At 41.8% G+C, this 226,865-nt stretch overlaps 10 protein-coding genes and 1 long non-coding RNA gene across 19 annotated transcripts; 6 read left to right on the top strand and 5 right to left on the bottom strand.

Annotated features, from left to right (window-relative positions):
- Positions 1–25,196: 25,196 nt before the first annotated feature.
- On the bottom strand, positions 25,197–29,685 carry LOC128456519 (zinc finger protein 583). Its single transcript, XM_053440728.1, has 2 exons — positions 29,454–29,685; positions 25,197–26,835 (listed from the first exon to the last, which is right to left on the bottom strand). The coding sequence occupies exons 1-2, from the start codon at positions 29,638–29,640 to the stop codon at positions 26,078–26,080; spliced, it is 945 nt and encodes a 314-aa protein (XP_053296703.1). The 5' UTR covers positions 29,641–29,685; the 3' UTR covers positions 25,197–26,077.
- Positions 29,686–38,288: 8,603 nt separating this feature from the next.
- On the bottom strand, positions 38,289–50,083 carry zc3h11a (zinc finger CCCH-type containing 11A). Of its 2 annotated transcripts, none has more exons than XM_053429693.1 (17): positions 49,650–50,083; positions 48,433–48,504; positions 47,887–48,025; positions 47,651–47,770; positions 46,762–46,885; positions 46,492–46,674; positions 46,282–46,347; positions 46,003–46,176; positions 44,473–44,550; positions 44,252–44,350; positions 44,005–44,067; positions 43,377–43,886; positions 43,164–43,222; positions 42,651–43,074; positions 42,142–42,323; positions 41,662–41,849; positions 38,289–39,556 (listed from the first exon to the last, which is right to left on the bottom strand). In XM_053429693.1, the coding sequence occupies exons 3-17, from the start codon at positions 47,938–47,940 to the stop codon at positions 39,370–39,372; spliced, it is 2,511 nt and encodes an 836-aa protein (XP_053285668.1). In that variant the 5' UTR covers positions 47,941–48,025; positions 48,433–48,504; positions 49,650–50,083; the 3' UTR covers positions 38,289–39,369. The 2 variants fall into 2 exon arrangements, with proteins under 2 accessions (XP_053285668.1, XP_053285669.1); XM_053429694.1 differs by having other exon boundaries at positions 44,473–44,532.
- Positions 50,084–51,282: 1,199 nt separating this feature from the next.
- sypl2a (synaptophysin-like 2a) lies at positions 51,283–82,172 on the top strand. The gene is made up of 6 exons (XM_053429731.1): positions 51,283–51,521; positions 51,731–51,805; positions 73,281–73,399; positions 76,148–76,346; positions 76,866–77,039; positions 80,229–82,172. The coding sequence occupies exons 1-6, from the start codon at positions 51,507–51,509 to the stop codon at positions 80,358–80,360; spliced, it is 714 nt and encodes a 237-aa protein (XP_053285706.1). The 5' UTR covers positions 51,283–51,506; the 3' UTR covers positions 80,361–82,172.
- A 3,838-nt stretch (positions 82,173–86,010) lies between these two features.
- Positions 86,011–116,745, top strand: atxn7l2a (ataxin 7-like 2a). 2 transcript variants are annotated; one of them, XM_053429720.1, is made up of 10 exons: positions 86,011–88,571; positions 89,560–89,628; positions 90,947–91,286; positions 93,433–93,686; positions 95,477–95,559; positions 101,720–101,931; positions 110,140–110,320; positions 111,121–111,242; positions 112,800–113,802; positions 116,385–116,745. In XM_053429720.1, the coding sequence occupies exons 1-10, from the start codon at positions 88,442–88,444 to the stop codon at positions 116,400–116,402; spliced, it is 2,412 nt and encodes an 803-aa protein (XP_053285695.1). In that variant the 5' UTR covers positions 86,011–88,441; the 3' UTR covers positions 116,403–116,745. The 2 variants fall into 2 exon arrangements, with proteins under 2 accessions (XP_053285695.1, XP_053285687.1); XM_053429712.1 differs by having other exon boundaries at positions 112,800–116,745.
- A 1,980-nt stretch (positions 116,746–118,725) lies between these two features.
- Positions 118,726–123,219, top strand: LOC128452047 (probable transmembrane reductase CYB561D1). The gene is made up of 3 exons (XM_053435497.1): positions 118,726–119,449; positions 119,685–119,722; positions 121,017–123,219. The coding sequence occupies exons 1-3, from the start codon at positions 119,293–119,295 to the stop codon at positions 121,521–121,523; spliced, it is 702 nt and encodes a 233-aa protein (XP_053291472.1). The 5' UTR covers positions 118,726–119,292; the 3' UTR covers positions 121,524–123,219.
- Positions 123,220–131,203: 7,984 nt separating this feature from the next.
- zbtb40 (zinc finger and BTB domain containing 40) lies at positions 131,204–146,867 on the bottom strand. Of its 2 annotated transcripts, none has more exons than XM_053435496.1 (12): positions 146,765–146,867; positions 146,115–146,364; positions 144,254–144,687; positions 143,921–144,123; positions 141,189–141,378; positions 140,652–141,029; positions 139,238–139,444; positions 138,794–138,958; positions 138,383–138,597; positions 137,430–137,586; positions 132,644–132,882; positions 131,204–131,623 (listed from the first exon to the last, which is right to left on the bottom strand). In XM_053435496.1, exons 2-12 carry the CDS (start codon positions 146,264–146,266, stop codon positions 131,417–131,419), a joined length of 2,547 nt encoding a protein of 848 aa, XP_053291471.1. In that variant the 5' UTR covers positions 146,267–146,364; positions 146,765–146,867; the 3' UTR covers positions 131,204–131,416. The 2 variants fall into 2 exon arrangements, with proteins under 2 accessions (XP_053291471.1, XP_053291469.1); XM_053435494.1 differs by having other exon boundaries at positions 146,115–146,308; positions 146,765–146,865.
- Positions 146,868–147,747: 880 nt separating this feature from the next.
- usp48 (ubiquitin specific peptidase 48) lies at positions 147,748–163,175 on the bottom strand. Of its 4 annotated transcripts, none has more exons than XM_053439436.1 (28): positions 163,030–163,175; positions 162,415–162,552; positions 161,812–161,932; positions 161,502–161,643; positions 160,915–161,042; positions 160,439–160,563; positions 159,714–159,822; positions 159,088–159,221; positions 158,786–158,871; positions 158,263–158,442; positions 157,846–157,983; positions 157,111–157,260; positions 156,475–156,675; positions 155,717–155,828; positions 155,376–155,509; positions 154,153–154,227; positions 153,871–153,995; positions 153,058–153,180; positions 152,878–152,939; positions 152,585–152,695; positions 151,601–151,731; positions 150,967–151,073; positions 150,739–150,846; positions 149,395–149,577; positions 149,155–149,280; positions 148,997–149,045; positions 148,856–148,882; positions 147,748–148,419 (listed from the first exon to the last, which is right to left on the bottom strand). In XM_053439436.1, the coding sequence occupies exons 2-28, from the start codon at positions 162,546–162,548 to the stop codon at positions 148,397–148,399; spliced, it is 3,144 nt and encodes a 1,047-aa protein (XP_053295411.1). In that variant the 5' UTR covers positions 162,549–162,552; positions 163,030–163,175; the 3' UTR covers positions 147,748–148,396. The 4 variants fall into 4 exon arrangements, with proteins under 4 accessions (XP_053295411.1, XP_053295402.1, XP_053295383.1 ...); XM_053439427.1 differs by lacking the exon at positions 163,030–163,175 and adding an exon at positions 162,666–163,004; XM_053439408.1 differs by lacking the exon at positions 163,030–163,175 and adding an exon at positions 162,740–163,004.
- An 18,638-nt stretch (positions 163,176–181,813) lies between these two features.
- LOC128452288 (calcium/calmodulin-dependent protein kinase type 1D) lies at positions 181,814–195,663 on the top strand. The gene is made up of 11 exons (XM_053435515.1): positions 181,814–181,914; positions 183,913–184,038; positions 184,157–184,231; positions 185,660–185,798; positions 186,378–186,501; positions 186,947–187,022; positions 190,076–190,188; positions 191,676–191,754; positions 191,949–192,036; positions 193,624–193,970; positions 194,289–195,663. The coding sequence occupies exons 1-11, from the start codon at positions 181,829–181,831 to the stop codon at positions 194,350–194,352; spliced, it is 1,317 nt and encodes a 438-aa protein (XP_053291490.1). The 5' UTR covers positions 181,814–181,828; the 3' UTR covers positions 194,353–195,663.
- LOC128452262 (laminin subunit beta-3) lies at positions 195,428–221,766 on the bottom strand. Of its 2 annotated transcripts, XM_053435513.1 has the most exons (23): positions 221,619–221,766; positions 221,478–221,528; positions 220,389–220,543; positions 216,216–216,330; positions 215,984–216,057; positions 215,474–215,665; positions 215,250–215,313; positions 214,974–215,164; positions 213,636–213,756; positions 211,819–212,007; positions 211,521–211,676; positions 208,504–208,697; positions 208,104–208,200; positions 207,424–207,784; positions 207,075–207,235; positions 201,827–202,038; positions 201,493–201,699; positions 201,237–201,381; positions 200,951–201,158; positions 199,885–200,026; positions 199,623–199,799; positions 199,235–199,397; positions 195,428–197,660 (listed from the first exon to the last, which is right to left on the bottom strand). In XM_053435513.1, exons 2-23 carry the CDS (start codon positions 221,500–221,502, stop codon positions 197,521–197,523), a joined length of 3,489 nt encoding a protein of 1,162 aa, XP_053291488.1. In that variant the 5' UTR covers positions 221,503–221,528; positions 221,619–221,766; the 3' UTR covers positions 195,428–197,520. The 2 variants fall into 2 exon arrangements, with proteins under 2 accessions (XP_053291488.1, XP_053291489.1); XM_053435514.1 differs by lacking the exons at positions 220,389–220,543; positions 221,478–221,528; positions 221,619–221,766 and adding an exon at positions 216,426–216,577.
- LOC128452304 (uncharacterized) lies at positions 220,016–225,273 on the top strand. 2 transcript variants are annotated; one of them, XR_008340813.1, is made up of 2 exons: positions 220,016–220,243; positions 222,786–225,273. It is a non-coding gene; the product is annotated as an uncharacterized LOC128452304 (long non-coding RNA). The 2 variants fall into 2 exon arrangements; XR_008340807.1 differs by having other exon boundaries at positions 222,759–225,273.
- Positions 225,274–226,199: 926 nt separating this feature from the next.
- LOC128446653 (G0/G1 switch protein 2) lies at positions 226,200–226,574 on the top strand. The gene has a single exon (XM_053429642.1). The coding sequence runs from the start codon at positions 226,200–226,202 to the stop codon at positions 226,572–226,574; it is 375 nt and encodes a 124-aa protein (XP_053285617.1).
- The last annotated feature ends 291 nt before the right edge of the window (positions 226,575–226,865 follow it).

Genomic DNA, 226,865 nt, shown 5'->3' with positions numbered 1-226,865 from the left:
TAAATTTTTCTCGATAAGTGTCTGTTTGAAATGTTAACTGATTATATGGCTCCTCATATTTCTGACTTTGTTGGAGGGACGTTGCCATGTTCCCTGATCTTAGATAGCCTACTTTGGAGGTCACAATATTAATACAACCTATGGGGGGGGTATAAGACCATCTGTTGCAGGACTCCTTGTCATCCTTGTATGTTTGGACAGTTTAAAATGTCTTTGGCTGTGTGTTGTCCATTGTCCTCTTGCACTATAAACCCGGGATGATCAGATGCCTCCTGAAGGGACTCTGTGATGGATAACGAAGACCGAGCTTACCTAAAACTTTTGTAAAGAACTGTATGTGTCTTGCCTCATCCTAACATGCATGAATATTTATCAAAACTTAAAGTCAAAAGTTTTACATTCAAATAAAAACCGCAAGTTTGCCAGACAACAATTCAGATTTTAATCCCCTGGCTAGAGTATGCTGTAGTAACTGCAAGCTTGAATATTTAGTTGAAATGCAAATACAAACATAGGCCTCAATAGAAATGAAATATGAACATTTTCCAGATTTTGTGACTTATTAGAGATTTTGTGGCTTATTAGAGATTTTATCAACATGCATACTTCTCCAGTAAACATCCTGCTCTGAATAATTGAACGATTATTCTTTTATCCAATCATCACTCTTTCTTTTTGAACAAAATGACTAATTTTCAGCTGAGTGCATCTTTAAACAGATAATGAAAAGTGAGGTTAGAATCCAAGCAACATAGATAGAGGGAAGTAATGACGTAAAATGATAGGGGGGCTAGGGGGACTGAGCTCAGTAGACTAGACCTAGAGACTGCAGGACATGGCATCAGCAGTGTGTGTGTGTGTGTGCACATAGTGGTTAAAGGAGCATCTGTAAATATATATATATATATATATATATATATATATATATATATATATATATATATATATATAATTTTTTTCTATTTTAAATTTTGATATTCTATTTGATTCTATTTTATACTATTTCTATTGTATTTTTGGGGGGGTTGTAATTACTTGAGCATTGCTAGAAGAGAGCCTGTGACTCAAGCATTTCATTGCCAGCGACTGCTTAATGTTATTGTTGTACATTTGACAATACAAATCTTGAATCTTGAAACTTGAATCTTGAATCTTGAATCAGGTGTTCTCTGGTTGGGTCAGAGACTGGGATACAGGCATGGCGCGCGACAACCTTTATTTGACTTCACAATAAGGGAAGAAGTGTAATGCCTGCTGGATGCACACCCATGCATACACATATTTAAATCCCCCACGCCTTTGTCTCCAGCAACAGGAGGTGTGTCCGTTTTTCTACTGTTAATGAGTTGGAGGGGCCACAAGGGCCAAATGGAGGCACGGGTCATTCATTAGTTTTGCCCTAAGCCTTCTTAGCCCACTTCCCCCTTATACACACACCCACCCACACACCCACACACACAAAGACACATTTAATTATATATATAATATATATGTATATATATATATATATATATATATATATATATATATATATGCAGAAAAATGTGAGTATTACAGTTAATTTCAATCACAAATGAAAAGCAAGTTTAAAATTTTCTGAAAACAACAGCACTCTAGCTAAAACTCTTCATGCACACACAAACACACGCCTGGCGTCTAGTGAGACAATAGCCTCTGGTAGCAGCTGGTCAGCAGTAACCACAGGAGTCACACAGACGCACACAAACACACACACACACTGGTCCACATTTAAACATGCAACATGTTCAAGCCCCTGCTTGTCTAATGACGTGCCAAGAAGACACTAAAGACAAGAAGATGACTTGACCATCTGTGGAATGGAGGCCATGTGGAACATATGCACTAATCAATAATGCATTCACTCTCACACACACTTACAAATAGAGGTATGTATAAGTTAACACCATAACCAGGATTGTATGTTTTTAGAGACAGATAACGGTAGGGGTAATATACTCAAAACAAAACAACATATTTTCTGTCCCCAAAAAGAACCTGAACATCTGCCTTAAAAGTAAGGGAGTCATCAATTGATAGTTCGTTACTTAACATTATCAATCTGTCATTATCATCAGGTTATGTACCACAGTCTTTTAAAATAGCTGTCATCAAACCCCTACTCAAAAAACCCACCCTAGACCCAGAGGTTTTAGCCAATTACAAGCCAATATCTAATCTCCCCTTCATTTCTAAAATCTTAGAAAAAGTTGTTGCCAATCAGCTGTGTGAGTTTCTCCGGGAAAATAATATATATGAAGACTTTCAATCGGGGTTTAGAGCCAATCACAGTACAGAGACAGCCTTGGCAAAAGTCACTAATGACCTTTTAATAGCCTCAGATCAGGGACTTGTGTCTGTCCTCGTTCTGTTAGATCTCAGTGCAGCATTCTACACAATTGACCATCAAATTTTATTACAAAGACTCAAACAGTTAATTAACATTAATGGAACCGCCCTTAACTGGTTTAAATCGTATTTTTCTGATCGCTCCCAATTTGTGCAAATTAATGATGAGTCATCTGTGCGCACCAAAGTTAACCATGGTGTTCCACAGGGCTCTGTGCTCGGCCCAATTTTATTCTCATTATATATGCTTCCACTAGGAAACATTATCAGGACACACTCGGTAAATTTCCACTGCTATGCGGATGACACCCAGTTATATTTGTCAATAAAACCTGAACAAAGTAATCAATTAACTAAACTTCGAACATGTCTCAAGGACATAAAAACCTGGATGACCCGCAATTTTCTCTTATTAAACTCAGACAAAACAGAGGTTATAATACTTGGCCCCAAACACCTTAGAGATGCATTATCTAATGATATAGCTGCGCTAGACGACATTGCCCTTGCTTCCAATGAAACAGTCAGGAACTTGGGAGTGATCTTCGATCCTGATTTATCCTTTAATAGTCACTTAAAACAAATTTCTAGGACCCGCTTTTTTCCACTTGCGTAATATTTCCAAAATTAGTGTCCTTTCCCAAAAAGATGCAGAAAAACTAGTCCACGCCTTTGTTACATCGAGACTGGACTATTGTAATTCATTATTATCTGGCTCCAGCAGTAAGTCGTTAAAGACTCTACAGCTTGTCCAAAATGCCGCAGCACGTGTCCTGACGAGAACAAAGAGAAGAGAGCACATTTCTCCAGTATTAGCGTCGCTACACTGGCTTCCAGTTAAATCTAGAATAGAATTTAAAATTCTCCTCCTCACCTTCAAGGCCCTTAATAATATGGCGCCTTTTTACCTTAAAGAGCTGTTAGTACCTTATAAACCCGCTAGAGCACTCCGCTCCCAGAATTCAGGCCTACTTGTCGTCCCTAAATTCTCTAAAAGTAGAGTAGGAGCCAGAGCTTTTAGCCATCAAGCCCCTCGGCTGTGGAATAATCTACCACTTTCAGTTCGGGAGGCAGTCACCATCTTTTCGTTTAAAAGTAGGCTCAAATCCTTCCTTTTTGATAAAGCTTATAGTTAGAGCTAATTAGTGCGCCAGTACGTTACTTGTTCTATTTTATGACACATGACACACGGAGCTTCTCTTTCCAGCTTCTCCTTCCTCTTCTCCATCCCTATCCCCCTTCCCCGGAATCCCTTTGCTTTATCACCCGCAGATCCAGGGCCTCTGTGGCCGCACCATGGATTGCGGTTTGTGGATCGTGCACCGGGGGTCGTGGTGGTGGATCCATTGTGGCGGATTCTGAGTCATGTGGGCTGATCGTGGTGCTGGTGGCGGACCCTGTGTCGCGTTGGCATTGGGCACGGGCGGTGGACCAGGACCGCGGTGGTGGCTTGTGATGGGTCTTGGTGGTCGGCGGAGGACGGTGACTGAGGACTGGAGTGGCGTCTGGTCTGGATGGTGGATCGTGGTCTAGATGGTTGCTGAGCATGGACTGTGCTTGCAGCGGGACTGCTTGGCATGTCATGTTGGGGTTGTCCTTCGGGATGTCTACCCTCATCAAATGCTGCTAGAGACTTTGATTATTGATGATGTTTTCCTGCACGTGGCATCTATTGCACTTCTGTCCGTCCTGGGAGAGGGATCCCTCACATGTGGCTCTCTCTGAGGTTTCTACATATTTTTACCCTGTTAAAAGGGTTTTCAGTAGTTTTTCCTTACTCTTGCTGAGGGTTAAGGACAGAGGATGCCACACCCTGTTAAAGCCCTATGAGATGAATTGTAATTTGTGAATATGGGCTATACAAATAAAATTTGATTGATTGATTGATTGATCAATTAAAATACCCAGGCATTTGAAGGTATTGACCTACTCGACAAAAGATACCATATTTTTGTCGATTTTTGATTATGGGGGAGTGAGGAACATGATTGTGGGTAAATGGTAAAATGGTTTTGTATTTATATAGCGCTTTTCTAGTCTTGATGACCACTCAAAGCTCTTTACAGTACAATTTTACATTCACCCATTGACACACACATTAATACAGTGCATCTATTAGCAGCACTTTGTTGTTCTACGAGGGACACTTCGGCATGCAGATGGGGAAGAGTGGGGTGCGAACAGCCGACCCTCAGGTTAGAGGACGACCGCTCTACCCCTCAGCCACAGCCGCCCACTACATGCATGCAGTATTTTCGGTGTGTATGTGTGAGTAGGTGGTTTAGTGTCCTATGAGTGCAGTGTGCCGGAGAGCCTTGGGCTTGTGCTATGTTTGGTCATGTTAACTCAACCAGCAAGGACACACAGACCATAGGTCAGAGACAGAGCTCATAATGTTAGCACTATCGTGTATTAGCCTTGAATAAATTAATCCTGTCCAAACGGCAGATTAATGTTTCACTCAGACTAAAGTATTGTTATATGTCACCCCCTAAAAAGTCAACTCAGACCACGGCATCACTGCAGTTCTGAACTTTAAGGCAATTACTTTTTCACCAGCCCTGACAAATCAAAAGCTCTCAGGTGCTCAAACAGCCTGACATCACCTTTGGATCCAAACCCATCAACATGGCCAATGTAATAACATCGGACACACACGCCCCACGTAACTCAGAGGCCTTTCATGAAGAGAACATTTTGCTTAGCAACTATCAGAGTAGTAGGAGCGTCACGGAGAGCGGCTCCTTGTCACTTCCTGAATTCAAGTGCCCAGAGGCGTGGACTAAGCCTGCGCACCAACAAGAGAGAACCAAATTGATTTGCTGGGACTCTCCTCCAATATTTTAAACCAATCACATTAAATCTACTGTTATAATTATATCAAACCCCTTCTGTTCGGGGCCATTATTAACTACCTATTGTTAACTGATTTAGCCTAGGCTATGATAATTGTCCATAGCTATGTTGTTCAACTTTCATTACATCTTAATAAATACTTGAATTGGACCAGTCGGCTCATCTCTTATTTAGGATAAACCAACACGCCTGACAACTTGACTCTCATGGACCTACTGTTCAATGAGGGAGAAACCTTCTCAAAACAAGGTCAAGTCACAGCGTGACAAGTCCAAATATTAGTGTTTAAAATAAAAGTTATATTACACCTACTATGCAGGTACTACATAGAGAGTGCTCAAAAAACAATTATGCCCGCAATATCTCCCCAGAGTGAGCATAGCTAAAAATGTTCCGGAACCTCCAAGGTAACTGGTCATTCATAAAATTACAATACACATGTATTAATCACAGTATGGAAAGGTCATCATTAAGAATATTTCGTGACTCAAATAGGTCATTAATTGGTCTATCCATTGACTTTAATTTCTTGCGTATTCTCTATGTAACCTGCAGTCTGGAGAAGTTCAGTTCTAAACCAAACTCATATTTTCAGGCATGGGTGTTCTAGCAAGGAGGCTAAAACCCATGGGTGCTAACGCCTGTAGTTAGCAATGTTGGGTAAATAATAACCGCATTGTACAACCCGCTTGTTACTTTTACATCTGCATCTCCCACACATGTAAATCAAGACACGAGAAGGAGATTATATGTGACTGCTATTGAAGATTTATTAAAGTGTTCAAAACCTAGATACAAACACACATCTTTGGCTCTGCATATTTCTGACAACATCACACAATTTGTCGATAGTGACTCATTCTGTAACAGTTGTCACAAATTGCAAGTGCTTTTTAATCATTTCTAAATTGAATGGTTCATTCTGATCATGTTCTGGCTTGCCATCTACTGGCCTAGAAGCTACAACTTACTTGCCGTCCCGTGGTGAGGATATTTCGGTTTGATCACAAATGTTTGTGCTGTGCACAGAGAGTTACATTGCTCTGAATAGCATTAGGTGAAGGATCAGTCTATTAGAGCTGACCTCCATCACTCACACCCTGATAACCTGTCAACAGTTACCCTTAGCAGTGGATGAGTGTGTGTATGTGTGTTGAAGGTCACAAACTGGAGTAATTGTATGGTTGTATCTCTTCTATAATCCCTACCTTGGCATTCAAGCATGACCTGCCATGCTCCATTGACTTCAGATTACTCTGCACACAGTCCCAGAGCACTGTGAGCACACATACATATACATGGAAGTTGAGACAGATACCCCCTCCATACATTTGGGGTATAGCCAAGTGTGCACTGTATGTTATCATTACCTTTCTTACCAAAAAGTGTGTGGACACAGAAGTAGAAAGAAACATTGTGAAAAGCTGTGACACACATAGAAAATACAGATGTCGAGATCGTATTTGGTTATGAGAGCTGATGACTTTGTCGGGCTGCTATAAACATGATCATGAGATCTCCGCACTGGAATTAATAAGTTACTTTCTGCCTCTGTATCCTCCAATTTGGAGGAGTGTTGCTGTTGTGAACACATCTGTATAGAGACTCTCTAGAGCCCCTGCATTGTGCATGTCTGAAAGGCAAAGTCCATGTAAGGTCCAGACCCAATTCTCCGGACTTTACGCACAGTTCATGTCTGAAAATGGCTTACGTCTATCATATCACATTCAAGGTGAAGAAACACACACCTAGCTTTTATCTTTCACCACTGAAAAACATCATGGTGTCTGTCAAGAAAATAACAGTTTGTGTGTAAAGTTGTAATTTTAGACAAGAAAGATAGAGAAGGAATTGGTTTTAGTTTGCAGGGACAAGCTCACAGTGATGAAAATTACCAATCTCCATATAGTTACAGCTGACAACATGCAGCTTAACTGCTAAAGTTTAGCTGCATGTGCTTGGGATCACTGCATCGGGGAGAATTACAGTTTTTGCTTGCCATACATAGAACAACCAAAGGTGAGGATTGGTTTGAGCAAATCGTTTTTTTGCTAAAATCAGCTGTGAGCGTCATCATCACTGTCATCTGTCATCAGAGACCAGCTCCAGCCATCGCATCATAGAGGTTAGTGTCATAGAAGCATAATGGCCCTCAAAGGATGATACGAAATATTAAATGACCTTTGAGGGGAAAAAGGTTCCAGGCCCCTGGTTTAGAGCCACTGACCTTCAACATTGTGACATTCTCACATAGTTTACGATTACTCTCCTCCGAGCCTTGTAAGCAGCTACAATCACACAGCAATCAGTATGTGTGTTCATGCAATGCTTTCAACACAGCTCATCTTGTAACCACTCCTGTCTATATATTCGAACATCCCAATCATCATTCAACCAAGCACAATTTAGGCAACCATTTTCCATTGGGGTATGAACTTTGAGGGTGATTGGCCATCCACTCTAAGTTTGGAATCCTGTCCAATCAAATTAGTGAAATGTCCTGGGCTGGCCTTATCAAGCGCATTGAGATAACAACGTCCATGGGATAATTGGTGGGCAAGGACCACAGGAACAGACGGGTGACCTTTTGAAAGCTGCTCTGCTGTCATCTCTCATCTGTTCCTACATTCATCTCTCACCATCTCTGTTTTCTTCCTTTCCACTATACTTCATTCTGCCAATAATTTGTCAAACTACATTTGTCAGCTTTTCTCTGTATGTTGACAGAAAAATGAATGTGAGCATTTTGTATAAAGTAAATTAATTAGGGGACTGCTATGCATACAATGTTAAATATTCCTTTTACCCTTATATACATGAAATGTAGAAATATTTTACAACAGTTAACTTCACCTCTTATATTTGGACTTAATATTTTATTATCTGGAAAGATAGATTTCGTGAGTTGAATACAATTTGTAGGAGAACCTTTCTATGCAGTTTTCTCCAGAAAAATATGCCTAAAGCCAGGGCTTCAAACAAGGAGCACTTTATAATATGTTGGATTTATTAGCACAAAAAAAAACTTGAAAAATTGACAATGTCACAACCCTTTCAGAAAGACAAGACTATCAAGTTAGTTAACTTAGAAAGATGCAAATGGTGGGAGAATCACTTATGTGCTCGACCTTTGCTAAGTTTAGGGCTGACACTAACAACTATTTTTCTATCGATTAATCTGTCGACTATTTTACCGATTAAGTCGATTAATCTAAACGATTAATTTTCCTCCAAAAAAATCGAATTTGACCATTTCATTTCATTTCCCGCACAGCGCAGCGCCAAGGGAAGCCAGGCGCCTCCTATCCCACCCCCCTGTTAAACCTTTGTACGGTCCACATGGGCTGCGATGCGCCCACGCCGCGCCGGTGCCCCCTGCACCGATGGTTTCGGCGTCGAAACTGTCGAGTTCGCTTAATAATGTGCTGGAGACAGACTGTGTACTAATGTTGACATTTTTTATTCGGGTCCTCACTTCCGTGTCTGACCCCTCCCCCCAACATTCATTGCCTCCTCCTATTGGTCCACAACATACCAACATAGGGGCTTCCTATTAGCTAAACCTACATGTCAATCAACTGTTGTGAATAACATTGAACGATAACAAGGTCTATTTTTTTCGCTCGTCGCGTGCGTATCGCGCCAAGAAACACACTGAAATGATTTTAAACGATATTAATGACACTATTTTATATGATATATAAATGATCAAATATGCATCCCATACTCGTTATTCCCCTTCTGTTGTCCTGGAGTTTTAATTTCCCCAATTTCCCCAATCACATAATTAAATGACCCCGTCTGCCCATCCACTACAAGCACATAAGCAGATAGACAGAGAGGGAAAGGGAGAAAGTGTAAACCCAGCGTTACGTATATTTGGGATAAATGACAAGTTTTTTGAAGCCACCATGACCTTGACCCTTGACCACCGAAATTAGATCAGTTAATTTTTCAACCTATGTTAATGTTTTTTACCAAATTTGAAGACATTCCTCAAGCTGATCGTAAGCTATCACATTCCAGAAAAAACATCCACATATTTTATATTTCTGGGAGGAGAACAAACTACTTATATTACTTTGTCTGAGGTAATCTGCACCAAATATTAGTACAATTCTACTGTTTTGTGTACAGGGGTATGTGAATTTTTCATGTGTCATTGCTCACAATGGCAGATCCATGTTTCCACATCATTTTCTTTACTCTTTGGGCAAAAGGTTTCCTTTGACTTACCTATATAAATTAGAAAACGTTTTAAAAGTACTCCCTAGCAGTAAAGGTGATCACATCAAATCAAGAGAAATGTGCAGATTTACAATGAGCATGTAACCCAGAGCTCATCCACACAGCTTGCCATGACAGCTCAGTGCCTAAGGCCAGACTGAACGTCTGTCACTCACAGCAATGATACACTCCTTCTGCACATATGAATACATAATGAAGAGTACGCAAACCCAATGAGTGGGTTCACATGCACACTCACTGTAGTCCCTTGAGGCTGACAAAAAATGACCACTGATAGAGGAGGGTACCAGATTAGTCCATCAGATTAGTTGTTGAGTGAATGAATCAACAACACTCCAAATTGACTCAATGGCCTCTTTATTGTATATGAGGCACTTCAGTAATCAGGCACAGGGTTTTAAACTGAGATTAAGACCTTGATTAATCATAGAATCATTTCGCGCCTCCATTTAAAACTAGACTATGGCTGTTTAGTTCAGATTAAATTTGATTGGTAGAAGTGATACATTTAAGAGCCAGGGTTCTTGAAATCCCTTGAATGCAGTTTTATAAACATACATAATATATTATCGATGTTATGCTGGGACTAAAATGACTCTAGCCAAAGCAATGAAAGGAGCCTTGTTCTATTTGGCAACCTTGACATCTCTCTCTCTCTCTCTCTCTCTCTCTCTCTCTCTCTCTCTCTCTCTCTCTCTCTCTCTCTCTCTCTCTCTCTCTCTCTCTCTCTCTCTCTCTCTCTCTCTCTCTCTCTCTCTCTCTCTCTCTCTCTCTCTCTCTCGCTCTCTCGCTCTCTCGCTTTCTCTCGCTCTCTCTCTCTCTCTCTCGCTCTCTCTCTCTCTCACACAAACACATGGACACGTAGTTGCTAGAGTTAAATGAAAAGGCATTAACTGAGAGCTAACGAGCACTGAAGAGATGTGTGTGTGTTGTGTGTCCATGCACATATTTGCTATCAGAAAGCCTTACAGTATCCCTAAAATGGCTAAACCAAGTAGAAAATCTGAAACATGACTGCATCTATATATTCATGTATGAATGTGCAAGTGTGCATTTGTGGGGTTCAACATCATCTGTGGTTGATACGGTTCTTTTACAGCATCTGAGGCCCCTCGGAGCTCAGCTGGGGAAAAAATACCAATGTGTTAATCTGTACATTTGGTTTACTAAATGATAATTCAGTCCAATTTATCAATATTTAAAGGTAAAGCTAATGCTATACTGCATTTGACTTAAACATTTCATACATTTGTAATGGTGTTTTGACTGTGATTTAGACAAACCCTTTCAGTTTGAGGCTTTGAGTTTGGTCTGTGGGCACAAATTGCAAAGAGGTGAGTGCAGTGCCCAAGGATTATGAATCTGAATATTCAGTTTCCTCACCAGCATAATCTTAAACCTCCACCTTCCATATTAATGGCAAATGTGACAGAAGTTTAAATCCTGTCATATTTATTTCATTAAACCCAATACCCTAATCACATATTGTAGACTGCATCATTCAACACCCTCTGTACGTAGAAGTTTGAATAAGATCATATTCCAAAACAACTAGCCTACGCAATATTGATCAGTTATTGTCTTGTTGACTTTTATATGTGTGTAATGAGGGACTGAGAATATGAAATGACCCTCCCATCTTTTCATCACCCTCCCTGTCTTGGATTCATATAATCCAACACCTCTATACCTCCATCTTGATATGGTATTTTTCTTTCTCTCCCTCTTTCCTCTGTCTCTCGATCACTACCCCCATATTTCTCAGCGCTCGCTTCCTTCTGTCCGCTGTTGCTGTCTTTTTTTTAACCCACTTTCAAGGCAAAACAATAGAGACAATAGGGAGTGAGCCCCTGAGGCAATGGGAGGGGATGTAGATTGCAGAGCCAGTACAAGTATCAAAAGACTGCTCCCCACTGAGAGCGGGAGACAGACAGAGAAACACAGAGACAAAATGAAAGAGAGAGAGGGAGCACTACTGCCCATCTGCTGAGGTGCTGAAAGGAAAGAGGGGGGTTTAGAGTTAGGTGACGGAGTGAAGGATATGTGTGTGTGTGTGTGTGTGTGTGTGTGTGTGTGTGTGTGTGTGTGTGTGTGTGTGTGTGTGTGTGTGTGTGTGTGTGTGTGGAAAGTGTTCTTTTGTCCCTCCTCCGTTCTGTCTCATATGATATAATTATTACCAGTGTAAAGTGTCAGAATTCAGAGAATTTTTCTCTTTAAATTGGTTCCAATTAAATAAATTGTCTTTTTTCGAATAAAAAATATTTTCATATAGATTTAGTACAGACCAAAGTTTACAATTTTTTTTGGTCCGAATGACCAAAAAAAATGTAGCCACAGTGGTGTGGGCAGAACATGATAGCCAAACTGCAGCTTGTCACATAGTCTCTATCACACACACACTCGCTTTCTAAACATTGTACGGTTCTTTCCAATTGCTGCACTGAACACGGGGAGGGAGTGTTAGCTGGGATCGATACAGCAGCGACCACTCGTCAGAGAGCAGTGGGAAAGTCCTGCAGGGTTAACACAGCAAGCAGGAAGCCTGTCCTTTGTTAGGTACCTTAGGTGGTTCAGCTTCATAATGAGAAGGGTCTTTCATTGCAGACACTCCTCACCAGCTTGACAGACGCAGTCAGTGCCTCGGGAAGATGCAGTGTGATGACAGATGGGGTGCATGGTGAGAAGGACCTTTAGTTATCACGCTTTAGTTACACTCAGGGTGGAGCAGAGCTGGAGGGTCAGAGATACCTCACAAGTCTTTGCAACACACAGGCTAAGGCCCCGGGACACACCGGCAGTGAGGCCGGCTCCGATCTGCAGCTGTGGTTTCTGCGCATGTTAAAAAGAAATTGCTGGCAGCGAGCAAATCGGCACAAAAAAGACACTGAAATCAATTTTAAACGACATAAATGAAATATTATACATGATATAAATGATCAAATATGCATATATACTTTATATCTGCACAATTTTAAAGACAGAAATGGTCATGGTCCAAATTGTCCCCAGCTGAGTCCGGCACCAAACGCACAACACCATTGCCTGAAAAGGTTTACAAATAACTTAACTTTAAGATATATCTGACTGTGCATAATCAAACCAATGCCACACTGCTGAGTCTTTTTTTGGCACCAGCTCCTTAGCCACCCTGCTGCTAACTCATGTTGACTTGTTTTTCAAATACACCACACATGACAGAAACCATGTAACACAGACACATGCTGTATATTCAGCACAGCCATATGAAAAACAATGATTTTGGTTTATTACTGAAGTCTGGATTCATGTTATCAGGAGAAATGTCACAATCTCTACATTTCACTTGAAAGGTAGTTCTAGGATGGTGTAATAGTCAATCACTCCTGATTAATTTCAATAAATCAGACAGGTTGATACAGGAGAAAGAGCATGTAAGCATAAATCCAGAGATAAAGAGAAATGGTTTGGATGGTTTGGATTTACCTAATAGAAAACTTTTGATAGAACTGCAAATAGTCAAAGCATTGTCCTGACATCAAACTTTTCTAAAGCTGTTTGCTGAGAAGTACTCATATATCCTCTTAAAAGACAGAGGTGTGCACTGAGTATATTGTCGGAACAACAAATTTTCATTATATTTCTGAAATGTTATATTATATTAGTGGTCATTAATTCAATTTTAGTGTTCTCTAGTTTTAATCTAACAATATCAGTAGTGAAATCATATCTTTCCCCCCTGACCTCTGTTTTTTATTCATCCAGGGAGTGGTCTCAGTGGAGACTGAGGCCTGGAGCACTACCAGTCAATCAATCTCACCCTATCATCTGCTTATCCTCTCCACCTGGCAGCCCGCCAAACAGTGCGGTGCCATTGGTTTGTCTCCTTTTCTTCTCTTCCTTTCCCATCAGTCATCTTTTCTCTCGATCTATTCTCCTCTCTCTTTCCTTACAGCCCTCATATTCTGTGAGGTGTTGAGAAGCAGAAAACATAGCCATGAAGGTACAGTTCAGGTAACCAGAGAGAAGCTGGAGACGGATGGGGGATACTCCAGGCTGTAACAATGTAGTACTAGTACCAGGGATGAGCAATAGCCACAGAAATAAAGGTGCATATGACTGACTCTCAAGAAAATGTATATTTTTTAAATTTTTAAGGTATCAGGTGCTGGTCACAGTGTATCAACCAATTATTTACCACCCATTTGTCATGAGGGTACTGGATACAGAAAATACAATAAATTAAACGAGTCAAAACATCTGCACACTCTCTTTTGCAGGCGCCTGGCTGTTCACACGGGACGTGCATTTCTCAGCGCCGGTCAGCCCGCGATTCTGCTTTCTCGGCTTGTTATTGTATGTAACCCGTTCAATGTACTGGTTTGGGGGTAAATGGTGATTGCCTTCATAATCCCCCCCCACCCCTCTCTTTCTCTCTCAGTCTATCTGCTTGTGTCCTTGTAGTGAATGGGCAGAGGGGGAAATTTAATTATGTGATTGGGAAAATTGGGGAAATTAAAACTCCAGTACAACAGAAAGGGAATACAAAGTATGGGATGCATATTTGATAATTGATATCATATAAAATAATTTTTCAGTGTGTTTCCTGAAGCGATACGCTCGCGGCAAGCGGAAAAAATAGACTATGTGGTATTGTTCAATGTTATTCACAACAGTTGATTGACATGTAGGTTTAGCTAATAGGAAGCCCCTATGTTGATATTTTGTGGACCAATAGGATGAGGCAATGAATGTGGGGGCGGGGTCAAACAGGGAAGTGGGGACCCGAATAAAGATGTCAACATTAGTACACAGTCTGTCTAACACACCTTATTAATCGAACTCTACACCAAAACCATCGGTGCAGGGCGCCTGGCTTTCCTTGGCGCGGCGCGGTGCTTCGAAATGAAATGATATGGTCAACTCGATTTTTTGGGAGGAAAATGTATCGTTTAGATTAATCGACTAATCTGTAAAATAGTCGTCAGATTAATCGATAGAATATAGTCGTCAGTGGCAGCCCTAAGCTGTTTACAAAGTCATTCAGCAATTGCACATTTAATGGGAAACCATCCAGCTACACAGACTGGATAACACCTCAGACTGCTTGGTGACCTGTGGTTCAATCTAAAAATGAAGTGAAGTATGAAAACCCAGTCCCAGACAAGACAATCCCAGACAAGACAAGCAGAATACACGCACACACGCAGACACCATGCCAGATGATCATATTGATGCCAGCAGGCTTCCATAATTCTAAATTAATTCACCTTTTGCCCCATCAATCCACCTGGCCTATATGTCACATGAAGGATGGACTGACCCTGTAGATTAGGTAGGAAGATTCAATGTTTCAAAACAAACGAAAGCAGCCTCAGCACCCTGTGGTAAGCAATGCACTCACTGAACTGCAGTTTGTGTCTGTAAACGTTAAGACACGTATTAATGCATTGCAATGCTGACACCTACCGGCCATAAGCCTGAACTGTAGCATTGACAACTATATAATCTTTCATCAATAGCCCAGGGTTTTCAGTAAGAAGCTTAAGGGAAATTATCACAGGATTACAGCTCCTAAGGTATTTTACATCCACATGACCCTTTTCTCTCCCTATGTTCTTTATCAAAGGCTTGCTGCATTCCCATGGCTCCTAAAAAACTAGGATTGCTCTAATTGCAGTTTAACATTGATGAAAAGAGAACAGCAACATTGGCAAGGGGCAAAAATGTGGGGACAAATCCTGTTAAACAGATTGTTAAACTGTAAAAGGTATCACATACATGGCCTGGTTGACATTTTATTTCTGACTCAACCTGAAGCTGCAACTGTTCTTTACAGTGATGAGTTACGAACAGTTTGAGACAAATAGGGGACTCAACTCAATATGTCTCAAAATCTTAAGCCCATGCATGCTTTCTTTGCACCTGTACCTTGGATTGTGGGATGGCGTCAGTCTTAGAATAGACTCTATATAATGGTGTTGGACCTTGAGGCAAATGGCAGTTTGTATCTCGATGTATTTACAGCTTCCGTGTCACAAACAAGTTTCAGACAAATTTGCAGAAATGATGTGATGCAGTCATATCAAAATATATCTCAGAGATAGTTTTCGTCTTGAAGGCTGTCCGAGAGCAGAGGGAGGACCTAGTGTGGTTTAATATAAATAAAGTGTGTATCTACATCAACACATAGTTCAGCCTGAAACTATAAATGTATATACTGGTGTCTAGGGATGTATAGAAAAGTAAATTCTTCAATTGATGGCATCAGGACTGCAAAGACACAGTAACATAATTATTGAAAAAAGACTGGGAAGATAATGGGAAAAAGACAGGAGGAGGCCCCTCACCCCACCTGTGTGGGTTGCTTTGAGTGAATGTTGCCATTGGGAACAAGAATCATCACTCTTGCCTTTAGATGTATTTGGATGACACATCATAGAAGCTTTTGAAGCATGTTGAGAACAATATTGTCTAGCCTCAGGTGATTAAATGAAATTTTTGCGTCGTTGTCCACAGCATTCACTGGCCTCTTTAGTTCCTTTCCAATCATTCAACAGAAGAAGAAAGTCAAACTGCTAATACCTGACACCACTGGCAGTGCCAGGACGTCATGCTTGGAGGAGCTAAATTGCATTGTTACCACATCACACGTTTCTTATTCTTTGCTAATAAATATTTAAATTAAGTCATTTATATGATCACATCGATGATGACTTATGATTCTCTAATGATGTTCATTCTTAATTCTGCTCTACCTGATGTAGTCAATTGTCACCTCATATAACAGAATCAGGATTGTGAGGCATTTTAAGTTTAAAACATTCCTGAAAATCAGCAAACAAAATAAAAAAGGATTGTTAACACAAAAAGTGCTGCTAATAGATGCACTGTAAATGGTAAATGGGTTTGTATTCATATAGCGCTTTTCTAGTCTTGATGACCACTCAAAGCGCTTTACAGAACAGTTTTACATTCACCCATTCACACACACATTCATACAGTGCATCTATTAGCAGCACTTTTGTTGTTCTATGAGGGCCAAATCAGGGTTCAGCATCTTGCACAAGGACACTTCGGCATGCAGATGAAGAAGACTGGGGATAGACTACCGACCTTCAGGTTGGAGGACGACCGCTCTACCCCTAAGCCACAGCCGCCCCCTCTGTATGAATGTGTGTGTGTGAATGGGTGAATGACAAACAGTAATGTAGAGTGCTTTGAGTGGTCATCAAGACTAGAAAAGCGCTATATAAATACAAACCATTTAACCATTTACGATCATTAACATAAAGCATGTGTCCTGTTACAGGCTACAGGGATTTAATGACCTGAAGGAAAAGCACAGAGAAGAGACCACGCTCAGACACGTTCAGAACAACAAGGAGATTTCCAGAGGATTCAGGAGATCACATGTTTTTGTTTACAGCAGCGTCAACCCAGATCACACAAAGCTTTCTTGCCATCTTTGTCAGAGTCATCTACATGTGACAAAATTTTTTCCTCTGGACATATTTGGTTACTTTTTGTTTAGTCCAGAAGCTCTAACTAGGACATTTGCGTTCACACAAACAGCTCCAGTGAATGTCCAGAGGATCTCCAGAGTTCAGTACATGTTTGATTGCAGCTTTAGGAACAGATATCTAAAAAATAAATGCTGACTACTTCACTGCTTTAGCCATGTTAAACTCAACATTTGTATATACATTTTTCATACCATGTTTGATTAAACAAACTTAGTTATATTTTCAAAAAAAAGCGAAAATACTTTAGTTTGCTCTTATTGATAAAGTCTGAAGATCCAGCAGAGGGACAGTGCTTTACAAACAGATGAGGTTGTGGTAGTTATGTGCAAGTGGACCCATAACCTAATCTATAATGCATTAGGCCTGAATGAAAAAGAGGAAGCATTGTGTGTGCGTCTGAGAGAGAGAGAGGGAGGGAGGGAGATTGCAGCAGTAATGGTCTTACATAAGAATAGGAGAGGCTAGTGTCTGGAAATACTCACCGACAGATAATCAAATACCTACACACAAACACATGCATTAAAGACTAGGGCTTGGCGATAAGGCAAAAACCTAAATCTAAAAAAAATGTAAATGTATATCGATTGATTATGATAAGTATCGCATTATTGTTCCTTTATAGTGGAAAGACAGATTTTTGCTCATGAGCGAAGTTTGTGGATTGAACTCTTTTTTATGAGCAGAGAATGAATACCACTGGATAAACAGGAACACATAAAAACCTTAAGATAATACCTACCTCACTGTGCTTGCACATTGCAGAAGCATTATATCAATATATATTGCACTTTTGTAGTGGGTCAGTACTGATAGTGCTCGATATGGATCAGCTGTACTTGTATTGGCTGACTGGCTGGAGTCCGTGCTTTTAATGGCTGGTTCAATATCCAGCTCGTTCTCTTTAAAAAACGTAAGCATAGCGTCAGTGAATTAACAATACTGTTGTCTTCAGAAGTTGTTGATAAGGCACTTAGAACCTTTGAAACCCCCAAAATAAGCAAAACTGACAAGGAAGAGGACAAGAACAAGCAGAACAACCTTGTGATATTGTAAAGGTTGAACAATGTCTTGGATTTTTTTTACCTGTAAATTTCAAGCACAAGGGACACTCTTTGAGGATGGTAAAATACATCTTTTGGCCAGAGAAGCCATTCTGGTCAACCTGGAAATAACACTATTAACAGATGAGCTGGTTTAATTTAAGACACCAACTTTCAGCCTACTTCAATTCTGTCCTAAATTCTCTCCCAATACGGCTTAACACCCAACCACACCCAACTCCAGTGCCCCCAACGACTCAAACAATAGCTGGGTGGCTCTATGACTTAAATGCATTAACAGCTATTCAAGCAATCAATAAAGATGGGCAGGCCAAGAAATGCATTGCCAACAACTAGGTTAGCAACACTAGAGAGATGCACTACAAGCTGTAGAAAGGGACTGGTCTGCTTATCTGTCCAGCTGACTGCAGATAGCACTCCATAACCCAAGAGGCTGCCCCTGGACTCAGCATTTTCAGCTGCCCCACCCCTAAACCTATGCCACCCACAGGACCTCTGTGAGGTAGTCTGTCCCATTTGAGACTCAGGTTCGGTCTGACCTTCATGTCCTCTGACAGAGTGGCTTTCAGTGGACTGTGTTCAATAGAGTACGTAGCCCCTGACAAGTGGATTCCTCCTTCCTGATGAAGGTGATACAGAGGTTGATGCTGACGCTTCCTTTTCTCATTACACTGTTGAACTGCATTTGAAAGCACTGACTAAACTGGTTGTGAAGATTTTACAACAAGAATATATATGTATGTTTAACAGTCAGATGGTCGTCACCCAACCAGAAGGCTGGCAGGTTAATCCCCAGTCTTCGCCATCTGCATACTGAAGTGTTCTTCATACAGATGCACTGTCCATTCATACAGACGCACTGTATGAATGTGTGTGAATGTGTAAATGTCAAAGACTAGAAAAGTGTTGTATAAATACAATTGGGTAATCTGCCCAGACAAGACAAGGCTACACACATATAAGGGAGAGCGGGGTAATGTTTTACATTTGCTCCCCTCTAGGCGAGCTAAATGATATATCAGTAAAATTTACACATTTCCCATTAATTCAGGATATTTCCTGGCCATAGAAATGATCAGAATGTCTTCAGGACAAAGGGCAGTAAAAATAATTATATTTTTTTAAAAAGTGGTCAGACCAGAGAAATCAAGGGGGTAAAGTGATCCACTTACTTTTTCCACTTTAAAACTACCATAAAAACTCATGTTGTAATAGTTAAAATCCTGACAGCTAAATTGACAACCACACATTCCAAAACTAATATCGGACTAGTAACAGATTCAGGGGGATTGGTCAATTAAGCCCATTTATGATTATTATGATTGATGTGATCTCTTGCACACCCTAGCTTACCTGCACATTGTTTCTCTGTCCAATTGGCAGGGACAGGGATATTGATTTTCTCAGTGTATTCAAATGCCAGTTCACGGTACTTAACTGGAGCAAGGCCATGGAACTGGTCAGCTAGTTGTTTCAAGTGTTTGGCAAGCTCCTCTTCCATCTCATCTGTGAATATTCTCTTTGCCTCAGCTACTGCACCCCAGGCTACTGATTTTACTTTCCCTTTCTCTTTTTTCTTTATGAATCTTTTGAGGGTTGTCTTGTTAATATTTCTATCACTTAAGGACTTCTTTCCTTGCATGACCTCAGCGGCTACACTCTCCATCTCTGTGCGGGGTGTTTGGCCCCAGGTTGTCTTCCTGGTGTAGTTTCTTGGCATGATGGCTTTTCTACAATATTAAAAATTAAAAATAAAACATATGTTATGTAATATTACACTAAAATATGTTTAAGACTAAACTTAACTTGTGCTCATGTCTCACTTTACCCCACAGCATTTGTCTCACTTTACCCCCACAGCCACCATTTTAGAAAAAACGAATCACTTCAGGCTAATCTTCAGCTAGCATCACTCACATGGTTTTATAAGTTGGAAGTTCATCAACATGTATGATATAAGTTTTTCTACCTGAATCAATTTGTTTTGACACAACAGTTGATTAAGTTCAACGCAAGAAAATTTACTTTTACATGCAAAAAAAACATTTTTGTGAAAAAACATCCTGCAGCACCAGCACCAACTTCTCCTTCATGGCAAGGGGGGAATGGGAGGGGCTTGAAAACATAATGGTCACATGACCACAAATTTGTGCCGTTGCCTAGATACAGGGCGTGTCTCACATTACCCGCTGTCTCACATTACCCCGCTCTCCCCTGCACGTGTTATGGGAAAGAATTAAGCAAAAAAGAAAAACTGCTATAACAAACAGTGTTGCTGTGACAACAAAACATCTAAATCAAATATACATTTTCAATGTTTTAACTCATTCATTGGCTTGTTTGGCTTTAATTTGTAAATAAATATATATATATATATATTTGCAATTATATTTAATACATTTATATGAAATCACACTGATTGATATGTTATGTCTTCGTCATTCAGATGTTGAGGTGTGTTCACCTAGCCTGGATGCCAGATGAATTTAGCCCCGCCCACAACATTTGAGGTGGGGAGGTTCGGTCTGTAGTCGCTCCGTTGGGGAGAAACTATGGCCGAACAGAAGCTGTTCGGACCAATCAAATTGTCAGGGCGGGCTTTATACGATGATGGACAGATGATCAACAGTAACGTAATCAACCACGTCATCAAAGTGCGTTTGGGTTGAATTCGTTTTCAACAAACATGCCTGCCGCTGGAGAGCTGAGATGTGTAGATGCTGCCATTGAGTCTGTTTTAGAAGACATCGAAGGCGCATTCATTTTGAAAGAGGAACAGAGAAACGCGATCAAGACATTTGTAGATCGAAAAGATGTTTTTGCCGTCCTTCCTACGGGATTCGGAAAAAGTTTAATCTATCAGCTTGCCCCGATGGTCGCTAAGAAGTTGGGACCCGGGAACGTTGCATTCCAACCGTGTTATTAAGTTCTTACAGGACCGACAAATGCGATACGATTTGTTTGATGTGTTGTAGAGTTGTAATCCTAAACGGAGAACTTGTTTGTACGTGCATTCACCTTCATACTGTTTTATTCTGTTATTTTGTGTTGGGCCTATTTAGTTTTACACGTAGCGACTCCCCTCGCATAAATACCTGCAGTTTAAGGAGCGGACCATGTTAATAGACGCACCAGATCCCTCGCTTGCGGACCAGTGCAATAAGACACCTGCCGTACAGCGCCGGCACAAGGATAGGAACAGGAACAACGACCGGACGCCGGCTGTGCAGCATTTCTCAAAAACTATAGTTTAACACCCCTCACCAGCGGAAGAAGGTAAGGAAGCTGGTCCCATTTACTTTGCTGCAGGTAGCGCAGAACGGGAGTCGCTATGTCACGTTAACGCATCAGACTTGTCTCGTGGTGATTTGTTTGTTTATTGTATTTTAACGTTTGTGTTTGGTTTTATGGATAAAATATCGTGTACTTAATGTCATTCCAGTTTAAGGGTGTATTTACGGCTACGATGAGGTGAACAATAAAGAGCCGTGTGACATCAGTAGAGAAACTCTGCGTCATGTTTGGGGAAGCGGGGGGCTGTTATATTCACTGTTTCTCTCAAAAATGCAGATCGTGTTGGTAAGTTCTCCGTTTATCCTTAAATTATTTTTACAACACCGGCAAATATCGTTTTTACTGATCTTCTTCTTCTACTTCTTCCAGCGTGCGTGCAGTTGAGGTCTGTTGACAACAACTATGCGTCTTTACAAACGTCACATATTACGTTGCTCTGATTGGTTTTAGGTCTATCCAATTGAGCGAAGAGGCTTTTTTTTTTTTTTCTGGTTCGTTTGAAACACGCCCCATAATCACAGCCCAATGGAGCGGTATCAGACTCATATTCTGACTAGAATTATGAGTATGACGACGTCAGGCTAGAGTCCACCTGCACAACCCATCTCTCTCCACTGATTACATGTAGTAGGCTCTCATTACACAAGTCACAAGTGTCCCACTGTCACAGCAAAACACATCTAGGCCACAGCCATACAAATGCTTTAGGGATATGAACGTCACACAAGAGGAGATTAGGAAACATTGTTGAAATATAACTGGAAAGTAAATTTGATCCAGAACTTGATGGTACTTCAGTTACTTAAAATGTACCACATTTTTTACAAAAAGCCGTACATCTAATTACTTGTGATTAAGAATTTACCAAAAAAGACAAGATTACGAATTATTAAACTGTAAAAGTTTAACCATGCAACAGTATAAATATAAATTCTACTTTAAACTAGCTTCCCCTCTACATGAGAAAAAAGGTGTGTCATGTTAATGAGACTGTAATGAGACACTGACAGGAGTCTGTATGTAATGGAGAACCTTTACAGTGTGAGGATCTGAACTTCAATTTGTCACTAAAGTCATGCACCATGATCAGCTGTGATAGGCTCCAACACCACAAACTATTTAAAACTCCAATTATAAAACTGAATGTTTTTTGGGAAATCAGTCCAATGCACCATACTTTACATCAAACGTAGCCTGAGCCTAAAAGAGACTAAAAGTACCGTCACTGAGCTCACCATGGGAAACACGGTGACTGAAACACCAGGACAACCGGTGACACACAATATTACAGATCAGTATAATGATTCAATGACATAGCTGATCTCGTCAAGCACACAGACTCTATGAGGCTTTCATAGGAACACACTCACTCGTATAAAGTCAACAACAAGGTCATCGTCTTAATGTGCCAGCCTGCTGTGGAGCACACATACACGTCCTCATGTACGGGAAAAGACGTTCCATTTCTGTGAAATGTGTCTTGATATAATCCATATAATCAACGTTTCTTTCCGTCACCTCCCTGTGTCAGATGTTCTCTGATCCACTTCCAAAGACAGACCTGACTCAGCCTGCAGCCCCGGGGCCTAACCCAGCAAATCCAACTTTACATCCTTCAAATCTCTCGTCCTCTGCAACAGCACTTCTGATCATACACCGCACACACACAGGCCTCTGCAGATGCACACAGCCAAGCCGCCCCCGGTCATGTCACCGTAACTTGAGGCCGTTGTTCGCAATTTGCGCAGAGCAGCACAAATATCTCAAAACCGCAGCATCATTCAGAAGATGCGCAGAGAGAGGCGGGGGACGTGCGCATCGCATGCCCGTAAAACACTGCAGGGAGACGGGGAAATTGCGTTCGGGGCGTCGTGGACGGCTTTCCTGTGCTGCCGTCATTTCTCACTTCCTCTCATCATCAGCCCGCACCTGCACCGCCAGAGCCGGGACACCACCCGATGCGTCACTGCGAAGGGACCTATTACTACCCTCGATCACAGTCCAACATGCAAGCCTCCGCTTACCCGCGTTACTCCGCCGCTCCTCTCCACAATGCGGCGCCGGGCACCATCAGCTTCGCAGAGGCATCAGAAAACAATCCGCCTCCTCCTCGGTATTGGTCTCTCGGTCTCTCTCTCTCTCGGTCTCTCTCTCTCTCTCGCTCTCGCTCTCTCTCTCGCTCTCTCTCTCGTCATAGCGCACATACGCTATGACCCCATGTACAAATATTCTTGATATCAGATATGATCTTTAAAGAATCATTTATAACACACAGTAGAGCTGATTACATGTGCCATTCATCCTTGACTGAGGCAACTGTCACTGTGGAGGTGAGGTTGAAGTAGCTTATTTGTTGTCAGTTACTCAGAGTGGTAAAATAAGAACTACAGTGATGACTACCCAGAATGCCCTCACTCTGAAGATTTACTGAATGGCCATCAGTCTCCAGTATTGTTAGAGCTGCTGGTACCTTCAATAATCTTTCAATTTTGTTTACAGTATAAACATGTGATACTGGACTAGACTACACAGTGGACAAATAATCTAAATCTATAATTAACTTTAATTTCCATTCAGTACACGTGTCAAAGAAAAAATGATGGGCAAGATGCTTAACCCCAAAAATGGCCCCTCATAGAATTTGAATGCACTAATTGTAATTCGCTTTGGATAAAAGCGCTAGCTAAATGGCGAGAGAAAAAACTCCTCCATTAACTGGAATCTTACAGAACCAGACTAAATGTGAGCAGTCATCTAGCTCGCCTGGTTAGGAACATTGAAGTCTAATCTTCATGTAGATATGGTGTCTGCCTCCGGAACCAAACTGGGAGCTGGTTCCACAGGAGCGGAGCCTGGTAGCTGAAACATAGATACAAATCTAGTTGGGCAATAGTCAGTCCAGATTCAGTTTATATTCATGATTGTTGTCATGGAGCGAAGACTTAAGAAATCCAGGCAATGATTCCAGAAATTAATTAATTCGTTGGTCTGTCTGTCTGTCAATCTGTCTTTGTCTTGCATATCTCGAGAACCGTTCATCTTATCGGGTTCAAGCCTGGTATATGTATTAATAAGGCCAGGGATGGGAGGTGCAGTGACAAATTATTAAATTAATATTAAATTGAATTAAGACAGGACAAGTGCTCTATAGCAGCAGCGGATGGGACTCGTCAAGTATTACCACATTACCAGAGGTCAAGCAAACAGTTCAAACAGGCATGCTTAGAACGAGCACTGCACTACTTTAATAGATGCTACTTTTGGTAATTTATTGATTTGTGATATATGAATACATAAACAAACTAGATTTGACTCTGCGGTTCCTGTTCTGCGAAATGACTGCTGTATTAGTAAATTCCTTAAGAGAAACAGTCAAACTCCTTGTATGTGTTGACATAATTGGCCAATCAAACCTCCTCCAGGATAGAATAGATAGGACATAAAGTTGTAGGTATGACAGGAGAAAATATGGATTTAAATATGGATGTTTCTGCAAAGAAGCTACAAATTATAAAAGGTGGATCTTTCGTGGGAAGTCAACTATGCATAAGTAAAAAAAAGGGGCCGAAACCTCAGGGAGAGCCACACAGAAGATCCGTTTCCAGCAACAGCTGTGTCTACAGGGTAGATTTAAAGTGTGGTCAATCAGGACAACAACATTAAAGGATATAAACATGAATGAGAACCATGATGTGAGAAGATCAAGCAGCTGCCAACAGTCTGAACTGTATCATCCAGCTCATGTTACAATGTTATTCAATTTAAATAAATATCAAGCTGCTGTATTTCCACCCAAAGCAGGCAGAGACTGTAAGTACAACATTTGATATTGTGGCTAAAATAGCAACTTATTAGGCGGAATCAAAGATCAGAAACACTAAAACATTTTATTAATTTTCTGACTGATGACAATCATACTGATTAACATCAAGATTCACCCGCCTCTCATATAGGATTTCAAGTTTGGTTGTGTACCACAGTCAGTTATTAACTGACCACTGCACAAAGTAGATTACAGGATTACAGGATATACTTCATATTTATACAGGGAGGAAGCTTATTTATTGTCTTTTTCTACTGTGTTTTCCTAAGTGCCAGTAACAGGGAACCTCCGGCAGATGTCAGCGTTATCATATTATCAAATTTTGGTGGACATGACAAACTGACGCAATGACCAAGTCTTACAGATAGTGCTTCAAATAAAGCAGCACCTTTTAAATTCAGAATATGGAATACCAGGTTCTGTCTGATGAAATTCAACACAAAAAAATCCTGTAAAAAAGTCACAAACATCCCCTTTTCATTCTATTTTCAAACGATAGAAGTTGCATATTAAGTTTAGCTTCATACAATTGAATGTTATTCCTGCTAGAGGTGACTTAACTCACTCAGATAATGTGATTTTCTTTAACTAATACGGTTATAATGATGAAATGTTTTTCCAGTTCGGTAGTGCTCACTTAAGTTTCCAACTGTCTTCTTCAAGTCTCTGCTCCTGTGATTCGCCTTGTTGGTTCTATAGAAGCGTCTTAGTTTTGAAACAGGTCAGTAAAATGTTGCACAAATCTGTCCTTGCTATCACATTTGGTGGTGATGAGATAAACAACAGAATCAGTGGATCATATATCTTTATACACAGTGCTTTATTGCACACCAAGACACAAACCATTATTGTACACTGTCTGAAGCTGAAAGCTTGACATTTCCAGAATTTTACAATTAACAGATCCATTCCCTGTTACTCTGACTTCAATTGGGGTTTGATGCTTGTCTCCAGCTGGCCCTCTCTCTGGTGTGAAGCCTGAAGTGGGTGTTGAGGTGGGCCGACTGGTTGAAACATTTCCCACAGACATGGCAGCGGAAGGGCTTCTCTCCGGTGTGGATGCGGTGGTGTCTCTTCAGCATGCTGACCGTGGTAAAGCTCTTCCGGCACACTGCACAGCTGTATGGCTTCTCCTTGGTGTGCCAGCGCATGTGGACCTCCAGCTGGCAGGCAAAGCTGAAGCCCTTTCCACACTCTTTACAGCTGTGCCACCTCTGGATGCTTTGGCTTGGGTGAGAAGAGCGAGACAGAGGAGGCTTCAAGGATCTCACGCTTTTCATCTGCAGGATATGAGAACTCTGTTTTGCATTTGAGCGGAGTAACCCTTTCACCTGCTGGTCTGCTTTCTGAGTCCTGTGACTGTTTGCAGTACTGGCACAAGAATCACTCTGAGCCACTCTGCAGTTTGGGTGAACAGTTGGAGAGGGGGCTAAACTGTTGTCGGGCTGGTGCTTCCTGTCGCCCTCTCTGTCACATTCTGCCTTTATTTCCTGGAATGTGAGTGGAGGTGGGGAGACAGTCTCAGCTGATGGAGGATATGACCTTTGTATTGGCTCAGCATGATGACAGTTCCCATCATCTAAGCTTGTGATGTTTGGTTCTTCTTTAACTTGTGGCAGCAGCTCCACAGTGCTCCTCCACTCACAGGGCTGACCATCTTCTCTGGGCTGGAGAGTGTGAAGTTCTGAAAGGTGACCAACATCACAGTCAGATGGTTCTGAATGAAAATATCATAGTCTCTTCTAGGAATGTCTCACCCTGACCTGCAGGGACGATTATCAAAAACATTCACTTCCCCGACTATCAGATTCATTTCTTCAGGTAAAACGTATCATACCTTGGCTCTGTGGTCTGACCATAAGGTTTTACTTCAGCTTTTACATGATCCTGCTGCTCTTTCAGTTCTCTCAGCAGTTCACAACTGTTTTTCTATTTAGTTTTATGAGACATAATTCAAAGGAAAATGTCCACCTCCTATGGTATTTACACATTGGCATGTGTCAATACAATGAAGGAGAGTTATCTCAACTTTAGTCCCACATAAAACGCTAATGCTGCAGCAGCCTCACTATGTACAAAACCCTCCACACATCAGAAAGACAAATTAGTGAATCAGATATTCATCACAAATAGAAGGAAAAAAAGTCATCATCCCCTGCATTGGCACAGATGCATGTCCAGTACAACAACCTTACAAAGCAATTCCGCGCCAGAACACTAGGCGGAGTAATGCTTTTTGTCGAAGGCGACCTGAGAGACGCCTTCTTTGTGGGTGTGGCAATCGTTGTTGACTGTTTATTTACCTTCTACCAGTCGTGTTCTCCATTACAAACACACGGTGAACCATGGCAGAGAGTGTATTCACGATTCCAACCGAACAACAATTGATTGAGATGGAGCTGCTGGACATTGAAGAGCAACTTATTATAATTAGACTGTTTATTTACATCGCCACTCCGGCTCCTCATAGCCTACTTCTGGCGGACAAATCGGCCAGTCAGTGACGGGTTATACAAGTGGTCATACTTTCGGATCTCTTCTGCCAAGTGCTCTTCTATTTGGTCCATATTCGTTCTTCTAAATCTTCCGTGATTTCCGCGTATTGTGGGGCATGAAACCGGAAACTAGACACCGGACGGGATGTAGAGCAGACCAATCACAGCCTTGCGGGCTGAGTGAGCTTGCGGAGCTTTGCCGTAAATTTTAGAAAAGGGGGTCGACACCTGTCAGCACGTAAGGAGGGATACATAAGCACGTAAGGGACCCGGAAGGGCTCTTGCGCTTACGGGCCCGTGAAAACGCAGAAGCATGTTTCAGGCTTTAAGCCTGAAACATGCTTCTGCGACTGCGTCTGCGTCTTTTCACGCTGCTGTGGCGCAGGACTCGTTGTCATTCATGCTTCCCCAACCGTTGCGCGTCTTACAAAGCAATTCCGCGCCAGAACACTAGGCGGAGTAATGCTTTTTGTCAAAGACGACCTGAGAGACGCCTTCTTTCTTCTTCATCGATTGTTTATTTACATAGCTACTGCGGCTCCTTGTAGCCTTTTTCAGGCGGACAAATACGCCAGTCAGTGACGGGTTATACAAGTGGACATACTTTCGGATCTCTTCTGCCAAACGCTCTTCTATTTGGTCCATATTCATTCTTCTAAATCTCCCGTTGTCTCTGCCTGTATTATGGGGCATGAAACCGGAAATGCAGCTCCAGAAGGGATGTAGAGCAGACCAATCACAGCCTTGCGGGCTGAGTGAGCTTGCGGAGCTTTGCCGTAAATTTTAGAAAAGGGGGTCGACACCCGTCAGCACGTAAGGAGGGATACATAAGCACGTAAGGGACCCGGAAGGGCTCTTGCGCTTACGGGCCCGTGAAAACGCAGAAGCATGTTTCAGGCTTTAGAAGGGTTACGCAAGCACGCAAGAGCCCCTTGCGTGCCCCTTGCGACGACGACGACTGCCACACACAAAGAAGGCGTTTCTAAGGTCGTCTTCAACAAAACATTTTACTCCATCTAGTGTTCTGGCGGTGAATTGCTTTGCAACACACGCAACCCTTGGATAACCGTGAATTAAAACGAGTCCATCGACACAACTGCGTGAAAAGCTGCAGTTACAGGAGCATGTGCCGGCCTTTATTGTAAGTTGCTTTGGATAAAAGCGTCAGCTAAATGAAATGAAATGTAATGTAATGTAATATAATGGACTATCACCCACTGTATTGCACTTCTCAGTTTGGACACCAGGTGGCGCCAAACTCACCCCTGACGTGCCAGCTGTCCCTCAGAACGCCGCCACGGCCCCCCCCCCCTCCAAGCAATCTATTTTTGGCAGGAAGATCATCTTAATGAGCTAGGTCCTTACATCTGTTCTGTATTGCTACGAGAAGTAGTAATTCTGCTTTGTCAGTGTATTTGTTCTTTGCTGATTTCTTAGCTGCTTCATGATTTTAAGGCTGGTGTTGGTATAATGTAACTAAAGTGATTAATGTAAACCCCATGTTTTGGGGTTTTAACAATGCTTTTAACAATGGCATTTAATGCAGGACAAGATTTGTTCATACTGAAACAGGAGTGAGCCCTTAACATATTAATAACTAAGTTATGATGTGACCAGAACCAGTGAGTCTGTTAGGTTAGTTCCTGAGAGATGATTCCATTTTATGTTACTATAATGACACATGATACGACACAGGGCAACCACACTCATTGAAGCAATGATCAGAGCTCCATTAGAACGGATGCGTGTTGAATGGGACGTGGCCTCGTTTTCAGAGCACATCGATGACAGCTCAGCGGGCGCTCACCTGGCTGCAGCAGCAACCGCTGGACGGCGACGTTGAGGAGGCGTCTGAGCCGCTCGTTCTCCTGCTTGGAGCGGAGGATTTCACTCTGGTACTCCACCACCGCGTCTCTGACGGCGCAGAGGATCTCCTCACCCACCGCTGTCAGCCTGTCCTTCACAAACACGGTCAACGGCTCCAGTCCGCTCATGTTCGCAGCGCTGCTGTCTCTAAAGGGGACGTCCTTCTGTTTACATCCACTCCCCAGGAAACACCGGCTCCTGCGTGATCCCGACACTCCGGCTGCCACGCCCCCGTCTGGACGGGAGACTACACAGCACCGCACAGTGCACAGCGCTGCCTCGAGGAGTACACTTCACTCACAAGCGTAGTTAACAGGATGTAGTGGGAAATACTTCATGAAGCTCTATCTAAAATCTGAGTGGGCTCATATCAAAGTACTCATTTAGAGATTCCAATTTTGTTACTTTTGCCAATGTCAATGCTCTGTGGTAAAATCTCGTTTGGTTAATTAAGTGTTAGGGAATTAAAAAAGAGAAAAGCTCTATTTTTATTTTTACATGAGACTTATTATGCTGGTGTGGATGCAACTGTGAGGAGACATCAAATTATTCAGACATGTCTCTCACTGGAGGTGTGGCAACAGATACCATGGGGAAATGATTACTCACAGGTGGTCACTGGTTGTATCAAAAGTCTATTTCGGATTATAGCTAATATTGGTCATAATAACAACAGCCTAACAAAAGACCTACGGAAAATTCAACTCATGTGATTTCAGATCCTAAAGTGTCCTACACCCTCCTGATTACTTTCTAGAAGAAGGTGACTGGATCATGACACATGATAAATGGGAAGATAGGTGGCCTCTTAGATGAGTAAAGCCTCAATATAATGCCGTAGTGGGAGGTTTGATGACAGACAACAATTTACCAGATGTATGGAGAAACTTAAGTCCAGGGGTTAGAAGTTTAACATGGTTTAAACCCACAGGAGGGAGCAAATCAATATTGTTGCTGAGTAATCGTATTCTGAATTATGTCTCTTGTTTTATTTATCTAATTTTAGAACCCACAGTTAAGGAAACCAGATATAAAGGCAGCTAGATATTTAACACCACATTGTTGCACAATTAAGTATACTGTACTAAGATTAGAGAATTGATGAAGTTGAACATGATTAATCAATCAACGGCAATAATGGCAATAGGGAATTTCCTAAATTTAGAATTAGAGTATTCAAAATAAAGTTTTGCAAGGAACTTAACAGGAAAAGGAGGGAATATGAGAGTAATCACAGGAAATAAGTCAGTGCTGCAATGAATCTGTTATGGATAATCAAGATAGAAATAGACTCATGGAATTGGAAAATCCAGCTAAATTATCTTTAGCTTGAAACAGCTGGGTTTTTTTTAAAGATCACAAGCGAAGTGGATTGCAGCTGGAGGATACAGCAGAGCAACTCAGTGACAAGTCTATTGATAGACTGGGTGGAATGTAAAGATTCCTGGAATATAAAAGATAGAATTGTATATTCTACTCCAAATTGTATTTGACAAATTACTATTCAGTAGAGGCAGATATCCTTTTTAATAAGTCCAGTATGATAAGGAATCCTTTAAAGATCTATGTGAGTTAGTGCTGAGGATTTATGGACTTAGATTCAGTTTTTCACAAGATAGTCTCAAACAAATCTCCAGGAACTTACTGCTTTACTGACAATTTTTACTGACAGTTCTGTTGGAAGCATGTTAGAAATGTATAATTAAGATTTAAAATATTTATTCTATGAAACAAGGTTTAATCACCTTGATACTGTACTGTAAAGCACTTTGAGTGGCCATCCAGACTAGAAAAGGGCTCTATAAATACAGACCACAAATACAGACCATAAAGATAATAGAATCTGCAACACTGACAACAAATTACTCTCTCGAGTTATTGCTGATAAACTGAAGGAAGGTACTTTTTCCATAATTAGTAAGATTAGGGGAGTAGGGGAATTGAAAATTTTGGAACATGTGGCTTTTCAGTGTGAATCGGTGCACTCTTTCTTGAAAAAATGTAACTCCAGTCCAGGGAGATTGATCTACCTTGACTGTCAACGCATCCAGTTTGTTGTTGTGGTTGAAAACAGGGAATTTCTCCTGCGGTTATCAGTGTGTTTAGAGGGCATCTTATGTTCACATCACTGTACTTATATATGCATCCTAGTCTTTCTTTAAGAGGTGGTGGCATTACTTTTACTAGTTGGAATGTCCGTGGATTAGGGCATGCAATTAAAAGCGCAAAAGTATTCTCTCATTTGAAGTCCTTAGCTGCAGACATTATATTGATGAGTTAAAACAATTATCAAGAAAACTAGAAAGGAAGTGGCGCTCCAGCAACCATGTTGAAAACCTCATAGACTGGAAGAATAGTGTTAAAGAATATAAAAGGCTCTCCACAAAGCAAGAGCCGCCTACTATTCAAAATTAATATAAGAGAATAAAAACAAAACCCCAGGTTTCTCTTCAGCACTGTAGCCAGGCTGACAGAGAGTCACACCTCCACCAAACCCAGTATTCCTCGATCCCTAAATAGCAATATCTTTATAACCTTTTAGAATGATAAAATTCTGACTATTAGAAATAAAATCAACCATCTCCTGCCCTCAATTGGCACTAATACCCTCCCAACAACAGAGATCTCAGAAATGGCTGAGAATCCTACCCATTACTTAGACAGCTTCTCTCTGATCACCTGTGATCAGTTTACCAAAATAATCTCAGGTTCTAAACCAACAACCTGTATCTTAGATCCCATTCCTACTAAATTACTTAAAGAAATTCTGCCCCTAATTGATAGTTCGTTACTTAACACAATCAATCTGTCATTATCATCAGGTTATGTACCACAGTCTTTTAAAATAGCAGTAATCAAACCCCTACTCAAAAAACCCACCCTAGACCCAGAGGTTTTAGCCAATTACAGACCAATATCTGATCTCCCCTTCATGTCTAAAATCTTAGAAAAAGTTGTAGCCAATCAGCTGTGTGAGTTTCTCCAGGAAAATAATATATATGAAGACTTTCAGTCTGGGTTTAGAGCTAATCTTAGCACATAGACAGCCTTAGCAAAAGTCACTAATGACCTTCTAATAGCCTCAGATCAGGGACTTCTGTCTGTTCTCGTTCTGTTAGATCTCAGTGCAGCATTCGACACAATTGACCATCAAATTTTATTACAAAGACTCAAACAGTTAATTAACATTAATGGAACCGCCCTTAACTGGTTAAAATCTTATTTTTCTGATCACTCCCAATTCGTGCAAATTAATGATGAGTCATCTGTGCGCACCAAAGTTAACCATGGTGTTCCACAGGGCTCTATGCTCGGCCCAATTTTATTCTCATTATATATGCTTCCACTAGGAAACATTATCAGGACACACTCTGTAAATTTCCACTGCTATGCGGATGACACCCAGTTATACTTGTCAATAAAACCTGAACAAAGTAATCAATTAACTAAACTTCGAGCATGTCTCAAGGACATAAAAACCTGGATGACCCGCAATTTTCTCTTATTAAACTCAGACAAAACCGAGGTTATAATACTTGGCCCCAAACACCTTAGAGATGCATTATCTAATGATATAGCTGCGCTAGACGACATTGCCCTTGCTTCCAATGAAACAGTCAGGAACTTGGGAGTGATCTTTGATCCTGATTTATCCTTTAATAGTCACTTAAAACAAATTTCTAGGACCGCCTTTTTCCACTTGCGTAATATCTAAAAAATCAGACATATCCTTTTGCAAAAAGATGCAGAAAAACTAGTCCACGCCTTTGTTACATCGAGACTGGACTATTGTAATTCAATACTTTCAGGCTCCAGCAGTAAGTCGTTAAAGACTCTACAGTTTGTCCAAAATGGCGCAGCACGTGTCCTGACGAGAACCAAGAAAAGAGAGCACATTTCTCCAGTATTGGCATCGCTACACTGGCTTCCAGTTAAATCTAGAATAGAATTTAAAATTCTCCTCCTCACCTTCAAGGCCCTTAATAATATAGCGCCTTTTTACCTTTTTTTTTACAAGAGCTGTTAGTACCTTATAAACCCACTAGAGCACTCCGCTCCCAGAATTCAGGCCTACTTGTCGTCCCTAAAGTCTCTAAAAGTAGAGTAGGAGCCAGAGCTTTTAGCCATCAAGCCCCTCTGCTGTGGAATAATCTACCACTTTCAGTTCGGGAGGCAGTCACCATCTTTTCGTTTAAGAGTAGGCTCAAAACCTTCCTTTTTGATAAAGCTTATAGTTAGAGCTAATTAGTGCGGCAGAACGTAACTTGTTCTATTTTATGACACATGACACACGGAGCTTCTCTTTCCAGCTTCTGCTTCCTCTTCTCTATCCCTATCCCCCTTCCCCGGAATCCCTTTGCTTTATCACCCGCAGATCCAGGGCCTCTGTGACCGCACCATGGATTGCGGTTTGTTGATCGCGCATCTGGGGTCACGTGGTGGATCCAGTGTGGCGGATTCTGTATCATGTGGGCTGATCGTGGTGCTGGTGGCGGACCCTGTGTAGCGTTGGCATTGGGTATGGGCGGTGGACCAGGACCGCGGCTCGTGGTGGTTCCTGGTGGGCGGCGGTGGACAGTGACTGAGGACTGGAGTAGCGTCTGGTCTGGATGGTGGATCGTGGTCCTGCTGGTTGCTGACCATGGACTGTGATGCAGCGGGACTGCTTGGCATGTCATGTTGGGGTTGTCCTTCGGGATGTTTACCCTCATCAATGCTGCTAAAAACTTTAATCTTGATGATGTTTTCCTACACGTGGCATCTATTGCACTTCTGTCCATCCTGGGAGAGGGATCCCTCACATGTGGCTCTCTCTGAGGTTTCTATGTATTTTTACCCTGTTAAAAGAGTTTTTAGTAGTTTTTCCTAACTCTTGCTGAAGGTTAAGGACAGAGGATGTCACATCCTGTTAAAGCCCTATGAGACGAATTGTAATTTGTGAATATGGGCTATTCAAATAAAATGTGATTGATTGATTGATATTCCTACAGGAAACTCATATTAAGCCCACTAGAGCAAAGTTGCTTAGAGGCCGCTGGGTCAATCAACTCTTCCAGTGGGGACATTATCACTGTCCCCAGCAATATAAACAAGCGCTTCAGGGAATATTATCAACAATTATATACATCCAAAGTGTTAAATAGTAGTCTGTACACACCTACCATCATTTACAGTGACTCTGATTAATCAATAATAAAGTTCAGCTGTTCCAGTAGGATTTTCCTGACATTCTCTTAGTTGCATCTTACAGCAAGAGCTCTGGTCTGCAGAGAGCTTTCAAAGCATCAGAGGGATCTCATTGTTGAAAGGTATTGGTCAGGAGAAGGGTACAAAATGATTTCCAAGTAATTAGATAAACCACGGAGCACAGTTAAGACAGCCATCATCAAGTGTAGAAAAAATATTGGCATAACAGTGACATTACCAAGAAATGGCGACCATCCAAAATGGAAGAGAAGACAAGAAGAAAACTGGTCAGGGAGGCTTCAGAGAGGCCGACAGCAACTCTAAAGGAGCTGCAGGAATTTCTGGCAAGGACTGGCTGTGTACTACATGTGACAACAATCTTCCGTATTCTTCATATGTTTGGGCTATGGGGTAGGGTGGCAAGACAGAAGCTTTTCTTACCATGAAAAACATCCAAGGCCGGCTAAATTTAGCAAAAACATACATGAAGTCTCCAAAAAGCATGTGGGAAAATGTGTTGTGGTCTGATGAAACCAAGGTTGAACTTTTTGACCATAATTCTGAAAGGTATGTTTGATGCAAAAACAACACTGCACATCACCCAAAGAACACCATACCCACAGTGAAGCACGGTGGTGGCAGCATTAGGCTCTGGGGCTGTTTTACTTCAGCTGGAACAGGGGCCTTAGTCAAGGTGGAGGGAATTATGAACAGTTAAAAAATACTAGTCAGTTTTGGCACAAAACCTTCAGGCTTCCGTTAGAAAGCTGAAGAGGAATTTAACCTTCAGCATGACAACGACCCAAAGCATACAGTGCCTTGCATAAGTATTCACCCCCCTTGGACTTTTTCCCATTATGTACTGTTACTAACTGGAATTCAAATAGACTTAAATAAACTTTTTCCCGTTTGATCAACAAAACATGCATAGTACTTTGGAGGTGCAAAATAAATTTTATTGTGACACAAACAATAATGAGAACAAAAAAGTTGACATCTGTTGGGTGCATAAGTATTCACCCCCCTGTGTCAATACTTGGTAGAACCCCCTTTCGCTACAATTACAGCTGCAAGTCTTTTGGGGTATGTCTCTACCAGCTTTGCACATCTAGAGATGGAAAGGTTTGTCCATTCTTCTTGGCAAAAAAGATGAAGCTCAGTCAGATTGGATGGAGACCGTCTGTGAACCGCAATCTTCAAGTCTTGCCATAGATTCTCTATTGGATTGAGGTTTGGGCTTTGACTGGGCCATTTTAAGACATTAACATTCTTTAATCCAAACCATTCCTTTGTAGCTCTGGCTGTATGTTTAGGGTCATTGTCCTGCTGGAAGATGAACCTCCGCCCCAGTCTCAAGTCTTTTGCAGACTGCATCAGATTTTCTTCAAGGATTTCCCTGTATTTGGCTCCATCCATCTTTCCCTCTATTCTGACCAGTTTCCCTGTACCTGCTGAAGAGAAGCATCCCCACAGCATGATGCTACCACCACCATGTTTCACTGTTGGGATGGTGTGCTCAGGGTGATGGGCAGTGTTGGGTTTTCGCCACACATAGCGTTTTGCATTGAGGCCAAAAAGTTCAATTTTGGTCTCATCTGACCAGAGCACCTTCTTCCACATGTCTGCTGTGTCTCCCACATGGCTTCTGGCAAACTTTTTTTTATGGATCCCTTTCAACAATGGCTTTCTTCTTGCCACTCTTCCATAAAGGCCAGATTTGTGGAGTAGACGACTAATAGTTGTCCTGTGGACAGATTCTCCCACCTCAGCTGTGGATCTCTGCAACTCCTCCAGAGTAACCATGGGCCTCCTGGTTGCTTCTCTGATTAATTTTCTCCTTGTCCGACTCTTCAGTTTGGGTGGACGGCCTCCTCTTGGTAGGTTTGCGGTTGTGCCATATTCTTTCCATTTTCTTATGATGGATTTTATGGTGCTCAGAGAGATGTTCAAAGCTCTGGATATTTTTTTATAACCTAACCCTGCTTCATATTTCTCCACAACTTTATCCCTGACCTGTTTGGTGAGCTCCTTGGTCTTCATGATGCTGTTTGTTCAGTAATGATCTCCAACAAACTCTGAGTCCGTCACAGAACAGGTGTATTTATACTGAGATTAAATTGCAGACAGATGGACCCTATTTACTAATTATGTGACTTGCAAATGTGACTTGTGAATGCAATTGGTCGCACCAGATCTTTGTTAGGGGTTTCACAGTAAAGGGGGTGAATACATATGCACTCAACACTTTTCAGATTTTTATTTGTAAATAATTGTGAAATCCATGTAATATTTCCCCCCACTTCCAAATGATGCACTATTTTGTGTTGGTCCATTACATAAACTCACGATGAAATACATTTTAATCTGTGGTTATACCATGACAAAATGTAGAAAAGTCCAAAGGGGGTGAATACTTATGCAAGGCACTGTACATCCAAATCAACAAAAGCATGGCTTCACCAGAAGAAGATTAATGTTTTGGAATGGCCCAGCCAAACCCCAGACCTGAATCCAATTGAACATCTGTGGGGGGATCTGAAGAGGGCTCTGCACAGGAGATGTCCTCGCAATCAGAAAGGTTTGGAGCCCTTTTGCAAAGAAGAGAGGGCAAATATTGCCAAGTCAAGATGTGCCATGCTGATAGACTCCTACCCCAAAAAACTGAGTGCTGTAATAAAATCAAAAGGTGCTTCAACAAAGTATTAGGTTAAGGGTGTGCACACTTATGCAACCAGGTTATTGTAGGTTTTTTATTTTACCGCCTAAAAGATTTCAGTTTGTTTTTTAACTGAATCGTTCACGTTAAAGGTCACATTAAAGGTGGAAAAAGTTCGGACAGGATTTATCCTTGTCTCATTAGTTTACATCCCCTAAACAGGGCATTTTAACAGGGGTATGTAGACTTTTTATATCCACTGTATGGTTAAGATAGTCGTCAACAACGCCTGCTGTTGCTATGTACTGCATGACTGATATATGAATGTCTGATCATTTTTAATTGTTTGAATTTGAAATAATTGACTACACACAATTTTGGGGAAAATTCAATTAGTCATTAACCAAGTTTAGTTAAATTATTTCATTGTTATTAACTCCCAATACCCACACAACAATAAAACTGCTGAAAACAGTGCTTATAAAACTTTCTCCCAACATACCTCTTTGATGGTTTACAAGAAAGTAATCCAGAAATGTAAATAAATAAATATTTTGGCAGAACCTGGTCAGGCTGAACCAAACGCATCGCTGATAAGCATCATGGCAAAGAAGAGCCATGACAAAGGATACTGTGCTATGAACACTTAATTGTGACAATTTATCAATCTGTCCATTTAGAAAGGAATAGTGATTATGAATCAATTTCCCCGGCTGTGGTGTAAATGAAACAGACTCCATGCTTGTGGCATGAGAGCCCAACATCCTCTAGTGGGACCTGTGCTCACAGCCCAGCATCGTGCTTTTTCCAGAGAACACCAAACACAACATGTTATGTATCGGTGTATCTGATAAATCAACATCTGATGTAAGTTCCGACCCTTGCACATAGTAATAGCTGAATTGTATATTAATTGATAAGCTATTGATCAAGTTGGTCATTAAAAGCATTATTTTATTTACATAGCAATTTGTACAAGTCACTCTGAACAGTAAGCATGAGGAAACAGGTCAGGACCAAGCAAACATAAAGACAAAAAAATGACCATAACCTCAGCTGACCACTCATAAACCAATGCTAACCCAAATAGCAGAAAAAAGACCATACACAAAAAATACAACTGAAGACAGCATTGTTGAAATTAAATACAGTGTTGGTGAATCATATGAAGAGCATTCAAAATCAGAAACAGTCCCTGAGGTGTTCCTTAACAAAAACAAGAAAGCGAGATTAAGCTGATCCCAGACTGGTCTTTTTAAAGTTTACCCAACGGATAAAAGATCTGGTTAAAAACTATACATACATTATACAAAAAAAAAAATGACTTAGGGCAGGAAAGTCACAGGCAGAAGGTGCATTCCATAAGATCTGAGTGGAAAAGTATATAAAGCACATTAAACTGATGGATAAGACACTCCTCATGTTAACTATTTCTGGAAAACATAATTTCTCAGGGACTGACCTTTATTGCTTTGTTGACAGGGTCGTCATTATCAAAACAAAACATTTATTGTCGTAATCTTGGAACTAGCTGAGCAGCAACACTCTTCCAAACAAACAGAATGAAAAGTTAGTCGGTGACAATCTATTATTAAGTGCAGCAGTATTGATTATTTCTTTAATTCCGCTTGCTATTCCCTTTGCATAATCGGTATACCAATATGACTTCACATAACAATATCCAGAGATTTTTGACAATCTCAGAATGTTTACTAACGGAACCATAGCTCTCTCAGGATTTCTTCTCAGGGCCCGGAAATGTTGAACACTGTTCCTAAACCGACATGATAAAGAAAACCAAAACCCTGCCGAATTAGCACCTGGGCTATAAGAGGATAATATGGGCAGGAAAAGAAAAGATATTTGTAGCTGATGAAAAGTCGTGAACATTAAAGCTAAAAAAAACTTTAAACTAAAAATGTCCGTAGTAGATGGTCTTCACTTCTTGTAAATAGAAAGCCATGGTTGTGGATGAGAAATTGGGGTGTGGTGGTGATTGTTTTAGATGGAAACCTCAGCTGTCAATCATCTCTGACAGTTCTTGCAGCAGGTCGTCCTCTCCGATGCCCGGGTCTACATCGTCCTCCAGATGGTCGTCCGTGAATTCGTTTATCAGGTCCTCGAAGTCGTCCACGGCTGAGGTGGACAGAGCAGCGCTCTGTCTTCGGGCCCTGGGCTGAATGGGGGTCTTCAGGACTGGGCTGACACATAAAAAAGGGACTTGTTATTTATTTTATGACTGACAATGCTGCAGCACTGTTTCTACTTTAAACATTTTGCCACTCTTGTGTAGCAATGTCATGAAATCAGTTACCAAACTCTGCTGAGAGCTTTTAATATGAAACAATGCATTCAGGAAGTGAAGTTATCAGGCCAAGGCAAGAAGAGGAAGGTGAATGATGTAAGATGAAAAGTATAACAAAATAAATAGCTTATATTAAATAAGATTCACACTGACAACCAGCTTACAACACACACACTCCCCACATGCCTTGACTGCTCAGTGGACCAGGACAAGTCCCAGTTAGACATTGCATTGGGAGGCCACATTTTTTTTACTGGACCTCTGAGCGCCTGTCATTCAGAATGTTCTGTGATAATCTCCTTGTTCAAGAAGCTACAAAACCTTAAATGGCCGGGGAATTGTACAATATTCATATGACTAGTTAAGATGACGTATGAAAGGCTATTGGGATTGGTTCCTCTTCATGAGACTTGAGAAGTTATTAAATGTTTGAGTTAGACGTGTGAATCTTCACATCTGAATCTCAATGTATCACATTGTCAAAACAAAGTAACCCAACAGACGAGGAAGCACTTTGGTGACTTTGGAGAGAAAAAAAACTCAATTAACTTGAAGTAACCTCTAGCAGAACTAGACTCACTGTGGGCAGCCGTCTGACTTGAACAGTTGGGGGGAGCGGAGAAAATATTATTTTTTCTATATCACTGCACATGGCAGCTTTTTCCTAAATGAATACAACATTCAACCAGTTATTCAAAAAGTATTAGAGACTGCTATTACAAGTTTGCTGTAATTTACAATGTAAGGTTTTTCAATTAAAAAAGGCAGTCGGTCACAGAGGTCTGTGCCCTCCGGCCAAACTCGCCCCTGACCTGCCAGCTGTTCCTCAGAACGCCGCCACGCCCCCACACGCTGAGCATTACGGTTGAGGCGCAGTCAAAAGTCCGCTCCAGAGCATTGGGGCGTGAGTGGCCCAGTCCTTCGTGTTATTTTCTGTATGTGGCCCTCGGGAAAAAAAATTTGGACACCCCTGCTCTACACAATCGATCCTCACACACAAACGGACAATCACATTTATTTGTAATTAATCAATGATGTTGGTTCATGAATCTGGATTGTTCTGATCATTTTAACCCTGATGCCCTGGCTGTGCAGGTCATTGTGGGAGGTAGGTTAACTGCGTGAGCATGGTATGTTTAAAGCCTCATAAATTCTTGAGCAAAACAAGCAAACACAAAGTAAACTTCAAGTACTGGATATGAACATCTGTGCTAATGCAGATGATGATCAATGACATTTGCCCTTTATCCAAAGAAAATGTTAAGCTTGGCTGTTCTTCATTATTTCAAATATAAATCAAAAGCACACAGCTTCAGGCTACTAGCAGTAGTTTGTAGGCAACCCATCCAGGATGGATTGTCATCAGAGGAGCAGTTAAGTTAAGTAACATCGCTGCTATATGCTGGTTAAATCAAGTGCATCTTCAAGGGGGGGGGGGGGGGGCAACATGAAATTCTGTAAAAAAAAAAAAAGTGGGATTATCACACAAAAACATCGCAAGCATGCTAAGGTAGCACTTTTTGTAAATGTTGAGAAACAAATTACAGTAATACATTTAAACTATATTAGACATTACAATTATCGCAATTTTGTTATACTTAATAATGGAGAAAATACTACATTTGTGAGCTCCTCGCCCATCTTGCCAGTGATTTCCAGGGCATTCTGGGCAATTATTTGGTGGAGTTGTACACTTGCCCCTACCTCTCTATCCCAACAAAGATCGGGACACACTACCACTACACGCAAAATGGAGGGGAAGGGGTGAAATGTGATTGGGACTAAAAGTTGATCGAACCTATAATGTGAGTCTGCCCCAATACTGAGCCAGCGGGCCACTGCTATTAAGTGAACGTAGCGGAAAACTATAATGGTTAATCAAGTTTAAACATGTCCACGCCAGCCTGCAGACATTTAGATATTTACTTTATGAAGTCTGATATTACCAATAAGTCAATAATCATGTTTTAGGTTAATATTTAAAACCCTGTGGACATTTACCTTTGGGGGAGTTCACCGGTCGCTCTGGAAGTATTAATACTGAAGGTGGGCTTTGTTTCCTGGCTCAGACTCTCATTGAAAACAGGGACAGTCAGGAGCTCCTCTCTCAGAGGGCTGGAGCTGCAGTCCAGGCAGTCCAGCAGGGTGCTGGGACTGGGGGGAACAGCAGCACTGGAGGATGGTAACACCTGGTAACACAAGTCCCTGAAGATCATTCACAGCACTAGATTGTTTAGATTCTCCATCCAACTTTGATGACAAATCTATGAATTGCAGGCAGACTTTAAGAAGGCACCAGATACATCAGAGAACTGGGTAACCAACAGGGACATGTCAACCTATTTAGGACTTGAGGAGAAATACTTTAAATGTTAAGGACACAAAATATACTTATGATATAAAAACAAATGCAATATACAGAAATGGTTAAGATTTTGGCTATGTCCCAGTCATATCATGAACACTGTGTGTTGAACCTACTTGTCCATCTTGGCATACAGTCTCTTGCAGTGGCTCCTCCACCTCTGTGCAGCTACTGTTCAGAGGTTTCACAGCAGCCACAGCAGCCACAGCAGCCCGCTCCATTCCCCTCCTCTTCTGGCCTGGTGTCACCTGAACTGCAGGCTTCATGACAGATGGCTTCACATTCAGTTTGGGCCTCACTAAAAAGGAACGGAAGTTTTAAGGATAATACATGAAACAACTGGGTGCGTCATGTATTCTGAACTAGACACTCACTTGATGCTTTTAAAAATAAATCCTGTTTGAATACCAGTTCTATCAGGTTTCATGACATCCCCAACCTCCTCCAAATCAAAAACTGGGTTTTTATCATTTACATCAAATTTGAGATAACAGGTGTCTTGTAGAGTACTAACAATGACATGGTCACTCAAGTGCCTATAAGTATTTCCTGCTTAGAAGAGTTTTCTACGAAGAGTTTCCTTAGCACTCAAATAGAAATGTGGGTTGCAAAATAGGTGAGCTACCTTTGGCATCTCGAGTTTGTTCTGGGGAGTTCTTCTTATTATTGCTCAGTGTTTTAACAGCAGCCGGGAACTCTGCAGTTTCATGAGGAGCTGCTCTGGACTGCTTGGCTGGTGGCGGTGCTGTGGAGGTCCTTGAGTTTTTGACTGAGACCTCCCTGGAGTTTCTGGGAATCTTTGACTTAGACTCAAACGCCCTTGGTGAAGAGCTCTGCTTAACAGGGACTGAGGTCACAGCTGCAACTCTTGCACCAGGAGAAGTAATGCTGTTGATAGGTGATGCAGCCTTGGATTTGAAGGGGATCAAATCACTTGCTTCAGCTGAGGTTTTGTCCTGCTCCTCCACCTCCTGCCTGCGGAGGCGCTTCTCGCGCATGATCTCCTCGAAGGTCTTGACCTTGACGTTATAGGTCTTTGCAGGCCTGGTCTAGAAAGACAGAGGAAAATTACTATCTACAGCAGTCAACAGGTGAACAAGCAACAAACACCAATACTGCAGTGTCTTCCAGACTGTACCTCAGGAGCAGCAGTTTGAGCTGTAACCTCAGCTCTGTTCTGTGTTGTGATGCTGCCTGCTGATATGAACAGAAAGATCACATTTAAATACACGTTATGCAAGATGAAGATCAGCATATTGAAAATGTAATTTAATCTGAAAGACATTTGCAACAGTACAACAGCCCTTGAGCCAATATACAGAGAACTATATAAATTGTCTTGCTGTCTTACCTTGGGGAGCTAGTTCATTGATGCGCAGTAGGCAAGGAATCTTTTCACCATTTTCCTTAGTATCAGTGCTCCTCTTGTTTTCAGCCTGCATACCCTGTTGAGCCTGTATCTTTGCTGCTTTCTCCCTGCGGATCTCCTCCAGGGTCTTTACTCGGACTTCCTCTATGTTTGTAGCCTCGGGACAGGGCCTAACTGCATTCGGCTCTGCTTGGCTCTTGCCTGGGGGTTTCTCCACAGTGTGCTTTTCTTTTTTGGGGCTGGGGTTCTGCTCCTCTTTCCTTGTCTTCTTGGCTGAAAGGATCTCTGAGAACCTTTTGACACAGCGAATTGAGTCATCTTTAACACTGATGGATCGCTTGACACCCTTATTGGTTCTGGTGATCTCTGGACCCACAATAGTAGGCCCATCCTTCTGGCATTTAGACATTGCTGCCTTTTCCTGTTTGATCTCCTCCAGAGTTTTAATGCGGATCTGCTCAGGAGCTTTCTCAGATTCTGTGTTGGTCTCAGCTGTTGGGAAAAATCAGGGCACAAGATACAATATTTTGCTCAATGTGCATGATTATTAATTCAAAACAAAATAATGGACAACATCAAGGTAACATTCAATATTCTTCTGATTTCTTACATTGGTCAGTAAGTGCAACAAGAGCAGTTGTCGATCCAAGTCTTTCCTTAATAGGCTTAAAAACTGGAGAAAAAGAAAAAGAAAGTAGTTTAAAAAGACATTCATTCGTGGCTCATCAAAGCACAACCTGTTTATATACACATTTTACAGTTACAACTCTTCCCTCCTTCTGACTTATGATTTCAAATAAAATGCTGCAGATGATGCATAGAAAGAACCTCTTCTTTTGATATTTCATGATACTCGCCTTTCTGTGGGGACATTCCTGGCTCTTCCTCATCCACAATTCTGCCCAGACGCTCAGCCAGACTCCTTTTCAGCTGGACACAGCCTCCACTTTTTTCATCTACAGCAGGGATAACTCATGAGATTCTGTATTGTTAACATTAATATAATTTGCCGTAGCACCTCAATTCTATTGGTAAGCTCAAAATATTTAGATGAGTTGTAACAAGAGTGCAAATTTACTGATAGTTGGCATCTTTCTTCCGAGCCGTTCAGCCACACTGCCTCTTGATCTCCCAGTTTCTTCAAAGACAAATTGGCCTAGGTTAAAAGGAACCACATACTGGTTGAAAACGGGATGATAATGGCTTGACTTTTCATTTAGGAGTGAAGGTATTGGTAATGCTTAGGGCTGGGCGATATGGACATTTTCTTTTTTCACGATATGTTTTTCCATATTGATCGATCTCGATTCTTATCACGATATGTAGTTTTTGCAGATGCTGCCAGTGTGAGGGGCATCCTGAAGCTTGAAGAAACAAGAGATTCACTGAAATAATGAGCACAAAATGTTTTTGTGAAGATCTTCATGCTTCCATTGATCAAGAGAGCATCAGGGCCCATAACTAGCAAAAGAAAATTCAGAGCAGCGCTCTTAGCTCATACAGAGTCTTATATGCTTAGTGCAAACTAAGTGACTGGTCCCTTTTCACTATATTTTACATTTTTTGATTTTGTAAACAACTTTTAAAAAAAAGTAAACATGTGGGCAGACCTTCTGACACATTCAAGTGCTAATCTGTGAGCTCGTACCTGGGGTCTAACACTTTGATCAGTTTGCTGAAGCCGTCCCTCTCCACTGTGCTCAGGGGCATCATATCTTTAGCTAAGCAATAAGTAATAGCGCTCGTTATATTTTTGCCCCGCTTCGATTGTTTTTATAATATGGGGCAATGGCTGCAAAACACGACTGGATGGACTGTTGTTTTGCTAACAGAACAGAATCGCTACCGTTAGCGATGCTAACGGGAGACGTAGTGGTCTTGCCTGTCTCTTTGTTTGGTGTCGTGCAAACATGAGCCCGCAGAGTCAAACTCTCTGTGTAATCACTGGGATGGTGCAGTCTCAGGTGATTGAAAATGTGGTATTTCCCGTTCGGCTGGTACCGACCGCCGGCATATTTTGCAGACCGGCTTCGTCTGCTCCTCGTCATTTTTGCCGTATCACCACGTCCACACACCTGACGTCGCGTTACCCTTTTTTTCGACAATGTCTTCGGTTTCGGGTGATGTAGCTTTCACATTCGGCATTATTTTTCGCTGTCCCCGACTTCAGTTTCACTAATTTTTTCTCCTTTTTCCAACTTCGTTCTCTCTTTTTCTCTCTCTCGCAACTGCAGCTACTCTCACGATGGGAAGTGGGCGTGTTGTGTCCTACCTGCAGACGGCAGCCGGCAGACTCCGACACTGTTGTTGCGCTTACTTTTGCCACGTGAGATCGAATACATGTCACAAGGAGATCATCGAAATCGATCAAAATTTTATAGCGATCCCGAATCGAGATCGAAAAATCGCCCAGCCCTAGTAATGCTTTCAGTTCATTTGAAATAGTTAATCTGTTTAAGATGGTCATTTATTTTGAAATTTCATGCAGCGAACATCCAGAGCAGATATTTAAGTGTATTTACAGTAAGTGTATAGTTTCAACTCATCATCAGATGAGAAACAGAGCAACGTAAGAGACTCGTAAGTCCCTGGAAGAACAGCTTTTTACCATCTCTGGCCTCATAGAGGGCTGGACGACATAATGACTGGATGTTTTCTTTCCCTCCGTTGGCCAAGGTATCAGAACTCTGGATGGGGTAACCGGCTCTCTTCATGCTGGTCTTCAGGGCCTTCCTGAGTCTGATCTCCTCCAGGGTGCTAACTCCAAAATTCAGTGAGTCATCTGCCAAGTTACAATATCTTATCAGAAAACACCCTGACTTTGATAATATTGCAGAATTGGCAGCAACGTTTGTATCCACGTTTTTTGTATGTGGCTTGGCCTCACCTAATTTGGGTAGCTTTCGATGAGAAGAGCCGGCCCTGCCATCATCTCCCTCCTCTGAGAAAAGGTCTGAAAATATTAAGATACACATGCTTAAGACTACAGGGAATAATGTGACTCAATTTGAGGCAGGTATGTTTAAACAAAACTCTAAGAAAAGAGAAAAAAGAAGCAAGAGGCCAGGAAGAAAATTCAAGATCAAATCTAGCTCACCATCTTCATCCTCATCATCATCTGCAGGATTGATCACCACTGGTGGGTGAGTGGGGCTTGGTACTGGCTCCTGACTTTCGGTTTTAATGACCCCTCTGAGCTGGGGGTTGGCTGCAGTTGCAAGAGGGACAGTTGGTGGGAGAACTGTTTCCTCAAGTGGCTGCTCCTCATTCTTGCTCAGATCTGGGAGAATTACAAGGATTATCATTGTTGCCTTTCACAAGTGGATGTAAAATGTATTTTAACTTTGTGGGAAAGAAGTCCACTCACCTTTATCAGGTGGGAACAAGATGCCCTCTATGTAGCGGGGCTTTTCATGGAGGAAGGCACAGTGTAATTTCTGGCATCCGGCAGACTGTTTCTCCCAATAGCAAGGTATCTCCTTTCTGTTTTTCTGTTTTGATGCACATGATATATGTATAAGCATGCATGGTGGACATGGGCTGACCATATCTCTATCATTTCTCTGTTGTCTATTAAACTGCCCTATTGCACGGAACAGCACAATTTAATTCAATGGAAAGTTAGACAAAGTTTGCTTGTTTTACAGGATTGCTCAGGATCTGAATTTCAATTTTCACTGATGATCAGTTGATAAAATGTTCACTCCAGATGTAAATATAAAAGGGCCCATTCTAGAGTAAAGAAAACCACAATTTGTACAATTCAGATGACTCCACGATTGGGAAAACATAATTTGGATTATTTTATATTCAATTTATGCCAATAGATCCCTTCACCTAGAATTGTTCACACTGAACATTTAAGTGTTCCTTCCAACTACTCCAGAGGCTGGAGTGGAGCTCCTGGACCATGTTTATGGGGAATGTTTTTCTATCCAGGTAATGGACATTAAAGGAATAGTTCACCAACATTTTAAATTCATTCATCGAAGTAACTGTTGACTCCTTCTTCAGACGTGATAAAACAACAAATTACATTGTTTGGAGTCAAATTTGAATGTTGGGGCTTCCGGACACTTTGATTATACTAAACAAGAAGTATCGTGGGAGCAAAGCTTGGCAAGATCGTGGCGAGCCAGCACATAGCAGCATTTGACTCAGTGATATAGTGTGCATTGATTTAGAATTTTGTTGTATTATCTTGTGCAATGACAATAATAATGGATTTCATTCATTAATGTAAACATTTTACTTACGGTGATTTCCATGTGTCGAAACTTGCAGATGGTCCGAAAGCAGCGTCCTTCTTGCCACAGATTGCAAACCGTTTCATTGCCCATTGCAGCCTCACAGTGTCTGAAGGGGCAGCTGTCTCCCTGAAGCATAAGTGAAAGGTATAAAGATCACACTCCTTCAGTCCACCAGTCACATTCAAACTGGTTAGATTATGCATTTACAATATGTGTGATCTTTGCGCTCAAACTTTGCTTACTTTAGCGCAGGTGGAATAGTAAAAGAAGTAGCAGTCATCTCCATGGTTGGTCATAGTAATGCTGGTATGCGTCACCAACTTAAGACCTTCAAACTATAAACGTGGTGGATGGTTCTCTTCAGGACTGACAGGACTCTCCCTGACAACCAAGAGCACAGTTACACATCAGAAAAATACTTTCTCCGCCTGTCCTCCTAGCATCAAGTCCGCAGAAAGTCGGGACAAGTCGATTTGAGAACACAGCAAGCGCCTAGGGGGGTTGATGACGCTTCTAACACGCGACAGAAGCTAAAATGAAAAAACTAAAACCAACCCAAAAATCTCCCGAGGGACAAGCGATGCTTTATACATAGACCAGCTGGTTCGTGCATGTGTGAAAAGCAAACTGCTATCCCCCAAGAAGCGTTGTTTTATAGCATTTAGATAATTAGATTCACCTTTCAGGAAATGTTTATTCAAATGTCCAGTAAGAGTTCTATCTTAAACTGGTGGTATTTCGTACTAAAAAAGCTGATGAGCAGAGTTTTGGCATGATGCCATGTTTACCTGAGGTGGCCGAGAAGTTTTCCGCCCTCTAGGCGCACTGCTGATGGGGTGTCTCCGTGAGGATATGGAGTCCTGAAGGAACACTTGATCCATGAGATAAGAGGAAAAGGGGGTTGGATCGCCCAGAGACACTTGTCTTCCTACGATATCCCTCCTCTGAGACATCTTTATCTCCGCCAGACTTCTAACTATTACTGATGGTGGATGCAATATAGTCCTTTGGTGATATTTGTCACATTGTTTTTTTTAATTGGTGTAACTAATTAAAAGAAATAAATGGGGGAACATGGACAGCCACAAAAGAAAGAACTTGATCCAAACAGCTTTAACTGGTGTGGCAAAAAGGGGACAAATGTGGGTTGGTGGGGAAAAAATCCTCAGCTTCATCTTGGATTTGGTGGCATTTGACGATGGCAGGAGAAAAAAATGGGCAAGATACTCAAGCTTCTAGACATTATCAGGTGTAGGTAATCAGTGCTGAAGAAAAAAAAATCTTCCGCCAATGAATTCTGATGGGGGAGTCAAGCTATCCATATCCAGGGATCCCCACAAAGGGCAGAGAGGATGAATTTAAACCTTCAAACCAATCAAAAACACTCCCCAGGGAACTGAAAATAAGTTATTAGGAGACAGACATTTGTGCAGAAGAACAAATAAATTTGACATTTCCACAGAGATACACAGCAACACGTCGAAACAAATATTATTTCAATAAAAGACTGTAGGGCAAACTAGGATACAGCTATAAAAGGGAACCAGGTCGTGGAACAGTATCACTTAAATCCCAACCCTTGATTATGTGTTGATTGATTTAATGCATCTAATCCAGAATTAAGAACGATTACATTTACAATTAGTCCACAGGAGTTGGGTTGTGTATTTACTCGAGACATGGAGGGCCTTGTTCGACACTGACGACCAGCTTGAGTAACACGTCTGCCGCCCAACTGAGCAATAGATAGAAAGCACTCTGAGTGAGGATAAAGCATTTCAATTGAAATAAGAGTCAAATTAACAGCTATCCAAGCTGCTACCTCAACAATCACTTATGCCCTATGAAGTTAACGCAGGTTTTGAGGTAAAATATCTAAGGCTGCTGACCAGAATCGAAGTTTTGTGGGAAAGCAAGTGACAGGGCACCTTCTGTGTCGGTCCAAGACACGTATGATGAATAAGTGGAAAAACCAAGACAGTCAAAACAACAATAAAATACTTACTGTAGAACAATAGTAAGCAGCCCAAAGCTACCTAAGACGATCTACAAGCGGTTCCCAGCAGCAACTATCCGGTAAACGATAGACATGTGTTGACGAGATAACGTGTATTGAGATAACGACTTTCTACGTTGAAACTTTGAGTGTATGTTCATGTGGTTAAAGGTTATTTATGCGGAACAGAGGCCTACCTAAACCACCTCGCGACCTTATGGCTAGCGTTAGCTAAATGTTAACAGTTTTTATTTGATAATTAACCTTGTACTCACGTTCGACATTTAAACACTACCATGTACCAGAAATGTGGTGTTAATTACCGGGTTCTGATTAAAAAATATATTAAAAGTTGTGTGATGCAGGAGAGAAGCCGTTCCTCTTCGTTTTCTGTAACAGCCGGACACAGACTAAACAAAATGGCGACTGCAGGATACCACGGGCCAGTCAGTGTGTTGCGTTCAGGTCGAATGGAAATATTGTAAATTCTGCATGTACAATAATAAATCACTCAGTGTGCATATAAATGTTATATGTTGCGTTTATTGTTTGTTGGTATAATTAATTAGCCTTAAGTAATTACATGTACAAGAGAAACACTAACACTAAGAGTCACACTGGTGTCCTTAAAGCATTGAGGAATAGGAGTAAGAGCTTATTTTTATCTGGTCGATGTACCTGAATGCGACCTTTCATGTGATGTGGATGTGGGCAGGGTTACATACATACATGCATATTGTACTGTATTACAAAAAACAAACAATGCTTCCAACATATCATGCAAGATTTGCAATTCTGATAAATGCTGTCTAAACATATTCATCCCAGAAAACACAGAACTGCTGCTGTAACAAATGTTTTCATCATAATTAGTTGAATTAAATGTCTCTAAAAACTCTTATTCTACTCAATTTATACTTGATTGTTCTTTCTTTACGTCAGGTGCCATAATACATTAATTTCATAGCTTCCAATTTATTTTCGAATGCATTAACTTTAACTTTCATTATTGTCTAAACCATTTTTTGTTCATTCCACAACTAATTACTCAAACCTCTGTATTGTCCCCTTTTCATCAGATTAAAAAGGCATTCATATTTCAGGCTCATTCTGGTTGGAGTAAGTTACCTTTAAACTTCCGTTCTCTCTCGTCATTTAGTTTATTCAAAAATTAATTGATTTCTCCTCTTCAAACAATTGCGTATGTTTTCAATAATGATGCCACTGTTCAATCACTTTTTGTATTTCCTTCAGGCCTTATTTGTTCACAGAGAGATCCTGTTCATCTGTTTAGATTGTGTGTAGTCTAGGGTTGTAAACCTTTTCATTTGTTTTTTCTGTCCTTACTTTGTTTTATTGTTTGTTGTTGTTGTTGTTGTTGTTGTTTGTTTGTTGTTGTAACTTTTGTGTTCTGTATTGTTGTCCCCCGCAATGTGTTGTTTATAAATGTTTGGGAGCACATTGAAAACGAGATGATATGTCAAAAGGTGTTCATCCAATGACAATAACATCCCTACAATTTACAGATTGATAAATGAAAAATAAACAATATAACTAATATCCCGTATTGGAACAGCGTTAACTATATTAATACATGTTATTGTCTTCACATTACTCAGAAGGGTACCGGAAGTACTAAAATTCTTATTTTGGTGTTGGTGGCAGCGGATCACTTGTACACTGTGGAACAGACTTGGATCACTGTAGGCTGAGATTATCAGTTACTCGCCTTCTGCAGCTCTGCCACTCGCTGACAGTCAGCCAGTAACCGCTGGATCGTAGTTCGGCATACGAACAAGGGGGATTTACAACCGAACTGAACCTCAGGAGTTAAAATAAACGACATTGTAGTTGTTTCACGCCCCAATGGATACTGTTCAGGTGGGTGGGTTTGCAAAATAATCCGGATGACATGAGTTAGAGTTAGCACGCTGCTAGCAGGGGTTTGCTAACATGGGCAGGGCCATTTAGCCACAAGGTGACAAACAGGTAGTTTGGCTGCTCTTACAAGCGCTGCTGCCTGTACACCTGCCAAACGTAATGTTTGTGTACCCCTGTTCTGCTTTTTACACTCTGTTTGTCGCACCCAGAAATTGGCGTCTGGATTCTCTGTTGACCTTGGACCACTGAAAGAACCTCTTGGGTTTATTCGTGTCCTAGAATGGGTGAGTAAAGTCAAAACGCATCTCAAATGTGTCAAAAGTAGATAAAAAACCTCGTTAACGTCATGGAGAAGTTACTCACACCTGTTCACCACATCACCTCACCTTTCATGCTTTCCTTTTGAGTTTAATCTGTGCAGGAGCCCTTTTCATGACTATGGCAGTATTTGCTGTGTTGTTCGCAAACATTATAGATAGAATCCTTTAATAGTCCCACAGTGGGGAAATTTGAGAACTAGTTGTAGTCGTGTATGGAGACGACTCTTTCATTAATAACTAACTGTTCAATGACAATATTATACATCTTTGTTTGCTGTTTTATAAATTCATTCTTTATTTGATAATAAAATCGGCAATAAAAAATAGGTCTTAATAAAATAAAAGTTCCAATGAAAAGGGGTCTACGAAACAACTTAATTCAAATAAGTACTTACTGAATGAACTAATAATAATAATGGCATTAAAAAAAAACGCATTTAAAAAAGATAAATGCTTAGTAGGGCTCCTAAACTAACAATTTTCTCTTCCAACACTGTGCCAAAAAGAGCTTATTTGTAACATATTTGTTTGACTTTCCTTTGTTGGTTTGATCTTTAAATGTCAACACTATCTAGAATTCTTTAAATTAGAAGTCACGTTTCACTATTGCACCTTTTCCGAAGTGAAACCCAGTAATGTGTTATTTTCCCGGAAATTCCCAGATATTGTGAGTAGCTCAGCTGAAATGCTAGTGTTTGCATAATTTCAGCATGTGTGTGTTTCAGGTGCAGGTTTGTGGAACAGCCATGTCCTGTTTGTAACCAACACACAGTATACAGTTGCTCACTGTACTGTGGAGTTTCAAGCCAGCTGGGCACATTAGATGGGCCCACTATCAATCAATAAATCTTATTTTATTTGTATAGCCTGTATTCACAAATTACAATTCATCTCATAGGGCTTTAACAGGGTGTGACATCCTCTGTCCTTAACCCTCAGCAAGAGTAAGGAAAAACTACTAAAAACCCTTTTAACAGGGTAAAAATACGTAGAAACCTCAGAGAGAGCCACATGTGAGGGATCCCTCTCCCAGGACGGACAGAAGTGCAATAGATGCCACGTGCAGGAAAACATCAAGATTAAAGTCTTCAAGATTAAAGATTAAAGTCTCTAGCAGCATTTGATGAGGGTAGACATCCCGAAGGACAACCCCGACATGACATGCCAAGCATTCCCGCTGCAATCACAGTCCATGGTCAGCAACCATCCAGACCACGATCCACCATCCAGACCAGACGCCACTCCAGTCCTCAGTCACCGTCCACCGCCGCCCACCAGGACCCACCACGAGCCACCACCGTGGTCCTGGTCCACCGCCCGTGCCCAATGCCAACGCGACACAGGGTCCGCCACCAGCACCACGATCAGCCCACATAACTCAGAATCCGCCACACTTGATCCAACACTGCGACCCCCGGTGCGTGATCCACAAACCGCAATCCATGGTGCGGCCACAGAGGCCCTGGATCTGCGGGTGATAAAGCAAAGGGATTCCGGGGAAGGGGGATAGGGATGGAGAAGAGGAAGGAGAAGCTGGAAAGAGAAGCTCCGTGTGTAATGTGTCATAAAATAGAAAAAGTTACGTTCTTCCGCACTAATTAGCTCTAACTAAAAGCTTTATCAAAAAGGAAGGTTTTGAGCCTACTCTTAAATGAAAAGATGGTATCTGCCTCCCGAACTTAAAGTGGTAGATGATTCCACAGCCGAGGGGCTTGATGGCTGAAAGCTCTGGCTCCTACTCTACTTTTAGAGACTTTAGGGACGACAAGTAGGCTTGAATTCTGGGAGCGGAGTGCTCTAGGGGGTTTATAAGGTACTAACAGCTCTTTAAGGTAAAAAGGCGCTATATTATTAAGGGCCTTGAAGGTGAGGAGAAGAATTTTAAATTATATTCTAGATTTAACTGGAAGCCAGTGTAGCGATGCTAATACTGGAGAAATGTGCTCTCTTCTCTTTGTTCTCGTCAGGACACGTGCTGCGGCATTTAGGACAAGCTGTAGAGTCTTTAACGACTTACTGCTGGAGCCTGATAATAATGAATTACAATAGTCCAGTCTCGATGTAACAAAGGCGTGGACTAGTTTTTCTGCATCTTTTTGTGAAAGGACATGTCTAATTTTTGAAATATTACGCAAGTGGAAAAAAGCGGTCCTAGAAATTTGTTTTAAGTGACTATTAAAGGATAAATCAGGATCGAAGATCACTCCCAAGTTCCTGACTGTTTCATTGGAATCAAGGCCAATGTCGTCTAGCGCAGCTATATCATTAGATAATGTATCTCTAAGGTGTTTGGGGCCAAGTATTATAACCTCTGATTTGTCTGAGTTTAATAAGAGAAAATTGCGGGTCATCCAGGTTTTTATGTCCTTGAGACATGTTCGAAGTTTAGTTAATTGATTACTTTGTTCAGGTTTTATTGACAAATATAACTGGGTGTCATCCGCATAGCAGTGGAAATTTACCGAGTGTGTCCTGATAATGTTTCCTAGTGGAAGCATATATAATGAGAATAAAATTGGGCCGAGCACAGAGCCCTGTGGAACACCATGGTTAACTTTGGTGCGCACAGATGACTCATCATTAATTTGCACGAATTGGGAGCGATCAGAAAAATACGATTTAAACCAGTTAAGGGCGGTTCCATTAATGTTAATTAACTGTTTGAGTCTTTGTCATAAAATTTGATGGTCAATTGTGTCGAATGCTGCACTGAGATCTAACAGAACGAGGACAGACACAAGTCCCTGATCTGAGGCTATTAAAAGGTCATTAGTGACTTTTGCCAAGGCTGTCTCTGTACTGTGATTGGCTCTAAACCCCGATTGAAAGTCTTCATATATATTATTTTCCTGGAGAAACTCACACAGCTGATTGGCAACAACTTTTTCTAAGATTTTAGACATGAAGGGGAGATTAGATATTGGCCTGTAATTGGCTAAAACCTCTGGGTCTAGAGTGGGTTTTTTGAGTAGGGGTTTGATGACAGCTATTTTAAAAGACTGTGGTACATAACCTGATGATAATGACAGATTGATAATGTTAAGTAACGAACTATCAATTAGGGGCAGAATTTCTTTAAGTAATTTTGTAGGAATGGGATCTAAGATACAGGTTGTTGGTTTAGAACCTGAGATTATTTTTGGTAAACTGATCACGGGTGATCAGAGAGAAGCTGTCTAAGTAATTGGTAGGATTCTCAGCCGTTTCTGTTGGGAGGGTATTAGTGCCAATTGAGGGCAGGAGATGGTTGATTTTATTTCTAATAGTTTGAATTTTATCATTAAAAAAGGTCATAAAGATCTTGCTATTTAGGGACCGAGGAATACTGGGTTAGGTGGAGGTGTGACTCTCTGTCAGCCTGGCTACAGTGCTGAAGAGAAACCTGGGGTTGTTTCTATTCTCTTCTATTAGTTTTGAATAGTAGGCGGCTCTTGCTTTGTGGAGAGCCTTTTTATATTCTTTAACACTATTCTTCCAGTCTATAAGATTTTCAACATGGTTGCTGGAGCGCCACTTCCTTTTTAGTTTTCTTGATAATTGTTTTAACTCATTTGTCTGGGAATTATACCACGGAGCTAATTTACTATGTTTGACATTTTTCTTTTTTAGAGGCGCTATTGAGTCTAATGTTAATCGTAATGAGTCTGCAGAGCTATCAACGAGGTGGTCGATCTCAATGGAGCTCAGGTTTTTAAAGAATTTGTTGTTTATATCTACTGCTAATACGGGTTTAAATGTAATTGGAATTATTTCCTTAAATTTAGCTACAGCACTATCAGGTAGACATCTAGAAAATGAATTTTTTATTATTGGCATATATTCAGTTATTGAAAAATCAAAGGTTATTAAATTATGGTCTGATAGAACTGGATTGCGCGGAAGTACTGTTAAATTTTCAATTCTGACACCGTACGATAATACCAAGTCAAGTGTATGGTTACAACAATGAGTAGGTTTGTGCACACACTGACTGAAACCAATAGAGTCTAGTATTGAAATAAATGCTACACTAAGGCAGTCTTTATTATTGTCAACATGAATATTAAAGTCACCAACAATAATAATTTTATCGGTCTTTAGGACTAAGTTTGATAAAAACCCTATCTGTTTCACTGTTCAAGTTTAGTGCACAATTGTCACTGTTATGGATGTTTATCAAACGTCAGCTTGTTAAATCTCAGCCAAATAGTCACAGAAGCAAGTTGTTTAAATTTGCAGTAAGGTTTAAGCAGAGTTGTTAGCTGCTATAATCATTGTCAGAACCCTGAATAAAGATAAGAAATACTGATACCTGCAAGTACATTCTGTAAAAGTGACAAACGTGATATTCAAGGTTAAATGTAAACAGTATGATCACATGATTATAACAGAAAAGAGCATGTAATCATTTTTTGTTTTTAGCTCCAGAGCAGGTCAGAGGTGCAGCTTGTTGCCATGGTGATTTACAACAGGAAGGAATGAACCAGCTCCCTTGCATTGAACAAAACACCAAGAGTTTATCATTGAAGTTACCTCTGTAACCACAGATCCTGCTCCCTAGTATAGTACCCCAAAGTAAGGTAGTGATGAATTCAGTTCAAGTTTACATAGCAGTAATTACCTATCTTGTCAAGATGATAATTAACGGTGAAGATATACTGTGATGGATCACACAGATTTACTGTCGATGAGTTTATCATCTCTTTTGTGAACATTTGATGTAGATTAATAAGTGAAATGTTGAAACTGTTTTTACTGCCATAGCAGAGAGGAGAGAAGATAAGTTGTTAATGTGTGATGAGCTCAGTCTGACCGAAATGTTGATTTAAAGTCATGAAAAATATTGAGACAGTGTCTCTTCAAATAAGACCTCAGATAGGTCTGATGTATTTTTTTAGTGTGATAAACCCCTTCATTTGTGAGAAACTGTTTTTAAAATACTGGAACATCAAAACTAATCCACTCATCTATAAACATATCTGCTGCTCTTCGTCCTTTCTCACTTTGTCCTGTGTCCTTGTCAGGATCATGTGAAATTATGTCACTTTTCAGTGATCTGATTGGTCAGTAGTTGGGCTGTTGACAGGTTTTGATCTCTTATCATGAACTTACCTGCTTCAGAGCAGATCAGAGGTGCAGGTGTTCCCATGGAGATTTAAACCAGTAAGGAATGAACCAGCTTCCTTACATTGAACACCCAAAGTTTATCCTGAAGTTACTTCTGTAACCACAGATCCTGCTACCTAGTACAGTACCCCTAAGGTAGTGATGAAATCAGTTCACAGTTTACATAGCAGTAAATACTTATTTTTTTAAAATGATGCAAACAGAAATACAATGTTTTCCCACCAATTAATTAATCAGGAAGGTGTACTGTGATATATGCCACTGGGCACGGAATGCCTTGCCAGATGTGGTTGTGGTGTGGACTTGCAAAAACCGTGCACAGGTTGAGCCTTTGGCTGTGTTGCTGGACTGACCCCATTTTAGGGAATGAGAGGGCCTTGTTTTTTCATGCAGGGCTTAAGTATGAAAACAGCTTTAAACTCAAGGTTGTGTTATTGTAGTGTCACCTTAGTTTATGTACCAATACCAAAATAATTTATTTTTGAATCTGTCCTCGATTATGTGTGTTTACAAACCTCTTTTGTTCATTTGGCAATTTTGACAATTTATAGCCATCTCAACCCAAGCCTCTGGACAAAAGTTTGTCCAAAGAGAGATACATTCTATATGTAGAAGTATTGAGTTTTCATACCTGTGACTCTCCTGTAGAGTCACAAAGGCAGGGTGGAATGTTCCTTGCGTGTAGGTTTTAAATGAAACTGATGTGGTTATATCCAATATTGTCCTTTTGGGTGATGTTCCCATTTATTGAAAAAATCATGAGAAAGTGAACTTACATTTAATTCTTTGTTGTCTTGCAGATGGTAAGAAGCGTCTGCTCCACACCACCTACTGCTCAAAACTGAACTAATTGGCTCTAGTGTACACCTAATGCTCCACTGAAATGAAGCGAAACCAAATAAACTACACCTTTCCTAGTGGTCAAAATGGTACAGCACATTCATATTCAACTCAAAACACTTCGTTGAAACCGAAATCGTTGGGAGGCCCTATTGAAATTGAAATTGAAATGATTATTAGGACCGGAGCACCGAAATCGTCGGGAGGCCCTATTGAAATTGAAATGATTATTAGGGCCCGAGCACCTCCGGTGGGAGGCCCTACTGAAATTGAAAGGATTATTAGGGCCCGAGCACCGAAATCGGTGGAAGGCCCTATTGAAATTGAAATGATTATTAGGGCCCGAGCACCGAAAGAAAATATTCAGAATGTTTAAAGGAATGGGCGTGGCAAAATAACAGACTAGCGCCCCCTGCACTACAATTGGCCGACATCTACAAAAATCGATGGGGACATGTGTCTTTTCATAACAAACAAATTGATGTACTTTTCCCTGGGCTTTCATCAGATTAACTTCAAATTAAGATGAGTGTAACCACAACAAGATGGAGATGAAAATTGATTTAGAGATCGATTTTTCGTCACACCGTGTGACCGTGGCATGGCGTCAGAGCTGTATTTCGGACATACATTGTCCAATCGAGTCCAAACCAAACACGTAAGACAAGAGTCCCAGCCTGATCACATCTACATCTCCTCTGTCTCCTGATTAGAGTCCAAGCCTGAACAGCTCTATGTGTCAATATTTTCTCAGTGTAATAGCGCCACCTACTGATTCGCCATGAAACAGGAAGTACTTTGTTAATCCACTATGCATTATCCAACCGGCTCCAAACTACTGACCCATGATCACAATTGTGATCTGAACAGCTCCTTATATAATATTAGTCATAGCGCCACCTACTGATCAGTATGAAAATTACTTTGTTGTAACATTGTCCAATTGACACAAAATTGCTGACGCTACATCAGAGCGCTTACTTGAGCAGATCTATATGTCTGTGCGTAATAATAGTAATGGCGCCACCTACTGGCAACAGGAAGTAAGCTTTGTTTTACAACTATCGTTTGATTTACTTACCATTTTCACAGTGTGATATGCTATTCAATAGCGTGGACCATAATGAGCAATTAGCAGGCAAGGATTGACATCGCGTGACGGATGCAGGAAGTGAAGCGTTTATCTTGCCGCAGTGCGCAAAACGCATGTAACGCGGAGACGTGCGCTTGATCATCGATCGTTTTCTCCACCGACTGCAACAGTCTTCAACGTGCGGGTGCTCGGGCCCGCCAGTGCTACAACGTAGCCCTAGTTTATATTTTCTGCCAAATGAATTGGCTTTTTTGAGGGCTTTAACATGCTCAACTTCTTACCAAACTTTGCAGGAAATTCAAAAGTTCAAAAGAGTAATTTGAAATGGGTGTGGCAAAATGGCTCAACAGCGCCACCTATACACAGCCCCTGAGTTCACTTTGACCGATCTTCACAAAAATTTGATAAACAGGTGTATCATGTTCAGCCGCACAAAAAAGTCTAAAGGGCATTATGAAAAACCCGCCATTTTGAATTTAGCGGCCATTTTGGCCATATTTCACATTTTTACTTTGAAGTACTTGTCCCAGGGCTTTCATCAGATCAATTTCAAATTAAGATGAGTGTCATCACAACATGATGGAGATAAAAACTGATTTAGAGATCGATTTTTCGTCACACGGTGTGACCGTGGTGTGGCGTCAAAGTTTGATTACACGCCATTAGAGCTCTGTCCTGGACTGTCCTCTGGACTCCATTGAGGAAGTGGGGGACAGAAGGATGTTAGCCAAGCTGGCGTCCATCATGGGCAACACCTCTCACCCCCTACATGACATTGTGGGGTCCCTGAGCAGCTCCTTCAGCAGCAGACTGTTACACCCACGGTGTAAGAAGGAGAGGTTCCGCAGGTCCTTCATCCCGGCCGCAGTCAGGCTCTACAACACCAGCACCACCTGATAATGTTGTAGTCCCTGTCGATTATCTCTATCTCCACTCAACCTCTCACCATAGCTGTATTTGTATTTTTATTTTTCTTATTTATGTTTGTATTTTTTTACTCAGTTCACTACCATGCACAATAATTATTTACAACACTTTACATCTATATTTATATCATGGTCACTTAAAATGGTTACATTGCATTATTTATATTTCCAGTATGCTATGTTGTAGTATTATTTATATTATGGTCACTTACTTTTTAATTATTTTTCTGTATCATGGTCACTACTGTTGCAATATTACTTATAATATTTTTGTTTTCATTACAATAACACTTACATCATTCCACTTTATCCCCAGCACCTGCTTTTGCACAGTGTCTGTTTTGCAGGTTGTTTGTTATCTGTACTCTTATTATGTGTAGTTTTAGTAGTGTACATATTGTGATCTTTTTTATTGTGCTTCGGCACTGTTACTTTAATTCTGTTTTTCTTTATTGCTGTAACAAGTGAATTTCCCCATTGTGTGGATAAATAAAGAAATCTAATCTAATTAAAACACGATGTTCTGTATCGGGGACATACAAGGACCATGGATCCTTTGATGCTGAGACGTAAACAAGCAACTCCACTACTGCGGTTTCAGTGTTCAAAGATCAGAGGAATCTTTGTGTCTTGCAAAGGTTACGTCTATCCCCCTCTCAGAATTGGGACATTTCCACTGTGCATTGTCTTATCACCACCAATCTTCTGTCTCAGGATCAGAGTCCAAGCCTGAACAGCTCTATTTGTCAATATTTCCTCAGTCATTATTTTTTTTTTTCAGGCAAAACACATACAACGCTTCAAAATGCATGTGCTCGGGCCCGCCAAGTGCTGCTTTGCGGTCCTAGAATTTTTAGAAATTGTATTTTCTTCATTTGAAATCATTAAATCCAAATGAATAAGTGATGAACGTTACGCAAACTGCTTCACCAAGAATCCAATCGCTGCCTCCGACTGAGCTGAGATGTTTTACTCTCTTCTCCTCATTCATCACAATCATTTTCAATGATCGTTTTACTGTTTTCAGCCACTGACAAAAAGATGTGAAGAATCCCAAGCCATCGCAGAGTTTTACCTTCTTCTTCCTTATCTAATTATAAAGTACTTTGTTTTAGCTGTAGTCAGATTTAAGCTGTAATTATTTTTAAATACGGGGAACGCATTGCTCGGCGTCATGATCTCTACTTTCAACAGGCTGCTCTATGCTTTGGTTTCATTATCATGATCACTGTAGTGTGAGGTTTCACATCAAGTTCTATTGTTTTATTATATCTGAAGCTTTGGTAACTAGTAACTTCAATTGTATAGTGCAACGCTGTTTACACCTGAATCTCCTAAGGTGTTTTGTGGACTCAAACACTTCACCATGCCCTCCATTGGCATAGTGGTGAGTAGAAAATAAGGTGAAATTCAATTTCTGGGTGAGCTATCCCTTTAACTGCAGCTTCAATGCGATACCACTGCGTTGTTTTTCATTGATACAACTGCTGTGGCCACCAAACAACACATTTCTGCACCTCACTCACAAGCTCCTCCATTTTGGTGTCAGATCATGGCGTCTTGCTTGATCATGTTCATGTTCACCATAAAAAAAACTGTAAGTCTGAACATGGAGGCTAAGCCCTCTCCGAAGGATTTATTAGGGGGCTATGTAAGATTGGCCTGGGTGGGTCAAACCGGGCTGAGGGGACAGTTGGGAAATGCTGAGATCCAGAGATACCTGAAAGATGAAACTCATTCCTGAAAATCTTCCATGGGCTTGAAGCTTTCCTATTACTCATGGCTTAAAGTTCTCCGGCACTGTGCCGGATTTTCCGGCGCAGGCCAGTTGCGGTTGGATTCAGAAATAGATCATTATGTGTCTCTGTAAATATTCTGGCCTTTTTAAAGTGTCGTATTGCAAGGATATGGCTGTGTCATACTGGATATTCTTTATGGCTTTGAAAGTTCTGCACCCTGTCTGACATGATGCACTTTTAATATATCGTTCATTTAGATTTGGTGTTCTTGTCTTTTTTTAAAGGGTTTGTGATCCGTCCTACACCACAGTGTACCAAATTTTTTGGGCGATTTGTGGTAATAAAATGGACTGGCCAATCACAGCCCCCCCTCCCACCACCTCCCTGCAAATAACATTTCCTTGATTTATCCCTGAATACTGAATTTGATTTTCTTTTTATCTATCTGTCTAATGTTCCTTTACTACACTACTGCAGTCTACCACTGCAAACAACTACTAAATTGGTTGAAAATTTTTTGAAATGTGCTGGTGTTAGATGTGTGTAAGTAACAATGACAAACTATGGACGCAAGAATCAAATGCCTATTCAGTCCAAAGGGGGAGAGATGTTAGGAGATAAGGGTGCTGTTCCTCACATAGTGTTTGTAGGTTCTTTATTGCTTATTAATTCTTAATTTACTAGATTTGATTTGTGTTGCGGGTGGAAATCAAAGGAGAGGAGTCGTCGTTCTCAAGTTGAAGTTAAGCAAGTTTATTCAGAGGTCACAGGTCAGGAAAACGCGGTGTCCAGCAATTGAACATGCATGGGTCTCTAGTTCTACGCAGGAGGCTGCACAGGAAGAAAGACGCTTAAACAGAGTGCGCACATAGATTATATCCTCTTGGAATATCGCGTGATGACGATGTCGTACGTGCACTCCGTTGTCGTGGTTACCAGAGGTGATAATGTTGCTGTATCAGTGCAGCTGCGTTAGTGTGTTGTCTGGGAGAGAGATTGTGGGCCAAGGTCTACTCACTGTCTCTGTGTGAACTGAATCAGGGAGCTAGGATGTGTGATATAAAGTGTTGACTATGAGTATGGTTTAAGGAATATATGTGCTGTATCAATATGAGTATGTATTATGTGTTTGGTGTATGTCAATATGTGTATGTGTTATGTGTTTGGTGTTTGGTGTATGTCAATAAATCCCCCTTTCCACACCTGATAGGTGTGGACATCACAGGGAAGGCAAAGGGCAGGAAAAAGGGGAATTATACAAAAAATGAAACGTCAACTTATAGCTGTGATATAAGAATCACAGCTACAAAACCAAAAAAGATTAAACTAACAATTGCATTTATAAAATTGTCAAAACCTAGCTGTGATTAAAAGAATCACAGCAATCAATCAAAAATTCAAAACTGACAATTATAGATATATAATTGTCCAAACATAACTGTGATTAAAAGAATTACAGCAATCAATCAAAAATTCAAAACTGACCATTATAGATATGAAATTGTCTAAACATAGCTGTGATGAAAAGAATCACAGCAATCATATCTTATTTATTAAAACACATGCATGATACTGTGGATTTAGAGAGAAAATGTAACACAAGAAGCAAAATCAACCTCTGACACTGTGGACTCTGTTAAATGCTCAAAAATGAATAGGAAAATAGAAAACATAAGGAAAAAGTTAAAACTCCGGCGTCGGTTCACAGGTCCCGCCGAGAGGATCTTTATCAGTGTGTGAGAGGGGGTGTGGTGTAGCTCTGAGAGGTTGCTAGCACTTCAGGCTGTATCAGTATAGTGTGTCCCAAGCTCTGTGTGCTTGCTTGGGGAACTGGAGCGCTTAATGCCAAAACATAGCTGTGATTAAAAGAATCACAGCCAGCAAAACAAAATTAATAAAAGTCAATAAAACAGCATTTCAACAACCAAAGATAAGAGCTTGATTTCCCTTCTCATCAAACCTCAGCATTGCAGAACAGATCAGCTGTTATTGAACTTTCACTGGGCTCATTTCATCGGAGCAGCAACTTCACCAGACTAAAAACAAAAAACATTGTTATCTCATTCTCACAAGGCCACAGTCGCGGATGAAACTTTTGTATGGGTGTAAGTGGCTTAAATATAATACAAACAGAGAAAGAAAAGGAAAAACTTTGCACATAAACTGTACTTAGAGATGGGCTTTAAAAGGACACCTTAATTTAATGTAGTAAATCACTCATCCTTGAATTTATATTACGAATCCAATTAGTAACTTGTGGAGTATTAAAATGGTCTTTACTATTAGCCCTGCTGTGTCAGGTTAAAATAAAATAAGATATTAAATGATCTGATTTTATGTAGAAATTTGGAGGCCTAAACCGTTTCTCCTTTCCTCTAATGGATTGGATATATTTGAAAAATCTGAAACAACAAATTGCTACCAAACAGTGTAATTTTAACAATTTCTTTGGGAATTCTTTACTTCTGAATGAAGCAAATAAAAACAAACAGACATACAATCATACAACCACGTCTCTTTGTGAAGTTTAACGCCAGTGGTAAGCTGTAAGGCTTCTGGCCCTCCCCCTTTTCATCCTGTGCTGTGCACGTCTTAATCTTGGGAGTAATTTTTACGACCAGAAGAAGCACAGGACTCCATGGCAGTCCAGGAGTAACACAGGCACAACTTATACCCTCTCCATTTTTCAAATTAGTTCTTATTTCAGCCAATGGGCGGGAAGTTGAAGGTGCTGGGGTACAATGTGTCAGGTGGTGCCAAGGAGCGCCTGATTTACCTTTGACCTGGGCCGAGTGTGAAGTAATTTCCTTCACCTCGTACGGTCCAGTCCACCTGGGTTCTGGCCACTTTCTTTTGTGAACCTTAACTCTTACCCAGTCACCAACTTTTACCTTTGGTCCTGCAGCTTCCTCCGGATCAGTCGCCAGGGCCCTGGAGACCTGATTGGAGAGAGCTACAGTAACAGCAGTTAAAACCTTCATATAACTTGACATTTCAATGTACATCCAGGGGTGGCACGTGACCTCCATCCCTGGGCGGACCAGGCATAACTCTGCCTGTCAACAGTTCATGTGGCGACAGGTGTGTCTTACCGCCTGGGGACGACCTCATTGTCATCAACACCAATGGCAGGGCTTCAACCCATGTCATTTAAGTGTCTGCACAAACCTTCGCAATTTTGGCTTTCAACGTTTGATTGGCTCTTTCTACAAGGCCTTGTGACTGTGGATGATACACTGAGCCAAACTTGTGGTGAATGCCCAAGGCAGCCTCTACCTCTCTTAGGTGTGTGTTGTTAAAGTGTGTGCCATTGTCTGAGCGGATGAACCGTGGAACCCCGTAACGGGGGATCAAGTCCTTCTGCTGCCACTTGATCACTGACTTTGCATCCTCCCGTCTGGGGGGGATGGCTTCAACCCATCTAGAAAACCTACATACCATTACCAACATGTATCTCATTCCCTGCACTCTCATGTCTGCACCCATATCTGTATAGTCTATACTGATGTCTTGGAAACAGACGGCAGGAACGGGATATGATCCCATGGGTGTTTGGAAAGGTTTTCTAGGATTGTGGTTCCCACAAATGGAACATTCGTCGCAGAATAGATTGGAGATGCTCTCGAGATGTGGATGCCACCATAGGGCTGAAATTCTCTGGAAGGTTCTGAGTTTCCCTTCATGGGTGAGGCCATGTGCTTCTTTGAGCAACATGGCACAAAGTTCTGCCGAGGCAACGATGCGTCCATCATGGGACCTCCAGAGGCCTTCTTTAGACTTCAAGGCCCCCTTTTGTCTCCATGTGGACCATTCATACGGTCCAGCTTTTTCCTGAATTTGGATGAGCGTGTCTTCAGTGAGTTCCGTGAACTGAGCTGGGCTGGGGGATGCCATGACCATCTGAGGCGGCGTGTAACCTCCTGCCTCCTTGGCAGCTTGGTCAGCTGCATTATTTCCAGCACTGATTCTGGTTTGGTTGGTGTCGTGTCCTTTGCACTTCATGACAGCCAGGCGTCTGGGCAACAGAACTGCACTCAGGAGGCGTCTCATTGGAACTTGATGTCTGATCGGTTGATCACCGGTAGTCAGGAAGCCTCGTCTCATCCAGGACGGGCCATCAAGCTGAACGGCACCATGTGCGTATGCAGAGTCAGTGTAGACATTTACAATTTGCCCTTGCCCCAACTCTAGGGCTCTTGTGAGGGCTGTGACTTCAGCTAACTGAGCTGAAGCTGGCTGGGGAATGATTGCAGCTTCCAATGTGGTGTGACTTCCATCTGGGTGCTGCTGCACTACAGCATAGGCAGCCACATTGCCATCTTCTCCTTTGTAGCAGCAACCGTCCGTGTACAGCCAGGCATCAGCATTCAGAATGGGGTCTGCAATCAGGTCTGGTCTTGTTTTCCTTGATCGCAAGTTCTCCACACACATGGGGTGTCCCACTGGCAATGTTGGAGGCCATGTTGTTGATGCTTGGAACAAAGGTTATGTGTGACTGAGTGCACTGGACCTGAAGTTTGGTCTTCCGGGCTGCACTGAAGGTGAACTCTTTGCTCTGGAGGAAAGCTGCAACTCCATGCGGGGTGTGAATCTGAGTTGGATGTCCCATGACGACATGGCTGGTTTTGTCAATGGCTTTCGCTACAGCTGCAACGTATCGGGCACACGAACTTTGTCCTGTCTCGACCGTGTCGAGTTTGGAGGAATGGTAGATGAGGACACATCGGTCTGTTGAACGCCTTTGGAATAATACTGCATTCACAACACCACCCATCTCTGCAACATCAAGATGAAATGGCTTGGTGTAGTCTGGTGTGGCCAGTGCAGGACAAACCGTGATGTCTTGGTATGGGCAAGTGTTCTGGGAGTGTGGTTTCCGTGGTGGCAGGGATGTTGAACTTCCACATGTCTTCAGTGGCGGCCTTGAGAACTTCTGGGTCTGTAGTGGCAATCCAGGTCAAACCTTGTGCTCTCTTCATCATGGGGCCTAGACTGCGAACTTCATGGCCAAATCCCACAGTTAGTGTTACATGTGGAGCAGATTCTGTGAGCTGGTACCATTCTTCAGCAAAGTCATCCAGTTTAACCTCTGCAGCCACTCCTTCTTTGCCACACACTATACTTGAACATGTGATCTTGGGTTGTAGATGAGCCATGTTCTCGTCCCAGTCTTCCTCATATTGTTCATCAGGGTTCGAGGTGACATTAAGAGTGCAGTGTATGTGTGAGAGGGGAGTTTTGTATGGGTATAAGGCATACATTTTAGGTTTGTATGTATTGAACAGGAACTGGATGTGTGGTGTTGAGGGGCCAGTGGGCATCAATCTGAGCCAAAACACTTCTTGATCCTGCGGTTGGGGTGTTTCTCCAGTGAATAGGATACGAATTGGATGCTGTCTTGTGGTTTCTGGGACTTCAGAGGAGATTTGGACCCCCTTTTCATCGAGATAAATCTTCAACTTGAGTTTGCACATCAAGTCACGTCCTAATAAGTTGGCCGGGCATGTTGGGGCAGAGAGGAATGCATGAGAAACTGTGTGGCTTCCCAGCGTCACACGGAGGGGTTGGGTGAAGGACTGTCTAATTGGGGACCCCGTAACTCCCACCACCATAGTGGAGTTTTCTGAAAGTGGCTGTGTGGTCCGCCGACAGGAGTATGTTGCTCCCGTGTCTGCCAGCATGAGATGAGGGACACCATCGATGTCACATGACACAAGTGGTTCGGTGTTTAGTCCAAAGTGTCGCATCAGTCCCCCTTTTGGTGGCGGGCATCCTCATTGGTTCCTCCACTCCCTCAGGGGGGCCTGGGTGGCTGGGTCCACATCATATGGGACTGGGTAAGGGATGTTGGCTTGTCTCTGAGGGGGCTGGCTGGTAAGGTGGTCCTCTGGGTTGGTCATAGCCTCGACCATGTGGGGGCCCCATTTGCTGGGGTCCCAGCCTGCAGTATCTGGCAAAATGCCCTGGTTGTCCACAGTTATAGCAGAGAAACGAGGTGTTTCCTGTGCCACGTCCTCTGCCTCTTGGTGCCCAACCTCCTCTTCCTCCTTGGGGTTGGTGCTGATACGGGCCTTGTGGCTGCTGCTGCTGACCATACTGCTGCTGTTGTTGTGGGCCATAGTAGAGGGGAGGAGTCTGCATCTGGGGCTGAGGCGCAGGAGGAGGCTGTATTGCTATCATCTGCTTAACCACCAGGTCCGCTACTTCTGCAGCCGTGGGCGGTTTCACTGCCTTGGCAGCCGCTGCTGCTTTCCTCTTAGCCTTGGTGCCTTCATGTTCGGAGACTTGAGCCACCATGAGCCTTCTCTGCAGCACCTTCATCTCATCATCATATTTGTCTTGGGCTTCAGTGTGCTTGTTCATGTGGTGAGTGACTTGAGCCTGCCATTCGGCTCCCACCATGTCTTCCAATCCCACGCAATCTTCCAACTTGGCCTGTACTGATTGTGGAAGTCCTTGAACGGTAGCTGTTCTCCACATGGATAGGGTAAGGTCTGAGGAGTCGTGGGGTCCAAGGTAGGCCTTCCTCCAGGCCTGCTGTGTCTTTGGCGAACTCTGCAGGAGACACCTTCCCATCCCACTTACAGGCCTTCAGAGCACCTTTGTTTAGTGGGGTTGGGTACTTGCGCCTCAGGGCGGTCCACAGGGGGTTCTGGTAGGGGTTGAAGGATGCATGGTTGGGGACCGATGCAGTGATTCCTCCTTCCTGTAGCAGCTTGGCCGCACGATGTGGATCTGTGCAGCGAGCTAGCACCGGGCGGAGGTCCCCAGCGGCCAGGTTGTTCCCCATGGTGAGGGTTTCAAACGCCTCAATCCAGGGAGTGGCTCCTGACGTGAGAGGGGGCAATCCTTCAATTAGGCCAGTCATATCAGCAAATCCCCATGGGTGGAAATCACACATGCCGGGTGACTGTCCAGGTGCCTGTCTCAAGGGGAGCGAGTATGCAGGCCTCTCCTCCTGTCTTGCTTCTTCCCTCTTCTGGGCCTCCCTCATCCTTTCATGATGCCCTCTCGTCCTCATAAGTGTGGCACTGCCATGTAAGATGCCGTTAATTACGTGGACTCCCTCTTTTTCCTCCCCCTTTTTCGCCTTCCTCTTCTGAGTGGCCCGACCTATACTGGTGCTTGTTCCAATCTTGTGTTTCTTTCTCCCACTCGTCATCTGAGTGATGGAGAACCGGCGCCCCCTTTTTAAGTGGGCTAGACAGGTCCCATCGTTCTGAGGGCAGCAGGGTGCGTGTCATGGAGGGATGTTGTTTTGACCTTGTCCAGGTGTACCCCTTTCCCCATGGAGTGTGGTCTCCAAGGCTGGACCTCCTCTCTCTGATCCTCCCTTCAAATGCGTGGGCAGAGGCCGGCCCTCCTTTAGCCCCATCTGGTGACGGTGAGCGATGCATTTTCACCGATCCACTGGCGGAGCACGATGGTGTCTCTCTTCTGCTTCTGTGACCCTCGTGCCCTCCATCTTGAACTGTTTCTACTGTTCCTGTAAGGATCTGTGTTGCCTCCGAAAGTGAATCATCTTTCACCGTAAGTTGTCCTCCTGTCAATTGCATGACTCCATGAAGCACTCCTCCCTCTACTACGCGCACTGGCGCCATCGTGTAGGCACTTGGTGGAAGTTCAGTTGGAGCCCTCTTTGTCTCCCTCTTCTGGGGAGACAGAGGTATTACACCTGTGTTGACACCGTAAGGAGGGGGCATTTGGGGATATAGGGATGGCACAGCGGCCGGGGTTGGCACTGCAAGGGCGTTGGCTGTTTCCTGCAGTTGCTCCTTGTCCCCACTGGGAGTTTTGACATTCACTCCCAAGCCATCAGTCCCTTCTCCGAATTTCGGCATACCGAACACAACCCGCAAGCAAACCAGAGCCTGTGAGCCTATCTCCAATTCCAATTTAGCCATTTTAGTTTTAACATGGTGGTTGGTGAACAGAGTGCATTTAGTTGCTTTCTCTGCTGATTCCGCCTCGTCCACTGCTAAGAGCAGTGCGGCTCTCATACTTCCAATCACCTTCCGGGTTGGGGCTATGTTCCCTGGCAATATCCACCCTTTATTCCGCCACCCGATCAAAATCTTGCTCCACACTTCCTCCCTACTCTTCCACTCCTTAGGAGCGGTCATATTTCTCACTTGTGCGGTCACATATTCCCCAAAATCCTCCATTTTTTTTAATTTTTTTTTTTCTCAGTCAGTCTATGAAATTGTGTGTGTGTTGCTCCGTCAGTGAGAGGGGATGTGTGTGCGCTTTGCTATCAGTGTGTAGGAATGCTAACACACGGGCAGAGACCGCAAAAGGGCTGCTCCTCAGAAGTCTCCCCCACAGTCACTTTTTCTAATTATAATATTTGATAGTCCAATTGTTAGGCCCTTCCATTCCCTTTTTTGCGAGATTTGGAGGGCCTGTGAGTTAAATCCGTAGCGATTGTCCCACACACAAACCCGTTAAGGTGCTTTGTTTTACAGTGTGTGTCGTCACGCCAACCCCCACATCAACCACCGTCGTGGAGCTATTTTACAACATGGGTCTGGCTGAATTTTAACTCCTTTTTTTTTTCTCAGCTACTCTTACACCAACTCATTTAGACATATTTTACAGTGTAAGCTGCCGGTATCTCTTTCTCTCGGCTACTCTTACACCAACTCATTTAGTCATATTTTACAGTGTAAGCTGCCGGTATCTCTTTCTCTCGGCTACTCTTACACCAACTCATTTAGTCATATTTTACAGTGTAAGCTGCCGGTATCTCTTTATTAAATATAAAACCACAATTGCTAAATACACAGCGTTTTCAGACCTTTGCAATTACTATTCTAAATTTAGCATAGGCAACTTGTACTCACCCTCAGTACTACTGATCAAAAATTTAGTTTTATTTCCTATCACGACAATATGCAGATTTCAATTAAATAGGCTCTGCTTACCTTTTAATAGTACAGCGCTGTTTTGATCAGGTTCCCGAGGAGAGACAAGCCACGCAGGGCGGTTCTTTCCCGTCCGAGAGACGACCTCCTCCCCGACTGGTTGTTTTTCCACTCCGCTCTTTTCAATCGTCTGAAACCATCCTCTGCTACCATTTGTTGCGGGTGGAAATCAAAGGAGAGGAGTCGTCGTTCTCAAGTTGAAGTTAAGCAAGTTTATTCAGAGGTCACAGGTCAGGAAAACGCGGTGTCCAGCAATTGAACATGCATGGGTCTCTAGTTCTACGCAGGAGGCTGCACAGGAAGAAAGACGCTTAAACAGAGTGCGCACATAGATTATATCCTCTTGGAATATCGCGTGATGACGATGTCGTACGTGCACTCCGTTGTCGTGGTTACCAGAGGTGATAATGTTGCTGTATCAGTGCAGCTGCGTTAGTGTGTTGTCTGGGAGAGAGATTGTGGGCCAAGGTCTACTCACTGTCTCTGTGTGAACTGAATCAGGGAGCTAGGATGTGTGATATAAAGTGTTGACTATGAGTATGGTTTAAGGAATATATGTGCTGTATCAATATGAGTATGTATTATGTGTTTGGTGTATGTCAATATGTGTATGTGTTATGTGTTTGGTGTTTGGTGTATGTCAATATTTGTTATTTGAGAATATCGCCAGTTTGCAACCGTCACATAAACCCTGGTTTATGAAATGCATTTTATTGCTTATGATAAGGTTAAAGGATTAATTGCTGTTAATGATTGAGGGAAATTTTCTAACCCAAAACCTGGCAAACCTTCATATGCCAAATGTCACCCAGCTACACTTCTACAAATTTTAGATTTTCTTAATTCAAGTTCAATATGTTAGATTTTTAAGGTCAAGACCTTAACAATTACAGTTAAATCCAACAGTTCCCACAACAAGCAAGAGTCAAACTTGATTTTAACAGGAAAAAAACTGAAAAGGAACCAGACGTGTATGTGTCCATCTGCCTCAACCGAATGGGGGGAGTGGAGAAAAATGAAAGTGAGAGGAGAGGTGGGGGGAAAGAGGGAAACTGACACCTTTTAATTTGACAGTGAAGTGTGTTTTCTTTTTCATTGGCACTGATCTCCCAATTTAGTTTCATTCTCAAAGTCTTTTTCTATTTTGCTTTCGATTCAGTTATATCAGATAAATACCAATGCTGCATAACGTGCTTCTCAGAATTTCAAATTTTACAGGGTTAAGAGGTAGTTTTAGGAATGAGGTTTGAGGTGGTATTACTACACCAGGGCCAGAACAAGTGAATTCAGGAAGAAGGTGAAGTCTGATCCACTCAGTTAAGGGCCCATATTCCCAAAGCATTTTATTTTAACTCTTAAACGACCCATATTGTGTAAAATACATTTTCTGGGCTTTTACTATCTGTAATAACTTGGAGGGGGTCAGTTGGTCACTCAGTCCATTCTAAAAAATATGCTATCCAAACGTCTTGTTTTGTACTTCCTTCCTATGATGTCATTCAGGATTGCACTCCCACCCAGCCGGTATCAGGGTGGTAGACTAAGACGTTCCTCTGTTGTGAAACTCCGTTGTGAAACTCCGTACTGTAACTCAGGACGTTACTCCTTCAGCTGCAAACATAACAACGTAACTTTCAGCTGTGTTTATCAGAGTGAATGCGCCAGAATGAGACCGGTGATAGTCCTGGTCGTGTGTCACTCAAAGTGCAGTCAACAAATTAGAGGAGGGGCTCAAGAGGCAGGTGAAAACAGCCTTTCCTGTCTGTAGCTCAAGAGAGCGGCAGAAGAGAGGACATGGAAATACACATTGCAGCAGTTTTTCCGACTTTAAGCCACTGATATTTCATCTTAGGGGTACCAATACCTCAAACTAAATCCCGAAAGGTGTAAAATATGGGCCCTTTAAATCACACTACAAGCTTCTTACTAAAATTGTCCTACCTAGATTATATGATGAAATGCATGTTCATCATGTGGCAGTAATTAATAAAAGAAAAATGTATAAATATAGGTTTATTATAATACAAAACAGTGGACTTGTACCCTTGCCTGTTCATTAAAGGAAAATTAAGCACAGTTCTTTTATCTCCAATAATACATGTGCTGTGAAGATAAATGGCTGATAAGATATTGCTGCTACTTGTGGAATCGTTGTTTCTGTGATCCAAGTTATAGGTTAAAGGAAATGTTCTTTGTTTCCCTTTCCTGCTGATGTCTGTTGCTGTTCAGCATATTTGAAGATAGCTTTTTTCTCACTTGATTATAGTTTTGCTGACATAAATTCTTCTATGAAAACAATTCTACAGAGTTAAACTTTTTTAGTCTTTATCCTTTGGTTTGCACTTCTTTAGTGTTGTATTATTAGTGCTGCATTACACCTGTGTTACAGTTGCAGCAGCATGCTTTCCATTCACTGAGCATAGCTGCAGTGACGATAGTGATGGTGGGGAAGTTGGTAAAAAATCACAGAGAGGAAATGTTAATCTGTAATCAGTTGTTTATTGGCTGTACAAGCTTACCTATGATCTTAAAAACTGTCTTATTTTGATATCAAGATTCAATACTTCACAGCCATATCAACAAAGTTGACTGGATTCTTTTGGTGAGCTCACTCAAACGTAGAAATGAATCACGTCTGAGTATGAAACAGATAAATACATTCAGAGCCCATAAAATGTATTGAATAGATTATTCTTTTAACGAATGTTAAAATAAACGCTTTGAGTGGTCATCAAGACTAGAAAAGTCTTTATAAATAAAGACCATTTACCATTGAACAAACATTTTGTTTTTACTCCTCTGCCATTTCAGGTCTTTACCATCTTTGCCTTCTCTACCGCTGGAGGTTACTTTGGGACAACCCACTTCAAAGTCAAATGTGGAGACAAGGAGCCACAGGATGTTAAGGCTGTGTTTGCATACCCATTCAGGTACTTTATTTCTTTTATAGGCCCTGCCCACTTTGGGTTACTACCCAAACTCATATCCGAATATACACCTGGTGTGACTCCTGTTTCACTTCACCATCAATTTAATTGTGGATTACTGCCATCAATATGGCAGTGATTTTGATTGCTGGTCTGAGTGCTGAATGCAGTGTTTCTTGGGTGGTTGCATTTAGATTTACTATCAAAAAGCACTGGATCACATGGTTAAACTCAATATCCCAATACAAATATCTTTCAAATAGCAATATACATAATACCTAGTTATATCAAATGCATGCAGAACCACTTATGTGTGTTATGTGTGCCATTTTACAACATTAAACCATATTAGTTTATTTTTTACTAATGGACTGCACTGAAGTTTCGTACAGACAAAATAAAAAATGGAAAATCAAATGTAAAGTATTTATTAAAATACAAATGAAATGTATTAATACTGCACAATTTATCCATAAGGGCAATTCATAATTGTTAAAAACAGGGACATCATTAATCATAAAATGCTAATTAAAGGAAATGAGAACTTTTCTTAAGAAAAGCTTCAATAATTATGTGGCGGATACTGCTGAACAAATCAATGTATGGATACCAATGTTGGACCATGATTTTTGTGAAACCAAAGATCGGCCACATGTTCTTGAGAAAGCATGTGCTGGAGCGAACTCATTCTCCCAAGATGCAACAGGTTTCATTGTTCTGAGACAGTCAAGGAACTCCGTCTCCCATGATGTAACAGGTTCCAGGGGTCTGGACATCTTCACACATAGGTGTGAAAAGTCCCAATGCTCAACTCCTATTGGTCACCTTGGCCCAAGACCTGTGATGTCACAGGGCCGATATAACGGGACTTGAGTCCCAAACTCTTCCTCTTTCTCCAACCACTCTGAGGGTGGAAGGCTGCTGCAGCCCTTCTTTCCACAACTCTTCAAGTAGTGAGGCTGCCGGCTTCTCCTCCTGCATCGGGAGGGAGAAACCACACTGCTCCAGCTTTCTTCTCTTCGCAACCCACCAACAACTGGAGGTCAAAGGTCTAGCTTCCAGCTCACCTTCTCAAGGAAATCTCCTCGCCCTTCAAGCACTACAAAGCTCCTCGTAGCGACGCGATGTCCTGCAGGAAAACTTCAACAAGCAACAGAGCTTCACAGCTCAACAGAACCGCTAAGGCAGAGACCTCTCGACCAACCAGAGACTTCACCGAATTGCAACGGGACAGCATCCTTTTCCCTTGGACTGGTAACAATCTGGGCTTAATAATTATACATGCTAAGCAAGACTGTTTATTTGATTCTGTGTGTGTTTATAAGGTTGATATGTGTTTCTGATATTGTGTTATAAGTTAAATGAAAGCTAATGTTAGATTCACAGACTTCCTTCGTAGGTCTCTCTGACTCTGGCATTCTCTGATTAACATCTATTCTACACAGACACGCCTAGCATTTCACCTAGTTAAACCTTCCCCCTCGGCCGTAAAGCAACAATCGTAAAGCAACTTCAGAAGAAGGGGGGGGGGGGCCCTCTTATCTTAGGGGATAAACCGTTAATTTACATTCACACAAACATTCATATACACCTCCTTATTAGTTAGTTTGATTGTTTAGTAATTTGGGTTTTTATACTTTATTATGTTCATAATAAATGTTCTTCTTTCACAAATGTTCTGTCATTAATGTTGCATAAGTGAATTTTGCCAACCGTTACACTGTTAAGAACTCCATAACCTTCATTGTTCATTATATAATCTTTAATGGTAAAATATTGAGATTTCTAATTGCTAGATCTAAATGAGACTGATCTTAATCAATAAATTGGCTATCTTTTCCCTTCTTTGAAGGGTGGTGCCCCGCGAGAACTTTAAACAATTAAAGTTTTGATTTAATATTAATATTTTAAATATTAATGTTTTTATATTTTATTTTGATAACCAAATTTATTGAGTGCCTAAAGGCACACCATTCTATGGTAACACTTTTAAGCACTATTGCACGACACCAAGAAGAGTGATAACACGTTTGATTCATTGTGAAACTGTAGTTGGTCGGTTGACGTCAGCTGTAGTCATTTGAGTTCACTCAGCAAAAGAATGTGGTCACATGCATTACAGACAACCTCCTTATGTGTGTTTTTTTTTAGTTTTTAAAAAAAATATTATTATTAAGATTCCCGTAATCATGCGGAGCTAAGCACTACATGCAATGGGGAAATTGAGCCTCTGCTTTTAACCCATCCGTGTGTCCACAGCACACGGAATACAGAGCAGTGGGCAGCTATGGGGAGCAGGTGTTAGAGGAGTCAGGTTTGTCTGTCTAAGTGGGATAGGGAGAGTTGAACTTGAACTGATCCGTGGCCAGTCCATGGCCTCAAACTAGCAACCTTTCATTCTGATATCCCTTTTTCTAACAACTAGTCCACCGCAGCTTCACGTGCATTCTGACCTGAACTTAGCCCTTAGCAAAGTGTTAAATGAGAATGATTAAATGCAGCTGGAAATGTTCCTGAAACTAGTGAAGCATCTATCACAAGGGATTACTGGCACAATGTTGAGAGATATATAATTGACCAGTAAGGAGTATTGATCTGACGAATGTGTCTTAATCACTTCATATTCTCTGTTCTTGCATTCCTTGGATAAAGAGTAAGTCAGGTGAGGACTTGTTTTCCTTGAAATCCCAGAGTATGAAAATAAGAGTAATCAGAGTGAGTGTTGAAAGAGTTTTCTGTAATTCTTCTCAGGTTGTCAGCTTACCCATATAAGATACCATTGTGTAATGGTGGCCAATCCAATGAGACCTACCTGCAGGGAGACTTCTCCTCCTCAGCAGAGTTCTTTGTGTGTGTCAGCGTATTTGGGTTTCTTTATTGCACCGCCACGCTAGTCCTCTACCTGGGCTACCAGAATGTCTACCGCCAGACCACCCGCGGCCCTATCATTGTAAGTACATGTCCTATACTAACCCTCATGAAGAGAGTTGGGATGGGTTTTACATCCCAGGATTGTTTTGTTCTAGTTAGCTTGTTTTATTTTATTTCTCTCACTGGGTGGTCACTCGGACCAAATTGAGCCTTGCAGTTAAATGTGTTGTCAGGGGCATGTATTTGTTCAGGGAGAGAGGATTTATAAAAAAACACCTATGTATTCATGTGCAATGTAATCCATCAACCAATTGTGGCAGTAGTGCAGTAGCCTTTGCATAATCCTGCTGACAACTGAACAATCCAACAGATATGGGTGCAAACATAACATCCACAGTGGAGCTCATTGTGAGTTTTTAATGAAACCTACCCACAGATGAAGGCAGCCAAGAAGTTTGAAAACTGTGTATGTTGTTTTGGGGGGACAAGATACTCTAGATGTTTTAAATAGTAAATTATAGTGGCATGAAAAACAAACTGAGACCGTTCTGAGTAGTGATGTGTAAGTGAACAGTGTTTACTATGTACTCTTTACCAGGACCTTGTGGTGACCGCTGCCTTTGCCTTCCTGTGGCTTGTGTCCTCCTCAGCTTGGGGAAAAGGCCTGACTGATGTGAAATTGGCCACTAACCCTGAGCACTTAGTGGAGCAATGCAAGGGCTTCTGTCTCCCAGGAGAGTTTCCTTCCATGGGCCGCCTCACTGCCTCTGTGGTAAGTCATGTTAGAGCAGTGCACCTGCTGCAGTGGCGGGAACGTAATGGTCAAATTTTGTCAACTTTCATATTTTGGCAAAGCTGTCCTCTCAACAGTTTACAACTTTTGATTGTAAACATTATTGTGATCAGTGTTCCCATTGTTGCCAAGAGTTCAGGCCCACAGTTTTCACATACGTTTTTTTATAGATCTATACAGCCCTGTTTGGTTCATTTTTGTGTATCAGTGCTGGCGCCCATTTTTAATCAATACTTTGAAGCTGCTGCTATAAACTGAACATGAAAATGTCTTCTCCGTGCAGCAGTACAGTTACAACTCTATACATGCAGGACAGAGTTTGATCAGACTAGAGGAGAGTAGACCTACAAGGAGGATTTGTTATCAAAGGATGGTAAAAATCTGCATGTGTCCTCGTCCTGACAGATAGCGCACCGCTCCGGAGCTCCGCCCCGTTCACTCGCTCAGACAGACAGAGTGAGATCAGAGCTCGTTCACGTGAAGCGGGCGCTCAGTGACTGACAGGCTGCTTCTTAACTATAGAAACAGTGAAAACACAGATTTTCTCTGGTCTCAGCTGCTCAGAGATCAGCGCCTCAGCTTCTTGATCAGAGCAGAAGCTGCAGTTGGTTTCTATCGAGCTTCAGTATCTGTGTTCGCCTCCAGTCTTACCTGCCCTCGCTTTTTGTTTTAATATTTCGCCAACTAAAATATATATTTTTAAGCTATAGGCTGCAGCTATATGTTTTTATTTATTTCAAAATAGGGTACTTCTTATTTCATACATTTTCCACAAATATGGGGTGGACTCAAATAGCCCTACATAGTTCTATGTTTAATTTATTTCAAAGTAGGTTGACACTTGCCTGTGTATTTTGTTTGTTTGTTATTTTGTTGATTGTCTGTAGGCTTACCTTTAGTAGTAGTAGTTAGGTTACCTTTTATTGGTAACCTAAATGTTACGGTTCATTGTTTCTGAAGTAAGAGGCCTGACTGCTATGTTCACAGCAAATTTGAAATAAAGAAAATATTAAGCCATGGTTTACCTGCACTATAGGGTCCTTGTTTACCTGAAATGTGCACTTTATAATTTTATATTGTACCGCCCTGTTTGGCAATGTTGTTTTTCAATAAAATAAAACATTAGCATAAAGCAAGCCAATTCACTTTTGCCATGTTGATAAGAGCATTAAAACGGAAAAAAAATAAATGAAGGGACATTTAGAATAGATAAAAAAATTCGATTAATCGCAGTTAATTTGGAGTTGATTACATAAATGTGATTAATCGCGATAAATATTTTAATCGTTTGACAGCACTAATATATATATCTATATACTAAAGAAATTAAGGGAACACTTAAATCACATATCAGATCCTGATGATTGAATTATTTAAGTTGAAAATGTTCCAAACAACGGTCAATGGAAACCAAAATCATCACCCCTTTTGAGGGCCGGATTCAAACTACACTGAAAATCAAAGTAACACATTTATATCACAGGCTGATCCAACTTGAGCGAAGTTCATCTAAGCAACTCGTAATGTGACTCAGTAGTGTGTATGGCCTCTGTGTGCCTATATACACTCCCGGCAACATCTGGGCATGCTGCCAATTCCCACACTAAACCAACACTTGTGAATAATGGGAGGGGTCGGCCACAATCTTACCTGCATGCCTCAGAGTCCTGGATTCGTACAGGTCCTGGAGAGAGGGCAGGTTGCAGCCCATCACTTTCTCGACTTATTAGAATGACTCCACGTTGTCAACTGGAAAGTCGCACAGGATGACGGGGATGGGCGGGACTTGGCTCTTCCTGCGGTGCCTCTTATCAGACAGGAAGTCTGTGATCTACCTGCAGATGGAGTCAGGCACGCTCAGCTGTGAGAGCTTGTCCTGGAGCAGACCATGGATTATGGAGTTGAATGCAGAGCTGCAGTCCACAAACAGGATTCTGGCCTAGGTTCCTGGGGAGTCCAGGTGCCAGAGGATGAAGTGGAGAGCCTTGTTTACAGCATCTTCTACAGAACTGTTACCATATACGTTAACATGAGTGGTGTTGTTGTTGGTGAGCCGTGTATTACTGCTACAAGTAGACATGCTAATGTAGGCAGTTTAACCTTTTAATGGAATGTGTTTAGATGTCATTACGATATTAACCCATAGATTTGCTTCGCCTTTATACATGTCCTCTTGGTCTGTCCGCCAAGGGATGTTCTATTTCTGTTTAATAGGGTTGTTAAAAGTGAAATCATTGATCTTCTCGCTGATTTTTGGCAATTGCTTCAGACATTTTCAACTTGGTAATCATACTGTGGTACGCTACCTCACTCCCTGACTGCAAGATGCTCTTTGCCTGTTTATAAAAATGTTATTACTATTGAACAAACTGCTTGTCCAGATAGCACAGAATTTGTCACTGCAGTTCCTCAGGCCATGAAATATACATGTGCCAAGTGTGAAGCTGATGAGAACATTTGGTGAGATATGTACTTCACGTACAGACAGACAGACATTTGTGGAATTAGAAGAGTAGATAGATAGTAAGGTAGATTAAATTCTAATTGAACTAGATCTAAATGAGACTGATCTTAATCAATAAATTGGCTATCTTTTCAATTCTTTGAAGGGTGGTGCCCCGCGAGAATTTTAGATTAAAAAAAATCTGTCTGCTTGTAGCATCACCAGGCCTACCACTGGATGTAATGATACACATTTACATGTTTGTGCCATCAGTGAATACAATCAGTGAAAAGAGCTAAATGTATAATCGTCATCGATGTTTAATGCCGTATTCCTGGGGCTGTATTCATAATGCTTCGTAGTACAAAGTCGTGACACATTTAAAAAATAATCTTAGATTAATGAGGTTTTCTAAGAATGTCCCCTCACAGCTGAGACTTGATACTGGTGAAGATGCTGGTTTCTCTTAAATAATCACACACCTGACGTAACATCTACTGTAAAAAACTGTTAGTTGTAGGGGCGGGAGGAGGTCTTCTAAGAGGCTTAGGTTACTTAAGAATTGTATAAGCTAATTAACAAAGTTATTTTAGGTTATACCACAATCCAAGAAAAGGAGGATACAATCTCGGGAAAAAATCTAAAGACTATTGCAACAAATGACCTTTGAAATTACTACTGTGCATTGCGTGTCACCAGTCTTCTGTTTTCCTGTCTTTCTACAGATATTTGGCTTCTTGAATCTGATCCTGTGGGCAGGTAACTGCTGGTTCATTTACAAAGAGACTCCTTTCCACAAGGATCCCAACCCACCCGCCACCATGGAGGAAGTTGAGGCACCTAATCCAGAACACTGAGGGTCCTCAGGCTGCACCCACAGTTGAAGGGTTTTTGCCCAACACTGGTCTCCTGCAGTTGTGATTAAGAATCCCCAATACTTGTCAAAAAGATTTGTCAATTATAAATAGCTGAAGGTAACCTCAAATCTAGTGGCTGAAATATCTTAAACCCAAGTGCCCATGTGCCCTTGAAAACACTAAGTGTGAATACAAAGTAAGTTCTTAACACTATCTACCACAAGACTTTATGTGACTGTAGCCTGAAACCTAAAATGTATGTAAGTGGTGTTCAGCAGAGCAGACCTGTATAGTATTTTTGCTTTAACATCGTCTTCCGTTGATATCTGCTCTTTAGGGAGCCACCGAGTGATGAAATTGTGATGTAAGAACATATAATCGCTGCTGGTCCTCTTCTGGAAAAGCGAAAGGACTAATAGAAGTTGAAATCAAACAATTCTCACATCCAATAAAATCATTTGTTGCGATAAAAAGCAACATCCAGAATATATGAATTATGTGGGATAAGTTGCACTCTGTGGTTTCTCTGTTGAGCAGGATTATTGTAGGCCCTGCTCTTGCATTAATTTATCTGTAAGAGCAAACGTTACAGCACAGATTCTAACTACTTTATTTCAATTTCAATAAATGACTCAGCCTCAAGGTTAAAATATGTTGTATGCTCTTTTTCTTCCAGTTATAGAAACAGTCATAACATTCCCCCACCTCTTGAGTCCTATGAGAAACACTGCAATATGTTAGATAACCACATATTTGTTAAACTTCCAATTCACTTGGATTTTCCTATGCTTTAAGTAGAAAACACACAAACATGGAAAACATCACACTCCAATCTGCTTTACCTCAGGAGGGGAAGCAAAGCTTTTGAATTTTGAAATAGTTATTTTCAGTGATGTTACAGCTTGTGACAGCATTTGCCACACTACTGTGTCCAGACCAAGGCAGACTCTCTACATGTTTACTCCCACAGCTACATGTATTGATGTCAGGTTAAACCTCATTTAGTTCCTGTTAGTTCAAAATGTTATATTTAAACTACTCTGTAACAGTACAGCTCCCCCTTGTTTGCAAAACAAGACTTTATTTACATTATTATATACAGGTTATTGTATTATTTCTACATTATTTGGTCTGTTGTATTTTTTTAAAACCACTGTTGGGTTTATGTTTGTTTTCCCCAATGAAAAATGATCAGTGTGCAACTTTTTTCCCCCTTACATTTTCGGTGAGGTCACATTCATTGTACCATTGTGTGTCAAAAGGGGCAAGATGTGGATGCCAGATTGATGTAATCCTGCTGTATTTCTCATTTCTCCTTCACCTATTTTTTCTGTACATGTAACGTGCAGCATTGCAGTACATAGTACTGGTTTTCTATAGCTAATGAAGAATGTCAGTTTTAAGGCATAATAAAGAAAAAACCACAGACCCTAACCCCACAATACTATATTGAGTCACTGTTGACTCGGAGGGCCTGAATTACCCTTATGAATTATATGCGTATTAATAGATCTAACAGTGACTCATATGGCAACTATCTGTGCAGCTGTATTATTTCATAGCCTTTGGAATGTATGAGGGACTATTTGAGGCACTATAAGTAAAGTAATATAATTCCACATATTTACATTGATCATATATGCTTAATCAATTTTAAAATATACTTTTTGCTTTTAGTAGAGCAGGGTGATATATTGATGCTCATGTTATGTTTATTGACATTCAACTTAATTTATGTTATGCCTTGTATGTGCCCACGAAAAAAATTGGTTTGTCTGTAATGATATGTAAACATGTGTGCTGCAACTGCTGGATACAGTCTGCTTTCTTTATTACATCACAAATGAATGAGTGAGTCTTTTGATCACCCACTCCCATGACTTACAGTCATGGGACTTTGTTCACGAAGGTGCCAAGAGGCTAGTGTTTTTTATATGTGGAACTACGCTAAAAATAATAATTCATAAAGGTCAATGTTGTTGCTATATGTCAGGCTGTGTTAACCCTCCAAAAGTGGGTTCATGCAAAGCAACTCATATTGTAAAGGGTTAAAAAACTGAAGATTTATAAATATTTGGTATAAATGATCTGAACTAGAATTGTCACAATGATGACATTAACGAGGGTCTTGTTTGAACTGTTTTATCTGCTCCATTACAGTCCAAACAGCTTTTGGACATGTGGGGCTTCAATGATATAAGCCTTATATCATTGAAGGAGCAAATCAGCTTCATGAACAAAGAAGAGCCCTTATAATATAAGGTCTCTTTTTTGTTTATGAAGCTGATTTGCTCCTCACCCTTTGGGTGAAGTTTCTGAACTTATCTGACATTGATGAAAAAAGGGCCATCTGCTGTGTAATACACTTAATAAATTTAATAAAAAATAAATCAAATAAATGAATTACTCTAAGGGTTCGAACAAAATAAATAGATAAATAGAATAAAACATTATGAAGTAGCAAAATTTAAAAGATCATTCTGCAACCATGAATTACAATTTTAGTTATTACACCAAAGATCCTGAACGAAGGTCAGTAACAATTTGACTGAAAACAGAAGACTGCATTGTTGTTGAGTTGTGATAAATGAGTCAAAATTAACCATCTGAGGCATATCATCTGTATTTTCTGGAACTTTAAGAAACTTTGGTGTTTTCGAATTCAGAGCAGATCCTCTTAACAGAAACAGAAAATAGCAACATTTAAAACATTGAGTCACAGTTTTGTTGATGAATTATTATTATCTCTTCACGATCCTGATGGTGGTAGATTTCAACAGGTTCAGACACTGGACTGACAGGAAGAAGCTGGATAGACTGATTAGGAGGGCCAGTTCGGTCCTGGAATACCCACTTGACCCAGTGGAGGTGGTGAGACAGAGGGGGATGATGGTGAAGCAATTCTTTGATAGACAACAAAAGTTCAATCCCTGAATGACACACTGCGCAGCTCCTCCAGTCAAGTATGTGAAGGAGAGGTAACGCAGGTCGTTCCTTCCTGCAGCAGTAAGACTGTACAACCAGCTCCGCTCCCAGTAAAACCACATGCACCACCATTATGGACTGCAATTTTTAAGATTTATTTTTCAGATGTAGTTGCACTGAATAAGGTCACAGTAATAAAACAACAAAAGTAAAAACAAATTGGGAGGGGGTATCACCCTCTCTATAAACCTTTGATGCATTCTTTTCAGACCAGCGGAGAACACGAGGCATTCTTGTGTTTGTATACAGTCCAGTTTCCCCAGCGCTGTTCGTGGAGCTCTGCTTTAATCCCTAAATTACGAGTACATTTTTCCTGAGAGTATATTTCCTCTACAATGTCCAACCTCTGTCCTGGTAGACACACCAACGCTCTAACTGTGCAATATTCACTGTGCTATATTCATCTGTCTGTGCAATATCAACAGTTCATGTGCAATCCATTCACTATATATAGTCTCCCACTGCGCATATTTCTCCTGTCTTTACACTGTATATATTAGTTTAATGACATTCATATCTTCTATTAATTTCTATAATTTTTTATACATTTGTGGCTGTAATACTGCAGATTTCCCATTGTGGGATTAATAAAGGAGCACAAAAGTCTTCCTCTTGCTTTTTAAAAACAGGGAAATTAAACATCAACAGTCATCAGGGAAGCTGGCAGCCTGGCAGGTTTAGATATGCAGCATGAATTCAACATTATTATTTTTTACCTTAGTGGACTCAATAAAAGAGATCTCCTCTTCCACGAACACCAACAAAGCCTCTATCATTTATCTACTGTTAAATTTTCCATGCCAGAATTTGAAGATAAAAGCTGGTTTTAAAATTACTTCAAAGTCTTTTTAACTGATCTACAGTTCAGCATTACTGTTGAACTTGCTGGACCTTACAAGATAGAATTATTTAAAGAACGAGTATTCGGGGTGAGGCGTGGAAATGAATGTCACACCATTCTCCCTAAATAAAGGCAGTGTTGCTTTAAATAATTTATTCTCTATCCTTTTTTATTCTGTGAACATCTGTTTAGTTTTTGTATAAACAATATCAATAAGGACAAATCTAATGTAAGTAATATAATGCTAAAAACGTTAGAGCTACAATTTAATTTAAATACCAAGATTTTCTCGTAATGAAAAAAAATTCTTGTAATGTTTTATACAATCCTGATCAAAATCTTAAGACCAGTTAAAAAATTGCATGAATTTGCATTTTGCACTGTTGGATCTTAGGAAGGTTCTAAGTAGAGCTTCAAAATGCAAAAAGAAGAAATGGGAACAAGAGACCAAAAGTTGTGAGCAGGCAATTTATTGAAAACAACAATTTAACTCAAATAGGCTGTTCATCAGCTGATCAAAAGTTTAAGACCACAGCCTTTAAAAGCCAAAATCTTTGCAAAAATTTGGATTCCATGTCATTTCCTGTCAAGTAATCACACTGTGAAGATCTCTTGATGGCAAAGGCAAAAAAGCTCACTGTCTTTGAACGTGGTAGGATTGTTGAACTGCATAAACAAGGCCTCTCACAACGTGCCATCGCTGCTGAGGTTGGACGCAGTAAGACAGTCATTTTGCATTTCTTAAAGATCCTCAGGGTTATGGAACAAAAAATCAAGTGGTAGACCCAAAAAAATCTCACCGGCGCTGAGCCGGAGGATCCGAATGGCTGTCCGTCAAGACACGGGACGATCCTCGTCCCAAATTAAGGCCATTACTGGTGCTGACTGTAGCCCAATAACCATCAGACGGCATCTGCGAAGGAAGGGCTTCAAAAACAAGAAACGTCTTCAAAGGCCACGTCTCCTTCAACGCCACAAAATTGCCCGTTTAGACTTTGCAAGGGAGCACCAAACATGGGACATTCAAAGGTGGAAGAAAGTTTTATTCTCTGACGAGAAAAAATGTAACCTTGATGGTCCTGATGGCTTCCAACGTTACTGGCATGACAAGGAGATGCCACCTGAGATGTTTTCTACGCGGCACAGTGGAGGGGGCGCCATCATGATCTGGGGTGCTTTTTCCTTCAATGGAACAATGGAGCTCCAGGTTGTGCAGGGGCATCAAACAGCAGCTGGCTATGTGGAGATGTTGCAGCGGGCATCCCTCATGACTGAGGGCCCTCGTCTGTGTGGTAACGACTGGGTTTTTCAGCAGGACAACGCTCCAATTCACAATGCCCGTCTGACCAAGACTTTTTCCAGGAGAATAACATCACTCTTTTGGACCATCCTGCGTGTTCCCCTGATCTTAATCCAATTGAGAACATTTGGGGATGGATGGCAAGGGGAGTTTACAAAAATGGACTTCAGTTCCAGACAGTGGATGCCCTTCGTGAAGCCATCTTCACCACTTGGCGCAACATTCGCACTAGCCTTTTGGAAACACTTGCATCAAGCATGCCAAAACGAATTTTTGAAGTGATCAACAATAATGGTGGAGCTACTCATTACTGAGTCAGTTTTTGACACTTTAATTTCTGTTTTAGGAGGGTTTTTTTTTTTTTTAGCTGTGGTCTTAAACTTTTGATCAGCTGATGAACAGCCTACTTCAGTTAAATTGTTGTTTTCAATAAATTGCCTGCTCACAACTTTTGGGCTCTTGTTCCCATTTCTTCTTTTTGCATTTTGAAACTCTACTTAGAACCTTCCTAAGATTCAACAATGCAAAATGCTAATTCATGCAATTTTTTAACTGGTCTTAAGATTTTGATCAGGAATGTATTTGTTTCATCCACAACAATTTGACAACTAAAGCTCTGGTCACTAGAGGGCGCCCTGACTCTGATGATTCGTGCTGATGGTTACCAGCAGCTCCAATAAATTACGAGAGTGACGATGTAGAGAGGATTGTCAAAAGGCAATGACGACTATTCTAGTGTATACTGCATGTTTGAGGAAAGTCTAATCTGTATTCCTGTCTGGCTTTATCTAGAGCACAGTATTGTAAAAGGTTAAAAACAGTTCAACCAGTTTTGAAATCAATATTTCCCCGGTTCATGACCCCATGTTCAATTTGGTCAAAGTCAATGTTTGATTTGAAAATGGTGTAAGACATTGTACTGATGAAGAGCTAACTGAAAGAAGGCATCACTCAACACGAATGTCTTCAAATAAATGTGTGTATGCATAACCAGCCCACTACACAGAGACGTCAAAAGAAGTGATTCAGTGGAAAATGTGGTGGCAATGATGTATAGATAAGATAATCAGTATTTTTCGTTGGTGGAAGTTGTCAGAAGTGCTCAAGTAAAAGCTGCCAACACAATGTAATTACACAAGTGTATTCAGCAAGTACTTATAATAAGAATCAATGATATTATTTATGATATTATATTTTGTTAATACTGATACAATAAGGTGTCAGCAGTATCTTATACTGTTCCAATTGTTCAAGGTTAATGCATGTTCAGGTAGCTTGGAACGGTCAGTGCAAAGTGTTTCATTGGGGGGAAAAGTCTGTAATATTGTACTTCCCCATAACTCTAGGAATATTATGCATACAAACTTTAAAACTGGATTACTGATTAACATTTAAATTAAAAAGATGCTGAAATGCTCATTTGTGCCTTTCTTACTTGCTAAATTGGATTACCTAAAAGGGATAATAATTATAGCTAGTTCAAAATGATATAGCGATAAAGAAAGCAGATTAAATATACACTGAAGACCCTACACTGGCTACCTGCACCTTTCAGAAAGGATTTTAAAGCTATTTTAATTGTCTAGAATCCTTGGACTTATCTGCTTACAAAAGATTTTTACCTTCATGTTCAAGTCAACAGCTAAATCCTCTACTTTTACTTTTAAATGTTCCTTGTGTGATTTATACATCCCTCCAACATTAATTACATGGTAAATTGTATTTAACTTGGATTCAGTTAAAACTCTGGGATTGTTTAATTCATGGTTAAATGCATTTATTGTAAGTCACTTTGGATAAAAGCGTCAGCTAAATGAAATGTAATGTAATGTTAAGAGTGAATTAATAAAAAGATCAAATTGAAATGCCCATTTTTTTTCCATAATCTAATCAACATTTTCAAGTTGAAAGTTAAACTGGATTATTGTTCAGCAATTTTAAGAAACAGTTATCGAAATTTTCACAGTGAAATTTCCCACTGACTGATGCACCCTGTGCCTCTTTTTCATGAGTGTGATATATGATGATATTATTTATGAGGTGACATTAGAACACATACACAGCGTCCATGTTACACCACGTCCTCATGGGGAATTGTGTTTGTATTCCAGCATGGATCAGACTAGCTGTGTGAGGCTAAACCACTGACAGGGATGAGGAAAAGGCTAGGTGTGTTCACATGTGTGGACCTGTGATTTCTGATCACCCCTTCGGATACACTCTCCATGTGCTTAACTTAACCAGTGAACAGTGAACAATAGTGTGTTTGTCCATACAGATTTACAAATACTTAACCACATCACTCTGCATTGTACTGATGATGAATTGCACAAGTCCTTCAGAGGTAAATATCCTTCCAGTGATTCACATCTGCTGTGCCCTGGAATGGACTGTCAGACAACTATTATTTTTGGACATAAGTTCTCATGGTTTACATGCACTGTTGTGACATGTGGACACATGGATAGTGGTCCAGGGTCAATAGAGGCCCAAGTGCATCTTATTATTTACAGTGGTTGCTTACAAAATAATAAAAAAATGAGTCGAACCTTACCCTAACTTAACTTGATCCTGTGTTTCTGTCTGTGTTTCAGCATTCATGCTTGTATGTGCACATTACTTTATCTTTCTTTTAACGTGTTACTGAGTTTATCAAATGGATTTATTTCCCCTATGTAGATGTGCTGATATGTGCTTACTTTCTACAGATATCTGTATCTTACTTTACCTAAATGTTACTGTTGCTAACGTCCTGTCATGTCTTCTTCGTATCTTTGCGCTTTGGCTCAGTCACACAGTATCGATGTTTAAAATCTCTCGAAGAAGAACGGCAGCGACATCACTCTGTGGTCCTGTCCCTTGTGTGTGTGTGTGGATGTCCCAAGAACGCGCTCGCAGGAAGTTCCTATCCTGTCGAGAGCGCGACATATGACGTAAGTTGCTTGCCGCGCAGTGATGATGGCGTCGCGTGAACGCGCAGCAAAAGTAATGGCTGCTCTGGATCGGCGGGTGCCTAGCCTCGATGATTTCGTAGGTCAAAGCTGGAGTACCTGGGCCGATTGGGCCGTTGTGACAGCGGCAGATGGTAAGGGAACACCTCGACGTACACACTGGCTGCTACAAAGGCTTTTTACCAAAGAACACAGGTTTATTTTCGTGGAAACGGAGGACAGCGCTAACCATGTTACCCAAACAAAGACCCTGCCGGGTCCTAGCGCTGGGTGGGTAACATGTTGCTCTTCTCCAGGTCCCACTACAAATGCTCTCTTCTAGAAAAACAAGTGATGGTTATTAAATTAAAGCCATTACGTTGTGCGCTTTACTGCCATGGTCATGAAACATGCTGCCAGTGTTTCAGGGAGACTCTTCATTGTGGGGACAGCAGCCGGCAGTGGCGGCTCCAGAGCGGAGGCTAGTGTGGATAGTCGGGAGAGCAACTTCTCGCCGTGGAAAGCTAGACTAGCTAGCGAGGAAGCCTTGACAACAAGGCAGTTAGCGTTAGCATGCTAGTGGTAGCAGCAGGAGGATTGAGAGCGGACACCGGTGATGGAGGAGGAGTCTGGGCTGTTGCCACCATGTAAATGCTGCCGGCTCCCTTTGATGTTAGCAAACGATACCCTGTCTTCATTTAGCTTAATTTTTACGTTGCCCTTTGGCTGCCAGCGTCGTCACCTCCATTTGAATGATGTTAACATGTATGTGTGCGACGGTAAATGTCAAATGTGAGACTTCAGCTCCAAAAGTGTTCCTGTCCTTGTTTTAAGTATGTGTGCTCAATCATTATCTGGTATACCTCCAAGTGCTACTCTGGACAAAACTGTCAAATAAAGTCCTCCTCCACCGAATAATAGAATTACCTGCTGACTGTTGGAGTAACATTTAGCAGTAAGAGAGTGTAAGAGAAGCTGACCTGTAAATTAGTTATTTACATAACACAGTTTAAGAGCCTGTAAATGCTCAAAATCTTTGTCAGGTCATCTTTGTCTTGATGATGGACCTGAAATACAACTGTGGGAAAGCATCTTACCTCCCAAGTGGCTAATCGAACATGTATGTGAAATGCCTCGTTTCAGGGCCTGATGTGGAAGACAGCAGCAAGAATGGCAAAAAAGCTGCGGAGGCCATGTCTCTCAGTAAGGAGGGTAAGTCTGCACATCATAATCTACAAGACAAAGTCAAGGCTGTTGTCTGTGAAAACCTTTTAACTTATCTGATTCGAGAGTCTTTACATAGACGTGTGTTGTATGCCATACATATCGTTAATGCCCTTGTGGCAAATTTGTGATATGTGATAATTGGCTATATCTGAAAACAACAAGGCACAAACTGTTAACCCTAAATCGATATAGTTACAATACTGTGAATGTACAGAGACCTGTGAAGTTAATTGTGTATCAGCATCTCCTTGGTTTCCAGCCTTGCCCAGAGACGGTAAGTAAATGGCGCCACTGGTTCACAGAGACCTTGGCGATTATTAAACCTAGGTAGTGTAATGCTAGTCACACTGAGTCGTCTGTAGCTGCAGCGGTGTCTGATATACATTCTATATTTGTATATGTGATTTTTAAAGCATAATTTGATAAATCAAAAAGTTAATTGATGATTTTCGTATGCAAGTATATTTACTTTGTCCCAGCAAAGCTGCATCTACATGAAACACTCAAAACAGTGGATATTAATACATATCAGCCGAAGTCCACACATTTCGTAAATTCCAGAATTCTACCTTAGTTTGCATCGATATAGGGATTTGTTTCAGTTCATATTTTGCAGAAATCCTTGAATTGCCAGATTTATATCCATTCATCCCATTCACTTAGTTTGTTCAGGAGCATGGGGGCTGAAGTCTATCTCATCTCAAACTAAAGCTGCTTTCAGACATGCACTGAACTTCGGAAATCATCCCTACATTCTCCGGAGGGGCTGTATGTGCAAATGCAAATGTTCAAGTGAAAGCCTCCAGACTTTTTGTGGAATTTCTCTGACCACTCTCTTCAGCCGCTTTAAGACATGCACTGAACTCCACATATACTAGTCACTAGTTCACCTAGCCTACAGGTATTTCGCTTGTGGGAGGAAACCACAGCACCCAAAGCAAACTCATTCAAGACAGCATGACAACATCCACGCATGACATGCTGAGCTTTCACTGCTCACTATCACCAATGCTGCGCATGATCAAATCAGATCTTTAACCCAGTGTTGAGCTGTGTCTATCCATTGCATTTAAAACTACCTAAAAGTCTCAAATGATTACATTGACATATTTTTAAGAAGTGGGTATTTTATTTGTGTATTATTTCTGATGTTACAGAGATGGTGAGAAGATCGATCATCTTTCCATGATGTAGCATTGTCCCCAGCTGTTACACAAATAGACTTGTTTCCTCCTCTGTAGCCTAGCATACGGGTGTCTGCTTTTCGTTAGCTCATCGCTTTTCCTCTCTACTCTCCTACCAGACATGTCCATCTTTGGTCTTTATCCTGGCCATGATGACTTCTACCTGGTGGTGTGCAGCCATTGTGGACAAGTAGTGAAGCCGCAGGCATTTGAAAAGCACTGCGAGTGGAGACATGGCCCTGTTGCCAAGCTGTACGCTAGACTACGCTCTCCCACCCCTGCATCCCAACCCCAGCAGAGGCCCCACCAGGGCCACTCTCCTTCTTCTGGGACCAATTCTGCTTCTGCTTCTTCCTGGGAGGGTAGAGGTCAGGGTGTTGGCCAGCTACGGGCAGCCCCACCGTCACCTTCTACCCCACCCCAGTACAGACACTCCAAGAACTCCAAAGATGCAGTACGGTAAGAACAGAGTTCTCTAACATAGAAAAAAAGCTCAATGGTCATAGACTGAATTCTGGTTATAAATGTCTACTTCGCTTTTGGGGGGGCTATGCCATGTACACTGACTGTGACGTCAATTCTGGTCGTAACACCATTCGACGCACTCTAGCGTATAGTTTCTGACATAGAGGAACCACAACAAATCGCGGGAGTTGTTTTTTTCCAGAGTTTTTAGGACGGTAGACATGCCAGATACCCAAATTAACGTGTAGAAGCACTACAAAAGTGGAATTTTCATAATATGTCCCCTTTAATACTGTGAAACGAGGAAACAGTTAGCCTCACTCTGTCCAAAGGTAACAAAGAATGCTTAGTTACAACACCTCTAAAGCTCACTAATGAACACATATCTTATTCTATGTTAAAGACTTGAAGACTAAAAAGGCTCTCTTTTTTGTTTCTTTAATGGGTCAGATCTTCTTTGTTGCCTGCCCTCATTTGTTCAGCCCACGCTTACTTTGCTACCTCTCTTTTTCTCTCACTGACAGATTTTTTTGCAAGGAGCTCATTCACTGATACTTACTTTTGCGAAAATATATCATAATTTGACGACTGTTGAGCTGACGTAGGTTACTTAGATCCTTTTAGCAGATCGCCAAAACCCTACTTTGAGAAGTAACTAAAGCCCTTGCATCACTGTGAGTTTGTTAGATAACTGCGCTGGATAAGAAAGAGTCCATCTCATAGCTACTGAAAAGTCACATGTCTTGCACTGCACTTCGTCGTCATCAATAGTTTGTCAGTTACGGACCATTAGTGTGTATGTCATGATTTCTTTGCATTTCATAACACTATATGAATATATATTTAATTGCTAAAATTTTATGGCCTACAAGCAGAAGAGATTATCTCACTGCTGCCAGTTTAATGGAATATTTAGTTGCATCATGTTACAGTGGTAGATTTGTGTAAAATTACAGTTGTAAAGATTTGCTTCAGATAAATAGAAGGAGTGACTACACAAATTGAGGATTAGGGATGTAGCTACTAGGTAGGTTATGTTAAGTAAGGGAATAAATTGACAGTTTCATCACTGTATGACATTGATTCTTTTGACATCAATGCGATATTTGCCAATATCACAAAATCTGCCACATTTTAGGTGCTTGCGATTGATATGAAAAAATTGTATATGCCCATTTTACACAATCATTACAAATGTCAACTCACAAAAAGCTACTAAAATATGATTTCACAAATTTGTTTACAGACCAGAGATCAGTCTTATGCTACAATTAAATTAAAAACATTTAGCTTATTTTGTAGTTTTTTTCCCCACATCTTTATTCAAGAGTGTGGTTTTTGTATGATAGAAGGACTTACTGATTTTACGTTCACATTTTGTAAACCACTCATTATCCTGTGCCTGCACTCAAATATACCCTGCTTGTGCTTAAATCTCCCGAGCTCCATCTTCATCTTTTCAGCTCCTCGCACTCTGCCTGCTTCCGTGACTGTGTACAACAAAAACAACAAAATAAGATTTTTTGGAGCAACAAGTCGGACAAATTTCCCTAACCATTAGAATGCCAGGTGTAGTGATCATAAATGAAATTTTGTTGCCAACATTTTGTCTCTTTTGTTTTTTATAGCTGTAACAGTAACTTTCACAATGTAAAAATAACTTGAGATCTGCTGGGATCCTGCTCGTCATTTTTCTTAAAACACACTTGTGTAAGGCCGGTGTAAGCCTCCACAATGAGGGCAGGACAATTTCATAAGTTAGCATTATACATGGCATTCTATTTCTGGTAACACCAGGGCATTTCAAAATTAGGGCACATCAACAATATATTTTGCATAGACACATTATGTATTTGCTCATTGAATAGATATATTGTATCAGGTCAATGAATCGTTACTACTCTCGAATGTAAATGTCCCCCTGTTTGAGAAAAAAGTTGGGATCCAAATAGACAAGGTTTGGTCCAGGATGGTGATCCTGTACGAAACTATAGCTATGCATCAAATACGATTCCAGCCTAAGTAGGCTTCACATGATTTTAGATGGAAAAAACTGTCCTTGCCCTTTTAGTTAGGATAACAACATATTTAAAAAAAATGTAGTCAAATGTTTAAGAATTTTTCCCCCCCGGCCATTCAGACATTCCCCACTGGAGAAGTTGTCCTCCTACAGCAGTCACACAGAGTCATCAGTATTCAAGCAGCCGTCGCCTTTGGAGCATCCGATGAGCTCTCCACCCCCATCACTCAGAGATCACCCCTGGCCGCATGGAAGCACTCCACCTGGTAGGCCTTCGCCTAGTGACAGGCCACCCGCCCAGAGCCAGGATTCCCCTCTGGCCCCTGCAATGCCACCCCACCGGATCCCAAGACCCTACAACAAAGTGGCCTCCAGTGAGTACAGATGGCGCGTTTGGGGTGATTTGGAGTAAGAGGTTGAAGGATGAATACAAACAGATAAAAAAATATATATATTGTTAAATAAGTAAATATATATATATTTAACAAATATTTCTTTACAGTCCTTGACTGGCAGAACTCGACATTTACATGTTGTGCACATTCCCATACCAGTCAACAGTTGTCAGCAGGCAAGCAGAAGTTTTTCAAACATAAATTAAACTAGGGCTACGTTGTAGCACTGTCGGGCCCGAGCACCCGCACGTTGAAGCCTGTTGCGGTCGGTGGAGAGAGCGATCGATGACCAAGCGCACGTCTGAGCGTTGCATGCGTTTTGCGCACTGCAGTAAGGATAAACGCTTCACTTCCTGCGTCTGTCACGCGATGTCGATCCTTGCCTGCTAATTGCTGATTACAGTCCACTGTATCAAATAGTTACGATTTTATTTAACTCGAAGGATGGTTGTAAAACAAAGCTTACTTCTTGTTGCCACTAGGTGGCGCCATCACTCTTATTACGCATAGACATATAGATCTGTTCAAGTAGGCGCACTGATGTAGCGTGAGCAATTTTGTGTCATTTGGAAAATGTTTCCACAATTTAATTTTCACACTGATCAGTAGGTGGCGCTATGAGCCTGAACTAATATTAATATATGGACCTGTTCAGGTCAGGATTGGGATCATAGGTCAGTAGTTCGGAGCCGGATGGATAATGCAAAGTGGATTAACACAATACTTTCTTTTTCATGGCGAATCAGTAGGTGGCGCTATGACACTGAGGAAATATTGACACATAGAGCTGTTCAGGCTTGTACTCTAATCAGGAGACAGAAGTTTGGCAGTGATAGGACAATGCAGAGAGGACTTATGAAAACATTGTGTCCTTTGGCGAAGGACTATCCTTCGCTGCACATCAATGTTTACACGGTTTGAATAAAAGTCACAATTCTGACCATGATCCGATGACTTGACTGAGATATTTTGAGCTGTATATTGTAAAGCAGCCAGGAGCAGTTCATCAAAGTATAAAACATGTCACTGTGAGAGGGGGCGCTGTGATTTCAAGTCATGATTTCTATGTAGACATCATCAGGCTGGGACTCTTGTCTTACATGTCTAGTTTGGACTCGATTTGACCAAATATGTCCAAGATACCGAACCTCCTGTTTTTATGGCGTGTAATCAAACTAAGCTAAGTGAGGGGGCTTTCTGTAGATGGCGCTGTTGAGCCATTTTGCCACGCTCATGTCAAATTATGTCGTGGCAGCATGTCTAGGCCCTGAAAAAGTCCAAAAAGGGAAATAATAATAATAATAATAATAATAAAAATCCTTACAATTTCAATAGGGCTTCTCACCATTCGGTGCTCGGGCCCTAAAAAGAAAACCATCATTATCTGATGTTGGCCAAATAGTTTTCTAAACATTGGTATTGTCAGGAAATCAATGCATACCTAATTATGAGACAGGATTCATCAAATCTGAAGAGTCACCATGATATTAATTCTTGCCATCTCTACAATCACTGGGTTGGATGAAGTTGTTTGTGGTTTAAAGTAAATATACCAGAAAACTACATGGAACATATTCTGTCAGTGTCTATGTGGGATGCATTTAGGGCTTGATGTGCATCAAGCCCTTGGTCACCCAATAATTTGCAGCTTTTGGGATGCAATGCACAAGTAATAGGAGTTGATTACATGAAAGTGATGAATATTATATTTTAAAGTGTTTGTTGACTGTGTTGACTTTGTAGCTGAAACATTGTTTTTGTGTCCATAGAGAGGGAGTGTGACTTGGACAAACACTGCGGCGTCCTTGATCCTGATAGGAAGAAAGTCTGCACTCGCCTCCTGACATGCAACGTAAGCTCCAGACACGCTTTGGTTCATAAGACTAATATCCCTCTAATTTAGTCTCAGACTGTCTTGCCCATGCATGTTTTCATTCTTCTTTTGTGTCTCTCCTCTTTTCAATTTTTGTTTTCTCTCTAAGGTTCTTACTGTAGTTGAAACAAAGGTTAAGAAGATGAATTTCACTGTCCAGTCCTGTCACCTTTGTTTTTGAGCCATTTAGTACACAGGACAACAGCCATCATGTCAGATAATATTAATTGCAGCTTTGGTAGCAAACAGAAATCTGGCTTCCTAAAATTCTAACATTCTACACAGGGAATTGGAGTGCACTGAAGACTGTCTGACCAAAGACATGATAAATGATTGATTAATTAATTTCAGTCATCATTTCTTATGAAGTCGTTAGGTTTGGAGGAACTGCCCACAGGCAGTGGCCATGTTTTCAGGGAGTCTGTCCATCCTTCTCTTTAGATCATGCAATCTCATAAACACCTTGACGGAATTGCTTTCAATTTGGAACATTCAGTTGGACTCAAGGATGAACTGAATACATTTTGGTGGTGAAAGGACACACACACACACACACACACACACACACACACACGTTTGTACAGCTATTTTATTAAGGACAGCTCCTTACCATTACCATCCAAACTAAGTGCCTATCCTTACCCTTAAGCTAATTCTAACCTTAACCCCAAAACAAAGTCTTACCCCCTAACAGTCTATTAAAAGAGGGGGGGGGCATTTTGTAAGTAATTTACTGCTCCGCTGCTGCGCACTGACAGCCGAATCGAGCCAAACCAGAAATATTTAGTTTTTTACCCAGTGTGAGTTTACAAATGTGTCCGTTGACATTGTTGGTGGCTGTGTGGCGTGTCGGTGACAATGCATGTCGGTGTGTTTCAGCGCGTCAGAGAGGGGAAGAGAGCTATCAGAGTCAGGACGAGCGGAATTAATGAATGTCTGTAACTATAAAGAAAGATTTCGCTCTAGAGTATATCTAAGTATCAAACATGGGGTGGTAGGCACTGCCGATATTGTCATGGCCATTTCCAACAAATTAACTTTTAAGTTTTCGACTCTCTGTCTGTCAGCGAGTAAAGTAATAGAATTTGTTAGGACGATGGCATCATCCATTGCTGTTTCACAGCATAAATCGTCATATGCCAATTTAGTTTATATCAACCAACCCTAGATGCCTGTCATCTAGGGCTGCCGCGATTAGTCAACGTCATCGATGACGCTGAAAATGCGTCGACATCAATATTTTAAACCAATGCGTCGGACCAACACAAATTATATGTTTACCTTTTCAATTTCTAAAATGTTTCATTTCAATTCATTATAAAAAAATTCTTCTTCAATATCACTACGTAATGCCGGGTTTTTACCGGACGCCGAAGCGCTCCGCCGCGCCGCTCTGCTCCGTGCAGCGCTATTTTCAAGCATGTACAGGCGCCTGGCTGTTCACACGGGACGTGCATGTGCAGGCGCCGGTCAGCCAACAATTCTGCTTTCTCCGCTTATTGTTGTATGTAACCCGTTCACTGTACTGGTTTGGGGGTAAATGATGATGGTCTTCATAGCCCCCCTCTCTTTCTCTCTCTATCTGTCTGCTTATGTGCTGGTAGTGTAGTGGATGGGCAGAGGGGGTAATTTAATTATGTGATTGGGGAAATTTAAACTCCAGGACAACAGAAGGCAGTGTTTCCCCTAGGTTTACAGCTTTTGGGCGGGGGGGGTAGTAGTCACGGAATCAAAAACTTAAAGGAATCATGATGTTAATGTGTTTCTTTTAATGATTTTGAACCGTACATTGAATTTCTGAACTGTACATTGAACTAAACTAGAATTATCACGAAGCCCTGTCAAGAAAACACAAACGCTGGAGCAGAGTGGTTCAAATCAATGTAAAGAGTCATGGAGCATGCGCATAAAGTGAAAGAAGACGAAAGTCGAGATCCTATTAGCTGAACGACTTCTCTACCACCTGAAATCACTGTTACCATAGCAATCAAACAGGACTAGTTAGAATCGAGCACTTCGCCATAACCCTCGTTTGTGTTAAGTTACCTTTTTGAAACTTCCGTTTATAATTCAAATCTTTTCACGTAAGATTTGCCGGTTTTGAACAATGGTCAGATGAGAATAGATTAACCAGTGATAGATTAAAGTGTTGCTTGGTAATGTCATCCCTTTCCTAACCAGATTCTTAAAAACATCGATATGGTTTATGTTGTTGCTATTATGAATAGACGCAGCAGGGTTAATAAGGGTTCAGGCTGAGGTTGCGAGGGGAGCATTGTTGCCAACTTAGCAACTTTGTCGCTAAATCTGGCGACTTTTTAAATCCTCATGGCGAAAGCTACTAGCGACAAATCTAGCAACTTTTTCTGGTGTTATGGAGACTAGCTCTGCCAGAGTGTCTCTTATGATCATTTTGCTGGTCCCAAGCCCGGATAAAGGAGGAGGGCTGGACGTAGAGCTAGCAGTTCCACCCCACATAACAGCCTTTTGATTAAATTTGATATTCTAACATTTAACAATACAGGACAAAATTGATTTATATATGTGGGTCTAGATGCAGCATTAAAGTCATGAAGTTATTTTGAGAAGTGATGGCATATTTCAATGGCAAGATTAAAAAAAAGAATCAACAGAAGAATACGGAAGCGTATTGCATTTATTTTTTATTGATTGGGAATTTATCTCGGAATTTCAGAGATAATTATCTCAGAAAAACAGAATTATACTTTAGTTTAGTGAACGTAATACTCTTCTTTAGAAGAAAGCTTATTTGTAGTTCTAAACATATTTAACGTGATTTTTTTTTTATCACTTTTTGTATGGCCTACAGCGACCATTTCATTTTGTAAATTAGGCGATGGCGTCACTTAGCGACTTTTAGGAGAGCCAATAGCTCTGAGGAGGAGTTGGCAACAACAATGGAGGGGAGGCGTGGTGCGTTCACAGTTAAAAACAACAAGCGGAGAAAGCAGAATCGCGGGCCGAACGGCGCTGAGAAATGCGCGTCACGTTTTAACAGCCAGGCGCCTGCGCGCTTGAGAATTTCGCGATGCTGCGCTTCGCCGTCTTACCGAGATCAGTCTTGTACAGCCAGGGGGAGTATTTCCCCTCTAACAGCCAAAGTGGGTCAAATCTGTCCGGTGGTGACCGGACAGATGCTTGTCTGGGGCAGGGCGTGCAGCACTTCTCTGCACTTGGACCCGGAGCAGGAGAGCTCCTCCGGTTGCTACTCGCAGGAGAGTGGCGGATATTTTTAGCTGCTTCTCAGGTGGTTCATGAGACATGTTCTCAGATGCTCTCTGTCCGCTGTAGTGATGTGTCGGTCGTGAACGATTCGTTCGTTTTGAACGAATCCTTACAAGGACTCGGGAGTAACGAGTCCTCTCAAAGAGAGATTCGTTCATTTTCTCGTGGCCGCGCATCGGGACTGTTGCATAGGCTGATGTAGGTCACGTGGAAAAGGATCCAAAGACTCGTATCCGGCAGATGAACGAATCACTGATCCGAAGACTCTGTTGGCAGAAGAACGAAACACTGATCTGAAGACACAGTCGGGAGGTGAACGATTCGTTCATCTGCCGGGTACGAGTCTTTGGATAATTTTCTACGTGACCTCCATAGGCTCAGAAGAGGAAACAGTTACCTCATCCCCTTTCGCGTGACCGCTGTTAAAAAGCAGCCATGACTGACAGCTTTTGTGTGGCAGATCATATATTTTTTAAGAAAACCTCCTCTATTAAATACAGTAAAACATGACAGTTTGTATGGTTTTAAATTGTCATTTATTGTCACACTGGCATTTAATTATCACAGGAAATAATTACACTGCACTAAACTGTAAGTGTAAATGTAAAGTGAAAATAACAAAACCAGTCATTATGACTTGTGAATAGGGCTGAACGATTAAGATTTAATATGCGATTCTTTTATTTTATCCTCTCTTTCCCCCCCCCAAAAAAAAATGATGAATGATTTAAATATGACCAACACAATATTAGATACTGTACAATATTCTTTCCCACATTTTTATTTGAATGCGGCGTTGTTATAGTCAGTGGATCAGCAGCAGTTTAAGCTCTGTGTCCGCGGATGCGGCGGGCCAGCTGGATGTGCTGGCAGCGTGTGGATCAGCAGCTCCATAGATTCCCGTTCATGTCCGGGTGGACGTGCAGCGGTATGGAGGTGCCGGGAGATTTTCCCGTGCGCCGCCCGCACCGCGGTCACCGGCGAGATGAGCTCGCTCTGTGTGGCCTACACGTCGGCCGAAGACTCTGTGGGCAGATGAACCCGATCATTGATCCAAACACACGGTCGGGAGTTGAACGATTCGTTCATCTGCCGGGTACGAGTCTTTGGATCGTTTGCACCCCCCCCCCTTGAAACGAACGAATGACTCAAAAAGAGATTCGTTCATTTTACTGAACGAGATTCAAAGAACCGACACGGTAAAAAGATCCGAACTTCCAATCACTAGTCCGCTGGTGGGAGGTTGCTCACCTGTGTGGGCGCGCACGTGTCAGTTTGTGCGCGCATGTGTCTGTGTGCGCGCGCATCTGGATGGAACTCCGCCGTGCGCGATACAGAGAGCAGAGAAGAAATCTAAACGCACGACCATGTAGAGACAGACATAACATGCCTGTGGCGATCTGGCGCTTTATTGCAAAATAAAAAATAAAATAAATAATGAAGTTGATCTTCCAGGGGGGGCGGGAGGTGCCGTTGGCGGGGCGGGGCGCCCCCCTAGTAGAACGGTAGGGGAAACACTGGAAGGGGTATACAAAGTATGGGATGCATATTTTGTCATTTATATCTTATAAAATATGTCATATCATTTAAAATCATTTTCCAGTTTGTTTCCTGGCAGCGAGCGGAAAAAATAGACTGTGGTGTCTTCAATGTTATTCACAACAGTTGATTGACATGTAGGTTTAGCTAATAGGAAGCCCCTATGTGGGTATGTTATGGACCAATAGGAGGAGGCAATAAAAGTGGGGGGCGGGGTCAAACACGGAAGTGAGGACCCGAATAAAGATGTCAACATTAGTACACAGTCTGTCTCACGCATATTATTAAGCAAACTCGACAGACTCGACGCCGAAACCATCGGTGCAGGGAGCGAGGCGCATCGCAGCCCATGTGAACCGAACAAAGGTTTAACAGGGGGGTGGATAGGTAGCGCCGGGCTTTCCTTGGCGCTGCCCGGTGCGGCGCGGTGCTTCGGAAATGCAATGAAATGGTCAACTAGATTTTTTTGGAGGAAAATTAATCGTTTAGATTCAGCGACGAATCTGTAAAATAGTCGACAGATTAATCGATAGAAAAATAGTTGTTAGTGGCAGCCCTACAGTCATCACGAACACCCTGTTGTTCTGATCAACAATGTCATTTTCGAAAAGCAATGTCCTCTTGTACAGTGCTGTTTCTAAATGTCTTACATGACAATCTGCAATTTAAATGATGATAATTTCAGATACTTACAATTTATTTCTTACAAAAAACGCACCGTGTCGGCAGCACTGTCGGCAGCCATACCAGGCGACATTTGCACAAGCATAGTTTTCACCCATTGACAGCGCACACTTTCTGCTGTTCTCTTCTGATACAGTTTCTAAAAGTCGGTGATGACTCAGATTTGGGTCCTATACTGTTAGTTGAGGAACACTGCTTGCTCTCACTGGAGCTGTGTTTCCCCCTCAGTGATGAGGGTCTAATTTGGTTGTGGTGAAAGGTTTTACCTTCCAAAAGTCCCTGCTTGGCTCTTGGAACTTTTGGGGTGGGTCTTGCCTCACTGAAGATGCCTGATTAGTCAAGTACTCCAGAATTTGTTTTCAGTAAATCTCCATAATATCTCATAAAATCTGATTCCTCACTTAACTTCTAGCATTTCGATTGCTTTGAAGTCGTTGCAAGTGCTCTTTTCTATTCCAGCTTGGACTCATTAATCCCATTTGGCAAAGCAATAAAATCACGATCAACCCTGCATGATTTGAATCCCTTCCATGTTTAGACTTTTGATTTTTGAGAAATACAGATTGTAGTTGAAATCTAATATATGCAGTTGAATTCTTACAGCAGGGCTCCTTTTAACGCATTGTGTTGACTTTTAATCCAGCTCAACTGCCTGTGTCTTGGTCCTCAGATTCACTCCATCCACCAGCGAAGGAAGGTTGTTGGCCGAAGCAAGAACTTTGACCAGCTGGTGGCAGAACTAAAGACCAAGGTTCGGGAGAAAGGAGGCCATTTGTTGGAGGGAGGCTCCTCCAGTGGACGATCCCCCAGCCCAGAGGCCCCCAGGGAGCAGCCTGGGGTACCGCACTGCAGAAGACCTCTGGCCAGCCTCCCTGCTTTCAGGTTGGTGAGCTTTACTGAAGCTTAAGTGTATTGAAGTGTGCAATGGTGATCGCAACTAGGCAATTTAAAGACATTTAAAAAAAACATATAGTTGTTTACAGTTCTCACCTGTTCTCTAACGGACAGTTATATTGTCCTGAGCTTTGTTTTTTGTCATCCCCTTTCTCTCTGCCTTGTATTTTATGGGAAATTAAATATCACGATTATTGAAATAACAACTAGTCTCCACATCCCATATAGTTAAAGCTTAATTCTTCTTATCTTCTAAAGACATCTTATCCGATCAGTGTTTATTGAACTAATTGACATGTAAACGGAAATGTAACAACAAATATGATTGTTCCTGATCCTTTATTACCTCAGCCTCAGTACTAAGTTTCAAGTCCTTTTTTAGGAGTGGGAAATGGCCAAAAGAAGAAAAATGTTGGTGTGGATCTAAATACATGTTTGTGGTTTTTTACAAGCAGGGCCACCTTAATACAGTAGGGGCTAAAATCGTTTTCCTTTTCAATTGCCACACACAAGCCTAAACTGAATAAATGTCAATCAATGTGGACAGCATCTAAATAACTATAAGACTTGTAGTTTGAATTTTAAATCGAAAATCTTATTTAGTAAATTATAGCACACAATAAAAGTATCATTTTAGAGCATAAGAAAATATAGAGGATATCCCTTGTATGTTTGAATATCTTCTGCATTTATTAAGATGCCAAGCAATAATTAAAGTAAGAAGATGGTAGCAACCACCAGCGGATGTTAGGGACATATCTTCAGTTGTGTACCTCATCGTCATCAGGTGTTGCAGGCTATTAATCGCAACTGCGTTACAAGCCAAACCTGAGGTTACACTAAGGCTGTAGGTAAACTGACGGACTACTGGCTAGTATGGCAGTACTTTGAAAGCCATATGTCCTGCTCAGTAGATCATTACCTCTATGCCTTTTTAAACTGAACATATACTGTCAAAGGAAACCGAGTCAAAAGCTGTTTCAGTTCAGAACATAGGACAACATGGAGATTATCCCTTGTAGGTTCTACCACTAATTAAGACGTCAACCACCAGCGGATGTTAATACTTTTTGAAAGCATTTAAAAAATAAAGAAAAGAGTTCAGATTTATTTGAATGATTGTATTAATGGATGAAAAAGTACCCATGTGCGGTAATCAGGGTTCGTACGGTCATGGAAAACCTGGAAAAGTCATGGAATTTTAAAATGTGTTTTTCCAGGCCTGGAAAAGTCATGGAAAAAATAATCTCCCAAAAGTTTTGGAAAAGTCATGGAATTTTGTTATAATAATATTTTCATGTTGTTCATTTAAGGGATGGGCATAATTAATAGACGATGAGTTTCGTCGATGACATTATTTTTTCATGGATGAAAACTATTGCATGTTCGCTATGTGGCAGGACGTCAGAATATCCGAGTTGCCTTGAAAGCAGCACAGCGAGGATGTTAGCATTTGGAGAAAGCAGCCCGGAGCTAACCTGCGCTGCTCGGATTCCTGCGCTGCTCGGATTCACGGAAAAGACCCGGGTCTGTGTCAGGGGTTCCGGGAGTTAGGGCATGACAATAACTTGACTGAGAGGGCGAGAACAGTCAAATTCAGCTAGCTCCAAACAGGGCTTAGTTTAGAGTACAGCAGCACATATTTTCAAGTGTAAAGGCCTCTGTATGCTTCTCCGAGTCCGTTGCGGACTGACGGACGGACGGAGCGGACGGACCCTTTTTGATTTATAGTTCTACGAGCCTTTTTGTTGTGAAAACAATTCACCGCCAGAACAGTAGATGGCGCAACGGAAGTCGAGCTTAGAGAAGCCTACCTCATGAGGTATATAGAAGAAGTCCACGCTGGTTTATTTACATCCTCCCGGCTCCTCACACACAGTGAACGATGGCAACTAACAGAAAAAGGATATTGATGACGCCACCGTTTTTGCTGAAATAAAGTGACACCCAGCGGGTCAAAATGCTTATGTTATCGTGTCTTAACGCAGCGGTTCCCCGGTCTTGTTTCCAAACTGCGTTGCTAATTCAACAGCTGCAACAGCTTGAAGCTACACGGAGGCAGCTAGCTTCCCCCCAGCTTCCACACACAGTCAGCAGGGACACCCGATACTAACTACTACCAAGTGTTTGCTTCTAACCTGACGGTGTTTGAGAAAAAGTGTCATGACAGCCGTGGGATTAAAGTCAGCGGGTTTTTGCGCTGTTCCCACCGCAGTTAGCATGGTGGCTAGCCCGCTAGCCCCGTTATGAAAGTTCGTTATAACCATATGTGACCGTACACACATGCCGTAAGTGCTCTAACCAGCCACCGTCAGCCGGACAACGCCGCTGGCTTAACACACTTGTCACATTAATCAGAGAGTCGTAGTTGTGATTTTGGTTTATTGTGATGTAGGGAATGGAACAGGAAATTTGAGGTCCCGTAATGCTGGCGTTAGCGGACCAATCACAGCCAAGGGCTATCCGTGGGGTCTCCGCCATTTCGACGTGTAGTTAGAAATATGAGAGCTGCACGAAAAGCTCTCCGAGGAGCCACGGAGAGGCCTGGAGAGGGCGTTCCACGTTGGAGAAGGCGGTCCTATCTGTCCGCGTCCGTCAAAACGGAGAAGCATATGTAACAGGTGGAACAAACCATAGGATTTAAAATAAAAAAATAAAAGTTTATTATTTAATTGAAAATTAAAACAATGGTTTCACGTTGAAACTCTTTCCCCTGCTCAAGACAACTCTCTCTAAACAAAGACACCTGTTCTACTCACCGGTGAGTTCCTATAACTGAAAAGGTAGCAACAGGTATGCATAAATGCAATAAACTCAAAGTCAAGCTTAACACTTTCTTCTAACTAAATGCAGAGACATTCAGTTACATTCATTTCAAACCCATAACAAAAGATCGTTTAGAACCATAAATATCTTTCACATTCAAAGTTCAATGTTTTTCACATTCAGTCTGTTCACTCAATGTTCACTGCTTTACACGTTAAGTCCAAAGTAGTTGAGCCACGGTCCTCAAAGTGAATTGAATTAATCCCAAAATGGACGTTACCGTCCCGGACACTTTGCTGCTCGCTGACGATGCGGTGTCACATGTGGCAGGGTAATACTCACAAACAAACCCTCTGTCGGTAGCTTGGGAGAGAGAGCGAGAGAGGGCAAGTGAGCTGCGGACCGTCCAGGGCTGTAATGGCGCTGCGGCGAAGTCCCCGACGCGGCGGGCACATCAAAGGCTGCGGTGGCTAAACTGCTAGCTGTCCTCCTTGGCCAGCGTGGTGAAGTCCCCGACGCCGCGGGAACATCCAGGGCGGCAGTGGCGAAACGGCTGGCGGTCTTGGCCTGGTGAAGTCTCTGACGTTGGCGACGAGCTAGTTTCTAAGTGGTTAGCTAAACTTTACTAACTAGCGATGATATTTCGCCTCACGCTACAACGTGCTATACTTCTAACTGCGTCACAGGGGAATCTTCAGTGCTGGTGGTGTAAACTCCTTCTTCACTCCAACCGTAATACTTCCGCAACACGGACACTAACAAACTTAACAAACTTAGAGCTAAAATTATAAATAACCGACTGGTTCCGCTTTCATTTACTCCTTATCAGGTGTGAGTTTCTCCGGGCGCCGCCATCATCTCTGTCGCCGTTCTCCGCACTCTTTGTCCCGCCCCCTCCGCTCTCTCCATTCGCCAGCGCACCAAATCTCCAGTCACTGATTGGCTGGACCTATTGCCAAGCTCTGTGGTGCTATTGGGTGGATTGATGTCCCATTGTAAACGCAGGGGCTGCACATAAAGAAATGTGTCCACACTCTGGGTGTACCCCTACACATACAGTGCCTTGCATAAGTATTCACCCCCTTTGGACTTTTCTACATTTTGTCATGGTATAACCACAGATTAAAATTTATTTCATCGTGAGTTTATGTAATGGACCAACACAAAATAGTGCATCATTTGGAAGTGGGGGGAAATATTACATGGATTTCACAATTATTTACAAATAAAAATCTGAAAAGTGTTGAGTGCATATGTATTCACCCCCTTTACTGTGAAACCCCTAACAAAGATCTGGTGCGACCAATTGCATTCACAAGTCACATTTGCAAGTCAAATAATTAGTAAATAGGGTCCACCTGTCTGCAATTTAATCTCAGTATAAATACACCTGTTCTGTGACGGACTCAGAGTTTGTTGGAGATCATTACTGAACAAACAGCATCATGAAGACCAAGGAGCTCACCAAACAGGTCAGGGATAAAGTTGTGGAGAAATATGAAGCAGGGTTAGGTTATAAAAAAATATCCAGAGCTTTGAACATCTCTCTGAGCACCATAAAATCCATCATAAGAAAATGGAAAGAATATGGCACAACCGCAAACCTACCAAGAGGAGGCCGTCCACCCAAACTGAAGAGTCGGACAAGGAGAAAATTAATCAGAGAAGCAACCAGGAGGCCCATGGTTACTCTGGAGGAGTTGCAGAGATCCACAGCTGAGGTGGGAGAATCTGTCCACAGGACAACTATTAGTCGTCTACTCCACAAATCTGGCCTTTATGGAAGAGTGGCAAGAAGAAAGCCATTGTTGAAAGGGATCCATAAAAAATCCCGTTTGGAGTTTGCCAGAAGCCATGTGGGAGACACAGCAAACATGTGGAAGAAGGTGCTCTGGTCAGATGAGACCAAAATTGAACTTTTTGGCCTCAATGCAAAACGCTATGTGTGGCGAAAACCCAACACTGCCCATCACCCTGAGCACACCATCCCAACAGTGAAACATGGTGGTGGTAGCATCATGCTGTGGGGATGCTTCTCTTCAGCAGGTACAGGGAAACTGGTCAGAATAGAGGGAAAGATGGATGGAGCCAAATACAGGGAAATCCTTGAAGAAAATCTGATGCAGTCTGCAAAAGACTTGAGACTGGGGCGGAGGTTCATCTTCCAGGAGGACAATGACCCTAAACATACAGCCAGAGCTACAAAGGAATGGTTTGGATTAAAGAATGTTAATGTCTTAAAATGGCCCAGTCAAAGCCCAGACCTCAATCCAATAGAGAATCTATGGCAAGACTTGAAGATTGCGGTTCACAGACGGTCTCCATCCAATCTGACTGAGCTTCATCTTTTTGCCAAGAAGAATGGACAAACCTTTCCATCTCTAGATGTGCAAAGCTGGTAGAGACATACCCCAAAAGACTTGCAGCTGTAATTGCAGCGAAAGGGGGTTCTACCAAGTATTGACACAGGGGGGTGAATACTTATGCACCCAACAGATGTCAACTTTTTTGTTCTCATTATTGTTTGTGTCACAATAAAATTTATTTTGCACCTCCAAAGTACTATGCATGTTTTGTTGATCAAACGGGAAAAAGTTTATTTAAGTCTATTTGAATTCCAGTTAGTAACAGTACATAACGGGAAAAAGTCAAGGGGGGTGAATACTTATGCAAGGCACTGTACATTGGCCTTTACCAGTGAACAGTAGGGATGTCCCGATCACTTCCGATACGATACCGATATTGTAGCCTTGAGTATTGGCCGATACCGATATCAATACGATACGATATAGGCACAAATCATACATATATTTATTCCTTATTTTGTTGTGTGGAATGTTAGAAAAGGCTTGATAAAGTGATGTTACTGTTACTGATGTTGTAGTGATATAACAGAAAACAATAGTCAGCAACAGTAGGTATAGGAAAAACTGACCCATTTATTATTAACCAATTGGTTACATTAATTTTAACCTTCAACATAAGAGTATTACCTCAACAAATCCAATAAAAACAAAATGTTATATTTAAAGTGCAAAATAACCACTGGTTACCAACATCATTATACAATTGAATAGAATAAATTAAATTTTAAAGTGCAAACAATTCAAGTTCACTTCAGTTATTTTTCTACTGTCAGCATATGTTGGAAACACTGCTCTCTGCAGTGTGAAGTCAGTGTCCACCCAGTGCGCAGTCAGGCTCAACAGAGACAGCGGACGATGGTCTGAGCTCCAGATGTCGGTGGTGAAGCTTATAGCATTTGCCTTCTCCACGTGTGCGGCAATACACTTTTTAACCTCTTCGTGCATCCGGGGTATAGTTTTGTCTACAATGTAGTGGCGGCTAGGAATAATGTAGCGAGGTTCGAGGTGCTCCATTAAGCGTTTAAACCCGACATTACTCACCACCGACAGGGGCTGGTCATCAAGCACAATAAACTGGGCTATCTTTTCTGTTATGGCCATTGCCTTTTTGCTGTCCCGTGGTAGTTTGTCACGTCTTGCAAAGCTTTCGGCCAGCGTGGGTTGCTGAAGCGAGCCAGAGGCTTGTTGCTTCGCCTTGCTGCTCTCGCGAAAATCCTCATGTTCTTTTTTGTGGTGTTTTTTCAAATGTGCGATGAGGTTGCTTGTATTGAACCTTCCCGGTTCTGTCCCTCCACGGGACACTTGCGCCTGACAAATGTTGCATTTAGCTGCAACGTCTTTGTCCGAGTTTACGGTAAAATACTTCCACACAGCCGACATCACTACACCTTGCTGCAGGCACACACGTTGTCGTTGTTGTGATCACGTGGGCTGTGCATGCTGGATCAGAGACGCTCTTCTTCCGCGGCCGGCACCAACGTTAATTAAGGGGCATTACCACCTACTGTGTTGGAGTGTGATCAAACCAGAGTCACCTATTATAGAAGTCCTGGAGCGGTAAATGGACAGCTTATATCGGAGCGCTTATATCGGAGTTTTTAGATTCAGTCCGATAAAATCCGATATTCACTTTTTTGGCTGATATCGGACTGATTTCCGATATCAATATCGGATCGGGACATCCCTAGTGAACAGATCCCGTTTAACTGCCAAAAGAGTTGTTCATCTTCGAATAAAGATCTCAATGAGGAAACGCGCTTTGTTTTTTCTATTTTCACTGCATTTTAATATAGCCTATAAATAGTGAATATTAATATGAAAATATTAATGATTAATCGAAAATCGATCGTTAATTCTCCCAACGATCGATTAAGACCATTTAATTGAATGCCCATCCCTAGTTCATTTACGCTGAGTTTTAAATAATTCATATGCTTTTAAAGAAATACGCTAAAATATAAGCAGGCATACTTGGGTTTGTGTAATTTAAAGTATACTGTATGCCTTGGAATTCTCATTGTTAGTTTGAATACTACATTGTCACTTTTTCGCGAATACATCGAGATTTCACAAAGTGTTCGGTCATGGAAATTTGGTTTAAAGTCATGGAAAGTCATGGAAATCCACTGGTCAAAATGTGTATGAACCCTGGGTAATACGGAAAATTCGGGATGTGATAGATATATTTTTGAGCATTCGAATCAATTTTAATTGTATTTTTTGGCTGCAGATTTTTTTGAATAATGGACAAGATGTTGAATATCCCTTGTAAATTTGAAGGTCTTCTGCACAATTTAAGTTACCAACTACCAGTAGATGTTAGCGGGTGTTCATGCATCTAGTGTGGCTCGGCTGTTAGCCTGAATCTTTAGCTATAAAGAGTCACGTGAGAAAAAACTGAGAGATTAGTCAAACTTTGGACATTTTGTGGATCTTCCATCTCAATTCCAGACAGGTAAGTGTGTGTGTGTGAGTGCAGCGCAGGCTAGGGTTAGGGTGCAGCCCTTCGTACTAAGCTGTCATCTCTCCGCTGCAGTTTCACAATAAATCAAAAGTATTCTTTTGCCTCAGTGCCAATACATTTGGTTGTAGCCACCGCCACAATATCAACACTGACTAACACAGAATTATTATATTTTCTTTTCTTAGTAGCTCTGCATGCAGCTCATAATTAAAGATTTATTCAGTTCTTCCTGACACAACTATGTGTGGCTATACACAGACACACACAAAGGTTGTATAAATCTGTAAACTCAGACTGGGTCAAAATAACATGATTTTGCATTCAAATCTTTTTCTTACGAGTACAGTGAGGTTTGATATCTGGTTCTGACTGTCCTCAATTATGTTTTTCTCTGGCTTAATTTTGTTGTTTTTTGTCATTAAGACAAACCTTTTCCTGCATCACGTGCATGACTGCAGTGCTCATTTTGACGCAGTTGAAGTCCATTATTAAAATGCATCAGAATCATTGTCAATAAGAAAGGAGATTGCACATGTATCAAGGTCATGATAATATTGTTAACATTGTATGGTCCTTCTAACAGTTTGTTTTGTTCTACAGTCGATCCACCGTTGAGTCAGAGTGCAGCCCAGAGGACGAGAAACAGCGGCAGGATGAGGGAAGTCTCCGAACCCAATCGCCTCTCGTCCATGGACGAATCTCCAGTGATGAAAGTGAAGCAGAAGGACCTGAGGAGCCCTTAGAATTCCCATCTTCTTGTGCACATCCGAGACCACTAGCGGTAGGTAGTTTGATCCTGCGTTTGATTCTTACTAAAACTATGTGTTTACATGTACAGAATCTATTGCTGAAAACTTGCTAGACGTTTTAAAATAATTCTTGGGCCAGAGAACCCCAAGGCCCATTACAAAGTCTTAATTTTTACAAAGTCTGTGATCATGCTCATAAATATGACCCTGGTATAATGTGACTATATCAAGTTGTTTTGGGCTGTGTGTTGGAAAACAACTGCTTTCCCCAAACAGAAGATGCTAGTAAATAGGGTTAAGTGATGTAAGGATTTGAGTCATCATTAATTATTTATTTTTTTGGGAGTGATTGTTAAAATGATAAATACTTTTCTTAAATGAGGGAAACCTTTCTTCATAGTTCAACCGCAGACACACCAACGTATATAAACTCGGACTGGGTGAAATCAACATAATTTGCTCCTCGGGAACACTATGAAGGTCGTATTTATTTGCACACAGAGGGGAGAAGTGAGATCCGAACACAAGTGGTCACAGCTCTTTTTGACATTGCATTCGCTGATACTGGCATAAACATCTGCGCCCCATGCACAACCACGCATGTACACGCACATAAATATATTGTCGGTTGTTGGGCTGATTGAGGCTGAACATTTTTGCATATTGCCCAACTCACTAGTAGAACAAAGCTGCCTTATGCCTTATGATACTCTTTGAGCTATTGTTAACCATGTCCAAATTTTCAAATTTTAAATCTGATGATAACACCCATTAATAAATCTCATCAACAGAGCATACTAGATCCCAGATTGACAAGTCTTTTTTTCTCCAGGTCTGTTCTTTTGGCAGCCATGCGTTTGGTCACGGCATCTACACGTTTGACAGGAGACTTCACCACCTAAGGTCGGCTCTCAGTAGTATGCTGGAACAGCACATCAGCGCCCACCTTTGGAAGTAAGAAACCGAGGCTCATATTCCTTTCATTGTTAGCTTGAAGTGGTTTTAATTTTAACTAGGGCTATGTGTAGCACTGGCGGGCACCCGCACGTTGAAGCCTGTTGCGGTCGGTGGAGAAAACGATCGATGACCAAGCGCACGTCTCCGCGTTGCATGCGTTTTTTGCACGCTTCACTTCCTGCGTCCGCTAGCGATGTCGATCCTTGCCTGCTAATTGCTCATTACGGTCCACACTATCTGTGCACATCACACTGGGAAAAGATATCAAATTAACGTGTAGAAGCATTACAAAAGTGGAATTTTCATAATATATATATAGATCTGTTCAAGTAGGCGATATGATGTAGCGTGAGCAATTTTGTGCCAATTGGACAATGTTACCACAACTTAATTTTCACAATTTTTCACCCGGTGGCACTATGACCCTGAACTAATATTTTTATATGGTAAATGGTAAATGGATTTGTATTTATATAGCGCTTTTCTAGTCTTGATGACCACTCAAAGCGCTTTACATTACAGTTTCACATTCACCCATTTACACACACATTCATACAGTGCATCTATCCCAGCACTTTGTTATTCTATGGGGGACCATTCGGGGTTCAGCTACTTGCCCAAGGACACTTCGGCATGCAGATGGTTCAGACTGGGAATCGAACCGCCGACCTTCAGGCTGGAGGACGACCACTCTACCCCTCAGCCACAGCTGCCCACAATATATAGAGCTGTTCAGGTCAGGATTGTGATCATAGGTCAGTAGTTCGGAGCCGGATGGATAATAATTATTGTGAGAAACAATTAATCACATATATTATTATTCTTATTAAAAGGTGATCTGTGCATCTTTGTTATTCAGGAAGTTTGTATCAAACAAGTAGCCCTTCGTACTACTCAGTACCTTCGAAGTAGCTCTCAGTTTCAAAAAGGTTGGGGACTCCTGCCATAGACCATCGGTTCCCAAAGTGGGGTACGGGTATGCGAAGTGGTTCAGGGGTACGCGGTGGGGCTGGAATCACACCTCAGCCGGCGCACAACGGCCCTCACCTTTCACTTTCAATGCGTGCGTCAGACTCCTAGGTCCATGTTCCAAGACGGGTCGGCTCCCCCCGTTATGTCGGTTTCATGTTGGTATCCGTCGCCGCCATGCCCCCCCACCCTGAGCGAAGCGACGTCGTCCAGGGCGGAGGGGTGTGGCGGCGGCGGTGAAAAAAAAGCCGGGGGGGGTACGAAGCTATTATGCTATGATTTTACTGGTCTGGCCCACTTGAGATTAAAGTGGGCAGTATGTGGCCCCTTAACTAAAATGAGTTTGACACCCCTGATCTAGAGGAAGTAAAATTAAACAAAGTTTCTGAAGTTTCTCAACCTCCGGACGCTTGGGGTCTCGCGCTCTAATCAGCCATTGCAGTTTCTGATCAAGTTAACAATACTGCACACTACTGTACATGGTTTACTACACGTTCAATTAAACAATTAAGTACATTCTTGTTATCAGACAGTTCAGGACATGTTTGATATTTTGATTTGTGGATTTATTTTCTCTCAATCCAGGAAAATACCTCAAGCCACAGACCTTCAATCTCCCTCTCCCTCAGCCAAGACCATCACCTCCTTGTCCCCATCCTCCATAGCCACAATTGCATCACATTCTAAAATCCGAACAGCAAGTCATATAAACTCCTCTCTTAAAAGTGCGTCCTCTTGCTCCTCTTTCTCATGTCGTGGTCCAGGAAGACCCCAGACAGCCATGGAGTCAGAGAACTCTGCGGGCAGTGGTGGCAGCAGCAGCAGCAGCAGCAGCAGTAGTAGCTGCAGTAGCAGCTATAGCGACGGCGGCGGAGGCATCGGTGTTGGTCATCTGGTGTCTCCAGGTAAATCTGGGGCAATGTGTCAGATCAGTCCCGGGCGACCCAAGAACCCTGTTGGACGTCCAAGCAAGCAGATGCTGAAGCTGCGAGAGGAGGCTGCTGCTGCCCTTCGCAAACGCAAAGCCCCATCGCAGGAAGGGGAGCACTCAGGCCCGGACAGGAACTGCATTATCCTCCAGGACCGGGGCCGCCCACCTTCTGCCACCTCTTCCTCCTCCTCTTCTAAAGTCACCATTCCCTCACCTCTTCCACATGGACGGACCAATGGCACGCTTTCTCCTGGAAGCAAACCCCGCCCACACCCCTCCCCATCAGAGTCCCACTCACCAGCCGCCAAGGCAGTTTGGACGTACAAACGGACACACTCTTCTCTGAGCCATTCATCACCCCCAGACCTTTCCTCCACCATCAACAACTCCCATAACCGGGCAGGTATGGGAGACTCAGGACTACACGGGCAGGTCGTTGGGAGGGGCTTCGAGCACCAGGGGCTTGTCAAGAAACGCAAGGGGGGAAGCATGGAAGAGCACTCTCCTTCCTCTAAACCCTCAGCACACCGCCTGCCCTCTTCCTCCTCTTCCAGCTCTGCCACCACCTCCTCTCCACGCTCTAATTTCTACACCTGGAAGGACAGTAAAGGTGGGGGGCTGGCTGGGGGTGTGGAGAAGAAAGTCGGCACACAGAAGGTGAGTTTAGTTAGAAAAGCAGGGAAACTGAGCAGCACATGGGCTGGTGAGAAAAATAATTTGAAAGTTTAAGTTACAATATGCAGCTAGTCTCCTTGAGGCTGAGCTGTATTGTGAGCCTTTGTTCCCAATTGGTATTGTGGGATCATATGTGATCAGAGAGAGGCAAAACAAAAGCATTATATTTTAATATTAATTGGAAGATCCCATAGAAATGAGCAGACATGTGTTTTATGCTCACTGTTCCTTTCCTTGTGCACTGCGGCACGCACCAGAAATGACATTTCCTCTGGCGCACTGCATCATTTTGGCTGATCCCAATTTTTTTTAATTGCTAATTATGTTTCCGGGTTGTCTGTCCATACGTATGTCCATTCGCACACACGACCCTTTCTTGTGAACAAATAATCTCAGGAATGTCTTGAGGGATTTTCTTAAAATTTGTACAACTATTCACTTGAACTCAAAGATGAACTACTTCGAATTTGGCACCTGACGGTCAATAGCCAAGGTCATAGTGACCTCAAGTTTCTGTGAATGTGATGTCAGGACTGCCAGTAGGATATTTCTTTACATCTTGCACAAGTCACGTTGACTCACCTCTTTACCCCTCATACTTAAAGGGCCCATATTGTGCAAAATACATTTTCTGGGCTTTTACTATCCGTAATTACTTGAAGGGGGTCAGTAGGTACCCTCAAAGTATGAAAACAGTCACTCCGCAGACTTTTTCACTCAGTCCACTCTAAGAAAAATGTTATTGAAACGTCTTGTTTCCTACTTCCGTACTGCCATCATGGAATCGCACTCTTCTCCCAGCCCCAACCAGCCGGTACCAGTCCAGCCTCTGAAACCATAGACTGTTTATAATCTCTGAACCCACCGCTCCACACCACCACCCCTCCGCACCGAACACGACACCAAGCAGACATGTTGCTGAGCTAGCAGCTTGTTAGCTACCACAGGCTAACCACAACAAACCACACTGAAGAAACACTGCAGTGTGGAGGAATGCAAGGAAGAGAATGTGTCCGTGCACATTCCTCCTAAGAATGTTACTGTTCGAGACCAGCGGTTACGCTTTATTTCTTCTGACATGCCGTGTCAGTGTGCTCGGCTCATTTCACCACAGCAACATCTCAACCTACAGCAATTCCTCAAGGATAGATATGTTCCACACTGCTCACCACATGCTCTACAAGCAGCGGTACAGAGTTACGTAGATGTTACTCGATACTGAAACTCTGGACTTACTCCTACATTGGCCGACTGTCCTGCTTGAACAAACCTGAGGACGGTGTAACTTACCGTTCAGAAACATCCCGTGGTAACAAACTGTAAATATGTGGCTGGTCTTCTATAGCTACAAACATAACGTGACTTTCAGCTGTGTTTACCAGAGGATCCTCAATGGACCAGAATGAGGCCGGTGATTGGCCTGATCGTTTGTCACTCAGAGTGCAGTCAGACAATCAGAGGAGGGGCTCATAAATAATTATGAGGCTGGCGAAAACAGCCTGTCGTGTCTGCAGCTCCCGAGAGAGGCAGAAGAGAGGACACGGAAATACACATTGCAGCAGTTTTTCGACTTTAAACCACTGATATATCGTCTTAGGGGTACCAATACTTCAAATTAAATCCCAGAAAGGTGTAAAATATGGGCTCTTTAATGGAAACTCAGTCAAGTCTGAACTAAAAACAACTTAGCATTCGGTAGCCAAGTATCCGATAACTTATGAACCCCTAAAAGATTAGGCCCCAGATTTGAGGTTATTTTGAGTTGTTTCTACTTTCATGCACACCTGCTCAAATTTTAGCGGGACTTGGTACTTAAATGTAGTATCCATTAGAGCCCGACTGATTTATTGGTTGGCCTACAACCAATTAGCCGACGTTGGGCTTTATTTCAAATTGAATGTGCAGGAGATCAGTGCAAGTAAGTCCCTACCCGGAACTTGTGGATGGTGGACTGTGTGTATATTAATGCCAGCATAAGTTCTGCTCTTACAGAATCTTATCTATTATCATATTATCTAACATAAGGATAATGGTCTGTATTTAAATAGCGCTCTCTACTCTTGACCACTGAAAGTGCTTAACATGCATCTATGGGCAGCAGTTTTTTTCCGATTAGAGGCAATTCGGGGCTCAGCATCTTGCCCAAGGACACTTCGGCATGCAAATGTGGAAGACTGGATTCGATCTGCTGGCCTCCTGGTTAGAGGACAACTGCTCTACCCCTCAGCCACAGCTGCCCAATAAAGAGTGGCCAAACATTCAATCTTTTAATATTTCAGATGAAGGTTTGCACCCCTATCCCCAAGCTATGAGGCAGCTACCTGTGACCCCTGAGAGACATGATAGTGTGAAACTAGTAACCCGTCATACTGAGAGACGAATTTATGTAAAGGAGCAATTCCCCCCCCCCCCCCCCAAAAAAAAAGTTAAACATTACAGAAGTTTCTTATCAAGTCAAATTTTATTCTGATGCTGACTCTTATGAGACATTATTATTTTTTGTGTATGTACAAATTGGTTGATAAATTGAAGTAATCATTTCAAATATTTATTTTCCCCCACAGCCAAAACTGCACCATTAAGTGTGCCTGCCTTACAAGCCACTGTGAGGGAGCCAGCTCTGCGGCCTCTGAGGCAACAGGACTCAAATATGTGTGTGTATGTCTGTGTGTTTGTTAATGTGTGTGCGCGTCTCTATTGAGCACATGTTGATGTATGAATTTGTCGGGTTGTTTGTATGTGCAGAGTTAGTGAAGTATGGATTTGGTGTGTGTTTGCTGTTTGGATGAATGTCTGTGTGAGAACTCGGGGAGGGAGGAATAAAATTCAGAGTATGGATTTAGAAATACCTCAAGACCATCTGGTTATGCTGCTAAATTAAATATGTTGGTTTATAAAAATGGATTAAAATGTCCTTTACACTTGGTTTCTGTGACTGTGGTTTTTTTAAGAATGTGTTGTAGTTATGTTCTGATTTATCTGTCAAAGTTTCCATTTTCTTTAAATTTAAGTCAACAGAATTGAAAGTTTCTCATTAGGGTGTGCAATTGATGTTTTCCACAATTAATTTAATCTATGTTTTTAGCGTACGTTTTTTTCAAATGAAAAAGAAATGTCAGCCTGTGAGTTAAGCATGAATGGAGCAAATGTTTTTCTTCAAATTTTAAAGAGTTTAATTAATTTTGGATGATTAACTTTGAGACTCAAAATTAGGGTTGTAAAGGGGCTAAAAAATTTCGGTAAATTTCCGGAAACTTTCCATGGGAATATTGAGATCGGGAATTTTGAAAATAAATAAATACGGAAATTAAGCGCTGAGCAATAAAAACATCATTCAAAACTCTATTTTAAGATGTATGGAATGCAGCACACGCTGCCTATTGAATGTCAACCCTACACTGTGCATTCTTCCATCACATGCACAGATAATTCCCAGCATCCTGCACACTACAGCAGGGCTATTGAGGCCTGCTATAGTGTGCAGGACTAGTCAGGTAAGTTTCGATGATATTACTGGGGGAAATATATTAAAATGCTGATTGAGGATGGTTCATCTGTTCATCTAGCCCAGGGGTGGGCAAACTTTTGGACTCGCGGGCCACAATGGGCTCTAAAATTTGACAGAGGGGCCGGGCCAGGACCAGATGAATGGAGAACTAATATAGATGAAATGGAAAAATCCTTACATGAAATGACTTAGCCTTTTAACAAATAAAAAAAGCATTTATTTGCAAGGCCATTTAACAAAACACGCCTTGGTAGTTGACATTTGAATCGCAGTTTGTCAGTGAAAAAAATGTTGCGGAGTCTGTAAATTAGCCACCAACCTCTGAGCCGTAGCCACCCATTCTTGCGTTGACTGCTTTCTAGCATAGTTAGCATGCTTCGTAGCAAAGTGACAGCTGATGTTGTACTCCTTGAAAACTGCGACAGTTTCTCGGCATATCAGGCATTCAGCCTTCGATTGGACTTCAGTGAAAAAGTATTTTGTTGTCCACTCCGTGTTAAACACTCGGCACTCATTGTCCACTTTTTGTTTCCTTGATCCGCTCATTTTACAGAAGGGCTTACAGTGCAAAGCGAAAAACTGAAGGGAGATTATGTGCCCTTTCGAGCCCTATCCACGACACTCCCGGTCAAATTTAATTTAGCTGACGCTTTTATCCAAAGCAACTTACAATAAGTGCAGTCAACACTGAGGGTACAAACTCAGAACAACAAGAAGCAAGAAAGTACATTTCCTCAAAAATAAAACTACAAAGTGCTATAAGTAAGTGACATTTAAGTGCTACTAAATTGTTAGTTTAATTTACTTTGGCCATGTCTGATCTAGCCTATTTCTATTCATTTATCCATCAATTTAAAAATGTTTTTAAAGACTATTCCAATTGTTTGGCCAACTATTTATATCTCTGGCATTGCTTTAGTGTTTTTTTACAAGATTTTTTTCTCATCTTATTCTATAGAATAATGCCACGTGCACTATCATCTGTGGAGACACAAAGTTTCCAACTTTGAATATTCCCGGAATTTTGAAACCCTACTAAAAATGGTCAAACTTTTAGGAAACTCATTCGAAAAATATCTGGATAATTTTAACGAACGTGCCATACATTTGTTAAAGTCTATACATTTGTTTACTTTAAGAAAACAATAGTGACTTAGAAATACTCTTTACTTATCACAATATAATAATCATCCAACTGTTTTTAAGTCTTGTTTTTGGATGCTCCTGTCTAGATTAAAACAAGTATCAATGTTACACAACTAATGCAGATACGATGCAGTAATTAACAGTAAGTCTTTTACTTGTCACATCGTTAGTTGACAGCAAGTTTCTGTAGTACATCCAGATTACGCTGAAAAGAAGGAAAGGGGAGGTGAAGCATCTTACTTATCTCTTACTCTTCGGCGTTGATAGAGAACCAAAACAGGAAGTAGAATCTTAAGACGGAACTCCTTTATTGTTTAGAACCTGATGCATAGTTTGGACTAGCGTGAGAATCAAGGCTGGAGCAGTTTCCGATAGAATCCGTATTTCACATCGTCCGCTTTATCTGCTCAGTAAAGTCGACGAAAACAACACCGACTGGAAGTGAATGGATTTCGCTTTAAAGCGGATTCTTCTCCGCACTGGACGAGAGGGGGTGATATGTGGCTGAGGACAGAAGCCACAGCTCTGCTTCTTTCAACATGACATTATATCCGCTGTAAATCCACGTATGCACGTCATTGAAGACGCTGAATGTGAAACATTGTACAACGGAAGCGCTGCGAGCTGTCGTGGAGCATGACTGACTTTATACGATGTTGTCGGTCTCGTTTTTCCCACTTCGCAATTGCGTGAGTATGGAGCTCGTGTGGCGTCTGGATAGCACAGCACTTCTTCCACCCGTTGGAGCCGGTAGGTAGCAGGTGGCGAGGCAGATAGCCGGGCAGGTAGCAGGGCAGGTATCGGGTGGAGTCGGCGGCATGCGGACAGACGTGGAGTACAGCCCGGTGGGAGAGGGGCTGGGGATGCGGGACTTCTGGCTGTATGCGTGCCTGCGGAGGGCGGCTGTGATAGCGGCTCATGTCACCTGTCTGGGCCTGACCCTCATCATTTCCCTGCTGTCCAGACCCGGAACCAGTGAGTGAACATAACAGACTATAAACATTGATGATGTAACGAGCCTAATTTACCACCTACACAGACGTTAACATTAGACCTGCCATGACTCTAGCAGGGTCAACCTATAAGCATCTAAATGTTTGAATGGGTTATTCAGATGAATACACCGATTAAATGTATCACATTTTATAATTCAATATAAAGTTTGGTCAGTTGTGGATTGTAAGATGCTAAGTGTTTCTCTGTGTTCCAGGTCTGTTTTCTTGGCATCCGGTGTTGATGTCTGTTGCTGTAAGTCTACAGCCACACATGATCTCTCCTTACACACACACACATCATTTAGGTAGACTGATCTGTTCTTAAGTTGAGTGGGTTGCTGTTTGAACACCCTGCTCTGTTGGAATTCCCCTCAGTCGTCCCCTCTGTTCTCCTGCTATGACAGATAACTATCCCATCATCTTCTTGTGATTGTCTCGTGGTCTAAGTGTCATTCATGATCTTGAGAGAACCAGAATACAGTAGATATGTGGATATTACTGATAGAGGGGGAACTCCTCAACATATGGAAACCATCAATGAGAGAGTAAGTAAAGCTAGCACAAGATGGTCTACCAAAAACAACGTTTGTAAAACTGATTGAATTTAGTTTATGGGCCAAATAAAGGTCGATTAATAAAATAATGTGGTGCACTAATAATTCATCAGTTGAATGTGATCTTTGAACATGCCATTTGCCTTCAAATCAGCTGGTCTCTGTGTTGCCATCTTCTTTCCACAGTGAATAATAGATATGAGGAGTGCTGACACTAATGAATTCGGTGCAACACTGTCACATCTCATGTTACAAACTGACCAAGAACATGTAACTGAGAACAGCTGTTTTATTCTGGACTGGACCACAGGCTGATGGTGGGGGTTTCAGTAACTAACTATGGATTGACGAATCATAGGATGCTATTATCTATTAAACTCTGTCTAACGTGTCTCCTTTTCTATCGCACAAATGAATTCAAAGCAGACACAATATAAACCATGTCTCACTTTGTTAGCACACACAAGATTAGACTGATGTATAATATTTTGTTCATTAAAAAAAATAATATTAATCCTAGTATTGCTTAGTCTCATCTTTGGCAGTGTAACCTCTGCTCTGTTGTGTTCATTTTATTCAACAGCTCCCCTCTTAAATATAACCTTGTTTTGGATTCACATTCAAAGAGATCAGTCAAAGACTGGCTCTTCTCTGGCATGAAGTTATGCAGCAGTAAAGTGAAACTGTGCAACGTTGTCAGTGACATGCTGAACAGGCAGGGGGCAGGAGACGATCCAAAATGACTGAGGGTTTAGGAGGAGATGACAGGAGATGAGCTGATCTGTAGTCAGTATCGAATCCATATTGATTTAAGCACACATTTTGTAAGTGGCCATGGTCTAACAGTCATAATGCACAAATAAAAAATAAACTCATTCATCCATCCCTATCTCATTCTTTATTATTTTACATGGGAACATCTTGCTTTGTCTTTCCTCACACACTTGATAACAAATCCTGATGGTCATTATAAATTCCTTTTCTCTCCTGCAGTACTGCCTGTGTTTGACTGAGGGCATCCTCCTCTTCTCAGCTGAAGGATCCCCATTCTGCTTCAAATCTCGTAAATGTAAAATCCGTCTCCACTGGGTCTGTCAAGCTCTGGTCCTGATAATCTCAGCTAGCGGGCTGGGCTTCATGGTGGCCAGTAAGAACATCTCAGAGCACCCCCACCTGGTTAGCTGGCACAGTCTGCTGGGCATCTGCACCCTGGCAGCCACTGCTCTCCAAGCAGCTGTTGGTATGTGTGTGATCTTCCCAAAGCTGCTGCACCTCTCCTCCTCTCTACCCAAACTGAAGCTGTATCATGCCACCTGGGGCCTGGTGGTCTACTTGCTGGCCACAGTCACTGTGGTGTTGGCTATGTTCTCAGACTGGTTCCAGGCCACTGTGAAAGGTTTGACCTGGTGGGCCTTCTTCCTGCTTCCCTTCTTGCCTGCCCTGGTGGTGATGAACCAGATCACTAGCGCCTACCTGCTCCGCAAGAAGATCACCAGTTAGGAAGCACAAACGAAGAGTCCTTTACTTTTTTACCAAGTGACCACACTGGATTCCCACATTTATGGAAGAAGGAGTCCTCATTACAAAGTAAAACAGCTAAAGGAAAAGGCTTGACACACTGGTAGTCCCATAGGCAGTAGAAGAATGAAACACCTGGGTGTCTGTCTTAAATCACAGTTCTCTGAAAGGAAGTGTTCCTTTCAGCATCTCTCTCATTACTAAGTAACTAGAGTGAGTAATGCTCACTCTAGTTAAAAGGGCAGGGTGTCTAAGATCAAATATGCATTGTTAATCTGGGATTTCTTTGTTCTCAGATTATTAAGTTTCTGCATTCAGATGAAAGTGTGTAGTCATTTTTCACCAGATCATGAGCAGCAGCTCAAGCTTCTTCAGGGTGCTGAGGTCACGCATTTACTCCATCTGAGGAACAATGATATAATTAGTGGCATTAAATACACACATTTTCGGCAGAAGTTATGACCTTAAGAATGTGGATGTTGTGTGCACACAGATTTTCATATATGCTACCCCTGATACCTCCTGAACAGAAACTTAAAGCGCTTCAACTCAAAGAATAGAATAGCATTATGCAAAATAAATGGGTAACTATGTAATTGTATACACTACACCCAGACGAATATTTCCCCCACAAATGCATCGACATGAAAAGTCCCAGACACTGTTGGGTGGTTTTCAGAAGGGCTATGTGCCACCTGCTGCGTTTCAAGCTTAAGCGAAGAATTAGCTGTGGATGATTCTCTACCAGCCTGTAAATACTATTGATTGATTGATTGATTGATTTTGTGTGTCGTCTGTTTTGGCTGCTTGCAGGAGCTAAATGAAGCAATACAACATGAAAGCTCCATCAATTAACACCTCTACTGTTTGATTCAATTTTATGTGTCTCTCATTAATGGGATAATTGAAATCCCTCATTATCTACTCACCACTCGACGATGGGGGGGGGGGGGGGGGGGGGGTGGTGAAGTGTTTGGGTCCAAAGAACACTTTTTGAGTCTCAGGTAAACTTTGTTGCAGCCGAATCCAATCCAATTGATTTCAATGGTGAGTCCTTCAGGAGTAATAAAACAAGAGAAAAAACACAACATGCCTCAATACTGCTCCTGTGGTGTCATACAAGTGTCTGTAAGCCTGACATTCATTTACACCATGTTTTAATCCTAAATGTCCACTGATATTTTACCACGAGGTGCATTCAGGGACCATCAGAAATCCTAATGTTCTCTAGTTTAGCCACTTCTGGCGCGAGGAGTATGGAGGTATGGGTTTTTTCTGTTTTATTAAATCACTAAGTAGTAGATAATGAGGGAATTTAAATTTCTGGGTTAACTATCCCTTTAATAGTTAGTTGGCCGACACAGTTTATAACTATCTGGTGAAAAAATATGAAGGGGTAGCAGTTGAATAGACAGGTATTTTTAGTTGATGGAGAGCAGACTACAGCTTAAAGACTAGACTGTCAATCAGTAGAGCACATGCCTCCACCAAGGCTGAACAATCCTACACATGCTTTCTAGTCCTTAAAGTATTAGTAGGATAAAAGAAAAATAAGTCATTTGATAATCAAATTATGACATAAATGGTGCTTGAATAAGACTTGTATTTGGATCCAAACCAAATTGCAACAGCCAATAATTATCAGCCCAATAATAATAAATATGTCTGTTTTTTTAAATCAAGATTTGTGTATTATTCCTAGAACAAATAACAAAAATGTAGAAAGATTCCCAAGGTTGCTACATTAACAGTGAAAATGAATTCCTGGATCTGACCTTAATATGCACCGATATACAGTGGGGCAAAAACGTATTTAGTCAGCCACCAATTGTGCAAGTTCTCCCACTTAAAAAGATGAGAGATGCCTGTAATTTTCATCATAGGTACACTTCAACTATGAGAGACAGAATGGGGGGAAAGAATCCAGGAAATCACATTGTAGGATTTTTAATGAATTAATTGGTAAATTCCTCTGTAAGATAAGTATTTGGTCACCTACAAACAAGCAAGATATGTGGCTCTCACAGACCTGTAACTTCTTCTTTCTCGTTACCTGTATTAATGGCACCTGTTTGAACTCTATATCAGTATAAAAGACACCTTTCCACAACCTCAAACAGTCACACTCCAAACTCCACTATGGCCAAGACCAAAGAGCTGTCAAAGGACACCAAAAACAAAATTGTAGACCTGCACCAGGCTGGGAAGACTGAATCTGCAATAGGTAAGCAGCTTGGTGTGAAGAAATCAACTGTGGGAGCAATTATTAGAAAATGGAAGACATACAAGACCACAGATAATCTCCCTCGATCTGGGGCTCCATGCAAGATCTCACCCTGTGGGGTCAAAATGATCACAAGAACGGTGAACAAAAATCCCAGAACCACACGGGGGGACCTAGTGAATGACCTGCAGAGAGCTGGGACCAAAGTAACAAAGGCTACCATCATTAACACACTACGCCGCCAGGGACTCAAATCCTGCAGTGCCAGACGTGTCCCTCTGCTTAAACCAGTACATGTCCAGGCCCGTCTGAAGTTTGCTAGAGAGCATTTGAGTGATCCAGAAGAGGATTGGGAGAATGTCATATGGTCAGATGAAACCAAAATAGAACTTTTTGGTAAAAACTCAACTCGTCGTGTTTGGAGGAGAAAGAATACAGAGTTGCATCCAAAGAACACCATACCTACTGTGAAGCATGGGGGTGGAAACATCATGCTTTAGGGCTGTTTTTCTGCAAGGGGACCAGGACGACTGATCCGTTTAAAGGAAAGAATGAATGGGGCCATGTATCGTGACATTTTGAGTGAAAACCTCCTTCCATCAGCAAGGGCATTGAAGATGAAACGTGGCTGGGTCTTACAGCATGACAATGATCCCAAACACACCGCCCGGGCAACGAAGGAGTGGCTTCGTAAGAAGCATTTCAAGGTCCTGGAGTGGCCTAGCCAGTCTCCAGATCTCAACCCGATAGAAAATCTGTGGAGGGAGTTGAAAGTCCGTGTTGCCCAGCGACAGCCCCAAAACATCACTGCTCTAGAGGAGATCTGCATGGAGGAATGGGCCAAAATACCAGCAACAGTGTGTGAAAAGCTTGTGAAGACTTAATGAAAACGTTTGACCTCTGTCATTGCCAACAAAGGGTATATAACAAAGTATTGAGATGAACTTTTGTTATTGACTCTCTCATAGTTGAGGTATACCTATGATGAAAATTACAGGCCTCTCATCTTTTTAAGTGGGAGAACTTGCACAATTGGTGGCTGACTAAATACTTTTTTGCCCCACTGTATAATGGGTTCCTCCAAGGCCCAGGCTCCACCTCTCCACTATAGTCGGTGGAAATCACTTGAGTAGTAGTAGTAGTCGTCGTTTTTGTCTAATCCTGCTGACAAATAATCAAACAAACAGACTTCGGTGAAATCCTAACCTCCTTTGCAGTGGTAAAGATTGAATGTTGAACTTGTTCCTTGTTAGGTGGGCCTGCACACTACTCCAAATGAATGTCTCCTGAATTGATATTAATGGTTAGGCACCTGTATACTTGGCGATAAAGCAATGGTCATAGAATCAAAGATTTCAGATTTTGATTGTTGTTACCAACCGTGTTCTATATGTCCTGTATGTGTACATGTATTGTGTTCTGTTTTGTGTTATTGTTTTGTCTCCTCCTCCTGGATGAGTGGTGATGCCTGCAGGGACCTGAAGGGGGAGCTCTCAGCAGGAAGCGTCATTGAAGTGGAAACAGAGGAAGAAGCGTCATCTCACCTGGGTCCAATAACAAATCACCACACCTGGTCCAGATCTACAATCAACCCTTACCCTTTAAATAGTTCTTTGTGTTTTGTTAACAGGAGAGAGGCATTTTGGGTGGAGCTGTGGCAGAGCTCTGTTTGTTTTGTTTGGCTTAGCTTAGGTGTTTGCTGGTTCAGTGATTTAGTTTTACCTTTTTTATTTGAGTTGTTAGCCGCCTACTTTTGTTTTGTCTTTGTTAATGTTTGTTTGTTGTGCGCACAGGGACAACAAGGACAGGTAAGATACTCCGGGGTCTACATATAACACACGCGTAGGTTTACTTCTTGTTAATACCCCAGGTTAGAGTGAGCACCACCCGCTGTACTTTTGGGTGCTAAGCACCTGTAAAGGGGGGGTGGTTTTTGTTTGTGTTCTTTTCTTTGGTGCCACTGAGAGTCCTTGTTGATCCCTGTGTTGCTTTGTTTAAATAAATAGTTTATTTTGCCTTATATTGTGTCATATAGTCTGTGTGACTGCACCCTCACTTCCCCAGACCTGTTGCATTTATGCTATGCCCCACTCCGAGCCACCAGGGGGCGTAACATAAATTGGGGGCTCGTCCGGGATCTTTGATCCTATTAAGCAACAGGTTTGTTGAGTGTTGGTGTGCAGGGCACACGTCAAGCAGGCTGGTAATATTGGTTGGTTGAGGTTTGGCTTAAAGCTGTTTGAGACATCATGAGCATGTTTGATATTGAGGGTTTTCTTAGTGATCTGTTTGTGGAACAGATTGATCGCTGTAAAAAAAAAAAATTTGTATGCCATTGCGGCACATTTTGAATTTGCAGTCTCACCAGGTATGCTAAAAACCGACTTGAAAGAAGCGGTTGTACGTATGTTGGTAAATAATAAAGTGCTTGGTACGGGCTGCAGTGCAACTGCTAGTTCGCCGCTATTCCATCCTCATTCTTGTCTTCTAACGCAGAGAAGGACAGCAGGGAGGAAGAGGTAGTTGGGGGAGGGCAGGTTGAGGATGAGTCAGTCATTCTGATCTGGAGTTTAAGCCTCCTCGTACTCTGCCCCGACTTTCTCCGTTTTCCTTTCCTAGAGTAAGTGATAGGCTACGCTTAGCGTTTGCAAATGAAGGCACAGGAGAAAGAGAGATGCCGAATATAGTCATAAGTTGGCTATTCGGAAGATGGAGTTAGAAATAGCAGCAGAAAAAGAGGTAAAGCTAAAGCGCCTAGAATTAGAAGCTGCTGCTGTGAGTTCAGCTCAAACTAGGTCCATACATACTGAACCCTCCGCGCCTGCGAGAGGTTTTGAGTTGAGCAGAAATAAAGTGCTGGTACCTCAATTTCGTGAGGCGGAAGTAGACTCATATTTTACTGCCTTTGAGCAAGTTGCTACCTCACTGAAATGGCCAAAAGAGGTCTGGTCGAAACTGCTTCAGTGTAAACTGACAGGTAAAGCACAGGAAATTTTAGCTTCACTCTCTCTAAAAGATAGTATGTCTTATGAGGTGATCAAGACAGCTGTGCTTCGTGCCTACGAACTAGTTCCTGAGGCATACAGACAAAACCTTAAAAAAATTGTCTACTAAAACATTCGTGGAGTTCGCCCGTGAGAAAGAGACTCTGTTTAATAGATGGTGCAAGGCAAGCAACGCGACTAATTTTGACACTCTATCACAATTGGTTCTCATCGAAGAGTTCAAGAATAGTCTGCCTGATCGAATGGTAACTTATCTCAATGAGCAAAAGGTTGGGACATTAGCGCAAGCTGCTGTGCTTGCTGATGAGTTTGTGTTATTGCACAAGCAAACATTTGGGATTCCCCGATATGAGAGTAGGTCTTTTACTCCTTCTGCCTCGGCTAGAATGCCGTCTAGTCCACCACGTTCCTTGCCTCTCCGCTCTAACGAGGAACGGGAGTGTTACTATTGTCACCAAACGGGTCACATAAAGGCTGACTGTTTTATGTTAAAACGCAAGCTGTCACAGCCAAGCAAACGACCAAAAGAGGTTAGTTTAGTGCAAACATTAGTGGGTCCAGTGTCACTAGCCCCGGAGATGGAGGACGACACTCTGGAACCCTGTTACGCACCATTTATATTGGACGGGCTGGTTTCCCTCAGTGCAGATGCGTTGAACCAGCATCGGTTACCTTTTTTTAATGGCACTTTAAGTGGTTCCAGTGTGCTTGTACAAGGCATTGAAATGGGGTTTGTCTGTGCCTCTCCATCAGATACACTTATCCTGTGACCTAGCAAACTGAGTGTTTAATGTGGGCGTGCGCCCGTCCTTGCCCGTTAGAGGCGTCACATTTCTGTTGGGGAATGACATCGCTGGTGGCCAAGTTACGCCAGTTTTAGAAGTCCTAGAAAGACCTGAGATTTTGCAGCCTGATGTGTTGGCTCAGGACTTCCCTGAAGTGTTCCCTGTGTGTGTGGTCACCCGTGCTCAAGCACGTAGGTTGGGTGAAGCAGTTGATTTGTCGGATACCCTGTTCGCGACTGAGTTGACTGGCCAGACTGTTTCCCCACCTGTGATTATTAAGTCTACTGCTGAGCCGAGTGTCCAGCTTAAGGTTCAGGGTAATACTTCCACCACAGAGACAACTAGGTTGCCTATGATTCGAAGTAGTCTTATTGCTGCTTAGAAGGAGGACGTTACTTTAGCGAAGTGTTTTGCTTCGGCTCTTGCTCCAGAGAGCGCTAAAAATAAAGAAATGGACTATTTTATGGAAAAGTATCTCCTGATGTGGAGATGGAAATCTCGCGCTGATTTTGATAATGAGTGCAGTAATGTCTTTCAAATTGTGGTGCCTACACAGTACCGACAGTCCGTTTTATCTCTGGCTCATGAACATCTCTGGTCTGGTCATCTAGGTATTACGAAAACCTATGAACGAGTGTTGCGACATTTCTTCTGGCCAGGTTTGAAGCGAGATGTGTCTTTGTTTTGCCGTACGTGCCATGTATGTCAGATCACGGGGAAGCCTAATCAGGTTATTAAGCCTGCGCCTCTTCAGCCGGTCCCGGCTATAGGTGAACCGTTTGAGCATGTACTGGTTGATTGTTTTGGCCCTCTGCCAAAAACGAAATCCGGTAACCAGTTCCTGTTAACAATCATGTGTGTAGCTACCGGGTACCCTGAAGCTATCCCTCTTAGGAGAATAACAGCTCAGTCAGTAGCAAGGGCCCTGATCAAGTTCTTTTCTACTTTCGGCCTCCCTAAGATCGTGCAAACCGATCAAGGTACCAACTTCCTTTCGGGTATTTTTGAACATCCCTGTCGATATCACACAGGATCTCGAGTGCTTATCACCCGGAGTCGCAGAGGGCACTCGAAAGATGGCATCAGACGTTTAAGTCAGTGTTGTGCAAATATATCATGGAGAGCGGTAGGGAATGGGATGAAGGTGTTCCTTTGGCTCTATTTGCAGTTAGGGAAATAGTGCAAGAGTCACTAGGTTTCAGTCCAGCAGAGCTGGTATTTGGTCACACAGTGAGAGGCCCTTTAAGAGTGTTAAAGGATCAGCTAACAGGCAAGAGTTCGCCCACCCAGCGAAACGTGCTGACTTACGTGAGTCGTTTCCGAGAACGACTGCACGAGGCTTGCAGTATCGCTAGGAAGAGTCTCTCTGTTGCACAACACGGTATAAAGCAGCAGTTCGATAAAAAAGCTCTTCCACGTTCTCTACAGCCAGGTGACTTGGTTTTAGTGTTACTGCCCATTCTAGGTAATTCAATGAGTGCTCGATTTTCAGGACCTTACACTATTGACAGGAAGTTGAGTGCCACTGACTATGTCATCCGGACTCCTGATAGAAGACGGAAAACCAGAGTGTGTCATATAAATATGTTGAAAAACTATTACACTAGAGGCGACGTCAAGCCAGAGACGCGCAGTGCGCCTCTTGTAGCCTCTGTTGCAGCTGCGGTGTCAGTAGCTGTGAGCCCAAATGCAGTGAGTGATGAGGATGGCCTGAGTTTGCGCAATGCCCAACAACAGACCCCTCGGTTATCCAATTCAGAGATGTTGTTGAAACTTCCATCTTTAATGCATCATTTAAGCAGGGAGCAGGAATCTGACCTACTCTGCCTTATCTCTGAGTTCCCCTGTCTGTTTGGAGATGTGCCTACCCGCACTACGTTGCTAGAGCACTACATAGAGGTGGGTGAGTCCAGACCTATTAAACAGCACCCATACAGGGTAAATGCATACAAAAGATCTTTGATGAAACAAGAGGTTGATTATTTACTGGAACATAATTTGGCCCAGCCCAGCTCCAGTCCATGGAGTTCTCCGTGCTTATTGGTTCCAAAGCCTGACGCTACTGTCAGGTTTTGTACAGATTATCGAAAGGTAAACCATGTTACTGTGCCTGACTCATTTCCTATGCCCCGCGTAGATGATTGCGTGGATACCATAGGATCAGCCCGTTTTGTCACAAAGTTAGATCTATTGAAAGGTTATTGGCAAGTTCCCCTTTCACCACGTGCCACTGAGAGTCCTTGTTGATCCCTGTGTTGCTTTGTTTAAATAAAGTTTCTTTTGCCTTATATTGCGTCTGTGTGACTGCACCCTCACTTCCCCAGACCTGTTGCATTTCTGCTATGCCCCACTCCGAGCCACCAGGGGGCGTAACCATTGTCAATAAATTTGCACAAATTTCTGTAACGTTTCACTTTGACTCTGGGTATATTGACTTAAGATCGATGGGCAAAATTAGATTCATCATTTTCCAGATAGATCTACACACAATTGAAGGTCTGAAAACCATCATGTAGCATGTGGTTCATGAGCCACTGTTATAGCTATATGTCGCATGTACATGTAGCTACAGATACACATTTCTGAAAGTTTATATTTAAAAATGAGAATACATTTAAATAAAATCCCTTGTTTCTCTACAAAGTCCATATACACACAGCCACATAATGGAGAGAACTCTCGTGATTTTGTATGGCTGAATTTCTTACCTCAGTAATTTTTACAAAAGTAAAATAACAAAAACACTCATACAGTAAAATCAATATCCATAGGGTGCACCATTTAGAAAAAGAACCGTACTTAAAGTGCAACTTAATTGTATGAATATCATTATTAAATATATGTATTTTCATTTTTTTTAAAAGAACTTGTCCACATAGTTTGATGCCCTGCTGGGACAAACATGTCTCCGCTGTGGGGAACCCTGTCCTGGGGACAGGGTTTAAAAGGGCTGGTGTGACTTGCTGGCTGAAATCCAGACGAGAGTGGACTTCGTAACGAGGCTCAATTGCTTTCAGCATCGGTTTGAACCCTCTGCGATCTCAACAAAAGAACGGTTGCACGTCGCTCGTTATTGCTTTGACGTGGTCTGACCTACTTGCAAGCAGCAGCTTTAATGCCTCGGGTAGTATGGTTTGCACAGAACTCGTTTCTCCTTGTCCCACTAATGTTAGTGTTATTTTGAATGTTAAGGCCTCACTCTGGTGATGCCGTTTCAAAGGATCTGCTACCAGCTACATATTCGATTGCAGTTGCGCAATGTCGGCTTTTGTACAATCCACTTGTCTTTGTCCATCGTCCTTATAGTGACTGTCACTGAAGTGTTCCCACCATAGACTGTATATTAGGTTCCCACACAGCAGACTTAGATGAGGGTCTTCACACTCCTGTTTGTCTGTGGTCGCTATGACAACAAGACTATAGCCCATCTGATTCTTCGCTAAAGTTGCCCCCTGACTTTGAGACCCATACACAAACAAATTAGTTCTGTATGTGGACTCGCTGGATTTGTTCCTTACACGTGCTTTGGAACCGAAACATTTTCGGTTCAGAAACATGTACTGTTACACCCCGGGAATATACCTTTCACAAGCTGGACGTCTCTGTAATGTAAAGCCTTTCTTATTGAACCTTGGAAATATTAGGATATTTAAAGGCTTCAAATATTTCACTTTATTTGTATGATTTGTATTGAATCTGATATGCACCTGTAGATTGAAGTGAAACATGAATTTCAGCAAAATGTATTAAAACACAGAGTCTTGCCTTGTGATTTTTCATTTTTTTGTAGGGACAGTTGTTTTAAAGACCAGAGGAGACAATAAATTCATAAATCCAGTGTGATCCTCAAGGGGTCAAAGTTCATGGTTCGCAGTGAGGAGCTGATGGTTTTTCTTCACAGATGAAGGTGACAGAGCTGTTCAGCAGGTCATACATATTGACCTCCACTACCTCTGCTGATGATCCGTCCTGTCTTCCACCTGCCAGAGCCACTAAAACCTGCTGGGCCTGCTCCTCAGAGAGGGTGGACTCCGCCCCTTCACCACCGGTGGGATCGGTTGGAGTCACCTGAGTGCACAGAGGAGTCTCATGTTAATTTATTCTTACACCACCATGCTCTGAAAGTGTCAATGTTCCTGCACTGGCCATACTTACAGTGACACAGTTTGACGTGGAGTCAGCACGAGTCATTGCTGATTCTAAATTCAAAAGGGCTCCACCAATCAACCATTGCACTTCTATGACATTGTTGGACTCAACCGATGAAAACGGACTTAAGTTTTTCACATATGCTGTGATTCTCTCAAACAGTAATCTGACAACCAGTGCGGTTTTCAAACTGAGACATTTCTCCAGATTCATTTAAGGTCTGTGCCCTTTACCTGTGACCCCTGAAATCGAAACACTTCATCTTTGTGCGACAACTAATCAAAATTAATTCCCTCAAGGCAGTCATATTATAATCAAGTGAGGCCATCCTGAACTTGTCCTGTGAAAGCGTGGGCTAAATTTGAAGTCATTTCCTTCAGCTGTTCCTGAGATATTACAATAACAAGTCAAAATATGTGTTCCATGAGCTCACAGTGATCTTGACCATTACCCCTTCGACCACCAAAATCGAATCAGTTAATCATGGATGCCAAGTGAATGTTTGTACAAAATATGAAGATATTCCCTCAAGCTGATCCTAAGATACAATTTTCAAGTAAAACTAACTTAATTTGTGTGGCCCCTGTTACCATGACTTTTCCTACTTTGGCTTCCAAACTCAAGTGAGTTATTTTTTTGAGTTCAAATGAATGTTTGTAACAAACCTGAAGAAATTCTTTCAAAGCATTCATGAGATTTCACAAAAATGGGACGGACAGACCACGCACTCTACCAGGAGAGAGCCTTAAGGAAATCAGGTTGAGGTTATATAACCAGTCTGAATGGGGAAGTGGTCATGGTGGATGAGTGGTCAAAATGGTTTGAGCACATGACTTTAACCCAGGAGGTTTGACTCCTGTGTGGATTCAAACATTTATACTGATTATTATCCTCATTTTATTTCACATCTGACTTGAGTGCAGCAGCATAGCTTCTTACTGCGTGGGAAGTGGAAGCCTTCTCCTCCCCCGACTCCTGCTCTTCCTGTGTCTCCATATGGCTGGAGACCAGGTGTTCCTGCAGCTCCCGCTGAGATATGCAGACCAGGGCACAGAGTGGGCAGCTAAAAACCTCACTGCTCTGGCTGATGTGTTGGGTGCCGATATGCTCCTGCAACTCCTCCTCTCTGCCCAAAACAGCTGGGCAATATGGACATTGCAATGCCGATGCTGCTGAGCCTGGAGGAAGCACAAACAGGATCAGTAAAGATGCCAGATCATGTCAAAACTCACAGTTGTGCTGCACTGCCTTCTTCTCTGACCACAACCAATTTAAAATGTGATGAGAACCTCCTGAGGATGAACCATCTTGTTTTAATGCACAGAACTCAAGATGCAGCTGCAAGGTAACTTTACTTTAACTCCATTCAGACTTTTTGAACAATTATTTTAATAATAATATATGTTATGTGTTGAAATACATGTAAACTTCAACGACTGTTCATGTCCTAATAACTTCTGATTAGTGACACTCTTTATGGTTAACGTGTAAAGTGAGTTCAGCAGGGGAGGACATGCACAGTAATACAGCACAGTACAAAGTAGTGTACCTGCTGCAAATTGAATGTAGCCGAAACCTGACAGTTCGTGAATGCACGTATTAGGATAAGTATTAACTGAATTAAACAACATGAGCAAGATTAAAGGGATAGTTTACAGAAAAATGTAATTCACTCATCTACCCACCACGATGCTGATGGAGGGGTGGGTGAAGGGTTTGAGTCCACAAATTACGTGTGAAGGAGTCACAATTGACTTCAATTGTATCAGATTCTGCTGCAACAAAGTTTACCCCTGAGACTCCAGAAGTGTTTTGTGGACTCAAACCCTTCACCCACCCCTCCATCGGCATAGTGGTTAGTAGATAATGAGGACATTTTTCGCTAAACTATCCCTTTAAGTCGGTTAGAGGTTAAACGTTTTGGATTAATTGCCCAGCTCTAGTTACAAATGCAGTAGAGTCACAACAGGCCATGTCTGAGCTCTGTGAACAATAAAATTCTTCTTTATAAAATGGTTTTGGTTGATGTCTGAAATCATCAACCAAAACTGCAGTACAACGACAACATTTGTGTCTTTGACTGTTTCAGACTGACACTGTTGTCTTCTGACTGTCCTGCGGCCACTTCCATCTGAGCAGAAGTTAGCAGAATCGTTGGTGCACTGATATCTTAGTGTGGAAACTGACACCAACTAACCCCATTCTGAAGAAAGTGGTGCTGTATTTCACTGAACACCTCACATTAGCTGTGGGATCAATTCACCAAGCTGCAAGCTCACTTTGCTTTTAAAGGGAATGGGAGTTGGCTATCAAAATGGTTTGTGGCATTTTAAGCCCAAAACAGACCCATGATAAATTAAGATTCTGACTGCTGAATAGACTTTTTTTTCTGCAGGTAAACTGACAAAAGGATTTGGACACAAACTAAATGCACTTGCCAAATATAAAATGAATATAAATCAGTGTGTCTCCCTCAAAAGTGTGGAAGATAGTGGATAAAACAAATGGTAATTCTACATACGAAGTAGACAGCTTAGTGTGTTTGTTTTTCTGACAGTTTGATATGGTAATATTTATTGTAGCTGTTTGTGTTCATACTGGTAATAGAATGTGTACACGTCGATCGAGTAATCTGATCTAGCCACTATTGTATCATTTATACATATTTATATTGTATCTTTTTTTGACTTATTGACAACTCCAAGTCAAAAACCCATTCACTCAAACATTCATACATTGCTGTTATGCACATAACTTTTTCTATCACACACCATCCAAATACTGCTGGCACAGCCACCAGAGACAATTTGGGGTTTAGTGTCTTTCCAAGGAAACTTCAGCATACTGAAACCAATGATCAACTCTGGTGGACCACCCGCTTTACCTCCTGAGCCACTATTGTTTCCTGATTAGCTGCTCACTCAAAGCATACAGTGGGGCAAAAAGTATTAAGTCAGACACCAATTGTGCAAGTTCTCCCACTTAAAAAGATGAGAGAGGCCTGTAATTTTCATCATAGGTAAACCTCAACTATGAGAGAGAAAATGAAGAAAAAAAATCCAAGAAAATCACATTGTCTGATTTTTAAAGAATTTCTTTGCAAATTATGGTGGAAAATAAGTATTTGGTCAATAACAAAAGTTCATCTCAATACTTTGTTATATACCCTTTGTTGGCAATGACAGAGGTCAAACGTTTTCTGTAAGTCTTCACAAGCTTTTCACACACTGTTGCTGGTATTTTGGCCCATTCCTCCATGCAGTGATGTTTTGGGGCTGTCGCTGGCCTCCACAGATTTTCTTTCGGGTTGAGATCTGGAGACTGGCTAGTAGGGATGAGCGAGTACAGCATTATCTGTATCTGTATCTGTTAACCATATGAATTATCTGTATCCGTATCCGTACTCGGAGTGGGCGGGGCCTAACCCGGAAGTGGGCTGGATTTAACCCGGAAGTAGGCCGGGTTGTCTTGAAACGGGTGGGGCTTTAACCAGTAGGTTATTTTTTTTTTTTTTTTAAAGATTTTTTTTGGCATTTTTATGCTTTATTGATAGTGTAGAGACAGAGTTGAAATGGGGCAGAGAGGGGAGTGACATGCAGAGAACGACCGCGGGCTGGAATCGAACCCGGGTCCGCTGCTGGCCGAGGCCCATGGGGGGACGCCCTACCAACTGAGCTAAGGGCGCCCCCCCAGTATGTTATTTTAAGCATGCAATTGATATGGGTTGATCAGAAATTGTTATATTTATTGCTGATTAGAAAACTATTACAGAACAGCATCAGCATTGAGCTTCAGATCTATTTACAGAACAAGTTTTGCAACAATGAATACAACACATGCTGTTGACACTTGTAATAACAAGTGTTTTCATACTCAACATAACTTTTTTTTAACTTTGAATTTTTTTAATGATTTTTTTAAATTTATTTCCACACCGTGTGTGTGTGTGTGTGTGTGTATGTAAGAGAGAGACAGAGAGAGAGAGGGGGAGTGTGTGTGTGTAGCTTAATTTGTAATATTTTTTATACCACTACTACCTAGAAAGTGTCAGACACTCAGTGCGTGAAGTAAAATAAAACTGGTTAGAGCCAACTGACGGTTTAAAAAAAAAAACTCCAACGACCGGCAGAGAGAGGGAGAGAGAGAGAGAGAGTGAGTAGCCGAACCCACGTTTAACAGAACTCTACTGGTTAATAAGTAAGTACAAACTGAAATAAAAACAAACTTCAAGCTGAAGAAACCCTAAACGTTAACGGAAAAGACCGGCGAACCTGAGTGACTGAGAGACAGAGAGCTGTTCTGTGAGTGAGTGAGCAGAGCGGTGTGTGAAGGGGAGGAGTGCTGTGACGCTGTGTGAGGATTTTCATTCAGTCCGAGCACAGATATTGACTCGTATTACTCGTATAATACTCGTGCTCGGCAAAAGTGCTTTATCCGTACCGGATACTCGTTTCAGCCGAGTATCCGGCTCATCTCTACTGGCTAGGCCTCTCCAGGACCTTGAAATGCTTCTTACTAAACCACTCCTTCATGACCCGGGCGGTGTGTTTGGGATCATTGTCATGCTGAAAGACCCAGCCACGTTTCATCTTCAATGCCCTTGCTGATGGAAGGAGGTTTTCACTAAAAATCTCACGATACATGGCCCCATTCATTCTTTCCTTTAAACGGATCAGTCGTCCTGGTCCCCTTGCAGAAAAACAGCCCTAAAGCATGATGTTTCCACCCCCATGCTTCACAGTAGGTATGGTGTTCTTTGGATGCAACTCTGTATTCTTTCTCCTCCAAACACGACAAGTTGAGTTTTTACCTAAAAGTTCCATTTTGGTTTCATCTGACCATATGACATTCTCCCAATCCTCTTCTGGATCACTCAAATGCTCTCTAGCAAACTTCAGACGGGCCTGGACATGTACTGGTTTAAGCAGGGGGACACGTCTGGCACTGCAGGATTTGAGTCCCTGGCGGCGTAGTGTGTTACTGATGGTAGCCTTTGTTACTTTGGTCCCAGCTCTCTGCAGGTCATTCACTAGGTCCCCCCGTGTGGTTCTGGGATTTTTGTTCACCGTTCTTGTGATCATTTTGACCCCACGGGGTGAGATCTTGAGTGGAGCCCCAGATCGAAGGAGATTATCAGTGGTCTTGTATGTCTTCACTTTTCTGATAATTGCTCCCACAGTTGATTTCTTCACACCAAGCTGCTTACCTATTGCAGATTCAGTCTTCCCAGCCTGGTGCAGGTCTACAATTTTGTTTTTGGTGTCCTTTGACAGCTCTTTGGTCTTGGCCATAGTGGAGTTTGGAGTGTGACTGTTTGAGGTTGTGGAAAGGTGTCTTTTATACTGATATAGAGTTCAAACAGGTGCCATTAATACAGGTAACGAGTGGAGGACAGAGGAGCCTCTTAAAGAAGAAGTTACAGGTCTGTGAGAGCCACAAATCTTGCTTGTTTGTAGGTGACCAAATACTTATTTTACAGAGGAATTTACCAATTAATTCATTAAAAATCCTACAATGTGATTTCCTGGATTCTTTCCCCCCATTCTGTCTCTCATAGTTGAAGTGTACCTATGATGAAAATTACAGGCATCTCTCATCTTTTTAAGTGGGAGAACTTGCACAATTGGTGGCTGACTAAATACTTTTTTGCCCCACTGTATGTTGATACCCAGTCTGTAGAGGCTCTACCTTTTAATGTTCCTGTCCACTCCAGTATTGTCCTTACCTTGGTGTTCCGACGCTTGATGTTTGGCCACACTGGTGGCACTGGGGAAGAACTTGAAACAAACGTCACACTGGACCAAGGTCTTGAGCTGCCGGGTGTGGTTAGCGAACACGTCAGGGTGGTTGGTCCTGTTATGGTACCACAGACCTGACAATTGCTATGGCAACAGACACACAGATGACATTTTATGAACATCATATGAACATGAACAAATCCATATTCCGTCCCACTTCACATCAAAATTCTAGTCCATTGGAAACCACTTTTAGTGTTCATGTTTGTCTCGGGCCAAATTCATCACTATAAGCAGTTGATTACTATAAAATAATTGTGTAGCTTCTTTATGATAGGCACAGAACAGAGGGAGAGACAACGTCATGTGCACACACACTCCTCTGCTCACTTCTATGCTCCCTGGGTGTCTGCACCATTGACTCACATTGTTCTGACTGGCTTGATATAAATGGTTTTGGTAAATGGTTTTGTATTTATATAGCGCTTTTCTAGTCTTAATGACCGCTCAAAGCGCTTTACAGTACAGTTTTACATTCACCCATTCACACACACATTCATACAGTGCACTTTGTTATTCTATGGGGGGCCATTCAGGGTTCAGCATCTTGCACAAGGACACTTCGGCATGCAGATGGGTCAGACTGGGGATCGAACTGCCAACCTTTAGGTTGGAGGACGACTACTCTACCCCTCAGCCACACCCGTTCCAGGGATGAGTCACATGGTATTACTCTCTCTCTCTCTTTATCTAATGTATTCTTTCTCTTTCACCCTCACACGTACCGAAAGTTGGTACTGATTGATTTAACGTGAATCAGTTCCCAGTAATACCGACGTTATTCGCTCGGTACTCTTAAAGGCACTGGGTTCAGCACCAAACCCCAATAGCAAAAACAGTCATGGAGCATCACCTCAGAGCCTGAAGCATCTTCTCTTACCTGGTACGACTTGTTGCAGAGGTCACAGCTGAAGGGCTTGGCTCCAGTGTGTGTGACTTTGTGCTTTTCCAGGAGGACGGCGCTGGTGAACACTTTGTTGCAAGTTGGACACTTGTGGAACTCCTTAGGGTGGAACTCCTGCATGTGCTGCCGATGATCCTCCAGTGACGAGAAGCTGAGACAGCACTTCTGACAGTCATGGGGCTCTGACAAGTCTACCAGAGAGCAGGAGGAGGCACAAAGAATGATATCATAATCATTATGATAATATATATATATATATTTATCATATATATTATCAAAGTCATAAAATATAGCAATGTTTGTAACAAAAACATTTTAAACATTTCACTCATGTGGCAAAACATGATGCAAATAGCCATCACCTGAATGAATGTGAAGATTTCTTACTGTGAAAGGTGTGTAGGTGGACAGTGAGTCCACTGGCCTGACTGTAACCTTTGCCACATTCCCGACACACATATGGACGATCACCGGTGTGTGTGCGCACATGACGTGTCAGTTCAATGGACTGAGCAAAGACAGCCTTGCAGTACTGACATACATACATCTTCCCTAAACACAAAAAGACAAAGACACCAGGATGCTCAATGCAAAGCTTTGATTTTTATCCTTAAGGAACCACTTTTCACACTGCCTCATCATCACTTACAAACATTTAGTATTTATTTTAAAGAAATATTTTATTGGTGGCCATTATGGAACCCAGTCACAACATTTCAATATCATTTACCGATTCTTAGTGGAAAAATATGCTTAAGATATGGCAATTTCCTGTTGAAAAATATATGTAAGCTAATTGTAATTAAAAACGAAAAAGTTTTCCTCTCTTACCATCTGAGTGTTTCTTCTTGGTGTGGTATGCAAGAGCAGCAGCCACACTGAAGCTCATGTCACAGTGTTTGCACTGGTATGGTTTCTCTCCTGTGTGCAGCCGCATGTGATTTTTCAAAGACGAGTTGGCACCAAACTTCGCCCCACATTCCTCACAAGCAAACGGCTTTTCTTCAAAGTGCTCTGTTCGTTTGTGGTAAATCATGCCTGAAAAGAGACAGAACGCACATATGCTCTCTCTCTAAAATTACTAAAGTCATTGTGGTTGGCAATAAACACCTCAGAGAAACACTGTATGACCGGATAGCCCCCTTAGATGGTGTTAGTTTGGCCCCTAGCTCCACTGTGAGGAACCTTGGAGTTAAATTTGACCAGGACATGTTATTTGACCCACATATAAAACAAGTTGTTAGGATGTCCCAGTAAGTCTGTGAGAAGCCTCCAGCTGGTACAAAATGCTGCAGCACAAGGGCTGACAGGAACAAGAAGGAGAGATCATATTACTCCTGTCTAGCTGCTCTGCATTGGCTCCCTGTAAAATAAATAATTTAAGATCCTGCTCCTTATATACAAAGCCCTTAACAATCAAGCCCCTTCATCTGTTTAACAACACATAGGCCAATTTCCCAATTGATCACATGGCTACCTAAATACAGGCTCACTTATGGTCCCTCAAGTCTGTAAGAGATAAATGGGATCTGTTATTATTTATGTAACCCAGAGCAATTCAGATTGGGTTTCTTGAGGAGGGGATTGACCATGACATTTTTCGGGTTCATCTGATGTTTTGTACAGATCAATAACAATCTATTCTAATAACTGTCTGTATCACACAAACGTATATTACACATCAGAAAATTTTAAAACATCTTCTGATCACCTAAGTTCTGAGCAGACTGCCTCTGCCAAATTTGACTGGTCCTTGGTGGGATACGGTATTGATCTCATCCTGTAACGGAAGGCTGTGTTGTGTGTAATACAGCTTCAGACAACCTTACACATCTTCAGTGTGTACATGAGTTATCCACTTATATGGTCACTTTTCAGGATGCAAAATACACTAAAACACCCTCTTCTTTTTCCAATTAACACTAATTCCTCCAATTATCCGCTCACATGACTTCTCATATCACTGCTGAACTTGTTCTTCCAGAGCTGTTATGAAAAGTTCACACCTTTTCAACTAGAAGTGTTGAAGCAGCTGCTCAAAAAGGCAAAGCGCTCTAGAAAAAGATTGACAGTGCTTTTTCTCCAGAGGCCGAATACTCCTGTATATGCTCTCTCCTCATTGGAAACAAAGATGAGGTGCTCAGAGAAATGCTAAATGTACACATACTTTAATGTGTCACATTTCAGAGTGTAAAAGCTAATGTAAAGACAATGTTATTAAAGCTTGATTATCCCAGACTCTCACCTGATGGGTGGGCAAAGGTCCGTCCACAGATGTCACAGGCCACCTTCTTCTTAACACGCAAGGTGTTGCGGTGAGCTTCAGCCTGGTGGCGTTGCAGGGCCCGCTGGTTTGGCAGCTTCTTGGTGCAATGTGGACACTGCTGCTCACACTCCTTGGACATGGAACAGCGTTTCACATGGGCCAGCATTCGACACTTGTAGGCAAAGCCCTTTTTACACCAGCGGCAAGAGTAAGGCTTGGAGGAGGAAGCAGGGGAAGGGGAGGGGGAGTCTATTGTATCTTTCTCATCATCTTCAGTCTCCTCCTTACTGTTTCCTTTCTGTCCCTCTTCCCCCTCCAGTTCTTCACTTTTTGTGCTGCTCTGCTGATCTGACACGGCTGTAAGAAACAGAAGAAAAAAAAACATGATCACCTTTATCACAACAAGAAGATATAAGAGCAATGTAATGATGATCAATTGTTTTCACTTCGTCAACAGAAAACAGGCTTTGTCAAACTGCTTTGTTTGAAGATGCAGAGAAGAGTGCTATACCTTACCTCTTGTTTGGTATCTCTTTGGCTCCTGTGTGCTCCTCTCCTCCTCCAGCAGAGAGACAGAGGCTTTCTGTTGGACTGTCTGGAGAAGCCTGCTGAGCACTCCCTTACTGAGCAGCCCTTCATTTACTTTGATCATTAGTTTCTCCAGCGCTGATCTGGGATCTGCCTCCTCACAGCACTGACACACAACCTGGAATAATACAAATATTAAAAAATCTTGAAATATCTTAATTTGCCTCATCTACAGATGGAATTAAGCCTTTATTTAAATTTCAATTAAATTTGTATAGCGCCAAATCATAACATAAAATGCTTTTCATTCACTGCTAGTTGAGTGTTCTTCCAGTAGTTCAAAGCTAGTTTACTGTGTACTGGGCAAGATGTTAATATTCAGGGGCTGGCATCATGTACGGAGAAGCAATATAATCCAGTAACCAGTAACGTTGGATGATGCAGTATAAAATCCCAAAAGAAAGCCAAGCTAAGACTGATCTGCTGATAGAGCAAGAGCGGCTATTTTATGTAAAAACATACTGATTTATCCTTTAATAGTCACTTAAAACTAATTTCTAGGACCGCTTTTTTCCACTTGCGTAATATTTCAAAAATTAGACATGTCCTTTCACAAAAAGATGCAGAAAAACTAGTCCACGCCTTTGTTACATCGAGACTGGACTATTGTAATTCATTACTATCAGACTCCAGCAGTAAGTCGTTAAAGACTCTACAGCTTGTCCAAAATGCCGCAGCACGTGTCCTGACGAGAACAAAGAGAAGAGAGCACATTTCTCCAGTATTAGCATCGCTACACTGGCTTCCAGTTAAATCTAGAATAGAATTTAAAATTCTTCTCCTCACCTTCAAGGCCCTTAATAATATAGCGCCTTTTTACCTTAAAGAGCTGTTAGTACCCTATCAACCCACTAGAGCACTCCGGTCCCAGAATTCAAGCCTACTTGTCGTCCCTAAATTCTCTAAAAGTAGAGTAGGAGCCAGAGCTTTTAGCCATCAAGCCCCTCGGCTGTGGAATAATCTACCACTTTCAGTTCGGGAGGCAGACACCATCTTTTCATTTAAGAGTAGGCTCAAAACCTTCCTTTTTGATAAAGCTTATAGTTAGAGCTAATTAGTGCGCCAGAACGTTACTTGTTCTATTTTATGACACATGACACACGGAGCTTCTCTTTCCAGCTTCTCCTTCCTCTTCTCCATCCCTAGCCCCCTTCCCCGGAATCCCTTTGCTTTATCACCCGCAGATCCAGGGCCTCTGTGGCCGCACCATGGATTGCGGTTTGTGGATCGCGCACCGGGGTCGCAGTGTTGGATCCAGTGTGGCGGATTCTGAGTTATGTGGGCTTATCGTGGTGCTGGTGGCGGACCCTGTGTCGCGTCGACATTGGGCACGGGCGGTGGACCAGGACCGCGGTGGTGGCTCGTGATGGGTCCTGGTGGGCGGCGGTGGACGGTGAATGAGGACTGGAGTGGCGTCTGGTCTGGATGGTGGATCGTGGTCTAGATGGTTGCTGACCATGGACTGTGATTGCAGCGGGACTGCTTGGCATGTCATGTCGGGGTTGTCCTTCGGGATGTCTACCCTCATCAAATGCTGCTAGAGACTTTAATCTTTAATCTTGAAGACTTTAATCTTGATGTTTTCCTGCACGTGGCATCTATTGCACTTCTGTCCGTCCTGGGAGAGGGATCCCTCACATGTGGCTCTCTCTGAGGTTTCTATGTATTTTTACCCTGTTAAAAGGGTTTTTAGTAGTTTTTCCTTACTCTTGCTGAGGGTTAAGGACAGAGGATGTCATACCCTGTTAAAGCCCTATGAGATGAATTGTAATTTGTGAATACGGGCTATACAAATAAAATTTGATTGATTGATTGATTGATACTGTAAATAAAAAAATAATTGAGCTGACCATAATGCTGGCAGGCTTTTAATTTTAAATATAGACAACTGGACTTCCAACAGGCTTCGTCCGCGAGGTTGAACTCCGACTCATCAATTCACACTGAAGAAGCCTCTTGGATGAAACATGAAACTTCTTCAAGGAACACAAGCAAGTCCAGTTTTAGAAAATACCATAACCTGGATGACTGACAATAGTCACAGCTCACTTCTATCCAAGCATTATTATAGCACAGGTAACTCGACCCTGCTCCACACATTTTCTTTTCTTTTCGCTTTATCTGAAAACTGACAGTATGTAATATATTAACCGGTGTGTGGTCTGTGTTGTACCTCTCTGGCACACTGGTTCATTCATTATAACTCGATTCAACTGTGTCACATGTTTCTTACATCCAATGAAAGTGAACTTTGTTGTTCAACCATACAAACGTTTTCTCTTTCCTTACAACATGTATACATGTATCACCTACACCTTTATTAATAATTAATCTCATCATTCAATTCCTACAGTCTCATTACTGAATAAACCTGGTTACTGTTCATTGCAATAGGTTGACCTGAATTATCCTACTTTCTAAATCAAGTCCTAGAGTGAATTAGATGCAGTTGATTGTATTTCTAATTTGATGTAGTTGATCTGATCAAGGATTGAGAAGGAGAAATGAGAAGAAAATAGTAATATTGTATAGTAGAGCACAGCAGGGAAATACATATGTAGTTTAATGGATGTGTAAAAAAAAAAAAATTTTAACAAACTATTACTTGGAAAAGTACGTGTTGAAGATATTTTCAGATTATTTTTCTAACTGTAGTATACCTGTCTCTCCTGTTCATCCAGGCTGCTCTGTGCTGCTTGGCTCAGCAGCTCCAGGACCGAGGACATGTTGGTGAAGAGTTCCACGGTCTGTGAGAAATGTTCCAGTAAAGGACCAGTGGCAGACTCACTTGACACCTTGGTTACTGTTGCCGTGTTGTTGTTTTCTTCCACAGCAGTTTCTGAGGGGCTGGCTGCTTCAGGCGCTGTGTACACAAAAATGATAACATGGAGTTCAGCAGTAGTAAAAGTAATAGGAGTAGTCACAGTAAAACATTGTGGTTGTGATGTTTGTTCTGGGATTTTTACACTGGATTTCATTAGACTGAAACTGACCTGAGGACCCATTGAGCTCCACACGTGCTCTTTTACATAGTGGTTCCTCTGCCTCATCACAGTCTGTCTGACAGTCTTCCTGCTTTAACTCTGTCTTCAGCTCTGTCTCGTCAGAAGTGGACTTGTCCATGTTGGATGAGGCTGAACCTTCTGGGCTTGTGCTCTGGACTTTGTGGATCATGTTGAGGTTTGACGTCTGTGTTGATATGACTGAGGCCAACTGCTGCTGGTTCACAAGGCTGGTGAGGACGTTTTTAAAGCCAACAGCTACATCGAACATCTGCAGGTTGTCTGCAGCGGCAACGATGCGACTGACGTTGTGTTTTCCCTGAGGCAGCTTGCCGGTGTACACCATGTCCAGCAGACACCCAAACTCCTGCGAGGAAACCACAGCTGTGTCGATGGAGATGGTGTCAGAACCATCCAGGAGAGACCTGAAAGAGATGACGACGGTTTTACAGTTTAAGGTTCCAAATAATAAAAGTAACTGGTTCCATGGCAACACTCACACTTCAAAAATAATCCTTACCCACTTGTTTTAAACTTTCAGATGATGCACTAGTCTCCCACTGAGTCTAACACTACCTGCGCAAATATTTTGCGGATTAATAGTAATGGATTTGTAATACTTGAGCCTTGAATGAATTTGTTGGGCAATGAACCTTGCTTTAACAAGACTTGAGACAAGACTCAACACTCGATACGAGCTCAAAATATTTATACCAGAGACACAAGGCTCTTGTGCTGCGTTTGTTAGCCACAAATCGTTGATCGAGGCTCTTCAAGCTGCTCTGCACACCATGGACATGACTCACCCCATGGACATGACTCTGCACACATAACCAACACGTGTGGGGTGTCATCACAACACCCTATATAGACAGTAATGGAAAAGCCAGACGCAAAAGCTGCCTTTCACTGATAATGTAAATATACATTTAGATCTGCCCTAAAATGCTACTTCTTCAACAGCATGGAGATGCTGTATATATTTTTTTTAACCTGGGTTTTACAGCTCAAGACAAAATGAATGGCTGTATGACAAACCCAAAATGTTGATAACTACATCATCAGTGGCACTTCTGTTCTTGTGCAACGTGAACCCCCCTTAAAGGGATAGTTCACTGAAAACTCATAATTCACTCATTGTCCACTCACCACTATGCCGATGGCGGGGTGGGAGAAGTGTTTGAGTCCACTAAACACTTCTGGAGTCTCAGAAGTAAGGTTTGTAGGAACCAAATCCGATACAGTTTAAGTAAATGGTGGAGACTTCAGAGGTAATAAAACAACAGAAAACTCGAAACAAGGTCATTTACACCATGTTTCAATCCTAAATGACCTCTGACATCTTCCTACGAGGAGCATTCACGTATCATCCGACACACCACCCAGTAGCTAAATCCACTGCTTAGCCACTTCCGGTGAAAAAAACCTAGTTTAAAGTAGCTAGTTTCGAGTGAAATATGAATGTTGTGTCTTCCGGACACATGTATGACACCACACGAGCAGTATGGAGGCATGTTATGTATTTTTACCTCTGAAGTCTCAGCCACCATTTACTTCATTGTATTGGATTCGGCTCTTACAAAGTTTACTTCTGAGACTCCAGAAGTGCTTTGTGTGTTAATACTGTGTTGAGTTTAATGCAAACAGTATTACCCGGTTATTGCATTGATTGTATACCAAAGTGTAAAGACTCCTTTAGGTGTGATGGGTTTGGGGACAACTCAATTTTGACCTGTGTACCATGAGTTAAGATTTGACACTCGAGTTCAAGCCCATCACATATATGACTTGAGTTAAATCTTCTGCAAACCATACTATAAGGATCACGTTTCATATTCCATGCCGTTACTACCTGAAGAGCATACTGGAGGCAGCCAGCACCAGTTTGTGTGCTCGGTGAGGACTGTCTCCCACCAGGATGGTGCAGTCACAGAAGTGGCCCTCCTTCCTCAGCGCCCCCAGCTGCTGCATCAGCTGACTGCTGTAGTTTGGTAGCTCCATCATTTTCTGTGATGGTCTGGGGAAGGGCTCAATCTTCTGCTCTTTCTTTTATGGACAGAACATAATATCATTCTCAGGTCAGAGGAAACATGTACGGTAATCTAAGAAACAGAGAGCATGTCGTTATAAGGATGCACAGAACATAAAAAGATGGTTAATGTTCTCCAGTCAGTCACTGAGACCGGATGAAATAATTCAAGTGCTTCGGTAGACTCTTCTGTAACGTTGACTCTGAGTTGTGCGTCTGTTTACAGTTTGTTTATGAGTCTAAGTGTCGCGTCAGTGTGATGCTGCTCATATTCACCTCAGTCAACATTTACTGACAATACACAGGCTAATCAGCTATTGCATCTATCGATAGCTTTGGCTACACATGCTAATGTCAAATAGAAAATAAACGCTCTGTTCAGAGGGTGAATTTCGCTGGAACCCAGGAGCAGCTAAGCTGTGATAAACCCGTCTCCCTCTGACATGCAGCTCCCACTCACTGGATGTCTTTACCTTGAGTTATTCAAACGATCCGTCTCTTTATTTAAACGCTTTTGCTGAACAAACGTGTTGTGCGCAATAAAGGTTGGCCATTTTGAAGATGGCGTTCGGCGGTACGGTCTGTAAATTGGTCCGGTTCCGGTTTGGAAACGGTCTTCCACCATGTTAGCCTGTTAGCTCTTCAGTTCTCTCTGTCTGTACGTGATAAAAAAAAAACATATCTTGAACATAACTAAATCGTTTAGACCAGTTAAACTCTCACAGGCATTCACTACAAGATCGTTTGACTTGAGAACAGTGATGGTGGCTGAGAGCTTGGTTAAAGCCGACCAGTAGTTCCCCTCAGTGCTGAAGGATGAAACAGCGAGCTTTCTAAAAAGCTTATGGGAGAAGTAAAACACAATGTTTCACACAAACCTGTCTCTACCAGGGCCACATACACAGAATGATGAAACAGAGAGTTTCTTACTTGTCTTTTTATAGGGCCTATAGGAACAAGTCAATGGTTTATTGGCCTATGCTTTATTATTATCAATAATATTTACCTTTGCCTGTTTACCACAGCTGCTTTTATAGCTTAGAAGAGCTGCAGAAATTTCGTTATGACATTCCCAAGGTGAAAATAAAACTTGATCGTCTAAACGCACATGAACTTTCAGTAAATTATCTTTAAAGAACAAGATATACGTTGTGTGTGTTAGTGGAGTATCCCATCAGTGATTAAACGACTCCCAATTCACATTAGCAGAGTAATTGATCATGGTTGTATTTACACACCACCTGTATCACCTCTCTATCCAAAGTACATATCATCCTATCACGTTCAGGTAAACTAATGAAACTATGATTTAACTCCTCCTTGGTTTATTGGTTAATGTACCTGCTGTGAGCTGCATTGTTCTGTAGTAGTTACTCCAATAAACAATGTATCACCAATACCACATTTCCACTGGGAATTTGTAGTGAGTATTTAATTCAAGTATTTGTATTTGACAGAGTGTTTTGAAAATAACTTTATTGTCCATAAGAAATAACTGTCAGAGGAAGAGAACATTAACTGCTTGCACTCACTCAAGGTTTGCACTGCTGAGACCCCTGCAGGAATCATCCTCTATACATAGAGTAGCTGTGTCTCGAAATGCCACATGGAGTATTATGGATATAGATATTCTATAGAGGTAATAAATGTTCTAACATTAGAGAGCAGTAATATTTGTAATACTTGACAATTACTCGTGCATTCTTTTGACAAACCTGAAAAACTGTGCAGTGAGAACACAAGCTTCCACACAATGGAGAGAAACACTTTCTTTCATATTACTACTTCTGTCATAATTTAGAATAGTGAAAAAAAAAGCTTTTTTCAAAAGTAACAGTAGGACTGAATTGGAAACAACCTTTAGAATACAGAGATCCACTTAACTTCAGAATGACAAGGAACTTTAAATATCAAAGGCCAGCTAATCCTTTGTACAGCGGCTTTCCAACATAGTCACAGTTTTATTTAAGAACGTCTCATCAAATTGTAAAAAAAAAAAATTAAAGCACTTATTTATATATATGGACACTTGACAAATTCAAGCTTTTCTCTGATAATTTCTCTGTCATCTGTCCAATTCAAGCATGGCTGCAGCACAGCTTTCCTCAGTGTCCAAGAAGCCCAGTGCCTGCAAAGAGACAAACACATTGACACTGAATCAGAACCTTTCAAGAAAAGACACCAATACAACAAAAACAGCAAGTCGATTGTAATGATCTGATAACATAAACAAAATAACAGTGTGGTCAATTTCCGAACTTAACAGTCAAACTCAGCATTACAGATACAATAAAGTCCGGTAATAAAATGTATTTATCTTTAATAACAAGCAGGTAACGTCAAATCCATGCATTCACAGATGGAAGTCGGAATACTAAAAAATAAAACAATACTCCAAGCTCCAGAGCTCTGAATCAGTGGCCACACCTCTGAGGGTTTTCAAACTAAATAATTAAGTAAATTCAGTCTGATCATCAGGGCGTCCCTCTCAGCTTTAATACATCGATGAAGACAAAACATTGACATCCTCCATGATGAAGGGAAAAACTAAAACAAATGCTCACCTTTAAATCCCTCTTCAGGCATTCTCACTGTGAATGAAGGAAATGACTGTATAAGAACATTATCATCATGTTACTTTTTCTTTTTAAATAAATCTAGACTAATGAGTCATCTACAGTGGAGGTGAAGATAAGCCCACTTACCCTGGTAGACATCATCCATTGCAGCAAAGTCTGCTATAGGCTCGTCAGCCTGAGGGGGAACAATGAATGATTTGATTTTGAAGAATTCAGCGTTAAAGGTGCAGTGTTAAAAAATCCTCTGTGACCATCCAGCCACTGGAGATTCAAAGAAGCTGTACCTTCAGACAGATGATGCTTTCTGGAATGACGCCCAGACTGCCCAAAGTGGCAGAGTCATCTGTCAGACTTTTCCCATCAATAGAGAGGTTCTGGTCAAATGGAGCCACAGAGAAGGCGTGCATAATCTAAAGGATCGAAGGGAGGTTTGTTTTTAGTTTTTTATTTGACTTATTAGATCATATTATTATTAATAATTACTTATTATTATCACACTTCATCCGGTTATTTAGAGCCCTCACCTGTATTTTCAGCTCTTTAAGTGTCTGATTAGCTGAAACTATGAGTGCTTTCTCTCCTCGGAGTTTCCTGTGCCGGGTGCTTCTCCTGATTCCACCTAGTTTGGTCATGTTGCTCACAGGAACAGCCGCTGCTGAGGCAGTGCTGCTGTCACACAGCTTTAGCCGCTTTGCACCATCTTCTGACTGTAAGAAATGTATGATTTATGTTAGATACATCAATTATTATTGAACATCATGGTTTGTTTGTGACACAGAACCATCTGCAAAGTCTTTGTTGGAAACAGAAAGGTCTGTATTTATATAGTGCTTTTCTAGTCGTGATTACATTACATTACATGATGACCACGCAAAGTGCTTTACAGTACAGTTTTGCATTCACACACACAGTCATACAATGCATCTATGTGGAGCCCATTTTCTGTATGTGATTGGATGAACCATCTGTCTATCACTGATGAAGCCCATCGAGAAAAGAGTGAAAACACGTTTCCACTGAGAAAAGCCTTCAGAATGATTCTTTGCTCCTTCAATGAAGAAATACTTTCCGTGCAAATGCCTTCAGGAGGAAACATTGTTGTTGACAGTTGCTTGTCATTGATGTCACACATCTGAAGGAGCCTGTATTTTCTTCCTCGTAGGACACTGATTATTCTGGACAACTGTGGTTCAGCCAAAAGTAAATTTTAGCCTGTTCTTGCACCATAGAACGTATATTAAGCAGGTATAATCTGCAGTGCCGAGTGGCACACAAACCACCCATTATAGGTCTTCAGGTAGCCATTAGCAGCAACTAGCTTGGTAATTCTGTCTTTCATTTGTCAACCCCTTCCATTAATTTTGGTTTCGATTTCTGAAGAGGTAATAAATAAGCACACATGCAGGCTAAATATGTACAGGTAGAGAACATAAAATCATTCACTCCACTACGTCTTCAAACTGTATGGCTCCCAGTAAAATATTAATTTACTGAAGCGTCCTTGGGCAAGATGCTGAACCCAGAAATTGCCCCACATAAAACAAAAAAGTGCTGCTAATAGATGCACTGTAGGAATGTGTGTGTAAATGGGTGAATGTAAAACTGTACGTTTCGATCTACCACATCTTCCTTTGTTTCTAAAGCGGAGAGTTACATTATGTTGTTACTCTATGCTCTTTAAAAGTAATATGAACAAAGGGAATTTACCAGAACAACCAGGATGTCTTGTTTGATTGCATTTAGGCAGGGAGTATTTGGCTGCCTTTACTACTGTTATGGTCGCTACTGTTACAAATGCTGCTTGCAGTCAGTGGATATCATGTGTGTGTTGTCACCCTTAGTCTACTGCTGTAGCATGGTGAACCTACCTGGCTAAAGTCTGGGTCCATCTCTCCATCCACCTTCGGAAGTTCTTCTTTCTCGTCCTCTGCCTCAGAGCTGCTGGCGTTTGTCTCCGGAGCTGCCTCCTTTAACAGCTATGCATCATATATTCAATGTAGAAAAACAAAAACTTTAAGATTGTACATTAGACATTACAGTTGGTGACAAAATACCTCTGTCTGCTTAATTGACTTAAAATTGGCTTTTTAATGTACCCTCTGGTCTTCGATGACTTTCCGGATGTAGATGGTTGCCTGGGTGTACTCTCTGAGGTCCCTCTGCTGCTGGAAAAGGAAGCTCTCTCTGCACTCCCAACACAGATCTAAACACAATAACACACACACACACACACACACACACACACACACACACACACACACACACACACACACACACACACACACACACACACACACACACACACACACACACACACACACACACACACACACACACACACACATAACATAACATAACATAACCAGTATTTAAACTCTAGGAATGTAACAAAAAGGCTTAAGTTTCAATATGGCCATTCAATTTATCAAAAAATTCCACATGCATATCCTACTTTTGTTTTGTTGCATGGACATTTGATACTTCTTGATGCTACAGAAGTGTAACTACCATCTTATAAAAGCTGTGAATCCAAGCTGACCGAAGGTGCTGCTCTATACAAAGGAAGAACTTTTTATTACAGAAAATCAATTTTAGTCAATATTTAAGCCTACAGGCACTGAATGTTTGACATTTGAAAATAGACCAGTGTAGTGTTCTTTTTAAGTATATGAAATAAGTCAATTAGATGGCATATTCAAGGTTAAACATTTGGGATAACTGTAGTCTCACCAGGCTGAGTGGTGAACTGGGTGGTAGGTCCACTTGGTGTGGCTTGTTTAAAGCAGTGGATGGAGATGGGCTGGTCCACAATGAAGAGTCTGCTAATCACTTCCCATTCGTTGGGCCAGAGTAGAGCTATACTGTGCAGGACAAACAGCAAAACAGGACATCACAACAGTGTGCAGTCAGTATGACTTGAGGTCATGTCGTCATATATTTTCATTTTATTAATGCAACTTGCCCAGTTATTTTAAAATAAGTAACCCAGCTGCTTAGACTAGGGCTGCCGTGATTAGTCGACGTCATCGATGACATCGATGTTGAAAATGCGTTGAAATCAATATTTTAAAATGACGCATCTTTTTTTAAATTTTATGAATTTACCTTTTCGATTACTAAAACATTTAATTTCTATTCATTATAACAAATGTTCTTCTTCAATATCACTGCGTAACGCCAGGTTTACACCGGCCGCCGAAGTGCGCGCAGTGCCATTCTCCAGCACACATTTCTCAGCGCCGGTCAGCCCGCTTCGGAAATGAAATGAAATGGTCAATTCGATTTTTTGGGAGGACAATTAATTGTTTAGATTAATCGACTAATCGGTAAAATAGTTGACAGATTAATCGATAGAAAATAGTCGTTAGTGGCAGCCCTAGTTTAGACCTTCGCAAGAGTAGCTTAAGAAGGTAAACAAAGTTTGTACATGAAGCATGACTACTGCCCATTCTAAGTTTAGGGTTTAGTGTTTGTTTTGGATGTTCTTGAAAGTTTAACTGCTGTTCCAGGTTTTTTTAATCAGTGATGGCAACATCATTCATTAAAATGTGCTGGGGATTTTTTAAGGGTTAAAAACACATAGTGGCCAGGTAAGAGGTTCAAGCTACGACACATGATGGGTAGTTAGGTGAGTTAACACTCACTACATACATAAGTTGATTTTGACTTTTACAAGTGAACTCCACAAGTCACTTTTAGATAAGCAGAACTCACTGTTGTGCATCTCCGTTGATCAGGGAGTCATAGGTAAACATGAACCCTCCATGGGGGCAGAGAAGCAGAGTGTTGCCCACATTAGACACTGGAGAGGATTTTGTCGGTCTCCTTGAAAACACATAGATGGGAGGAAAAAATAATTTGCTGTACTGACTAAATCATACTGTAAAATAGTTTGTAAATTACGAACAATCATTACTAATGAAGCAAATCTGATAATCATGAGTGAATACAGTCAATTTTAATTTTCAATTGTAATTTCATCAATTTCACTACTGAAACAAACATACCTGAGAAATTTTCTCCACTCATCCACAAAGAACAGAGGAACTATGTAAAGAACATCTGTGCCCTGGAGAGACCAGCCAGAGAACAATTAGTGTATTCTTCTACCAGCCACAGTGATAATCTGTCATAACATTGTATTAACTGTAACACACACACAGACACACACACACCCACACACCCACCTGGGGCCACTTGGTGAGGGTTGGCCGATTCTTCTCATTGAAAAGGTTGAGCAGCTGGTTCTTCTGGTCCAGGGCCATCATCTTACTGATTGCCTCATTGTCTTTCTCCTCCTGTTCTAACGTCTGGACACAAAACAACGTTAACTTTTTATTCTTAAAATTACTCAATGGCTTACATGCTGGACATATCTAGGAACTGTGGAGGTATTACTGTGTCTGTATGACTACAGCTTTCATCCTTTTTGGGGCTGTGTAAATAAAGCCCTTTAACATTACCTTTATTTCCAGGCTGGGGATTAGGGTTAAGGTTAACCAACAGAGCCTAAACAGCTATTGTGCAGCCAATCAGAACAGCAGTACTGTGCATAATTCCACCTTCACATTTACAATTTCAAAGTAGGCATAGAGAAAATATTTGTAAAAAAAGAGTTGGGGGTCAAAATAAAACATAATAATAATACATTTTTGCGGATTTAAGTGAGGGACCAGTTTATTGCATCCCTAAATGTTTTTAAATAGTTGTATTTCAATCTGCTTAATTCTTACATACATTTAGAAAATTGCATTAAAAGATGATGGTCATGGCAATGTTTGGGAAAAAACTGAGCAAATAGGTTTTTATGCTTATTTGAGATAGTTAACATGATTCACAGAAATATATTTTCTGAATAATTTCTGTCGTAGCAAACATTTAGCTCACATAACTGATGAGCTTTTTCCAGTGTTTGACAAAAAGAAAAAAGGTTGTTCTTATGCTTAAATTTTACTGCAAACTGGACAATTATATAGAGACATGGCTAATGTCTGGCTCACCAGGCACTGCTGGCAGGGCTCTTGGTTCTGGGTGAATTCTGGGGCTTTGGAGAAGTATGCCCTTAGCTTGGTCCAAACTTCAGTGGATACTAACTTCCGTTCAGTCTCGAGAATAGTCAGACCCCCTACAGCAGGATCAAACACACAAAATTAAGAGCCAGTGCATCAAAGACTGAAACTTGGGTTCTATTGTAATAGCAATGGTGACAGTTAAGAGTTTTTCCTTAATTGTAGTACAATGTCATTGTTAAAGGGTTTATAGCTGCAAATGATAGGACGTACCATGACTGCAGACAATGTCTTCATTGAATGTCTTCATCTCATCCTCGTTGCCCTCTGAGAGCTCTGAGCTGAACTCTACAACCAAACAATTCACCAAGAACGTTAACAGTAGGGTTCAGTAATGAAAAGCCAAACCACTATCGACTGACGATATATGCGTGCAGGTGTTGTGTCGCCATTATAAGCCAATGCATGGAAGGACTTTTTACAAATAAGAACATAAAATCACCTGATCATGGCAAGCAGAAGTATCTTCAAAGAAATTCTTAGCAAATATGTGCAGCAAAAGATTCTAAAATGATGAATTACCGGCTCTATATGCAAATAATCCAGACTATCATTTGGGTTCTTGAAAACCAAATTATGTTGTTTTCACCCAGGCTGAGCTTTCAGATGTGTCCAATGATGCTGTATGTGTTTGTGTCGGTCTGTGTTTGCGTGTCAGAGAGGGAGAGAAAGAGATGGAGCAGAGTGAGGATGGAATGAATGACTGAATGCGCACAGCTATGAAGAGAGATTTGAGCAATTTAAGAAAAGTTATGGGGTTATGTGTGATATTGTGGCTATAATCAAATAAATGTAAGCACACTGAGAAGAAAAAAAGAAGCATTTAAACTGTACTGAATCAGAAACGTCAGGTGTCTGAGTATGTGTTCGTGGGTCAGCTGGAGTTAGACAGAAGTGACAGAGTTGAATCAGGATTGACCGGATGAATAAATTAATTTAAATCATATAACATTTAATAAGTGTTACTATTTGTAATTTACTGTGAAGGGCTGGGTATCGCCATTGCCCATTTAATTGAGTTTTCTTGCCTGACTCATATATCAATATTTGTATGAGTTATTGTAAAGAAGAATTTGTATGGTGTTTATTAAGTCTAAAAATGTCTACACTAACTCGCCCTTCCCTGCGCTTGCAATTGCACAACACCATTCAACAGTCTTGCTCATCAAGTTGAATTATGAGACTTTATTGGGCAGGGACAATGGCTGATGCTCACCTACTTGGATTGCTCACTTTGTACACATGCACGCAAGTATGCCTCTCCACCCACTTCTATTCTATGTGCTTGTAGACTCACAAGTCCACGAGCTAAATTTTTAGACTAACTAAACGCTATGAATTACGCTACTTTAGCTTTTTTGCCAACACAATGGTTGACAAATCAGAAGAACAAGAGAACACAGAAAGAAAAACTAAATCATTTCCATTCCCCCAACCTTTGATGTGTGGTCCCTGTCCATTGGTCTGGCCATTGCTGTGTTTGGTTTCATGTTCATCCTCCTCCAGCTGTTCCAAAGCCAACTGCCTCCAGCTACGCAGAGATGCTTTGCCCACCCAGTAACCCTCGCCACTGAAACACACACATGTGCACACACACAATTAATAAAGACCCATGATTATGTTCCAGTGAAATTCTGGACATTTGAATACTTTTTCCCTTATCTGCATTAGTTCTGAATTACTCCCTATTGAATTTCTGCATATTCAAATAACTATTTCTCTCCCCTGAATCAATAATTACAGCTAAACCATTAACACTTATGCTTGAGTGTTGCACCTGAGCGTGCGTTTGACCAGGTTGGAGACCTCCTTGTAGTCTTCATTGAGCTGGTTCTTTAGCCGCAGCACTCGGCATCGCTGTCCAACACACTCACTACACAGTGAGGAATCTGAACAAACAAATAAAACTGTTATATAAAAATGAAAGGGACAAACATCGTGGTTTTTGAGCAGTCTGTACTAAAGACATTTCTCGAGAGTGCGGTTAACTTTAAGTAAAAAGTTTCTCATATAACAAACAAGTGTATTTCCAAAACTCCAGAAATAAAAGGCAGCAAATCCAAACATGGTTTTGGTTTCATGGTATTTCTACTGGTGTTAATGATTAGTTAGTGAATTATGAATTACAAAAGAAAATGTGTGGCAGCTGTGGCTGCAGCTGCTATGAATGTTCCTCCTCCGCAGTACTGTCCCACTAACCAGCCATCTTATTTAGTTGTAGTAAAGAACCTGCCCACATAACCCTGGCCTTGGAGATACACTCTAAATAAAGTCTTCACTTCACTAACTTCACTCCTCTGTTTATTTTATAACAGAGGGATTAGTAGGCTCTGATAAAAGAATTGAGCAAGCTGTGGATAATCAACAATCTGTTTGGGTCTGATTACATGAGCACATATTTCGTTTGATGATTTTCAGATTTTTCATAAAAAAATTATAAAGTCAGAGGTTGATACGTAGCAAACTATTTAATGAATAGCACTTAAACTGAAGCAGATTAATTTGAGAAGAGACCACACCCTTTATAAGACCTACCGTCCAGTCTCGGCCCTCCGCCATAACGCTCATAGAGAAGCTGAGCGGCGTGCAGAGAAATCCTCTTGGAATCTCCCACCTTGTCTGGGTGCAGTTTGCCATGTGAACAAAGGAAGAAGGAGTTGTCGATGTCTTTTGTGGTAGTGGAGTCATCCAGCCACTTTTTCAGCCAGTCCAGGGGGATAAACTCATATGGCTCACCTGAGGAGAGAAGTGCATCAAACAACAAGAGACACAGGATCATTAATTTAGATTCTTTAAATGAAGAATTCCCCTGTGATTAACAACTGTCAGTGTATTTTCCCTTACATGTACACGCCAAATGCATGTTAAGTATGGGAATTGAATGTAGTAAATACAAATAGGGGTATTGTCTAATAATGTTTTGGCTTTGTAAGAATCACAAATCATCGTGGTTCAGGTGTGTTGTGGAATACTCGCAGTTTTACTACATGCAGGGGAGCTGTAGTATGAGTGAAACAAAATCTTCCATTAGTTGGATTCTCCCTTTGTCACACTGTCATAATGTACTTTTATTGTTTATATTAAATTTTCTTACTTAAAGTCACAATAAACATTAAACTCTTTTCAATGTTTATGTTAAAAACTGTGTGATTGAGGAATGTTTTTACTGACCTTCTTTAGTGGGTAAAAGCTGGTAGAGTTCCTTCACCTCCTCGTGCTTGGCCTTGCCCTTATCCACACTCTGTTTTCTCATATCTGCCATTTCACTGCACCACTCCTCAAATTTGTGGTTGTCTTGGTCCACCAACCTCTGAAGGAAGGCTGGCAAGAAAAATTAAATTCATCCACTAGACAAGGCAACACAGAGCAGGTGGGAGGTAGGGCTGAGAAATTAATTTAGTTTATTTCAAATTAGCTCTTGCATGATGTATAAATTGTCAAGATCTTGAAAATCTGATTATTGCAGTTTACTCAAAAGGATATTTTAGGTCAAAAGCTGATGTCTCTGGTGACGTGGTCCAGGTGGCTCGCTGTCTCGGACCATCTCTTGAATTTAATGGTTACATCTTCAAAGAAGATGGAATAGAGAACCATTCTGGATACTGGTCTGTGTTCTCAGTTTGTGTTCGCTATCAAGGTATTAAAAAGCATAGAGATTCTACTTTGCTCAGTCTCTAACTGACTATTAAAGTGCAGGATGCTGCTCTATGACTGTCTACGATAGATCTTGCATCAACTGGAACACCAACAGGTTTTAAACTTTTTTAAATGTGTATGGCCCTCCAACCAAGCTCTAGTGGTATAAGCTGGGAATCATTAAGAATAAGAATCATTTGGGTCCAAAAAAATTATGAAGGAACACCAGAGAATATGTGAGATTTTAAATTGTAAATCTCTATTGCTCACCTGGCACCTGGATGTTGGTCCTGGAGGGATCTGAGCTCTCCTCTTCCATGACCTTATACACCAGCATGTAGGCATTTCTGGAGCAGTGGAAGCCTTTACTGCACTTTGGCTTTCGTGTCTGGGACTTAACTGTCTCGGCTAGGGACCATGAAGATCAAGAAGAAAAAGTAACAACTCAGAAAGTGTAAGTGTATAGATGTACAGACATGACCCTCATGTTTTACATTTGTCCTACTTTAAGTCACCAAAGCACCATCAAAGTGGAAAATACACTCTTTGACAAAACCGTTCAGCTGTCTTACAATATGATGGTTAACAAAAAAACAAGAATTATAAATAACAAATTATACATAATAACATAAAACATTAAGGTATCCCTGGCTTTCAGCAAGGAGTACATGTGTATTTATTGCTCACCAATGTCCTCCTCAATGCCAAGCTGCAGCTTCTTGCCCTCCATCTTCTCAATTTCCTCATCGTTGAATTTGTACCAATCACCAGTACGAGCATCCTTCACGTGGGCAATGTAGTGGCCTGAGTACGCACTGATGCCCCGATGGATCAGCACTGCACTCAGTTCATAAACACACTTCTGGTCTGTAGAAACAGTCAGATCAAACATGCATCAAGCTCAACCACACAATGGCAGATTTCTCAGGAAGTGAAGTTGCTGTGACAGTAATCAATTGCCCATCTGAAAGTACACTGCTTCTAAATTGACCATGTTTATTTCACCCATAAGACAGTAAATCTCCCTACTGTTTCTAAATTAAAACATTTGGTTTTAGTCCTTAGAATGTAAAGAGATGAAAAGAAAACTGGGAGTTATTTTTTTCTTTTATATAGCTGACACATGCCAATGTGTATTGACTAGCGAGGAAGAGTGCAGATTGTGTGCGTGTATGTGTGGGACAATCACAGAGATCAAAACAGCTGATACCCTCTTTTCCTTCCAGAAATGGCCCCATGTCCAGTTGCTCTGGAAAACTGATGAAAGTGTTCAGCTTCTTCTTGTGGCCTGTTTGTCTGAAGAACACAGTAAGGTCACTAAAGTTTCTGTTCTCCCACAAACAGACTGTAAATACAACTGCCCTCAGTAGTTAACCAACTACCTTAACTAAACCCCAAAAATGTTTTAAATCTAGCACTTTGCACAGTGATTTAAGATTTTTTTTTGTTTCCAAAGCAACAAAATGCAATTTATTGTTGTTTTACACAATGCACAACAAAGTGATAGCTTACCTATCAAAGACAAAGCGCATGAGCTGCAGGTTGAGGGTTGGAGGAAGGCTTTGCAGCTTTATCGTTCGGGTGGCACTTTGTTTACTCTGACAGCTCTCACAGAAGTAGCAGTTATCACCATCCAGCTTCTCCTCCTGCAAGGTGGAGAAGAGACAACCATTATGAGAAGAACACACAAATACACTCATCAAGACATGGAAAACAGTATTCAAACTTTACTCCAGCAGATTATGCTTCAGTTTACACTGTTCATTATAAGTCATCACTGATAAAACAAGTGCATTTATGATTCCAAGAATCAATTTGACCATAAATTTGCACAGGCATTAAATGATGCTGCACGACCTTAAACATATGTGTAATACTTTGGAGCAGTTAAAACAGCAAGAAGCTGAGTGTTTTTTTTCTTCAAATCTTGGGACCCTGATTCTGTCCCACAGAATCAGGGTCCCAAGACACTGACAAAGTTCTTTGTGTGTTTGGATTCATGCTATGTGTCCTAAGGAGCATTTTTTTCCCTTTGTTGTGTTACTGACTCACTCAAAATTTTACAATATAAAAAAAAACAAATATGATTTACTGCAATAGATAAAAAGACACTCTCTGTGATAATAAATAATCAGTACCTTCAGGAACTCTGTGACACACTCTCTGAGGTTCTTGTGACCCTGGATGTTGAGCTCCAGCTCGTAGAATCGGGATGGGAGAGCAGATGATCGTCCACACTGATTACACCTAGAAAACAGCCAAACCAAACTATCAGATTCCACCACAGCACTCAATATAATTGCTCACACTTGATCTGACTCATTACTATTTCTCCCCCCATTCCTCTTCAAAATAAGTCAGTCAAATAGCATGAATTTTAACCTTTTTCACAAGAAAGAACAATGCATCTCGCTGAGCAACAAGAAAACTTAACCTTTGTCAACTTTATAGTCAAAGGGAATTTGTGACACACTCGAACGTAATGCTCTTTTACTTTTAGAAGATTTTAGAAGGCTAACCATACATATATACATATATACATATTATGAGCCAAGACCTGACACCTCACACTCTGAGGATCAGCTTTTATTTTCCCTAGGCTCCAAAGGTAACAGAGCAGGTCCAATGTATTCTCCACAAAGTTAAACAAATAATGCAATGAAGGTAGTTTTGACATGAATCCAGCACAGAAGTTGGAATGAGAAGATCAGCTCCAAAACACCCTTCCACACTTTATGAGAGCACAGTTAGCTAAATATAAATAGTGACATGTTGAGGAGTTGCACTGTCTATAGCCTACTCATCTGACACTTTTCCACTTAAGTACAAACTTAATTCATGTTTAAGTATTGAGTGGTCTTACACAGTAACGTAGGAGAACTGTCCACAGAACTGCAGCTGGATGACATTCTGCAGGTTCGAGTTCTTTTGCTTCGACAGTGTGTCCTCCAATAGAGACAAGAAAAGCTTGGAAAACTCCTGGGCATCCTGAAAATGAAGGGTTTGAATTCAGCGTCTGTAAAGAAAACGCATCTCTTTTTCCCTAATAGACACGTTGTAAACAAAATGTTGTATTATTAACGGATGAACACATTTCAAACTGTCAATTTAACTTCTGGGAACTTCTGATGGATGTTATTTTTTTTTTAAATTTAGGTACAGAGGTAATATAATGCCAAACTCAACAAAGATGCAAGTGCGAAAATTCTGGCACAACTCTCACAATGAGGAAAAAACAGTAAAATCAATATCCACCATCATGTTTTCAACAGTGATACTAGCCATGTATTTAGTCAGTTCAAGCTTTGATAATTTACTAAATCTCATGTCGTGATTTACCTGCTGCTGTCCTGTATCCAGGCCCAGTGCTTTAACCAGCCCTGAAGGATCTATGTACCTTCTGTTGCTGTTCTGCAGCAGTGCAAACAGATACTGAAGATGCTCACAGATGGATTGGGGCTCGTACTCTGAAAAGACATAGACGTCTGTCTGAGAGGTGTAATTCTTTCATAAAACCTACAGAGAGATTAATACAAGTTTACAGTGTGATGTAGTTACATATAGTATTTAAAAATGATTTGAGACACTGTCTACGGTCATTATTGACCGTGTATATTTGGCAGGCCATATATATAAAGTTTGCAAAAATAATTGTAAAAATGTAACCAAATTTTATATATTGATGATTAATTTGTGTATGATGTCTATCTGCAATTTTTTTTCAGAACTGTTGGAGGGCTCTGTTCTCAGATAACCTGCATACTCGTTTGACTAATGCTATACTAGCTGACAGTATATGCACTACAGTTGTGTACAGTTTACAGTTTGCACAAAAATACCCAAAGATTTTGTTAAAATATGTGTACTTAAAACAGAGAATGAACAAACATAAAGAAGTGTCCTCAGTATTTAGTTTTCGGTTGTACCAGACTCAATGTTATGTTCCTGTGCTCTTGAATTATGGCACTGATAGAGGCTCCTCCGCAACTCCAGGTTGTGGAACCACACTTGCAGGAATGTGTTGACGTAACATGTTGCACCCAGGTTGGTCAGTCCGACAAAAGTGTTCTGGAAGGAATCAGAGACAGAGAAATAGATGAAAAGATAAGATCAACTGCGTCATTACACATTCCTCCAGCTCTGGTCTGATGATAACATCCTGGGACGTCAGCTGTCCACCTACAATTGACTGGTAAGAATATAACGTGCAGTGTGTGCACCTGATGAAAGAAATACCTTGTCTCTGCGCTCTGAATTTGGGTCATCAATATTGTGGAAAGCATTTTCATCTATGTCCCCAAGCCATGCCTGCTCACCAATGCCCACAAGACAGTTGGGATTCCCTTTGCAGTTCCTCCTGCACAATAGAGTCATGATTCACTTAAGTATTTCACGACCAAATTTAGCAGCAACATCAAACTGCAACCTGCTTAGTGGATACAAAAGTAATGACAAACTCCATGCATGAATCAGTCAACTCTTTGGAAAAGGTCATTTATACGCATCTATAAGCCACAGGGCAAGATTAAGTTCTGCAACATTATAGCAGTTGTACATTGAGGTGCCTACTGCCTACCGACGTGTGTATTAAGGTTATTGTGGTATGTGGGATTTAGGAGTGGAGTGGATCAACCCGATCGTTCAAAATAAGTCAACGAAGCAGCTCTAAGAACAATACAAATGTGTCCGACGACAATGAAACGAACCAGACCTGTTATGCACATTTGTACATCTCTGTAAAGCTGGGACTCTCTCAACATTAAATCTAACTTCTGCTACTGATATTTCCACTGGAGTAGGCTATCACAACATATGCACCCACAAATGTTACCATCATACCTGCAGGCTCCTCTCTTGCAGGCCGGAAGGTTGACGCGATATGCTAGCTCGATATGCTCCTGTCTGATTTCTTCTGGTTTCACCGCTTCAACCCAACGCCAAGCCGCTTTCTCCAGTTGTATGCGGGGAGCCATAATCCTGCGATGTATCGTTCAGCACACAGTCAGATACATGAGTCGGAAAAAAAAGAGGAGCAGGGTTAGCAAAACATCTTCTATGAATGCTAACATAGCCGGCTAAATGGAGCTAACCAAGTTCTTGCAGGTCGGAGCCTGGTTCTTACGAAGCTCTTGTTAGCTAAGTAGTGCTACTTAACCTAGCTTACAAATGTTGGCCTGGTAATTCCCTCAATGTCATATTGCACTTGAAAGTCAAGCGTATCGTACCACATCCCAGGAGCATACAGAACAAGACAATGAAAGACACCACGACAAATAGTATTTGCAGGGTAACGCCGGAGGTAATGATAACCCTTGTGCTAACGTTAGCTAGCTAGCTAAAATGTAGCTAACCCGACCGGCAGTGTTAGCAAGTCATTTCCCCTGCACTTTCCATTTAGCGCTACCTGACGCTAACGTAACGAGTTTATTGTGTAAAGGTCAAATGCCATCGAACCTTTCATGCGTGCAGCTGCTTCACCAAATATTTATGTATTTTCACATTTTATTCACGGTTTATTTTAGATTTAGCGCCCTTGCGTCAGTTTATAAATATATTATTCTCCGCTCAAAATCAACACGACGTCAACACGTGACGTCGACGACGTCTCTGTGTTGCGACTGGAGCGCTGCACGGATGTGAGCCTTCCATTGTCTTTACATGACGATACTACCCATAGATTATGAGCGACCAGTCCTTAAAAATGTAGGATTTAATGGAGTTAAACCCTGCTCAAATAATATATAATAATATATAAGGATCACTATTCACTTCCCAACAGTAGGCTATGCAAAATTGTGTCTCTGTCAAAGGGATAAATATATGGAAATTATTATTTCCATTATTATTTAATATTTAATACACAATAAATGTGTAGTTGAGTTTGTTAAAAAAAATACAAATCTCGTTGGTTTCTGTTGAATGGAATTCATTTTAGGGCCTAATCGGGTTGCCAGTTGAAATCTTCAACCTTCGCCTTTTTTAAATTTTTGTCTTCTTAATTTACTAAATGAACTGAACTGAATCTTGACTACAGAGATTTATATTAAATCTAGGTGAGTCTGAAGTGGAAGTGTCTGCAACATGGAACACTAAGCTCATGGAAATGAGCTTAGTGTAGTTTCAGAGAGAGCCACAGTCTGATGTTAAGTTGTGGGGCTCCTTTCAAGTGAGCATATTATCAAATGTTAATGATCAATTGTGTAGCACACATACAGTGCCTTGCATAAGTATTCACCCCCCTTGGACTTTTTCCCATTATGTACTGTTACTAACTGGAACTCAAATAGACTTAAATAAACTTTTTCCCGTTTGATCAACAAAACATGCATAGTACTTTGGAGGTGCAAAATACATTTTATTGTGACACAAACAATAATGAGAACAAAAAAGTTGACATCTGTTGGGTGCATAAGTATTCACCCCCCTGTGTCAATACTTGGTAGAACCCCCTTTCGCTGCAATTACAGCTGCAAGTCTTTTGGGGTATGTCTCTACCAGCTTTGCACATCTAGAGATGGAAAGGTTTGTCCATTCTTCTCGGCAAAAAAGATGAAGCACAGTCAGATTGGATGGAGACAGTCTGTGAACCGCAATCTTCAAGTCTTGCCATAGATTGTCTATTGGATTGAGGTCTGGGCTTTGACTGGGCCATTTTAAGACATTAACAGTCTTTAATCCAAACCATTCCTTTGTAGCTCTGGTTGTATGTTTAGGGTCATTGTCCTGCTGGAAGATGAACCTCCGCCCCAGTCTCAAGTCTTTTGCAGACTGCATCAGATTTTCTTCAAGGATTTCCCTGTATTTGGCTCCATCCATCTTTCCCTCTATTCTGACCAGTTTCCCTGTACCTGCTGAAGAAAAGCATCCCCACAGCATGATGCTACCACCACCATGTTTCACTGTTGGGATGGTGTGCTCAGGGTGATGGGCAGTGTTGGGTTTTCGCCAAACATAGCGTTTTGCATTGAGGCCAAAAAGTTCAATTTTGGTCTCATCTGACCAGAGCACCTTCTTCCACATGTTTGCTGTGTCTCCCACATGGCTTCTGGCAAACTCCAAACAGGATTTTTTATGGATCCCTTTCAGCAATGGCTTTCTTCTTGCCACTCTTCCATAAAGGCCAGATTTGTGGAGTAGACGACTAATAGTTGTCCTGTGGACAGATTCTCCCACCTCAGCTGTGGATCTCTGCAACTCCTCCAGAGTAACCATGGGCCTCCTGGTTGCTTCTCTGATTAATTTTCTCCTTGTCCGACTCTTCAGTTTGGGTGGACGGCCTCCTCTTGGTAGGTTTGCGGTTGTGCCATATTCTTTCCATTTTCTTATGATGGATTTTATGGTGCTCAGAGAGATGTTCAAAGCTCTGGATATTTTTTTATAACCTAACCCTGCTTCATATTTCTCCACAACTTTATCCCTGACCTGTTTGGTGAGCTCCTTGGTCTTCATGATGCTGTTTGTTCAGTAATGATCTCCAACAAACTCTGAGTCCGTCACAGAACAGGTGTATTTATACTGAGATTAAATTGCAGACAGGTGGACCCTATTTACTAATTATGTGACTTGCAAATGTGACTTGTGAATGCAATTGGTCGCACCAGATCTTTGTTAGGGGTTTCACAGTAAAGGGGGTGAATATATATGCACTCAACACTTTTCAGATTTTTATTTGTAAATAATTGTGAAATCCATGTAATATTTCCCCCCACTTCCAAATGATGCACTATTTTGTGTTGGTCCATTACATAAACTCACGATGAAATAAATTTTTATCTGTGGTTATACCATGACAAAATGTAGAAAAGTCCAAAGGGGGTGAATACTTATGCAAGGCACTGTATATCGCATGAACATGACAACATTAGTTTAACAAGGCTCCTTGATCGATTTGAATTACATTATTATTTTGTAAAATATATTATTTCAACATTTCAAATGATCTTTCTAATTTTAATGATCAATGTGCATATTTATAACATGAAAAGTAAATCTAATCAACAAAATTAAGGTACAAAATATTCTGATTTTGGACCCCTAAAGGTTGGGGTCTGCACTGTTGCCACAGGACGGTTATATAAATGATGTATATCCCAATTCGATCCATTGAACCAAAGCAATCGTCTGTCTCTGTAACTTGAGAGTGGTCGATAAGACGAGAAAAGCATTATGTATAAATAGATCCATTCAAAAAAATCGATCATCAATATTTATTTGCAATATGTTTTTACACATTGTAAGATTGTGAGTTGACAAGGATGGATAAAAACTGACCAGCTGTGAAGATTGCAGACACACTTAGGCATATTATATACACACACACCCACCAACACATGTTATGATCCCAAAACAGCATCATTAGAAACAGGCTGTACTTAAAGAGCTAACAGTCAAATGATGTTACCTTTATGGCAGGTGTGCTGTCTGTATGTGTATGACATATCAGTAATACACTTTTGCTGTTTCAATGGCTGCTGTTGTTCACTGTTATGCAGCATATGTGTCCATTTGCAAAGTCAACTGAAAGATTTGTTGACTGCAGAAAGATAGATGACTGAACAACAGGCCCAGTTATGATGGACAGTTTGAAGGCATGTACCAGACAAGGCATTTTATCAGATAGCTTCAGTTACTAAAGCTGAAACAAACAAATGTATGCTTTTTGTTTCTCTTGGTTTCAGGAAATTCTTTAAATTCAAATTTCCCATCCATCCATGTCAAGTGGAAAATGAATTTGTCTAGTCTTATTGACCACTCAAAGTGCTTAAAGTACTAGCCACTTTTACCCATTCACACAGCACTAATATATACTTTATTCTTTTGTTATCACACACCATTCACACACTGTAATGTGTGTGGCAATCAGGGTTCAGTATTTTGCCCAAGATGCACAAGGCATGCAGACTGATGATCCAGGGATCTAACCTAAGATCTAGATCTTTATCTCTATCAGAGCCCCATCCACAGAGTGTTAGTACAGAAGAGCCTCTCCTAGGAGAAAACAATATTTCCCATCTCCTACTTGTGGATCCTGATCCTCAGGCCTGATGAGATGAGCATTTATGGTCCAAGCCCCTAGAACAAATCTGTTGATGACCAAAGGGCAGATGGAAGGGCTGAAAAATAACCCTTATATATTACTGTTATTATTATTATTATATGTTAATATAATAATAATAATTATTATTTTATTTTTATAAGTAGTAGTAGAAAAAGTAGCTATGTTTTTTTGTATTTTATCATTACTCCTAACAAACCTTAAAATCAACAGTACCAGTCAAGAGTTTGGACACACCTTCTCATTCAATGGTTTTTCTTTATTTTTATTTCTTTCTACATTGCAGATTCATATTGAAGACATCCAAACTATGAAGGAACACATATGGAATTATGTGGTAAACAAAAAGAAAGCAAAAAAAAATAAATATGTTTTATATTTTAAGTAGCCACCATTTACTTCGATGAAAGCTTTGCACACTCTTGGCATTCTTTAAATCAGCTTCATGAGGGAGTAGCCTGGAATGGTTTTCCAACTGTCTTGAAGTGTTCCCAGAGGTGCTGAGCACTTGTTGGCTGCTTTGCCTTCACTCTGCGGTCAAACTCATCCCAGACCATCTCATTTGGGTTTAGGTCGGGTGGTTGTGGAGGCCAGGTCATCTGACGCAGCACTCCATCACTATGCTTCTTTGTCAAAGAGCCCTTACATAGCCTGGAGGTGTGTTTGGGGTCATTGTCCTGTTGAAATACAAATGCTGGTCCCACTAAGCGCAAACCTGATGGGATGGCATGTCGCTGCAGAATGCTGTGCCGTGCTGGTTAAGTATGCCTTGAATTTTGAATAAATCACCAACAGTATCACTCATCAGACCAAAGTACAGATTTCCACTGGTTTAATGTCCATTCCTTGTGGTTCTTGGCCCAAGCAAGTCTCTTCTTCTTGCTGTTCTTCCTCAGTAGTGGCTTCTTTGCAGCAATTCAACCATGAATGCCTAATTCACGCAGTCTCCCCCGACAGCTGATGTTGAGATGTGTCTGCTACTTGAACTCTGCGAATCATTTATGTTGCCTCTAATCTGAGGTGCTGTTAATTTGCGGTTTCTGAGGCTGGTAACTCTAATGAACTTATCCTCAGCAGCAGAGGTAACTCTTGGTCTTCCTGTCCTGGGGCGATCCTCATGAGAGCCAGTTTCATCAAAGCGTTTGATGGTTTTCCCGACTGAACTTGAGGATACATTCAAAGTTCTTGAAATGTTCCGGATTTACTGACCTTCCTGTGTTAAAGTAATGATGGACTGTTGTTTCTCTTTACTTAGTTAAGTAGTTCTTGACATAATATGTGTAACTGTAGTCGAATAGGCCTATTCACTGTATAGATCTGTGCATCAACCCGGCCACTGCAAAACACAACTGATGGTCTCAAACAAATTAACAAGGCAAACCTGTTAATTGAAAACCATTCCAGGTGACTACCTCATGAAGCTGATTGAAAAAAGGCCAAGAGTGTGCAAAGCTGTCATCAGATAAAAACTTGGCTACTTTGAGGAATCAAAAATATAATATATATTCTGGTTTGTTTAACACTTTTTTGTTTACTTCATAGTTCCATATGTGTTCCTTCATAGTTTTGTTGTCTTCAATATTAATCTGTAATATAGAAAGAAATAAAAATAAAGAAAAAAACATTGAACGAGAAGGTGTGTCCAAACTTTTGACTGGCACTGTATATGATTCATTTTCAGAGATTTCTAAAAAGTTGTTTTGTCTTTTTTAATCTATTTTAACGGTTTGTAGTTTATTTCACTTAATTGTAGTCTTCAGTTATTAAGTCTTAATTTCTCGCTACTTCAGTCATCACAGTCATCACTTGCAGGACCACTCTACTTCGAATCACTAAGCCCATCAGATTGTGTTAGTGGAGAGGGAGCTGAGTGGAGAGGGAGCTGAATGGCAGAGAGGATGTCTCAGCTCTCTTTGACCGTCAGATGGCGCAGCAGAGTATGGCCCGTTGTGTAATCATGCTGAGGAGATGAGTGGCCCGCCGGCCGTGAGGAGCTGTAATCTGCTGGAGACGGTCAGGTTCATCCACGGATACCTCGACTGAGCCTACTCTGCACCGCTCCTCAGGTACACACCATCTTTCTTATTATGTGTCTTTCTATATAGAGTTATTTAATGGATGTTTAAACTTGAACCATCACAGATACCAAAAACTGGTACTAGAAGGCAACATTGTAGGATGATGTATAACCAAAAAGTATAGTCTTCATCCAAAAGAATCCTCTGCGGAAAGTCTTAACAAAGCCACAGCCAGTTGTGTGCGCGTGTATGTATTGCGTTTTATAAACACTAAAGAACAAGTGTAAAGTGTTGTCGCCTAAATCTTTATCTTATGTAGCCCTGAAGTTTTGGGTTCTTAAAGTAGATTTATCGTTAAATGAAAACTACATTGCTGAATGTTAGTGAAATGGAGTGTCAGCAGAGTTATAAGAACCGAGGCTGACAAGTTTATTTTCCTTTGTGACTAATGCATGAATGGAAATTGTCCCTGCAAAATTTTAAATTTCTCTATATCATCTTTCTACCAGGTTACAAAGGTAGGAATAAATCAGTAGAGATATTTGGGAAATATTCTGCTCTTGGGTTTTCTGCCATAGAAAGTAATTTAAAATGTGACTTTTTTTGAGATAGTAACAATTGAGAATTTCATAACTTACTATCCTATCATTACATTTCCCCAACAAGTTTTTTTTAAATTCTGTCAGGGAATCAGTCACTAATCTGTTCCCTCAACATACACAAGGAAGGAATTCAGGAGATGAGATGCATTGAGGAGAGTAGGGATGGCTTGAAGATTAACAAGCCACTGTTATTTAGCTCTCTAATCCACTGCTTTTCTGAAGCTTGTGTAACTGATAGGTACAAATGGGCTTTACTCAATGTAAAGCATATGTGAGAACTGTCCTCAGTCAAGGACATGCAACTGTTTATGCAGGACACTCGATGGAGGTGGGCTGAGGGGTAGAGTGGTCGTCCTCGGGCAAGATGCAAGATGCTGAACCCTGAATGGCCCCCACAGAATAACAAAGTGCTGCGAATAGATGCACTGTATGAATGTGTGTGTGAATGGGTGAATGTAAAACTGTACTGTAAAGCACTTTGAGTGGTCATCAAGACTAGAAAAGCGCTATATAAATACAAAACCATTTACCATTTACATATATATTAGCTCAAACTTTTCTGGACCCCAGCTAGAAATAATTCTCTTTACACTCTGGAAGAAATTTACAGTTTTCTGGACGAAACCTGGACGAAACCTTCTGTTAAAGCAGAGGAATATTTTGAGGACGTTGATAAATTAATTGGATCTGTGGCTGTTTTAAAAAGACAGGTTGGGTTCGATCAGCTGGACGAGGACAAACGTTTTCTTCAAAAAAAACACATGAAAACCCTGTTGGGACATGGTTTTTGTGCAAACCACAGGCCTCCTTTCAGTCAAACTTGAAACAAGCAAGCCGCATGTTCTGGAGTGAACTCAGTCTCCCAGAGTGCCACATGTTCCCTTTGTCTTAAGACAGTCAAGGAACTCCGTCTCCCAGGATGTAACAGGATGCTGCATTTCCTGTGATCTGGGCAATGTCACACAAAGGTGTCAAGAACCACGAGGGTCACTCCTATTGGTCACTCTGGTCCAAGATCTGTGAGGTTACCGGGGCCAATATAAGGAGAGGTCTCCCTAAAATCTTCCTCTCTTCTTCCATCCCGCCGAGGGCGGAAGGCTGCTCTCTCTTCTCTCATCCCTCCAAGGACGGAAGGCTGCTACAGTCTCTCTCTCCTACATCGCCAAGGGGGGGGCCTGGCTGATCCAGCTTTCTTCTCTATCCAACCCACAACCGGAGGTCAGAGGTGCAGCTCCCAGCTCACCCCTCTCAAGGAAAACTCCTCGCCCTTCAAGCTCTACAAAACTCCTCGTAGCGACGCGATGTCCTGCAGGAGAACTTCAACCAGCATCTGAGCACACGGCTCGACAGAATCGCGAATGCAGAACTCTACGACCACAAAGCCAGGAGACGTCACAGAACTGCAACTGGACTACAACTTCTTTTCCCCTTTCCCTCGGACTGGTAACATAATCTGGGCTTAATAATTATACTACGCTAAGCAAGACTGTTTATTTGATCGGTGTGTTTTTATAAGTTATGTGGTGTGATATTGTGGCAACAAGTTATTTGAAAGTAATTGTTAGTTAGGCCCTTCATAGGTCTCTCTGACTCTTGCATTATCTGATTAACATCTACACAGACACACGCATAGTCTCGACCTAGTTAAACCTACCCCCGTAAAGCAACCTCAGAAGAAGGGGGGGGGGGGGGGCTCTTATCTTAGGCGATAAACTACCATTTTGAAAGCATTCTAGAAAGGTGTGAAATTTGGTCAGCCATTTTGGGAGGCCCCTAATTTACATTCACACACACACTCATATTTAGTCAGTTAGTCATTAGTTAGTTTGATTGTTTAGTAATTTGTGTTTTTATCAATCAATCAATCAATCAAATTTTATTTTGCATATTCACAAATTACAATTCATCTCATAGGGCTTTCACAGGGTGTGACATCCTCTGTCCTTAACCCTCAGCAAGAGTAAGGAAAAACTACTAAAAACCCTTTTAACAGGGTAAAAATACGTAGAAACCTCAGAGAGAGCCACATGTGAGGGATCCCTCTCCCAGGACGGACAGAAGTGCAATAGATGCCACGTGTAGGAGAACGTCATCAATAATCAAAGTCTCTAGCAGCATTTGATGAGGGTAGACATCCCGAAGGACAACCCCAACATGATATACCAAGCAGTCCCGCTGCAATCACAGTCCATGGTCATCAACCATCCAGACCACGATCCACCATCCAGACCAGACGCCACTCCAGTCCTCAGTCACCGTCCACCGCCGCCCACCAGGACCCATCACGAGCCACCACCGCGGTCCTGGTCCACCGCCCGTGCCCAATGCCAACACGACACAGGGTCCGCCCCCAGCACCACGATCAGCCCACATGACTCAGAATCCGCCACACTGGATCCAACACCGCGATCAACAAACCGCAATCCATAGTGTGGCCACAGAGGCCCTGGATCTGCGCGTGATAAAGCAAAGGGATTCCGGGGAAGGGGGATAGGGATGGAGAAGAGGAAGGAGAAGCTGGAAAGAGAAGCTCTGTGTGTCATGTGTAATAAAATAGAACAAGTAACGTTCTGGCGCACTAATTAGCTCTAACTATAAGCTTTATCAAAAAGGAAGGTTTTGAGCCTACTCTTAAACGAAAAGATGGTGTCTGCCTCCCGAACTGAAAGTGGTAGATTATTCCACAGCCGAGGGGCTTGATGGCTGAAAGCTCTGGCTCCTACTCTACTTTTAGAGACTTTAGGGACGACAAGTAGGCTTGAATTCTGGGAGCGGAGTGCTCTAGTGGGTTTATAAGGTACTAACAGCTCTTTAAGGTAAAAAGGCGCTATATTATTAAGGGCCTTGAAGGTGAGGAGGAGAATTTTAAATTCTATTCTAGATTTAACTGGAAGCCAGTGTAGCGATGCTAATACTGGAGAAATGTGCTCTCTTCTCTTTGTTCACGTCAGGACACGTGCTGCGGCATTTTGGACAAGCTGTAGAGTCTTTAACGACATACTGCTGGAGCAATTACAATAGTCCAGTCTCGATGTAACAAAGGCGTGGACTAGTTTTTCTGCATCTTTTTGTGAAAGGACATGTCTAATTTTTGAAATATTACGCAAGTGGAAAAAAGCGGTCCTAGAAATTTGTTTTAAGTGAGAATTAAAGGATAAATCAGGATCAAAGATCACTCCCAAGTTCCTGACTGTTTCATTGGAAGCAAGGACAATGTCGTCTAGCGCAGCTATATCATTAGATAATGCATCTCTAAGGTGTTTGGGGCCAAGTATTATAACCTCTGTTTTGTCTGAGTTTAATAAGAGAAAATTGCGGGTCATCCAGGTTTTTATGTCCTTGAGACATGTTCGAAGTTTAGTTAATTGATTACTTTGTTCAGGTTTTATTGACAAATATAACTGGGTTTCATCCGCATTGCAGTGGAAATTTACCGAGTGTGTCCTGATAATGTTTCCTAGTGGAAGCATATATAATGAGAATAAAATTGGGCCGAGCACAGAGCCCTGTGGAACACCATGGTTAACTTTGGTGCGCACAGAGGACTCATTAATTTGCACGAATTGGGAGCGATCAGCAAAATACGATTTAAACCAGTTAAGGGCGGTTCCATTAATGTTAATTAACTGTTTGAGTCTTTATTACAAAGACTCAAACAGTGATGTGTTAAATGTACAAGCTACTGGATGATCTGAATTTCCCTCGGGATTAATAAAGTATCCATCTATCTATCTATCTATTCAAGAACTATAGGCCAGTATTACAAAATAGAGGAGGGCTTAGTTGCAGACACCACCACAGGTCAAACATTACTTAAAGGAAAAGTTGAAATTGAGCTCATACCTGCAGGAGAGGGTTAAGGGAGCTCTCGTAAGGTCTCGGGTGCTTCATCTAATAGACATGGATGCGCCAACTGCTTTGTTTTTCGATGTTGCGAGATCAGTAGCGCAGAGGAGACAGCTTACCTGCCTTAGACTCCCAGGGGGCAGAATAACCACCTGCCCAGGGGAGATGAGGAGCCATGTGTCAGGTTTTTACACCAGCCGGTTTGGTGCGGAAAGTTGCTGCATGGAGTCCCGTGAGGAGCTGCTGCAGGGACTACCAGAGCTTAGCCTCAAGGAGAAAGATGCCCTCGACTCTGAGCTAACTCTGCAGGAGCTGACAGAAGCCGTGAACCAGATGGCATCAGGGCGAGCGCCAGGAGTTGAAGGTCTCTCCAATGATCTTCTAAGGAGGTTCTGGAGCATCATTGGTCCGGACCTGCATGGCATCTTCTTGGAGTGTATGAGGACAGGTTCACTTTCTGTCTCTTGTCAAAACATTTTGGAGATGATTGTCCACAGAGACCAAACGTACTGCGGACCAGATCGGACAATCATAGACAATATTTTTCTTATACAAGATGTTATAGATTTATGTAAAAAATATGATTTTGACTGTGGAATTGTTTCGATAGATCAAGAGAAAGCTTTTGATCGGGTAGATCATTCTTATTTATTTGCCACATTAAGAGCTTTTGGTCTAGGTGATTTCTTGCATGGCTCAGTATATAACAGTGCACAATGCTTGATAAAGATGGGGACAGGGCTGAGTAGACCAATCCCTGTACAGCGAGGGATAAGACATTAGGATGGAGGAGGTCCTGCTGGCTGTGGGCGAAGCGGTAGGACACGATAATTTACTTTTCGCCTCAAGAATGAGCAGAGCGGTAGTGGTTTTTTTGAAAGAGGAACGCCAGGTCCACCAGTTAATTGAGAGTGGCCTGTTCATTAGGGACAGCTTCGTACAGGTGAACCCGCTGTCGGTCCCCGCAACTCGGATCACGGTATCCGGAGTTCCGCCTTTTATTTCGAATGATTTATTAAGAGCCGAACTCAGTAGGTTCGGTAAATTTTCAAGCGGGTTCAGAATGTTAAGTTTGGGCTGTAACGATAGTAAATTGAAACATGTGCAGTCCCTGAGGCGGCAGGTGTTCATGTTCCTGGAGTCCCCCACCAACACTCTGGAGGTCTCCTTCAGAGTGAAGCACGGGGACGGCCACTACATGGTGTACGCCAGCTCCGGGAGCCTCTAGTGCTTCGAATGCGGGGATGTCGGTCATAAACGTTCCTCATGCCCGCATAAGCAGAGATCAGAGGAAGAGGCAGGTGACGGCAGCGGCAGCGGGCCGGCTTCCGCTGCCGCTCGAGAAGAGGCGGCAGGTCCGCATAGCGCCGAACCGGCAGTTGTACCTAACGGCTCAGGGGCCGCGGCAGCGCCTAGCACCGATACGGCAGCTGCACTCAGCGGCTCAGGGGCCGCGGCAGCGCCCAGCGCCGAACCGCCGGCTGCCCATAGCGCCGAGGCGGAGGAGTCCGCTCCCACCGCATCGGTGGACGCTCCTCGCGCTGAAGTGGCAAAGTCCACTCGCGGTAGAGTTTTGAGTGGTGGGGATACCGTGAGTGGGGGGGAAGATACACAGCCTGGAGGTGAGACTTCTGAGATGCAGGGTCTGACAAAGAAATCACGTGTGACTGAGGAGGTAAAAAAATCCTCCCAGTCTGCAGCTGCAGAATTGTCACAGGCAGGAGAACACGTTGAGGAGGCAGTTCCCTCAGATGCCCCAGAGCGCATTGCTAACATCAGTGAGGGACAGGGTCAGTCAGGCAGTCAGGCTGCATGTGGAGATATGGAGGATGAGTCAGATATAGAGAGTATATCTTCTGTTGGGACCCCAGCTAGGAGTACCTCTCTCTATATGCTGGAAGAGATAAACAGTTTCCTGGATGAAACCTTTGGCAGGGCTATTAAAGCAGAAGAGTATTTTGAAGACACTGACAAATTGATTAGATCTGTGGCTGTGTTAAAGAGACAGGTGGGGTTTGAACAGTTGGACGAGAGGAAAAGATACCGTTTAAAAAAACACATGACAACATTGAGGAAAGATGCGAAGGGGAAAACCATGAGAAAGACGAGGAGCATTCTAAAATGATCAGTCATCACGTGGTGTTTTCTCCTTCAATGACTACTGTTCTTTTCCTGTTTACTTTTCTGCTGTTTTTTCATCACACCTGGATTTTCAGAACCACTGTTTTAACACCATTTATGAGTTCTGAAATACTGCAGTCTGCCCTAACCCTAACCCAGCCTAAAGGCCAATGTATGCTTCTCCGTTTTGACGGACACGGACAGATAGGACCGCCTTCTCCAACGTGGAACGCCCTCTCCGGGCCTCTCCGCAGCTCCTCTGAGAGCTTTTCGTGCAGCTCTCATTTTTCTAACTACACGTCGAAATGGCGGAGAGCCCACGGATAGCCCTTGGCTGTGATTGGTCCGCTAACGCCAGCATTTCGGGACCTCAAACTTCCTGTTCCATTCCCTACATCACAATAAACCAAAATCACAACTACAACTCTATGATTAATGTGACAAGTGTGTTAAGCCAGCGGCGTTGTCCGGCTGACGGTGGCTGGTTAGAGCCCTTACGGCATGTGTGTACGGTCACATACGGTTATAACGAACTTTCATAACGGGGCTAGCGGGCTAGCCACCATGCTAACTGCGGTGGGAACAGCGCAAAAACCCGCTGACTTTAATCCCACGGCTGTCATGACACTGTTTCTCAAACACCGTCAGGTTAGAAGCAAACACTTGGTAGTAGTTAGTATCGGGTGTCCCTGCTGACTGTGTGTGGAAGCTGGGGGGGAAGCTAGCTGCCTTCGTGTAGCTTCAAGCTGTTGCAGGTGTTGAATTAGCAACGCAGTTTGGAAACAAGACCGGGGAACCGCTGCGTTAAGACACGATAACATAAGCATTTTGACCCGCTGGGTGTCACTTTATTTCAGCAAAAACTGTCGCGTCGCATCAACATCCTTTTTCTGTTAGTTGCCATCGTTCACTGTGTGTGAGGAGCCGGGAGGACGTAAATAAACAAGCGTGGACTTCTTCTATATACCTCATGAGGTAGGCTTCTCTAAGCTCGACTTCCGTTGCGCCATCTACTGTTCTGGCGGTGAATTGTTTTCACAACAAAAAGGCTCGTAGAACTATAAATCAAAAAGGGTCCGTCCGCTCCATTCGTCCGTCAGTCCGCAACGGACTCGGAGAAGCATACAGAGGCCTTAAGACCTAACCTCAGATGAGCTGGCTGCACCAAACCAGACCTTCTGATAAAGATGAGAGGGAGCAGCTGCATCAGGTCTACTAGACCGGTCAACTAGGTGTTGGAGGAGGCCTGTGCCGACCTCCCACAAACCAGGAGAGCCTTTTGCTGGGAGCAATGCTCTGTGTGGCCAGTGCAGTGATGAAACGGACTGAAGTTTTTCCCCTCCCTATTCATCACCCCAGCTGTGGGGGGGTGGCAGGAGAGGGGCGGTCAGCTGTTGCCCTTCCCAACTCCTCACCTTGCCGGCTTTCAGACTTTGGAAAGAAGTCGGTTTATCAGACCGGTGTGAGGTTTCGCTATCTGCCGTCTCTGGAAGGGATGGCAGAGTCGAGGTGTACTGGGCTGTTGGAGTCAGAAGCTTCTCCGGAAGGCGGCTGGCAGTCCTGGTGCAAGATGCCCATGGAAAGACGGACAGCAGACCTCCAGTGGAGGCTGGTGCATGGGGCGAAAGCTACAAACAGTTACAGAGTGCACCTTGATCCGGAGCTAGGGGAGGGGTGTACCCTCTTTATCAAGCTGAAACACTTGAACATTTATTTTTTTCAGTGCCTTCGGCTCGAAGCACTTTTTTTGAATTTTTTTGAAAGACTGGGTTAAAGGCCTGGGAGTTTTTTTTTTTCAGTTGTTTTGTTCATCATGCTATGGAATATTCTGTAAAAAAGATTGGGAACTGAATATTACCCTATATTTTGAGAAACTACAGTTTGTATGGAGTGGTGTCCGGGTGTGTACGTGTATTTGTATATATGTATGTATTTGCGTGTGTGTATAACCATATATTGAAAAAGAAACTTTATGTATTATTTGCTAACCTTGTTTTTTTGGGGCTTTACAACTGGTGGTGGATGTTAGAAGTGTACTTGTTCCTGGGAATGTATAATAAATGGAGTTTGAAAAACCAAAAAAAACCTCTCCGCTCCTCTCCTCTCCTTCCGTTTCCGGTGTGAGTGAGTGAGTGGCGCGGAGTTTTAAATTGTTTGTTGCCTGTTTAAGGGTATTTCGTTATACTTTTCACATCGCATCTTTGTATGAATAAGTAGGATTTCTTTTCTCGTTAATATTGTTTTTGATTACCACCGACAGACCGCTGGTTTTTCGGCGTCTCTGGAGGCATGGCGTCCCCCGGGACGCCTCCTCCATCAATCCGGCAGGGAGTGCGGATAGTACCGCCGGTAGAGGACATTAGGGTGGAGGAGGTCCTGCTGGCTGTGGGCGAAGCGGTAGGCCACGATAACTTACTTTTCGCCTCAAGAATGAGCAGAGCGGTGGTGGTTTTTTTTAAAGAAGAACGCCAGGTGCACCAGTTGATTGAGAGCGGCCTGTTGATTAGGGACAGCTTCGTGCAGGTGAACCCGCTGTCGGCCCCCGCAACTCGGATCACGGTATCCGGAGTTCCGCCCTTTATTTCTAATGATTTATTAAGAGCCGAGCTCAGTAGGTTTGGTAAATTTTCAAGCGGGTTCAGAACGTTAAGTTTAGGGTGTAAAGATATTAAATTGAAACATGTGCAGTCCCTGAGGCGGCAGGTATTCATGTTCCTGGAGTCCCCCACAAACACTCTGGAGGTCTCCTTCAGAGTGAAGCACGGGGACGGGCATTATATGGTTTACGCCAGCTCCGGGAGCCTGAAGTGTTTTGATTGCGGGGATGTCGGGCACAAACGCTCATCGTGTCCGCATAAGCAGCGTTCACATGAAGCGGCAGGTGACGCTGCCTCTCGCGGAGAGGCGGCAGGTGCGCATAGCGCCGAAACGGTAACTACACTTAGCGGCTCAGGGGCCGAAGCAGCGCCCAGCGCCGAACCGGCGGTTGCACTCATCGGCGTCCATGGCGCCGAATCAGAGGAGCCCGTCCCCACCGCATCGGTGGACGCTCCTCGCACTGAAGTGGCAAAGAACACTCGCGGCAGAGTATTGAGTGGTGGTGAAGCCGTGAGTTGGGGGGACATTTCAAAGCCTGGAGGTGAGACTTCAGAGGGACAGAGTCAGAAAAAGAAACTACGTGTGGCTGATGAGGTAAAAAAATCCCCTCAGCCTGCAGCTGCAGAGACTTCGCAGGCAGGAGGACAAGTTGAGGAGGCAGGTTCCTCATATGCCACTGAGCAAATTGAGAACATCAATGAGGGACAGAGTCTGTCAGCTAGTCAGGCTGCATGTGAGGAAATAGAGGAAGAGTCAGATATAGAGAGTGTATCATCTATTGGGACACCAGCTAGAAATACCACTCTTTACACGCTGGAAGAGATAAATAGTTTTCTTGACGAAACCTTCGGGAGGCCTATAAAAGCTGAGGAATACTTTGAAGACACCGATAAATTAATTAGATCTGTGACTGTTCTAAAAAGACAGGTCGGGTTTGATCAGTTAGACGAGAAAAAACGTTTCCGTCTTAAAAAACACTTGACAACCCTCAGGAAAGTTGCTAAAGAGAAAACAACGAGAAAGACGAGGAGCACGGTTAAATGATCATGCATCACATGGTGTTTTCTCCTTCCTCACTGACCTCTGTATTTTTCCTTATTTTTCTGCTCTGTTTTTTCTACGACACCTGGATTGTGGTGGTTCGAGGAACCGCCGTTTTTTGTTTTTTACGACGTTATGAGTCTGCCAGCCTCAGAGCCAACATCAAACGAGCTGACTGCACCAAACTGGGCCATCAGATAAAGATGACAGCACCAAACTGGGCCATCAGATAAAGATGACAACATCATCATTGAACGTCCTGAAAGAGGGCATCAAAAATCAAGTCTACCAGACTGATTAACAAAGTGTTGGAGGAGGTCTGTGCCGACCTGCCGCAAATGGAGAGTCTTTGCAAGGAGCAATGATCTGTGTGACTAGTGCAGTGAGGAATACAGTTTTCCCCTCCCTATTCATCACCCCAGCTGTAGGGGAGTGGCAGGAGAGGGGTGGACAGCTATGGTCCTTCCCAACTCCATCACTTGGACAGCTTTCATACTGTGGAGAAGAAGTCGGTTCATCAGACCTGTGTAAAGGTTCGCAATTTGCACTCGCTGGAGGGAAAACTCTGTCTCTGGTTCTGCCAAGTTAGCCAATTGGCTGACACGGAGGAACCAGGCCCTGAACACTGGCAGCGTGCATCCGACGCCAATGCTGATGGGACTTCTGGAAGCCAGACTCAAAGTAGAACATGCCTACTACGGGATGATGGAAAATGTGCTGACATATAGTTACATATGGACTGTTGGGAGGATTATATGCTCTATTGGGAAAGATGGGGAACTGAATGTAAACCTTTATTTCGAGAAACTACAGTTTGTATGGATGTGTGCACGGGTGTGTACATGCGTGTGTATATATGTATTATTTACTAACATTGTTTGTCTGGGTTTTACATCTTGGTGTTTGATGTAAGAAGTGAATCGTTTCCCGGAAATGTACAATAAACGGATTTTGAAAAACCAAAACCTCTCCTCTCCTCTCCTCTCCAGTCATCTCTCCTCTCTCTTCTCCCCTCCCTCACGTATAGACAACTCCACAAGAAACAAACTTTCAACAGCGATAGCTAAATGGGTTGAAGCTTGCAGGCAGATTACCATTGTCAATATGCCCATCGGTTGTTTCTTGCTGGGCTTGAGTTTGGCATGTTATGCTTTCATTATATTTTTTGAGCATGCACTACCTTTGAGGATATTCTGGACTTTGTTTTTGATTGTTGCAAAAAAAAAAAAAATACAATTTGTGCAAAGCTAAAAAATGTAGGTGAATGAGTGGCTACTAATATGCTTCTGGATATGCATAGTGAGCTTAACTGTTTCCAACGGAAAGAGCTGGAACACGATAGCTGTTGCATAACGTTAGCAATAGCAGTGAACATGAGTGTTTTTAATTGTGATCTTTGGTAGATCCTGGAGACACGGTGTATAGAAAGTATTTTTTTTTTTAGTCTTGTCACTGACCGGTCTCCTGAACCGGAAACGGTTATGCACACTGTCCTCAAACCAGAAATAGTAGAACCGCATCCTATGCAACTAGTGAATAGTATTCATAAAAACCAATATGTTAATGTCTGCCAACATTTCTGAGGGTTGATTGCTGTTCATAGCAATTTCGATGAGCACCAAAAATATGCTGCCCCAGTTAAGTTGGGATGTCTGTTTATGCTCGAAAACAGGAGAGCATAGTCACAAGCAACACTCATTAAAATGAGTTGTATCCGCCGCTGTTTTTGTTCAAAGTACGTACACAGTGACATTGTGACGTGGCTCTTTGAATGGCACTGGCCTGTGGAAAAGCACCTGCGAACCAGCAACAGCACCAGCCTGGACTGGAACATGGTTCACCTTGGTGGAAAAGTAATATTGGACAAACCGCATGCAGAGCTGCCAGAAACAGTATATTAGCTGCACTACACCGTAATTCCTTAATTGTTCAAAGTTTCATAGTCACCATTTCGGACAGCGCTGCATTATTGCTTGTCGTCATAGCATAACAGTTTTATTATTATCATTCATCGTCCAGTTTAAAATTAATTTTATCGGGGGGAACAATTTTAGTAGGTAATTCCAGAGTAGGTGTGGGCCAATATGTAAGTGAAATGAAATGACATGTCATGGGTGGCACACACACAGCCACAAAATTTATAAAATCATTAATAGAATATATTATACTTAATAAAGCCTGGTGAAGATGTAGAAATGAGGGCACATCAATAGTCATGTTATAAAAATGTATTAAAAGTCAGGAATTTGGACTTTTATACATGATTGTATGGAGTTAAGGGGCAACTATAAGGTCTCCTTAATGCCCATGAGATCCTTCACATCAAATTCCTTCTGTGATCTGGGATGTATAAAATGGCAATTGTGCTAATCAGAAAACTAAGAAGAGACAGACAAAATTTCCTGATAATTATACTAGCTGCATATGAAACTCTGATGGGTAGATAAGACCATGACATTTGTAGCTCAGCCTTTCATGAGCTTTACATTTATACAGTATGTCCTTAATTCTATATCACATAGGCTTGCATTTTTTTGGGTCCTGCCCCTTAGAACTCTCTGGACTAATTAACCTATTTTCGGTAAAATATATGTTTGATGTTGCACTTAAAGATGTGGTCTGAAGTAATTATAGATTATTTATGCACAATATCATAACAAAAGTTATATAGGGACATTTTTTACATGAAGAAAACCCTAAGCTCTTGGTGACATGTTAAAGTAGTTTACTACATTGTAAAAAATAAGCAACATTTTACAGAATTAGATTATTGTGGGCCAAACTATGTACTACTAGGTATGGTCATATGTAAGGAACAGAGAATAAATAGCAAAGTGTGTGCACTGATGTACAGGATTTGGGATTGTTATTTCCAATTGTAATGCTACATTTCTGTTCTGTTTAACACATACAAAAGTTCAATTTTTCATGTCGCCTGTACTTCAGGAGTCTGCGGCAACATCAGAGTCAAGATGGGGCGGAAGGATATCATCTGCAGCTGGAAGAAAAGCATCAGTAACATCAAGGATGTCTTTGACTTCAAGGGGAAAATGGGATCGTAAGTATTCCAGCAGAAAATACATACAGTTGAGAGAAAGACTATGCGATTGTCCTGTGAAGCTCTTGAAGCAGCTTTCATGTTTTTAGTTATGTGGACAAATGTATTGTTGCAAATTGAAAAAACAAATCAGTTCACATATAATGGACATTAGTTGACAAGGCAAAACTGTTCACTGACAAATGCATGTTGAGTGCTTCAATTTGAAAGCACCCTCTGGTTTAACCATTATTGGTTTTACCATAATATTGCAGAGAGCTAATATATTTTTCAAGCCATTATTTAATGGAATCAGGACTTAAAACCCATTTGTTGATGGTAGCTGGCACAGACATCAAACAGCAGTGAGGCTTGGTACAATGCTTTGTGAGTGGCTGTGTCAAAAAATCCTGCAGATACAGACTGATGCAGCAGAAGCAGTTAAAAACAAGTTCACACAATCCAAACCACAACATTAATTGAATTTGAAACGACAGCCAGTGGCTCTTTGTGCTACATCTTTAATTTATGTTTCAGCCTTCACTGAATGTGGAGATTTCCCCCAGGGAACAGGTGTGACTCCAGATTTGTGTAATGAGTTATTACGATGAGCAAATATCAAACCATTATCCAATATAGAATTGGTTGCAGCCACTGCTCTGATTTCAATCTGTAAAAGTTACTACTGACTACTGTGAACGTGACAGATTGAGCTTGTTTTATCAGTGGAGCCTCTTAAAGTATCTGTGTAATCTACTCGCAGCTAAACTAATCAGTGGAGCACTTAATATAGTGAGCCACACTAAGGCTGCACAATATACTGCACCTGCGAAATGGTTGTAAATGTATTGATACCAGGTTGGCTTCATATCAGCACAGGTCAGTACAATGAACCCTAACAAGCGGGTTGTTGCTGAAGGTGCTATTTCCCCGGGCCTGTCCTGCACTCTAAGCTGCTTAAAGTGCCCCTCTTTGACTGGCTGTGAATGAGTCAGGCTCTTGTGTGTGTGTGTGTGTGTGTATGTGTGTGTGTGTGTGTGTGTGTGTGTGTGTGTGTGTGTGTGTGTGTGTGTGTGTGTGTGTGTGTGTGTGTGTGTGTGTGTGTGTGTGTGTGTGTGTGTGTGCGTGCGTGCGTGCGTGCGTGCGTGTGTGAGAGCGAGTGTGTGTGAGTGTGTGTGAGTGTTGTTCCTGAGCACTGACGTCAGACCAGCAGTGCAGGAACATCCTAGCACCACTTCATTATAGGATTAAGAGTCTAGCTGACTATATTGGTATATGGGTGTACTAAATGTATACAAATGGAGGTTGCATAAGCACGTGGAAGTGTGTGTTGACAAGTGTTGGAGTTAACAAATGTGTTACTTTGCAGATCTATTTGTATGATTTTCACATTCAGGTGCATTCAGTAATTTAAAGTAATACATCAATTTGATTTTAAATTTTACAGGACAGCCTCATTCTCCCTATTGAAGTTGAATTAAATTCAAGTTATATGATGGTTTTAGAGGTAATGATTAGTGAATACAGTAGAATGATTTCGATAGTCTCAGTATACAAATCTTACCATGAAGGTAATACACAAAAAAAGTTTAACTAGTCAAAGGTGTAAATTGCCCCCCCATAGAATAACAAGCTGCTGCGAATAGATGCACTGTATGAATGTGTGTGTGAATGGTTAAATCTAAAACTGTACTGTAAAATTCTTTGAGTGGTCATCAAGACTAGAAAAGCGCTATATAAATACAAAACCAAAAAAATACTTTTTGGGTCAGAACTGGTACAGATGCTTGATTTTGGGGCCAAAAAGTAGGGTTACACCCTGACTAATAAAAAACACTACATGAATGTAACGTCTCCAATAGAGAACATTTTCAAACGTTGTTAAATCAAGAAAGAAATGGAAAAAGTGATCCTCCTCTCATCTGGGGTCTGTCAAAAAATTAATTTTCCCTGTCTCAGTCCCTTCCACTAACCCCCACCTGAATACTGTATGTGTTTGTCTTTGCTGTGTTTTCGCAGTGGGTCATTTTCAGAGGTTTTTATGGTGAGAGAAAAGACAACGGGGAACCTGTATGCCCTGAAATGTCTGAAGAAAAAGCACCTTGTTCATAGCAACCTGGAAAATGAAATCAATGTACTAAGAAGGTAAAACCCAAATTTTATTGCTGCTTCTCTATGCCTGTAAACTGTTTACATGTACAACACTGTAAACATATAACATGTGGACGGGAGTGACTCTTTAGTTTCTTTCTTACTCTTTCAGAATAACACATGAAAATGTGGTGGGATTGGAGGATTTCTATGAGACTCGAACACACTATTACCTGGTCCTGCAACTGTAAGTATTATTATTATTGTCATATAACACAAAATATTTGTACTCAACTTGATGGAGTTATTGACTCTGCGAACACACATGTAATACATGCACTGCTTTCTCAACCAAACCCAACCTGGCTCAATCCAACTTGGCTATTACCAATACCTCGATAATTATCACACTCCTTGTTGTTATGGAAGTTTTCTGGAAGCTGATGAAAAGAGAACTCAGGCAGCAGCTGATGTCTTATGCAGAAGGTTTTAATTTAGATTTGAAGCATCAAGGAGACCAGAAGGTGGAACAATATACAAACGCTAACAGAGTAATAGTCACCCCCAAGTCTGAAGATGTCTCCCACAGCATCCCCATATATCTTCCTATACTTGCGTCTACAATTCCAACAGCACATTGTTGAATGGCCAGAATAGCTGTCACTCTCCATGTTACATGTAGGTGTTCGCATCCTATTGGATAGTTTAGCCTAAAGTATGCATAACTAAATCACATTGTGTCCTTGTGTCTTGCCACTGGTGAAATACGCAGAAGAGTTAAAGTTGGTGAGAGTTGAAGTTGGTGTCTCTCTGACTGGCGCACCTTGGGTACTGCTTAAAGAGAGAAGGGAGTATCTGTGGAATTTAGACAGGCACTATTCTCTTGTACAGAAGCGATGTGTAATATACAATAAACATTAAAATTTAGTGCCATATAGAGTAATGTGTGTATACAACATGTGTGAATTGGCAATGTGTCTCATATGGCTCATATTACCTTTGGACATTTTTAAGGCATTATATTTTTGGTTTCTCCCTTCGTCTGTCCAATCCAATACTTCTGCATGGGATATCTCAAGGAAGCCTCGACGGAATATCTCCAACTATTGAACAGTTTGAACACATCTTATATGAATCTGGAAAAAGGATTATAGCACAGAAACTGCACTGGTTGGTGGAGGTATACAATTGCAGTGTGGTAATTCTTGTTTTATCTTAAATCTAAGTTACTTCAAATTTAGAAACACATATTGACATAGTCAAATACAGAAATATATTGTTATTATATCTGCTTGACATAAATCTATGAGCGCACAGCTTCTTCCTTTCCAAAAATCCTCTGTTTCACACAGTCTGAAATTGCCATACATTATATATACTGTATAGGTTGTTTATTTACACTAAGTGACATATTCACACATAATTTATATACATTTCCCAAAATCCAACTAGACATGTTTGTTATTTTGGGAAACTGTGGCTTTGTTGTGAAGATTTAAAGCAAAATTGTGTCAGATTCAGGAGTCCTGAACTTTTCTGTCCAAGATTCCAGGGTGCAAGGGTTAAGCAAGGCAACAATATCTCTAGACATACACAAATACTAATGATTGTGTGTGTGTGTGTGTGTGTGTGTGTGTGTGTGTGTGTGTGTGTGTGTGTGTGTGTGTGTGTGCAGGGTGTCAGGCGGGGAGCTTTTTGATCGAATTTTAGACAAGGGAGTTTACACCGAGAAGGATGCAAGCACAGTGATCACACAGGTGCTGCAGGCTGTCAGCTACCTACATGAAAACAGCATTGTACACAGAGACCTCAAGGTAAGACAAACAAACACACAAATGACACAAAATTACAGACAAGAAGAAAATTAGAACAAAAAAAACAGTTCTACATTGTCTAAGTTTTAACGTGATCAAGATGATGCATACAGTATCCGCATAAAATTCCTTGCCAATATTTATCCTTCGATAAAATGTTCTATTAGCACAGATCTACGGACGCAGGTGGTTTGAGATCCCTAGTGTTCAAACAGGTGACTGTAGAGAAGAGATTTTGGCGTGTGTAAGATGTCACAGCATAGTGTGATGTCGACATCCAGTGCTACAGCAAGAAATGTTGGTAATGTTTGTAATCACTTTGCATCTACCAATTTCATGGGAAATAAAATGATAATTTTATTATATAAAGTAGTCAATGAGTACATACATCGGACCTTTGCACACAGACACACACACACACGCACGCATGCACACACACACACACACACACACACAAATGCATATATTTTCCCTCTCTCCCTCTTCTCGACTTACATCTCTCTCTCTCTCTCTCTCTCTCTCTCTCTCTCTCTCTCTCTCTCTCTCTCTCTCTCTCTCTGTTTCTCTGTGTCTGAGCAGCCTGAAAACCTGCTGTACTATAACACGGACAAGAATGCTAAGATCATGGTCAGTGACTTTGGTCTGTCTAAGACGTTAGAGCATGGTGTCATGTCCACAGCTTGTGGGACACCAGGATATGTTGGTGAGTTATATGAGTATACACATCATTGAAATGCTGCATATATATAGATATATAGATCTATATATCTATATATATATAGATATATATATGCAACTTTGCCCCTGCTCTCCTAACTGTACATTTAATTATGAAAGTATAAAGGATATTTATATCTATATATATAGTTTACTGTGATTTACGTCATAAAAGTAATTATTTACAGACAGTGTGAACAGTCTGAATGTATTAAAGTAGCTGTTTTGATCAAACAATTAGGTAAATTTTTTTAGAAATACAAAATTATTAAATTAATTTTTTAATTTTAAGAAGTATCTACATCCCAGGTACTTATAACCAGAGGATATGTATCACGCTATTTGTGCAAATACATCAACTACTAATGGATGTAGCTTATTCACATTGTGTTATACCTGCATGATACTCACTGCTGTGTTTCATTCAACAGCTCCTGAGGTTCTGGCACAGAAACCCTACAGCAAAGCAGTGGACTGCTGGTCCATTGGAGTCATCACATACATTCTGTAAATACATTTCTGGTCTCGAACAACAACACAGCACTCTTTTTTCACCACATTAGCATCAGTCAGTCCTACATTCAAATCAGACTTCCATGGCCACATACAGTGCCACCTAGTGATGACCACTGAAAATTGCTCAGTTTCACTAACCCAGTCAGGAACAAGCCTTCTGGTTTACGTGTATTTATGTAATGTATAAAGTAGAGCTGTGAAAAATAACGCGTTAACGCGTTATGATTAAATTACAGGATTAATTCGTTGTTTTTTTTTAACGCATTTAACGCATGCGCAGAAGGACCTTCCAATTCCGCCGCCTCTGCACTAGCTGCCGCTCTAATGCAGTCAGACGGCAGCTGCCATTCAAACAAAAAAACAACATGGATAATTCCATGGTTAATTTTCACACGCACTCACGCCACACATCCAATTTCTCACGCCAAAAAAAACCTGGATCTTTGAAGTGAAGCGCATGACTAAATCTATTTTAACTTGTTGACGAGACGAGACGAAAATGTTGGTGGTTGACTAAGTCACGATCATTTTTTAAAACATCATCGTATCAGGCCGTCATGAAGTACCAGGAGCGGGCGAGTGTGTGTGTGTGTGTGTGTGTGTGTGTGCCCCAGATAGCGCACCGGTCCCGAGGCTCCGCCCCCCGCCCCGCGCACTCGCTCAGAGACACAAGACCAGAGCTCCTTCACGTGAAGGAGCTGGTCACTGACTCACCGGCTGCTCAGTGGAAACAGTGAAAACACAGAGTTTCTCTGGTCTCAGCTGATCAGAGCTCAGCGTCTTGATCAGAGCAGAAGCTGCAGTTGGTTTCTACCGAGCTGCAGTTTCTGTGTCCGCCTCCAGCCTGACCTGCTCTCACTTTTCGTTTAAATATTTCGCCAACTAAAATATATATTTTTAAGCTATTAGGCTGCAGCTATATGTTTTTATTTATTTAAAAATAGGGTACTTCTTATTTCATACATTTTCCACAAATACGGGGAGGACTCAAATAACCCTACAAAGGTCTGTGTTTAATTTATTTCAAAGTAGGCCGACACTTGCCTGTGTATTTTCTTCTCTTCATAAGCGTTTGGTTTTTCCTTTGTTGTAACAGGTAAAAATATCAATCAAATGTCAACAGTTTTCTTTATTGTTGTTCGATAATTTCATAAATGCAACAAACCATAGTTTAGTATAGTATAACTTTATATAAAACTTTATTAGCTTTGTTATCAAATATGTTTTGCGGCTCCAGACAAATTTTATTTTGGGGAAGAGGGTCCATTGTGTTGCTTAAAAAGGCTACTGTTTAAGCACTTTATTTGTTGCACTTTTTTGTCTGATGGAAAGTGTGGTGGGAGGCGAACATAAATCATTAACTGCTCTTAAGAATACAATTATTTAAAATATAGGTTAGGTTTCAGTTCAGAATTAGTTGAAAACCATTGTAATCAAAATGTCAATCAACCTACCTTGGTCAAATCTTAAACAAAGGTCTATTAATTAGGCTATATTGTGGTCATTGAGGCACAACAATAGTTTTCTGGTTGAATGTTCAGCTCAAGGCTAGAAGGCCCTACAAGTCATGATCAGAGGAACATGAATCAGAAGAAGTTCAGGTATTGCACATCTTTAGCATACCACCCAAAAATCCACTAGAATGCAGGAAACAACATCTACTTAAACCAACATTTCCTGGGGGTGGACCTTCAGCTATGTCTTTGCGTCACAGAATGTAACCAATGTTGTCCATCTCCAGTCGGCCGCTCCTATCAACGACTTCGGGCCCCAAAGGCCACCAGAATGCAGCGAACAACATGGATACAACGCCAAATTCCAACAATTCCCTGATATTTGAGCCACCAACGTGTGTGGCTGTGTGCGCGGCAAAATGTTGGTCACCCCCGACAAAATCTCACTCCAAGGTTTTTTGAAAAGTTGGCAGCTCTGATAATTCTGATGAACCTGAGGACCTTCTGGACGGGAAGATCGTGTTCCAAAAAAACAAAGATCGAACATTCAGTAAAACCAAGGTGATATGCACACTCTGCGAGAAGACGTTATCGTTTCACCGTAGCAATACCCGCCTAACCACCGCAACGCGAAGCATGTGTTGGTCGGCGAGGGGCGTTCAAGTGGAATGCGACAAACCAGACTCACTCGCAGGACACATTGTGCAAAAGAAGCGGTCAGCTTTACTGTCAGAGAATTTGAACAAGTTAGTTTGCCTCACCAACTGGCTAAAGAACGAGTAGCTAAGAGGGCCTTTAGAGGCATTAGATCTTATCATGGTGTGGTTAATGGTTGTGTGACAAAAAATATAAAAAATGTCAACCATCCTATGGCTAAGAAGCTCAAATAATTTCTGTTTGATTTAAAAAAAAAAAAAGTTTTATTCAACCACACAATGGCTAAGGAGCCCGAATATTGTTTAGGATGAAGATTATATTAATGTTCCATATGGAAAAGCAATGATAACTGCTGAAGAACTGCTGAGTTGCAGCACAAAAGAAAAGTTAAATGTCATAAATCTTGTTTTCACAAAAATATTCCGAGAAAATCGGTAATGTGATTAATCATGATTAATCCATAGAAACCTGTGATTAATTTGATTAAAAATTTTAATCATTTCACAGCCCTAGTATAAAGCCCTACCCCTTAGCCCTACCCCTCCGTCTCAACAGGTATTGGGACATCCTATCCCTACACGTGAATGTGCAGAACTTAGGGGAAGGGCTAAGGGGTTGTGCCAAGGGGTGAAATGGGATTGTGGCTTACAGTACAAGTGACAGTCAACCAAGTATGCACCCATTAATATGTCTTTTAACGCTTCTATGTGCAGTGCTTTTTTCCATACACCAGCCAGTGCTTCCTGTGGAGACAACTCCAAGCAGATATGTCAAACCAGAGTTCATAGTTTATTTAGAATATTTACGCTGTTGTAACCAGGAACAAAAATACTACACAATAGCTGCTAAATGTATCCAAAATTATTCCCAAAAGTAGATGGCCAAGGATTCACAAAAAGTGGATGTGAAAAGAGTTCTCTCTGTGTGTTGCAGGCTCTGCGGCTACCCTCCATTCTTTGAAGAGAATGAAACTCGTCTGTTTTCAAAGATCAGAAGAGCTGAGTATGCTTTTCATTCACCATTCTGGGACGACATCTCTGAGTCAGGTATGAAAACAGCACTTACCTAAATCTGCTCAAATGTTTAGAAATGTAATCTCCCTGTACTTTCTGTTTTACTAATTAATTCACTTCGATGCAGTGCTTTGCCACTGTTAGGCCAATTGACAATAACTTTTACGTGGGTTAAATTCCCCCTCGGGTGAAAAAAAATGTTAGAAAGGTTTTTTAAACATGTTGACATGTGCTCCTTGTGCCTCATTTATGATAAAAACAGAATTTAAAGGTTGATTTTGAAGTTACTAGTTTCATGTTTTCGCCATGTGAAATCACACCGCTTGATGTGAGCGTCCAAAGATTTAAGGACAGCTCTGTCTGATTGATAAACTCTGACAAAAATAGTGCATAAAGAAACAATAGTGCCTCGTGACTATGATTGACTCCAGCTAAGTAAAGATCAATATTGGTTTATATAGCCTTAGAGCTTAACCTAATATAGACCCGCGTGTCTATCTGAGGTCCTCTCCTGAGTTGCTTTAGATTAGGTCAGGTAAAAGAACTCTAAATGCTAAATTGGTAAGGATGGTTCTTCCTGAATGATTTGTATTATTGTTAAGGGACATGTTAACCAACCTTCCAACCTGAAGTAAATGTAAGATACTCAATTAATATTATAGAGAATTAACATTACATTGCAGGACCTGCTCCTGTTATTTCAGTTAGACAGTCTCCCACTGTCACAGTGCCATCACAAAAAGAACAACATGTAAAAGTTGCCCTGGCAATAAACAGTGGGTCAATCATAATATGTGTGAAGAAGCAATAAATCAGTGTAATGTGTATCAGAGGTTAAGAATAAAAAACGTCCTGTTATGTTTGTGAGTTTCCAAGTTTTAATTTAAAAGCTGCTGTAGTGTTCTTGTAAACAAAAATAGGATATCCTTGACTGATTATCCGAACCTGAAAAAAAGGTCCAGCTTCCTTCTCCAGGCTCCTACTTTTAACCCTGTCAAAGAAAGACAGTGCGACAAAGCTGCTTTTATACCATGCAGCAGTTAATTGAGGCTCTGTATCATTTAAACACACAAGCAGGTTTTCTCTTAGTTGTGTTCATTCTTCACAACTATTTACCTTATACATCACAACATGTTTCTGAGTTTTTTCAGCTGGTTAAAGTGTCTCTGTTATTTGCTATCATTTGAGCTTTTATAGTTAAGTTTATAAAAGTATCTATTGATTTATGATATATTTGATACCATTTCATGGATTGTTGTTTGTGTTTGGTGATCTTGAATATGGGGTTACAGAGCAATTACCTTCATAATAATAATGTTTTAAGTCGAGTGAGTTGAGCGTCATATGTACTTAATCCTGAAAAACTTTCACATTAAAGCAGTGACATGAAACTCACCTGTTAATCCTTAATAAATTAGCTTTTTGTCTTTAGTTTGAATATAATGTCACAGTAGGAGACCTAATGTGTATTACTGTATGATAGCAGCATTTTTTCATTAGCAGTTACCGTGTCTCAACAGCTAAAGACTTTATCAGGAATATGATGGAGAAAAACCCCACCAAGCGCTTCACCACTGAACAGGCAATCAGACACCCCTGGTTGGTTCACAAACAAACAAACACACACACACACATACACGTACACACATACACAGACAGACACAATAGATGCCTTTAATAACAGGCAACTTTAATGGGGTTCCCACATGTCTCAATGATTAATGACAACATACTTATTCACCCATGAAACCACAATAATAATATAATAACTATTTCCATTGGCTTGACTGCAGGATTTCAGGAGATACAGCTAAAGACCTGGACATCTATCAGTCTGTCTGTGAACAGATGGAGAGAAACTTTGCCAAATCCAAGTGGAAGGTAGGTGCTGCTGGCTCTCCGATACTACTACAAAACAATCCAGATGTGTGGGAGAAAAAGGAAGAAAACAATTATCAGAAGTTAATCAGAGGCTCCATAGTTGGATTCCTGGCTCCTCCAGTCTGCATATCTAAGTGTACAAGATACTTAATACCAAATTTGATATCTGTGTGTGAATGATGTGGGATACAGAAACAATGTATGTATTTGTGTGCGAAAGGGTGAATTCAATTCATCTCACTTTTATTTGTCTGGCGCCAAATCATAATATATATTATCTCAAGGCATTTTACATAGAAGGTGAACATATTTTAAATATTGAGAAACCTAAAAGTTCCCACAATGAGCAGCACCTTGGCGACCCTGGAGAGAAAAATACCCTCATTATATGGAAGAAACCTAGAAGAACCAGACTCAATGTGGACTCCATTTGCCTCCACCAATTAATGAGTGCTGTATAAACATAGTCACAGCCTTATGTATGTTATTGAGGTTATTAAATCCTGCTACTTCCACCAACAAAATATATCAAAATTTAAATCAGTTTTATATCTCCCTGACCTAGAAAAGGTCATACATGCCTCTGTCCTTTCTAGGGATGGGCGTTCGGTTAAATTGTCTTCGTCGATCGTCGGGAGAGTTAATGACGAATTTTCGATTAATCATTAATATTTTCAAGTTAAAAAATGCACTATTTATAAGCTACATTAAAATGCAGTGGGAAAAAAAGCGTGTTTCCTCATTGAGATCTTTATTACAAGATGAACAAAATATGCGCTGCCGTAATCTTAAGCAGCGGAGCCGACAGCTAGAAGCCGGTGCTACTAAACACAACTGACCCTCGTTTTTTTTTCCTCCAAAATAAAATAATAATAATATAAAAAAACATAATGTTAAACAACAACTACAAATATATAATACTTAGGTCTGACAGGTTTTGCCAAATGTAACTCAAAACTATCAAACAAGGTACCGAGTCGAGAAAGCTTCATGTCTCCCCCAGCCTCTGGGATAGCTTCGCAATGTTGGCAGTGAACCAATTCATTCTTTAACTCAAAATGGTCCCATGCAACACTTCGCCGTGACCTTTTCATGTTTACTTTGGAAATGGAACTACACGGTAACTCGCAGCCAGTCGCAGGTAACTGAGTAGGACTGTGGCGTTTTTTTCAAACACTGCCCCCCGTGGTCAAATGTGTAATTAGCGAATTTCTCGATGAAAAAATTATTTCATCGACGAAATTCTTAATGATCTATTAATCGATCGTCGATTAATTATGCCCATCCCTAGTCCTTTCCCTTTCAGACTATTGCAATACATTTGCACCAGAATTGCCATGGATTTTATGAAGCACTTTATAACCTTGTTACAAAGTTATTATAATATTTATTATAATTGGTTGTATTTTACTGGCAACAAACTGAAACCAGCTAAATGCCAAGAAATCTAACAAGATCAAGTTAAAGACTTGCTGCAGTGTTCCTTAGTTCATCATAAATATATAATCTGTCATATTAGATGTCAGAAGTACAACTACTGTATTACAAGTGTGTGTGTGTGTGTTTGTGTGCGTGTTTTTCCAACAGCAAGCCTTCAATGCAACCTCAGTAATCCATCACATGAAGAAACTGCAGGGGTCCCACAGTGGTTCCTCCCCTTCACCCCTCTCCATGCCAAATATCATACTGCAGTCCTCCTCCCAGGATGATCTAAAGGTCCTAGGACCCTGCCACGATGAGGCAGCTGCCCTTGACCCCAACGGGAATCCTGATGCCACTCATCTATCCTGCAGTCATCCTGAGTCAGGCAGGGGTCTGTGTCCACCATTGAGACCCAGTCACAGAGAGCCCTGTGACGCCCTCACCGTCGAGGAGTCAAGAGAAGTCCATACCTTTAAGTCAACGAGCGACGCCTCTCTCAGGTCGTCCAGGAGGTAAGAGCTGCTGTCCTCTTCCATCTGCTAGAATGTGCTTTAACAGCCTATGTACACTTTTACAACTTGTAAAGATACCATGACCTGATGACTAAATATCTTAACAGACAGGCTTTAACAGTCAACTGATAAGATAAGATAAGATAATCCTTTGTTAGTCCTACACTGGGGAAGTTTGCACTTATTTTAGACTGGGGGAAAACTAGTTTTCTGAAAGAAGGTTCTTAAAGAAATTCATCTGTTTTTATCACATCTCATCATTTTCTCAGTCTTCGGTGTTGTTATTCTAATGAATACTGGTGATGTATTCTGTTGCAGCGTGGATGCTGTGGCTCAGAGGAAGGACCAGCCACTCCAGTCTGGAGTCTGCTCCCTCATGTGATTGGCTGGTTAACCAGAAATTAATCTCAGTGGAACCGTCTTGGTGTGAAGGTGTCGACACATCTGGTGTTGAGTGTTTTCATGTCTGTTGTGGTTCCCTGCTGCAGAAGCAGACACATGCTGTGTTTTTATCACAGAAAACACTTCCACATGGAATGACTGCTTGCAGTGAACATCAAATACAAACAGATATAAGCTGGAATTCATCACTTAGCTTTTAGACAAACTCCTGTAGCAGAGATGATGTTTATTTTCTTAAAATAATTATTAATTGTATGATACTGCCATCAAAATTTATTTATTTTCAGTAGCTATAGGGGACATATGCATTTTTTCAGAGCTTTTTCAGTAATCACTAAATTGGTATTTTCTGCTTTACACCATAATACAATCTGTAAATGTACCTTTAACCGCTGGACAGTTGGGTCCTTTCTGTCAGTTTTTAATGCCACAGTCGTGGTTGGATACAGTATGTTTTCAGGTTGTCTCTCTGTCTATCCAATTATCATGAACCCAATGGTTCAGAAACCTCTGAAGGGAGTCTTTTTTGACAATATTATCAAAAATTGCATCTTAATTCAGGACAAACATTGTTACTGTGGTGGTAATAAGAGAAGTTTGCAGTTGAAAACAAATTTAAGAAAATTGGGGATTTTTTACTTTTACTGAGCTGAGAATTTACCCAGCACAGCAACCAGGGTTCCCGCGGGGTCTTAAAAAGTCTTAAATTTAATAATCGGAATTTTAGGCCTTAAAAAGTCTTAAAAAGTGTTAAATTTGATTAAGCTAGGTCTTAAAAATGAATTGGATTAGGAACCAACTTCACGATAACTAAATGTCCGCGTTGCAGAGTAAGCTGTATGGTAATCAGTTACCCCCCCAACAATTCGTATGGATATAAATCAGCATGGAACCATCACTAACTTTGCAGCCCCCGGTGAGAACTTATCGGAGAACACACAGTGTGTTGGTGAGGATTGATGTAAGGACTGCATATGAGGAACTTATTCTTTTTTAGCCGGTTCTGATTTCCAGCTCCGCTCCAGGTGTGTCCGCTAAAACACGGCTCAGACGACTTCTCTCAGTTAATGTTCTTTAATTTGGCAACAGCACAGTACAACATATGCATATGAAAGGCAGGCAGGATATGGGTGGGAATACGTGTGGTTCTATATTAACAAAATACATCCTTATCTATCCGTATATACATATTAGCGAGGAACCCACCGATAACGCTGCACTCGCGCTGACCGAGCAGCCCTAGAAGTGCAAGTTAACTAATAAAGAACTCTGAAACTACTAATAACACACAGTGCCCACTCACGTTTCTCGCGGATGGACACGCACAAACAGACAGCAGTCTCTGTCTGACGGACAGCTGTCTTCTTCCTCTCTGTCTCGCGCTACATGTTGATTACTACTGCACTACACTCCGCTTGCGCTACTCTGAGCGCACCCCCGCTAAATGCGCGCTCCCGCCGCAGGATGCAGCGCGCGCTCCTCTTTCTGTGCTCTGCGCGCACCTCCGAGATGCAGATAGGCAGCCTTTATACTCAGTGTCTAGCAATTGAAAACGCGCAGGGCAATCAAGCTAAAAGAGACGAAAATTCGACTAGTGTGTCGACGTCTTTTGTAACTTAATGTGGAAGTGCAGGTTCAACAAAACTTGGTTGAATAAAAGCATGTTTAAAGCATGGTTAAAACCAGTGGAGGGGAATGATTTTGAAGGCCTCTGCACCTTTAGCAAGTAAACAGTAAAACTAGGAACATCGGGGGTAAAGGCTTTAGAATCGCATGCCTAGTCAGAGAAACACAAGAGAAGTGAAAAAGCAACAACAAACGCCTGCCATCTCGCCGTTGTTCGAGCGGCTGAGGGCAAGGCTGGCAGCAAGATGGCCGAGGTTAACTCCAAGTTAAATATTCTTAGTAGGAGCTGCAAGGAGAAGTTGGCTGAGCTTGAGACAATTGAAAAGGAGATTGTGGCCTAGGCAGCAGGTTTATGTAGTGTTGGGTTGGGATGTTTAATTTCTGGCCAATTTTTTCGGCCCATACTTTTTTCTCTGTGCTGAAAGAATCGTTTATTGAACTCATATTTGGTATTCCTTCTCCGTTGAACGGGAATGCATTTACTTTGCAAGTAATTCTGGGACTTATTTCTTCTTTCATAGTAATTTTCCTTCGTACTTTTTGCCAGTATGGCCGTGAAATAGGTCTTAAATTCTATTCAAAGTGGTCTTAAAAAGGTCTTAAAAAGTCTTAAATTTAACTTGTTAAAACCTGTAGGAACCCTGAGCAACACATCCACCAAGTCAGATAGCCATGGGATGAGGGGTTGAAAATAGCATTTACATTCCGACAGACTGCAATCAAAGGATCATAAATCCAATTTCCACTCAACACAGAGACAATGCAGGGGAAATGTTTTTTTTTAGGTTAAACCTTTATTTTAAGGTGGTGGTGTACCCAATAACCTGGTGTTCACTGCCTCTTTTATATGTACATAAGCTGCTTTTGTTAACAAACTGAACATATCAAGTGCCACAAGCTAGTGATGTCATGAATTCACAAATGTAGTAACACACACGTTTTTTTTGTATTGTTTTCTCAATAAATATGCAGTAACTAGCCTGCCTGGTGTTGAATGAAGAGCTGCAGCAGCATCCAGGCCTCTCCAATACAACATTAAGAATCAAATCAAAGTGTAAACAGGCTTTTATGGGAATACTTTGGGTCTGTACAAACAACAAATGCAACAGAGAAAATAGTTATTAAAATTAAAATAATCATGGTACAATGGTCACAGTGAACATTGGAATGAAAAGCTGCTGAATAAAAATATTTTTTTAGTTTGTGTTGGTTCTTGCAGAGCTGCCAAGAGTTTGAATCTGTGACTTTTCCAGATAAGTGAAGAAAATGAAACAGCATGATATTTTAATGTCCCTACTGTTTATACAGACTTTCAGAAGATATTTAAATACACAAGAATGTAGTTTCAAGCCCCTGTATAGTCAGACAACAATTACTACGGTAGCCATATATATCTCTGACCCCTCCATCTCCTTCAATCGCAGATTTCCCACAATCCTTTGGCTGCTAGAGTTGATGTGCAGTGTTAAAGGCAGGCAACTCAGCAGCTGTTCATGCTGCTCTGACTGCAGCTTGCTGACTCTCAGCCCTGGCAGGTGCTCAGGTCATCTGCTTTCTTTCGTAGTTGTGAGAACAGGTCTTTCAGCTTGACATCAAGTCCCTCGAGAATGGTTGAGTTCTGAACAATCTGATCGTGAAGGCTCCTCAGGGAATCTGCCTTACCTACAAAAAGATAAGAGTACACAGCGTAAAGAAGGCACATCATCACCTTACAGGACCAGAACTGCAAAAGATTACATCAAGGTCAACTCTCCTGTGTTCGGACGGTTTTAACCATCAACATTAATGTGGATTCTACAATGGAGGTTGAAGCATGACACACATTGCATCATTTGAAATACTATCTTTTATCGATCCCAAGACTAAGATAAACTTTGAATTTCTGTTCAAGATCCAGAAAAATTTAACTGAGCAGATAAAAACTGATGTCAAAAGAAGAAGAAAAACTTCTAGCCTGACGTTGTCATACTCACAATTCTAGTCAGAATGTGAGTCTGATACCGCTCCATTGGGCTGTGATTATGGGGTTCAACCGAACCAGAAAAAAAATGCCTCTTGTCTGAATTGGATAGACCTACAACCAATCAGAGCAACGTAGTATGTGACGTATGTTAGGCGACGCATTGTGAGTTATTTACTAACGCCGGGTTCACACCGGATTACCAATGACATTATTAAATGTCCCCCTCTGCCCATCCACTACAGCCACACAAGCAGGGATAAAGATAAAAAGAGAGAGAGGGGGGGGGGGCTACGTATTCTCCACATAGGCTTGAGTGGAGAATACGTAATTTACCCTCGACACCCGACATTTAACGGAGCAAACAGCGGAGAAGTTCTTCAACATGGATGACATTAAATTAATAATTGAAGTGGAGAAGTACAGTGAGTTGTATGATCCTCGTAACATGTTGTATAAAGACAACACCAAAAAAGACAAGTGTTGAGACGCTGTTGTTTAATGTTGGAGCAACAAGTAAGTATATGCTTGAATACTACTGGATCAACAGGTGATATTATTAGCGCTGCCCGGCGGTTCAGCATCGCTTCAGCGTCTGGTGTGAACAGCCAAGCGCCGGTGCGATAGGGATTAGCGCGGTGCTTTGGCGTCGCCTCCGCGTTCTCTGTTCCTCTTTCAAAATGAATGCGCTGTCGATGTCTTCTCAAACAGACTCAATGGCAGCATCTACACATCTCAGCTCTCCAGCGGCAGGCATGTTTGTTGAAAACGAATTCAACCCAAGCGCACTTTGATGACGTGGTTGATTACGTTACTGCTGATCATCTGTCCATCATCGTATAAAGCCCGCCCTGACAATCTGATTGGTCCGGTCACTTTCGAACCGGGCATAATTTATCCCCATCGGAGCGACTCCAGACCGAACTTCCCAACCTCAAATGTTGTGGGCGGGGCTAAGTTCGTCTGGCATCCAGGCTAAAAAACATCTAAACAATAAAAACATAACAGGCTTCTCCAACCCAAACACTTGTCTTGTGACATTATAGGCAGTTGTATTGTTGAGTCTGATCAAATTGACACCTAGTTTAGCTGTATTTATCAGCATTTCAGAATCATCTCTAGAAAACTGACTGAAGGAGAAGCTGCCGCTGTGGACCCAAGGACTCCTTAATGAAGCTCTCCCATTTGAAGGTGAATGACACTTTAAAATTAAATTCCCTCAAACCAAAAGTGTTTTAGTTAACATACAATTGGTGGTCTGGTTTTACTATATTACCTTCTAGAGAATTCATCATGTCAGCAGTGGTGTTGGCCAGGGTTCCAGCATCCTGCTGTAGCTTTGCCAGTCGATCTCCCACCGGCCCGGCATTTCCACCAGACACACTGGCAGCAACCTTGTCTTTAAGTTGGACAAGCTGGTCCTCTAAGGACGACAGGTCCTAAACACACAAACACACACACAAACAAACACACACAGTTGTATCAGTATGTATTTCTACTGCTGAACATTATTATTAAATAACAAGCGACTTTAATGGGGTTCCAAAATGTCTCATAAGACAAGCATAGATTTTTAAGACACTGAGGACTATCATCTATTCTTAGCTCATCACCCCAAGTCCTGACTCTAAACAAAGCCCTTGTATAAAAACAAATCACCTCACCTTATTTGCAGCAGCTGCTTCATCTTCCGCTTGGTCTGCACTTGCCTTTGCTAACTGGGCCTGCTGGCTCCCATTCTGCAGCGTGTCGCTGATCTCGTCCAGTTGAAGTTTTATTGGTTTTATCAACGTGGATACATCATCCAGATCCTTCTCTGCTGGGGTCAGCTTGTTCTCGGCCTGCATTAAGAGAGCCACTTGTACTTAGTGACGTTCACCAATGGGCCAACATGCCATCAATGTTTGATGCATACATATTGCCTACCTTAGTCAGGGTACTGTTCAGGTTGTCTATGAGATCCATATTGTTCTGCAGTTTTTCATCCAGGCCAAAGAGAGAGCCCTCCAACAAACCCAAATTTTCCAACAGCCCATCCACATCCGCATTTACTGCCAGAGCTTTGTCCCTGTGAATGTAGAACCAGAGAAAACATTTTTTACATGTGTTACATGTATTGTCACTACAAATGATTTGTTGTAAGTTTAGGGGAAATTATGTTCACAATGGGTCAATGTATGAAGCCTTGATGCTCTTTCAAAAGGTAAAATCCTTATCCTTTTGTATTTCAACTGGTTATTGTGAGCCAGAAGCCGAGAATTGCAGAGAGACAATTATGATTTTACCACAATATTCAGAATGCATATCCAGTCTATATGCTGCCACTACATATTTTGTTAGGAACATCATAGGAATACTCGGTACCTCCTCCCTTTCTTCTCAAATTGCCTCAGTTCTTCCATGTTGACGTGATTACATCACATCATTTCTGCAGATTTGTCTGCTGCACACTCTTGCTTTCAATCTCCCTTTATAAAGATTCACATCTGGTGACTGTAGAGGTCACTGAAGATCAGTGATCATTTCTGTCCTTGACTGACAGTAGAGGAACCTGACGTGGTCTCTGCTGTTACAGACCATCCACCTCAAGGTTGGACATGTTCATTCCGAGATGTCTGGATCCTCTGGAGTGCTTATTTTAGTTACAGTAGCCTGTCAGCTCCAAGCAGTCTGATCAATTGGAATAAATTACTAAAGGCTGCTGCGAGTGAAAACTTCAGGAGATCAACAGTATCAGTAAAACTCAAACCAACAATGATGACAGTAAAAATAACTAGGACTATATATTTTTTCCATCTTTTCAACAATTTATTTAGGATCATTCTGATGATTAACTGAAGCTCCTGACCTGCAAGTGATTGGATAAATGCATGAATTAAGGCTTAATTAAAATTTGAACAAACAACAGCCTAATAAGAGCATTAAGAGGACAACTCTCATTTGAGAAAAAGTATAAAAACAGCGACAGTGATTTTGGAGTGTGAAGGCCAACCTGGCATCCTGGGCCTCCTGCATCAGTTTCCTGGCTTTCGCCAGCTGGGGCTCTGCGTCCTTCAACACAGCTGTGCTGTCTGGAAGAATGGCTGTCAGATTCTTCAGCTCCTCCAGCTTTCTCTTCAGATCAGCCTCATTGATAGGCAACTTGGCTTGCAGGATCCAGTCACTCACCTCCTTGATGTGGGTCAGGTTGGAGGACGGGTCTGAACATACAAAAATGGCAGAGGTGAACTCTGACTCTCCTTCCATATATCATTGCCCTCATCCAAAACAATCTTTACCTGACAGGAAGTCTTTGAGTTCTTTCACAACGTCACGTGTCTCCTTTAAGTCATCATCTAGCTCATCTCTGGTCCGCTTCATCTTATTGGACAACTTCTCTGCTGACTGTCTCACCTGATTGGTTGTGTCCTGTGTTTCCTGAAGCTATAAGGACGTTAAATGTAGACAATGCTTAATAATGAACTGTATAATAATATTTAACAATATGAAAGAACAATCTACAGTTGCATTGCAATGTTAAGTGGATATGTGCACCTTCTCTGTAGCCTCCGTGACATTCACAGAGAGCTTTTCCAGTTGCTCCTTCACATCCTTAGAATCAGCCTTTGCCCTCTTACTCAGCGGCAGGGCGCCCACACACTTTTTCCCCTTTACACATATTGGGGTCCCCCACCGTGGACACAAGTCTCCACCCTCACATAGAAGAGGGGTGCAGGGCTCAGTGCGAACACTGCCGCATACCTAAAAGTCACAGGGACATAATAAAAGGCAAATATGGTGATGTAATGCGGAAGAGTTTCTGCCCCATGTAACAAAACAGCCATAAGACATCATCTCTTGAATCAAGGAAGTCAGGTGAGGCAGTCACCTGTTTGGCAACAGGAGTGAGGTTAGGTTGGACAGCCATGCTCTGGTTCAGTTTGTTCAGATCTCGGGTGTTTTCTGGTTGCACGTTGCCCTGAAGATCTGTAGTTTCTTTTCTATTGTCAGCTGACTCCTTCACCGTGTTTCCGCTGGCATCTACCTTCTTGGCTGCATCTGTCGACTCATCATAGGCTTTCTTGATGTCAGAAAATGCTCCTGAGGAATATAATGTATCCATTATATCAGAGTGCCTGAGAGATAAGTGGATTTGTTTGTGCTGCTTTTATTGTTTTATTGAAAGTCCCACTTGAGAGTGCTGTTACTTAATATATCAATCAATCAATCAATCAAATTTTATTTGTATAGCCCATATTCACAAATCACAATTCGTCTCATAGGGCTTTAACATGGTGTTACATCCTCTGTCCTTCACCCTCAGCAAGAGTAAGGAAAAACTACTGAATATCCTTTTAACAGGGTAAAAATACGTAGAAACCTCAGAGAGAGCCACATGTGAGGGATCCCTCTCCCAGGATGGACAGAAGTGCAATAGATGTCAGGTGTAGGAAAAAACATCATCAAGATTAAAGTTTTTAGCAGCATTGATGAGGGTAAACATTTTGAAGGATAACTTCAATGGATCAGGTGCAATCAAATCAGCACTATTACAGGGGTATGCTGGCGAACGCTGGCTGCCGCTCCCCTTGACACTTTGCTACCGCTCTTGTGATTTATGTGACTTTTTAAAGCAATTTTTTCGGCGGACTTTGGATTAATAGAGCCTGCCTGCTCTACTGGAGTCCTTATTCTGTGATGACTACGGAGCTGGGGCTCGCCAGCCTGTGATCGTTGCCAGACGGCGCGGCTTGTTTTGTGTTCTGTTTTTTACATCGGTGCTGGCAATGATTTCATACACCGCCCCGCAGCTACGGCGTTGGCGCAGCTTCATGGCTCCGTCCGACAAAGGGTTTAAGGCCCTCTGTCAAGAGTGTGGGATTTTGAAAAACAGACCTCCCTACATCCATAGAGGCTCGCGCCGCGGCTTCAACGTGAAACCAGGAAACAAAACAAACCTCGGAGTCATCGTTGGAAACATCGCGAGACTACCCAATACTAGGCAAAATGGAAGACACGGAGTGGATCGCAGTGTATTACGGAGCTTTCAGGGATTTCCACCCTGTGCTCTGTCTCTTACCACCATTGAGCTGCTAAACGCACAATCCCTCACTAATAAATCTCTCCTCATATACGACCATATTCTGGACAAAGGTCTTGACTTCATGTGCCTAACCGAAACCTGGCATAAACCAGGGGACTACTCCGTGCTTAATGAAGCATGCCCCCCTGGCTATAACTACATGGAGAAGGCCCGCAGCTCTGGTCGTGGTGGTGGACTAGCCGTCATGCACCGGGCTGAGCTAAAACTGTCTCCTCTGCCAATGCCTGATCTTTCCTCTATGGAATGCCTGGCCTTCAAATGCAAATCTCAATACTCCATGACAGTGCTTCTCATATACCGTCCTCCAAAACCAAACCCATCTTTTCTACCTGAGATAAGTGATCTCCTTACCTCTCTCTGCACTATATCAACTAACATTGTCATTGTTGGTGATTTAAATATCCATGTCGACAACCCCTCCTGTCAGTTTGCAGCAGATTTCCTGAGTGTGCTTGAGTGTCTTGGGCTGCAGCAGCATGTTGAGGTTCCTACTCACACCAAGGGGCACACTCTGGATCTGGTTATCACTGACTCTGCTTCCATCAGTAACCTACAGGTCTATGATATCGGTGTGTCCGACCACAAAGTGGTCTCAATGGCCTTAACTTTTATGCTGCCTACTATTAGACCTAGGCGTCAAATGTCTTTCCGGAACTGGAAAAGCATTGACTCGGCCACTATGACCATGGATCACAGCTTTTTTCCACCATAAGCCATCTCCTGAAACCAAACCACCCTCTTCAACTGAGGCTACAGAGGAGCAATGCAACAGCTTCATTGACTTTTTTAGATCAAAGGTCAACACCATTCGCTCTCTGATGTCCAGCTCTCCATCTCTGCTTCCCTCTGACACCAACACCTTATCTACGAGTGAGGTTCAGGAGAGCCATGTTGAGGCAATCCTCAAAAAAATGAAATCCTGTACCTGTACCCTGGACCCCATTCCCACTGCTCTGCTCAAGTTACATATCCCCACTCTCAGTCCTTTTATCACCAAGGCTGCTAACCTTTCCCTTCAGTCTGGCTGTGTCCCACCTACTCTCAAGGTTGCTGTCATCCGTCCCCTTCTCAAGAAAAAGCCCACCCTGGACCCGGAGGTTCTAGCTAATTACAGGCCTATCTCCAACCTTGCCTTCCTATCCAAGGTGTTAGAGAAGGTAGTCGCTTCTCAACTTCAGGACCACCTCCAACATAACAACTTGTTTGAAAAGTTTCAGTCAGGATTTCGTTCAGCCCACAGCACTGAAACGGCTTTGCTCAGGGTTACGAATGACCCGCTGATGACAGCCGATGCAGGATCACCCTCACTCCTCATCCTCCTGGACCTGACTGCTGCATTTGACACAGTGGATCACACTCTCCTCCTAGAGCGCCTCTACAACGCTGTTGGACTATCAGACTCTGCACTCAAGTGGTTTCAGTCCTACCTCTCTGGCAGAACTGAATATGTCTCACTGGGAAGATGCAAGTCCAGACTGCTCCCTGTCTCCTGTGGTGTTCCGCAAGGGTCGGTCCTTGGCCCCATCCTCTTCATTATTTACATGCTCCCCCTCGGTCGTGTCATCAGCAAACATAGGATGTCCTTCCACTGTTATGCTGACGACACACAGTTTTACATCAAAACTGCCCCAAACCCCTCTGCAGCCATTTCATGTCTCACCGCCTGTCTTGGGGAGATAAAGACATGGATGAGCAGCAACTTTCTCCAGTTAAACAGTAGCAAAACTGAAGCCCTCCTTGTTGGCACTCCACACCAGGTTCAGTCATCCTCCATAACTCAGCTCACCTTCGACGGTCAGGTCATACCCCTCTCCTCCACAGTCACTAATCTGGGAGTTAGGTTTGATCCTCACCTGACCTTTAATGACCATGTAAAACACCTGTGCAAAACCTCCTTTTATCATCTCAAAAACAAATCCAAACTGCGCCCCACTTTAACCCTGTCAGATGCAGAGAAGCTCGTCCACGTATTCATCTCCTCTAGACTGGACTACTGCAATTCACTTTTCACTGGGATCACTGGCAAGAACATCCAAAAACTGCAATTCATTCAAAACAGCGCTGCCAGGATCCTGATGAGAGTCCGTAAATATGAGCACATAACTCCAATTCTCCAGTCACTCCACTGGCTCCCTGTCTCAACCCGGATTGATTACAAAGTCCTACTCCTCACCCATAAATGCATAAATGGACATGCACCTCCTTACCTACAAGAACTCATCACTCCCCAAACCTCCACCCGCACCCTCAGATCTACAAGTAGCTCGCTCCTTCGGGTTCCCAACACCAAGCTCCGCACCATGGGCGACCGGGCCTTTTGCTCAGCAGCGCCCCGCCAATAGAACGGTCTCCCTGACCACCTGAGGGCAACACAGACCCTGGACTCTTTTAAGACTGGCCTAAAAACCTTTTTATTCAAGAAGGCGTTTTTACTTTGAGTTGAGTTTTTTTTATGACTTTGATTTTAACTATGTACTTGTGGCACTCTGAGATTCTCGGATGAAGAGTGCCTTACAAATAAAATGTATTATTATTATTATTATTATATGTCAAGCAGTCCTGCTGCAATCATAGTCTATGGTCAGCAGCCAGCAAGATCATGATCCGCCATCCAGATCGGATCCACTATAGTCCACAGTCATTGTCCACTGCTGCTTATTAGGATCCATCATCAGCCACCGACCTCGGTCGTGGTCCACCACTATTATATGATGCCAACACGACACAGGATCCGCCATTACCATTACGATTAGCCCGCACCACGATATAGAATCTATAGAAAGATTACACCTACACTCATCGATACGTCATTAAAAGTGACTGTTGCAGCAGAGATGGTATCCACTCACGGAGGGCCACTCAGTATCCACTCGCCCTCCGTGAGTGGATACTGGACTTTCTGACGGGCAGACCACAGGCGGTGCGATCGGCAGCACCACATCCTCCACCCTGACTCCCAACACCGGTGTCCCCCAGGGCTGCGTCCTCTTCTGTACTCTCTGTTCATGCATGACTGCATGGCCACCCACAGCTCCAACACCAACGTTAAGTTTGCTGATGACACCACTGTCATAGGCCTGATCACCGGCGACGATGAGAAGGCCTACAGAGAGGAGGTCAGAGCCCTGACATCTTGGTGCCAGGACAACAACCTCCATCTCTACGTCAGCAAAACGAAGGAGCTGATCGTGGACTACAGGAAGAGACGAGGAGAAGAACACGCCCCCCTCTCCATCAACGGGACCACGGTGGAGCGAGTCAGCAACTTCAAGTTCCTCGGGGTCCACATCACTGATGACCTGACCTGGACCCATCACACAGACTCCATCAGGAAGACGGCCAGACAGCGGCTCTTCTTCCTCCGCAGGCTGCGGAAGCTCCACATGGACTCCAGGATTCTCTGCAACTTCTTCAGGTGCACCATAGAGAGCATCCTGACTGGCTGCATCCCCGCCTGGTATGTTAGCTGCACCGCCCTGAACCGTAAGGCTTTACAGAGGGTGGTGAAGTCCGCCAAGCACATCACCAGGACGGCGCTACCATCCATAGAGGACCTCTACACCCAGCGGTGCAGGAAGAAGAGCAGCCGGATTATTAAAGAATCCTTTCACCCCAGCCATAAACATTTTTGCCTGCTGCCGTCTGGCCGATGGTACCGCAGCATCCGGGCCCGCATCACCAGGCTCAGAGACAGTTTCATCCCCCAGGCCATAAGACTTTTAACTCCTCTCCGTGACATATTTGCATATTTGCACTATTGTTGTTTTATTTTCTCCTCAGCTGTTTATATATATATTTAGATATACATACTTTATTTTCTATTTTAAATTTTGATATTCTATTTTATTCTATTTTATACTATTTCTATTTTATTTTATTTTATAGGTTGTAATTACTTTAGAAGAGAAGAGATTGCTAGAAGAGAGCCTGAGACTCAAGCATTTCACTGCCAGCGACTGCCTAATGTTATTGTTGTGCATTTGACAATAAAAAATCTTGAATCTTGAATCTCGAAGAGATAAGTGTGTCTTACCTGCATTGTTGGGACTGGTGGTGCTATCAGTGGCACCTTTCTTGGCTTTGTACAACACACTGAGGCCATCCAGCAGAGCCTGCAGCTTGGCCAGCTCTGACTCCAGACCAGCAGGTCTTGTTGCGGTTGGGAGGTCATCATTAATGTTGTCCACCTGGTCCCTGTCAGACAAAAATAACAATTGTTTGGTTAGGCATTAGTGAGAATTTTTGTTTTACTTTGTAAGTCCATCTCGGGGTTAGAATGGGGTGAACAAAATTGAGTTAATGAATAACAGCCTTTTTAAGAGTAGCTTAATGAATGAATAACTATTTATTCGGGCCATGTTTCCTTCTGTATAGAGCCTCACCCCAGCTTGTCCAGTTGGGACCGAGCATCATCGATCTGTTTGACAATATTTGGAGGAAGGAGGATGGATTCTTTGATCAGTTTCAGACTGGCCTCCAGGGTCCGGATGCGCGGCTCGAACTTCCCAATATCAGTGTCAGTGAAGCTGGGGGAGAGTCTCTCCAGAGTTAAGCTGAGGTTCTGCATCTTTGCATCCAGTGTGAAGAAGCAGGAGGGACACGTCTCGCAGGCAGGGAAAGAATCACAGTGTCCCCGACTGCAGGAGTCACAGCGTGTCGCGGTGACACCCGGCCGACAAAAACAGGCTCCTGTCTGCTTATCACAAACCTCTGGAAGGGTTCCATCTGTATCACACCCACATGCTGAAGACATAAAGAGATTCGTAAAAAGTTGTTTAATTTATACACCTCAGTATCACAGTGAACATCAATGAAATCAATGAAAATGTCAAATAAATGTCTGATCCAAGTATGTTAAAAAATTGCACGCATCTGCTAAATATGTCAAAAATGTAAAGGGTTCTTGTCCTTCCACCCTTCCGTGTCAAGACATCTGTTCAGGAGTTTTTGCGTAATGCTGCTAAGAGCCAGACAAACAAAGGCAATGAAAACATTACCTCACTGGCAGAGGTAATCAACAAAAGGTAGAACAGAGAAGAGGTATTAAAGATGGCTGACTCACGTTGGCAGCCTATTAGTGGGTCTCCGTAAGTGTTCTCTGGGCACTCTGTACATGTTCGGCCTCCAAACCCTGGTTTGCATTGGCACTGACCAGTCAGCTGGGGAGCAGGGTAGAATGGTTTTAGTGTCATTACTAAAGATAAATAAAGCCTGTATATAAACTCTGGATACATATGTGAGTATGAGCAGTGGTGAGCAGTATAGTGCTGCTACCAACAGATGCGGTGATAGTGTCCAACCTGGTTCATTGCTTTTGCGTGTACATTTCATTTTAGGATTATGTTATGTTTGAATTATCTCTTCAATTACTTTATAAATGTTGAAACACCTTTACTTTGCTTGTGCTTTGCTGCTCTAACAACCCAATAGACAGGGTTTTATAAATTATGCAGAGGTCGTACCTGGTCACAAGTATCACTGTATGACCTGGTGGGGTCACAGACACAGGGTTTACAGCGTACGGACATGACTGGTTTCCAGTAGCCTTTTGAACAGACTTCACAGGTCAGGCCATGGAAGTGGGGATGACAGGGACACTGGCCAGTCAGAGGGTCACAGACGTCTGACATGGACCCGTCAGAAGAACAGGAACACTCTGGAGAGCAGGGGTAAATGGTAAATGTTTTTTTATTTATATAGCGCTTTTCTAACATCAGAGTCCGAACAAAGGCATGGGGTCGGATTTATAAAGGACTGCGTAGGATTCTTACTAAAGGTGTGCGTAAGCACACCTGAACGCAATGTTCACAGTCCACCTGGAAACATTCGTACGTGGATCTGCCTCCAAATCCGCCCTCCACACGCCCACCTTCAACCATGAATGGTCAATGGTCTACGGCACGAACATTAAATGATGCCGCTGACCAATGGGTTTCCACCGTGAGTCCTGACGGAGGCACGGCATCAAGAGATGTGAAGAGGAAGTGAAACTTTCTGACACTGACATCGAGGTGTTCGTTAGTGAGGTGAAAAACGATTTTATGGAACAGCAGTGATGTCACTAATAAAGAAAATACACTGACACTCTGCTGCTGCTGTGGATAACACAATGTGTGAGATCAGAAATCGCTGAACCCTCTCTTCCTACTCGTCCTTCCATTGACGTGCACACATCACACAGATCCCCGCACCACTGTCACGGCAGTATTTATTTATTTAGAGCATCGGACCGATTCCCTCACATCAGTGGATCCTTACCTCCACTGGGAGATTATTTGGAAAGTGTCTTCATTTCTTATAAGTGATCTCCTGTGCGCTCTGTGCGCTCTGTGGCACGGTCACGTTCACTGCAGCGATATGATGATACACGCACAGTGTTAGAAGATATTATTAAAAACTATTAATGACTCGGCTCTGTAACATATCTGCTCGCGCGAGCTAAACTAAGATGTTGGTTTTAATGTAAATGATGAATTGGATCAATAATCTGGCTTCAGTTCACCACCTCATGTCTGCATCGCCACTTTCCCGTCTCCAAAACGTTCTTACGCATGGGTCCGAGTTTGCTTAAGGCCAATGTATGCTTCTCCGTTTTGACGGACACGGACAGATAGGACCGCCTTCTCCAACGTGGAACGCCCTCTCCGGGCCTCTCCGCGGCTCCTCGGAGAGCTTTTCGTGCAGCTCTCATTTTTCTAACTACACGTCGAAATGGCGGACAGCCCACGGATAGCACTTGGCTGTGATTGGTCCACTAAAAACATCATTTCCGCCCAACGTCATTTCCGGACCTCTAACTTCCTGTTTCATTCCCTAAATCACAATAAACCTAAATCACAACTACGACTCTATGATTAATGTGACAAGTGTGTTAAGCCAGCGGCGTTGTCCGGCTGACGGTGGCTGGTTAGAGCACTTACAGCATGTGTGTACGGTCACATACGGTTATAACGAACTTTGATAACGGGGGTAGCGGGCTAGCCACCATGCTAACTGCGGTGGGAACAGCGCAAAAACCCGCTGACTTTAATCCCACGGCTCTCATGACACTGTTTCTCAAACACCGTCAGGTTAGAAGCAAACACTTGGTAGTAGTTAGTATCGGGTGTCCGTGCTGACTGTGTGTGGAAGCTGGGGGGAAGCTAGCTGCCTCCGTGTAGCTTCAAGCTGTTGCAGCTGTTGAATTAGCAACGCAGTTTGGAAACAAGACCGGGGAACCGCTGCGTTAAGACACGATAACATAAGCATTTTGACCCGCTGGGTGTCACTTTATTTCAGCAAAACTGTCGCGTCATCAACAGGCTTTTTCTGTTGTCATCGTTCACTGTGTGTGAGGAGCCGGGAGGACGTAAATAAACCAGCGTGGACTTCTTCTATATACCTCATGAGGTAGGCTTCTCTAAGCTCGACTTCCGTTGCGCCAACTACTGTTCTGGCGGTGAATTGTTTTCGGAACAAAAAGGCTCGTAGAACTATAAATCAAAAAGTGTCCGTCCGCTCCGTCCGTCCGTCCTTCCGCAACGGACTCGGAGAAGCATACAGAGGCCTTTACAAATACGCACATTTTCCCGTCAAGTTTGTTTTTATAGATCCCAACTTTGGCGTGAGCAGTGGGGTATGCACGTTTCAGGCCCCGTTTTGTGCGTACGCAACGGTTATAAATGCGACCCCCTGGGATATACGCCCATTTTCCCGTGAAGTTCGTTTTTATAAATCCCAACTTTGGCGTGAAAAGTGGCGTGCGCACATTTCAGGACCCGTTTTGTGCGTACGCAACGGTTATAAATCCGACCCCTGGACACTTTGATCAGACTTCAAAGTATACCAAATTATGCATTATTCTTGTATTAATAAAATTATTGGTGTAGTAGAAATGGGGTTTTAATATGAAAACCTTTAATACCTTGATATGAAAACAAAAACAAATCATTACGAACCTAGTGCTTGTGTGTGTGTGTGTGTGTGTGTGTGTGTGTGTGTGTGTGTGTGTGTGTGTGTGTGTGTGCATGTATGCTCCTTTTCTCGAGACTCTGCCCCTCCTCCTCATTGTACTTCAGGTGAGAACCTGGCTCTTATAAACCCAGGTGGAACCTCTCTCTGGCCACTTGCTGTGTGTTCACGTGTGCTTTTTGACTCAAGCACTTTAGTGTGAAACTGGTAAGGTTACCCCTTTTTTAAAGGAACGTGTTTATTTCTGGTCTAAACCTTAATTAACAGTGTCGTCTTTGTGTTATAGGTTTGTGATCATCCTCTGCCTTCTAGTATGAACATTTTTTCACACACACTTAGCTGTAAGTATCAGTGACCTACATCCTTGGGGGTTAGGCTTACATACTGTATGTATTTAACATTCAGGTGCAAGCTGTGATATTTTCCTGAAGAAATGCAATGATGCCGGAATCGTGAAACTGTATCTGAAAACAGGCCCAGCCATAAAAGACGAGTGTGGTGTGCAAACTTTTGGTGTTGGATGACTTACTGGTGCAGCCCAGAGTGTTGGAGTCGATCAGACCATAGTGGCCTCTTTTACAGCGGTCACAGCGGGGACCTTCGACATTCACTTTACACTGACAGAAGCCTGTGCTGTCGTCACACTGGCCCCTGTTCACTGTCCCCCCAGGATTGCAGATGCAGCCTGGAACCAACACATTAGCTTAGACATGAGCCACTCACCTTAGATCCTACATACATGATGATATATTTCACATTTCAGTTTGAAGCTTTCCTAACCTTGACATCACTATGATTGTGTTTCATTTCACTAATAAGGCACTTACGAATGCAGGCGTCAGGACGGTCAATTCGGCTGCGGGGATTGGGTTGGTAGCCTGGGGCACACTGGTCACACTTTGGCCCTGTAGTGTGGTGCATACAACCCTCACACACACCTCCACTACTCTGCCAACTAGCATCGTACACTGCCTGGTCAAAACGACAGCGCTGGGCATGGTTGTTACACTCACAGCCTGAGGAGAAGACAAAGAGGTCACTATAATGTATATGCATCAACCCATTCATTTGCTACACACATTCATCCTTGAGGAACATATGGGGTCTGGAGCCTATTCGCACTGACAGTGGGTGAAAGTCGAGGAACACCCTACACAAGTTGCCAGTCAGTCATTGGACAGACACATAGAGACAGACAAGCATGCTGCATGTCTCTGGACTACAGGGGGAAACCAGAGTACAGCATGCCTACAGCATGAGTGAATAATTTAAAATGATAATGGTAGGAGAGCGGGGTAATGTGAGACATTTTTTACATTTGCTCCCCTCTAGGCGAGCTAAAATGATATATCAGTAAAATTAACACATTTCCCATTAGTTCAGGATGTTTCCTAGCAATGGCAATGATCAGAATGTCTTCAGGACAAAGGGCCGTGAAAATATGATTGTTTTAACAAAAGGTGTCTTGTTTCTCACTTTTCCCCAGCTAAGGGGTAAAGTGAGACAGACCAGAGAAATCAAGGGGGTAAAGTGATCCACTTACTTTTCCACTTTAAAACTACCATAAAAACTCATGTTGTATTAGTTTGTATTAGACAGCTAGATTGACAACCACACTAATATCGGACTAGTAACAGAATCATGGGGATTGGTCAATTGAGCACATTTATGATTATTATGATTCGTGTGATCTAGCTTACCTGCACATTGTTTCTCTGTCCAATTGGCAGGGACAGGGATATTGTTTTTCTCTGCGTATTCAAATGCCAGTTCACAGCACTTAACTGGAGCTAGGCCATGGAACTGGTCAGCTAGTTGTTTTAAGTGTTTGGCAAGCTCCTCCTCCATCTCATCTGTGAATATTCTCTTTACCCCAGCTACTGCACCCCAGGCTACTGATTTTACTTCCCCTTTCTCTTTTTTCTTTATGAATCTTTTGAGGGTTGTCTTATCAATATTTCTATCCCTTCCAGCTTTTCTTAAGGACTTATTTCCTTGCATGACCTCAGCGGCTGCACTCTCCATCTCTGCGAGGGGTGTTTGGCCCCATGTTGCCCCAGGGTGTAGTTTCTTGGCATGATGGCTTTTCTACAATGTTTATGACATTAAAAAATAAAACATATGTAATGTAATATAACACTAAAATATGTTTAAGACTAAACTTAACTTGTGCTTCATGTCTCACTTTACCCCACAGCATTTGTCTCACTTTACCAACAGCCAACATTTTGGAAAAAACAACATCTCTTAGCAATTCAGGCTAATCTTCAGCTAGCATCAATCACATGGTTTTATATGTTGGAAGTTCATCAACTATGTATGATATAAGTTTTTCTACCTGAATCAATTTGTTTTGACACAACAGTTGATTAAGTTCAGTCAAGAAAATTTACTTTTACATGCAAAAAACAAATTTTTATGAGAAAAACATAATTACCACAGCACCAGCACCAACTTCTCCTTCATGGCAAGGAGGGAATGGGAGGGGCTTGAAAACATAATGGTCACATGACCACAAATGTGTACTGTTGCCTAGATATAGGGGGTGTCTCACATTGCCCAATGTCTCACATTAGCCCGCTCAGCCTTTCCCATTCCCATGTTATCATGCGGATGCGTGTGACAGGTGCAGTTGATGTCTTACGTTTGCAGGCATGAGTGTCTCCCTCCTCTGCAGGTCTCCAGGGTAGATCGTTGTAGAGATCAGCACAACGCTCACAGTTCACTCCTGCTGTGTTATGTTGGCAGTCACATTGAGGATTCACCTGAAAAGAGGCACGGAAAGAAGAGATGTGCACAAAACTGCACGTTCAGATAAGATTTGTTGCAGACTTTAGTTCGGAACAGCTCAAACATTTTTACTTAACTATCAACAGAGTTGGGCAAGTTACTGAAAATTAGTACTTAGTTACAGTTACTAGTTACTTCTTTTAAAAGTAATTGAATTACTTCACCAGTTACTGTATATCAAAAGTAATTAGTTACTAGGCAAAGTAACTTTTAAGTTACTTCTATTATTTTATTGTGAAAATGTTTTATTGTGAAAATGTTACATGATTTTATTTTGAAACGGTTCCGGTAGAGTCGCGGACATCCTGTGATGACTACAACGGCGCTACGGAAAAGGTTTATGTTTTTAGCAACCCTCCGAAGAAGCACAATGTCTTACGGTGTCCACGGTTGTTTTAAGGTGTTTCATTGTCCAAAGTTGTATTAAGGTGTACGGTGTTACAAGGACGGCTCAAATAAACGACCAGAACATTAGTTTAAGTTTCGACCATCTTTCGGGGGATCTGGTTCACTTGTCTTCTTGTCTGCAAGTGTTCAGTTTTCTCAAAAGAGAGTAACGCGAGTAATGAACTCATTTAAATTTCAGAAATTGTAACTGCGCTACTTGATTAAAAAAAATACTTCGTTACATGCTCGTTACCGCTAAAAGTAGTGGAATTACAGTAACGCGTTACTTTGTAGCGCGTTACTCCCAACACTGACTATCAATACTAGTTTTGCTGTTTTTATTTAGTTTCACATCACTGTCAATTGTCTAACGGGCGGTTGTGGCTGAGGGGTACAGTGGAGGTCCTCCAACCTGAAGGTCGGCAGTTCGATCCCCAGTCTGACCCATCTACATGCCGAAGTGTCCTTGGGCAAAATGCTGAACCCCAAATGGCCCCCCCATAGAATAACAAAGTGCTGCGAACAGATGCACTGTATGAATGAGTGTGTGAACGTAAAACTGTACTGTAAAGTGCTTTGAGTCGTCCTCAAGACTAGAAAAGTGCTATATAAATACAAAACCATTTACCAAAAACCCTTTAATGCCATGTTTTTAGACTGTTAAAACTGAAAGAGTAAACTGAAAATAGACAGTACTGTGGTTTGTGAGTTTGAGTGAATGAGTGTGTGTGTGTGTGTCTGTTAGTGTCTGTGTGTGACTCCATGTTCCTCACACATCCAACCTTAAAACACACTACATACATACATGTATGGTATTGGACAGTGGGTTGTTATAGGCCTCTGGCAGACATCGGTTGGCGTGTCCATGGCACATACAGCTGCCCATCACCCTCATCTCCTTCAGGGCATAAAACCTACTGAGAGCTCTGCCTGGGAGACGTGGCACATCACCCAGCTCTGTCAGCCTCACTCTCAGCCCCGTTAACCCAGTGACATCTGTAAATGAGATGGTCAACACCTTTAATCAGGTTCATTCTTGATCTGATCCAGACGTGTGTCATAGTTGGAAAGAAACAGTTACCTTCAATTTTTTGGCTCTTGGAAGCTGGGACATAAGCATACTGACGCAGAGGATTGAACTCAATCTGAAAAGGAGAAACGTACATGTTACATGTGCAACTTCACTTTTTTTTCTCTATTACAGGATTTCAAACCTGAATTCCCCCTCAGACAGGTTGACGCTGTCAATAACTATATGTTCTACACAATAGATCTGCATTATCTTTAAGCATTGTTTTTACTTACTGTGTGGTCTTGGTAGGGGGTTGCTTCAGTAGGGGGCAGTGTGTAGCAGTATGTATCATCCAGTTTAAGAGGTGTTGATGTGGGGATGCCAGGAAAACTCCTTTGACAATTTGTAGCTAGGTAGAGGCTGGGCGCCCAGGTCCTGGCGTTGTCTAGTGTCCTCTCTATAACCAAGGCACTGGGACGAGGGCCCTGCACACAAACAACAATTAATTAAAAAAAAGTTTAATTCTATAGGAAAACACAAACATAGTGAGATCTATTGTGTTTCAAAGCCACCACAAACTATTATTCTATTCTAATATTATATAATTTCATTCTACTTAATAAACTTTGAGAAGGAAATATATTTTTAAAGTATATAGAATATCTTTATTTAATTTCAAATAGAACACACCTAGATCATCATAATAATGGTTATAATCAAGATTTGAACGCACCATATTTTCTCTTGTGAGTGAATGTGCTCACCTAATGCGGCAATGATAACTGTATCTGACTGTGTCGTACCTTGAAGTTGAGAAACAGGTTGTCAAGCTGGAACAGGTTGTCAAGGTCCAACTGAAGAGTGACTGGAGTCACGTCTGCAGAACAAACAAGCAAAACAGTTATTCCACTCTGTTTGACTTGTTTCACTCTTTATAGATGGTCAGAGAGAGACTTTGATTTGGTTTTAAATGATTGTCTGGAATCAATGGCCTTTCTTTCTTTCTTTCTTTCATTCTGTCTTAAAGTCTCCCACCTTTCCTGGACTGCCACCATCTCTCTGGTCCAGAGGTGGACAGGACATCCTGGACAGTGTGGGCCTGCCGCCCATTTGGGTTCCTGGAGTCACAAGGACAACACTTCATCTTCCCCTAAGAAACAAGTGGCAACAGACTTTAAAATATATAGCGCGTGCATGTTTGGAATTGTATCAGTGTGAGTGTCAAGGGTTTGTCCTTAAACTAACACATGGACCTGAGACCAGCTGCCTCTCTGATATGATGTGTAGATAAGCAGTGTCACTGAGCAGGTCACACAACTGTGTGACATGCTCCCTCTGGTTTTCTGTCCAGAGGGACAGAAAACCAATATCTCTCTGATGACTTGCAGTTCTGGCTTTAACACTGTTTGGATTGAATTAGTCGATGACGTTGTAGAAACTTTGCCCCAGTTAAAGATGTGGAAGGATCATGTGTGGACCCAGTTTAAATCCGATCACATTTTCCTCCTCCCTCTTTTTACATATCTACTGACCTCTAAATTGGCACACATGAAGTCTGCATGTGCATATGCAAACAACACATACAGTTTTGAATTAAATTGATGTAAGGAGATGATTAAAAAATGTCCTGGTTTTACCCAGGGTGTCTGTGAATGTATTCCTTTACGCAGATGCTCACATCAATGAGAGCTGGGCCCCTGCTTCACCAGACGAGTCAACGCTCAGTAACTCCCACACTGCACTTGGCTGCCACTCTGGCAAACAAACCATGGCTGCGTTCCCTGTAAGGAAAAGGTCCCTCAAGGGTGCAGATCCTTTTCAAAATAAAGGATTGTTTTACCCTCAAGCTACGTGCCTTAACTCAATCACCCTAATAACAGTGCAAATTTGTTTAGATCTGTTTTTCACTGAGGTAACTGAGGACAAGGCAGAGATCCGGTCCTGGATAAACATCTGAATTACAGAGCAAAGGTCATGAAGCTCACCAGCCTACTGTTGCATGTCTGTAAAGTTGGGAGACTAAACATTGACGGACAATAGGTCTCCTTTAGATCCACACCCACAGTTTAATGCCGGCTTTGTCTTTGTATATGTAAACTTCTCTCCCCCCCTTTTTTCGTCCCACTTCTCCTCACTGCTCCAATTTTCTCTGCTCACCTGTTGAGGCAGATCACCTGGCACATTGAGTTGGGTACTATGGCGGTTCCTTCTTGTTCATGAGTTTCTTCTGTCCACATTTGCAAAGTGTTGTTTGTTGACTGTTGGGTTTCTCCATAATTCTGGTAATCATGTATGTTGTGATATGGTGCTATACAAATAAAATTTCATTGAATTAATATTTTTAGTGGTCAAGTTGAGACAACTCAGCAAAGATCACATTTCTGTATGACAAACAGTATCTATTGATCTCAAAGGGCAGACAGAGGCTATGACAACATCAGTGTAACAATTAAGTATTTTTGTATCCTGGCACTGTGGTATCCATTGTGTGGAGAATCTTTTCTGTGACGACGAATAAGTAGTTCATGCTGCTGTGGGAGCTGGTCAGCACAACAGGAGAGACCATAACTACGCCAAGGCCCATCAGTCCCCTTGTGGCAAATGTTATGTATTACATAGCGCTTTTCTTGATGACCACTCATAGTGCTTTATAGTACCATTCAGCCAATCTCAAAAGAACACAAACACTCTCACTCTCAGTGACTTTGGGGTCCAACATCTTGCTCATATATTTGGTTAGAGGATGACCCACTCTGCCCCCTGAACCACAGAAAACAATCTAAATTGACAAGATATGGTTTATTTGGATCTGCACCAAATTGCACACCCTCATAAATAGGTGTGCACTGTCTTCTTCTGTGATGAAGGTCGGACACATGTCAGTCAGCGACATAAAGAACAGTAGATAAATTCACGTACAATTTACAGAGACACACAGCAGCTTCACTGAAACCTTAACTGAGCCCAGCTGTATATATTATTAACTGTAGAGACACAATTCAATAATCATTTAACAAGCTCACTTCAGTTTTAGAGTATTAAGTTTGAAGGTTTCATAACATATATTTAATCCTGTAACCATATCAAAGCATGACAGGGAAGTTCCTCTTGACTTTGCATACGTAGATTACAAGGGATTTGTAGATATTGGCACAAATACACTGTTTGCATTGAGTCACTTTCAGTAGTCTGCATCAAATTATCGTGCATTTTTATCCTCAGTTAGGGTTTAAAGTCCATAGTACACACGATGATGAAAAAAAAGTTGGCTAGACTACAATATGTCAGTATCTGCATTGGCACAAAGAAAGGCTCAGGTTACATTTTAACCGATATTAACTTCATGTTCACAAGTGCACAAACAGGTGTCTGGCCATGTTTACTGTATCTGATAATAATAGCACCAAATAGCTATATTGAAGAGGATTTTAATCAAAAATATATCAGGCATTTCTCTCTCTCTCTCTCTCTCTCTCTCTCTCTCTCTCTCTCTCTCTCTCTCTCTCTCTCTCTCTCTCTCTCTCTCTCTCTCTCTCTCTCTCTCTCTCTCTAGAGTGTGTTTGTGTGTTGTGTTGATCTATCAAAGATCAAAGGTAAGCGCAACACAAATATGGTCTGAAAACACATTTTCCAACTTACTTATGTAGGAAAGAGACAATCTAAAGCTTATATTGATCAGAAAATTATTCCCAATAATAATAATAATAGTAATAAGTGACATAATGACGTGGTCACAACAATGACATCAGAAAATGAAAATTCATAGTTGACAAATGCATTTGCAAATAAATACTGTATATAAGAAGGGTTTGAATGGACTTACAATGTAGTTATTAATAAACATAATTTTTTTTCTAAGACATGTTAAGTCTCTATAGACCAGTCAACATATTCAGCTGCTTTTTTACCTAATTGACGTTAGCCACCTCGACATTTTCCTTTTACAGCACATACAGTAAATTGATTATTATACAGAATTATTGCACTAATGTGGTCCCTATCCAACAAGATTTTTTTAACTAGTAATCATACATACGTGTTTATTTCTATGTGTCAGCTCCCGAATACAGCTGAGTTTTCCTGCCCCTCCTTGTCTGGACAAGGTGCGGCTTGTGTAAAAAAAATCCACAAAGTCCACACCTAACTTAAGTATCTATTCCCTGAGGCAGATATCAACACTGTGCTCATACACTGTATGGTGTGAAGGCTTTGATATCAGCAGAAACATGATCTCTTGTGTCTTTAGTGCTGCTCTGTCATTAAGCTGCATTTAGATTTTTGAGGTGAAGGGTACCCTAACTGAGGATCAAAAATGCCAATCACTGAATAAATCACTCTAAATCATTTTAATAATTCTAACTACACCTAAACCACACTATATGCACAATACAAAATGTAAATTTTAACAAAATAATTTTTTGTCATGAATCGGGCCACATGCTGTTTCATTCAGTTTAGCCGATTTTATAATAGTTAAGTTTAAAATTATATATATAATATGTTCTGAAAAACAAACTTTGATCTGCAGGATGATTAGTTTATCTCATATTAGAGGCACTTCTTTCCCTTTTTTACTGCAATAATAGAACTTGCAACATCAGTCTCTTGCTTATTGAATGTCCTCTGCTCTGGACAGTTAGAGTCTTATTTCAAAATCATCCTTGAAATATTTGTGCTGAGGTTGCACATGGGCTGGTGAGTGGTTTTTCAGACATTGGTCAAAGAGTAGAGTTGCAACATGATGCTCTGGCATTGAAATCAGACTGTTTCACAAATGGACAGGAGGCAGCAGCCAAACCTGCTACAGACTCTGTCCTGCACGTCTGTCTGTTCATTCTGACCTCTGCAGCACTCACCTCCTGGCTGTGCAAACACCATGTGGAGATCCATGCATGGCCTGGCTGAACACAGCTGGCTGAAGTGGCAATACCTAACCCTAACCCAATATTTTACAATAAAAAATGCAAATTTGTTTCTGTCTTTCTCTGGCTCACAGACTGTAGCTTGGATTCAGGAATTATTTTGTCCACATCTTTAACAGAACCCTCTTCCAGCCACCCAGGGTAAGTCTCCCTTGATCGAGTTAACTTAGTTTTCTGTAGGTTTTTACCCCAGTTTGAAACAATGGAACTGCAGTTGTGAGATGGAAAGTTATGTCTCAAAATATCTCCAGGAAGATACAAGGTTTTTGAACAGGACTGCTCTTACCGGTGGGTATGGGGAGCAGTAGACCTCGGAGCCGGTGAGGCCACAGGTGGAGGAGGCTTGGAGCTGGTGAGCCCTACCCAAGAGAAGGTTTTTGCTGGGTGGGTAACAAGCCCCCCGAGAGCAATCAGTCTGGGCCTGTGATACTGCAGCTAAGGCTGTAAGGAGGCAGGCAGTGAAAGAAGAAATGTAAAATTACATTTGCCGTAATGACAGTATATGAACAGTAACAGTTATAAATACATCTTTTCTCAAAACAAATGAAAGCATAAAACTATAGATTATTCCAGTTTTGACACTCATTCAGTCATGAAACTTTAACCCAAACAGCACCAGATTCAGATTTGTCCTTAAGAAAAAGGATTTTACAGATAAAGCAGGCATTGGAAAGGACAGCTTTGATCTTTCAGCTTCTGTCCATCACCATGATCCTGCGTTATATGATGGGATCCATAATTTAGATCCATCATGTTGTTGAACTTCTACAGCTCGTCTTTTAGCCCATAGCAGTTTTTCTCTTTGTCTGTCCCTGAGATGATGTTGCAAAGTTTTGTGACATTTCATATTTCCTACTAAAGACTCATGAAGGGAAAAAAATGACTTAAAAGGGAGCATTGGATACACAAGTACAGGCAAGAGGGACACTTCATTTTAGATTAGAAAAAGTCATACTGTCTAGAGCAGTGCATTTCTATAAATTATATGATATGTATGATTTGAACAAGCTGCCAATTTCTTTTATTGAAGCACTGTCAAACTGTTGGTTCCATTTATTTTAACATAATGCTTACACACTAAATGTGTTTGATTTGATCAGAGCCTCTGAAGCAGACCCATACAGCTTGTTAAACATGTGCCATCATGACCGGAGTATGCATGTTTTCATTCCAGCCAATCACTGCAGCAGATTGTTTCATGTCAGTTCCTCCTCCAAGATGAAAAACAACATTTTACATGTTGACTCCAAATGATTTATAAATGTTAACATCTGGTGTGGAAAAAGTAAGGCCTCTTTTTAAAGCTAAAGGACAAACAGTAAGATGACACATTCTAAAGTATTAAAGTGTAAAAGAAAAAGACGAGAGATCTTACCAGCTAGAAGTAAAAGTATCATCATGCTGTGTTTCTCCTGTATGAAAGAATCTGGAACACATGAGAAAGGAAAAAGCAGAATATCAGCAAACAGGAACAGAACCAAAGCCAGTGGATCGTATTCCTGAGCACGAGACTCACCTGGCAGCCGCTACTATATCACCTCTGTTATTTCCTCTCTTTAAGTGTGTGTTGCTCCCTGGCTGCTGCTTTATAAACACTTTCTCACCTGGACAGTGTGATACAGTATGTGTCAGAGTCACGCCCTTCACTACCACACCCTGCACTCTATGAATCAACACACACACGCATACAGACAAGCAGACAGACGTAGACACAGAGTCAACACAAAGACACCAAGGAGCTGCAAACAAACAAAACCAAAGTTAGAAGAGATAAAAGATTAGTACACCTGAAGATACAGGTCAAATGTTCTAATCTACCCTAATCTTATCTTTTAATGGAATAATATTTAGAAACTTGATTTTGTTGTTCCTTATACAGACTACCAACAAGGTCTATAAAATGTAAGATCCCTGAAGTTGAAAGGTAATAACTTTGGTGCTCGCTGAACATTTTATCTGGTGCCATCATCAGGTCAAATGTTTAGATCTGTAAATTGTTTTGGTTTTTACTTACAAAGCATTTCCGGCAGCCTCAGCTGCGCTCTGTGTTCAGTGGGAATTTGCAAATGTTATTATCACAACATGGTGATAAATATTATACCCACCAACATCCCCAAATGTTTCTGGAAATAATTAGTGATTGTGTCCACATAACCATATTTCCTGGATATAAATAATAAAAAACATCTCCATATTTGTTTACCTTAAATAAGTATGAGATAAATGGTGGTGTCGTCTAAAAGTGTAACTACATTTCTGTAGGTCTTATGTAGGGAAGACTCAACGCTAACAAAAGTAAGAATGGATTACACAACAATTTGATGGTCTATTCCATCTTTGAAAGAACACAGAAAACCCTGTCACACAGTCAAACTCACTCATTCCTCCACAGACACAACATATGCCCTGAAGGCAGTGTTTAAGATTTGCCAGGAAGTGTGGTAACTCCTGCTGATCATCACATGCATGTAAAGAAATAGCAGCCTCGGGGTCCAACTGAACTCTCATGTTAAGTTTCTCTCCACTCTGTACGGGGTGTGTCCTCTGACTCAATTTTTCACATAACCCACTGTGCACATACAACTTCAGACAAGTACAGTCAAGTCTGCATTGTATCTGGTGGGCGCTGTAAATGTGAGTTATCTCTTGGAAACAGCCTGACTCCTCCTGACTTTCAACACAGGCTGTTGGGAACAGAGACATGGAGCCGAGGCTGGAGTGGCTGATAGCTGGTAGGCTACACGTAAAACATTTGCAAATATAATCCTTTCATACATCGTCAGTTAACATTTGGCTTTGGATCTTTATGTTTGTATTTATCGTTTTCACTCTGGGGTGTAGATCAAGATAGAGATCAAGATGACCAAAATGTCGGCGGTTGGATCCCTGTCTCCATATGTTGAAGTTGAATGCAAGTGGTCATCAAGTCATCAAGACTTGAAAAGTGTGACACATCTTTGCTCAATTTTAGGCTGTCCAAGACAAAAGATGACAAACATTAAAGAATCATGGCAATATCTTGCATATCATGCCATGGCTCCAGGAGCATGATCCTATGTTGTAGTGAGAGAGAGGTTTAAAAAAAGACACCAGACATTCTCAAAATACTGCTTTGACCAATGTAGACTAACCAATCAACAGCAATGCAGCATGAAAGGAGACCCTGATCAATGCAATACTGATTGGCAGCCATACTGTGTACACATTGCAGTTGATGCTAGCATCCACATACGTCAAACATACAAATAAGCCTGTACATTATTTGATATGGTTCACCATGAATAAGTGAATGATGAATTAAGTCCTGACAGGCAACAATAGGAACATGGTGTGCCACTGTGGGAGAAGACGTTGTTGCACTGAAGGCTTGTAATAGCTGAATGTTCCCTGAGCTCAACCATGAAATAAGTCCTGACTTCCACCCTTGACTTAACTCCATCCCTGAATGCAGAATGTATCTCTGGAGAACAATGGAAAACAGACAGAGATTAATAACAAAGAAAAGTACAAATATTTGCAGCGAGAAAGACGAGATTTCATTTAAATCTGCTTTTCAATATATTAAGGTAATCAATTATTTTTCTGCCTCACTGGAAAAAATACTTCCCAACAGTTAGGGTGAATTGCTTCATCAAGCTGATGCAGGAAATGACACAGACACAGGGGTGTGACTGTACATCTAGGCAGATAAACTACGGCTAGGGTTACTAATTCAAATAAAGTTTTTAATGGGTACAAATACAATCGATAGAAGGTTTCTTCAGGTTCCTATGAGTGATGAAATATGATCTGAATATTTGACACAGATATATCATTCTGCAAATTAAAGTTTCATGAGCACCAAAGACTTAAATAAAGTTGGTCAGATAAAAAAAAAAGAGGTGTGACCAACACAGATGATTATCGTATTGTTTCTGTGTGATTTAAATGTTCGAACAAACCCTCCCAGTGACTCAGCATGTATCAGCATACATCCAGCAGTCCTTTCATATTATTAGGTACACTGGTGTCAAAGATCGTGGTCCATTACGGGTCCTCACAGAATGAACAGAGGATACTGTACTGCTCCATGTCATTAAGGCATGACCAAAAGGTTTTGGTAAAAAGCTAAACAAAATAACTGTGACGCTCAGTCATTTATGTTTATGGTTTTCTGTCTCGTTGTGTTTTCTACTTCCTGTTTTATTTTGTAGCTTCGCTTTCACTGTGTCTTGTTCCAGCTTCTCGGTGTCTCACTTCCTGTCTTTGATTGTCGTCCCCAATCCTCATGTGTTTGACCTGTGTGTAATTGCCCCTGCCTTCCTTCTTGTATTTAAGCCTCTGTGTTTCCCTTTGTGCTCTGTCGGTTTGTACTCGTTGTTTTCTACCCGTTTCCACACGGGTCAGATAAGGTTTATTTGTTCGTTCCTGCTGTCTCGACCAGCTTCCTCGTTCCTTGTTCTCCGTGCGCCTTGACGCCAGAGTTACTTGTGTTAGTGTTCCTGTTTGTTTTTGTCTTGTTTAAAGACTCTTTTTATATTAAATACCTTTTTGTTTGTTACCTCTGCATCCTGGGTCCATCTCCTCCCTCAAACCGTAACAATAACTGCGTTTAGAAAAAATCTTTTCAATTACAGTTTAGCATAAAGCTTTTAAAATCTTAACATCTTCTTGATCAACAAAAGCCGAAGACAAATGAATTTAAACACAAAGTCTGCTCTGGCACACAGTCAGGGGGAGTGTTAGCAGCACAAGATGTGATTCAGAACATCCCTTCATTTCCTGCGCAGCTCTTAGTCACAATTATGAGTGGTACGTGTGTGTTGTATGGCGTACGCTCTGACCATTGTTCACACCAGTATTGCCAGTGTTGCAGCAACAGGAATGCTGCAGGGTTTACACAACCATCCCCTTTATTTGGTGACAGTTCACATGGAACGAGGTCACCTGCATGTAGTTGAGCCTATATCGACTAGAACACTACATCAAAATGACAACATACCATTAGAATCCTGATCAATCATTCAATCAATCAAATTTCGTATAGCCCATATTCATGAATCACAATTTGCCTGATAGCTCTTAACAAAGTGTGACATCCTCCGTCCTTAATCCTCAACAAGAGTCAGGAAAAACTATGAAAAAAAAAAAGAACATAGAAACCTCAGAGAGAGCCACATGTGAGGGATCCCTCTCCCAGGACGGACAGAAGTGCAATATATGCCACGTGTAACTGATCATATTAATAAAATTACAACATTTACAACATTGACACATTTCTAGCATAATGGAAAAGTGAGCTTGTCTTTGTTTTGTCTTTTTCCTTCCCCTACCATCTAATTTTCCCAATTTTGAATCAATAATGTAGATCCATCCAGCTATCTATATTCGGTAAATTTAAGTTTGAATAGATGCTATAGTTTTAGTTCTATGAACAATTAGAGGGCTGAAATAATGTCACTGATTGAGGTAGGACTATAGATGTGTTGACCATGGATATAAGCAAGTAATTTATCAACAATGACAACTCTTACATGCACATGCTTCAAATTGAGTTATACGCCGACACATATCTGGGTTAAAGTGCCTGGCTTTCTGTACTTCCTCCACACTTCATAAATATTCACCAGCTGTCACAGTGTGGGTGGAGAGAGTGGGTATATAAATTGCCAGAGTGTCCAGTGAAGGTGTGTTCCTGCAGCAAACTGGAGTAGGATATACGCCTGCCTACAACAAACAGACTTCATTACAGTAAGATATTAATTTGGAAATGCTGTATGTAATGCACAGTAAGGCTGTTGGGCTTATGTTACTTTAGTGTATTTTCTAGTTGGTAATTTATTATTTTTGCATTTATTATGACATGTCAATTATTTTTTGTATGTTGTGCAAATCCATTTAATGATGCTGCTTTGCTGCTGTTCAGTTAGTATGATATGTAGTAACAACAATTTCTACTAATAAGTTCCCAGAGCCAAAAGGCTTAAATTATAATTGTTTTCATGTTAGGAAGTTTTATGTGGTAAAAGAATTCTGCCATTGTATCTATGCTTTTTTTAGATGATCGTTATTTTTGTGTAAATTGACCCATTCTTATGTCTTATCTAAAGCAGTAGGAATGGAAACCATGCAGGAGCTGATCCCCTTTGCCAAAGAGATGTTGGGACAGAAACCCAGACGGGGTCTTTTGAAGGTTTATCTGCTGGGCTCTATGTTTGCTGTACTGGGGACAATCATCGGGTTGGTTGAAACTGTTTGTCAACCCTTCTCCTCTGGTCAGTGGATGGATGCAGAAATGGTCCAGATGTTGGCCCGGGAGCAGAGAACTGTAAAGGCGGAGACACAGAACAATGTGGGAGTCCAGGAAGGTACGGAGGAGAATGAGGAGGCGGAGCTGGCTCATAAAAATGGGGCCAGGACCCTCAGTATGACACTCTCTAAGACTCACAGACTCAGCCATCGAAGCATGGCAAACCGGCTGCATGCTTCCTAAAGCCAAAAGGAGTCAACACCCAGTGACTTGAGATATTTATTAGAGTTATGCTGCCACATCAATGAGCTACACACACACACCCACCTGCCACTCTGTGCTACTTACGAGTTAGGTTTACTAACCAGTGGTCATAGGTTAGTAATGTGTTAATAATGAAGGCAGCATAAACTGCTGTATAGCACCACCTATTGTCTAGTGGATGTGTCTGCTGCTACAGCATACATCTTAAAAGAGGAACAATGTTGGAAATATTATGCTGTGTGAAAATACTGTAAATGTGCAACTTTCGAA

The sequence above is a fragment of the Pleuronectes platessa genome, chromosome 2 (genome assembly GCF_947347685.1).
Source record: "Pleuronectes platessa chromosome 2, fPlePla1.1, whole genome shotgun sequence".
NCBI classification, from domain to species: Eukaryota; Metazoa; Chordata; class Actinopteri; order Pleuronectiformes; family Pleuronectidae; genus Pleuronectes; species Pleuronectes platessa.
The sequence above is the reverse complement of the archived record's forward strand: the minus strand, read 5'-3'. Positions and strand labels throughout refer to the sequence as shown.

Bases quoted from the DNA above. Each gene is read 5' to 3' on its own strand.
- zc3h11a (XM_053429693.1), bottom strand. From the start codon at position 47,940: ATGACCAACCATGGAGATGACTGCTACTTCTTTTACTATTCCACCTGC. The intron at 44,068-44,251 runs GCGAGTATCATG...CTTTTTCTCCAG, and splicing joins AGGAATGTCCCCACAGAAAG to TTTTTAAGCCTATTAAGGAA. The intron at 41,850-42,141 runs GTAGGTTCAACA...TTGTGTTACCAG, and splicing joins CTGTATGCCAAGATGGACAA to GTGTTACCATCCTCCAGTGC.
- sypl2a (XM_053429731.1), top strand. The intron at 51,806-73,280 runs GTGAGTAAAGTC...CTGCCATTTCAG, and splicing joins TTATTCGTGTCCTAGAATGG to GTCTTTACCATCTTTGCCTT. The intron at 76,347-76,865 runs GTAAGTACATGT...ACTCTTTACCAG, and splicing joins CCACCCGCGGCCCTATCATT to GACCTTGTGGTGACCGCTGC.
- LOC128452262 (XM_053435513.1), bottom strand. From the start codon at position 221,502: ATGATGATACTTTTACTTCTAGCTG. The intron at 208,698-211,520 runs GTAAGTCATCCA...CCTGCTCTCCAG, and splicing joins CAACACTCTGGGCTGCACCA to AGTGTTCCTGTTCTTCTGAC. The intron at 207,236-207,423 runs GTGAGGCTCTAT...TTTGTCTGACAG, and splicing joins TCCCAACTGGACAAGCTGGG to GGACCAGGTGGACAACATTA.
- usp48 (XM_053439408.1), bottom strand. From the start codon at position 162,816: ATGCTCCTGGGATGTGGTACGATACGCTTGACTTTCAAGTGCAATATG. The intron at 153,181-153,870 runs GTGAGCCAGACA...TTTTGTGTCCAG, and splicing joins AGCCCTGCCAGCAGTGCCTG to ACGTTAGAACAGGAGGAGAA. The intron at 148,883-148,996 runs GTAAGTGGGCTT...CTTCATTCACAG, and splicing joins AATGGATGATGTCTACCAGG to TGAGAATGCCTGAAGAGGGA.
- LOC128446653 (XM_053429642.1), top strand. From the start codon at position 226,200: ATGGAAACCATGCAGGAGCTGATCCCCTTTGCCAAAGAGATGTTGGGA.
- zbtb40 (XM_053435496.1), bottom strand. From the start codon at position 146,266: ATGATGGAGCTACCAAACTACAGCAGTCAGCTGATGCAGCAGCTGGGG. The intron at 144,688-146,114 runs GTAGTAACGGCA...CATCTCTTTCAG, and splicing joins GCCTCCAGTATGCTCTTCAG to GTCTCTCCTGGATGGTTCTG. The intron at 137,587-138,382 runs GTAAGAGAAGAT...CTGTTGCCATAG, and splicing joins TCTGCAACAAGTCGTACCAG to CAATTGTCAGGTCTGTGGTA.
- LOC128452288 (XM_053435515.1), top strand. From the start codon at position 181,829: ATGGGGCGGAAGGATATCATCTGCAGCTGGAAGAAAAGCATCAGTAAC. The intron at 187,023-190,075 runs GTAAATACATTT...TGTGTGTTGCAG, and splicing joins GGAGTCATCACATACATTCT to GCTCTGCGGCTACCCTCCAT. The intron at 190,189-191,675 runs GTATGAAAACAG...GTGTCTCAACAG, and splicing joins GGACGACATCTCTGAGTCAG to CTAAAGACTTTATCAGGAAT.
- LOC128456519 (XM_053440728.1), bottom strand. From the start codon at position 29,640: ATGAGCGGACTGGAGCCGTTGACCGTGTTTGTGAAGGACAGGCTGACA. The intron at 26,836-29,453 runs GTGAGCGCCCGC...GTCACCTTTCAG, and splicing joins GCGGTTGCTGCTGCAGCCAG to AACTTCACACTCTCCAGCCC.
- LOC128452047 (XM_053435497.1), top strand. From the start codon at position 119,293: ATGCGGACAGACGTGGAGTACAGCCCGGTGGGAGAGGGGCTGGGGATG. The intron at 119,450-119,684 runs GTGAGTGAACAT...TCTGTGTTCCAG, and splicing joins GCTGTCCAGACCCGGAACCA to GTCTGTTTTCTTGGCATCCG. The intron at 119,723-121,016 runs GTAAGTCTACAG...TCTCTCCTGCAG, and splicing joins CGGTGTTGATGTCTGTTGCT to TACTGCCTGTGTTTGACTGA.
- atxn7l2a (XM_053429712.1), top strand. From the start codon at position 88,442: ATGATGGCGTCGCGTGAACGCGCAGCAAAAGTAATGGCTGCTCTGGAT. The intron at 91,287-93,432 runs GTAAGAACAGAG...CCGGCCATTCAG, and splicing joins AACTCCAAAGATGCAGTACG to ACATTCCCCACTGGAGAAGT. The intron at 101,932-110,139 runs GTTGGTGAGCTT...TTTGTTCTACAG, and splicing joins GCCAGCCTCCCTGCTTTCAG to TCGATCCACCGTTGAGTCAG.